At 32.6% G+C, this 288,358-nt stretch overlaps 2 protein-coding genes across 3 annotated transcripts; one reads left to right on the forward strand and one right to left on the reverse strand.

Moving 5' to 3' along the window:
- Positions 1-14,374: 14,374 nt before the first annotated feature.
- On the forward strand, positions 14,375-164,410 carry LOC118188874 (synaptic vesicular amine transporter-like). 2 transcript variants are annotated; one of them, XM_085809873.1, is made up of 16 exons: positions 14,375-14,516; positions 74,004-74,143; positions 79,741-79,978; positions 82,041-82,099; positions 83,775-83,858; positions 84,879-84,971; positions 85,069-85,158; positions 85,248-85,288; positions 85,381-85,444; positions 98,965-99,060; positions 102,994-103,072; positions 103,192-103,243; positions 131,956-132,019; positions 144,446-144,565; positions 161,163-161,296; positions 164,289-164,410. In XM_085809873.1, exons 1-16 carry the CDS (start codon positions 14,509-14,511, stop codon positions 164,382-164,384), a joined length of 1,458 nt encoding a protein of 485 aa, XP_085665999.1. In that variant the 5' UTR covers positions 14,375-14,508; the 3' UTR covers positions 164,385-164,410. The 2 variants fall into 2 exon arrangements, with proteins under 2 accessions (XP_085665999.1, XP_085666000.1); XM_085809874.1 differs by having other exon boundaries at positions 85,072-85,158.
- Positions 16,229-23,770, reverse strand: LOC118198586 (adult-specific rigid cuticular protein 11.9-like). The gene is made up of 2 exons (XM_085809875.1): positions 23,631-23,770; positions 16,229-16,919 (listed from the first exon to the last, which is right to left on the reverse strand). Exons 1-2 carry the CDS (start codon positions 23,637-23,639, stop codon positions 16,503-16,505), a joined length of 426 nt encoding a protein of 141 aa, XP_085666001.1. The 5' UTR covers positions 23,640-23,770; the 3' UTR covers positions 16,229-16,502.
- Positions 164,411-288,358: the final 123,948 nt, after the last annotated feature.

The following is a 288,358-nucleotide window of genomic DNA, read 5'->3' on the forward strand; positions in this document are numbered from 1 at the left end:
TTTTAAAATAAATTAGTCTCTTTCGTATCCTTAATACAAGATTATTATTTAAAGAAGTTAGGAAAGTGTACTTTCGAAATATTATAATTAAGCTTTTTATACTACTTTAAGTTTCCATTTCTTGCTGTTTTTTTATTTTATGAAAACTCGAAAACTCAGCATTGATAACTTACAGCCAGTCTAGTTTCCTTTCTCTCTCTCTTTTTTTAGTAATTTTATTTATTTATTAATTTAGTAACTGCTTCTCTATCTTATGATTAGCTTGATGAATAATCCTTTATTTGATTATGAAAAAGCGCAAGAAGTTGCCTGCTTAAGGGAGAAATGTCTTACTGGAAGGTTTGCTATGGGATCTGAATGCTTCAAAAGCATACGAGCGTCATTTGTCAAGGGAAGATGCTTTCCTGGAGGACTTCTTAAGGAAAATTAGCTTACATACATTTTGCATATGGCAGGGAAAAAACGCAAAAACAACATTGGAGCCAGCCCGTTCACGGGTTAGGACCGATGTTAGATTACTAGTATTAATTAAACCATTCAGCAATATGTGAGCTCTCTTTATTATGGTTTCGCTTAAAAAATTATATAAATTTCGAATTACATTTTGGCATTCTTTTGATCCCACCCTTAAACCGTTAAAATTTCCTTCCTTTCATTTTTCGTTTTTTTAACCCGTTGAAATAGTTTCGATTTTATATTTTTGAAAATATTCGGTTAAAAACTTAGCTACATTTCATTTTTAGTGACGTAACAAAGATCTTGCTTATAACTAATTTACTTTTGATACGTAACTCCTTTCGTGCTCAGCTAATTTACGTCTCCATTTGATTACAATTGATTTATTACATATTCCCGTTATTATGTTACATGATTCATCCTAAGCTGATTAAATTTTGATTTTTAAAAGAGCTCAATAGAAAAGATCTTTTTATGTTTATTGCAATCTATGTTAGTAGCAACTTTGATATAATATGCAGCATATAAGAAAGTGTGAATAATTTTCTCACACTCTTAGTATCGTTAGCTCTGTTAATTTTCTTGAAGTAGTAAGTATTCTATATTTTGATTTTTAAATATTTTATAAACAATAATAATCTCTATACAAGTTATTATATACAAATTTGTATCTGGTTCATATATCACACTTCATTCTCTCTCTCTTAACGTCTCTGATTACACGCTGTTAATCTCTGTCAATACTGAAACTTTGTACGATTATAATTTAACAGCGGTGTAGCGTCCTATACAACTTTCTCTACAGAATGTTAAACAGGCTTATAAATAAATATAGATTTCAAATAGTCCTCACTAATCCTCATACCCTTCGCACACTTGCTGTTTGCAAATATTGTGCAGTCTTAAGATCGGAAGTTCTCTTTTTGTTTTCAGAGTGTGCTAAGCATTTTAGTTTTAATCCGATCAATTCCCTATTAACCGGGATAATACCGAGGACGGTGTCCACAGTGAAACTCAGAACTGCAGTTAGTTCGAGAACGGTTCAAATACGTAGGAAAGAACAACAACCCATTTGACAATTAACAAAAAACTACTGCTAACAATTTACCTGTACTATCAGTGTAATCTGTAATGCTGTTAACAATTTACCTGTGGCTTAATCCGGATAATAAGTTAATTTGATTACATAAATTAAATGAATATTCAAAGCAAGAAGAATATACTGTAAATAGCGGAAGAATAAACATAACTAGAAATAAAGAAACTAAGTTATGAATGAACTGAAGTGCAATATTTAGAAAAGAATCTGAAAAGCGTCACTGAGCTCAGATTCACATTAAAAAGTTGGTTAGAAAGTTTTACTTTTCACGATTCAGCAATTGACTTTTAACAGATGATTTAACGATGGTTATGGATTTTAGATTATGCACAATTAAGTTGCCTACTTTTATAAATTAAATAATTTCCAACTACTGTGATAACATCTGCTACCGCCGCTGGTATCCTACGCATCTTTTGATCTTTTTGTATTTGCTGCAGACAATTTTGTTTTACCATGGTTCGGGAAAAACAAACCTTATATAAATATAAATTTCTTTTAGACAAGGTCCAATTAGACCGCAACCCTGTTAATCTGCTACTGATTAATGGGGAATTTGTGGTATTTATGTTTAAATTTTGCTAACGAAATTTTATTTAATTTACTTATAAATAGGCAAAAGTAAGGACTTTTTGCCTATTTTTGCTGCGAGGTTCACTCATTCTAGAATTTATACAGGTTTGAGTGGCAAGCAGTTTTATTCTAAAGAAGTAAAATTACGAAGAGGTGAGTGAGAATTTGACCTGGAGTCCACTTGCCGATTAAAGTCTGCTGTTGACGCTAATTCTGGTCTTGCTGTGAGTACTGTAGATAGAGGCTAAATCCTGTTTTGGTAAATATGTATTTGAAATTCTTCCGCCATCTAGGCAAGCTTATAATCTCTAGCCATATTAGATTTAAACTTGTAGAATCTATTTGGTTATTTTGAAACAGGTGACAAAGAGGAATGCCCTCTCCGGGACTCTAACCTGGACCTCTTAAATACGCGACGAGTATGCTACCCTTAGCCCACCAAGGCATGCAGAAAGGAGGGAGAAATTATCTTATAAATTGTTGAATTTATGTCCATTTTGAAAGGAAGTTTTGAGTTTAAACCGATCCAAAATGGCTGGTAAATTTATATCTGTATATTTTAATTTAATCTCTCATAAGTGCTGAGGTAGAAAAAACTGTAAGGATCTTAAGTTTGACTAACGTTTATTTTGTTTTAAAACTTTACTGTCCTCTCTTATTTCTCACTTTCGGCCAGAATAAACGCTTTAAATTGTTTGTGCAAATTGTACTTGCCAACGCTTTGTATTGCAGTTGTGGCTTTTTGCCAAGAACAGAGTTTTAGATGGAGAGAAAGTGAGCCTCCCTGCCACTGTATTCCACGCGAGCTTTCAATCAGTTGCTGTCCGCCTTTAAGGCCAGAGGTTTAGTCCTCTCGATATTTAAAACGTATTGTAGTTTTCCGCAGATTGCGCTCTACATACGTAATAAACTAAAAGGCCAACCTTATTGTTAGTGATCTGTATAAAGTATTCGAAGTTAGCTCTTATTTAAATCTAGTTAATAGTTCTTATATTTTTACGTTCAGACCACAAGTGGTTGGTCTTTGTATCCCGAAGTGCGGGAGCGCCTGTAGTCTGTGCCTGCCCGTGGAGAATAAAGGGTAGTTAAAACCTTCGCATCTTAGTCATCTATTTTACAATCCCACAGAACATCTTCCAGTAAGCTCACTGTTCCCATTCAGAACAAATCTTGTTCGCAAAGCAGATAAGGAGGAATAGTAGTCCTGATAAAACAAAACAAATGTTTTAATTCTGTGTCTGTTTGTTTCATGGTTATATACTCTTTTGGAGATTATTCATCTCACAGAACATAAGAAATACCTGTTGTTATTGTATTGACTTAATTAAGTTATTTTAAACAAATAACATGTGTTATAAGTTCACTGCAAGTTTATTTACTTTATTATTCTGCATAAAATAAATTTACTTCTTTTAGGATATGTTTCACACTTAGTGTTCCTTTGTTTTTAGATAAAGCTCCCTACTCTCTTCTTATGTATTTCTAGTTTCCGATAGTCATTATAGTGTATGTATCTTAAAGCATTTTATTTTAATAGTTTTCTTTTTTAATCAGAACTTTTCCTGAACTTTATGTTTTCTTTCAGCGTTTAGAATTATTTGCAATGAAATTTTTCAAGTAAAGATTTTACAAAAGCAGCGATTAAATTTTTAAACAGTACTGCAATTTTAATTTCGTTTTGCGCTGATATTAACCTCAAAGACTGAATTTTCATCAGCACATTCAGATTTAAACATTTTGTTTACAAGGAGTGAATACGAGCCAGTTTCTCTGAGATAAATTCTCCACGAATTTCTTACTCCTCTTAGGCTGACAGTCCTTGAGTATTATGAGATAATCTAAATAATCCATTGATTACCAGGATGCATATTAAGCCACTACTGTTTATTTCATGTTAGGTTAATCAATTAAAGCAAAGCAACTCGAGAGCTATCACCTTATCGGGAGAGACATCTTCGTGGAAGATTCTCTAAGGGAAACTGGCTAGTATGTACGTTACACGTACGTAAACCAGCAAAAATGCCCATGCATCCAATAATCGTGGCATAACGTTACCTATACCGATGCGCATCACTTTTTCTCGCCTGCTACTACTTAAATAAACCACGTCTCTCGCTTCACCTTTTACTTTATTCTCTGAAATGTAAACTTAGTGTACAGAAATTTCGAAGCGCGTTTATCTTCTTTAGTGTGGTATCACTAGGGAATGAATTTCTAAAAATGTATTTCTGAAGAAATTTTCCTGTTCAAAATAAAACTGATGTTTTAACAATAAAGCCAGTTGGATTACCTTGCAGTGATCTGTGCAGCAGTTTTACTCCACCATGACTAAACAGTGAATTAGTTTCATCTTACTAAAAATCTGCACATATCACATGAATAATTTTTAAGTAAGTTTACTTTTAAATTACCTCAATGAAAAAATGTTCCATTATAGAGTATAATTTATAGTACATATGAAATTTGTTTTTTTAATTTACATACAACAACCATGTATTCTCATTTACGTAAAATGAATGCCTCATGTTCATTTGTAAAAGGGAGTTATAATTTAAGAATGATATTTAACAAAATATTTCAAATGTACTTCCTATTTATATTTCACAAGCAAGTAAATTACTTAAAGGAAAAAAATATGTCTTAAATATTTAAAAAAATATTTTTTTAATCTTAAAACCTGAATGAAAGATTTTATCTTTGGAAAAAAGTAAGGGAAGTATTTTCATCTTGGAAAAGGTATAAATGAGACTTTCCATCTTAGCATTAGAATGGTACTCGAAAGACATAATACAGAATAAAGGTGCTCGAAAGACATGTAAAGTAAAACATCTTTGAATTACAAATGTCTCTTTGATTCTTAAAAGAAGTTGAAATAATTTTTTTTTTCATCTTTGAAAAAGATAAATGAAATATTTTCATCTTATTGGGGGAAGTACGGGAACTTTGACTTGAAAAAGTAAAAATGAAACTTTTTCGACCTAAAAAAAAGTAGAATGACTTTTTTTTCTACTTTGTAGAATAAAAAATCAAATTCCATAGATGAAGTGAAAAAGAACATTTTTCTCCCTAAGAATGTAAAAGTGAAACATTTTCGACCTAAAAAAATTTAATGAATTATTTTCGACTTTGTAAAATCAAAGTGCGATAATTTTTTCTTTCATTTTGAAATTAACATGGGTTTTTCCCATATACGAAATAAAAGTAGAGATTATTCGTCCTAAAATTATTAAAGTGAAACATTTACAACTAAAAAAAAAAATCAAAGCGTTTCTTTTTAGTCCTAATGAAAACTGTAGTGAGCGTTTTTCGGCTTAGAAAAATGTAAGGAAAGTAACATAAGATGCTTCACATTAGACAAGAAGAGAAACACGCTAATGTGACAATCAAAATCGTAAAAAACCTACGCTAAATAGAAGGTTGTTTTTTACGATTTTGAATGCTTCACATTGAAAAGGAAAACTTTTCTACTTGAAAATTTAAAACTGTAGCTTTCTCGACCTAAATCAATAATCTAATTTATTTACATTTTATTAAATCTAATTTATTTAATTTATTTACATTTATTGAAAATATCTAATTTATTTACATTTTATTCCTAGGTTTCTTCTTAAGCCTTCATATTTTGTCAACTTAAGTAATGCTTATGTCAATCTTAAGATATTTTAATGAATTTATTACAAACCCGTACTTAAAGCTATATATCAGTATTTTATTAAATACTTAAGCCATATGACGTATATTTGAACACACATGACGTTTAACATATACAGTAATTGAGACAGATCTTTTTTACAAAATAAATGTATTTCTTTCCATCGGTAGTATTTCATGTTCTTTATGAAGGAATGAAGAAGACGTAGAACATGCATGCTTGGAACCAGTCCCTTCAGATAAATGAATATGCCTAAATTTTTGATCAGAATATTCGTATATATAATGTAGCATATGTATATAATGCGCATATAGCTTTAGATGCAGCCTTAGAAATTTAGATTCAGTTATTTCAAATAGGAATACTTTTTTGGAGCAAGAAAAGAGTGAAACACAATGAAATAAAAAAAACGAATCTGTTGGTTTAATTGACTACATCAAAATGTGCAATGATTACTTAATTAAGGATTTAGAATAACCCTTCTTGGTAAACTTTATAAGAGAAACTTTGTGCATGTTACACATTGAGAAATCCTTTATACAGCCAATCGATTTGCTGGGTTTAAACCTCCGGTTGAGCCACCATTAAAGCATAGCTTGATTCCTTCAGCAAATAGTGGGCGAACCTAAGGCAATCTGTTCTGTAAATATGTCATTTTGTTCGTTTCAAGAATGTTGAATAAATTACAAGGCTATATATTATGTATGCCGAAAACAAGCATCACGTAATTACTTGCATCAAATAATATGCATTTAAGACTACATTAAATCAGTCGATATTAGGTATATTTTAATTTCTACTATGCTCTGTGCTCAGAAAATTCGAAATTCCTGAAACTCTTTCAAATTTGGAATTCTTTTATTGTCAGAAGAGGAAGAACTGACATGGAAAATATTTTCCCTCTCGTCACTTTTGTGATATCTCCAAGCATTTTGAAAAGGAAAAAATTTAGAATTAAAGGGAGTAAGAAATTTATACATGATCTTATGGAAGAGAGAAGGTACTGACACCGTTAAAGCTAGAAAAACTTGGAATTTTGACATAAAATATTACAAAATACGCAATGTTCAAAACCATCTATGAAGAAAAGAAAGTCTCATTTTCTTATGATACACTCTTTATTATCTTGCTTATAGAAGTCATCAGGGAAAAAACTTTGTTTGGAATAAACGCATTCATTTACTTTAAGAAAAATCTTATCACTTTTCCTATTATACAGATTCACTTCAGATTAGAATCTAAAGTTGAAATTAACATATTCAGTAAAATTGTTCACATATGGAGTTTCTCAATCATTCATATTTTTGCTACAGTTATGCCGAAAATGTAAAAATATTTCTACATGTATTCTTAAAAATAATAAATAATTTCGGAATTTTATAATAAATAAAAGCTCTTTTCATATTATACATGCTCTATGATCTCCCATGTGGTATCTGGCATCCATAGTTTAAGTAAGAATTGAATTTGTTTATAGCTAGAATTATGTGTTTAGAGTGAAATGTTTACAATTTTGGCTTCCGAATGCATTTTGTATCTCACATATACTCAAGTCAGGAAACACCAATAATTTATCAAAATTACAATTAAACTAGAAAAATCCATGAAAATTTCCTGAAATTCTATACATTTATTTCGAAACACTTACTATGAATACCTTCATTTAAACCTTTAATTATTTTTTTTCTGCATCACAACTAAATTTGAAGCACAAACGTTAAAAAGTAACTAATATCATCATATGTCACAAAAAATTTTTTTCTTGAGAAAAAATTCTTGTTAGTTCATTTAATAAATTTGTTGTTCGTTTCGAAGATTGAGTTTTAAAAGCCCTTTGAACCAGATGGTTAGAAAGAAAAGCGATTTTATCCGATACCAGTGTAATTACAGTTAGGTAACGAGAATTGAATCCAAGTCACACGGACTTTGAATTATTTTTTACTAATTCGGTAGATTTGAGCTACATTTTGCTCAAAAGAAAGCATCTGTAACTTACAATCAAGACAATTTATACAAATACTTTTCTGTAATTTTGATTAATTTTCAGTTCTAAGAAATTTTATTCCTTGTCAAAAATTAAAATAATTACCAATTTTCTTTTTTCCAACTCATTTCATATGTAAACAAATATTCACTACAAAATGTTTTCCTTACTTACCAGGACTGCAACCAAAATAGAAAACATGTGAATATTTTATAATAGTCTATGTATCTGTTTATCAGCAGAAACATACATGAGCATCACACATAATCTTATACCATCTATGTTTCCAAATAGAACTACAACTTGAAATGAAATATAAATTTTTAAACATCTTCACATTCTAAGAAGATTATGAATTTGCGATATCATCGAGTATTCGCAAGAAGTTTCAAAAAGTGTGCTCTCCTTGTCGTTTTAGACACTCAGAATTTTCCTTTGCTAGTGATGTACATCAAGGAATTTTTTGTGCATTTAATTTCTCTCTTCAGTGTCTTAAAAATGCAGTTATCGAGCATCTGTTGGTTCTTTTAGATTTCCTGAGTGTATGAGAGAATAGGTAGTTATTTTGCTCATTTGAATGAAAGTTATAATTGTTTCAATTTTGATTATTCAGATTATTTGTCAATTTACTTCAAAGTGACGCATGAAAAATAAACAACCCCTTCACCGGGAGTCGAACCGCGGACCTCTGGAATACCGGCCCAGCGTGCAGAACCACTACACCACGAAGGCATGCGACTGGCGTTTTTAGGGGACCCACTCGCCAAATTCTGTGTGAGGAGAATCATGATCCAACACCCTTTTAGTTCGGGCGCCATTGTAGAGAGATTAGGTATTTTTGGAAGCAGACAATTTGAAAAATGAGCAAACGCCTTCGCCGGGAATCGAACCGCGGACCTCTGGAATACCGGCTCAGCGTGTACAACAACTACACCACGAAGGCACGCTAGGAAGGCGGGAGAAACACCTTATAATTTAACATTCATATGCACAATCAGTATCACCAAAAATTTTATGTTGTAATTTTTTTCTCTTAATAATTACAAAACGAGGGAAGTAAATGCAGTTATGAAGTCAAGAAAATGCTTTTCCGATGTTTTTCAGCTCTAGGAAGGTAAGGTTATTCACATGGGTATATAACTATTCTTCAAGTTTGAAGATCTTCTGGAATGACGTAGTACATATATTTATTCAGAAGTCAGAAAAATAATAAGGGAACTACTGTGAAGATGTTTGGTAGCAGTTATGCAAAAGTCATTACTCTGATATTCTGTGCAAGGTGTTGTTGTAGCAAAAGTAACTACTATGCAATTTTTGAATTTCTAAGTTAGTATCTTTTTGTAGAATTGTAAATTTTATGTAAATCTTTAAATTTATTTTATCTATTATTTATTTATTGGAAAATCCATGTTAATTTCCAAATGTAAGGAGGAAAAGTTACACTTTGATTTCAAAAAGTCCGGAAAAAAATCATTTAACTTTTTTTTTAGGTAAAAAAAGGTTCACTTTTACTTTTCCAAGTCGAAACATTTCCCTTAGTCTTTCTTTTTATCTAAGATAAAACCATTTCATTTACATTTTCAAAGATGGGAAAAAAAACCTATTTCAACTTGTTTTAAGACTAAAAAAGTCTTCTTTAGTTAAAAAAGTTAAAAAAAAACTATTTTTAGGTTGAAAAAGGTACATTTTCAAGTCGAAATACTTCACTTAGCTTTTTCATTTTACTTATTTCAACTTGCTTTAAGACTAAAAAAGTCTTTTTTAGTTAAAAGATGTTTCATTTTTTACACATCTTTAAGACGAAAAAGGTCTCATTCATATTTTTACTAAGATGGAAATATTTCCCTTATATTTCTTTCAAAGTTGAAAACCTTCATTTCAGGTTTTTAAGATTAAAACGATAGATAAATAGAAAGAAAATTTGAAGTATTTCATTGTTTAATATTATTCTCCAACTATAGCATGTAGAGACATTAGGATTTTTTTGGAAGCAAGAGAAGTGAAAAATGAGCAACGCCTTCGCCGGTAATCGAACCGCGGACCCACGGAACACGCGCCCAGCATGCAGACCACCATACCACAAAGCCATGCCAAGAAGGAGGGAGAAATACCTTATATGCTCCCCCTTTTAAAGAGCGAGTGGATTTTAGGGGACCCAATCGCCAAATCCTGGGTGTGGAGAATCATCATCCAACACCCTTTTAGTTCGGGCGTCACTTTGAGCTATTAGGTATTTTTGGAAGCAAGAGAAAGGAAAAACTGAGCAACGCCTTCAATGGAAATCGAACCACGGACCTCTGGAATACGCGCCCAGCGTGCCGACTACCACACCATGAAGGCATGCCAAGAAGGCGGGAGAAATACCTTATAAGCTCTCTTGTGCAAAGGAACATGGAGCATCCAGTTTACGTAAATGAGCGTGTATGCAGTCTGTACGTAAATAAAAAGAAGCAGTGAGCTTTTTATATTTAATAGAATATAAACTTTTTAATGTAACATTTTACCATTAAGTATTTTAAAATGAAAATTACTTAAAGATTATCCATAGGAATCAAATCTTTATCTTGGGAAATAATTATCCAGTGCATGTTGATACAGATTTGTGTATATTCAGAGTGAAAGGTTTTCATTCTCTTTATAAAGGTTCCTGAAACATAATTGTAACCCTTTATGATACATTTCGTTGGAAATCAAATTAAAAAATATTTTTTTCCGGTATAATTTCATTTTTTATGAGATGAAATGTCTTTAGAACTCAGTTGCTTTTATTTTTTTCCTCTCATAACGTACATTATTATCAGAGAAGCGCATTAATAGGTTTAAGTTAGGGGGGCAGCAAACTTCGGTCCGCCATTTGTTTTTAATCTGGTCCACGTAATATCATTTTTTACATGAAAAATAAATCAAATTACGCTCTATTATGCGGTGGAGTTGAAAAATTGTGAATAATGACCACGAGTGGTGCTACTGTCGTATTCTCTTGTTTGTCGTTGTTTTTAAAAGCACTCCCAATAGGCGATTGTGCATTGTGCGCCGTGCGAGCATGTTGACTGTTTTGCTGTAGCGGTGTGCATGCTTTAATCTGACAAGTTAACCTGCGATATTTTTTCCTTTTATTTTATTTTATTCATTACCTACCGTTAGCATGTCACTCGCAAAATCAAATAAGAAGAGAAAAGTAGACTTCGAATACCGTGCTTTTAAAGCAGAATGGTGGCCCAATTATTTTGGCATAGAATTGAATGATGAAATTTTATTTTTAATATGCAATGACACAATATCTGCGCGAAACGAATACAGTATAGCTCGCCATTACCAAAATAAGCTAGTCACACGGTACTCAGAACTCACAAGACAAGCATGATCATTAAAATTGGAAAGTTTAAAACAGAATGAGTCATAACAAAGCAAGTTATTCATAAAAGCACTCTAGGGCTATCTGCCTAAAGGCAAGGCTACCTTCGTGGAGAACTTCCTAAAGGAAACTGGCTCGTATACACGTTACACATGGGAAAAAAACCACAAAAACTCCCATGCAGTCAGGCCGTTCGTTGGGTTTCGAAACTCGGACTGAACTACCAGTGTTCAGCGACTTTATCGCTCGGCCGCTGGTGGGCGCAAATGTTGTTAGAAAAAATATGTGTGGAATGAGGAAAGGATTAGTTAGACTAATTTTTAAGGCTTGTGAAGATACTAAATATTTAAAACTTCTGGTATTCATTATATTATTCCCCAGCAAGCTATTTGTGGAAAACATCTCAGTCTGTCATGTTTTATTAAACCAGTTGTGTCAGTGGTGCCAGTTTCTAAAAACTAAATTCACCAAAGCAGCAAGAGACGTACAACTCAAACAGCAGCCTAAAACAACTCACCTCCACTCGTGATATCATTGGCTACATCCTCTGTTGCGATATCACTGATGGCGCTGTTCGTTGCATCTTGTGACATCACTGGCCACGCTTTCGGTTCCACAGCTCCGCTGGCGCAGAATCCCCATTTTATATTTATTCCTGGTGTCAATCGCATTTACTGCAGAAAGAGAATTTTCGGTTCGTCTTCATCTTGCATTCTCCTTAGTGGGCAATATACTGCTGCTCTATACTCAATCAGCGATTTTATGGCACATACAAGCGTATCTTAGTATGTGTGGCAATATTTTGAGTAGTGCAGTACGAACGTAGTGCAGTACTCATGTACAAATATTTACATTTCCAGTAAAGTTTATTTTATACCACATCAATAACTGGATCATACAAGAGCCTTGGCATTCGGAGGTGACACCTCATTCACTATGGATCACAGAATAAGAAAACAACTCAATGATAACACCGACCCCACTTCCGCGATGCGATCTTCAACAAATTATGTAATGAATAAAGGCTACCAATTTCAGTGGAAAATTCCGAAGCTATAATATCTTCCAAGCCTCATCAAACAATACAAAGAAAACGTGTCTTCCAAATTACATTTTTCCACCTTGCAATTTCTCTGTAATGTAACAAAAATCTTTCTGCGCCACTTCTAACGCTGCATTGTGCGTGTTGCTTTTAATTTTATTCGTCATTGGTGTTTTGTAGAATACTCTGTGGAGAGTTGTACATAAAGCATGCATGCACGCATGCACACGTATTCCATGTGCAGAATTTCAAACCTTTAAGCGCAGATGACAATCTCCTCCAACTAGCGTTTATGAGATGGATGAGGACTTGTTTACTCGGGAAGGCCTTTTCAACACTCTTAGTAAGCACGTCTGGGCTGAAAGCAATACCCACGTCCCCGTCACTGCCCCTCGTAACATCAGGGACAGGGAAAAGTGGACTGAGGATCAGAACTTTGTCAATGACTTTTACAGGTTTTGCTCCTCCGTACTACTGTATTCGCTGGGTGTTCATTTGGCCCGCATCAGTAGCCAGCCATATTTAACCTATTTCAGACATTTGTAACATTTCGTAACGTAGAGATTTGCGTGAATGTGTAGTTGGTGGTTTTCTGTATCCTTGGTTTCCTGGTACGTTCTTACTTGCTGCTAGAATCACTGACGCATCGTTTCCTGTCTTCCTGACACCAGACATCTACAACAGAGTCGCCGATGTGAACTGTGCAACGGTGCTCTTTGAACTTCTACGTTGAGGCTATCACTGATGTGAATGAATTGTGCAGATTATGATTTCGTTAATTCCCTTTTTCTCATTGTTGAAAGTTCAATTTGGACATTTAACTTTAGGCTTTCCTGACACTCTGAGCGGAACGCATTTCTAGGTTCCATTGTAAATATTGTTCGTATTAAAGGATAATATGGCCACTTTTATTTTGTTGAACAATTTGGGCACATTCTGCTATTAAATTTGCTTAGAAATTAAAAAACACAAATGCATATTATGTATATGTTATTTCAACTAATTAGTTACTTTTCCTTTTTATGTGAAATATAGTACTTGTTTATGTAGGGTGTTTCTGCATGGATAAATAATGGTTAACAGTAGATCCATGCTTCTAACTGAGAAATAAAACGAATTAGATAAGAATTTATACTATAACAATTTTAGGCACACAGAGACAATTAGCGAAAATGTACAACATTAAAATTTAAAACGGAATTACTACAAAGGTACTTTTTATTAGTATTAGTAATTAAAACTGTTAAATATATTGTCTCTTACTAAAGAAAAATTATTACCAAAGGATCTTTTTATGAAACAACCGAATCTTTAATATACAAAAAGGTCTTTAGAGGAAAGGAGGAGTATATTTTATTCTCAGAGAAAGAAAAAGGTAGATGTGTAGTGTAAAATGTGTAGTAAAAAACTGAATGAAAATGTTCAAAACGATTTCGAATTTGAACGTTTCTATAGATGCAAGTTTAAAGACTTTATTCATTTGCGCTTTTATGATGTAAAAGATATCTTTTAGATATGTGAGTTAAAAAACTAAGTGTATCATACGGCCTCCCAAAACTTCGATTAAAGACATCGCGAATCATTTAAATCACATGATTAGTTTTATTTATTTACATTTTTATTATTAGGTAAACTGCTAATTTGCTCATGTTAAACACCTTATGCTTGACATTCCATCCTTGCCTCGCAAAACCTGCATAAAATTTTAAGATTCTTTTTTTTACTAAAAGGTGTTACGTGACAGAAGCTGTAGCCTTATTTAACTGATTCATTCTTTTAGTTAGAAATATGTATTTGAGAACAAAATTCAAAAGAGTCTTGAAACCTATTTGGATTTGATTAAATAATATTATGTAATGTCTTTAGCCTTAGCAAAAGAAGTTCTGATAGAATTGTAATGAGAGCTTCTCATTGTTAATTTTTGTTATAATAACGAAGCTTCTAAATTCCCTAAACTTTCAGGTTTAATATTAAAACTGGTAGCAAATATATTTCAATTTCCACTGATATTTAATTGAATATGCTTTTTAAAAATTGTTTCTAATAATATAAGAGTAAGATTAGAAAGAGCAGGGAACGGTATTGTGCATTTTGCTATGATACATCTATAAGATATTCATGAGTTTCACAGCTGGCCTTTTTCATTGAGCAGAAAATACGAATAAAATATAAACTAAATTTTCTACTTGTATTTTCACTGCTAGTGATGGAATTGTCGAGCGGTACACCTGTTCGTTGAAAGGTATAAAGATTGTTGGATGTAGCTGTAATGTGATATAATATTACGCTTAGAAGAGAAAAAGTGTTTGTATTGCTTCGAGAAACTGTGTACTTTCATTCTTTCAAGATGAAAAAGTAAGATGTTTTTATCCAAAATTTTAATTTTCTGTGGACAGAAGAATTGTTTGATATATACAAATGTGCATGTGTTCGTAGTTTAAATTTCATTATGTCAGCAACATTGATTTAAATAGATTTTAAAGATCATCTTTTCTTATTCTTCATATTTTATGGAGTCATGAAAAAATATTTTAAAGCAAAAATTTAATCAATAATTCTCATCCTTAGTTTCTAATTATCCCCTTCTCGTATGTGGCAAATATCAATCCACTTAACAAAATATTTTTAAATTCAAATAGTGAAATTCAAATAATACATTAAACTCAAAATATTGTAATTTTATATATTCCTGGAATTGAAGCCCCAGGACTAGTTTTAGTTAATGGTTAAACGTACACAAAAAGATAAGTTCTTTTATAATTAATAAATGTACAGTGAACCTTCAGTTAGCTATCATCTTTATAAATGACTACCTCTGAAGTGACTTATGTATGCGGACTATAATGACACGTATGTGGGACTTACATGACTTACTGAGAAGAAAAACATGTAAGGAAATATAGCCGGACGTTCTATCACGTCCGACTAGCAAACTTTACAAATAAACGTTAGCAATGAACAACACCTGCCTGAGACAAACCATCCACTGCGGGGCAAAATCATCTGTAGCCTGTATAAGCGTCTTGAAAGCTGTTTACTGAACATAATTTATGTATTTATTAGAGATGGGTATTCAAATCCTCCACTGAAAATATTCTAGATTCGAAGCCGGAGACTTCAAATTTTTTAAAAAATTGAGCTTTAGTATCCTAACCTAGAAAACTGTTAAATATTTTATCTTGGAACATTGGAAAAATTAGTTTTTTAATGTTAATTACAGAACACGATTAAATATAGAATGTGAACAAATATTCTTTGAATAAAGAATGGGACATTTGCAATTGCAGTAGTATCAGAACAATGATAGCATTTCACCATTCATATTTATTATTTTTCTTAATTTTTGAAAAGAATTTAGAGTTTCAAGTTTAGTGTTCATCTCTGCTTTAAGATAATCCTCTCCACTCTGCTTTGATTTAAAAAGAGCTTCAAGAAAATTATAAAATTTTGAATTGTTATTCAAGTAAAATTTTTTCAAATTATGTTGAGAAAATTAATTTCAAGATTCAGGAATTTTAATTATGTATTTCATGTGCAATTTTTAAAATAGTATTATTAGAAATGCTTTTTACTAAATCCCAATTTCACATTTTTCTTAAAATTTTAATATTAAATAAAAGCAACTTTTATGGTTACGCTACGGAAAATATTCAGTTCTTTGGAGACGTCTAAACTCTGTTCGACCCAGCTTCGAATATATAGAAAATTCATTACTTCTAATCTTTATCTAAATTATGTCTTTCTGAAATTATGAACAATATCTGACTTCTTTTAAATTTTTTATTTTACATTTAACAAAGCTATGTGCATGATGTTTAACATGGTTTTATTATTAATTATTATTAATATTATTAATTCGCATTCCACTTAATTGCACATTTTTTGTGCAAATACATACTCAACAATAAATTTTTGTTTTCTGTAGCATATAGTTGTACAAATAATTATTTTCAGTATAATTTTAATCAGCTTTTATTGAACTAGCATAAGTTTTAAATTTACTCTCTAATTTGAACATCAATATGCAAACCGTACCTCATAGAGTTTCAGAAGAAAAGGAAACTGTAAGCAAACAATAAATTCTTTATTCATTTTCAACAAAATTCAGAGTTTTATAACAAGCAGGGGCAGAGCCTATGAAGAGTCTTTTATTGCTTTCCTAATCTTGAGTTTCCAACACCAGTTCCTGAACACCATTTGTTTGGACCCATAAGCGATATTTTAAAAAGGTTTGGAAATCTATTGTGCGTTCCAGAGCATTTCTGAACGGATATTGAGAACAATTTGGGAACAAGTCTAAGCCCAAGGATGAGCAAATTTTTTATAACTATTGATATTCATTTACCAGAAGGCTCCCCAGTGTGCATAGTTGGGCACAGCATGGTGGGCCCAGGCTGCTCCATGATGGTAGTATGGAGCATAATTCCAGTGATGGATTGGAGCGACTGCAGCAGGAGCAACTGGGGCTTTGGGTGCTAGGGCAGCAAGAGCAGCAGCATCATCAGCAGTTTTCTTGTCAACTCCGATATCACCAGAGGGCTTGAAACCATCAGGACCCGCAGTGTAACTGACACTTCTTAGATGGCCATTGGGATCGATGTAACTGTAACTTCCTGAAACTGAACCTCCGTGTCCGCTTTCAGACCGTTGGTGGCCGCCGGCATCACCGGCTGCGTAATGGAAATTATAAGAATCTCCAGCATGGTTCACGCCAATTTCTGCAGACATGGCCACAGCGAAAAGAAGGGGAAGCACAAGCTATAAAAAAAAGAGTTTCCCCGTGAAATGTATTTATTTATAGAAGCAAAAATAATAAACATGTGGAATTAGGCATTTAATAATATTCGACAATTGTTTACCTTATGCTTGAATTTAAAAAAAAAGAAATTTGAAAAAGAAGTTTTTTAAGAAAATTGTTGATAAATTTCTTTTTATCTCGATAAATTCATTTTGAAAATACGTTAAATAATACAAATCCTAAAAATCCATTTTAAGTTTCGCGTGTCAAAAGTAGAAAGAGTTTTAATTTATGTTAGAAACTACGGATGAAGTCAAGGAATGTTTTTTGTTATACTGTTTATTAGGATATTTATTTAGCTACAGTTTGATCTTCGAAGGTAAACTGCGAAAATAATGTAGTTAATATAATTTGCCAAAAATATTTTGTGGAACGTTCTGTAATTATCATGTATTAAAGTATAACTAGAGTCTCTTAATTTTTAAATATATGGCGGAAGAACAGACGAAATTCCATAGTAACAATTAAACATCTACGGATGAGTTTGGAATTGGACAAAAATACATTTGATTGAATTTGGAATATAAAGCAGATATATTTATTTAAATATTTTAACAATTTAATAGATTGGACTTACGTTGCAAATCTCATGCATTAAAGATAATTCATTAACTAATTCGCATGTCTAAGAATTCATTAACCAGAAAGGAACCAAGTAGATAGTTTAAACGAAAACGTTAACGTGTTCCAATGTGACGCTAAGCTGTCCTAATTTCAGATATTTTAATGTAATCGCATTATATAAAGAAACATTTATGATGCGTGCAAATGATTAAAAATATATTTAATGCGAACAGTGTGATACTGATGAAATCTTAGAGCTTTAATAACCCTCTGGATAATCAAGCGATATGTTTGGATGAAATAACTAATTTTCTAACACTTAGTTTTATAGTTTTATATAATATCTAACACTAATTTAGAATGAAATAGAAGTTAAAATTGCATACGTTAAGATAGCAAGAACAGTAGTCTTGTTCTGTATGGCAAGTCTTAGTTTAAAAGATTCCTACATTTTAGTGGATGCAGTTTCTGTCTGTTATGGAAAAAAAAAAAAAAAACTTTGATTCGATTCTGAAAATGCTAGGTTGTCTAGAGCAGAGTCTTCAAAGATTCGCTATGCCTTCGCCCGAAATCGAATCTGGATCTTCAGTATAGCGCATTGATATAATGAGCCCTGTGCCACCCTGCCTTTGAGTCTTCGCGTTAAAAAGAAATATTAAATAACCATCCCTGAATATTTATTTTTAATAAATAATAATACATTTCTCCTCGAAAATAAATTCTCTATTACCGAGAACATTAATGAAATGAAAATAAATATTTTGTTTCATTAATATTCTCAATCGGCAATCCTCAATCTTTCGCCGATTGAGAATATTAATGAAACATACAGAAATAGAAGATTAACGAAATCGAAGATATCCTTAAGCTTGTGGTTACAAATGATCGGAAACAAACTCAGGCGTCATTGTGCTTCTAGCAGAAGAGATAAGAAGTTGTTTTCAAAAGACGTTGTCACCAGTAAATGGTTTGGAAAAAGTCAGCTCAACAACCTATCTTCGCTGAGAAGCAGTTTCCTAAGTCTGTTGATGATACTGACACTGACTACTGAGTACTTAGTCACTCAAGAGTGTGGCAGGCCCATTTCCATACACCCAGCTCTGCGGCATATAGAGAATCAGACAAAGGATATTTCCGGACATTGTTCGCGATTTTCCAGAGAGAAAGTTTATATAAATACAAATGGTTTCTCATAAACGCTATGCTTGGATGCGTGAAGTATTAGGAGGTAAAAGTTTAAGGCTCGTTATTATAATTAGCAGCCCATGTATTGTGGTCTGATGTATATTCGAAAGAAAAGGAAAAAGAGATGCTAATAGGTAGGCATAGCAAATATAGTTTAAGGTTACACTGACCAGCTTCTTTTTACGTTAGCAACATGAACGCGCCAAAAAGAGAAATAGAAATGCACAAATAGAAATATTAATTGTGAAACAACTTAAAGAGCCATAATCATAGTTTACTAAAGTTTTCACATACTACATAGAAATAAAGATGCTTAAAAATATGATATGGCATCGCAAATCGCGATATTTGCATTCTGAACATCGGGTTATTTTGCAGTGGTGAGTTAAGGATAATGCTATATACGTTTTAGTAGATTTAAGTGAATTTAACTAGTTTTTGTGCAAAGGATTATTCTCTTATAATCAATAAAAGTGAATCATTGCAAGTGCATTGAATATTCAGTAAAAATTTATACTTTTAAACACGCCTATTGTTTTATCCAATTTTTAAAAAGTATTTGCTCCTCTACACTGACACTGCTGTTTATGGTATTTAATATTTCGAATTCAAAAAATATTTTAATTTAAAGCAAGGACGTTATATCGTACTATTTTCCTAATTCTGTATAATGTATGAAACATTTTTAGAAATTTGGGTTTATATATATACATATATAAGTCCATATATATATCCGTATGAATCCATATATATATATATATATATATATATATATCCATATATATATATATATATCCATATATATATATATATATATATATATATATATCCATATATATATATATATATATATATATATATATATATATATATATCTTTCAGCATTTTACAAAAGTTCCTTTTTTAAATGAAGCCATAAAAGTTCTTAAGGGTAACGTTTCTTAAAAACATTTTTAAAAATTTGAGGCACTTTATAAATAAAGGGAAATATTAAAAACTAGGAAATATCTACAGATAAATTTGCTGTGCATTAAATACTGTGTAGTAAATAAGATAGTAGTATGAAAATACGTAACATTAACTAACGTGAGTTTAACTAAAAAAATATAAGTCTTAAAGTACTTAATTCTAAAACTAGAACTCAGCACACACACACCAAAAAAACTTACAAAATGAGTCTTCACAACGACTAAAACGCCTACTATCATGTCTTAAATTTTTTAGGAGGGCTGTTTCTCGGTCCACAGGACATTTATTAATTAAAGACACATTAACAGCTGCTTTGAAATGACAAACATAAATTAATTAGATTTTTCAAGTTCTCAATCTATATACTTTGTAAAGTGAAAGAATATTTTAACGTTTTTTACTGACACTTTGATCCTTCAGATTACTCCGCATTTCACATTTACATTCACTGTATTTTTCTGCACATCCAGTCAAATAAGTCCTTTTCATTTATAGCAGAATTAGAGACACTGTCTTTATAAATACGTAGCTTTGAATAATCTTCCAGCTCCTATGCTTCAAAACGTTAAACTATTATATATGCTACCGTTTCTAACTCTTGCAACTGATTTCTCGCTCTAATTGCAAGGAACATTTCGTTCGTCTTACAATTTCACTTAATTACCAATCTGTTTACTTCCTTCCTCAATTCAATTGCTCTTTCTCTTGCATTTAAAAAAAAAGGTTTTTAATTGATCGGCAAGAAAATATACAAGAAAGTGAAGACAATTCTTTGTCGGTAAAAAAGGAATACGACATCAGTGTCTGGAAAATGTCAATTACTCGATTACAGCCGAAAGAAAGAGAACACATATTGTTTCGCTATCACTTCCAAGCAGTTTTATACTCTGGATGTGAGTGAAATTTGAGTTAATCATAAGTAACTTTGACGTTTTGCATTATACAGAATGGAGCAAAATCTTATTGCAAATAGTTTCTTTTATGAAATATGTATTAAAGACTGGATGTTTAGAATAAGTTATAGATATTAGGCATATAAATTTTTATAAGCGATGAAGTGAATCGTGTTTTTTCCTTATCACCCCGCACAGTTTTATACTCTGGATTTGAGTGAAATTCTAATTAATCCGAAGTATTTTAGATGTTTTGGGTTTTATTAAAAACAGTGTTTTTAAAAAACGTATATTAAAGACTGGATGTTTAGAGTAAATTCTAGTCACTAGGCGAATAAATTATATAAACGATAAAGTAAACCATTTAAGGTTTTGAATTTAAAAGTTTCCAAAAAAAAAAAAAAAAAAAAAAAAAAAAGTAAATCTAAGCAAACAAAGCATTATTATTTTACCTTACACTCTAAAATCAAGAGAACTGTTGCTTGTTTAAAGTTTTTTTATTCAAATTATTGGTTTATCGCGATTTAAATATTTATTTAAAGAGGAAACGATGCAACACGATAAAATTATCACGGCCGTATTTCTATAGATTTATTTCTATAAATACTGTTTTATAAGAGCTTATTGAAATTATAGAATAGGGTTTTCTTTCTTAGTTTGAAACAAATTTTGGTGTGATATCTTTAGGCCTTGAAGAGAGTCTATTTATCATAAGCAAAGTTTATGAAAATAATAAGTAATGTGGAAATTCAATTGAAATTTAGTGATTTCAAAATTCATTTACTTTTATGATGGCCTTAGATTCAGGTGTTTTTCCGTTCTCTTTCGCTTTTCTTTTAAAGTCTAATTTCAAAATTCGAGTGAATTAGATGTCTTTTGGGAGAAAGAAATGCATTATTTAGTTTCAAACCTACTCTTATGACTGAATAAAAATGGTAAACAGAAGAAAATTACCTTTGAGAAAACGGAAATTATCCTCTTTAACGCAAAGGCTTCGATTAAGGATGTCATGAAATTAGCTATAAAGAATTATAAACTCATTGATTTTATTTCTGTTCAAGATGCAGCTCACTTCAGCGATTGAAAAAAAGGGGCATAAATATGCTATATTATTTTGTAAATTTATGATTTAGATGTAAAACAAATGAAAAGACTGAATGAGAATTAGCGACTAATCTTATTTTCAGCTAGATAGTTATGTTAGCAATCCATTATTGGAGCATGAAAAGACTGAGAGTATTGTAGCATTCCACCATCAGTGCTCAAAAATTACTATGCGGTTGCAATGTTTTCTAACATAGTATTTTAAAACATAATATTCACGAAAGGTGCTGTCGCCAGTTGTTGGAGCAAAAAGCTGCATTCGAAGAGCTCGCTGTTACAAGATGACTGGCTGATGTTATTCAAGCAATTTGGAATTCCTCCTAAAGAATGAAGCTAAAAAGGCTTAGAAAGCTTCTCCAGTTGCGCTTAACTAGAAACAGCTACTCGGAGCTTCGCTAATTGATTCAGATGCAGAAGCATATATAAAAAATGCAACTGAATGGCTCCTAGTCCCTCCAGACCTTTGTCGTTATTTGATTTAGGGTTTTAATGAAGCTAAAATTTACAAAAATGCCACAAATTCATGCAAGATTTTAAACCCAGAATTCTCTCTTCTGATTAAAACTATAAATTCTAACTTGTATACCGTTTAAGTACTGAGTTTAGACATGAGTCTATACTATTCATTGTAACTGTAGAAGGTAAACACTTTGTAAAATTTTAGTCGACATAACAGCAGACTCATGTGCAATAAAGTGTTAATGAAGCTCAGATTAGAGAACTAAGATTTAAAATAAAATATTTTAAAAGAAAACGAACTTCATAATTAAACTTTAAGTAAGTTAGATTTAATGGGAATATATTTACTGAAAAGTCAAAGGAAACCCAATCTTCTTAAGGATCTAAATTCTGGCTTTAATCGAAATAAAATGTAATTAATGAAACCAAGTGAAAACACTTGTTTAAAATTAACTAAAGTGCTATCGTGAGTAATAAAAGAATCTTGTGTAGTAACACAGATTTAGAAACTATGAAAAGCTTCATACAAGTACAAAACCGAAGAAAAGCTTTTCTCTCTTTATCTAAATAAAGCATTCTTTTAAGTTCATGGTGAAATTCGCTCTTCTGCAATTTGTTTTTAAGTTAGGTTTTGCTTACTGTTTTATCAAATTCTAATTCAGCGACTACCAACCGCTATGCGACTGCACACTATTAGTTTATTCTGAAGAACCCTAATATGAGAAAAGAATAGGAAATCAAATAATTACAGAGATACATTAAGATTAAGAATGTCAGGGAGGCACATTTAACTGAGAATTAAAAATACCTGGCGTTATTTCAGATATTATTATTAATGTTGAGTTTTAAAGCATTCTGCACCAATGTGTTATGAAGGTATATTGTCTTCTGCCTATATTTCTCTTATTCTATTTACACGTATTGTATACATGAAACATTAACGCATTTCTAAAAAATTATCAGTTATTTTTCATTAACCACTATTTTCACATTTCAGACACTTATTTATTGAAAAAAAGAGAATTCGTAATAGAAAGGACAAAATTTAATGAAAACAGTGTATGGTTTTATATTTAATAAATACTTATTATATATAATAATATTTTTCTAAAGATATTACTGAAGTAATAATATGAATACAGAAATCTGAAAAACGCATTTTTTAAAGATAAACACAATAATAAAGTGCCATGAAACGAAAAGTTTTAAAACCAGTTCACATGATAGTAATGGAAAATGATAAGAAATTTCTTAAATTTATGAAACAATTTTGCATATCCTTTAAAAAAATTTGTACTTCCAAAGCTTATCTATCTGCTAATCGTTTTGCTACAGTTTTATTTCCGATTGAAAAAGAAGATTTTATTGGAAATTAAAGAAAACATTACAGAAAAATCTCAAGAAATAAGTTATTTTCAAAATAGAAATAAACATTATCTTCGGCATGACAATTGAACTACTAGATAAAACAATAAAATAATAATAAGTAGCACTTACAAATTTCATGGTGAGAGCTGGAGATGCTACTGAGTAGGATGTAGACCTAAGACAAGAGCTGAAGTGATGCTTCGTTTAAGGGAAGACGGATGTTTTATACTTTTCATATCGTCACCTTGGAAAAATTACAATTTTTAAAAGAAAAACAAAGAATGCAGTAATAAGTCAAATAAATATCATTGATCATCAGGTGTGGGCCCCAAATTCTAGCCTAAGGGCTAAAATCTAAGCGTTCGTCTGAGAAAGTATTTTCGTGAATCTACTAGTTAATCGCAATTGCTCATTGCTAGTCAATTCTTTGCCTTGGGTGGGATTAATGTAAAATAACATTAAAAAAATCTTCCGATAGCAGGAAATCTTCAGGATAGTAACGGTTCTTGACAGAAACAAAAAAGGAAGTTTAAAAAGATGTATGTAACATGGGTGTGTCTCGGAAATCTTCAGCCTGAGGAGTACACTTTCCTTGAAGAAGAAGAGTAAATATAAATGACAGCAGCTTCATCGAATGCTTAATGAAGGGTGTACAGATAAGACGTGTGTCTAATGTGGGTGACCATTAATTGAAATTTGTCCTACCTTGGATGTTCAAAAAATGTCACGCAAACATTCCAAAAGCACTGAGAATACTTTCAAGGTTGAGGAAAGTGGATCAAGGGTAAGAGAAAACGTTAATAAGAAATTGATGATCGGGTACTAAAGTACTGAAAGGAATCGAGGCTATACACAGAATTTCACATTCGTGTTAAAATTATTAGGAAACACATCAGTTTTAAGCACTAGTTCGAAATAAATAAAGCAAGGTAAAATAATGATGTTATAACTAAATATTGATGAAAAATTATAAATTTCACATTACGTCAGATGAAACATGACTTGTCTCAATATGCTTTATATGTTTATTTAATAATCCAAGAAACGTTTTCTCTGGTACTAAAACTTTATGCTGAATTTAAATACTTAACCTCTTAGACCCCCAATTGACTTAATCAAGTTGTTAATTATGGAAATCCTTTGTATATCGGAGTAATTTTTGCCCTTTTCCATGGACATGAGTGCGAACGTTGTCAGATATATCTACCACTTCTTAATTAGTATACTTTTCCATTTTCGAAATTTAATATTTTACTCATTACAGAATTTTATAGCAATGAACCTTCAAAATTTCAACCATAATCCTTTTAAAGAGACAGCGATTGTACTAGAAATTCAGTTGCCATATCTTCTGAATCCTTACAAGAACGTTAAATAAAATTAACGCTACGTTCACTATACTTAAGCAGCCTATTTCTGTTTATAACAATTTTACGGCTGCATTTATTATTGTTACCCATCGTTGTACATATGTTTATGTATGCAATTAAACTGTAGTAGGTATATTGAAAACTCTATATTCATCCTTCTTCGATTTCTAGCACGGGATTGGAAATATAATGACACTAAAGAAGCTCCAAATTTTCTTCTTGACACGGGAATTTAATTTTAACTTCATATGATATTAGAAGAAATTTCTTTTTTAAGTCTTCTTCAGTTTCACCGGATTATTCATATTTATAAAAATATACATATAGCAGTGAAATCTGGCTAATGGTGAGTCCCTTCGATGAATGATCTCGGACTCAGACTGCATGCGGGCCAGATGCACGACCTGAAAGCAGCTGAAGGGATGAAATATGTTTTTACAAAAACTGAAAAACTTATTTTAGCAAAACCAAATTAAAAACTTTATTTATTAATTCTTTATTAAAGCACGCATAAACAATAATAACAATGACGCAAAGAAAAAACTGAAATTTATACTTCTCTCCTGTCAGAAATCTGATATGTGGAAAAAAATTTTGAATGGTTACACTTTGTAATTCAAACGTATTGAAAGCTATTAATTTTAATTCCGATATTTATTTCAAGAAATTCTATTGTGTTGAATAAACCACTATATAACTGACTTCTAACTTGAAACTAGAAGTAAACAAATTACTAAAAACTTTTCTAGTGCGGGAAAACTTGAGAATAAATAATGACAACTTAAACTCTCTTTTAGTTAGTAAATTTTTCTTTGATGAATAATATATATACGTATTTGTATGTAAATACTTATAAACTTCTTTATCTTTTACTGTAATACCTCATCATGTTTCGATTTCAATAAATTTCCAACCTTCGAAAAAAAAATACTAGAAACTATCTTGATCACAGATTGCAAATACTTATCGTTCAACCCGGCCCTTTTTTAAACTTATTCATTTTTAATTGCGGGACAGAAAACTGTTTTTAAGTAAATGTACTCCAAAACAAAGTGATTATTCTTGTTGCAAAAATTGAGGGTATTTATCATTTGACAAGTACGTCAATCAGATATGTATTTTCAAATCGTTGAAAAAGATTTATATCAGTGTAAGTTACCTTCATTTGCAAATTTTCTGGGCTTTTACTAACGTTCTTTTCAATAGTAATAAAATAATGCAAAATTGAACTCCAAATATCTCCAAAAAAACTTAATATCACACACCTATCTTCAAATTCTTTTCGTAATAATTAACAGCATAACAGTGTTAATTAATTGACAAAAAATATATTCGCAATCGCATTAACTTGCTTCTGGGTGTCATCAGTGCCTCAGATGATGATTTTCTACTAGAATTACATATGAAGGGAACCAAAATTTAGAACTATCACCTAAAACCAGAAGTTTGCAGTGAAAGTTCTGAATGTTGTTAAGATAAACATTGGTGAGTCAATTCTAAGCTTCGATTCTAGATAAACTATTAATTCTATTTCAAACTAGAATTTGGAATAAATAGTTTATCTAACCAGAAACTGAAATCAAAGGGAGCTGTGCAAATTTTCTTCGATTTTTAAGGGGGTGACAACACGCCTTTGTGAATTGAAATAGAAATTCACGTCTTCAGCGTTAACGAATAATGCAAAAGTATATTTTTGTGCCTTTTAAAGATGAGATGAAAAAGTTCTACATCATTAGATATACAGTTCTTGCCATGGTTTTTATGAATAACACCTGTATATATTCTCTTGTCACGTTAGTTTAATACAATGATATTCTTGCAATATGTATCACACACATAGTGATACTTTGCAGGTATATTCATCTTATGATTACTGCCTCTTTTATTTTGAGAAATATTATAGAGGAACTATCACTTTTATGCTGTTATATTAGCGCCATGGTTTTTATGAATAACACCTGTATCTATTCTCTTGTCACGTTAGTTCAATATAATGATATTCTTACAATATGTACCACACACATAGTGATAATTTTCAGGTATATTCATCTTATGATTACTGCCTCTTTTATTTTGAGAAATATTATAGAGGAACTATCACTTTTATGCTGTTATATTAGCGCCATGGTTTTTATGAATAACACCTGTATCTATTCTCTTGTCACGTTAGTTCAATATAATGATATTCTTACAATATGTACCACACACATAGTGATAATTTTCAGGTATATTCATCTTATGATTACTGCCTCTTTTATTTTGAGAAATATTATAGAGGAACTATCACTTTTATGATGTTATACTAACGCCTTAATGGGTAATCGATAAGTTGTGTCATTCAAATATTTAATTCTTGACAAATTAATTCAGGTGCAAAAACACAGCTGCTGTTAAAGATAATGTGATACATATTTTCTTTCTTCTCTTCCCTGACACTATACTCCTACCCAAATCAGAATTGTCACTAGCTCAAATTAGAACATTGAGTAACCTTTTACAATTTATTTTCCTTTCAAATTTAGACGTAACATTTAGTTGATTTTTAAGTCTTAAATTATTAAACGTTCTGCCCTGTAATTTTGTATACATATATACTACATTGATTCTTTTTCATTCAGCATTTTGACTTATAAGGTATTTCTCCCGTCTTCCTAGCGTGCCTTCGTGGTGTAGTGGTTCTGCACGCTGGGCCGGTATTCCAGAGGTCCGTGGTTCGATTCCCGGTGAAGGCGTTTGATAATTTTTCATCTTACTTGCTCCCAAAAAAATCCTAATGTCTCTACAGTGGCGCCCGAACTAAAAGGGTGTTGAATGAGGATTCTCCACAACCAGGATTTTGCGACTAGGTCCCCTAAAACCCTAGTCGCCCTTTAAAAGGGGAAGTATATAAGGTATCTCTTCCGCTTTCCTAGCGTGTCTTCGTGGTATAGTGGTTCTGCACGCTGGACCGGTATTCCAGAGGTCCGTGGTTCGACTCCTGGCGAAGGCGGTTGCTAATTTTTTCATCTTTCCTGCTTCCAAAGAATACCTAATGTCTCTAAAAACTGAATTGGTTGTATTCGATCCTGAGACTGTAATTAAATAAATATACAAGTACTCATACTACTATATTTTTTATTATTAAGAAAAATATTTCTTTTCAGTAGGTGTGTTTAATTTTATCAGACTTTTAAATGTTCATTTTATGGATATATTAAGAATTGATGGCTGCCTGCACGGTAGTTTACGTTATTCTTATGTTTTCTTTTCGTAAATTTTATTTCAGATTTCGGTGATAAGCTTTTGCTTGTCACTGACAGAATATCAAAGAAATTTTAATTCTAGTTTTCAAGAGATAAGAAAGTGCTAGTGTACAGCCCTCGCAAAAATGGAGTCTTAAGATGTTTAAAATGCCAAATTACTTTCAGTCAGTCAGTCAGAAATGTTAGGTTATTTTAAGTACCAGGATGTAGAACTAGAGGCATGTTTTTAACTGTGCAAGTAGAAATCTTTTTTAAAAATCTGCTATGTCACGTTTTTAACACCTAGAACAATTATTATTGTATCTGTTTCACGATAAAAACTTGTTTTTCACAACAGATTTTCCTGCTAGTTGAAGATCTTCTCTGTATCCTTCCAATTTTAGTATATGTACTGCCGAAGCGAATACTGCTAGTTGAAGATATGCAAAATCCTTAATTTACTTCCATATTTCTATGTAAAGTGAGTTCCTCAGTATGGCGTAAGTTAATAATTTAAAAAGCAATTTTCGGAGGATTTCAAAATAACATTTTGCGACAAGCGTTTACTCATAATCTGAGCATCATAAGTAAAACAGGTGTCTAACACACTTCGACTGAAAAATTTCTAATTCTCGTGTATAATGTCTTCTGAAATCAAAATAAAATGCAATGCTTGTGATAGATTTTTTGTAATTAGTTCAAACATTTCTGCATATTTTGGTTTAAACTTTTGTTCAAAAGGCTGTCCTTTTAATATTTTGTAAATCTTCTTTTTACACTCCTTTATGTTAAAGAAAGGAATGTCGGAACAAACACCGAAGCATCACTAGCAGAGTGTCAGGTCACCGCATGCTAATATTTGATCCGTGTTTACTTCTTAGCGGCTAAACGGGATGACAACAGTTCACGTGTCAAATGAATGCAAGCTAGTTTCCATCGGAAAATCTTCCATGAAGTTATTTTTCCTGAAGCAGTTAGCTATCGAGTGCTGTGCCATAATATATATACTACATTAATTTCCTTACCTCTCCTTGAGACCTAACAGTTATTTGCATTTTGTATGTTTTAACAGTTTATCGGGACTTTGAATCGAGCAGTGGTATGGATGTCACATCATTCTGTCGAAAGGAATCAGTGTCATCAGTTTCATCAGTTTTCAAAATTCACTTGTGCATTTACTTGATTGTTGGAAAATATGAGCCTGTTTAATTATAACATTAAGGTCAAGATTTGAGTACGTGGTATTCAGTGCCCCTACGTATTATATGCTGTAATGAAAGGGCTAGAAATGAGAAGTAATGATACGCTGAAATATGGGAAATAAATGAAATCAGAGTAAATAAATAAGAATATAGCAATTGCTAACAGCCTTATGGGTGGAGATTCACGACCCCTGCTCATAAAAGTGAAATATTAATTTTGCGATCAGAAAATCAGGCTTCCGGCCTTGAAACAAAAAGGAACATTCATCAGTGAAATACGAGTAGTTGAGCTCTGCCGCACGCACTGAGGTACAATATATTTCCTTCCTTTAAAGCTGTATGTAACGTTACATCGTTCTTTAACTTTGGTTCTGTCTCGCAGAGGACCTGATTTCTCGAGAAAAGAGTTAGTAGCCAAAATAGACAGTAGTCAGAAATTGTGACTAAAATTGTTAGTGTAGTACAATACATAAAATAATAGTAACGAACTGAAATAAATATACAAATTCTGAAAATTAAATTTTATATCAAAGCAGTGAAAAGACATTAAGCAATTAATAAAACAAAATAATACAAAACACAGGGAACAGAGGTTTCATGAATTAATCTTTAATATTTCTGTTTTGAAACTTCTGTTTTAATTTTAACCTTTCAGAAGAAAACGTAGAAAATTGCTGCTAAATTTGAATTATTTTGAAATATCGTTTATAAATTACTAAGTCAACACTCTATAGACTTTTCCATCTTCATAGATGACAGATAGAAAATTTTTCGAGCTTCATCATAACATTGGCAGTATTATAGTTCAAAGACATGAGTGTTAAAAATGCGCAGATTACAAAAAAATCATAAAATGAAAAGCTTTTAATAGATCTTAAAATATCCTCATCTTAGCTGTACCAATAATATTGCTCTGGAATATCACCTGCATTCACCGAGAAATTTCTTCTGGCAAAAATGTACATGGAAAATACTACAATATATTGTATTTTAGAATACACTACAAAATATTGTATTTTAGAACACACTACAAAATATTGTATATTAATAATTATATTTTTGTTGATTATTCATTTATAAGGAAATTATTGCATGCTATGAAAATTTTAACTACTCGAGTTCTATCTCTGGTAATTAAACATTTATATCACTTTCAATAGAAAGTGACATAAACGTTTCATTTAGAAAACTGTGTGTTTCATTCAGAACACTGTGTGTATACGGTGGCTGTTTTTTTCTTTCTTAAGATCACTTCTGTCATTCCTTACGAGTAAATTCTTTTTTTTCCTGCAGAGAAATGGAACAGTCGAGGAAAAAATTGCTAAAAAATTAGAGTGTCTGATTTTCAGGCACTGATTAAGTTACTAAGTGGGATTCCGATAAAGCAATGTTTAGACAAACTTGGTTTTATTGCATATAAATGTAAAAGTTTTAAATGTTTCTGATATATAATTTCATTACATTATTTTTAATCGAAAATGTTAGAAAAAGAAAGCTTTTTCAAACGATTACGTTTCTAACGAGTTTTACTGGAATAGAATATGAAATTAAGTAAAGCGATTGATAAACTAAGTGATTAGTTAGAAACTAGTTTTTTATCTTTGTCTAGAATAGTGTATTTGATCCGAAAATTTTCTCTGCTTAACTATTCCAAGTGATAGTTTAATGAATCACTTTTTTAAATTTGGAGACACTCTTCACGTTTGCAAAAAGCTGTATGTTTTAACACCTTTCAGAACTTAACAAATCATACAGTTTCATGTGACATTAAATGATTTGTGTACAAAATAAAAATGTAACAGAGTTTATTTGAAGAAAGGCTGCTTTGAGAGGAAGTATAACTGCTGGATTTCAGCTACTCAGCTATCATGTTTCCGAAAACTATGTCAGTCACAGAAGCACGTACGAAAGTAAATCATTACCCCAGAAAAACACTTTTAAATAAAAAAAAAAAAAAAAAAAGAGTTCCAAAAAATCACGACTTGTTGCAGTGCTAAGTAGCTAATTGTATATATTTTACAGTACAATAAAGGCCTCGGGATTTTGACTTCAATTCTCTCTATGCATAAATATATCACTCATTTGCCTAACAACATTTTAACACAAAATGAATTTAAATACTGTCTGATTTCAATCCTATTTATTATACTGCTCATTAACAGTAGTAATAAAGTAATTTTATTTCTGCTTGAAGAATATATTGATAAGCATCTTATGGATAAGTACATTTGATTGAAAATTCGAAGACCCATTAAAGTATGGTATATTCTACCGTAGTCGCAATTATTAGCCCAAAGGAGCTTAGCCCAGAAAGAGCTTTTTCGAAAAGACATTTTGAGTTGAATCACTTAAATGCGATGTATCACTTTTAAAATTGTTGCCACCAAATATTATCTCTCTGCATTATAGTTAAAGAAATTAATTAATGAATAAGCTGCATGAATATTTTGAAAACTTTAACAAATTTTTGAGTAAAAATTTCAATGATTTCAAAGCAAGCAGTTTCAACACTGTAGGGAAATAAAATATTTTTATTTCCAGAGCGCGAAACTATCTATCGGAAATCCTAAAGATACATTGTTTTTAAATAATTTTAGCTCAAAGTGGCGTTAGCCTAATTGCTCTCGAAACGCGTATGTGTCTGTAAATGTAAAAAACGCCAGTTTGGGCGTAATATAAAGTCTGAAAGCTTTCAGAGTTTATTTCTTTTAGTATTTTTAGTGATTTATTTTATTAATTTATTTCTTTTAGTATTTTTAGTGATTTATTTTATTAATTTATTTTTTTGCTGTCGCGAAATAAATCAACTGATTACAATGTTCCAACACCTTTTGGATGGGTGGGGAGAAAGAGAGATGTCTTGATGAGTTATTTACGCGTAAGGATAAAAATCATGGCCATGGAATTAACGAAGGTCATCCTTTAAATTAGGTCACATCGATGGATGACACTCAATTACAGGATAGTAGCTTCCAAGTAAACTTTTTTTGTCTGATCTTCCTCAATCATAAGAGCGTTAGGTTTAAATTAAATGAAGTTTTAATTTCAGTCCATTAATTAATTATTTATATGAATATTGATTGGTATTCATACTAATTCACTCGATTTTAAATATCAGCCTGCAGTATGATAATTGGGTTTCAGTAATGTACAAATTTTATAATTTTAAATAACTCACATTTTCAGATTAAGCTGACAGATGTTTGTTTATTTACTGAATACGGCGAAGCTTGCTAGTGCTATCTGTCTAATGAGTAAAGATTTTCGCGGAAAACTTCCTGAGAAGGAAGACATTTACTTTCCGCATAAGAAAAACACCTAAAACCCCTATATGGTGATTGGAATTCTGATAAAGTTGTATTTTGCTACGCTTTCTATGGCGAACACTTTTAAAGTTTGTAAAATTTTGGAGCATGTAGATCATTAGAAGCACTTCACAAGACCGTATCTAGCATATTATTTTTAATCAGCAACTATTCCCATTTATGTAAAATTTATCATCATAACGGTCATTCACAATCTGACAACCAATAGACAAACAAAATATACAAATAATGAGGACACAGATTTAATGTTAAGAAATGTAAAAACTTAGTCATGGTATTCTCTTTCCTAAAATAAATTCCATAATCCTACAGGAGGGGGGGGAAGAAGAAGAAAACAGCATTTCTTGCAAAAAGGGGCCCTTAAAAATATTGCTTTAAAACATTGTCTTAATTATGTAAGATATACCATATACACGAAGTTTACTAAGGGTTGTTCAACTGGAAGTTTAACCGCGCGGCATGGGAAAATAAAATATAAGATAAGCCACAATAACACAACAACAATATATAAAGGGAGAAAAACAACTTTTAGTATTCATCATAGTGGCTGTTGTACTACGCAGCTCAACGGGAATTTAGATATATTTTGAGCGTTTAAAAGAAGAAAAATAACACAAGCTTCAAATAAGACATTTTTTTTTATTTCCTTTTAGTACGCATTTATAGGCAGTGCGTTCTTCTTTTCCAAGTTACAAATTGCGCACTTTTCTTTATATTGTGTGCTCTGTAGCTGAACACAGCTATTTGGCATTGATGCTGCTCACATTCTGCAAATACTATATATATCAAGGGCTGTCAAATTATTATGCTGATCCCGTTATACGAAGAATCTGAGAGAACCGCAGAAATAAATGTTCGCTGGGAATGAATCTGGTGAAAAGGTAGTCTTGCCGTATGAAACATAACAATTAACCAATCTTGCTTTTATGAAATACTCTTCAGGATTCTTTGTGTAAACCGACTTATGCGTAGATAAGCCTTATTTCGAGGAGAAACGATTGAATTCACGATTTTGCTTGACTCTGTTGCACAAACAAGTTTTTCTGATTTGTCTAGCCTCTTTGCAATAACCGAAAAATTTACAGACTCTGATTGTTTAATGTCGGGAAGAAGTATGGTACAAGCTAATGATAATAAAACATTGAACTTTCGTTTCTGCATTTATAGTATGTAATCATTATCTGCATCAGATAATAATTTTTAATATTAAAGAATTTTAGAAATTGGATACGAATTAGGAATAGTTCCGTTTTTTGGTAAAGTGCGCAGGCGTCTCGAATTCATTGCAGATATCTTACACTTTAGTGTCTTTTCTAAAATATCAGATAACGAGTAACAGATTTTACTCCGTTTTCTGGCTTACGCGTGCAACACTTCAGCTGATGTTTTCCTTGAACTATTTAGGCCAATTTATGTTACATTACTGGGAGTATTTTTATAGATGATAGTCAAGCCTTTTTTCCAGCAGTACTTTCCGCATCCACGAAAGCCCACCTGCGGCCGAACGGTAAAGTCGCTGAAAACTGGTAGTTCGGTCCGAGGTTCGAATCCCGCTAACGGGCTGGCTGCATGAGCGTTTTCGTAGTTTTCCCCATGTGTAACGTGTATACGAGCCATTTTCCCTTACAAAGTCCTCCACGAAGGCATCCCTGCCCTTGGGCAGATAGCCCTCGAGGCTTTGCCATAATTACACACACACACACGCATCCACGAAATTTCTGCTATACATTATTAGGTGTGGTGCCGGTTCGTATACTTCTAGAACCATTAGGTTAGTTGGAAAAGCCGGAGAGATGAAAAATGAGCTATCGCCTTATCCGGGAATCGAACGACGGACCTCTGGAATACCGGCCCAGCATGCAGAAGCCACTCTAAGAAGGTGGGAGAAATACCTTATATACTCCCCCTTTTAAAGGGCGAATGGGGTTTTTAGGGGACCCAATCGCCAAATCCTGGGTGAAGAGAAATCATCATCCACCACCCGTTTAGTTCGGGCGCCACTGTAGTGGCATTAGGTTAACTGGAAAATCCGGAGAGATGAAAAATGAGCTATCGCCTTCGCGGGAATGGAACCACGGACCTCTGGAATACCGGTCCAGAGTGCAGAACCACTACACCACGAAGGCACGCTATGAAGGTAAGAGAAATACCTTATATACTAAAGGATTGATGCATTTCGAACAGATATGATTCTGGTACAGCTTTCTTCGAGGAGCTCGAGAATTTTCTTTTTCCGACTATTAATAGGTTTCTTTTTTTTTAATCACTCATACTGATCCAGTATAAAACGTTCATTGGATCTTTCAATATTCTAAATTATTTTGAACTTTCAGTTTTAAGTAAATATGTCTGGTGAGGCAATGCACGATATTATAGATCTATTTCATTGGCATTATACATGTTTACAAGACAATACTTCGTAATAAGTTTAGGTAAATCACTTAATATTTTATAACCATGTTCCTGCAACAGATAAATCAGCATCTTTTCCTTCACTCTGAAAACAGTCTTGTTTTGTGCGTGTGTGCCATCGGCTAAGCTAGCCATTTCTTGCTACAAAATCTCCTTTGTTAATTTTTATGGCTAATTCTTCGGCTTCCTTCCTTCGGCTTCGACCCCATATCATTTTCAACAACATTTGTAAACCAAATCGTTTAAGCTTTTTCAACGCTGTGATCTTTTCCACTATGCATCCAATTCATATTTTCATTCGAGTTTTCTTTGATTTGCAAATAATGTCATCACGATTCTTCAAAATCTTGCATAAGAAGAATTGAGAAATATTGAACTTAAGAGCAGCATTCTATTTTTCTCATTTTTTGGGAGCTGGTTATAGCAATTTAAAAAATCGATTTTATCCCTTAGATCATTAAATATTTTGCTGAACTCCATGATCAATACGTCTAAACAGAATGAAAAACAAGCATTTCCTAGAAAAAAAAAATACCTTAAAAATGCAAAACAAGTGAAGCGAATTTTCGGAATGTAATCCAGAAATCAGCTTTGTTAAAATAATTAGTTCAGTCGATCTTCTTAAAAGTTTGGAAACGGGTTCCTTTGTACATGGCCTTTAAGCCAAAATCAAGATGCTTGGTGACTGAATACTTTAATTGGTGACATATCTGTGTCGCTTGATAATTCTGTATCTTATTGCAAACATTTTGGCGACTTTGTTTCAGCTTAAAAAATTCAATCTAAAAATTTTTGATAACAATAACCGCTTTGCTAGTGATCTTACGGACGGACAATACAGCATAATGATGGGGAGCACAGTAAGTGTTGTATTTTCCATGTTTTTCATGTAGAAATAGGAGGGGCAAAACAGATTGATAACAATATCCGAATGATAATAATAATCGTGATCACATTAAGCGGCGCCTGCTATATGAAACATATATCCATCTCTCTTGGCACATAGCTCTTACTGCAGAAACTAGCACTGTTATGATTACTCACCTCATTTCACAGCTGGATTATTTGTAAATTGATTAATTTAAGACAGTTACAAGTATTCTCTTCGATTGATCCCATTTCTTCAAAACAAAACAAAACAAAACAAAACAAAAAAAAAAAAAAAAAAAAAAAAAAAAAAAAAAAAAACATTTGTTGTAGATGCAATGACGTGCCTAAAACTCTAGAAACTTCTCCAAGGAAGAAGTGTAAAGACGTTAGGTATTTTTTGGAAGCAGGCAAGATGAAAAATGAGCAATCGCCTTTCCCCGGGAATCGAACCACGGACCTCTGGAATACCGGCCCAGCGTGCAGAACCACTACACCACGAAGGCACGCTAGGAAGGTGGGTGAAATACCTTATAGAAGAAAATCTGGTTTTCCGTTCCCACAATTTGCAGCACTTGAAAGAAACGAGTAAAAAACAAATCAGGTATCCCAAGAGTGGTTTTTCTAAAATAATGATTACGTTTCCCATGGCTAGATTAATTATTAAGGGATATAAGAACATGCTTAGGGCCCCAAGCTGGAAGGCGCACACCAGAATATTTTTACTGAAAAAATTGTGAAGTGTCTCCCACCTTACTCATATTTGCAAAAACTTTTACAAGAGTAAAATTTAGTTCTTTGGCCTGACTTCAATTTACTTACTAGATGGTTGTATAATCAGTTTCTATGAGATAGTTCCTTTTGGAGGAATTAGTGACAAATAAATAGAGCTAAAGAAAAAATACATTGTGTAAATATAGAATTAAGGGGAAGATCTCTAATTTGTAGGGGATTTTAAATATAAAACCTTTTATTGTGTTTTATTTAAGAAATTAAAAAAAATATATTTAAAAAAAATATTTTTAAAAAAAATTTCTTCTTTGTTAATATTTTAGTAATACAGCGTTGAACAATTTCGTGGAGCTACAGCTCCTGGTAATTTTTTAGCAAGATCGCTGCAATGTTTCTACCTACTATTATTTCATATCTTTTTGCAGCATTATGCGCAAAAAATTTTTAAGACCAAAAAGGTCTTACGTCTCATTACTTGTTAGCTTTACAATTTCTGTTTCAATTATATACATAATGTTATATATATATAATGGTATATACACACACACACATATAAATATAACTTTTAATTACAATAGAAAAAAATTCAAAAAGGCGTTATGGGAGCAGTGTACTATAATTTACTTAGCTGGTTCAATACCTTAGAAAGAAAAATGAAAATGAGCACTTATTACATGATGAATAATACATAATCTTATCTTAAAATCTATATTTAAATCGGAAGCTTCTCAAGCAAAAATTTCTTGAATATGTAAGCTCAATTTCCCCTCTCTTTTTAATTTCTTTCTTTCCCTATTACTTTTCTTCCCAGTTTCTTTATTTTTTATATAAATAAAGTAATTCTATAGCTGACTGATGGCTCCCTAAGGCTTTATTGCACTAAGCGGCGGCGTACCTTTGTATACCCCTATTTAAGCCACACAGAATGCATGGAGTGGACAGAGTGCTTGGAGGGGACTTTGTGGGCATTTATTCAAATGATGAAATTCGCGGCTCGCAGGAACGTTATGGCAGTTGTTTAAATACACTCTTTTGCAAAAAAATCGAAGCACCAAGAAGAACTTTTGCGATCGTGACGAAATTTGGTAGGCAAAAACATCGTGATCGAACATGCAAATGATCAAAATTTCAAGGCAAATGAACAGGAATTGCGATCATAGCGCGCATTTCTAGTGCGCAACTCGCAAAGTATAAAACCAGTAACAGAGGCGGAAAAGTTCTTTTTTTTTTTTTTTTTTTTTTTTTTTTTGTTGCTGCTATTGTAAATCCGTAAAGAAGCAACTAAAGATGCCATTACGGCAGTATCGAAGACCTTACAGACAACTAAACAACTTCGAACGTGGTCGCATTGTAGGGTTGCGTTAAGGTGGGTGGTCATACCGAGCAATAGGCCGCCACCTGCATCGTACAGACGCTGCTGTGCAAAATGTTGGCAGTAATGGTTGCTACAGGGAAATTGCCGACGAAATGAAGGTTCTGAAAGACCAAGGAACACAAAATGTGAGGCAAGATAGGATGATTGTTCGCCAGGCCTGAGCCGCCCCAACAGTATCATTGTCGACTATTCAACGCACTACAGCCACGTCTATACATCCCGTGGTACCGTCCACCATCTCACGGCGCTTGTCTAGGCGGGGTTACGCTCACAGAGGCCATTAACCCTTTCCGGTACGCTACCTTTTAAAGTCGGAGTTTTGATAACAAAAAAAGTTAGGCAGTGTAATTAGGCCTAGAAGAGTACACAAGTAACATTTTGTGAAGATAGCACTTATCCTTTCAATTCTGTGGGTGTGCCCAAAGCGACACACTGATTAAATAGAGCTTCGAAAAGAGTGCTGAAACGATCATTGTTGTCAATGAACTGACCGATGAAATGCGGAGAAACAAAGAATACAGACTCTCAGTTGTCCTAGATTATCGGTGAGCCCGGTCTGGGCACACCTAGGGTTCGCTGTTTGATTTTAGGCAAAATTTCACGGTAAAAATTTAAAAGTAATATAGAATAAGGAGATTAGTATACAGCCAAAAAATAACATAGAAATTTCTTTTCAAACAATTCCTTTTATACCCTAAAAAATTCTGGAAGATTTCTTTGAAAAATGAGGGTCTTAAAAAACTAAACATGGCTAAAATATATGGACTGGTTTGTGTTGAGCTGCCATCTACTGTAAATAAAGAAGGTTCATAGTAACTTATAGAAACCTATAAATTCTTTTTCATTCAATTTTTCTGTGCGTACAGAAGGAAATTTTTAGGTGTGTCCAGACGGGACACACTGTGCCGCAAAGGGTTAAGACGTTTGCCTTTGACCCCAGAACATCGACGGAGTCGTCTGGAGGGGTTTCGCAGCCGATCATCATGGCTGCCATCAGACTGGCATCGTATAGTGTTCAGCGATGAATCCCGCTTCACTCTTAAAGCACATGACCACCATGTTCGTGTCTGGAGAGGACGGGGGCAGCGGTCCCAATCAGCCTTTGTTTTACAAAGGCATACAGCCATAACCCCTGGTGTGATGGTGTGGGGCGCTATTTCGTATGACAGCAGGTCATCTTTACTCATCCTACGTGCATCTTTAAGAGCTCAAGGATATGTTGGTACCATCCTGCGGCCGGTTACATTACCCTTCATGGCACGTATTGATTGGGCCATTTTACAGGAAGATAATGCCAAGCTACATACCGCTCGTATATTTCTGTACTGTCTCCGTGCGGTTGATACTCTTCCTTGGCCAGCAAGATCCGCAGACCTTTCACCAATCGAGCATGTCTGGGATATGGTACGCTGCCAGATTCGGGCACCATAAAATATCGCAAATCTGAAGCGACAACTGATGAATGCCTGGTAGAATATGTCGCAGGATGACATTAGGAACCTCTACCACTCCTTGCCTCGACGAGTTCAATGCATTGCCACCAGGGGCGGTTCGACCAACTACTAATTTGAACACTCATGGATGTTTCAACAGAAATTATTCTGTTTTGGGGTAAATATTCTTTTTTATAAATTTATTAAATTTATCCGTGACCAATAGTATCATTCGAGCTCTCCTCATTGATGACAGTGTTTCTTTGTGTTCATTATTTTATTAATTTATAGACTAGCTGTTGCTACTTTTTACTTTCTAAGAATACATATTTTTTTGCTTGTTCAAAATTATCGTTAATTGACATTCTGTTTGACACCTGTTATCGTTTTTAGTATTCACATTTCCAGTTTCAAACTTCAGGCTGGAAATGCGATGGATTTGCGTGATATCGCATAGTAAATTTTAATGCATAAATAAAGCAAAAGAGTTTAGCAATATAGAGTATTGTGCTTAGGACGCAGTAAATGTATTCATTTGAGAAATATTCACAATGTTCATACATTTGCGAAAGATGACTAGGAGTGGTGTATGGAGTGGTATTATGACTCCTGTCGTAAGCATAACAGTTACCTGGAAAAACAAATTAAGAAGGTTTCTATAATCAAACATTACTTGTCGCATATTTATATTTGAAATCAAAATTTCGTGTCCCATTATCGAGTTAATGGAAAATTGACGCCAAATTTCTGTATTTGGAAATTAAAGATAGATTTGATAGACAGGAAACTCAATGCGTTCTAAAATTTTATACTTTTTTTATTCAGAAATTTATCTTGCAGATATTTTAGTAATTTATAATTCATTAAAAAATCATAGTTTGGCCACATAAAAAGTATTAAATTTTATGCAAATGTTATAAATTTAAAATGAAATAAAAGCGGATATTTCCTTCTGTAAAAATAGTAACTAAGATTTTTAGTACACACATTTCAAGAGCATTTGCTTACGTATTAGTTGCTATAAGTATAGCTCAGAGAATTTATTACGCTTTTTTCAGCTTTGATACAAAATTAATGATTATGTACTGAGTTGTTGTGTGAAAGGAACTTGTTGCTGGGAAAAGAGTTACTTCTCACAAAATTCGGGAAAAATTTTCAGACCTGTTTCTGATTTAGAGATTCTCTTTTGACGAATGCGTGCTGAATGTCAATTAAAACACTTTTTTTTATCGAGATCAGGGTATATCAATTCTGCACTGTTATTTACTGTGTTCTCATGTAGTATTTTCCCCCTTCGTTTCGAAATAGAACACTTGCGTCAAGATACCTATCAGCTTAAGAATTCTTAGAAGGTATTGCTTCAAGGTTCTCTGGGAGGGCAGGGATCTGTTTCAGTCTTTGTTGAACATAAAAAGCTATTTTTGCCCTAAAATCATAATTAATTGCGTTGTGCGGTTTAGAAAACTGCGACCTTTTCCCACCGTAATCAGATTCGGCTTGAGGTAGTGTTACGTGAAAGTTTTTTTTAACACATTTTTATCGGTGTCCAGAAGAGATACGAAATTATTTATGCTTTACCTGAGAAAATTGAGGACAAATAAAAAAAAGTTTAGTTTGATTTATGAAACATTCTATTCACTGTCGTTATCAGAAGCTGATCAAGCGGTTCGAATACCTGGCGGTGGTTAGGCGGCTCATAGTCGCGTAGTCAATTATAGATACTAGCTTTTTGTAATTAAGTAATGATAATGAACAAGGTTGCTTCTTTTAACTAAGGAAGTAAATAATAAATTTATCAGTCTATTTTCCTTAAAAGTAAGCAATTAAAGGAAATAATGCAATATATTTTAAATTTTATTCTATTCTCCCTTCTTTTCATCTTTTTCTGTTTTTAAATTATATTCTGAATCTAAGATATCACGGATAATTTTAGACTTCCGTGCAGAGAGTTTATACTGTACACTGTTTTTAATTTGCGTTACTTTAATGTTGATCGCGGTACTTAATTATTATTTGGTCGATCGTAAAATTGTCACCCGGCAGCAAGATTTAGTGTCAGTTATGGTTACGCATGAAATCACAACACGCATAGGAGCTTTCGTTGAGCAACATATAACATCTGAGCTTTCGTTGGATGTAACCTCGATTGATTCTCGACAAGCCAGCTTTGTTTCTTTAAACAAGGATACAAACTAACCATTTCTATTATTATTGTGTTATGAAAAAATGAGTTCGAGGCTTGTAGAATAACATTTGTGACTGCACTCCAGTTTGTTTACAGTTAGTTAATTAAGAAAATTCACATCTGTTGAATAGGAAAAGAGTAGCTGGATAAGATCCACAAAATAGTAATAGATTGGTATATAGACTTAGGAGAGGTTTGTACTCACTGCGTTCTAAACAAAGCTTTCGATAAAATTGGGGAGTCTAACAAAGTAGTAGAAATCGACGAAAGCCCTTCAACGAAGGACGAAAACGGAAAGGTGTGGTGTGGTGGTGTATTTAATTATGGCAAGGCACACTAGGGCTATCTGCCTAAGGGGACGGATGCCTTCGTGGAGGACTTTCTAAGGGAAACTAACTCGTATACACGTTACACATGGGGAAAACCACGAAAACACCCATGCAGCCAGCCCGTTCGCGGCATTCAAGCCTCGGACCGGACTACCAGTGTTCAGTGACTTTACCGCTCGGCCGCTGGTGGGCTCCCGAAAACGAAAAGAGTCGAATACTTTCGCAGCAATGGATTTCGGTGGATACGGAGAGACTGAGGAATGTTTTATTGTTAGATTTGCAGATAGAAATCTGGCTCAGAATTTCACAGGAACATTTGGCATAGCTTTTGCAGATTTCCGCCAACTTTCATGGTTGGATGGTAGCCGAATTTCACGTCGAATGGATAATACGTAAGTACCCGGATCATTTTTAGAAATAAGGCATTTTAGAGTATAGCTACTGTGAAAGGTTTCCACAAAAGTGTTTTTTTCTATACTATATCGGCCTAGGCGAGCGGTTAAACCTACTGAATAGTGCGAGTTCTACTCGGGTTCTACCCAGGTAGCGGTATGATAGGTTTTCGTAGTTTTTTATGTGTAACGTGAATATGAGCCAGTTTCTCTCCACGAAGTCCTCCACGAAGGTATCCTTAGACATATAGACCTCGTGAGATTTGCCATATTCCAATAACTTATGATAAGTGAACATTTTTCCGATAACGTTGTCGAAGATTATTCGTTATCAATATTGGGTAATACATAAATAATCTTCCGCACTTTTGATTGACTTTGGAGGCAGTCATATAGAATATAGTCACACAGAGCTGTCAATGACGTTTATTAATCTTAATGTTGTCATGCGGTTTTGAGTAGATTTTTAGTGTATTTTGAACGTCTGCCGTATATGGCTATTTTTATTATTTACGTGAAAAAATTTAAATTCGCTTTTGCTCTTCTTTATTTGTGAAATTTTTATTGATCAGTAAAAGGAAATTTAACAATGCTTGATTATTTTTCATGAGTGAAACCGCATTTTAATTAATTTAGGGTTTACAAAACTTATTCAATTGTGAAGTTATAATTTTGCAAAAAAAAAAAAAAAAAAAAAAAAAAAAAAAAAAAAAAAAAACTTTTAAAATTTTGTTGTAATTTAGGAATCATCGGAATCTTCATCATCATCGGAAAATTGTTCCTGGCATTATTTTCCTTTTCTCCAAAATTCAACCCAGACAAAAAATGATACTTAGCAATTTAAATTGGATGCGAATTTTCCTTTATCTTTCATATTATGACAGCAAATGTCTTATGAAAATGACAAGTATGAAAACAATATTTATTTCTTAATAATATTTTGTAACAAACTATTAATGTTTATACGACTAGCGTAATTTATAAACCGTGCATAATTAATATACTGGGCACCTTAATTTACAAATTTATCTCCTATTTGTCCTGCTAAAAATGCCTCGTAGAAACCCATAAAATTTTTTACGGGTAAATTGGACTACGGGTACACACAGCTCTGCGGGTACCCGTAGGCCAAATCCCCGTAAAAATCCATAGAAAGAAACCCGTACAGCTTTCAGGGTTTCTGTAGAACTGTAGAACTGTAGGCACCATAAACAAAATCCCAGTAAAATACCTATAGCCAGAAATCAGAACTTTATGCGTATCCATAGACCAAATCTTCATAAAAAATGGATATTCCGTAGGTCTATTCCTCATAAAAAACAGTAGACAAAATCCCGTACACCTATATTGGTACCCATAGGCCAAATCCTTGTAAAACGCAGTCCACAAACATCTACAGACCAATAAATGTACCAATAAAAATGTGGCAAAATCGCTGCACAAAACAGTAGACAAAAACCCATAAACAAAAACAATAGAATTATACCATAGCGGAGTATCCATACATAGAATCGTACATAGAACGGGTATCCACATACCCTATAAAAAGCAATACACAAAAACAGAACTGTAGAATCAAATTTCTAAAAAACTAGTAATTTAAATCATAAACCACCAGAAGTACATAATTAGCACTGATAAAATTTACAGAACTAAATGGTGGAAAGCATGTTGAGTAATTTTAAATAAAATTCAATGCGAATAAGCTTGATAAATTAAAAAAAATATCTAGAAGCCTACAAGACCCTGCCTTTCTCAATGCATGTCAGTACCTATAAACATATTAGAAAATATTTGTATACTCGTCAATTCTCTTTACAAAATTTTAAACTCCCTTTATATAATTTTGAAAATAAAATTAATAGAAAGATAATAATCAAAGTCGTAATTCACAAACATCAAAATGATATATGTACATATATATATATAAGAAAATAAAGAATGTGTAAAAGATTTAATTAGAAGCGTGAAATTAATTTTCCTTCTCTATTCTAAAAATAGCAATCTCTCTGTACTGCGTCATTTCGAGATTAACCCATGTCATACGACTCTTACATAATTCTGATGTTGTAAATGGAACTGAAAGAGCCAATGGTAATTTTACCGCAGTATTAATTATTAAATAAAAATGCATTGAGAACCAAAACTAACTCAGTCTGAATTAAGATTTCACCGTGAACAGAACGCACTATCTCTCAGAATATAAATGAAACATAAATATAAAAATATAATAAGCTTAATAATATCCAAAATACAATAAATTATATTGTAACAAAACGAACTTTAAAAAATTTTCAAGTCTCAACAGATACCGATTCTCAACCCACAGTTTGGGAATTAAGGAAATATAGCGTATAATATTTTATTCTGTATCTCACTTTTAGTGCTATATAATCTTCCACAGACTTAACATAAATAAAATCTATAACATAATAGGTATTGATACTATATATAGTTCTCGATGTAAAAAAGATTAATTATTAACTTTCGTACCGTAAAAATTCCATCTCTGCGAATACGTATGAATATACTCATATTCATATATGCATAATTATAAGTATCTATTTATTAAATAACTAATTTAATGAAACTAAATTCTTATGAAAAAATATAAAAATACCATTTACCTATATATCTATCTATCTATCTATCTATCTCTCTCTCTCTATATATATATAAATGATTTATTATTACAAAAGGTTTTTCATATATCATCTCCAATTAACATAAATTTAATTAAAGCGAATTAATTACTGGAATAAATTAGAGTCGGTGTTTTAGGTATAAGTTATTTAGATTGTTATTGTATAAAAATACTTTAAAAAGTGTATAGAAATTTTATTTTGAACCGTAAAAATTCTAAACAGTAAAATTAAAAAGTAAAATTTAAAGTACTGAAAAGGTAGCTATCGTTATTCACTGTAGATTATATAATATAAAAATAATACTTCGTGCTGAGCATTTCGTGTATTTGCAATGCCAAATGAAATTTATACAGTAGTTAGCAATATAAATAAATCTTCTGTACAGCCTTATACAAACACAGTTAAAATTAGTACTATCATTGCAATTAAGCGGATACAGCACATATGGTTACATTTGTTTACAAACAGTTTTATTTACGTTGATATCCATACAAACAAATAAATTTAGTGCAGAAAATTGTAACTACCATTTCCGCAGCATAACTAATGAAGGAAAATTATACATAAATACTACTCTAACTATATTTGAAAGCAATGTTAAACAGTGCCCTTATAAGACTCATGATTTGAAAAGCTTTGGTTTTAATTGTCTTGTAAAAACTTTCAATTACTTCTGCAAAATTCATACCTACGTAAAAACTACTACCTAAATTAATTGATTATACAGTGAAACTTTTCTAAAGCAATTAACTCCACAATTCCAGATAATGCCAGTTTCTTATTGCCTTACAAAACTATCAGTGATTTTAAATACTGTTATTTAATTATGTTCCTGACAAATGTGTCACTGTCAGAGGTGGCCATTTAAGAAAATAACCATTATATGAGGTTTCACTTGATGCAATATTTTTCAAATGAATAATTCATTTTTTATACTCCCAAGACTAGCACATTTAATATTACACAAACTCTATTAATTATTCGCAAAATCTATTTTATTTCAAAACTATTTATGGAAAAAGCATTTGAATTTTTCTTCATCAAACTGATAATAATGAAAGTTAAAATATGCATAAAAATGATTATATATGTTTTAACAAAATAGCACAAAATATTTAATGTAACAATGTAGTTCTAGTCTCATACTTGTAAAGAAAAAAAGACTAAAAAGAAAAGACAATGCAAACTATTATGATCATATAAATTTTCACACAATTTTTGTAATGGAGAAAAGATTCCTTAAGCTCGTATATCTTGTCTACCTCATTCAATAAGTAATAAACACATTAAATATTTCAATGTTTACTTCATGAATAAAACTTACCTTTTTTGTTCGCGAAATATAATTAGTACATTTTTAAGACATAAAAAAACATTATTTTTGCTCAGCCACATCACATTAGTCGAAAAATTGAAAATTGAATCCTGCAAGATAATTTTTAAGTAAGGTATGCTCAAATTTATTAGTACATAATATTCAAATGACAAGACATCTGCATGAACAAGCTTTAAAATGTATTTCTAAACTGTAATCAAAAAACAAATTTTCTAAAATGCAGTTTCAGTAGAATGCAAAAACTATATTTGTGCATCTGATGTAAACACATTGAGCTAAATTATCAAGTCTGAAATTATTACATTTCAGTCTTTAAGCACATTGCTTTTTAGGATAAAAGTAAAAATGGAAAATCGATTTCGAGCACAGAAATTCCAGAACTATTCAACTATCAGCAAAGTTCCCTCAAACATTAGACACGATTACACGTGCAAGGTTTTAGTGGTATTCACTTTCATATTCATAGTCAGTGCTGGTATTTTATTAATCATTATTAATAACTAAACAGAAAAACATAGAAAAATCTGTAATATAGTAAATTATTTATTGCATTACTACAGTCTACTATCTACGAAGACCACGTAACACAAACATTGCACAATAAGAAAGACGCCATGTTGTTTGTTTGGGAAACTTCTGAGAGCGTTGGGATTTTTTTTCCGTGATGTCAGCGTTAACAGGGAGAAAAATGGTTTTGCGATTGTTAATGAACGTGGTCTAGATATGCGGTCTAGAATCTAGATATCTTTAGATTAAAAATTCCATTTTTTTTGGGGGGGGGGTTAGTTCAACCACATTTTCGTTGTTTCATATCCACACTTAAGAGGATTCCTGTATTAGTGTCTGAGGAGAAAAGTGATAAGGCTTTTGTTTCAATCAATTATAAACATAGTACCAAGTTCTTCATTTATTATATACTATTAAAACGTACCAAACGTAAATTAACATACATTTAATAAACATAACATTTTTCTTTTAAAGCAAAATTTTACAGCATGATAAGTCTACAGTTCCAATATGAATGAAACTAGAGAATGCTTTACTTTCAATAAAGAAAGGACCATCCGAGGGCTACGAAATATCATTTGAGTTTTGAAGAGTTGGTTTAAATAATTTTCTTTTTTAATCTTATTTTTAAAAAGTTCATTTTGTTCGATAATTATTTACAAAGAGAGAAGAATCATTTAAACGATTTTGCAGCCGGTTTGTATTTTTAGCGAAGTTTCTAGAATTTAGTATCTAAAGGATTTTTCGGAAACATGGAAATTTTTTAAGCCCGAGGTATAGGATCGGTCAAGCAGCACCCATGCTAATGAAATTCGCTGAATACGAGCAGACGAAGGTTTTTCACTTTTCTGCGTTTTCGAAGGAAGAATTCGTAACTCGGCGGTACGGCGAGCAACAGTTGACCAGCGTAGACATAAATGGCGGGTTACTGCCAGCCCGCGTTTTCACTTATATGATTTTCTTCCTCGACATGGACCTTTTTCATCGTACTTACATCTTCAATGCCTGACCTTTTCACCTAGGACTTTTTCTCGCCTCCAGGTGAATGATGCGAGTGCGCCTCATTCAACTACTGATTTTTCTGGAAAACATTCTTTGTAATTCAGGCTAGCATTGAAAGAAACGATCTCGATCCTTGTCACATACTCCCAGCGGGTATCACGGCGGATCTGTAGAATTAACTATCTCACAGAATAATTTGAGATGTACCACGATAGCCTTCGCGCATTACGACGAAGAATGTTAAAATTAGAGTCGATAAGAAGTACCATTTAGAGATCACAATGAAGGTCGAACTCAAGCAGGAAAAGAAATTACAGCCCTTCAAAAAAGAAGTATTACAGGCTTACACTTAAACGTATACTTCTTAATAGAATCTAATACAGCGTTTGCGCTACTCTTTAAATTTAATCAATGGTTTTCCTGCAGAAAATTGATATGTAGTTGTAGCAAATAATATTTTTTGTTTGTGGAAACGCTCTTTGCTTCTAATTTTCTGCAATTTTTCATCGCTGGCAAATTTTATACAGGAAACTGTAACTTTTGGTAGCAAACTTTTACGTAGAAAAGTGTGAAATGTTTAGTACCAAACGTTTATGAACTACTGTGAAAACTACTGTGAAAACGTTTTTAAGTTAAATGCTTAAAAAATATTGGTATTTACGTATTATGTTATCCCGTCGACCATGAAAGTTGACTGCCGTCGAACCATGAAAGTTAAACACGATCACGTCAAAGTAGTACCAATCGTTCCTGCGAAATTCTGAACAAACCGACGCCCCCTTTATTTGAAAAACAATATGTATTCGTCTCGCTTCGTTTTTATGCTCCGTAAAAGGGCTTTCGTCGATTTCTACTATTTTATCAGACTCTCCGATTTTGCAGGAAGCTCTCTTTAGAATGGTATGAATACAAACTTCCGGCACTAAATTATTCCAGTTTGTAACTGTCTCATAGGCCATATTCATTTGACCATATCGTATTCAGTAATACCCATCTTTTTTCATTGTAGGAGCCCTAACTTTGAAAATAATTCACTGCTTTTTGTTCTATAGACCGCAGGTCCCAAATTTCAATCTTTTTTTTTTAAATGGAAGAAACCATATAACAAAACAAAATAATTTATATTCTTGCTCATAAAGCCAAAAGGCTTATCAAGAATCAATAAGGGCTACATCAAACATAGAAGACGATATTATGAGCGTGTTGTGACATCACGCGTATCCATAACTGGCGCTAAACTGCGTTACTTGGCGACAGTTTCACGGTCAACGAGATAATATGTAAGTAACAAAATATTTGATACTAAATGGTGAACAACGACAGATGCTGCATTGGCATTAAATTTGTTACAAACCTTTAGAAAGAAACTCATGTGACATTTGCGCTCAAAATTTGAGGGAAGGGGAGGATAGTAATAACTGTTTATTGTAAGAGCTAAATGACTCCTAAAGAAAATGAGCAAATATGATATGACACTCATGACAGGTGACAGGTGAGAACAGGTCCGGATACCTGGGCGGCTTGCATAGACTAATCGGGTATTGTCCGAATCCTACACTACAAACCTACACTCCGAAATCAAGACAGTACATGTCCATACAAGGGCAAAGTATCAGATTTTTCTGCATACGGAATTAAACACTCTCCTAGTTACATCTCATGTTAACACACTGCTACACAAACTCTTACACTATACATTTTATAATATGCATTGCATTGATCATTTCATTGTACTTAAGGCAGATTTACAAAACTCATTGGTACACTTAATACACTATAAATTCTATGATACTTATCATGCTGAACATTACTCTTGACAATTCAACATAGATTCTGAATAATGTAATTGATTCTACAAGACATGACTTGATTATATAGTACATAACTGTGTAATATAAGACATAGTTTTTGATACAACATGCTTAAGTAAAGAGCAAAATTACACATTACAAACAAATTACACAACTTCACACAAACAGAAATAAACGTTCGTTACTTTATGCTATATTTAAAATACACAAAATACAGATAACAGATTTGAGGACACATTACAGCCCATACTACTTTTAATTAAATAACACTAAGATAAAAGTTCACTCTTGCATAAATTTCGCTGTATTCTGAAAACATATCAAAAATAACTTTGTAATTAAACATTCTCCTAGTTACATTGCATGTTAAAACATCGCTATACATAAAAAACTCAGTACACTATACTTTTTATAACATACATTACATTGAACAGTGCACTATATTTAAAAAATCTAACAAAACTCATTCCTACACTTAATACACTGTGAGTATTAGCTATATATTACATTGACCATTACTCTTGTGGTATAATAGCCATTTACTTATAACCATTAATCTTGTCGCATTTGCTGCTCTGACATCATCGCGCTGCTTTGCTTCTCAAATGTCTACCTCATTTCTTTAAAAAAACAATGTAAATAAAAATTTATCATATTTCATTATGATTGAATAATAGAAATAAATCAGATTTCATTATGATTGAATCATAGAAATGTATCAGATTTCATTATGATTGAATCATAGAAATGTATCAGATTTCATTATGATTGGACATTTCATTATGATTATCTAGTGAGATGATTTTTATGTGCGTGGAAATAAAGATTGGGAATTCGTCTAATTCATTTTTGTGACGGCGTCATCTCTTCGTCTTCCCAGCCTGCCACTATGCCATCATGACTACGCTTCAAAAACATTACATATTATACACACACACGTATATGTGTGTATATATAATATGTAAGGTTTTTGAAGCGTGGTATATATGTGTGTAAGATCTTTCAACTATGCTGATTTCTAAGCGTTTGCTTCAAGTTGGCTCATAGCATTCATGGTTAAATGACGTTAACTTTTATAAGCTAATATAACTTTAATAAGCTATATGTATTAGTTACTTGCATTCGTAAATTAATATCCGTAATAAATTTAATTGGCTTTAACTAGCTCCAGAATTTTGAAGATTTTAGGTACTGAGTCTAATTCCATTGGTGGTTTTTCCTGCGCAGTTATTGCCATTACTTTGTAATGTTGCGCGCTTCCAACCTGCACGCAACAATAGTGGTGACTGCTATGAACTGGAAAGTATACAAAGTCTTGAGAAGGGTTTAAAGCCCTTTTTATTCAACTTTAGAAATTACAGATGCGTGCTCTTGACGCTCACAAACTACGCCGACCTGGCGGTAAAATAAAAATAAGAAACTAAAAATGAATAATAACAAGTGACTGCCTACGAAGCTCTCTAAACGTAACTAACCTAACCGCGTTCTAAAATACCGCTGATAATTCAGCAAACTTCTGAATATTATGTTGAAAGATTCAACTATCTGCCGAGGCAAGCACACAGGCCGAAACGCGCGGTTCTTCAATTTCTAACTAGCCACCTTCACGCTCGTGAAGCAAGAAAGCACATATTCGAACTCGTTTCCCTTCTATTTAACTCAAATTTACTTCCGCTGAAAATCTGAATACTTTGCGCGTTCTACTAAAATTTACATACTCTGGCATTGGCGATTCCAGGGGAAAGTAAGGCTTGGCAGGAAAGATAGTTCAAACTTAAAATAAATGTTAATTAAAATAAATATAAACCCTACATTTGCCGCTGCCAGAATTTGGTAAACTTGGAAGCAGGTCCTAGAAACGACCTGTTGAAAAGTTTCCACAATTCTGAACTAAAATTTAAGAGCCTCGTTTACATAAAAAAACTGTTTTCTCACAAAAGGTAGAATACATTTCTGGAGATACTTATTTAACCCTCTCTTCTTACAGTAACCTTTTCTGGACTTCAGCAATCAATCTGTTCTCTTCCTTCCAGCATCTGGAAGAAATAAGTATCAGTACCTTTCTAACTACATTATAATTTACACTTTCTTGACACTGTATAAGTTTTTGTTTTTGATCGATTTATTTTCCTTAGTTACTGCTTAATTCACATTCATTCAAGTATTCAAACATGAATTTAACTTTACCCTGGCTCTCCACCATGTGTGGTGTCAAACGGGAATATTCGTGTTTTAGTATTGCAACACTTCCCCTAACCACAATGATTTGTTAGAATTCAACGACCAAATAGACACACCTTACTCGACATTCTAAAACTGGATGAGCTATTTTAACATTCTTAAAATTCAAGTGTAGGTGGAGAACCCTACAAAACACATTCATTCTAAATTCCCCCTCATTCATCTTTAGACATGCAGGCTTTCGCTCTAAAGCATGATTTTATCTACAGTTTAATACTTAAATTTGAATTCATTTCTTTTGAGCATTTACTTTTAGCATCTAAAATTTTATGCTTCTAGACTAAATTCTACTTTTACATAACTTTCAAGTATTTACGTATATTTACAAAATTCTAATCCATATGATTTTTACAATTTACCATAAAATGAATAAGAGAAAAATAAATTTTTACTTTACGCATTCTTCGCCAAGCTGGCGGCACTGAAACTAAATTTCTTATTAATACAAGAATACGAAGTTATTTTTATCTTCGGCCAAATTTTGGCTTTAACATAACAAAATTAGTCTTTCGACCAACAGAAACTGCTTGTTCTTAGATTTTATACTTAAAGAAAATAATACTTTTGCCTTAGCTAAATAAAGTAAAACAAAACTAAGTCTCAACCGAGACATATTGACTTTCGTCAAAACATAGAACTTCGTACTTATGCATAACATTTCGGAACAAAAGAGAAAAATATTTATAGAAGGTTTTAACTTATCTTTGAGTTTTCGGTGCTTGAAACTCCGTCATCCGTTTTTGACAAAATTGATCCCAAGTTAGAGGTGTCATGGATGTCAATCTTCTCCTTGTTGATCTCCAATTGTCGTCCCCGTTGATCTTTCTTTTGCGTCCTCTACATGCTGGCCTCTTGGAGTGGTAGTCGTCGGGCTGCTGTCTTTTCCGTTTTGTCCCTGCACGGCTGTTCTTGGCGTCCTCCGGTCTGGAATCATGCTTGAATTTCTTCTGTTGGTGGTGGTCTTTTCGTTCCTCCTGCTGTCATTTCGTTCTCGGGAACGGCGGCCTTGTTTGCACCTGACACTCTGGCCCTGGAAGCGTTTTCCTCGATGCAGAATTTCTACTGCGATACGTTGTAAGTGGTCTTTACCAAAGCTTCTTTACGCGGCGGCGTTCCTTTCTTGTATTTCTTAAATGCTGGAGTCTGAACGTTTTCATTTCTTCTTTTCGGTACCATCGCATGACTTGTAGAAGGGCTAGGTTTCTCTTCAGTTCTCTGCTTCTTGGGTGGTGGAGCGGATGACGTTACTTCTTGATCTTCCACTTCTTTTACGTTTGAGTCCTCCAAGAAAATTTTAAGGATTTCAAAATCATTTTGATTATAATATTTTTTCACCTGGTCGGGACTTGCTTTACAGATTTCACCTCTCTCGTTCTTAAGGTACAATACGACTCCCTTTATTTCCTGAATTACATAGGGGCCTTCAAATTTTGGAGCTAACTTTGCAGTAAAATTGTCTGGGGTACTTGATAAAGAAAATTTCCTCTTCAACACTTTATCCTCAACTTTAAAATCTGATTCACGGCGTTTTCTATCATAGTATAATTTTTGTCTATTTCTTGCCGTATCCGAGCTTTTATCTGCCTGGTCAATGAGTTTTTGCACATCTTTTTGTTTAAATTCTTGCTCTCTTTGTTGCACAAAGAATAATTTATCTAATGGCGTAATTAACTTCAGAAAAACTCCAGCAGAATTAAAAATAATTCTGCTGGAGTTTTTCCCGTAGTATCGTAATTTGCCGTTCTTAAAGCATAAGCTAACTCATTTATGTAGCCATCCCAGCGCTTGTGATGTGTGCTAACATAACTTCGAATTATTTTTACAATATTTTTATCAACTCTTTCTGCTATGTTTGCCTATGGTCTATACGGAACCATTTTGATATGGCGTATGCAAAGTCCAGTGCAAATATTTTCAAATATTTGGCTAACGAATTGTTTACCGTTATCGCTAATGACTTTTATCGGTGCACCGTATTTTAAAATGTATCTGTGTAAGAATGCATCTGCGACTGTTTTGGCTGACGCGCGTTTAAGTGGAACAATTTCTGTCCATTTTGAAAAATGATCAATTACTAAAAGAAAACGATTTTTATTTAACTCACTCTGGGGGAAAGGACCAAAAAGATCTATGCCTAAAATTTCATTCGGAAATGTAGCGCGAATGCTATTTAAGTACCCGGCCGGGCTGTAATTAATATCATTTATCAACTGACATTGATTGCAGGACCTTACATACGCAGTTACTATTTTGTATAATTGCGGGAAATATACCGCCTCGCGTACCCTTTTTAAAGTCTTTCTGACCCTTAAATGACCCGCTGCTTTCGCGTCGTGTAATTCCTTCAAAATGCTTAATCGAAGCGAGGCTGGGATGACTGGTTTGTACTCGAGATTTTCGTTTGTTGTTTTCGTATAAAATAATAAATTATATATTATTTCATAGTTTCCTGCTCTGTTTCTTATCGCATCGATATCTGTGTGCTCAAAGCTTTCGGGGTCTTTCAAATATGCATAGATACTTCCAAATTCAGGATCAGCTTTCAATTCAGCAATAATTGTTTCTCTAGAATCTAAAATTTTTGAAGTCAACACAGCGCATTTGAGTTCATTTCCTTCATCGTCCAGTTTTATACGAGAAAGTGCGTCAGCTACATTGTTTTCCTTACCCGGTTTATATTTAATTATGAGATTATATTCTTGAAGTTTTAAAGACAATCTTATTAACCTGGGCGTTATGTATTTCCCCGAGTAAAGTCTACCAACAGCCGCATGATCCGAAAAGACTGTTACTGGCGCTTTGCGGAAATAAACTCGAAATTTGTGTACAGCCATTAATACGGCTAATGTTTCTCTCTCTGTAGCTGTATAATTCCTTTGTGTACGGTTCAACGTTTTACTAAAAAATGCCAAAGGATGGCCATTTTGCATGAGAACAGCACCTACAGCATAGTCCGACGCATCTGCTGCAACGTCCAGGTCTTCGCTCCCCTCCGGGAACCTCAAAACAGGGGCATTGATGAGCGCTTCTTTTAACCTTTCAAATGCGGTATTTGCTTCTGCTGTCCACGTGAATTTACTTTTCTTTCTTTTAATTAATAACAAGGGTTCAACAATATTAGCAAAATCTTTTATGAATGACCGATAATAAGAACATAACCCAAGGAAAGAAGAAAGTTTCTTGGCGGTGTTGGGAGGTGGGAAATTCTTGATGGCTTTTATTTTTGAATCTTGAGTTTCTATACCCTTTTGCGAAATTTTATAACCCAGATATTTAAGTTCTTTAGTTGCGAACTTGCATTTTGAGGCGTTAATTGTAAGACCGGCCTCTTTTAATAATTTAAAAACTTCTTCTAGGTCTTTAATATGTTGTTCCAACGTACTACTCGTTATAATTATATCATCTAGATAGATTAAAGTCGATTTTCCTAGGACAGGCTTTAGAACAATGTCCATAGCTCCCTGGAATGTTGACGGGGCCCCACACAACCCAAAGGGCATGCGTAAAAATGCCCGATTTTGTTATAAACGCGGTTTTATGTATGTCTTCGGGTCTCATAGCTATTTGATAGTAGCTAGACGTTAAGTCCAACGTAGTCATGTATCTTGTAAATTTAATCTTTCTAATAATTTCCTCTATAACCGGCAAAGGGTAAACTGGGAATTTAGTAACACTATTAAGTTTTCTGTAATCGATAGCAAACCTCCAAGCCCTTTTATCCGTAGGAGGAAACTCGTTCTTTTTCCTACATAGTACGACTGGACTCGCGTACTCACTATTTATGGGCGTTATTATTTGGTTCTTTAACATTTCCTGAATATGTTCTTCTATGATTTGCTCTTTCTGTTTATCATAGCGGTAAGGTTTAGTCCTACAGGGTTTGTCGGAAGTTAACTGCATCTCATGCGTAACTATTTGACATTTACCAGGCCGTTCTGAAAACAAGTTTGAAAAATTACTCACCACTTGCTGGATGGCTTGGCTTTCATGGTCATTCAAATGGCTAAGGTCGACTTGCGGTTGTTCCACTGGTTCCACCACCCTCCGATCCATCTCCAGCACAATAGAACTTTCCTGAAAATTGAGTTTGGCCTTCGCGGCTTTTAAAAACTCCATACCTAAAATAAGTGGACTTTGCAAGTTTTTTACTACAAAAATTAAAACTTTAAGGCTTTCGTTTTGAATCTGTATTTTTAAAGATAATTTTCCTATACATTGAGAAGTTTGACCTTGCGCTGCTATGATTTCTGTGTTTTTATTTTTAAATAATCGAAACCTATTAAAATTCTTCTTAAAAAAATATCACTCATAAAATTATCTTCTGCTCCTGTATCGATGAGGGCTTCTACTGGTACATCGCCAACCAAGGCTTGTATAATTGGTAATTGTGAGTTTTTTACGATGACCGTATTTAAGTATCTTCTAGAGGGTTTTTTCAAAACTTCCGGGGTCTGGACCCTCGCTTTTACAGGCCCCTCTACTCGTTTAAAGCTTTCCTTTCAACTTCTGCCTTCTGGGTACGCGAACGGTTGTTTTCAAATTTCCTTTTTGGGCCTTGACCTTCGAGCTTCGATGAGTTAGCTTGATAGCTCTTTCCCCCATAAGAGCGGTTTGCATTTCTGGTCTGCTCATTTGAAGATTGCCTTCGGATACTTTGAGAATACGATGCCCCTCTAGCTTTTTCCGCTATTCTGCGATTTTGGAACTTGATCGCCAATTCGAAGAGCTCCTGCAATGTGCTTGGGTTTCTAATTTCGAAGTAATCTTGAACAGCAGGTAGCAATCTTGGTAAGATTATTTTAATAATCTCCGCGTCGGGTTTCTTCCCATACAGCATATCCGTCAGCTTAATTTTTCGCAGAATAAAGTACGTCAACTCTTTTATATTCCGTTGATAAAAACTATATAGTTCGGCTTCTAGCCTTGCTCGATGATTCACTATGGGGAAGGCCTTTAATAACGATTTTTTGAAATTTTCAAATGTATATGTCTGGCCTCCGAATTCCCCTAATAAAAATTTGTCTATATTCTTCCACCATAGCGAGGCCTGTCCTCTTAGTGCAGATGTGGCGATGGCAACTTTTTGTCTTTCAGGCACAGGGTAGAGTTGGAAGTGATTTTCGAGGCCTTCTAGAAATATCGCCACCGAATTTTTTCCGTCGAAATTGACGTTTGTCTTGATTGACGCTCTCATCGTCTGGACCAGGTATCCAAATCCTTCCAATTGGCTTGCCATTTCTTGTTGTTGTCCAGCAGCGTCCATCCAGTTTTCGGCCATTTCAGTTCGACAAGTGTTCGGGCGCCAATGTAATGTTGCGCGCTTCCAACCTGCACGCAACAATAGTGGTGACTGCTATGAACTGGAAAGTATACAATGTCTTGAGAAGGGTTTAAATCCATTTTTATTCAACTTTAGAAATTACAGATGCGTGCTCTTGACGCTCACAAACTACGCCGACCCGGCGGTAAAATAAAAATAAGAAACTAAAAATGAATAATAACAAGTGACTACCTACGAGGCTCTCTAAACGTAACTAACCTAACCGCGTTCTAAGATACCGCTGATAATTCAGCAAACTTCTGAATATTACGTTGAAAGATTTAACTATCTGCCGAGGCAAGCACACAGGCCGAAACGCGTGGTTCTTCAATTTCTAACTAGCCACCTCCACGCTCGTGAAGCAAGAAAGCACACTTTCGAAGTTGTTTCCCTTCTATATAACTCAGAATACTTCCGCTGACAATTTTGAATACTTTGCGCGTTCTACTAAAATTTACATACTCTGGCATTGGTAATTCCAGGGGAAAGTAAGGCTTGACAGGAAAGATGGTTTAAACTTAAAATAAATGTTAATTAAAATAAATATAAACCCTACAACTTGATCACAGCCTAGGTTCATAAAGCCAAGGGCTTCAGCTTTTAAGGATTCCCAGTTCATCCGTGTAACTCCTCAAAACTCAGTTTTTTGTTTGTGTTTGGTCGTGAAAACAAGGAAAGTGATCTTTTGTGGATAAGAACGGTATGGTTATGTCCCAAGACTGTTTTAATTGGGCTTTGGCTACAGTCGTATTCTGAATCTTCAGCTTTTGTATTTGGAAAGCATAATATTGCATAACTGTCACAAAGTACAAAAATGAAATCGCTAGTAGAATATATAGTGAATATTGAGGTATAAAAATTAAGTGAAATCAGTACTGCTGAAACATATTTGATAATGGTGCATCAAACTGAAAGAGATTCAAATTTCGTTTCCGTTTTGCAAAAATAATTATAATTTATAAGAGATGTCATGAATAATCTGACACCAAAACAAACTGCAGTGCAAAATACAGTGTTCAGAGCTTCCTACAGCCCAGTTTTTATAGGTCAAAGAAAAAATTCATTGTTTGAAAATAACATAAAATATTATTCTTTGTACTCAAAAAGTGAGACTTCCACACTGTTTGTCCATCTTGTGCTTAGGTCTTCTCTTTTCCTGGTACCCCGTACACTTTCAAAAAATCACATTTTTTTAACAGGGTTCAAGTTGTCATATCTAAGAATATATTCAAGGCACCTGATTCCTGATAAGATTTGATGACTTGGGCAATATTAGGTTGTTTCTATCTCCTGTATATTTCATGATTAAATAAAATTCTCTATCTATTATTTTCTCTAACTGGGCCATATATTTTTTGGAGTATTTTTCTATCAAAAAGTCTCTACATAGCATTCACTACCATACGATGTGGTAGGTCTAATAAAAGTGGTATAAAGATTTATTTTTCTGTTGAAGTTTATAAGGTATTTCTCCCGCCTTCATAGCATGCCTTCGTAGTGTAGTGGTCGGCAAGCTGGGCGCGTATTTAAGGGGTTCTGTGGTTCGAATCCCGGCGAAGGCGTTGCTCATTTTTCATGACTCCTGCTTAAAAAATACCTAATGTATCTACAAGTTTAATAATTTAGACATTAATAAATTCTTTAAACCATGATAACCCCTATTAGCTATAAATAAACGATTATCTGTTTCATGGTTAGTACTGTTATCATTAGAGATGATAGTACCGAGATACGTAAATTGAGCAATGCCTTCGACAGTTTAAGGATTTATTTGCAATGGCAGGGGATTATGTATTTTACTTATTACTGCCATAAGTTTTGTTTTACTCTCATTAATGGTTAATCCAATATCTCTGGCTGCTAGACTCTAGAGAAATGAAAGTCTCCACAACCACTTGTTTACTTCTGCCAATAATATCGATGTCACAAGAGTACGTTAGTAACTGTGTAGATTTGTGAAAAATGGCGCGTCTAGTTATAATTGTGTCATCTTTAATAGCCTTTTGAAGGGCGATATTAAAAACCATGTACGCAAAGACATCACCTTGTCTCAACCCCCTTTCAAAGTAGAATGCCTCTGATATATCAGACATATGATTTCAACTTCCCAATTTACTTTCTTTAAAATCATTATAAATAGATCAACTAGTTTTCTGGGAAATCCGAATTCCAGCATAACTTCAAACAGGTTTTTCACGGTATACGCACGACAAGATATTAGATATACACATAATACATATTTTAAAGTTTTAAATTTGCATAAGTGATATAAAAAATTAAAATTTAATATGAACTTAGAATACGCATGTTTTCTATGTATTCATATTTTCGGTTGTATCGATAAATGTGACAGGAAAAGCTGCTTAGTCACCATGACAACAGGTTACTAATGCGGTTGGTTAAGAAGACATTTAGAAGTTTCTGGGGTGGAACTTGTTGACGTTAAGCAGGCACCGTTTATTGACTTTGGCTGACTATTAAACACCGCCTTCTCTGATGTCCTTAGATAAGGCAAAGGGACTGTTGCTATAGTGCGTTTATCCGATTCTCTGAAACTGCGGATGCTAAAAGAAATTTTCAGGCTTGTTAATTTGGGAAGCAGCTTGAAGATAGTTTTAGACAAATATTAAGAAATTATGAGAGGGAAATTGCTCATATCAGAAGTAAATATACACAGTATTCAACAAATTATTTTTTAAATTGCTATGCGTAAATTTTGAGAGATATTCCATTTATAAAATAAATAATTTTCCTCAGAACAGAGGTTCCAGATGTTCGCTTAATAATTCTCTAATTTTACATTTAAAAGTTTAAGTATCTTTCAGCGTTCTTCACCATTTTAATGGGAGTAAACCATTAAAATTGCTTAAATTTTTTTCCATTGAAATGCGCTGAGATCTAACATCACATATTAGGTCTCATATATAATTGCGCTGTTTTTATTAATGACAATAGATACTTAGAAAATCAAGATGAATAAGATGCCCTCTAGAAGTTAAGGAAGAGCTTTGTGCGCAACATGTTTCAAAACTAATCACGTAAAAAATGTAAATAACAAATTAATTAATCTATCGTAATTTTCAATAATGTCAAAATATCTTCACTTTATATGATAGGATATGGATGCCCGTAAAGCATATCTAAAACTTTATTCAGAAGCTAAAATTGAACGACACAATTTATTAGAAAATCGTTTTGATTTCATTAAAATCAAATGCATGAAATACGGTATCTAGTGCAGCATGCTATTTAGTTTGGGGGAAAACTTCAATTTTATCTGTCATGAAATAACAAAACTTTAACAGAACATTTTCTATTTGATTATTGATTCTTTACGCGAGAAGAATTCAACTGAGATTATTAATTTCTGAGCGAAGACTATCACAAGAAAAGTCTAATGTAAATAATAAAAAACAAAGCAATAATTAAAACAACGTATAAGGTTATTTTCTCCCTCCTTTCGGCATGCCTTCATGGTGTAACGGTAGTACACTTGGCGCGTATTCAAGAGTTCCATGTTCGAATCCCGGCGAGAGCATTGCATATTTTTCACGTCTTCCAGCCTTAAAATAACCCAATGACTCTACAAGCCTTAATTTTCTATTTTTTTCCCACCTCTGCAATTTTTGCTCCTAAACTTTTCGGAGTATTAGAATTAGCTTTTCACAAACTTTGAATAGAATGTGAAGCGTTTTAAATAAAATTTTTGACATATATAGCTGTATCATTTTCGTTATCATAACCGTTAAATGATGATCCTTCAACTACACTAATGCTTAAAATTCTCCCTTCCCCGCATTCACATTTATTTACAAGTGGCAAAATGACTGAATCGGGTGTTATTTGAGGGGATAAAATAACAGCTCAAACAATAATAATAACTTCTGTTATTCTAAAGTTATCTCTATGTAGGTAAATTTCTGTGCTATATTTTTCAGATTTAATATACGGCATGGTTTTATTATGATTAGCTTCATAATAGTATTCTATAGTCACATACAGGTATAATTCATTGCTCGCTTGTTTAGTTAATTAATTATGTTAAATTCTGCTAGGGCTATCTGCCTTATACGAGAGTTAAAGGAATGACTTTTAAGAGAAAGTGTTTCGGATTCACATCACGCAAGGAAAAAACTAAGAAAACCCATTCAGCAATATTTTTTGCTTGAAAAACAAACCTAGAACAAACTAGCAATATGATTCGTGGGCAACAATTATTCATTACATTAATCTTTAAAATTATAGTCTAATTCAAATTCACAAATTATAGTATAATTTGAAAAATAATCTCATTAAAATTTTCAAATATTCTCCAATGATGTAATTATTTATGTTAATTATCTGCATCTGGGAGCTCAACTAGATTTCGACGTTTAGGTTATAACGTTGCGCGCCTCTAACTAGCACGCAACCAAGAGGTGACTGTGAAAGCTTGTATAAACCACAGAGTCTTGTAAAGGGTTTAAGTCCCTTTTTATTCAACGTAATGAATTCTAATTGCGTTCTCTTGACGCTTACAAACGGTGCCAACTCGGCAGTCAAAATAAAAATAAGAACCTGAAAAGAAAGTAAAGACAATATTCTAACTACGAGGCTCTCTAAAATAACTAACTCACCGCGTTTTACAAAAGCCGCAGCTAATTCAGCAGACTTGAAGCTCACTGGAACAATTGCAACTACTTCCCGCCAAGCACATAGGCCGCAACGCGGGGTTCTTCAATTCTCGATTTCTACCTCCGCGCTCGCTAAGTAAGAATAACTCTCTCACCGAACTCGTTTCCTTCTATTTAAATCATACTACTTCCGCTGATAATTTGAATGCTTGCGCGTTCTACTCAAATTTACATATTCTGGCATTGGCAGTTCCAGGGGAAAGTAAGGCTTGACAGGAAAGATAGTTTAAACTTAAAATAAATGTTAGTTAAAATAAATATAAACCCTACAAGGTTAATGCCATATGCAAGATGTTGAATAATGTACGCATGTTGGAATTCAAGCGGGTTCCTTAATATTAATATGGTTTCTGAAAGGGATAAGTATTCATTAGATTTAGGATTCTACTGTAACCAGAAGCTTGTGTCAAAGACATGCAGGCCCTGCTAGACTGATAGCGAGATACAGCTTGATATAAAGCAAATCACAGAGTCTAAAGAAAGTTAAATTAACTCACCCTTTAATGTAAGCCTTAAATGAACAGAAAGCACTATTTGTGCTACAGACAGAATGTCCGCGACTTGCAGGTGTTTAAATCAACATAACAGTAAATTAAATTTCAAATGTAGGTAACGTAGTTTGAGAATACATTAAAAACAGACTAATCAAGCTCTCTCAGATGTTTAACGGTTCGTAATTTAAACATCGGCTAGCAAGACGGTAAAACCAGAATGCAACTTAGGCAGAGCTGGAGATAGTAAAAGAAAGACGCAGCTGCCAGACGTTCTAATCTAAGCATTCAAAATTCTCAGCTTAAACAGACAAATAATTAATTTGTATTCTGGTGAGAAATACGGAAAGGAGAAGTTAAAGTAAAAGTTTAAATCGTACTAATTTGTTAATTAACATAAAATACCTTATATAATTATGAGGAAATACATTATTTAAGAGAAATGAAAAATTGGTGGTTAATTGATAGATTCAAGGGGTGGCAAACGCAAATAAAGTTCTATCAAGATTTGAATATCCCTCAAAGTGTTATATGAAGAACTTCGTACCTCTTTTCAAACAGTGAATCACATCGTAAATAACCTCGTCAAAGGCAGCCAAGAGCCTTTCTGTTCATTGTTAATTCGAAGAAGCTGGGGAATACTACAAAAGAATTTGACTTTCAGGCTGCCACCAGAAACTCGAATTAGCACTTATTCTTCTTCGAAGGCTTCGAGAGGTTGCACGTTACGCGAGTAAACCAATGGTTGTGTTCCATTCATTTTATCTTTCAAAGGGGCCAGTTTAAGGGGATGCTATGTTTCTTGGAGCCAAGAGGAACGGGGCTGTGTGCTGCTTACCGAGGAGGCCAGATATAGCCTGGTATGATAGATATGGTCTAGGAACACGCAATATGAATTCCTTAATTCATAAAATATCCCTTTTTAATGGAAGCGATTTCATAACTTAAAGAGGAGTTATCAAAAAATGGCTACACAGATATACATATCTTTGATGAGGATTCTCTAACTAGTCACAGATATGTGAATGAGGTCATCGAAGCCCATGCGAAGCTGTTTTGTGTTACTGTTTTCTCCGAGGTTTTGCTAAAGAAGGACAGTACTTCTCTTATCTAAGATCTCTGTATTAGAGTACTTAGAAATGGAAAATGAATGGATTGGCCAGTTTACTCACTAGATTTGTACCCAGGCTTCCAAAGCACAGTGCGTCAAATGCTTCTTGGACCCACCAGGCTCTGAAGAGTGGCGGGCAATTCCACGACCCTTGATCAACGGGATAAGTAGAATACTATAAAATCAAGATACACGATTTGTAATTTTTCAAACCATACGACATATTAATGAAATATTTAATGTCGAACATGAAGGTCTTTTTTCTATCGTTTTTAAATTTCCATAAATGGGACTTTAAGTATAGTATTTTGAGATTAATCAACTAGCAAACACGGTACTTTATGTTAAATAATGCTTTTGCGCGAATTGATTTTAATCATTTTTCAATAAATAACAATGAGCATTTTTTAAATTTGCTTATTTTGAAGACCAGTGTACAATGCCATATATGTTGCAGAAAATCGTATTTGAGCATTACCTTGCTAGAGCCAAATTACTTTCAGTACTTATTCACCACGATGTAATTGTTTGATATAAGTACACCAAATGACACTCACAAGAGCTAGTGCTAAGTGTTAGGACATCAGTTGGTTTGGCCAGAGTTAAGTGTTAATGATTTTAACGAACCTAAAACTGTTAATGTTGTTAAATGTTTGTCTTGAGTAAAAGTAAAACAATTCTTGAATCATGAATTGGAATACTTTGTAAAGATCTCATGTTTCGAAACAGAGTTCCGTAGCCCGTTTTGACATCCTTTGTCAAATTTTATGTAGAAGAACTGTTTTCGCTTAGAGTTTCATAACTTCTACGGCCGGTTTTCTCTTGGCCTTATGAAATGAAAAGGTCTAGTTTTCCTTGTTTTTCCCAAGTGATGTGAATAGAAGACGGTAGTTTCTTTAAAAGCTGCTTTACGAAGATAGTCAGACACCCTCGCCTATTTTTGCATGAATAAACAAACATTCCATTCAAACTGCAAAGAATTATCTCTGTACTTGTATTCAATTCAACAGACCTAAAAGAATTTCTGTTGTAGATATAAAGTCTTGAAGCCACTTTAGCTCTAGTGCTTAATAATTTCTTTCCCAGCAGCAATGGGAAAGATTTTAAAATATTACTACACACAGCTTTGACTTAATTATACATTCGCAAAGTAAATAAGTCTGCTTTCAGCAAGAATTAATAATTTACTCAGAGTTTAGACATTAAATGAAATATGGTAAAACAGCTGGGCGACCTAGGGACTAAATTTAGGCTGCTTGTCATCTTCAAGAAACAGCGAGTGAAAATTTTACCAATGAGACAATTTTGCCAATTAAGCGGCAGACCAGAGCTATAAATCTCTTGAATTTTTGCTTATCATTTTCCTCATATGATTTTATTTAGAAATAGATTTATTTATTTAAAGTGGCTTATATTTTTCCTCTCGAAATTCTTCTTCCAAGTACGGAATTAAGAAAAATGCTACAGGTTTTAACTCAAATTCAAAACTGTTAATATAAGTAATATACTAATGATTATAGAGCCCTTAGTCGACTTGAATAACGTTCTAGATGATAAGATAGTAACATTCTGAAAATAAATCACAGAAGTATTAAGATCCTGGAATACGGCGATCTATCAAAACGCGAACTTTAAAATTACACTATTAGCAGTGTTTAACGGTATATAAGAAGTTAGTTTATGCTGAATAAAATGCATGGTGAATTTTCAGCTAATATTTCGTCTAACTTATTTCAGATTAGCTGATTAGTGCTTTGTTTTATTCTTCCGATAGAAAAAAATTTATGTGCATTTCGGAGAAAAGGAACAGAAAATTTTCTGATTTTTTAGAATCTCGTCCCTAAATGTTGATAACTTGTAGGACATTGTTTTCCGGTTTGGCCTAAGCAGGCTTAAATCCTCCATCCGAAATGAGCCAATCGGAAGAGGATTTGAGCTATAATCCGATTACTAGACGATGGCTCGTGTGGAGGGTGTTATCATATGGACTGGCGGGATCTTCGAGATCGTACCAGTTGGACGTAACAGTTTCCGCAATTACTTCCGAAGAGTACTTGAAGCAGAGTATTTCTCGTAAGCTCAGCTATTTTATTTCTTTTGTCCCCTTATTCTTAAGTGAGCAGAAAGCGATGATTTGAGCACCATCTCTATTACCAATGCATTTAATTTGCTTTAATATTATTTATTTGTTTTAGAATTAGATTTAAATATGCTGCTGTTCTGTGTAACTGCCGAATAAGAAATGCAATACTTAAAAGTCTGTTAAAGTATTGCTATAAAACAACCTAAACATTTATCTTATATTTCTAGGCCTGCCCCGAAAGCTTAAGTTATTATTTTTCTGGCTTCTCTTAGGAAAAAAAATTAGCATTCAACGAAATGAATACATATTAGGAAGTGAAATGAAAAATCCAGTCAAATTTTCGCCCTTTAATTACATCAGATATATATTTTTTAAGTATTGATGAGCTCAAAATGAAAAATATGAAAAGAAGGCAAGGGTAGAATAATTGCCAAAATTACCCAGTGTATGTTATGAATTGCAATACACATTTGTTTACAATACACAATGTGTTTTATAATATTCATACAACACCTACATTAAATGTACCTTGAGATATCTAGCCAGTCATACACACATATCGTGTTCAAATAAAAAGTATGTATGATATAATCTGCCTATTTTCGCTACATTATAAAACACATTTTTTGGAAATTTTACATGACTGACAGTTTAGTAGGCATTTTATATTTTTTTGGCATTTCATAATTTTAATTAATATTTAGTGTAATAAGTTATCATTTTAAGAATGCCAAATTTGGAATAATAGCTAAAATTTACCTTTTTCTTTCACACATATATATTCGTGACTCTATAAGTTTTTATGTTACTTTAATAAACTTGACCAAGTTTTTATGTTGCCTTACCAAATTTTTTCAGGTTTACTTCACCAAGATTTTATGTTACTTTTTTCAGTTATTATAACTTGAACCTTTACTATAACTTCGTCTTTCCGTAGTTCGCACCAAAATGCAAATTAGTTGTTTAAGCTGAGGGTCTGAATGTTTAGTAAGAGCTTCCGGCAGCCTCGTCTTGCTGTTACTTATTTTCGCCAGTTGTGCCTAATTTATTTCCAGCTTTAACATCTTGCCAACCAATGTTTAAAAATAAGCGCCACTAATTATCTTGAGCCAGCTTGAGTAGCCTACTTTATGTGTAGGCTCAGACTACGTTATCTATATTTGAAATTTAACTTTTTGGTATATTAATTTAAGTATCGGCAAGTAGCGGAGGTTCTTCTGTTGCATAAACTATGCCTTTCCGTTTATTTAAATATAAGTATATATCTTAAATTTTAAGTAGATTTTGTGATTTGTTTCAGACTATGAGATAATTTTAGTCTACAGTACTTTAACACAAGCTTCTAGACACGGATGAATCCTACAACTCTGATAAATACTGTATATTTAACTGGTTTGATTCTTGAAACCTCCGTTCTTGATAGAAGTTTTCATACCATAATATATATTGAAAATCTTATTTTTCTCAGTAAATGTATTAAGTATTCTTAGTAAATGTATTAAGTATTCTTAGTAAATGTATTAAGTATTCTTAGTAAATGTATTAAGTATTCTTAGTAAATGTACTTTTCAGTTAATGAAAATAATAATAATAACAAAAGAAGAAAACATGAATTTGATAGGATTATCTAATTATTTCAAAATACACCAATGCTGCAATATTAGAGAAAAGACTCTCAGATTATAATCTAAGGCAATATAAGTCCTTCCATTTAATTTTGATGTAGTGTTTACATTTTAAATATATATTTATTTCGTACTTATTTATTTATTTTTATTTCATGTTTGAAATTATCTATTTGTTTTACTGTTCAATTTTACATAATATATACATTGGCGTATTCCTCTTTCATGCATACCAGGAATATCTGAATAAAAAGTAAAATATTCTCATGTAGATCTTTCTAAGGGAAACCTGATTATTTATATTTCATTATAATCTCATATTTATATTTCACACGGGGAAAATTCCTTCAAAATCGACGCAAAATTTCCATTCAACTTCATTATATATTAAAATTCTTAAACAAAAGTAACGGCAATATACTTCCTAGATGACTTTAAAGTAATAATGAAATGTAAATCGTAATGTTAATTTTTTAGAACAAGCTTAATTTTACGAAACTTCATAGAAATTTGAAAAACTAATTGGGTTTAAATTAAATTTAAATTTAATTAAATTTTAAATTATATTTATTTAAATAATTATTATAAGTAAAATATATAGGACGGAAAAGGGAAAATCGTTACTTTATGTTTTTTAACTACAAATGCTTTTAACTTACTAACATATTTTTCAGGTAACATCCTCGTCAGTTACACTGACTAAACGAAGTTCTTGGCTTTTCCAGGTGTGTAGGCATAAGCGTGGATACTGTAGTTCTTGATGCACTACAGACATCTTCCGTCTTAATGACAGAGATATCACCTGGCGTACACAAACAAACTGTTGTCTTTTGAACTCATATATATCCTATAATATTCGAAATGCGGCACAGGACCGACTCTAAATAAATCCGAGAATATTTCTTCCGGCACTGAATAGACAAGGTAGTTCAGAAACTGGTTTCAAGTTTATGCCGGTGTTGACACCCAGGCACTCTAAAAATCATAACTTAATCAAATTCTTTCTTTTTTTGATTACGTGTTATTGCTAACTATAACTCTTGGCTACAATATTGGCTTATTCTTGGTTCTGCTGCATGCCGGTGTTGTTTCTACATCATGTCGATGCTATGTTGCTTCGATCCTACAGGCACGGGCCTAAGGATCGAATTGCTATGTCGATTCAATCGTATGCCCACGATAACATTATGAAGTCCACAAATGTGCATTAATCCTCTTACTTCTTATGCATCATTCTCAAAAGTTCTCTCTTATCGTGTTTATAGTAATTAATCTAATTAGTGTCGATCGTATGCTCAGTCCACGCGTCGGTTCTATGCCATATCAGTCCTACGCAGTGTCGATCCTATGCAGTTTCGATTCTACTCAGTGTTACTCCTACGAACGTAACCCTGATTTTCATTGTTTGAAGTTAGTATCTCCGCTGAAAATTCAAATTAAATAGTCTGCTACTCTTGATAAAATTTGAAATTATTCAGGGTTTCCAACCGGAAGTGCTACCGTATTGTTGGCTTAAAAGTTGGACTATTTTGGTCAAGGGCTTCAGATTTAGGGTCATGTAGGTTACATATTATTAAAATTTAACAAAAGAGTAATCCTGAGCGGTTTCAAAACATATCAATATTTCCATAAATCGTACTGAGTTAATGAGCAACTCCTCTGAAGTCCGCAGTCTCCATGTCACTTGATGCTTGACATTGTTATGATGGAAGAATATGACGTAATTCAGTAGGCCTAAACGTTTTCAGCGAATAGATGTAATGTTGCTTCAAACTGCAACTTTAAGTCGCAGTAAGATGCAACAGTTATATTACTCACCTCTAAAAATGGACTATTAGAGCAAAAAATACATCACCCGCACTGCTGCTCTAATGTATATTCCTATAGCATGCTAGATAGTTTCACACTGGCCTATCACGCCTTAAGTAATGGGTGGCCTTGTTCACTGTGCCAGTAGGAATTATGATAGCTTTACTACATGGTAGCAGCTTTTGAGACTAGTGATTATTACTTCTTGTTATACCACAGCAGTTTGCGAAATATTTATTGACTCTTTTTCATACATTTTATCATTTTTAATTGCCTTTTTAATGAAAAACAGCAAATATTGTGTTTTCTTTCTGATTTCATAATAAATAAACTTAATATTAAGTTAGTCGTTAAACATATATATCATTTGTCAAAATTCACGAAGAAATGATGAAATTTTTAGAACCCAAGAAAATACTTTTTTACCAATACTATATATTTATCATTGTGTTTTATATATGCATATAAAACATAATGATATCTATCTATCTATCTATCTATCTATATCTATATCTGTATTTATATCTATTCAATTTATTTTAAAACAATTTTCGGAATTAAACTTACTAACTATGATTAACTCTTTTTAGATAATTCTAATAAATTAATTTTATGAGATAATATAATCAATATTTCTTAAGTAAATAAATTATTATTAACTTACTTTGCAGCTATTGCGCAAGTAGTAGAATAACTTGATTTCGCACTAAGTGAATTTAAGATCAGATAACATTTGATATGCTAAATAGCAGCTATTAGCGCTATTTACCTCTTACTTAATGAACTCACTATATATATTATCTCCATATCTTATATCCTTTTATTATTATTTTTATTTTTAAGTTTAAAAGTTTTTCTACAAAAACTTTACTGTATTAAAGGTTAGCAGCCTCCTTACTTTTAAATCTTGCTCGTATCTCTCAAATTGAAATCGTTAAATCTCATTCCACTAAATGACAAACTTGCAAATTTAACCCCATGAATACTACAGGCAATACCAAAAAAACAGTTTCCATGAAAAACATTTAACTGTATTTACATGATTACCTGCGGCACCTGACATATTAAATATATAGGGCAGACTAAAAACAATCTTAACTTTCGAATCAATAACCATAGAGCTCACATTAAGAAATTCAACGCACAAAAAAGTAGCACTAAAATAAGTAAACCATCACAAATCAATACAGCAGAATTAGAGCACTTTAAACACCATGACTTCAACTCTATTCAACTTCAAATCTTAGATATAATACCCAATCACAAAGCACGAATTTTTCAGGAATCACTCTATATACTAAACCAACGTTCACTTTATCCCTATGGACGTAACACTTATATACATAGTCACAGAGATACATTTAATAAATCCATTTTCAGCCAATTTAGGCTTTACAGCAACAAAACGCAAAGAGGCAAAAGAGGAAGCACATTAAAAAATAATACGAGATTTTTACCCACTTTGGATACAATTGCATTGAAAAAAAAATTGAAATGTTTTTTTGACTCGGAAAACTTCCCCAAGAAACTTCTCAACTGGTTACACTGTTGTAATAATAAATTCCTTATCAAACTAAAAAATTTCATTCATGAAAGCTACGACGAAATACAAATCATTAAAGACATGGATCTCGATTTTTGTATATTCAGACTTTCTAATTGGTCTGGCTCAACGCAAAATTTATTTTAAAGTCAATTTTCTGCATCCGCAGTTTGACAATATTCGATTCTCTAGAATCATCAACGATTGTAAAGTTTACTTCCCAGCTGTAGACACCATACCAATACTTTCATACAATATTTCAATATCAAAGGACGTTAAGCAACTTGTTAACTAACCACCATGAAATAGATGAGTCACCAGTTTACAGTTGCAAGTCACCAGTTTACAGTAGTTGCGTAGATTCTCATCACCACCACATAATTGTTGGCAACTTGAATATCATACAAAACCATCAACTAAAAACACTAATGAGTTATGGTGCAAAATTTAGACCAGTCAGACACATAACTAAAAATTACTGTTGCAAGACTTTCGAAAACAACATCAACGAATTTATAGTTAAAGCAAGCTATCAACTGAATTTACCTATAGATACCTTTTCAAAATGGAAAGATGAAATTCTTCAACGCATATCCACCGAAATCAATCACTTCAAGTTTAAAAGTACATTGAATTGGTCGCAACTTACGTCAGATATTAAAAATTAAAAAAAAAACTTTTTACTATTACAAAAATAGATAAAGCAAATAATAACTTTAGCATTATATGAAAAGAATTCTACGCAGAAATTATTCATAATGAACTTTTCAACGCAACTACTTATCAATTAGCCAACCTTACCGAAACATCTATAATAAATAGAATTAAGACTTTTCATAAAAACTAAATATTACTTTAAATCCAAGCTACAACAAATTTACCAACCACTATGCACTTCCCAAATTCCATAAAACACCATTAAAATTCAGATTTATAGCAAATGGAACTAATAATTACAAGAAAAATGTAGACTGTTATTTTTCAATGCAACTTAAAAAATCTGTAAATTTATTTTCAACGATTGTAACACTAATCATAACTATTGCTGGATCATCCATAATAACACTCCTGTCATTAATGCCATTCAAACAATTAACATTCAGAACATTAACTGCTATGACTTTGAAAACTTATATACCTCACTTCCTTTAGAACAAATTTATACTAGTCTACTAGATCTGCCAAAACTCTTCCCTGATATGCTCACGATTATGAATCTTAATAAATGGAAAACCTACCTAAAATGCACACTTTTTCATAACTATATTAAATTTCAAAATCAACTTTTTAAACAAGTCAGAGGTCTTCCAATGGGGTCCCATTCCAGTACCTCGCTCTGTAATATCATTTTATTTATCAAAGAATTTAACTTCCAAGAAAATCTACAACTACAAGAATTAAATTACTACAAGCACACTTACAGATATATAGATGATCTTATTACAATTAATAATTGTAATAAGATTGAGTACTCCGAGATTTATTCAAATTGCCTTACTCTTCATAAAACTAATAATTCACAAAATAGCATAGACTATCTCGATCTTCAAATCATTAATTACAAAAAAAAATTTTACTTTTTGGCAAAACAAGAAACTTTAGTTTCAATACTAACAAATTAATAAATTGGAATTCCAACATATCCAAAAACATAATTAACAATACAATAATAAATCAAACACAACGTATTAAAAATATCTGCACAGATACGATAGATCTAAAACGCGAAATTTTGCTCCTTATTAAAATTTTCAAAAATAATCTAATACCTAATCAATTTATTAACCATTGCCTTGAAAGAGCAGGCGTTAAATACTCACTCTAAATCATTTAACTGATAGGGATATGATAATTTGTTCCTAAACCTGAGAAGGCGGTATAAGTTGGATGACTATCAGTTGAAGGATTTGTACATAGTGTAATTACAAAGCTGTATATAACGTAAAAAGCTAATTGTCTTCAGACTTATGCTGTTACTAAAAAAAATGGGCCTATTTCATAATCTTTAGTCTGTCAAAGAGCTCTTTGACAGATTAAACTTTCACTGTCAAAGAGCTCTTTGACAGTGAAAATTCCTTTTTTTCGTTTCTTAATTCCTTTCTCGTTACGACACGACAATTAGCTAGAAATTAATTAATTTCCATTCACTAGTATATTCTAGTATATTCAAAATTTTAACAGACGGTTTCACTCACATAAGAACTCCACAACATACGTCCCTCAAGCATTCTTAGTCACTCCCTCTCCCATAAATTACTTCACACAAGTTTCACCGCCTGAAATAATTCAAAGCCCCCGCCGCCGATAAAGAATTTCGGACAAACTTCTGAGTAAGACGCGATGAAACACTTTGCCCACTTCCCACTAGAAAGAACGTAAGTTAATTAATGCTTTTTCTGGCCTTTTATATCTTCATGTACATTCCCTTTTCTTATTATATATATTTTAAATTTAAATTTTTATTTTTTGATTTGTTTTTGCAAAGATTGAATTATATTTCTTATATTTCGTAATTTTCTAATGTTTATTTCAATTACTTTGTGTTCTATTTCATAATGTCAATTTCCAATGTTTAATTTTTTACAAATAGTTTTGAATTAAAATGCATAAACACGAGGGTGTCGGGGGACAATTACTCAAGTAATTTATCAATTTTACTGCACAAATTGCTTTTCACTCAAAACTGAATTAGTGAAAATGCTTAATCAGAATGAGTTTTTTAGTGCTCGGAAATATTTGGCCTAACTAAATTGCCAGTTTAGCATCGCCTTGTTACTTGAGTAAAGGACGAAACACCTTCGTATTTATTTCTTAATTATTGTTCATTGAACGGGAGTTGGTTTGTTCCCCTTGAAAATTCAACTAATTTCCGATCAATGGCAATGATTACTTGCTTTTAATTTAATTACTTGCTTTTAATTTAATTTCTTTTTACAATTCAAATTTTGTTATTCATGATTTAATTCAAGTCCCCATTAAACATTTTTAACAATTTACATTCAATTTACTTTAAAACAATTTTCGGAATTAAACTTAATAACTATGGATTCACTCTTTTTAGAAAATTCTACTAAAATTAATCAATCTTGGGAGATAATTATTATGAAGTATATAAATTATTATTAACTTACGTTGCAGCTATTGCGCAAGTAGTAGAATAACTTGATTTCGCACTAAGTGAATTTAAGATCATACAACATTATATATATATATATATATATATATTAGTAGTAGTATGTATTTTGTTTAGGTAATGATTCGACAGTCGCTGATAAAGAATCACTAAACTTGGGCGCTGAAAAAATATTTTTCGGTTACTTTAAGAAAAACGCCTCTATCTAAATATGTTGTTTTGTAATGGCGTGAATAATGAAAAATTTGAATAGAAATAATAGTAAGTTACATTAGCATACATTAAATAACTTTTAATCCTAAAGCAAAGCAAATAATTACTTTTTCAGGTGGAAATTAATTTCAAGATCTCCAAAATACAAAATGGCTTGGGACAAACAATTATGGAGAATACAACAGTCTGGAAAATTCATCATTTTTGTAGTATATCTATCATTTTTCCTGGATAATATGCTTCTCACTGTAGTGGGTAAGTTTGAAATTTAGAATATTTGAAACTAAATATTCACGCTGATTCTTATTTTGTAGATTTTAATCTGTAGCGTATTTATAAAGTAAAACTGCATAGTTTTACAGTTATCTGAAAACAGTACATGATTAATTAACCTAACTGGCCGCTAATATTAGTAAATTTTTGCAGTAGGAATTTCGAATGTACTTATAAAATGAGAAGGCAGTTACAATTTTCACTTTGTATCTATAACGGGGAATACAAAAGTTTTCGTGTTATTATGTTCATTATTACTAGGTGCCTTTCCTGAAGAAGTCTCTGAATGTACGATTCCTGCAACTTCACAGTTTAGCTAGAATCAACGTTATACTTTTAAAGAGAACAGGCAGTTTTGCAAAGAGATGGAGGGTGGGGGGGGAGATTCCCTCCCCTTGCACTGAAGACGAAGGGAGAAACGACGGCAATACGATTTGAACTAGATTTTCCCAGGAGGCCTGATTTATGCTTCCTGATACTGGAAACAGAAGGTATCTCAATGTTGTGCAACAGGATGACCCTTTGTCCTCTTATCGAGGTTAGAAGATGTCTCCTTGATTGCCAATGCAGCCCGAAAGACTTAAAATGAATATATATCAGCTTGTTTAAGTCTTAAGGTGCATAACCTCACACTGGTCTGCCATTAGTATGAGCAAAGGAAGCCATTAGTATGAGTACCACGCTACATGCAGTCAAGTGAAACGAATACCTTACTAATCACTTAGCTCGATCAACTCCTTTGTAACGTCTCATCCAATCCTGGGCACGACATGTTAGCATAATGTTATAAAGTGCAAACTTATTTGTTCATCCATTATATATATCGCTCTCTTGAAATCAATATCTTGTATTCATGTACATTTATTGAAAACAGTTTTGTAAACAGATGTTTTTCAAATGATTTCAGGATTACTGCATATTTTTAAATGCATCCGCCTGGAAAATGTACAAAAGGCCTGAGTTGCATATAAAGGTGCAATGGGATTCATATTTTATGTAAATATATACCATGAAGCTACCTTTGCATGTTCTAATGCCATTCTTTTAGTTTACAATTTGTTGATTTCTTCGAGATCTTGTTTTCATTTAGTTGTGCTGATTTGTTTTCTACTGCCATTTTGCTTTGTTTATTTTCAAAGCAAAATATAGTAAACAGACAAGTACAACTATTTTTTTTATTAAGATTTATTTGTAATTAATTTGGCTTACATATATTAGGGCTAGCTCTGAAACCGCTAAACACTTGTAGTTCGATCCAAATTTAAATACTGACGAATGGGCTCGGTAAAAGGGGAGTTTTTATGGGATTTCCTGAAGTATAACGCGAATTCAAGTTAGTTTCTCCTAAAATATTCTCCACAGAGTCAAGTCTTGCTTTAAGCTGGTAGCTCTCTCTTTTGATATAATTTAAATAATTCAGTACTTTCCGCATTATAACTTCTTAAAAGATATATGTTTATATCCACAAGATGTGCTAGAAAGATTTCAGGAATGTTTCAACAGGAGGAAAATATCCGTAGTTAAAAATTTAACTAATAGATGATATGAATGTACCACAATGCCGAAACATGGAAGAGCACAGCATTTTGCTTAAAGTTAGGATAGATACATTTAGAAAATGAATACAGCATTTTATGAGCAATCGATATTGAAGTCGAGAATCTAACATCCCCCCCCCAAATGAGAGGAGCAACTAGCGATGGCGACTGAACTGGGAGAGCTTCTTACGTCTGAAATTTTTCTAGAGAATAACTAACGTAAAACTATAAGGTAATTCTCCCTCCTTCTTAGGATGCCTTCGTGGTGTAGTGGTCAGCACGCTCGACGCGTATTCCAGAAGTCCGTAGTTCGAGTCCTGGCGAAGGCGTTTGCTAATTTTTCATTTCTCCTGCTCCGAAATAACCTAATGTCTCTACAAAGCTATAAAGTGAAATAACTCTTGGAACTGCAGAGAGTGCTTCCCGAAAAAACTAAATTCATACCGAAGGTGGTTTTAACAGATATGTACCTAATAACGTTTTCAAAAGCTCCTTAGAGCAATTAATGGGGCGCATTACTGTATTAAAAATAACTTCTTGCAGAATAATATACAAACTGATTTTGCAGTTGGCTACTTGCATAAGTGCAACAGGAAATTCTTCACTAAAGGCATGCACTATGTCAAGGACAACTTCCCCGTATCCTTAAACTATGAGATCCTCCCGGAGGGTTTTAACATCAGGTCGCTTGCAGAAATAACCATTTCGTTACCTCATCTGAGTTAACCTCTAGTTTTCCCAGGATGGGTGCTCTCTGATTTCTTTTAACTACTCTGACAGTTGCCTAGCTCATGAGACTACTGTCTCCTTCTACCTGTAGAAGGAGACTACTGTCTCCTTCTACCTGTAGGCCCACCAGCGGCCGAGCGGAAAGGTGGCTGAACACTGGTAGTTCGGTTCAGGGTTCTAATCCGCACGAACGCGCTGGCTGCATGCGCGTTTCCGTGGTTTTTTTCCTATGCGTAACGTGTGTGCGAGCTAGTTACCCTTATAAGGTCCTCCACGAAGACATCTCTTCCCTTAGACAGATAGCCTTCATGTGCTTTACCATGATCAAGCAAAAACCAAACTAAGCCGTCCTACTTGCCTCTTGTTTTCCTGCTAGGGAAATGATTGTTACTTAGGTGATAGGCTTATGAGGCATTAGCTGAATTAGCTTATTAAGGTCTATATTTTGTCACCTAAGCATAATCATTCGACTATTAGAGTAATTTATTCAAATGGATCAGTCTAATGCAGGGATTCTGAACCAGGGCTGAATTCCGCCCGAAGAGGAATTTCATAGTTTTAGGGGGCAATGTGATCAGCCTTTTATTTCATTCTTATAATATTTTGCGAAATATTTGGTTTTAAAAGTCCAAAAAAAATTAAAAGGTGGATATATCCAGAACTATTATAATAAATATTTGCTAACTATTAGAATAAATATTAGTTAATTGTAAGACCGCCATTGTTTTTTGTTACTGTTTACGTTTATTTTGTGTTGATTCGTATATCGCTAACTAAACTACCAATATTATACGAAGTTCGTTTCTTAATTCTGAAAGAGGATAAAATTTTAAATAATTTTATAATTGCTAAATTAGATGCATAATACAAAAACATGCTATGATTACAAATTTGACGCAAAAGACAGTTAGTTATGTAAGCGTTAATGATACATTTAGTTATGGGGCTTAAAAGTATTTATTCAAGAAAATACGCACATTACGTTTAAGGATTTTCAAAGAGAAGAGTCTAGTCTAAACCAGAAGGAATTACACAAAGTAGGATAAAGAAAGCTAAACGACTTCGATTTTTCAGAACACATTTCTGGGGTTATAAAATTTGATATCAGGTCGAAAAACTACTTTTACAAAACTAAAAAGCATAATTAAATTTTAGTGCAATATAAAAAATTTTACTAGCTAAAAAAGTATTTTGCAGCGTAGTGTAAAATGATCAGGAAATACAGGCTCAAAAGCACAATGAGGTTAATTAAAAATAACAGTTAATTAATTTTAAGAGTTAGCAAATTTTCACTAAAACATCAAGCCTGATTCTGAAACTAGTGACGTTGCATCTCCCTGTAACAAATCTTTGCAAAGCTGGTATGTATTTGAACTCATTTTATTTTCCTCATAAACGCTTTTTCCCATCTAAGAGATTTTGGAAGTGCACTGATTTGTTCCTTTTTTCGTTATTATTAACTCATTTTATTATTTCGTTATTATTAACTCATTTTATTATTTTATTATTATTACTCATTTTATTAATATTTATTTATATTTAAATTAACTCATTTTATTTTCCTCATAAACGCTTTATCCCATCTAAGAGATTTTGGAAGTGCACGAAAGATTTAAGTACACTGATTTGTTCCTTTTTTCGTTATTCCTTTCTTTATAATTTACGAGTACAAGTAATTTACGAGTATTTTCCTTTCTAATGCTATGCCTCTGATGTGAACGATACCCTTTTAAACAAGAGCATTATAATCATCTTAAGTGTGATTTTAGCATTTTAACTACGTAATGCTAATATTCGTTTTTCAATTTTAATGTTATCCACATAATTTGATTCTCCTGCGATGCGGGCACTACTTGAGCTTATGCAGTAATGTTTTCCGTTGCTGGGATCATTATACAAGGCATGATGTAACAAGTGATATTAATAAGCTCCAAAAAGATAATAGAAAGTCCTTTCAAGGGAGTCTCAGTCACGGGAGGCTGAGCAGATTAATGTCTGTTTTCTTATCTTAAGTAACTGTAGAATATTATACAAAGTCAGCAATTTTTTTACTTCACCTGGCCTGATGCGGTAAGAATCCTTCAGAACATTTTATATTACACGATTTTCGTTTTGGAAAATTACAGAAGGTACAATAAGAAAGTAATTTTCGGGAAAGTTCGAAGAAGGGCTTATTTCAAATCAAGTAACAACTTGCTTTAGATCTTAGACTGAAAATCTGTTTAAACTGCATTAATACATTCTAGAGCTGCAATATTTTGTGATCATTAAATGCAAGAGAATTTTTTTCCTCTAGTCTGAGAAATTGTAAAGCGTAATCAAATCAAGAAACAACTTGCGAACTTACTTTAGACTTCTTTTAGATCTTAAGCAGAAAATCTTTTAAATTCTATGAATACATGCTATGATTACAATATTTTGCGTTCATGAAGTGCAGGAGCCTTTATATACCTCTATTTTGAGAAATTTTAAAGAGTTATTAGGTATTTCTTCCGCCTTCTTCGGATGACTTCGTGTTGTAATGGTCAACACACTCGGCGCGTATTCGAGAGGTCCGAGTCCCGGCGAGGGCATTGCTCATTTTTATGTCTCTCGTATCAAAATAAACTAATGTCTCTACAGTGGCGCCCGGACTAAAAAAAAGGTGGTGGATGATGATTCTCCACCACCAGGATTAAGTGATTGGGTCCAGTAATCTCCAGTACTCCAGTCGGCCTTTAAAAGGGGGAGTATACAAGGATTTTCTCCCGCCTTCTTAGCATCCTTCGGAGTGTCTCCTGCCTTCTTAGCATGCCTTCAGCACACTCGGCGCGTATTCGAGAGATCCGCGGTTCAAGTACCGGCGAGGGCATTGCTGATTTTTCATGAATCCTGCTTAAAAAAATCCTAACGTTTCTCCAGAGTAATTAGTATCGTCAGTGCTCTGGTTTACGTAAATCGTTAGAAAATGTAAATATTTGATTTTTTATTTAAAGTAATTGAAAAAAAAAAGGTGAAATATTTTCATATTATTTAATTGCTTTAACTTTATATCAGAATCCAAAAGCTCTTAGTCAATGAAGTTTTTGAAATTTATCAACTAAATGTTTTATAATTGTTCAGTTTATAGCAAAAATCAAGTAGAAAAATTTCTTTCGAAAATGAATCTTGGGTGATTATAAGTTTGTTTTATAAATTAAGTGAGCTTACTGAAACACTGCAGAAACGTATGTGGACAAACATTTAACCCTTCTGTATTTTAATATGTTTTTGGCACTAATGAAGTTGATTACATAACTAAAAGTTTTTTTCCTTACTTTTTTCAAATTTTAGTACCTATAGTTCCTGATATGCTCTACAAACTAGACTACTCAGGAGATGCATTAAATAATAACTACCTTCATAATTTTGGAAAAGTTCGTAACTGTTCTGGACATTCTACAGAAGCTGAAGAAGCTCCAACTTCAAGACAGCACATGGTGAATGAAAACAGTGAAGTTGGATTGCTGTTTGCTTCCAAAGCTATCGTTCAGTTGATAATGAATCCTATAATAGGACCTTTAACAAACAGGTAATATTCTGTGGAATTATGCAACAGAACCATAGAGTAATAATATTACAATAGCTTACTAATAAATACGAGGGCAATCCCAAAAAAAAAGGTCTCCTATTTTTGGGGGGCGTACAGAAAGTTTTAATACGGTTGTTGGCAACACTGTTGTGAGTGGTGCCTTCTCCGCTACCACATAAGCACGCAGGCGCTTCGCTCGGATGCTCAGTCTTGGCTTGGCAGCCATTCGAAATGGAGCTCCCGATAAACGTTGCCGCCAAGTGCGAAGTGCGCGCAGTTATTCGATTTTTGAACGCAAAAGGCGTTAAACCCGTTGAAATTCACCGCCTATTGACGGAACTGTATGGACAGTCGTACATGGATGTCAAAAACGTTCGCAAGTGGCGCAGAGAGTTTACAGCCGGTCGTACTGAAATTCATGACGAAGAAAGGAGCGGGAGGCCGTCAATTGCCGACGAGACAATCGTGAAAGTTGAGGAACTCATGCGTAAAGATCGGAGGATCGCTCTGGATGCTCTCTGCATTTTGGTTCCTGAGGTTTCCAGAAGCACCATCCACAGGATTTTAACGGAAAAGTTGCAATATTGGAAGGTGTGTGCAAGATGGGTGCCGCGTATGCTGACAAAAGACCACAAACGGCAACGGGTTGATTCTTCCCGCGAATTTCTTCGCCGCTATGGAGACGAAAAGGACAACTTCTTGGACTCGATTGACGCTTCCTGAAGGGCATGGCGGCAAGTTGGTATGACATGGGCATTGTAAAACTGCCACAGCGTCTACAAAAATGCATCGACCGAAATGGCGATTATGTTGAAAAATAAAGCATTCTTCAATCTTTAAAGTAATGTAACAATTATAGAAAATAAACGGTTCTTTGTATATCTAAAAATATAGGAGACCTTTTTTTGGGGATTGCCCTCGTACAATACAAGAAACCTGCATATTTTCTACAGAAATTACATGAATAATTCAATAAATAAATTCTTTGATCTTGACAGATGAAGAAAACATTGATAACACGTATGAATTACAGATGCCAAACGAACTATACGCTTCAGAGGAGAGCTTGTGGGGTTTTATTTTCCTAGTAGTTAATTTTTAGTTATGAAACAGCCTTTCCTTTACATTCTCATTTTTTCTACCTAAGCTTGCGTGCTAGAATGAGTTTTTAGTTTCACGCTTATGCAAAGTAGGGTAGAAACTACTATTTAAGCTGGTGTCTGTGGTACCTCAGACAAAACATGTTCTGGCTTTTGGCCACGGTGTTGCTACTAGTTAAAGTTTGCTAATTTGCGGCCGCGAATATTAAACTCCTGATAATCTACGTCGATGTTATTAACCAAAGATCAATTACGCTTTAAATATCTCTGTGCAGCTTCGGCTGAGAATTCAACTTGGTTTAGTTTTATGCTTTTCTACTTTTAAGTTAAAGCCAAAAGTGCTGGCTAATTGCTCGCCCGAGTGAGCCAATTGTGAATATATTTGAGTTAAAAGGCAATTTAACCCTTCTTCTTTTGTGGTTACTGACGCAGTAGAACTTAGCGAATAATAGCTTACAGTTTTAGTATGTTCTAGCATTCAAATAACTTAAATTTAGCGAGAACGCTTCTAATAGAACTAAATTCTAATAGAAAAATCGCGCTAACTAAAACAAATAGCAATAAATTGTCCATACTCCATGCGCATCGTTTCATTATGTTATTCTAAGCTCATTTTAATCTTCTAAAAAGAGTAAGCATGGGTCAGAAACAGGAAAATTTATAGGACTAACTGATATAATTTTATTAAAAATTGAAGTAAAACCTTGCGCAGATGTATTAATTACACAGGAGACTGATGCTGGATACTTGGAACCTAAACAAATGTTCTATAATTTGGAAAAGATATATAATAGACGCACATTTCGAATCTTACAAAATAATTCTCAGATATATGTTTTACACTTCTTTGAGAAGTTAGCAAATTTTTCAAATTCTAATGATGAAATTTAAAGTAAAATTTAACTATTGATTATTCAGTAATAATTAACTTCCTTTACTTCTTTGTGATTGCTTTTGCACAGAATGGGATGTTCAGCACCTCTTTTTGCCGGAACATTGATTTTAATCCTTTCCTCTTTGAGTAAGTTTTGGAATTCATTATTTTCTTTTACAATAAGTGTTTAATGTGAAGTATTTAATTTATGTTTAGTTTTTTAATGTGATCCACGTAAAATTATTTCTGAGTTAAAAATACTGTTTTCTTAATGTAATCTATTGGCAAGAATTTTATGCACTAATATTGGAAATACCTTTCGCTTCTCTAATTGCTAAGAAGAGCAAAAATTTTAACTGTGTTTCAGATCTGAGCCCTAAGAAGTAAGAAATAAAACAAGCAGTTTGATTTAAGTCTAGGTGTCTAGGTTGACTAGCGTGATGGCTAGGATCTGTACCTAAGCAGCCTCTGCACCAGGGATATAAAATATACAGATCTGGTTCCTACGACCAGAAAGGACATTCTGTGTAGTCTCGGACAGTCCTGGCTTAACCCATTCGAGTGGGTAGCGTGTCGGCCAGAAGACAGGTTCTTCAATAGGCTTTTTTACCCTTCGTGATCTCCGTGCACCCGGAAATGTTGACCCTGAGATGCAGGTTCAGCAAGGGATGCTAAGAAACAATTCGAAACTTTTAAACTCCGCCGAAGTGGAGAAGGATCCGATTGCGCATGGTTTATTAGAACAGAACACCTTTTTAGGAACTTTTTGACAATTTCTCTGCCACCCGTCTAATTAGAGGTGTAAGGTCCGTCCGTGTTGTGTCAGAATGAGAAATGGCCGAACACGTAACTTGAATCGACTTACGTCTAAAAACAGAAATGTGTTGTGTGAACGTATGAGTTTTAGAAAAATAACAGTGAGGCTATGAAAAGAGATAAGGTTTCCAAGATCTGTTATGCTGTCAACAGCAGGAATAAATAAGGGTTAGATAAAAGTTATTAAGAATACAGTAATAACGTTTAAATTTAAAAAGTAAACTTTAACATTTTATCTGTTAACTAGAATTTTAGCGCACGAAATAGTTGTTTAATTCATAGTCTCTACTTGTTAAGAAAGCGAAATGTTGAAAAAATATTTACCCGAGGAATGTGTATAGATATTCCAAATTTTATAATTTTATACGTATAATACCAAAATGTAAGGCAAGAAATTAAAATTATAATTACTTCATATTTACTAAACGCCCCCATTTATATAGCATAATTAAAGCCAATAGCATCGGAACCAGTATTAGCAATGGAACAATTGCAGTATTACCCAAAGTGCCAAATAAATCACCCCATTCTCTCTGAATCGGCTGGTTGGTATTCATTGGTAATTTACCTATTACAATTTTATTTTTTTTTTAAATGGAACACAGATTCCTAATTTAACCACAAGGCAAATTTTAGCAGAAGTCGGAATTAAAAACTTATTCTATTTTTATTTATGCCTCTAAAATAAAGGCCCTAAATTCAAGTTTCGATTTGTTTTTACTTCACTTTTTTATGGTTGTACGTTTACGCTTTAAAAAGGCTTCAAATACATACTTTTTGGATTGAAGTCTCAAATAAGGGAGATTGAAGTCTCAAATAAAAAGAAGCTTTCTCTGAAAAGAAAAAGAAGGAACGCCTCTTTTTTTGTCAATTTACTATGATATTTGTAGGGAAAAAAGTATATGTATGCATTTCCATTTTATTTCCTTTATTCAATTTCTCTTTCTCTAAACCGAGAATATTAAAATAAACATGTAGAATCATTGATCTGATGTTCGCTTTTTAGTGTTTGCGCATGGGAAGACGTTTGCAGTTCTTTTTGCAGCCAGAAGCGTGCAAGGTGTAGGATCTGCTTGTATTTCAGTTGCAGGTAAATAAAAACGAAACAGACATAACAGATTTAATTTATCTTTCTTATTTTTATTTTTATTTCTTGTTTCATGATCTCTTTTAATTTAAATGTATATAAGCACATACAAACTCCCAGTTTTTCAATTGAAAAATATTCACGAAATTTTATGCATTTACATTCTTATATATATCTTTTAAAGTGGGTATTGCAAGCATGAAAAGTTGCGGCATAAATGACTTCTTTACAAGACATGTTGGTGATCGAAAAAATGTAAATGGTTTTAATAAAGAATTAGTATTTTTATTTTAATGAATACTTTTTCAAACTTTATGAAAACATTCAAAATATTTATGGAAAACACCAGAAACATCAAGACAGATTTTGAGCATTTAGAATATGATTTTAATAAGTTACCTTGAGTCTTATTTCCTAGTTTTTAAGCATCAGTTTGGCCTTTTGAAATAACTGTTTGAAACACTTATTTGCTTTCTAGACCTTTAAGTTCAGTAAGAATAATTCTTAGGCGTTTCGGATCACTATTTCATTTTCTTATGCTAGAAAATAGAGTGCGTTATTATATCACATAAAAAAATAGTGCACAGTTTCAATTTCGTTTACCTCAAACTGAGAAGAGCAGAAAAATATTTCAAGTAATCGAAAATTCGAGTTAATGAGAAATATTAACATTAATTCTAATACCTCTGTTCGTTGGGAATGTTCGAATTGCTGAAAATTTCAAATTATCAAAGTTTGAGTAATCGAAGTTTCTGAAGCGATTATAAGTTATTTTCTCTCTCCTTCTAGCATGCCTTTATAGTGTAATAGTAGCACACCCGGCGGGTTTTCGAGAGGTCCAGGTTTGAGTCCCGGCAAAGGCATTGCACATTTTTCAGGGTCCTGCTACAAATTACTCTATAAGATATTTTTAGACATATGTAACAACAGAGAAATTGTTTATTGAATAAAATTACCATTGAATGTTCATAAGATTATTCGTACTTATTAATGACATTAAGATTAAAAGAAATCCATTTTTAGGCATGGCTATGATAGCAGACAGATATCCAGATGATAAGGAACGCAGTAAAATTATGGGCATAACAATGGGAGGAATAGCTGCTGGTGTCCTCAGTTTGTATAGATAAGTTATATTTTTATATAAGAAAAAGAAAACAAATAAGTTTTACGTATTTGTAACAATAATGCCATTAACTGTATCTATTTTTAGTAGGGTACCCATTTGGCAGTGTAATATATGATTTTGTGGGTAAAACACCTCCTCTACTGACAGTAGCTGCCCTTCTTTTTATCGATTCCGGTAAGAAGTGTAAGAACGTATTCATAAATTATATATTATGCACTGCAATATTTATTTACAAAATATTATAGCAACTGTATTTTTTCCAGCTTTGCTTCTAATCTTCCTTCGTCCGCATCTGGAACCTGAAGTAAGAATTTATGTATTTTTATAGCTGAAAATAGATGCATAAATAAAGTATTTACAATATGGCATTTTAAAAAAATATTTTATTTATTTAAGCGGCTCTTGGTTGGGACTAGTATACTGAAATTGATGAAGGATCCTTATATAAATGTAGCAACAGGTAAGCTAATCATTAATATAATTTAAGAAAAACTCCTAGAACTATAGTACTTTGTATCAGAAAAAAAAAAGCTTAGTTATAGCATGTGGCTAAATTATTAGATAGAAAGGTATGTTTAATCGTTAAATGCATGCTAAATTATTGTTTTGCTGCTGTTGGAAAAGATTAATTTTTCTTAGCCGTTCTATGCATTTTTATGTAGTTCGAAATAACCATATATTTCTAGGGTACAATTATGCAGAAATTTGCATTAAAACTTGGTTTTTATATTTATTTGCTCCTTAATTTTAAATCACACTAAAAAGGAATCATGCTATTAACAGATTTTTCTTTTGAAAGAATTGCCTGAATTTATACACCAATATGTTGATATATGAAATTATTTTTAATGACAAGACAACAAGAACTTTAAAGCCATATAAACATTTATGGTATGAAAAAACTGTAAAATAAATTTAAATTTATTTAATTTCTCTTTTTAACTGGCAATATAGAATACAGCAGATAACATTTTTTTTAAAAGTGGTAGAATTTCTCATTTATAACGAGCCAAATGTGTAAAAAGTATAAAAGCCTAAAAATTAATACGTTTTGATTAATTAAAAATTATTAAAAATTAATACGTATACCTGTAAGAAAATGCCCTGGTTGAATGTGTGATCTGGTGTTTTTCTGCAGATGTAAATCAAATATGAAAATGTTTTCATATTCAGTCTGTTGTTAAAAGTAGTTAACATACTTACCTAATACTTGGTAACTTGGATAGAGTATCTACTTGGATAGAGTAATTTTAAATATATTTGCATTTATACGAATGAACTGAAGTAGCAAAAAAATATGAGAAGTAAACAATCTTTTATGCATTTTACTTTCAAGAAATAAAGGAATTTTACGAAATGGCATTTAACATCGTTTTCAGAACAAAATAATTCTGCAGAAGTAAAGTAACTCGCTTAAAATATTTTTGACATTAATTCTAAATACCTGCTTGCAATACTTTCAGAATATTTACTACTCAAAAATATCACATTTCTTCCTTTAAAACTGTATCAAAACGCAGTCGTTAAGTTTAAAATCAGTATTATCTGATATTCAGGATAACACGCAAAATTGGAATACTTTTCATTGACAATATTTTCTTTAATTATTACTCAACATTATTTTATGCTGTAGAAGTTTGTCTTTAAGTTTCTTGTTAAAGAATTTCAAAGCAAATGATTTTTATGGATTTTTATAATTTTTCCCCCATAGTTTTGTATTAGTTAAAATTCTGACTAATTCCATTCGTCTGTAACAAGGTGTTTTATTATAGTTCTGTTTGATACGGCCCAATTAAACGAGATCTGTCATAAAGATTGTTATATTTTATTGAATTTTATAGTTAATATATGTGAGATTTTCGTTTTCTGTTATGGAAAATAAGTTGCTAAAGTAGTATGAGGATGTACACACCAGTTGAAATGTGAAATAAAGATATAGTGCTAATGGAAAATTTTTACTTTTATCGAAATTTGTAAAACTTATGATTATTTTGCTAAATCAATGTACTGTTTTAAAAATAAAATGTGGATGGCCCATCAGAGCCGAGTGACTAACACCGTGGAGCATTAGTATTTTACCTGGGATTTGACTTCTAGCGAACAGGCATGAGTTTCTCATCTATATTTTAAAGCGTAACGTTGATCCAGTTATCCCTAGGAAGTTCTTTACGAAGGCATTGCTATCTTAGGGAGACAGCCTTCGACAACCTGCATAATCCATTGACACACACGGTTAAGCCCAGTTTTGATGTATTCACTATACACAGAGATGTGATGGGTGCTTAAGCATCATTTCCTTAATTGTTTTGCGGCAATCATTTTGTGTTTCTTATGACAGTGCAAAAAATGTATAGAGTGCAGAAGAAATTACTTTAAACAAAATTAGATAATTTGTAGAGACCATTATTCATAAACCAAAATTAGGTAGTTTGTAGAGACCATTATTCATTAATGAAAACTAGGTAGTTTGTACAGACCACTACTCATTAACGAAAATTAGGTAGTTTGTAGAAACCTTTATTCCTTAACCAAAATTAGGTAATTTTCAGAGACTGTTATTCATTTTATTTGGTCCAGGAGACATGAAAAATTAGCAATGCTTTCGCCTGGACGCGAACACCAGACCTTTCGATTTGCTAGCCGGACATACGTTCCAATTACGTCCACTACAAAAGCAAACTGTAAAGAGAAAGAAAATGTTTTACATTCTCGCTCAATTGAAGAGCAACTGAGAAGGAGGAGACCCAAGTGTTATAAAATCATGGTTTTGGGTGCTATGAAACCAGATGTATCATAGCCTCATGTTTTCTTTAATGTAAATTTATGAATCTAGGTATTTAAATGCAGATTTCTTTGCTGTCTTACTTTGAGCACTTTATTTTGGTTTTATTGTTTTAATTACATGCTCTATTCGATTATTCTGTTTAATTACTTTAGGAAATTTCTATTAAATTATTTTTCGTAAATGCTTATGATTTAACTAGAGTTCTTTCACGATAGCTTCAATATAACTTTCCCCTTTTTCCTACATTACTTTAGCTAAAATTTCAAGCTCTTCTGCAATGGATTTGCGAAGAAAGGATTTTTTTTTGGGGGGTACAAGTTTTTAAGGTCTTTTTTTCAGTCCTGAGAAGGTTAAAATAACCTTGATATTAAATCTTTAAATTAAACTGAAGGCACCATTTGTGTGTACAAATAACCTCCGCCACATGTGAGAATTAAGAATAACATACAGCCAAAGCGTCACCTGAAATCGAACCAGGTCGAACTACTGGTTACAGTTTGACATAGAAATAAGATTTGGTCTTTTCCCAGCCACATACGAAAGGCAAAAATTTATTTTCTTATCTTAACACTTCATAAGAAATCACTGCATTCCACCACGTGCGTGCTGTTGCCGGTAACTGGTAGTACGTCCAGCTAGGAAACTAGAAGATCCATTGTTCGAATCTGTTCGAGGGCATAGCGGATTATTCATGTTTCTTTCTTCCGAAAAATGATGGTCGAATGAAAGTGTAGTGGACGATAATTCGTCACCATCTGGATCTGGTTCAGTAAGTCTCTTGCCTCTCCCCAGTCATTCTTAGAATTCAGAGCATGAATAGTGCAGCAGACATTAATTTATTAATTTCACCTATTTTGCTGAAAGTTATTATTTAGGTGTTGCCGGTAATTAAGATATTAAACGCACAGACTAGGCCCCCTTCTTTATACGAAACTAACAGCTCTTGAGAATGACATATGAAACTCTATGCGTCATCTGTGAGCACCAGAAGTAATTATTTGAATATAAAACAAATTGATCTACTGAAACATGAAAAGTAATGGATTATAAAAACGTGAATATTAGAGTACAAATATTTGAAAAGTATTATTACTTTATGTTAGTATGTTAAGAAAGAGGATAAAATGAAGTTAACCTAATGAAACATGAGAAATATAACGCTACCGTTAACCATGATGGATTAATCAGACGTATAACCATTGTAGTTTTAACCTGTAAATGGTGATGTTTTTAGCGACTACAGGTTAAATATAAATTAAAGCGCTGCCGATACGTGGCGAGAGATTTATAGTTGTTCAAGCTGAGAATGGAAACTTGCAGGCAGAAATGAAAGCTAAACTATGCAGTGGTTCCTTAAGTGGTAGTGAGCAGCATAGAGTAATAGAAATAAAGACATTGTTATACATAGGAATAAGGTAGTAAGAATTGCACACAAACGATGCAACATCGACACTAGCATTACAATATCGACAACTAACGACACAACATAAAAACTAACATTGATGCAAAACACTAAAATAGATAGAAACTTGGATCTTAAGGCAATAGAGAGTTGAATATTTCAAACACAATATAGAAAAATCAAAATGAGAATGCTGAATCTTTCTTTAGTAATAAGGTGCATTCTTGTAAATACTATCTAGACTACACACAGTCACAAGTTACCGCCTAGTCAAACGGTATTGTGATGATGGTTTGAGGCCGTTTGAACAGGTGTTCAAGAGTTGGATCGCTATCTGCCAATCTGGCAATAAATTCATGATCTAAATGAAAATATATGAGAACTTGTCAAAATAATGTTTTGAGAGTGTTTTTTTTAAAGATTTTCATGAATTTGTTGGTTGCTTACAAGTCAGGGGGCGTTTGTAATCGCTTTCAGAATCTTATTTTGAAAGATTACGATTTTCTTTCTAAGTGCGACCAACTTGCTTTCTGTAGTTTAATTAATTGTCTTAAACAGTGATTCTCAACCATTGTGCCAAGGCACTTTAGTATGCCGCTAGATTCTTGAAATGTGCTACCAAATTTTACGAATGCATACAATAAAAATTATTTTGTATGTACTTACATATAATGTAATTGTTCTCACGCAATACAATTTTTTTTGTAAAGTGCATGTATCATTTTCCTAAACTTTAGCGATACGAGACGCCACTGCAAATACTCATATATGAGCGATATCAGGCAAGTGGTTCAATCGGTGTGCGCTGAAAACGTCGCGGCAAAAGCATCGCGGACGAAAACGTCGCGGAGAAAACAACGCAAGGAGAAAACGTCGTGGTGCAAATTATCGTAGTCGAAAATAAAGCGTCTAAAAAACTTCGCTGTTTAAAAACATCGTCGTCCAAAATATCGTGGTAAAAAATAAAGTACCTACAAATCATCGCATGACGATAACATCGCGCACATGCGTTTTCAGGTTTTGGAAGTTGTAAATGCTCGTATAGAGATCATATGACGCAAGAAGGAAAGAGGGGTTCTTTTAGTTCTATATTTCATATATTTGAACGAACTAATAAACTTTTGCTGAAAAAAATAAGAAGGAAACTTCAGCATTTAAAAATTGAAAAATTAGTAGAGACTTAATGCAAAAAAGCTAAATAGAATTTTAAATTTGTATAGTTAATTAACAAAGGTCATTAATAAATTAAGCTTTTTTTTATAAAGTTTAACTGATAATTTTTCATGAAAAATACAGTCTAAAATGCTTAGAAAAAGGAAGATAAATAACAGCATGAGGTTACCTATATAAAAATTGCTTAGTTAATGATTAAATTATTTTCTTTCACATTTGTTAACCTGATACTGTTTTAATGAAAATTACATATTGTTTTTTCCCGTTTATTCTTAAAGCGTCGTTAACATTTTCATGTATAGCGTGCAATCAATTTTTTTGGATGTCGATTTCTTAGTTAAGTCAGTTACATAATATGTCACTATGCGATTTGAAAAACGCATGTATGCGATGTAATCGTCATGCGATGATTTGTAGGTATTTTATTTTTTATCGCGATATTTTCGGAGACGAAGTTTTTGAACCACTTTATTTTCGACCATGATATTTCGTACCATGATATTTTAGAACTGCGACGTTTCCTCCACAACGTTTTCGTCCGCGATGTTTTCAGCTGTAACCGTTCAAACGGTTCTAATTTCGAAGCGGCGAATTGATGAACCAGCATCAATGCATCTCCGACTGTACTCGGATTGTTAAATCTTTCAACAAAAAACCCGAACTTTAATCCCGAACGCGTACGACGGAAGCCAAAACAACAAATTTGAAATGCGTATGAGTATTACAGTTCTGAATTTTACCCAAGCAAAGCTACACCGATTATGTCAGCGGACATCATCGACAAGAAACTCCGAAATGTGTAGTATACGAAGCGAAAGAGAGATATAGTTTAATGTCATTTCTTCTCTATTCCCAGTGCTAGCGTTCAGTTACACAACCGGCATGTTAGTCGTCGTCTGCTTAATGTATGCCTAGGGTTAGGTTACAACTTATACATTCGCTTTCGCATGTGCAGTACCCCACTGTTATATTGTCATACTTAACTAAAACGGATTCAGTGGTAATCCGCATTATGTAGCTTTGAATAATATTTTGACAAAATTGTTTTAATTTTAAAAGAACCTCCTAAAATGGGTTAAGAAAATTTAATAACGAAAATAATAGTGTTAGCGATCAAGCTTACGATTGCGAGTCCAGGACAAGTAAAGAATTTTAAAATTTGGATTTACATCTACAATGATCAAACTATTCTCGTGCGTTTGGTGTGTAGCTGTAAATTGCGAAACAGTGCTATGGTTTCGTGCCAGCTCCAGCGTTACTTGCTCTCTAATCATCTTTCGCTTGCATCAAAAGAAAAGAGCTACTTTCAAAAATTATTATCTGCAAGATTCGAAAAAGTAGAGGCTTTCGAAAAGCAATTTAGTATGTTTTAAAAAGCTCAGACAGCTTCTTATGAAGCTGCTGAATTAATTGCTCTTAAACTAAAGCATCATAATTTAGTTGAAGAAATTATATTATCCACTTGTCGTAAAATGAAAGAAGCAAACTCATATTTCCCATTAAATCTAATATGTAATTCCTCTTTGCATAAATATTTTGCTTAATTTTTAATGCAATTTTACTTCATATTCCTTTGAAAATTATTATCGTATGCTGTTTTTACAAAATATGCTTTAAGTTCATCTCTCAATTATCCAATTAAATTTTTTAAAAATTTGTCGTATTGTTAGCGTACCGCTAAATTATTTAATTATTAAAAGCGTACCGTTATAAGATATTTCTCCCGCCTTCTTAGCATGCCTTCGTGGTGTAATGGTACTCGGCGCGTATTCGAGAGATCCGTGGTTTGAGTCCCTGCGAGGGCATTGTTCATTTCTCACTGTCCTGATTCAAAAATACCTAATGTCTCTACAGCGTAACGAATAAAAGGTTAAGAATCACTGATGTAGAATGACTCCAAGGTACGTCGTATAATTCACCACTTGGTGGTTTTGGTTGTTGTTCCACATCATAAGGTTAACAGTTTGGTTTTTCTTATATCTTTTAAAAGTGATGACATTGTATTTATTAGCGTTAAGCTTAATTTTCCAAAGGTCACATTAGTGTGAAACACTGTTTAAGCTGAGTTATAAATTATCAATAGCATGTTGCCATTTCTTTGATTTTGTTATTACGATTATGTCGTCAGCATATTTGCGCTACTTAGTAGTTCCGTCGTGTCACTGACATAGACCTTAAGGAGGGGAGGTTCTAAGGCTTTCATTCAGTCTGCCTTGAATACCCGCTGAAAATAGATTTGGGGGATGGTTTGTGTGATGTCTTGGGTCTTTCTCAGATTCTAGAAAGCCGCATGCTTCCATTGTTATGGAAATACATCAGTCTCAGATATGCGTCTATGATATTAGTGACTAGTACTATGAATTTCCTTGGGGGGCTTCTTTGACAGCTCTGCTGGAAATTTCATCATAGCCACGAGCTTCCTTTATGCCTGGATTTTATACAAGGTTTGAGGCCTTTAAAAGACCATTTGTTGTTGCACGTTGAATGGACTCTGTCTTGTCGTAACGCAGATGCGAGCGTACCTCGTTTTTTATAATGTCCTCATGCAGAATTAGAAAAGTTCAGGGTAAAATTCTCTTCTAAAACCTTAGCAAGCACTGCTGATGTTTCCTTTTCGGATTGTGCAGTTACATTTCCGTGTATCAGAGGGTTAATGCGATTGGTTCGCTTTGATCGTAAGAATCGAATGACCTTCCAAACTGTACCCTGTTTAGTTGTCATATTTTGAAGTAATAAGTCACACTTTTCAGATCTGTAGACTGTAATGAGTTTCAGATATTTCTCTACAAGACTGTTTAATGTTTGTTTAGTATTGGTGTCTTATATAAGCTTCCACTGCTTCCTTACTTGAGTTTTAATTCCAGTATATGGTTGGGTAGGACGTCATGATAAGTTTACGAGATTACCTTGCTTAAAATATTTAGCACATTTTCGAAGCTATATTTCAGATTGGTTATTGCAAGCTATATGTAAGAAATTGACCTTAATTGCAAATTGCACTAAACAGTCCAGATATGCACTAAATTTGATCCAAATGACTACCTTTCCGTGTTTCGGTGTTGGCTGTGCCGTGCGCCAAGTAGGAAAACATTAGGGTGAGGTGAGATGTTTCGTGATCTGTTTTATTATGTGAACAGTTTTTGCTCATTTCACAAAAATTGTTTTATTTCTTATCATATCAAACGTTATTATAATTTCATCCATATTTACAATATGCGGCAGTAAATAATTTTTTTTTTGCCTTCGTATGTCAATAGCATACTTCAGGGGATTCATCAATTTGTTATCCAAATCTTCCAGACTCCCTTTGCGAAACATTTGTTTTTCTCGTAGGACTAAATTATTCTGTGTCATAAATCGACTACACCAACTCAAAGGTTCTTTAAAAATGTTAATTTTTTTATATGCGTTCTTTTTTGCCCACATTAAGGCAAACAAACGTACTCTGTATCTTGTTACAATTAATGTATTCTGGCAATTCTCTAGAACCTAATTTTCAACACTTTCTTCTAGGATATGCCATTTCGTTACTCCTTTATGCAAAGCATATTTATTCTTTGGCACATTATTTATTATGACTTTATTTTTCCTACACTCACGTATGGAGGTTTCAACAACGCCAAACATCCTTGCTGCAGCACGATTTCCATTTTCTTTCGCAAACTGAATGACTTTGCATTTGAAACCAACATCGTATTTGTAGCGTTTGTCAAGAGCCATACTTATTATAGAAAGGAACACTAGATAACTATATTTTATTTAAAGCAAATGTGATTTACTAAAGCCTTTGATATTCACTTCAAAAACGCGGCTTCAAGTAACTGGCGAAAGAGAAAAACCTCTAACTTCAAAAGATAAAAGACATACACATTTCTTCCGGAATCTGCGGTACTCTTTACTTGCAAAATATTCATTTATTCCAGAATTATTCAATTATCTTTAATAAAATGAGAGAAGAGAACGGGTGGATTATTAATGCCATTGTTCTGCTGCTAAAATTTGTATTTTAAGGAGATTTTTAAGTATTCATTTTGATATAAACTCAAAAACAAAACCAAACGGATACAAATCAGTGTTAGGTTACGATTACGGAATTCTTTTGTTTTTATTATAAAGTTATGTTCTGACCTTACTTTAGTCAAGGCAAGATAAAACTAGTATGCACTTAGCTTTAAAAAAGGAATTAATGATGCCAGAGACCTTGCAAGTTAATTAATACTTAATTTAAGGTTTCTGGCTGATATTTTAAAGGCGATGTTTCTGTTCAATGGTATTACAGAAGAATTAAAGCTCATTTAATTAAATCTCAAAGAGCATCAGCTGTGTAACGCTCAAGTATATAGAATAAGTAAATCTTGAATAGCACAGGGAAAGTTTTTGTTTCGCGAAAGGGTACAATAAAGGATACATATCGCTATAGGAACGCAAAATACATCGCAAGGTGTCTATTAACACTCTCTTATATACTAATATTAGTATTATATAAATTCATATAATCCTCATAGTTATATACTTCACATAACATGGAATTCTTCATGTTTGATACAATCCCTTCAAGTGTGAAGCCTAGTTTCTTAATCATGAGCAAAATAAAATTAAGAATATTATTCACAATTTTTAGCGATAAATAAAGTAATATAAATATTTAAAAGTCAACTCAGTGACGTAAGAAGACAAAATTACATGTTGTAGATCTTCAGGATTTTAACATCGCATTCGTAATATGTAGTAGAAATGCAGTATAGTAAAAATGCATTCGACTTCTAGCTTAATTTTTGGAAACTCTCCTGGATATGTGCTTAGTATCAGGAGTAATAAATATTGCACTTAATACTCTCGTCTGAAGTAATGAGGGCCAGCGGATAGATAAACTGATGACATGGCCCTTGCTCTGATTCCTTCTCTCTTTGAGCATGTGATCCGAGACAAATGATGCCAATTAATCTTTCGATTCAGCGACTGGAAATCTGTGCTTTTCTGTAATGTATTAGTAAAGGCAATGTATACTTTCAATTGCGTTTTTACCCGATTCATCGTGCTTTAATTCTTTCCAGTTAGTAGATTTAACTAATTAATTTGATCCATCTAACCTGATAGCATTTCTGACAGGGTTTTGTAATTACATATATCGAAACTGTGACTTTAAGTTTAATTTAAATTTGTAGCTTTTCTACATTTAATTTAAGGTAGAATGGAAAGTTTAACTATTACAGATCAATATTAAAATCTCTTTTAATATTGATCTGTAATTTTGGTTTTGATAGATGTTCATTTATGTTTATGTAGGCTTAAAATAACTAAGTTCTTAAAATTAAAAAAAATGATGTGCTAATTTAAGTATTTAAAAACGCAAAAGTTCATATGAAACATAAAAGTAAGTAAACGTTTTATCGGAAATTATGTTCTACATTGCATTTTTCATTTCTAAAATATTAGTAATTTTAAGTACAGAAATGAAAATATATAAATTAAATATTAATATGTGGTTTAAATTTTCATGAAAAATAGATCATCATAATACTAACTTAAAATCAGTATGCAGATAAAAGCCAAAACTTAATTCCGAAAATGAGTCAGTACTTACAGTTTATTCGTTACAGAACAAAGAGCTTAACAGTTTTACATGACCTTACAGTTTTTTATAACTTATTTATAGAACAAACAGGAACATGCGATTTAAGTGTATGCATACATTTTTTTTGTTGCCGAATTTATGTTTATTTATAAGTAAACAGTACATAAAAGCTTAGTACATGCGTCTTCTTAACAAACTTTAGCAAATAAGTCTTTCTATTACTAAATATATCCTATTATTTTTATTTGATTTCACGAGTAAATTAACATCGTAAAAAACTGCATATATATATATAAAATTTTAGAAATATATTAAATTTTATTACGCTGCGGAGAAAGGATTAACAAAAATCTTGTTTTTATTAAACAAAATTTTCCTTAAGTTATTAAATGAATAGTAAATCACATCGAAGTTTTAGTTTCAGTTTTGGATTCCTTATATCGGAATGCTAGTAACTGCCCTGAATTAGCCATCCCTATGATTACGAAAGTATTCAAAATAATAACATTTCTTTCCAAGTTTTAGCTTAATAACTTAAGTCCTGGTGTGGGTTTTAGAACTGCATTTCAGATTTTCTTTAAGAATTGATCAGAAAATTTGTTAATATATAAGGTATTTCTAGCATGCCTTCGCGGTGTGGTGGTTTTTGCACGATGGTCGCGTATTCCAGTGATCCGCGGTTCGATTCCCGGCGAAATGGTTTGCTCATTTTTTAAATCTCTTGCTTCCCCCCCCCCAAAAAACCCCCTAATATCACTACAGTGGCGCCCAAACGAAAAGGTTGGTGGATGATGGTTCTCCACACCCAGGATTTGGCGATTGGGTCCCCTAAAACCTCCAGTAGCTCTTTAAAAAGGGGAATATATAAGGTATTCCTCCCGCCTTCTTGGCATGTTTTTGTGGTGTGGTGGTCTGCACGCTAGGCGCGTATTCCAGAGGTCCGCGGTTCGATTCCCGGTCAAGGCGTTGCTAATTTTTCATCTTGCTTGTTTCCAAAAACTTATCTTTTTATGTCTCCCTTTATTTTTAATAACCTCATTTGTATCAAAAAAGGTTCGCAACTGTAAAAAATATTTACACACGAAAAGTGATTTAAATTAGCATCGTATTAGATTAGTAAAAATAAGACTTTCTTTTCTTTCAGTTTTATAAACATTTGGATTAATTTATCAGTAAATGTATGGAATTATATATACCGGGTGATCAAAAAGTCAGTATAAATTTGAAAACTTAATAAATTACGGAATAATGTAGATAGAGAGGTAAAAATTGACACACATACTTAGAATGACATGGGGTTTTATTAGAAAAGCAATAATCTGATCAGAAAAGCAATAATTAGCATAACAAATTAAGACAAAGCAAAGATGATGTTCTTTAGAGGAAATGCTCAATATGTTCACCATCATTCCTCAAAAATAGCTGTAGTCGAGGAATAATGTTGTGAACAGCACTGTAAAGCATGTCCGGAGTTATGATGAGGCACTGGCGTCGGATGTTGTCTTTCAGCATCCCTAGAGATGTCGGTCGATCACGATACACTTGCGACTTCAGGTAACCCCAAAGCCAATAATCGCACGGACTGAGGTCTGGGGACCTGGAAGGCCAAGCATGACGAAAGTGGCGGCTGAGCACACGATCATCACCAAACGACGCGCGCAAGAGATCTTTCACGCGTCTAGCAATATGGGGTGGAGCGCCATCCTGCATAGAAATCGTACGTTCCAGCAGGTGTTTATCAGCCAGCCTGGGGACTATGCGATTCTGTAACATATCGGCGTACCTCTCACCCGTCACGGTAGCAGTTACAAAACCAGAATCACGCCTTTCCTTGAAGAAAAAAGGCCCGATAACAGTACTTTTATTGAACTTTTTTTTTTTTGGTTAAATAAAACCCCATGTCATTCTAAGTATGTGTGTCAATTTTTACCTCTCTATCTACATTATTCCGTGATTTATTAAGCTTTCAAATTTATACTGACTTTTTGATCACCCGGTATATAACAGGTATGTCAAACTCCGTATCTGAAGTGGGCCAAATAGTCATCCGTGTATAATAGTGCAGGCCGCAAGGGTAGAAAATCCGTTTATCTTACTTAAATCTTACTTAATATAACAGTTATTTCAAAATAAGTGGAATACAAAAAATAGGCAACTGTTGTTTCTTTCGTCACACCTGGAATCTTTTTTCTTGCGACCAGTTACTGGATATCTGGCGACATGCTTCTCTAAAGAACAATTTTCAGAACAGAAGTCATATGGATGTCTGTTAACTTGGAGGTTGTTGGGGACTTCATTTTTGTTAGTAGAGAAGTTGTTCATACTGAAAAGTACTACCGAACATAGAAACTAAGTATGACGCAAATTTGCGGCTTTGCTAAAATTACGCATCAGATGTTTGTAGAATTCGGGAATACCCACTTCGTTCAATCTTTATCTATAAATAGGCTAACTGTTTTTGTAAAGGGATTATTTCAAGAGTCCTTTATAACCCTCGAGATTGCATTCGATATTACGTGAAACCTCAATTTTTTATTAAAATAGTATAATTATATTTTTGTTATTTTCTCGAAAGCCGAATAAAAATTAATCATGGTCCGCGAGTTTGACAATACTGATATATAATAATGGTTATATGTAAAAGTATTTAACACTAGATTGCCTAAGGAAGTCATTTTGACTGCTTTTCAATTTCAATTAGAAAAACAGTTATATATATAATGACACAGCTACTTATAATTTTGTGACTTTTTGTACAACATATAAACACATATTTTTTATTGTTAATACTTACTAGTAATTAAATAATATAAAAATATGAAAAATTAATTTTAAACAAATTTCTTTACACATTAGTTATTCTTTCACAATGCAGTCAATTTGACTGCTTTGGGGCAATATAGGTATATACTAAGTTTCAGTCTTAAAAGGAATTAATACTTAAAAGGAATAATCTAGTTTTAAAAGGAATTAATATTTCGTAATTGAGTTTGATTATCATTTTTTGATAAATAATTTAATAAATTGTTTATGCCCATTCTATAGGAGCTATATGTATTTCCACGTTTGCCATTGCCGTTTTAGAGCCTTGTCTGCCTTTATGGTTGATGGAATCTATGGATCCTCCAAGATGGCAACTCGGTAAGACAAGAAGTTCTAGATATGACACGTATGAAGAAACACAGTTCTTCGTTTTATTCTTTATTACGATCATGAGATGTTTAAAGAAGCAGAGAGATTTACTAATAACATCGCACTTTATAAACTACTCACATCATTTTAACCACAGATTGGCCCAAACCTAAATTTTCTGGAATGCAAATCCGAATCCTAAAAGGTCCTCTAATCTGTCAAGTTTCTCGAATTTCGAGACTCTGCAATTTTTCATATCAGAAAAATGACAGGAATAATAGTAATAATAATAGCGACAAAACATTTACTTAAAAAGGTTTTTAATTAAATTAAAATTTGAGATCTGCGTTTTAAAAAAAACAAATACAAGAATACAGTTGTTAAAATACATACATATATATTAAGAAGGTACACTTGAAATATACTGAATAAAATACATAAATTAAACGCTTGAACGTTGAGGGTCTCTTTCTAAATATAATTTGATAAAAATGTGTGATTAACAGCTGAAAATTTTTAAGCATTTTAAAAAATCTTTTTAAATCAAAGAAAATATAGATATATCAGGTTATTCAAAAATTAGCATAGAAAACAGTTCACAAAATTAAGAGGGCGGCACATGGGATTACTGGTGACAGAAGTCGCTGAAATCACCCCAATAATAATAACAATAATAATAATAATAATAAATCTGAAAGGTTTCAGATTTTAAATTACGTCCAAACAGACGTTTTTTTTAACGTTTTGTGTGTTACCTTTATTTATTAAATATCATGTTCTTTGCACTTAAACCATAAAATTCAGTTCAACAGCAATGTCGCGAAATAATATTAAAATGAGCATATCTTTAGAATTTCTGATACACAGTTCCGCGCGCTAGAGATAAACATGTTTTATCCCCCCGTAGAGTGTTGCCATTGCTCGCTTTTAAATCGTTGAGTTTGCTAATCAAAAATTCGTTAAAGTTTTACAAAATATGAAATTGATAAAAAGAAATTCCAAATTTCAAATTTGGGCTTTCAGATACCCATATTCGCAGTAGCATTACGTCATTCAAAACTGGATAGCTCCAGGTATCGTTTTATCACAATGCGAGAAACATACACTATAGGGCGATAGTATTTGGTGGCAATGATTTGAAAAGTGATACAGCCTTTTAAAGTTTTCAACGCAAAATCGCAAAACGAAAACAATAGTCCTTCAGGGACAAAGCCCATTTGGACTAATCATCATCATCATCATAATAATAATAATAAATCACAACACTGAGCAAATGTACAACATTACAAAATTACAATGGGAAAAATAGTGTAAGAAAGAGGAACAATTTCGCAGAACTATTTTGAAATTTTATTGCGTCTGAGAACTGCCTTTATGTTAATGACCATACCCTCAGATGTAGGTCGCAATCCAGGCTTATGCTTCAGTTTAAGGGCATTAAAATGATGATCACAATATAAATATATGTAAAACTCTATCTTACACACACACACACACACACATATATATATATACAAAGATAAACATAGAAAAATGCCATAAATTTTAACCTGTCTTGTCGTTATAGCTGCAGGATTGAAGTAAATTAAACTTAAAGCATCTAAATTTAAATTTTAAACTGGAATCAAAACAAGGGAATTCCCCAACAATATTAATAATTGCAACCATAGGTAATAGGTCTTGCGTTTTGTTCTATTTATTTGGTTTCTGATGGGTTTTCAGTTTTTAGCTGTATAAAGCTCGGATTAGAGTTTTATATTTATAGAAATCTCTTCTAAAAAGTTTTTCGTTTTCTTGGCATTAAAAGTTCTGGATCGCATAATCGTGGACAATAGAGTTTTTTGAGTGTTGTTTAAATGACAATTTGATTTAAAACTGTATTCTTTTGCTCCTTAATTTGTAATTATTTTTTGAATGTCTGATTTACATTTAATGTATACTTGACAAGTTTTGTTTGAGTAGTCAGTTTTGTATAATGTAATGTTTTCATTTTTCTGTTCATATCAGAAATATTTCATATCAGTTCATATCAGAATCATTTTTCTGTTCATATCAGAAGGTGTTTGGAATGCGTGTAGGGAAAATTCTTGATACATTTAAGATTCGAATGATACATTTAAGATCTGAATTGGGGTTTCAAAAGATGGAGATTAGTTTTTATATTTTTATATTTTATATATTTTTTTCCTTTTCGCATTTTTAATTTTCGAGTTCATTTCAATGACGAATTCTTATACTAATTTTGATTTGTTTAGATACAATGTTTGACCGCTTATCCACGATTGTAATTATTAATATTGTTGGGGAATTGCCTTGTTTTGATCCAATTAAAATTTTAAATTTAGATGCTTTAAGGTTATATACATATATATATATATATATATATATATATATATATAAAACAGATATTATATATATATCGATAATAGATACACACACAGTTATATATATATACTAATATATAATATTTCATAATTACAAAACAATTTAAAAAAACATAATATAATCATGCCTAATATTTTCGCACATTAAGCTGCTGAAAAACTATCAGTAAAGACACAAAGTAAGAAATTTAGAACTAACTTTTTACAAAGATCAAAAAATTGAAATTCATAAATAATAAATTTCAATTAATCCTATAAATGCAATAAAGAACTGAAGTCCTCTTCTATTATGTTCTTTTTTCTTAAAATTTCATAGATTTTTTTTAATTTTGGTATTGCTAGAACTCCTAGACGGAATAAATATAGAAAGGCAAAGACCTCCGGGTCGCGTACCTTTTCAACGAGTGATGATCTATTGTTTGAAGTGTTTTGGTTTTAACATTTATTAAATTCTTTATTGCATTTATTGGATTATTTGAAATTTATTACTTATGAGTTTCAATTTTTGTTCTTTGTAAAAAATTGGTTCTAAATTTATTACCTTATGCATATATAAATCTGTATACCTATATTTTTGAACTCCCTACTTGTTCATTAAAGAACACTTCGGCACTGCAGGTTGTACACATATATTTATATTTATATATATTCGCACTAACATATAACTCGCACTAATTTCGATGTAAAATTGATTCCAGGCACAAAAACTTGAAGGTTCCAGTAATGCATTCAAGTTGCTTTTATAAGATATTGTTATTCATTTTTTTAATTTTTAAGTTAAATATTATTTTTGCTATATAACATAGCATAATGTATTTCTGTTACATTTACATGAGTTTAAAATTTAGGATGTGATAGAAAATAAAGTAACATATTTCAAATACACTTTTGCATAAAATAGACTTTTATAAAGATTTGTGCCTTAGCATAAATGTTTACACTTTTTTTGGACTAAGATAAAAAAACTCACCCTTACAATGCTATTATAACTAAATAGATTTGGAAATAATAAATTTTTAACTAATCAAAGCAAATTTAAGATAATCATGTTTTGTATTAACTATATAGTTTGACGGAGAATGACATTATGAAAAAGAATGACACATGCATCTCCGAAACCAATGTGCTTACGTTTAGTTGTAGAGAACTCAAAAAGTTTTGTTCGCTGAGAGGACTGACGAGAAACAGCCTTAACCTTTTTAGATTTGCGTGGCACGAAATTGCGAATAAGGAAAATGTTAGCACTAGGTCACACGATCATGCTACTTTCGTAAATGGCAAATAAGACAGAATATCGCCTATAGACACAGATCAAGCTACAGATGACACTCACGTAGAGAGTTGCACTAAAATGTTTGAGTTCTTGCTTTCCAGCTATGTAAACCACAATGGAATAAACACACTAATTTCAGATATATAAATGTGGTTCTTTTTCATCGGTTCTTTCAAAAATAACCATATGCAAAAAAATATACAGTTAAATTACCATTTTAGATTATTTATTCATTAAATTTGAAAAATAGCTAAAAATATTCTATGTGTTTTATTAATTTTTCAGGAACTGTCTTTATTCCCGATAGCCTTGGGTATCTGTTGGGAACCAATTTATTCGGTTTTGTGACATACAAGTTGGGGAGGTAGGCACAGTTTTAATTAGAATGCTGTTTTAACATCAGATAATTCGTATTGAATCTGAATTCTATGTTATATTGTTTGTGAATATAAGTAGTTCTAATTTTTTCTCTTTTTATTGCAGATGGCTTACCGCTATGATTTCAATGGTAGTAGTAGGAATCTGTGCTTTGGTGGTAATGCAAATTATATTTTAAATAATAATTAGTACTTCAATGATGTGCAATATTTTGAGATAATTTGCTTCATTTTTGAATAACTATCAAAGCTTCTTAAAAATCAGCTTACGACTGAAAATGAGTTTATTATGATAGACCCTTCAACATAAGTTGGCCCACCAGCGGCCGAGCGGCAAAGTCGCTGAACACTGGTAGTTCGGTCCGAAGTTCGAATCCCGCGACCGGGCTGGCTGCATGGGCGTTTTCGTAGTTTTCCCCATGTGTAACGTGTATACGAGCCAGTTTCCCTTAGAAAGTCCTTACCGAAGGCCTCCCTAGTGGCAGATAGCCCTAGTGTGCTTTGCCGTAATGTCACTAAACCAAACCAAAATCAAAATAAGTTGAACAACATATTCAAAAATAGAATAAAATTAAAATATCATTATTGACGCAGTTACCATATAGTGAAAAAGAGTGATAAAGTTTAGAAATTATGTATATGCAGTCCACTGAAAAACAGAAATGTCATAAAGAGTGTGATTGATATATAGGTTGTAATTACAGAGATTATAATTCTTATGTGCTTTGCTGTTAAAACACTGAAGAACTTTCAACTATTCATTTCTTGTTCCAATAAAACAAACAAGCAAATATTCTTAATTGTCATAAGAGTTTGATTGAAAATACAGTTGGACTCTAAAATATTTTCCTATTTTATATTTTCATCTTCTAATTCACTACGGGATAACACTGCCTTCTCAAAATCTCATGTCATTAATATGACACTTGCATGCTACTTATATAACAGCAAGCGATGTAAGATGCTTTACTGAAGTAAAGTCTTTTAAATGCCGCTGCACTATGTGCTTAAAGTATTGGTCCAACTTATCTAGACATAATTCTTTCTTTTCCTTATATTTAAAAGTCATACTATCGATTTATTATTATTACAAAATTTTAACAAATTTTGCAGATTTTGCTCCCTAATTTCCCCATCTAATTTTTTAGGATATTAAATAAATTGTTTCGGTTCCTTTAGTGCTCATATGAGGGAAACAAATATTAACGCTATTTTAATAGAGGATATCGATTTATCTTCATAAATGGGAAACTCTAAATAACGTTATGCCGCTACGAGACGCTTCTAATTTATTGCGTTGAACCCTACTTTCGATAGGGATGAGGGTTCGTGTTATCATTACCTCCAATAGAGCTATTCCTTCTCTCTCTAGATTAAGTGTTGATCTCTTTTTAATTAACTGTCAATCAAATTCCAGGATCCCTCTGACATTTGGGCTGTGCTTTGAATTTTCGGAGAAGCGTGTGCCTAAAGTCAATAATTATATAGAGTTTTTATTTTCTGTTTAAACAATGGCTTTTGAGACTCACGTGTTTTAAAATAACAGTTGTATACTAGGTTTGCTACTATATATATATATAACATTTAATGTTTAACACCTGGGATAGTATAATGCTTTAAGTACGATAATTTGTGTACCTTAGACATATTTTTGATTTGCTCCATTTCAAAAACTTCTTTTTCCGACTTCGAGAATTTAGTCCTAGTTTCGAATTCTGATTCCAAAATCCTTTTTAATAATTCATTTTTCATTTTTTTTTAAATCGAAATTAATCGCCTTTGACTTTACCTCGACATTCTTTCTAAGTGGTCTATTTCTTAATCATCATATCATTTATACAAAAGACTGCCTGGTTTATCGTGATTTATCTATCAACGTTAGTAATAGTGTATGGTAAACAAAGGTTTTCAAGTTGCATTAAAAATAAACAAGGCACATATAAGTTTAAAAAAGCGAATTTTGGGGGTTTTTTGTTAAGGTAAGAGAGCTAAAAGTATTTCAAAAATGTTAAAATAAAATCATTTTTGTCATCAGAACAAATATGACCGACAATGTAAAATTCTGATATGTTAAGTGGTATACTTTTGTTTCTTAAAGTTTCCAACATTTTTTTTTTTCAGTGAGCAGCTCCCTCAGAATTGATAATATTTTATCAATTTTTATGAGCTACCCTACTTTTTTCAAAATTATTAATTATTAAAAAATTATTTAATTTTTCGAACTTGTTTCCCAGTTTTACACTAGATTTATAAAATTAATTAATTTAATTTTAGGAAATTAAGGCTAATTTAATTTACAATTTTGCACTAAGTTTCAAATTTTCATTTTGCATCTCAACTCATTTCTTGCATTTTGTTGCTTCCTTATGCAGCTTCACAGCTGCAACTCAGCACGACTCTTTTCTTGAGATAGTAATCAAGAGTTACTCAGAATGCGCCACATGGTTTTTTTTTTTTTTTTTTTTTTGCAGAATTGCGAATTTTTGCTTCCATTAGGTTTTATTTTCTTTTTCTTTTTCAAATTAATTTACTTTATTTTATTTTTCCCATTTTCGGATAGATTATTACATTTTAGGCAAATTACTATTTTTTAAGATATAAGCCTTCCATTTTCATTTTTCAATTCGGAAACTTTTCAACATTATTTTATTCTGAATTAAATCGTTTCCTCATAATTTTGAATTAAACAAAATTTCTCAGCCTTCGTTTTCAACAGTTGCCTTTGTGAATTTTCTTTGTTGTTCTATTTTTCTGTCGGTTTAAAATTTAATTAATACTTATTTAGCACATTGCTTTTAATATTTGTTTCCTATCAGTTTTTAATTTTTATTGAATTGTTTTCGTAATTTGAAATGTTTAAGTTTTTACTTTAATGTGCGTTTTCCCTATTAGTTAGTAGCCCACTTTTTATGATTTAATTTTGATTTAATTATTATCCCTTGATTAATTGAATAATTTCACAGCGCATTGGGCGATTTCAATATGTAGTTCATCATATTAAATTGAAATTTCTCAAACTTTGTTTATATATACATAAACATACTTATACTATAAAATGTTATATATGAAATACCTAAAACAAAAGTATTTTTATATATATAAAATATCTAATACCTTCAGTTTTAGTCGAAAAACGAATTAAGAGGAAGACAACGCTCACTCTCATGTTATTGGTATTAACGTTTTGTTGTCTTTCCTGCCAGCTCAAATGAAAATTTATGTTCCCATTAATATTAACGCACAGACAGACTGATATTTAGGTTCTCTTATTTTATCACACACGTAATTACTTACAAAGCAAAGATGCTGTAAGCTAAACCTTTTATTTAGGGACATTTTCTTTTTTACTCTGCGCAAAGAAAGAAATATTTCTTTTTTCGTGCTTGAGATAATAATTAATTGAATGGATTAAAAAGATCTATTTCCTCTATTAAGTAAAATAACGTTTTAAATATTAACATGTGTTATTTTGTAAAAAAATATTATTTATTTTAGTTTATAAAGAAGTAAACAATTATACAAATAATAAATACAATAACTAATTTAATTAGTTTATAAAGAAGTTTGGAAACAAATAAAAAAACTGCTTGTGCTAAAATATGCCAGATGTACATTACTCAGAAAGCTATTTTACAACCTTTCATTTTTCCTTTAATTTTTTAATTTTCCATGTGTACTTATATAATGTTATAATGGCGAATGAATTAAGTATCTTTGTACACCTTTTCAGTGAAACAAATTAGCTCTCATGTACGTCTCACATTGTAAAACAAAGTAAATATCCAAACATTTAATCCCTTCTGGCATCGGAAATTAATCCTTGGGCTTATTTTCTTAGCCAGCACTTAACAGTCTCACCCGTAAGACATTTTTTAAACTTTTGATGTGGGAAATACCTTTTTAAATTTTGTTTCAAACTATAAATAACTATTTTAATCAGTTTTTGAAGTAAGAACTTAAAAAATTTTTAAAGGAGATTTACATCTGTTAAATATGTAATCGTGTAGTACAATTTATTGCTGAATTTCTGTTTTACGTTTAACAAACATTAAATTGTGGTCGATATTTACTTAAATCTAAGGATTATTATGTTATATAGATTTTGGCGGACAAATTTTATTAATAATTGTATTCATGATAATCAAAGAGAGAGAGAATTAGAGCCGTATTCGGAATGTATATTGGTATTAATGTCCTTTAATAATTTACGTTATAATCATGCAAATTGTTATATATGGTAACACTACATAGTTTCAGTAAAACTGCTTAAATTGTTACACGCTTCATTTAAGCATTGTAAGTATTAGCTGCATTTTAAGAACAGTAAAACTCCAAACATCCGGACACAGCAATCTCAGTCTATTTTGGGTAATCGAAGACCAAGCAATTGGGTATGTATTGATATGCAGAATATGTATTTACTGCAACTAAAATGAGGGAATTTTGTTTTTCGTTTATTCTGTTTTATTTTTACAAAAGTTATATAGTTAGAAAAATATTTAATTTTTAAATATTTAATAATTTAAAAATATTAAGAAATTATTTTAAAATATTAATAAAGAAAATAAAAACACTCACTTTTTGACAATGAATAAAGGATGAAATAACTCCTGCTTTAAACTGAAGCAAAATAGGGGCATTGTAAAATTTTAAATTTGCGGGAAAAATACCAGTTTGGAAAAGACTTTGAATAAAACACTACCGCGTTCGATGCTAAGGTTCCTCTTCTTCAGGAAGAAGAGGAATCAGTGTCCTCTCCTAAAGAAGAGGACACTGATTTTTGCTTCTGAAGAAGAGGTTTCTGGGTTTAACGCAGGTTGTCTTTTTAACTAATTTTAAATTATACTTTTCATTTGCCTAAAAACTCACTCCGTGTCTATTTAAACTAAAATAATGTTATTAACATAAATGGCCTAAAACTAATTACTGAACCTTGTTTGATTGTTTATTGTAAATTCTAAAATTCGTGGGAAAAAATAAAGTAATTATTTTTTTTCCACGTGAAACGAAACGCATAGCTCCTTTTTGTGCTACTAAAGTTAAGTTACGATATAGTTTTAATTGAAGCAAAATAACAAAATTTAAAATAAAATACATATTAAATTTAAAATGAATTATTAAAAAAATAAAAACAGGTAAATATATTAACAAAAATTATTATTTAGCTTAGAATGAAACAACAAGAGATTTGAAAAATTGGAATTCTAGATATCATAAGGCTCGGATATTTATGATTCTCCGGTAGCTATTTTAATACGGAGTACTGCGTGTTGTAAATTAAAATTGCTAAACATGTATTGAGAAGTGAGGTTTTTAAGAATGCTAAGTAAACAGAATTTTTATGTCTGTTGATAATTTGCCCATCATATAGCAATTTCGAAAAATATGTATAAATTAGAGTCGAAGATGTTGCTTAAATATTACCTAGTGACGAAACAGAGTTAAATCGGTGGATATTAAGCTCAGATAATTATATGAAAGATTCAGCTAAATTAATGCATTTGTAAGGAAAAGTGCTCTGATTCACAAATAATGGCTGTTTCGACAAAATCTATATTTATATTATACAAAAGCAAAATTTTGGGTTGTAGGCATTTTGCTTCTCATTGTTCTGCATTAAATTTACGTGTATACGAGCCAGTTTCCCTTAGCAGGTCCTCTACGAAGGCATCCCTCCCATTAGGCAGATAGCCCTAGTGTGCTTTGCCGTATTCTCAATGCACAGATTAAATTTACATTTGAAAGGTTCCATGTATTAAAATATGGATTTAAAATTTCAGTGTTATATTAAGTAACAAGATATAAATCTAAATATTACATAATATTTTGAAAAGTCAAATAATAGATAAAATGCTTCGAAAATATAAAATTTGTTTTGCTTAGTACTGAGCAAATTTTTTGCCTTTCAGTGGTGAAAGCTGCTTTATCCAGCCTGCGATCCTAATGCGTTTGCTTAGAAGATTAAGAAATAAGGATTAGATAGAAACATGCCCTGCAGTTGAAAAATTTATCTTGAAACCAGTAGCGCTGTAATGATTTCTCATTGACTTTTATCGGAAGCATGTAAATACCTGCTTATGACCTCTAGCATTTTTGCGATCGAATTTCATTAGAAGAACATTTTCGCAAGCAATGTTCATTAAAGTAACGTTAAGGAAGACTTTAAAAGCACTTAAGTTTAAAGGCTTTCGCTAAATATTTAAAGAAAAAAAATCAGCAGAGACATGCGAACCAAAATTAGGTTACTAAATGGGCTCTAAATCGCACTCTGAACTAAGTATTAGATCCTTGACCTTACAATTACTCGCTTTAATGTACATGAAAGTGGTATCTTGGAGATCCTAGATATTTGCACATTTTAAGCACAAATTCCTTATTTTTTTTTTAGTCCAAAGGGGCTTTGTCCCTGAAGGACTATTGTTTTCGTTTTGCGATTTTGCTTCGAATCACTCTGAATATCCTTTTCACTTTTCAAACTGTTGCCACCAAATATCATCGCTCTGCATTATGTTAGATGAAATTAAATAATGAAGAATCTGCATAAATGTATGTATGTTTCTCGCATTGTGATAAAACAATGGTACCTAGAGCCATCAAATTTTGAATGACGTAATCTTATTGCGAATATGGGCATCTGGAAGCTCAAATCTGAAATTTGGAATTTGCTTTATTATCGATTTCATATTTTGTAAAACTTTAACGAATTTTTGATTAAAAAAAACTCAAGGATTTCAAAGCGAGCAATGGCAACGTTGTACAGAAAAAACATTTTTATCTCCAGCGCGTGAGACTGTGTATCGGAAATTCTAAAGGTATACTCAATTTAAAATTATTTTGCGACATTGCTCTTTTGCAGCTGAATGTTATGGTTTAAGTGCGAAGAACATGATATTTAATAAATAAAGGTAATACTAACACTAATGGGGGAAAAAAAAACTTTGAACGTGATTTCAAATCTGAAACCTTTCAGATTTTCTTTTTATTTATTTATTTTTTTGTAGGATGGCAGATTTTAAACAAGTCTTTTCACTGCATTTCAAGTTATATATAATGCAGCATCGTTTTACAAAATAAGCAGATTTTTCATTAAACATAAAATTCATCAACTACAGTTAACATTAACCAAAAAAAAAAAAAAAAAAAAAAAAAAAAAAAAGGAAATCTAAAAGTAAATCTAATTTTTGCAACAGCAATTTCTTTTACCTTATTATTATTGTATTCCCTCGCGCATTTTTCTTCTTAGCTAGCACCAGGTTCTGAAAATTTTAAAAATATGACTACTTTTGGCTTTCGAAAGATTTTGTTATGTTCTTCCTGTAACTGTGTCCTTCGAAAATTATTCTCCTAATTTTCTCTTCTCAATTTTCGGAAGGTAAAATTAGTAAAAAAAAAGGGGGGGGGAGTTGCGAAGAAAGCGAGTAAAAATGGGGGAAACTAGTAAAAGAAAGGGGAGAAAACACGGTATACATATATTTTATTTAAAATTTTAAATCTTTGGTAACTGGTAGGCGTTCAGAGTAAAATTGCAAAGGTTTACTATACCTGTAAAATTACAAGGGGCTCATTATTTAATACTCACTATTTCATAGGATTATTACTCATTATTTAATAGGAGCTAGAATCTACCTATAATATTTTACTTCAAAACGAAATAATAATCCTGGACGGAAGTCATCGACCTCCTTTGTAATCAAATTCGGTGCTTTTGTACTTTGGTCAGCCGAATATATATAATACACTACTTCATGGCTTTCGAAAGATTTTGTATGGAGAATTTTGCAAATTATTAGTATAAAAATAAAAAAGCAAATTACTCTTTTTGAAGCATTTAATATTAAGATATATGTAGTTCCTGAAAAAATTCTTGTTCACAATTATAGTTAACTGTCTTTTCTGTTAGTATTTAAATATATATATCAAAGCTGAATTCTTTTCTTAAATTAATGTCAATTGAACGTTATTAGTATTTTATTTTAAACCGCATGTGCATATGTAAGTATCTCAAGATATTCAATGGTTAATTAATTTACATTAAAAAAGGGAAAAATGTTTAGGACAGATAAGGATTTACTTAATATGGCAAAGCACTAGAAAGATTTTTCATTGCGTAAGATTTTAGTTATTTATTTATTGGTAAAACAAAACGTTCAAATGCTATGGACCTTGAGAATATAGTCTTGAAGAAATTTCAAACAGAATGTGGATCGAATTTACGTTGTGCCCGAGAAAAATTATGAAAGTTTATATGTAGTTATTCGCATGAACTCCATGGTTCATTGGTGCATTGTAATAAAGTTTCCGGTACATTTATGTTAAACACTGGTGGGGAAAATTTTGACTGGGTAAGCACCGACCGACCCTCATAAGAGTGCTGAAATTTTATGACGGGTCTTACTGTTGTACTGTGGTCTCTCAGGACGTTCCGTTGCTCAGACTGAACCCGGGAAGAACTGTTACGTTTTGCTGATGTTATCTTAACCATTTGACTAAATCTTTGCCTCATTTTTCAGAATTTGCCGTGCTCGAATTTGCATAGACATGTTAAACGAAGCACATTATACAGTAATATTACTTAAAAAAAAGGAGAAGACGGGCATTTTGAATTTATAAATATGTAGTTTAAGTATAGAAGTATTGAAGTATAGAAATTATAATTGCAGTGTGCTATCCAAAAATGTTTTGAAACCAATCAAACTATCTCACTTTAATTCATTTATTCCATTAATGTATTTATGGATACGCTATGGGAGATTTTTGATTTTTATATGATAAAAGTCATGACATGAAGTAGAGTTATAATAAAAATAATGTTATTATCAATGAAAAACCTTCATGAGGAAAAGTAAATCCATGTAAAAGCATTTTTCGATTCTTGATAGCATGAGTGGAAAAGATGGAGTGCAATTTTATTAGGTTAAGAAGAAAATATTAATATTTACTGAGTTAAGCGAATTATCTTCTTCGAAAGTAGTAACTATATCTTTCAATAGAGGGCGACACTAATCACAAAAGCAGTTCATTTTTTCAGACAAGCGCAAACGTGAATTAGTTTTAATGAAAGGCAATAAGCTTAAATTCCTGGAAATTATTAGTAGAACGAGTTACGAAAAGATATTATAGCTACAACTCAGCGTTGTGATTTGTTCACCTTTCGAAGACAATCTTCTAAACTGAATTTCAAAATCAGCCTTTGAAATATAGAATTCAAACAAAAGCAAAACACTTCATTAAACTACAAAATTTAAATTCTAAATAATGTTTTAGATGTAATTTCCCAATTCATTTAGATGTATGACTTGCGAAATATAATTTATGACTTACGAAATCAAGTTCGAATCAGGATAAAATTTTTGAAAATTCTGGGGAACGTTAAGGATGTAATGTAGTTTTCATTCTGAATTCCTTCTATTCTGAATAAATTTATTTGTAAGTTAGATAAAGTATTGTAAAACTGTATACAATATGACACATTTAATAGCTTTCTTTTTATTTGTTTAAGAGCCTTTAAAATATATTTTGGTGATTTTCTGTTATTTCTGTCCTAAGAATAGTTGCGTGTTTGTAATTTATTTATTCGATTTTCGTCATTTCTATGATTAATCGATTTTGTCTGTTAGTGTATATGACACTCGGAAACTTGTTTAATTTTCCAAGTATTTCGTTGCCAGCTAAATATAATATTTCATGGAATAATTTGTTATCAAATAATTATCCTTCTCCAAATTTTTAATTCCCCCCCCCCGCATTTACGGTTAACGATTGTTTCAGAAAGTCATTCAATTCCATTTAAATTTTTTCCGATAATTTAATATCACTGTAATTAATCGACATGACAAAAAAAAAAAAAAAAAAAAAAACTGTTGTTTGTCTTGTTAAGCTAGTCTTGTGCAACTTGTTAAGCTTAAAAGTGTTACCTTTTTTGACTATGAAAACAAAGTGATCAGTTATCCCGGAGAGTGCGAGATTAGATTATGGCTCTCGAAATGTCCTACATCTTATAAATATTATTTGTATTACGTGAATATAGTTGATATGAATTTATTATTGCATTTCCACACGGTCATGAAGGTGTTTGCGGAATCAGGAATTTACCTAGTAATCAAACAATTATGCTTTCTAGGTGTACAATGTAGAGTACACGCGAAGTCTACAAAATGACTGGCTTCTGAAATAGTTTCTGGATTTCTATCCCAGCTGCGTTTCGTACTTGAAAAATTGACAATGAAAGAGATGTTGTCAGAACCTCAAGGAAGTTAGATTTCTGCTTCTACCCCACTTTTGAGGTACAGCCCCCTCTCCCCCTTTCTTTTCCTCTACCAAACCACACGAAAGGACTTTCGGCTCCCCACATATTTATAGTGCCCGCATACCGCAAAGACACTATTCATTTACAAAGCATCCACACTTTCTCCTGATTCGTACTCGGACCCTTCGGTACCATAGGTAGGCTCCAGTATACCATTTGACCGGCACATCGACACTGTTTTATAATTAATAAGATTTAATGGTATTTCGTAGTTTATCTCTCTGCCTCAACAAATAGATCAAGGGCTATAATTTTTTTTTTAATTTCGCGCATTTGAAAGATTCTTTTGACTATTTTTTATGTAAAAAGACGAAGTCAGTTGCAGTAATAAAGTTTGCCATCATTAGCATAATTAATTTTGTTGTTTTTTATTTTAGACTTTTAAACTAATAGCTTCACCGCATTTTCTTTTTTACTCTTTTTACATGTTGAAACTATGAATCTTGAACTTTTTTTAGCAAGAAGAAAAAATTTTCAAAATCCCTTTTTTTTAATTGTTTATCCTAAAAGTCAACAGAAAGTAATTAAGCATTTTAAAATAAATTTTCTTATCAATTACTTTAAAAATCGTAAAAACATTCAAATTTTAAAAAACCTTCTTTTATATGAAAATTTTACGATATTAAACATTTTATTTTTGTCGTTTCAAATAAATAATAGAACAACTCAAAACAAGCACACATTATGTCTCACTTTACCACTTTACGCTCCGCTCATGACAAAAAATAACATAAAATTGCCAGTTTGCCTAAACCATCCGGCAATAACTATAACCATTCCAGCTATAATTGTTAATGCAACCATTTGTATAGTTCCGAAGTCAAACAGATATGGATATAATAGAACAAAATCTCGAACTATCTAATTCAATGAAAAACTTCTAACGAAAAACAGAGAAAGGCAAACGTTATATGGAAAAAGAACTATATGGAAAAAGAACTGACAGTAACATATATTCGGTTTAGATACCTTTGTTTAAACTCCCGATATCTTTCTTATAGACTTTCGTGCTTTATGTCTGTTAAAATAAACTCTTAGCAACCGCCTCAATATCCATGTTCACTTCATAGATCAACCCGAGTTAACGTGATTTCTTGCAGCAAAAATTTTTTTATAATACTATAGTTCGTATTAAAAGGAGATAGCTACTGATGTCCGAAGCTACCACTTTAGATAGCTACTGATATCCGTATTACTGATGTCCGAAGCGTAGTTTTCCTAAGCATGTTTACTCTGTACAGTTCATTAAAATAAAGGTAAATTAGATTCAATACATTCTAATGTTAGAAAACGGTATATACAGTGCTCTGAGAAGTGCAGCACTTTTCAGTAACAAATTTTATAGTGCCGTGCATTTCATTTTTAGACACCCTTGTTTAAACTGCTGGCAATATTTCGAAAACAGTTAATTTTATAGCTATCATAAGACAGACTTTAAAATCAAAAGATTTAATCCTTCATTGTTAGCAGCCTCACCATTTTAAATGGTGGTGAGATTGGATTTTTATCGTAAAAATAAAATTAAATGAGCTGAATGTACATTTTGAAACTAAATTAATTATACTGCTTTCTTTCTTAATTTAGTTGGATTGCTTATAACACAAAATTCTTAATTACTTTCTTGGAATTGATGGAAGCAGTGCGATAAAAATTATGTATTAAAGAAACCTAATTAAGGTAAGGTAAAATACTATTAAATCAATTAATTCCTTTTTAAAAAAATTTGCTGATTTTTCCGATGTCAAATGAAATCTAAAAGGCTTCATCCTGACTGAAAAGCTACTTACAAAAGATGATTGCTGGAAATTAGGTAGTCGGCCGCATAGAATGAAAATAAGAAGAAGGTAGTATTTTTAAATTATTATACATAGTGTTACTAAAGTTTAGATACTTTAAATATGGTATTTTAAATATGGTATTTTAAATGATGCTATTGGACGTGTTCAAAAGTTTAATATTTACATTCAAAACTTCTTTTTTTAAATGAATTACTGACTTTTCATAGTTAATTATTCTCTTGAGACGAGTGCCTCTAAGATTTTCCAGAAACAGTTCACATTATATGGTATAAACGTTTTCTGGAAGACCATACACAGTAATTAAAGCAGTCCTTAAAGTAAATAAATAGAGCTTAAATGAATTCAAATGGGAAAACATTCAATATCTTTTATTTTATAAAAGCTCAAGAATAACATTATTTTAAAAATTTATTACTATATTATCGGTGTTGCATATAACAGCAAAATTTTAAAAAGAAAGGTAGCAAGCTTTTACAGAAAACTTTGACATTTAACGAAATAATGGATTTAGAATCTATTGTATCGTTTAAAGAAATTATCAGCTTAACTGAAAACGTCCGAGTTTTCTGAAGCTATATTTGTTTAAATATACTGTTGTAATAAACCCCATTTTTACATACAAACTTATATATATACAGTGAAACCTCGTTACAACAATATTTTAGGGACCAAATAAATATATTGTTGTAGAGAGGCATATTGTTATATCGAGGGCCCGCATATTTTGAGCATTTAATAAGAGTTTTTTTGTATTATTATTAGTTTAAGGTGCATAACATACTACTTGTAAGTCTATATTTAGAAGAAATTAATTTGTAAAATACTAATAATAGTGGTTTAAATACTAAAAAAATAAATAAATAAGATAAATTCAGAAAATAAGCACAGAAATATTCACATACCTGAAAACACTTTTTATTGAAAATAATCCAATATTTTTGTTTGTTTATTGATTTTTTTAAATGTTAAGTTCACCAATACTGTATGCATTGAGTCTAGTGCACGAAACTGTTCTTCATTTGTCGACGGAAGGCTTGAAAAAAATGTCCGTAGAGAATTCACAGATTGAAGAGCTTCCTGAGATGACAATAAGGACTGCGATGGACCTGTATTATCATCATCATCAATATCATCATCATCTTCATCATTGTTTCCTATCTCATCAGTAATTTCAGAGAGAATATCTTCATCAGTAACTCCTGCGAAAACCATAAGATCATCATCTGCTGTTAAATAGTCTTCTATACTAATTCCAAACTTTTTACCGCTTGTTTCCTCAAGTTGGGATACGGATTTTTTGATGTGCAAAACACATTCTTGATCAGCTGAGAGATCATTGTCTATGGAATTTTCATCATTATCAGATTTCTTATCTTCCATAACACAAAGACCGGCCTTTTTCCAGCAATTCCGAATAGTTTTTTCTGTTACTTCCCACCAACTTCCAGCAATATTATCACACGCTTCCTTGACATTTACAGCTTTGAAAGGGTCTTCTACTTTATTTTCAAAGTTTACAAGTATGGAGTCCACCAACCGTTTTCTGTAATATCCTTTGAAGCACTTAATTATGCCCATATCAAGAGGCTGTAAAATTGAAGTGCAATTGGCAGGGAAAAAAGCGATTTCAATATTTTGTAGCTTTGGAAATGACGTGTGAGCACCGCAGTTATCTATCAACAAAACGATTTTTTTTCTTTCTCTTCTTCATTTCATTGTCTAACTTCTGTAACCATTCGGAAAAAAATTTAGACGTCATCCAAGCCTTCTTATTTGCTTTATACTCCACGGGAAGACTTTTCACGTTCTTAAAGCACCTTGGCTTCAATGATTTACCAATGACGAGAGGTTGTATTCTATGCATTCCTGTGCTATTTGTACACAGAAGAACAGTCAGTCTCTGCTTTGATTTCTTCCCTCCATAACACTTTTCACCCTTGAATGCCAATGTTCGATCGGTTAGGAGTTAGAAAAACAGCCCAGCTTCATCTGCATTATAAATGTCTTCTGGAGCATACTTTTCTAAGATTTCTTTCATCTTGTTTTGCCGCCATTCATTTGCGTCGTTTATCGGGGCTGACTTTTTCTCTTCGTGAACTTCTTGGAAAGTTATTCCATGACGATCTCGAAAACGCATTAACCAACTATTGCTAGCTTTGAAAGTTTCGTTCCCTAGCATTGCTGCAAATTTCCGTGCTTTTGCACATAATAAAAGGCCATTTATTGGGACATTTGTTGCTCTCATCTCTTGAAACCATTTTAAAACAGCAGCATCAATGTTTTCATTTGTCGCAACTTTCAGTCATTTTCGCTCTGGGTTAATTTCATTTGAAGTTACAGCATCTTCGATTTGCTTTCTCTTCTTTAGGAACGTTGCAACTGTAGATTGCGATAATCCATGTTTCTTAGTTAATTAATCTGCTTCATTCCCTCATCAATATCATTGATAACGTTCTGTTTATCCCGAAAAGATAGTTGCTTTCGCCCTGCCATCTTAGGGAACAATATCGCGTGAAAGAAAAAAAAGTTTAAACCAAATGTTTCGCGCAGAACTCAAAATCGTTAAAGACTATAAAACAACCTTTGAACTCACTTTTCAGTACGTCACTTAACAACACCCCGCCTCCATCTCCCCCTGTTCCTCTAACAAAGGGCACTTGTTCTGTGACAAGGTGACCAGACTGGTCTAGATGTTCTTAAACCTTATCACAATTCCAAAGCTTACTGGGAGCTACATTTACACTTCACCCCCCTCACCCACTCCAATTCCCAAAAGGGGAATCTGTTTTGAAATCTGAACAATAGCTATTTATTCAGGTTGAATATCCACAATTATTGTTGAATATCCACAATGAGTCTTAATAGACGGAAAAAATAACAAAAGAAAACGAAAAAAAAAAAAAAAAAAAGTATTTGAAAATCAAAATATTATTATAAAGGGAGAAAATAATACTGAAATTTAGATTGAAAAAATCGTTTTACAGAGGTTTATTGTTCTAGAGAATATAGCAATATTGAGGGGAGATTAACATTAGTTTATATGCAAAATCACCGGGACCACAAAACATTATTGTAGTAGAGGGAGTTATTGTTGTATCGGGTATCGTTGTAGCGAGAGTTTACTGTATATACATTGTTTTTTACTCATTTGGTAAAAAAAGCTGGCAAAGTTCTAAGGAATTTTCTCTTTTCTGTCCCTCGTGTCTTAGTAATGAAAGTGGAAGCACGTTCGGATAGTAAATGGAAAGTCCGGAGCCCAGCGGAAGCATAGCTCGTTTAACCGCATTTCCTGTTCCAAAAGATTCTACATCGCACTACGCGTGGCGCTCGCCCAAAATATGTTGGACGATAATTCGTCACCACATGGATTTGGAGACTGCGTCCGTCTCCTTCCTAGTTGCTCATTAGGTGAGGAAGAATGCAAGAAATTTTTGTCTTGATCGATATAAGGGTTAGTGACGATAATTGCCGTACCGATGGGCCAGGGTGCGAATCCCAGAGAAAGCATAGATGTTTGTAAGTGTACAGTGTCCGTGCGGCATGGGTGCATTTAGAATACCGGCAACTAGAATGCTCCCTTGCTTATTTTGATGGCAGGGGAAGAGGGATGGGAGGCTTTCGGACCGTTCCGCTGGGTACTCTCTGTCACGACCTGCATAGACTTGCACAGTCAGCGCTGCGGGTGATGAAACAATGGTAAATGTTCTGATGTTTCGTCCACTTCTATCTGTATCTTTTTTATGCATTTCTCCCTGTTGAAAACAACTATGATATTTATGTTTGATTATTATCCATCAGTTTAATGGAAACAAAGAATTAAACTTATTTATCTCATGAAATATTTTTCTCACAGCCGGCCTTTTTATGCATAGCATTAACAAGCAGTTTTATATACGTAAGTAAAGGTATCAGTTGGAAGGATAACAAAACGCCGCCATTGGTCATACAAGCTTAGAACGGCCGCACTAACCGTACAGATCCTAACCACTTAACAGTTTAATGATATCCAGTTTTATGCAAAGCCAAGGTTTAAAAAATATATATCTTTCTCTTGCCCACTAAAGTTTAACGTGCCATACCTTTTCTCACCAGGCATAGTATTGTTATGTGGAAGCAATTCTTTTCTGATGCTGAGGCCATCTTTTCCTCTTCGTATACAGAACAACATTTGTTAAAGCCTGTTTTAACAAGCGTTGTCTTGGCGCTTATCTGAAGGCTGTGATGCATGCTATCATGTAATGCCACCGACCAGCACAGAAATTCCAGTAATGCTCTTCGTACAACACAGTTTGAAGAACTCTCGAATATGTAATTATAATTCTTCCGTTTAGAATGTAAACTAAAAGAATTGCAGGAGATACATTCGCATTCAGAAGTAAAACTGCTGTAAAATTTATTTTGAATGAATCAATGGGAAATCCGCTTTTCCGAGTCATTCGACAGTTCAAGTGCAAGAATTAGTTCTTGACAGCCATGGCAATAATACTTCTGCTCAGAGTTTAATTAATTAAAATAACATACTTACATTAAGCTCATGGTAAAAGCTCTTGCTTTAATAACAGCGTGCTTTTCTGCTCAAAAGTGCCATTTACCTATGAGAAGCAATTTATTTCTCAATACTGGATGATACAGCGTTTTCAAAACCTAATTCTGATTAAAAGATTCTAAATTATATAGAATAACTATATTTTTGTTGGGAAGATCTTGGTTTAGAATAGTGTAATTTTTTATTAAACTTGTAGTAATTTTATAGTTCGCGAAAAACATGCACAAGTGAGCAAATTTATTTCTTAAAGTTTAGAAAATACAACAGATTGCCCATCTGAATTAAAAAAAAACCTGTAGAATGAGATTTATAAAGTGTAGTAAAAGATTGGGTTATTTAGATTGTGGCAAAACAATAAAAGGCTATCTGTGTCAGGAAGAGGGATGCTTTCTTGGAGGACTTTCTAAGGGAAATTGGCTAATGTTCCGTTACACATTGGATCTTTAATTATTCGTTATTTATCGGCTTGTGGTGTTGATTTTCGGTTTGCCTCTTGTTGAAGTGTTTCAAGCTCTAGATGATTTACGTTATCGTATTATTAATTTTCATACTATTTACTAAATAATTTTGAATTTTATTTATTAAATATAATTTCATCTTGGGCTGGACCAGAAACATGGTTTTGTGATTTTTATTACTTTTGAGTCCTGATGACAAACAGAGGGACAGATTATTATTCTACAATATTATTTACATTTTTACATTCTTAATTCGAATTATTATGGTTCATTTTGGGTTATAAATTTTGAAACAAAAATAAAAACGTACTTTATACTTGCATTCCACGAGAAAGCGAATTTGATTTAAGTTTCTAACATATTTTCATGAAATTCTTAATACTTTACATTATTCAGCAGTAGGCGCGCTTTTAGTGAGGTTTTTGGTTTTATTTCCTTTCTGTTTTACATCTGAATTCTCTATATATGCATCTGAATTCTCTCTATATATTCTCTATGTATGAATTCTCTATATATTCTTTCAACATTTTAATCATAAGTTGACTGCATTGCTTATTTATTTCCTGACATCTCTATATTTTTTAATGATCCAATATTTACTGTTTCATTTAATTTGGTTCGTTTCTACGGTAGCAAAACTTAAATATTACGCATGTTAAGGAATAATAGCAATGAAAATAATGATTCTCTGATATTTATTAAGAAGTGGGAGAGAGATGTTTACTGCTTTCATTCTGGATAGTGAGGAATTTCGAAACAGCCACGACTTTTGTGTTTAGATATGATAGATTCTATAGAGTATTAACTGTATAGTATTACAGACCTATTAGGCTAACAAGGAAATTGACATTGCGTTTGAAATAATATAAGTCTTAAAAAGGTTTTAAATGATCTTTTCGTTCGCGCTTGAAAAGAAGAAAAAAAAAAAAAAAAAAAAAGGGCGCAACTTGTGCATAAAAATAAACTACGCCAGTCATGGGTATTTAAAATAACAAAATTTAAAGTTCAAATTAATGGTATAGTCGGAGACTACACAAATTGGCCTACTTGGCACGTATCACTGTCAGCTAGCAGAATGTTAAACGTCGAGTTAAATACATTTTAATCTAATTTGCATTCTGTAGAGGATTACGGAAACGAGAAGTTATAGTACAGGTTTAAATCATAATAATTGGTCAGTTAACATAAAATATTTCTACCATTCTTTGAGCAATTAATAAAAAACTATTAATTATATAAGTTCAATTTCAATCCAGTGCTTTTACTTTCTAATTTAATGTTTATTTATTAAAATCAACTTTTTTGGGTAATACCATATTTCATGAAGATTCAGACTCGAATGAAGTTAAATTATTTTTATACAAAACTAAGCAGAAATAAATAAAAAAGCGTACATCAATCAATACAAAGACATGCATGGTTATTTAATTACAAATACATGAATACAATTTTTAGAATACAGAACACAGCGCAGAACATGATCCTTGTTATTACTGTATTAAGGCGAAGCATATATGAACGTTTTACAATTTATTGACGTTATTAATTAACCTTTCCAGTTAACATTTAAAACCTTTCTTCTTAAAAGCAATTTTATGGCAGCAGAGGTTGTACATTAGATTTAAAAGATCAGACGATGCGGATTTTGTTTTATCTAAATATACTGTCATTATTGCATCAAGAGGTTATCTCGAAAAAGTGGAATAAAATTTAAATTAAATTTTTTTAACATCTAAATTCAGATTTTATTGTTTTTAATATTATAGTAAAAGTCGGGTTAGAAGAGAAATCAGATTTCAGCAAAATAGGAAATTGTTCTCATTCCACGCAGCATAAAATGTCTCTTTTAACTTCCAAAGATTGTGTTGGCATTTGGCTATAACATTTAGATATTTCAGATTCAAATCTTTCTTCTGGAATGCGTGTAGAAAACATATCTTACAGGCAGCAAGTACTTAGTAACTACAGTTGATTATCAAGGGGTTTGCAAAACCAAATGCAGCATAAGACTTTCGAAGCATATTTTATTTCCTGAAATAAAGGTGCAAATGATCATTAAAATTATCAGTTAGTTATATTGTGAATAACAACGTTAAATGTATCATATGTTACATTAATTAGAGATAGGATTAGAAAACGAAATGATGATACAAGTAATCAAGAAATTCTTATATTGCTTTTAAATCCTGTCAGTTAGGAAATGACTGTTTTTGTCTGAAAGACAAACTGAAGGTCTTGTGAATCTTCGAAAGACAATACTTTTTTGAATTAAAACCGGGAAGGTTGAAGTCATAGACATTTCTATAGTCAATATCAGCTTCAGTATTTTTTTTTAGTCCAAAGGGGCTTTGCCCCTGAAGGACTATTGTTTTGGTTTTGCGATTTTGCGTCGATTCACTACAAATGGCGACTCACTTTTCAAACTGTTGCCGCAAAGTATTATCGCCCTGTGTTATATTTAAAGAAATTAAATAATGAAAAGTCTGCATAAATGTATGTATATTTCTCGCATTGTGATAAAACAACAGTACATAGAGCCATCGAATTTTTGAATGACGTAATCCTCCTACGAATATGGGCATGTGGAAGACCAAATTTGAAATTTGGAATTTATTTTATTATTGATTTCATATTTTGCAAAAGAGCCCACCAGCGGCCGAGCGATAAAGTCGCTGAACACTGGTAGTTCGGTCCGAGGTTCGAATCCCGCGAACGGGCTGGCTGCATGGGTGTTTTCGTGGTTTTCCCCATGTGTAACGTGTACACGAGCCAGTTTGCCTTAGAAAGTCCTCCACAAAGGCATCCCTCCTCTTAGGCAGATAGCCCTCGAGGCTTTGCCATAATACACACACACACATATTTTGTAAAACTTTAACGAATTTTTGAGTAAAGCGAGCGATGGGAACACTCTACCGGGGGGGGGGGGAAGAAACCTTTGTTATCTCCATCGCGTGAGTCTCTGTATCGGAAATTCTAAAGGTATGCTCATTTTAAAACTATTTTGCGATATTGCTGTTGAACTGAATTTTATGGTTTAAATGCGATGGACGTCATATTTAATAAATAAATGTAACACAAAAAATGTTAAAAAATGTCCCTTTGGACATAATTTATAATTCGAAACATTTCAGTTTTTCTTTCTTCTCCCCCCCCCTTTTTTTTTTTTTTTTTTTGTAAAATTGAGCTGCATATTTCACATTGAAGGGATACAAGTTTATGTCAGATTTCAGGTGTTAAGGTGTAATCTAAAAAAGGGCACTTTGTAAGGTTTTCGATTTTGACGAGTTCCGCCCCAGCTTTGATGAAATCTTGCCGTATTTATCAGAATGCTTCTTATCCCTTTTTTTCTCTCACCAACGTATTGAGGGGAATTTCGGTTCGACAATTCGGTTCTTTTTTTTTTTTTTTTTTTTTTTAAATATTTTAAATAGCCTTATGCCACAGAGTCATTATGTAGGCTTTCACTCTTTAAGTAAACTTCTTAAACTAGACTAAGATTGTCAGGAAATAACAACCGAATCAGAAGACGATTTAAGCAAATTTTTTATTTAAAACTTTAAATTGAAGAGATGCACTGCTTTGCTTAAAGTTTAAATCTCCATAGCTTGCAGGATTTAGTGTAACAAACTTAAAATTCAAAGTAACCCGCGGTTAGAAATATGCTATAAATAAACCTAACAATTATTGGTTCAAATTTCTAATTAATTGCGCTAGTGATTTGGTAAGCAAAATGGCTAACGCTGGATAACGTAAGTAGCACAGCTTGCGAAGTAATAATACTACTGTCAAAGCTCTGCCCTAGATGGGATAGTTGTTAGCGACGTGACTACCGTACTGAAGGACTCGGTTTCGAATTTCGGAGAAGGCATGGATGCTTGTAAGCGTAAAGTGTCTGTGCCGCAAGAGAGCACTCACATACACTGCGAGCCGAAATCCTCTGGAGATGTTGATGGCAGTGGCCCCCTCAGAATTTCATCGGGGCGGAAACTTAACAGTTACAAAGACCTGGAGATACCTAATTTGCTTACTTGAATGCACAGGTGTCGGCATTGCTTCAACCTGTACCTGCCAAAAGCTATCTGTCTTACTTCGAAGAACTCTGTTCATGAAAGCCAGTTTCTCATTATTTACTACCTGGTGAGAGCTAACGAAAAGCAGAACTATCAATACAGTCCAAATAAAAGCATAATTGCTTAATCAACATAAGATACACTACAGCTATACACTATAGCTTCTTTGGTATTCAAATTTGGACCAATGTTTATGGCAGCCTGTTATACAACTACAATACCAGCATGATGGCACTGCTGTTTATACAGCTACCTTATCGACTACATTTAAGGTTCGATACACGCAAATATCAGAAAACATAATCGGAAGCTAATATTCTGTGAAAACGACACGAAGTTGCGCTGTACTTTTGAGGCAGATACTTTAACTTCAAAAATTATGTTCATATAAAGTATCCGTATCTTCGCTCATGAGCCATTACTGCGACCGATGTTTGAAATGAGATTTATGACCAAGCACAGCCGTTTTAGCAACGAGAAAAGAATACATCCCCACATGATGATGATACGATAGGAGGTGTATTCAACAAGCATGACGGAAAGCGGGAGAATACCATAAAATATTTTTTCGAAATATGTGCCCTCTCGTTATTTTAATTTAAACACTTTTTCTACACGATATCGGGGAGGGCGAGAAAGAGGAGGAAGAAACACGAGTTCATTTCCCCATGCGTAAACGAACGTGAGTTTAACGAAATGGAAATGATTTTCTTTCTCGTCGATGCGGATTGAAATGTTACACTACGAAAGAAAAACTGTGCTGAGTTTTTACAGGCATACCATGATTACCATTTCACTTCTGAAACCAAGAGAGAACTCTATCAGTTGATGAGTTGAGGAAGTATCAACTTCCAAACTTGAATGTTACAGAATATTCTAACTGTAAACGAGGAAGGAAATAAAAGGGGAAATTCCGTGTGGAGTTTGGGTTCTGGTGAAAGATTGGGAGTGATTGATGATGTGATGTCAGCAATTACGTAAGAGTTGGTAATCGTTCGGAAAAGGAGAGGGAAATTGCTGAAGAATGTAAGAGGTGTTCTTAATTCCCATTCTACTAATAAAAGAAAGCACGTTTGTATGAACAAGATTTAATGATTAGAATTTATCAAGCTAAGCATTTCATTTCCTAGCAAAGTTTATTAATTAATCAAAACTTGTAGCGTTTCTGGAATAATCATTATAACAGCCAATATACATACTTGTTTATGTATATTTTGCTATGCTGCCAGTGCAATTAATATATATAAATATAGCGATCTTTCAGAACATTATTATATCTATAAAATTATATGCCAAAGGAAATTATTTTATGCTAACGAACCAATATAAAAAGAATATATCTGTATTACTGCTATGTTGGCATGGACCGCCTTTTCGATTGGATCAACAGATACATTACTTGCAATGATGTTGAGTGATTCTTATGATAGTTTTAGGCAAAGAAATAGATTTATATATGATAAAATGTACTATTAGAAAAATTTTAAAAATAAAGAAAAACTTCTTTAAGGAGTTCAGATTCTTGAATGTAACGTGTGTAACATTTGGAATGAAAGTATTTATTTCTATATTTTAATTAACTTTGTACGCCTATAATAATTAAATCACGTGCAAGGTTATTATTTTAAATTAACCAGTTTATATGATTTCGGGATTTACTACAGTTTATCCTTTCCGTATTCCTCATCGAAATGCAAATGTGATAGCCAGTAGTTAAACTGAGGTTTTTAATATAGAACGTATTTCTGGCGTTAACGTTACGTGTTAGTTTCTTCTCTGCTCTGATAGTTGTAATTATACGGCTCTGCGTTATATCGCTGCCGATATTTTGATTTAGACTCTTCTGTGGAGTTACTGAAGCAGCTTCTAGTAAATATCTAATTCCGTAGTCTTTGACAACTGTTCCACATTTAACTCAAATTTGTCTATTTCATCACCAAGAGTTGTGCTGATAGCACCAGACTGTGTTTTAAATTCTAACCTTCTGATAGTTTTGCAATTGTTTCAGACCTAGCGATAAGTCGCTTTGTAGAAATATTAAGTTGTTTCGAAGCAGGAGACATGAAACATGAGCAATGTCCTCGCCGGGACTCGAACCTCGGACCTCTCGAATACGCCGACTGCGCTGGACATTACACTACGAAGGCATACTAAGAAGGCGGGAGAAATATCTTATATACTCCTCCTTTTACAGGGCAGCTGGGGATTAGGGGATTCAGTCGCCAAATCTTGGTGGTGGAGAATCATCATCCACCACCTTTTTTAGTTCGGACGCCTTTGTAGAGACCTTAGGTTATTTCGAAGTAAGAGGAACGAAAAATAAGAAATGTCCTTGCCGGGACTCGAACCTCGGACCTCTCGAATACGCTTCGAGTGTGCTGGCCATTACACCGCGAAGGCATGTTAAGAAGGCGGAAGAAATACCGTATAGCTTCTGCTATAAGATGTAGTGATAAGTCGCTGTTAGGATTTTGGGATAATTAACATGAACAGATCAAGTACAAACCTACAAATGCTTGGCTAATAACAAACGAAACGTTAATTTTTATATTTCACAGCTGGTGGAGTAAAAGTACTATTACTGACTTTTATAAAAGAAGGCAGTAAATAACTTTAAAACCCAATAGTATTTATAAAGGATAGATGTCCAAAAATTTATACTTAATTTTATATGGAGTTTACCATTGATTTAACAGACTTAGAGCAGGTGAGCATCGAATTCCATCAAGAAAAAAGTCACAGTTCTGAAACTACTCCGCAGTGGCATCTTTCTCATCGTCACTGTAGTTCTAACATGAAACGGGCAAGCGTTGCTACAATGTTTAAAGCAAACGAATAAATAAAATAACGAAAAATAACAACTATGAATGAAATTTAATGCTGTGAATGGGAAAGAAGTTGAAATCCGCATTACTAAAAAACAGTTTGAGATACCTGAGCCTTGCGTAGGACTGTGCTGTCATGCGCAACCGTAGGCAAGGCAGCACTTTTCTGTTGAGTTTGTAGCAGAGTTTTCCCTTTATAGCCAGTTGAATCAGCAAGCTACTACATGGCAAATAATCAACGAGCAACACCCAGCCTCTTTTTCATACCCTAAATTGGCTCTGGCAATATCTTTCCAGTAGATTTTCGTGCTCCGAACTTGTGGCTCGGTCAGCTCTTTTATGTTCTTACACAACGCATTTTTATTCCTTTTACGGATCGTAATGATAAATCAGCTTCTCATCTGCTATGATTAGTTGAAAATAAAAATTGTCTTCATCAATCTTCACCATAAAGAGCAGTTCTTGAGAAAAGTCAATGTAGCTTTCATTCATTGATGGCATTAGCATTACAAGTACTCCTCTGATGCTTACCTTCAGTATATCCAATATTTATGTAACATTTTCCGCAATTTATCTCAACATCATTATCCGTTTTCTGCAGCTTGAGAGACAGTCACCTTGATTTTACATTACAGGTTCCACAGCTTCCGTCCATATTTCTTCAGTTTCCACATTCGCACCCTTGTACAGGCTCATCTTTGAGTGACAGCTAAAATATAACATTCTATCTTTGTTAGCGACATAAGAAGGTGCAATATTATTATAAACAAATTATTATTATGATAGAAGTTCATAAATATTTGAAATTATTACGCCAGTTACTAAAAGATATTTCATGTTTTGGATATTCACATGCATCACATACTAACAACATTGCCCAAAAAGTAATAAATTACTTATGTCGTGGTCTGCACTCTGGGCGCGTATTCCAGAGGTCCGCAGTTCGATTCCTGGCGCTGGTAATATTTGCCCCTGGTAATATTTCATCTTGCCTGCTTCCAATTAAAACGTAATGTATGTACAGTGGCACCCGAACTAAAAAGGTGTTGGATGATGATTTTCCTCACCCAGGATTTGGCGATTGGGTCCCCTAAAATCCTCAGTCTCCCTTTAAAAGGAGAGTATATAATGTATTTCTCCCGCCTTCTTGGCATGTCTTCCTGGTGTGGTAGTCTGCACACTGGGCGCGTATTCCAGAAGTCCGTGGCTCGATTGCCGGCCGAAGGCTTTGCTAATTTTTCATCTTGCCTGCTTTCAAAAATTACCTAATATCTCTACACTTGTACAATTTAATAGTCAAGAAATAAGATGTAAGAGAAAGAAAAGTTTATTTTTATATTAAATTACATTTTAAATCTTGATTCAAATGGACGAATAACTGAACCTATATCTTCAGTGAGTGAATTGTATAGAAATAAACCTCAAATTTAGTTTTTTGTTTTTAAATTGTACATATATATATATATTTGCTATTTAAAAAAAATATTGAAAGTCATCAATATGTAATCGCAGATAGTTGACATATAGGGCATTTGTAAAACTGAACCCTCAAAAATAAGGTGTAAGAGAAAGAAACGAAGTTTATTTTTATGTTAAGTTTTAAATATTGGTTCAAATGAGAGAATAACTGAACCTCAATCTTCACTAAGTGAAACGTATAGAAATAATCCTCAGATTTAGTATTTCATTTTTGAATGACATATACATACAGTTACAGATTGTAGTATACATATATATATATAGCTTATCATTAGAAAACATTTTAATATCATCTCCAAGGAACAGAAATTAAATTAATACCATAAATTATTATAATAAGTAAAATGTTTTATACAGTATTTTAAATAGTATTTCTAAACTAATTAAAAATAATATTATACTAATTATATTATTATAAATACATGATATTATTATGAATACATTATATTATTATAAATATATTATATTATTATAAAATAATATATAATTATAAAATAATATAATACTAACTATATTATTATAATTAAATAATATAATGCTATATCTAATTTAAAATACTAATTAAAATATTGTATAAAAATTTATTAATTATAATAATTTAGGGTTTTAAATGAATTTTTGTTCCTTGGAGATGGTATTAAAAAGTTTTGTAATGATAAATTATATGTTTATTACTTTGCAGTTTTACCGCAAGTTATGGGATTATTAAATTACTCTTAATTACTTTATTTAGAATTTCAATTATAAAATATGTAATATACATTTATGTTATATATGCTAATACTGCATATATATGTATTAAGTTTGAAAGCATACTTTAGGGAGGACAAAGCCGTATGAGATTCATCTTAATTTATGTTTCTACTGTGCTTTGCGTTTTTAATATTTTGGAACATCTTTCATCTTTTACGTAATGATCTAGAGGTGTCTGGTTCCCACTTCATTTTGTCGTTGTCTGATAATCGTATTCCCATTTTGTAATTTTTTTCGCTCTAATTCTTGTTTTCGGTTTTTTATGTCATTTTGTGTAGAATTTGAATTCTTTATCCTCTTGAGAACATTATTTTTATATTAGATAGTCTATACCTTTTACGTCTGCATAATTTTAAATATAAAAAATGAAACAGTGGTAGTTTCCTCTGTATAATTCATATAGTATAAGAATTTAGTTCTGCAGCTTAGGTTTCATGTTTAATTTATACGAGAATAATTTCAGTCTGACGCCTACATCTATTTTGGAACATTTCTGCGTAATAAATAACACCCGCAGTTTTAAATTACAACGACTCTTGGGTATTTCCGGATATTCTCTGTGAAATAAAATGTTCTTTTGAATTTCTCCTAACAAATCCCTGTGTGCAAAAGAAAATGTTAATGAAGTCAGTCAGAACGAATATATCGCTCCGTGTTTCATTTTAAAATACTTTTTGATTAAAATAACAAAGTTATAATCTTCAGATGTAGATATTCGAATTAACTGCTCTAAAATTACTTCATCATATATTTAAATAATTTTCTTCAAGAAAATGATTGTGATTTCCCACTAAATAATATTTCATTTATAATTCTAAATCCTACAAAAATTATTTTAATCTTTAAGCCGAAGAGCATCTTTTTTAAAAACCTCTTCTAACGAATTTTTATGGATTTGTGCTTTAAAATCCTCAATGAAATTGAATAATTTCTTTTGCACCAAAATATTAGAAAAAATTACATTTTTAATTTAGTTTTACCGAGTTGGATGCCACAACTGATAAATTAGTAAATTCGCAGAGAAAGTTTTATTGACCGTTAAAGAATGTTGAGTTGTGGGAGTGATAACCCTGTAAATTAATGATGAGTTAGAATATTTTTTTTACTTTCTCAGTATGTTATAACACCATTGACGAAACATCACTCATTCACATCTGAAGATATTTATTAGAGTAGATCAAGGATTAAAATTTTTGTTAACTTTTCTTGCAACTTAAGGCAGAAAACCCATAAACTGCGAAACCCGAACTTGGGTCGAGTGCTGTTAACAGAATTCCCAAAAGAGTAGGATGGTGCCAACCCAGCTTGCTAGACAACGGAGGCCTCAATTCAGAAGTACAGACTCTTAGAAAAGAACTTTGTCATTCACCCCCCCGACACTGAGCCGGCAATCTAGGCTCGTTCAAACCTCAGGTGCACAGAAACTGCGAAGAGCAGAAGGCATCTGTAGACTCTGTGTTACTAGGCCGTTAATGTTACTTACTTGTATGGCCGAAGCCATTACCGTCCGGGACAGTATAGGCAGCCCTTCCTGGCAGTAGAACTTGCTTCGTGTTATTATGCCCCAGGGCCACGACTGTGATAGTGTAATACGAATACGAAGCTAGTATATATAACTCCAGGGCGTACATCGATGGTAAGACAAATCAGTTCTTTAAATTAAACTTAAAATCTTGGTTACATGATGAACAGGTGTCTGTCACTTAAAACGCAAGCAGGAATTAACGAAGTTCGTGTCTTCCAGTGACTATCAATTCAGACAAGAACAGCCATTACGCTATCACTACCGAAGATAATGGTACCGTTGCGCCAATTTCAGCTTGTAGCAGACCCTTGATACACTAATGTTGGAGGAGAAGGAGACGATCGAAATCGTTCTTCTGCTATACGCCTCGCTTTGCTACTCCAGCGAAAACACTGGTAAGACTGAAATATCACCGCGAGGTGCGAAAATCGTACCGGTAAAGAGCAATCGAAGCTAAAACGTAAGGATCGTCCTTATAACTGGATTAAAGATTTTTTGCATTATGTAAATACTTACGTCATGAGTATATATAAGATTCATATAACAAGGACGAAATTTGAAATTAAACACCGTTAAGAAATATTTATAATACGTATTACACTCCTTTTAAGATAGAAAAGACAAATAAAAAATAAATAGAAGACTTAAGGAGCTGTTACAAATTAAATTTAGGATTTTATTTTAGAAGCTATTTATCTTAAATATATGTCAAATGTTTAAGAAGGCTAGAATTCTTAACTTGACCTGGCTGAGTTATTCACTTCCAACTCTGTCAGCTCAAACTTGTCTTTAAGAAATGTTGGATGCTTGATTAGTCTTTAAGCTCAAGTTAGTCTTTAAGAAATATTAAAAAGCATTCTCTAGGAAATGCTGGATAAGTACAGCTTAAATATGGCTTAATTTTTAAATTGCTTAAATAGGTCTTTGTGGTTTAAATATGTCTTTAAGAATGTTGGATGTATACAACTTAAAAACGACTCAGCAAAGGTGGTTAATAAATGAATAAAGCTGCTGTACAATGTATGTTTTCCTATGCAGACTTTTAAAATTTAACGTAGTTGTGAATTGTGTTTTTACGATATCTGCAAATCATTTTTTCTCTTTTACAGATTCCATATTCTTCCCATATACTGCAACTTGTTATTCCTCATTTCGGATTGGGACTAGGAATTGGTAAGTTTTGTTCAGCTAATTCTTTTTGTACTTATAAGACAGATCACCGAGTTTTAAGCAAGATTAACATTAAAGCTAAAAATTATTTTCAGCATTGCATAATTTAATTTGTTGGACTAATAATTCTTAATGATATAAAAAAATGTTTTTCTCAAATAAAGCTGAAATATTCTGCTTCATTTAAGTTCTAAAACCAAAATACTACTTTAAGCAGTTTTTTTGCGGTCTTCTCAGATTTGAATCCGAAAAGAACGACTCAGCAATATTAGCATGGTCGGAAGTTTTTTTTTTTACCTAAAATTTAATATATAGAGTAGTTATTCAAATTAAAGTTCCTGGTTAAGATTTAATTTAACTAGTTAACTGATTAAGAATTTAATTACCTTTCTGCAATGGATCACAGTATGTTAATCTTCTAGTAAGCAACTAATGAGCAAAACATTATCTAATTTTCTGCATATCTTTATCATGCATATATCTGGAATTCAAACCTATATTATCTAGAATATATATATATATTTCAGATATGTAGAACTAAAAAGAACTAGTTTCTAAAGCTGCTCCTAAGGTGTTCTTGCTTTTTAATTATGGCTTTTTAATAATCTTTCCCTGAAAAACCAGGGACTGTAAGTATTCATAACGTCGACTCATGCATTCCACAATAGCATGGATTGCTATAATGACACTCTGCAAAATTTTGAAGCTTATATCACTGGAATTATGTTAACTGTATTTTCAGAGTTTATCTAAGAATGCTTAAAAGCAAAGCACACTCAGGCTCAGTTGAAAGCAACGTTCGAAATGAAGAAGGAAGTCGCACAATTTTATAAGACATCTGTTACCGTATTACGCTTGGATTACACAAATTCGTCCTGTTATAGCCATTTTTCTTTTCATTGAAAATTTCAGAAACTGTTTACGTTTAAAATTTTTTATCTAACATAGATTTTTCCTCGCGTACTTTGAAATCTGAATGTACTTTCTTCGCTGGTTCAGGAAAAGCGTTTTGATTTTGATTTCTCACGGATATGTCTGGCTCAAAGAAAAATCAACAAATAAATATTCTTTTTGCAATTTCAAATGGGCAACGGCTAATCTTGCTTCTGTTTATATTATTCTTCAGTTGTATATTTTATTTTTATGAATCCAAATGGTGGGTTTGATGTGTCTATGTTATGCTTTACAAGTAATTTAACTTAATATTAACTAAAAGGTAAGTAACTAAAGTTAAGCTAACTAAAATATGTTATTTTAACAAAGGGGATTTCTTATTTTGCTTTAATTCAGAATAAGCTTTTATACAAATGAACCTAACGCAAAATCAAAATAATTCTTCTGCAAGAAAATAAATAAAATAAATAAATAAATAAATAAAATAAAATAAAATAAAATAAAATAAATAAATAAAGGTGTTTGATTTAAGCAGGGTGGATAAGAAAAAGGAGTATTTTAAGCATTTTTATTTCATGCTTAAAATGTAGTGGTCTTCAAACTGCGTTCAAACATGTCCTTACATCCTTCTCAACTACAAATTTGATCGACAGCTTCCTAAAATATTAAACCTTCTTATTGTTTTGTTACTTTGGTGTATACTTGACGAGTTTAAAGATTGTACTTGTCGAGTTGAAAGAAATTAAATTTAAGAAAAGCTGGTGAGCTAAAATCGACAACTGATACCCCATTAGTTTCGTTTTCAAGAAAATAAAAATGTAAGTTTACTTCCTTTTATTTTCTTACCGAAAACTTTTTGTTGATAATATTATGTCACTTCCATCTTTTTCTATTTGAAATAAATTTCTAGCTTGCAAAAAAACTAAAAAGTAAATGACAGCGCGAGAACCATCGTTGAATGAAGTAACAGGAAAGAATAGGGCTTTCATCACTTGCTTTATCTATTGATTCTCAGCCTTAAAGCTATTCGAGATTCGAAAGGGAAATCATGTCTAGTGCTTAATTGCTTCCAGGAGTTAGTTATAATGAGGGCAAATCTTAAACCTCTTAAGGCTCGCAGTGGATTGGAAGCAGACTTGAACCTTTAGTAATCATAAAAGCAAATCCAAGAGAAAAAAAAATGATGCAGCAATCTTATATAATGATTAGTATATATATATATTGATTACGTCTTTTAAACCATGACGAAAATGGAATTAATGAGCAGCCGAATCGACTAGAAGGCGGGTCTCTTATAAATTGCGCTGCATATTTCCTGCATCTCAATACCGACGTGATTCAGGAATAGGATAATTAATTACTTGATTTCCTCACGTAGGTCTGAGGTGGAATATGAATTAAGGCATAGGCTAAGATTCCTGGATAAATTTAGAAACTACGCTTGCCTTATTAGATTAAATATTAATAAAGTGAGTATTTGCCAGGCTTATGACGCAGTTGATTAATGAAAATATGTTAGAATCTATAACTTTTCCCATAAGGAAAAAATAATAAATAACGAAATAAATAACTAAGTAATAAAAATAACTAAATAAATTTAAAAAGAAAGAAAGATTCAATATTTCAAACAAAGATGCAAATAAATTTCCTTGAGTCGATATAATTTTTAAATAAATCTGATGGTGGATTAGATTCCGATTTGGACATTTCTACCGAGTGTGAAATTACTTAAATGATCATCAGCTTAGCCAAGTACATAAAACAATAATTTCTAATATGGTAAAGAGATTATCAGAATTATAAGAACTATACATTTTATTAAGACTTCTCAAAATTCATTTGAAGTGGTATAAATATCCATAAATATTAAAAAACACGAGAGGCCGTGAAATTTTCACCTCTGCTAGAAAGATATTTTTATATATTTCCTTGGTTTGAAAAATAAGTTTTAATTTGTAGAGACATTAGGTATTTTATGGAAGACATTAGGTATCAAGATGAAAAATGAGCAAGAGCCTTCGCCGGAAATCGAACCACGGACCTCTGGAATACCGGCCCAGCGTGCAGAACCACTACACCACGAAGGCACGCTAGGTAGGCGGGAGAAATACCTTATAAACTGAACTGCTTAAAATAGTTTATTGATTATTCTGCCTTTCTTAACATACGTCCAGAATACTCTTCTGTTAAAAAGTGTAAATTTACTCTATTTCATCCATAGGTAAGCCAGTCTGCATAAACAAAAGACAGCCTCATTACGAAACTAATAAAAAGAATGCTTTAAATTTAATCAGAACTTAAGAGATTTTTTTAAATAATTACACAAAGTTACGAATAAATTAAACCTGATTTTTTTCTCAGAACAATTATTATGTTTATATCAATTATTAATAGGTCAATATCAATATAAGTCTAAACAGCGTATAAAAATAGGGCTTCGCTGTCAATAGCGAAATAAAGCGAGCGGACCTACGGAAAAGTGTGAATACCAAAATGCTAAAAGAATCACGGTAACATTATTTTACTCACTGTTTACCAAATCGATGTGATGGTCTGGGAAAAAAATTCTCACAATTTCCATATATTGAGAATACTGTCGATTCTAATTGTTTTTAACCTCAGAATTCCCGTTTTATAGCTACTATTAAGTTTTAATAATTAATAAAACTTACGGTTCATTTGGCATTCGAAAGAAAAGGTTAAGAGAATTTTGAGATATAAAGGAATAGTTTCTCTTCCTTAGGAGAAAACAGACATTTTACTTTAGTTGTCTTAAGAAAATTATAACAATATGAGGCATGCAGATAGTCCTCACCTGCTTTGCTATAATCAAACAAACCGAGCCAAACATGACTGGAACTTTCGAGAAAACTGTTTTCTTTCGACTAAGGAATTGACAACAATGTTAGGCTTACAGGCAACATTGTTAAAATGATAAGCGTTTTGGATTAAATAAAGAGAAGCAGAAGATAACATAACGGAGAAGAGGAAAACAGACAGTACTGGAGATCTAAAATTGTAAAATTTTAACTCCATACAAATGGTATTTTCGAAAAAATAGAGTTTCTTTTGAGAAAACAAACAAACAAGTAAAAAAGGTTTTCTCGTTTTTATTTTTAACAAAAGAAAACTCTATTCAAATGCTACGATTAAAGAAAACGCAGTGAAACAGTTGCTGCAGTATAATTTAGTAGGAAAGCCTTTAGAAATAAAGCTGTTTTTCTACGGTATACTTTAAATTTCGAGGGAATAAATTAAGGGTGTGGGAAATATATCGCCGGAAAAAATTACCTGAAAATATATTACCCAGAAAGCGTCTCCACTTAGTTTCGAAAAATAGATATATATCACTGTATAATTTCTGTAATAAATCTCGTTAAACAAAGAGATAGGCGCTGCGAAATAATTCACATGGCTGCTAATATTTCAAAAGTAACGTGCTTATTCTTCAGTAATGGATACTTGATACCCATTTCGCGTCACCTTTTAATATAGCAATTTTTATATCTTCTTCATTTCTTTCCGCGTAAGTGAGCAGTTTGTATATAGGATTTTGATGTAATGAGTTCCCCCTTCCATTTTAGAATGCCTTACTATAGATTTTTAATGCCTTAATCTTTATTATTTTATAATGCTATTTGTAATGTCTGTTTTATTTTCATTTATTTGTATATAGGATTTTGATGTAATGAGTTCTCCCCTTCCATTTTAGAATGCCTTATTATAGATTTTTAATGCTTTAATCTTTATTATTTTATAATGGTATTTGTAATATCTGTTTTATTGTTATTTACCGGTGAACATTTGCTTTTGTACGCTAAATGCACTTGATAAGATAAGTAAATAAAATATGGAATAAAATTCCATTTTCAATATTTGAAATTAAAAAGTTATATTTTAAATTATTTTTCAAGCATGAAAGACTGTATTTATATATAACTCCTAATGATGCCAAACTTATTTTGTTTTACTCTTTGTCAGAAGTGTCAATCAATGTTTATAATCATTCATGTCGACTGCACGACATTCATGAATTAAAATGAAGATATGTTTCTATCATTTGATTTGTGTTTATAATTGTGAATTAAAATTCATCGTTATCACTTGTTTTCACTTCAGAGCTATTTCAGCATAACATGCAATACTTCTGAAGATGCGAAATAAATCAGATCTTTTATTCAGTAAAATTAGTCATAGTAATTATAATTTCCTTCATACCGTTAATCTTTAGAGACTTATGCATGAGTTAAATAACAAGAACACATTAAATCTTCCACCAGGTCTTTAAGTTTCAGGTGCTATGAAAAAGATAAAATCTTGATAGAGAGTTCTTATCCCTTCTCCTTTCTTGAATCCTTTGGTGATAAATTTGCTTTATAATATTTAGATTTATTTTATAATTATTGAAAAGGAAATAACTGGCAGGAATTGTATTGTAGTGAGTTTATTTACGAAGAATAATTAAAGTTGGCCCAATAGGAAATATGAAAATAATTTTGGAAACTCATTGATAATGATAAACGTATCGCACATATTCTAAGTATGTGTATATCTTAATTGATAAAAGACATGTGACTGGGCTGAAAGAAGTTTAAAAATATGTAGAGGCTTTTCCTTGAAATGTTTAGTTAATTACACTGAGCACCAACCAAATGCTATCAGAAATAGAAGCAATCTGTTTTTATTAATTATGGTAGGCTCTGCCCTAAACATGGTAAATAAAATTAATTGTCAATTCGGATACTGATGATCCACGAGAATGTACTTAACTTATATTTGCTGCTATGAATACGAACAATGTATTTTTGCTATAGATATTACTTATCGTAATTTATTCCGTAAACAATGTAAATATGTCGGATATTCTTAATTAAAACTAAACTTATATTTTGAAAGAAATGACTTTTGTAGAATGTCGAGATTTTAATTGGATGCGGTAGTACTCTTCCGGAGTTCAGATATCTAAAGTTCAATTTTTAGACAGTTAACTTTTAACTAACTTGAGAACTGCAATCAGTTTTAATTTGAGAATCGTAACCATTATTCCCCGTAATGTTCAACTTAAGTGCCATAAATAAAAGTTATTTACATATTTCGTAGAGGTCTAGCCTATGGAAAGAAATGCATTTAGCATCAAGGATACAGGAAATAATTAATTTGCAGTTGAGTATTATTTTTTAATAAAGAGCTTCAACTTCGGTCTTGAAATAATGGATTCGTTTCAAATGCTGAGACTTCTCATAGTGAAGTTTTAATTTCATCACAAAATTAAAACGTGTTTATATATAATATATATTACAGTAAATAAATAAAACATTTTTTTATCTTAAGTCATTACAAAGTTATTTGTCCATGAAATAAAAGTTCATACTCAAACTTCTTTCCAACCCATGGAATAAATTATTTCTGTTTTGATTTTAAATAAAGAGCATCGAACGAGGAGAAACTAATCTATTTAACTCAATAATTATATGAAACTAGTAACCCCCGATACTGTTCGAATAAGCGAACACGTGAAACTTGCTATTACAACATAGCTCCAATTTTGCGCAACAATGGCCAATAAAATTAACAAAATAAACAAACTCATGAAATTAATTAAAAAATTCATTGTACATAGTGTTTTGGGTAAAAACATTGTTAAACATTGCTGAATGATAATTAAAATACCTAAAACATAATAATAAATTGTACCATATTTTAATGCTAAAGAATGTACTACCACCTGATTTGATAAGCACACCGTATGCAAGTTAAAAAAAAATTGGCCCTTTTTTCCCGTTGTGGGAGGACAGGAGGGAGGGATTTTTTCCTAAGATTCTTGAAGATCAGCTGAGTGTTCAACGTCACCTCAGATATTTGTTTTTTCTCTATGCCTTTTCTAATACCCAATAAATGGGTAGATACAGAGAAAGAGAAAGAAGGTTTTATGGCTTAGCATTAAGGGACCACCTGCTTGAGCTGGAATGGTTTTCTGGAGGATGTCCAAACGTAAACGAGTTACTATTACCTTGCACACATGAGATACCGACATTCCTACAGCTACACACATCGGCCATTTGTTTAGAACTTAGTCGCAATATTAGTGGATTCAAATCTGCAAATATATTATATGGTAGCACCATAATGATTATTTAATAGTTATCAATTAAATAATTACTTTATAACATAATAATACGTATTCAGTTCATTTATTTAATTTCATTCTGCCGATTATTGATTTCTTATGCTTGAGGAATTTGCTCTTGAACTCCAGCGAAACTGTTCTCGCTATCAACAGGAATTTGAAGCAATGACTGCTGTTCTTTACTCTTTAATAATATTTTTGGAAAGATTTAAATATCCGTGTTGATTTTTTGCAAAAAGATCATACGAAAGCCAGAGAATTCGTTGTAAATCAACTAATCCATTGGACTTCTCAAAAGAGAAATAATGTTTTGGTTCTGCATTTATTTAACTCGATATTAGGTGTCACAAGATACTCTTTTATTTTTATGTATGCTTGCTAACTTGGAGTCATTTCTTGCACTTACTGAACTGGCTGAACTTCAAATTGAACTAGGCATATCAAAGGAAAGAATTCGTTGTTTTCTTATTGTGAGTTAATAATTTCTATATGAAAACTCATTGAATGGTAATCTGCTGTTTAAGGTGAGGATAAATTTCACACGTTGAATGCAAACAAATGCAGTAACAATTCATCACTTAATTTGAAGCAGTTTGTATTACTTGAAGTGCCTAACGATCATTAATAATACCGAAAATATCGATAATTAATATTAACGATCATTAATAATCATTGCATTACGTAACGATAATTAAATACGTGATTATGTTCAGAAAGGAAAAATTTTCCATCTTTGCGGCAAACTTCAAACAAAAGTATTATGTATTTCAAATATTAAATTTTCATGACTTGCGGAATGCTGTATTGCAGATGCATTTTTATTGAAATTTTGTATATATTGCAGTATCTTATTACATCCTTTTTCCGTGTAATGCTTTGTATCGTGTTATGCATTCTCCCTAATATTTTTAATCTAAAATCTTTGAATAACCTTTAGAAGTGCAAAAATAGTAAGAAGTTTCTTTGAAAATTCATTTTCAGTATTTAAAATAAACTCTGTAATATTACACGCCTAATTTCTGCGAAATGATACCTAAAAGGATGTACATATTTTAACCAGACCCAGTATAGAATTCTGCTGTTCTATAAGTGATACTTTGTACGTGACTTTATAATATATTTTATGTGAATTAACCAGCTTTTATGATTTGGATCTTTACTATAACTTCTCCTTTCCGTTAGCCCTCACTAGGATACAAATGAATTTAGAGTATCTAAAATGAGGGTTTTGAATGTTTCATGTATATAGTTTGTATCAGCAACGCTTAAGTGTAAAATTAATGTTCAGTTAAAAAGTTCCATTAATGTTTTGAGCCAGCTTAGTTAGACCAAATTTTTGTAGTCTCCGGCTACGATCGTTTTAAGTTATAAATTCAAATTCATGTCATTTTATTACCTGTAAGTGGAGGAAATGTGATCGTAAGCACACGTTGTGGTCTTTTGCTTAAATTCAAGCTTAAACAGAAAAGTTTTATTTATAACCTTCATAAGACTTTGTGCAAATTTTCAGACGGAGCGAGTACTCGCTTGTCAGTCTAATAGGGTCTGAAGGACTTTGATTCAGTATTACACAGCTAGACCCTATAACTTGCCCAGTTTCAGAAAATTATTAGTGCGTGGATCTATGACACTGTGCTGTTTCGCTTCATAAATATCTCAAATTCGTATAAATTCAGATGAGATCATAGTTTAAATTCTTGTCTTCAGTGTCTAAAGCTTTATAAGTTCCAATAAGCCATCGTAAAATTTAGACATATTATTGGAAACTTTTCCTTAGATTACAGTAGTACTCTAATTTTGTTATTTATAATAGTGATTGTGTCATAAATAATAACCGGTTACAGTTCTCTTTATGGGAGCTTTAATATTATGATTAATGAATTTTAGAAATTAGATGAAATTGAATTAAATGAATGATTTTAAAATGAATTAAATGAATTTTTAAAATTTGTTCATAATAGTTAAGGTTTTGAGAGACTTCGGAAAAAAATTGATATAAATATTAGAAAAATATGAAACAAGAGAAATATGCTTACATCTATAAAGATTTATTTTATGTTAAGGCACTCCTTATATGTGAAGATTCTTTGAAATTCTTTAAAATAAAAATATCTATTTAAAATGAAAACTGAAACATATACTGCTTTTCAAGCATAAGACAATGAATTCGTCATAACTATAAAAGATTTGCATTGTTTGACTGAAAACTCCGTACGAAGGTAATTATTTCAGTTTATAATTATGACTAAAATCTTTAAGCAGGTTGTGATAGCTCAAAATCCAATGCATACATATTAACGCAGAATCAGTACAGAAGGTGAGATATTAAATAATTTACTGAGTTTGCTCCGTGTTCTTTCTTCCTTTTAGATTATTTCATGGTTGTTATCGAATCCCAGCACAAATTTTGAATCATCCGCGAATAAGTATATTGGACCATTCATCTGCTTTCAATTCGCATGCTCATCACTCCACTTCAACTGATTGCCTTTGACACTTCAGGAGACACAAACTTATGTTACTCAGATGTACAGTCCTTTCATACGATGTTTCGCAGAACGCTATGCGCTTATAATGATCCTCGAATTATTGCAGTAATCATTGCTTAAAGTAAACACGCGGTTAAAGGTGAAGTGAACACGCGTCAGCTGCGCTTAATCCATAAAGCCACATGCAGGTTGCGACCATGAAAAGAAAATGTCTGAAGAAAAATTCTCAGACAAGAAGTTGATAGGTCGATTTATTAATGCCGTTAACTTTTAAATACCGATAACTAACTAACTTAAGTGATTTTAACTTTTTAATTACTGTTCACTCTGAGAAGTTATTACTGTAAATCAACGGGTTATCGCTTTTAATAAATTTCGACTGTTCACACATGGTACAACGTAAAATGTTAAAGTTAATTTAAACTTTATAACCTTACCGCTGAAGTCTAACTTAAAATAATACGACATAAAATTAAAGGCTTCTTGACATACAGCTTGCTGAAATTTGCAATGTATCAAAAGCTTACAATTCTAGCGAATCTGCGTGAAGCTACGATCTAATTCGGTTAAACAGGTAGAACTCAGTTAATATATAATACTTAGTAAACATGCCAGTATAGCTGTTCACGTCTATTTTGCCCAGGGGCTTTTCTTTCTACAAGTAAGCAGCAAAATAGACACCAGCCAAGTTTCTACACCACATCATGCCGATTGTGATTCTCATTTTAACCTACGCCGTTTGCAATAGAATCTGCATAATCCTTTGAACTGAGTGAGTAGCTGGCGAAACGAGGCGTAAAGAAAAAAAGCAAAGAAATTTAACTGGTAGTCAATGTAAATGAAATGTCACGTCATTATATTAATAAAATGTTCAATTAATTGTTAAATTAAATAGCAAATATTCGGCTAATCTTTGGAATATGGTAACAGGTAGTTTGGCGACATTTTGGTAAGGCGATAAAGGTTACTAGCTAGGACTTTAGCAGTGTACATGGATAAAGTCAAGAGTGTGCGCAATGCTATTTTTGTGCAATTCTGGGATGTTTAAGCGAAAATAAGTCGACGTGTACATGGATGATACCGTGTATGTGCAATTCTTAAAAACGCGGCAAGCAGTGGGCGATTCTGCATATTGTCCCAATTTCGCACCTAATTTTCGTCACGATTAAGCACTTTTGGTTTGTTCCATAAAAGTTCTAGAATAAGCGTAATTCGGCTAGCAGATTGTTAGAAAAAAATTTTTGAGTTAAAAAAAAAACAAAAAACATGCCTTTACTTCGTGAAAACAAAATGGCGTCCAAACAAAAACTAGCAGGTTGCTGTAGCAGGGTTGGTCGCCAAATGTTCGCCAAAAAATCGCCAAGTTATCATAATTCAAAGATTAACCAAATATTCTCGCAAAAATAAGTGAACGAATAAATAAATAAATAAAAAATTATTCTAAGTAAATAATATCATAAAGTACAAAAAAGTAAAACAAAACTTCATATATAAGTGTTTTAGTAATTTCAAAAATACTCACTGAGTACTAAAATACTTGCAGTCTTTTCGGAGACAGACACTAGAAATATATTCAGTAATTTTTAAAGATGTTTCTAACTTCAAGCCATTTATTTTTAAAAATTGTTATTTAAATGTAATCACTTAAGATTTAAAGGATTATTCTAATACCTTTTTAAGGAAGCGCTGATTAATTAAATTGTCTCTTTTGAAATCAATGTAGCTGATAATATAAAAAACAAAACCGAATTACTTTTGAAACTATTTTTAGCACTGATTTGCTAGCGCCATCTTCTCAGATTGGCAATGAATTGCGAACTTAATAAATTGTTTAAAGAAGCCTTTTCATAATTCACAGGAACGTTTATGATTAATTACATAATGTTGAATATATAACCCTCGTATGCTTTATCGTGTTAAGTTAAACAAAAGAGAAACGAAACTTCTATGAATTAATGTTTTAAACCTTTGTTTCCCCCCAAAATAGTTTTTCTGATGCAGTGAGAATCGTAAGCTTGACTATTAACTTATGTAGCACATAAAGTACTTTGATATCTAAATTAGAGATTGTGGAGGTCGTCGTATTACATAGCTGTTTTTTTTTTTTTTTTAGTTCGATTAGAGTGCGCTCATCTGAGATAATGTTATTTTAACTATCGATAACAATGTTTATTTATATTTTGAGGAATATTGGTTATTTTTTCATCTACGGATGGAGTCACTGTAGAGATTTCACCAGAGAATATGATAAAACCGGATTACTTGGAACAGGTATCCAAATGACTTGAATCGTGCTTTCGAAACTGTTTCAAAGGCTAAAAGTTATAGACTAGTCAACACCAATGAAAAATCATCTTTAATATAGTGTTTCGATTCAAGACGGTTCTTTGATCGTATTCTTTGAACAGTAATAAAGCTTATCTAATAAAATAACCAGAATAGTCTTTAAAAAATTTCTATCATCTACTCCAAGGTTTCAGAATCTTTCCCCGTTGCCTAATTTGCATATGTGTAGTGAATAAATCTTAATAGGTAACATAAAAATATCTGCATATTCTATGATATAACTACAGTGAATTTCATCTAATAAAAGAGAAGCACGTATTCCAAAACCCATAGCATCACGTGCTTGCCTTTCGAAATCCAAATGCAATATATTTCGAAACATAATATATATCTTGGTCGAGGAAATCAGTATTTGAAAAAAAAAAAAAAAGAACTCAGATTTTATATCTACAAAAGCAATAATAAACACGATGAAAAAATAAAAATAAAATAAAACTTATTAAAATGGGCTTCTGTCTTTTATTATGATTAACGCGAACAAATTTAATCACTATCATGTTATATTTCAAACCGACATAATTTTTGCATTTACTTTATATCCAGTTTCTTAAGCGATTCAAATTACTTTTTCAGGTGTTGTTGATGCTTCTCTTATGCCTCTACTTGCTTATTTAGTGGATTCAAGATATGTGGCATTATATGGAAGCGTCTATGCAATTGCTCAGGTTGCTGTATGTCTTGCATATTCCATTGGTAAGTAAATAAGCAAAAAATTTTATCATTATTTTTATTACTATAAACTGATATTTTGCTAGTTTTCTGTCATGATAGGATTTTAAAATGCAAAACAGTTTTCACAATTTTTATTCTTATCGTAATAATATTTAAAAAGATATAATTTCCTTTTAATACCTAAAAATTGCCCTAAAGTAAAATTCTTTCAAAATGGCAAATTTTTCCCAAAGAATAATCGTTAATCCGATATCTTTTATCATTCTATGACGTTCTAGCGTGCCGTTGCTTTTCGCAGAAAAGCAGATGAAGACCTATAAATGTGTTTAATGCGGCTATTCATGCATTAGAAATGACCTTTTACAAGATAAACATGCTATTGCTTAGATACGGTCAGATTTTGATAAAACGTTTCAATCACAACGTTCTATATTTGAAGTAAACAGAAGCCAGAAAAATTCTACATGTTCAGAATGCAAGAATCTCTTACAATCATTCGAAAGCATCAAATGAATAATTCATATTCGTGTCTAAGATGAATGCGGGGAATTTACAAGAATCTTATGGCAAATTTTCTGATATATTGATATACAATATTTTTATTATATTGCTGTAGAGAATTTTGAACAAAGCATACAATAATTTTAAAATTTTCCAAGAGAAGAACACAGTAAATTTTAGATAAGAGTATTTTATAAAAGAAGAGGAAATGAAAGAACAAATAAGAAGTAACTGAAAAATGAATTTATTTCTATTTTTTAATACTAATATTTTTAAATATCTATATAGCTTTCTCAGTTTTTAGAATTATCAATTTCACAAACATAACACAATTTGAAATGCATTTTTATACTGTATAGTTTACAATTATTCAGTTTCCACACATCACAGTGTGGAAATTAAATGCAACACAGATAGCTTAGGAATATATTTGTAACTTAAAACTATTAGTATATTTTTAAAATTATAAAAATATTTTGTAGGTAAAATTCGCAGAAAATGTAATTTATGAATAGAAAACTAAACTATGAATTAACTGAACAAATGTTCACAATTAATGATATAGTTTTGCTCTGGTTATTATATTGTCATACGAAATTAATTAATAATAAACATGCAAAAAGAACAAAACCAAGTAATCTAACCTCTAATAGTAAAGAAAGGATAAAATCTCACACAGTAAAGAAAATAATAATAAGCAATATTTATGAAACAACAAATAATTTTTCACACACTCGTTACTTCTGTGCAGTTACTGAATTGTGATAATTTCGGATGGAGTTTATTATGGCAAATCACGTGAGGACTATCGGCCTTAGAAGAGGGATGCCTATGGGAAGAACTTCTTAAAGGTAACTAGTTCATATTTACTTTACATATAACATTACACGTTACGTCACGTTACAAGTTTTACGTTACGTTACAAGTGCACGAAAACTTCCATCTAGCCTGGCATTCACAAAGATTTTAACTCGGGTATAACTACTAGATTTCGACGGTTTTAGTGTTCTATCGCTGATGGGAGAATTCTAGCGAAGCAAATGATATGTTTGCGTGAATTTCTGTGATAAATAAGCAGTAACTCACAAAGTAACTGCAATTATAATCGTTACACAATACTTCTTGGTATGTGATGTGCCAACTGTTTATGCTGTACCAAGGTATGTTTCATATGGCATTAAAAACATATATTATTAATTACGATACAAACGGTTAACAAAAATCCTTCGTTAAATATGCCATAGATCTCTTGAATTAGATGCATTACAAATTACTCAGAGATATATTAAATATAGATATCAATTATTCTGAAACGATGTTTTGTTTTGATTGGAAGGAAAAATTAAAGATCTTATGGAATGTCAAATTGTAACACTATGAGGACTGACAATGTTCTAGGCCACATGGATGATAACTGCCTGATACCATAATACACCCGTGACACATAAAGACTATTTTTAACTTTGTAAAGTTTCACCTTCTTTGAAAGCATAAACTAAGTGAGACTCAAGTTGAATCTAAGGGACTTATCACTATGTCTAGTAAGAAGACACAGAACGTAAGAAATGTGTAAAGGACCTTTTTATCCAAACGCGGTAATCTAACAGAAGGCACTTCTTGTGATTACAAAACCAGCTCGCATTTAAGGCGTAACTCAAAAGTAATGAAATTGAAACGTAGTCGCAATTTAGCCAAAGGTTACATAGTATGAATAACGTGCAAGTTAGATCAAACCTATGCTAGCATGACAAGCATTAATGGCAAGAATAATGCAACGCCGCAGACAGAGAAATATCAAAGAGTTTCAACTACTAACTTGGCCTTCAGCAGGCGGAACACGCTCTGGTTAAACAATCTAAAACATTCCTTTAATTACTATCTTATTCTATCTCATTTGAAAATGCGCGAACTGAACTAAAATTTGCATTCTGGCAAGAAAACGGAAAAGAAAAATGACAGTAAATTTACTTAACATAAAATAACTGGGTAGATAAAAATAAATAAATCCTTAAAAGTTCAGTAGCTACTATTAAAGTATTCACTGTGATATTTGCATTTCCTAAATGACTTCGTATAAAGTGGATTAGTTGCTGTCTACAACTATTTTCAAATCACAACGGACGTTCCCACCGCCTTTTTGATTTAAACCAGTATTGGGATTTATCAGGTTCCCAGTAGATCGGCAAAAAGATTCCTAAAATATTTTCTGTTCAGCGAATTGACTGTCAGAACTGAACTATGATATCTGTTTAGATAATTTTTCATTATTTGATAAAAAAATTCATCATTTTGTAGAGACATCAGGTACTTTTTTCGGAAGTAGGAGAAATGAAAAACGAGCAAACCCTCCTCCGGGAATCGAGCCACGGACCTCTCGTATACTCGCCCAGCATGCTGACCACTACACTACGAAGGAATGCTAAGAATGCGGGAGAAATACCTTATATACTCCCCCTTTTAAAGGGAGACTGGGGTTTAGGGGATATAATCGCCAAATCCTGGGCGTGGAGAATCATCATCCTTCAACCTTTTAGTTCGGGAGCCACTGTAGAGACATTAGGTATTTTTTTGGAAGCAGTAGAGATGAAAAATGAGCAACGTCTTCGCCGGAAATCAAACCACGTACCTCTGGAATACGCTTCCAGCGTGCTGACCACTACACTATGAAGGCATGCTAAGAAGTCGGGAGAAATACTTTATAATTTATTTCAGCAGAGAATCGTCTTTAAAATTTTGAATTTCGCCACTATTTGAGCTACATTTAAATAAGCTAAATTCTTTGTAATGAGTTGTCAGTTATTCATATGAGTCAATTAAGCTTTCTTCAAAACTTAACAAGGAGAAGTGTAGAAACATAGAAATCAAATCACCAGAAATTAATTTCGCAGCGTTACAAAATGAATTCAGTTGAAAACAGTTTGAAAATCTTTTGGATAATAAATTTTCTGTTATTATCTGTTATTGTGTTTAGCAAAAATCGGTTCTTTTGTGTAATGGATGTGAGAACTGTGAATAGTGAATGGTTTTAGTGGAATGTCGCATATAATTTAGGATTTTAAGTAGGGATAACATATGGAAATTATTGTTGTGCAAGTTAATGATAAGCAAATATTAAAAGACATTCTCTTCTCTTTTTTTAATCTCTTTCAGAGTCATTTTTAAAATTGGGCTTGAATGTTTCTTTATATCATTAAGTTAATGACGAAACTCATAAGGAATTATTTTTAGGGTGAATATGATTAGAAAATGAAATGAAAAGATATATAAATAAGAAAAAATCAGTCTCATTCTCATTGGATTTACATCCTGTTTACTTAATTTACATTTCAATGAAAATAGCTTTTTTCTGCTTTAAAATGTTATACTTCTAATACAAGATACAAGATTTAAATTTAAATAAAATATTAACTAAAGGAGTAGTACATTTTGTTAAAAAGTATTTTGGAAAGTCATCTTTTTTATTTTTATTTTTATCTTTTTTTTTTTTTTTTCTATTTTGAAATCGAGTGACACATCTCGTTTTGTAAGATTCGGTACTGACAGTCCCCTTCCCTTCGCAGATTCAAGAAATGTTTAAAGAATTCGTTTCTGCCGGATAGTGTTGAAAATATTTTCGTTCGTACTTTTATCTTTTTCGAGTTATTTACAAAAAGAGTTTGCCATGGCGGTTGGAACGATAGTTGCCTTTTCGTCCCTATAGACAACCGAACCAGGAAAAAAAAATCAAATCTGCTGTTCTTTTGTACCGGGATGTGTAGTAAACATTTCTGTCGGTGCTGCCAAAAGATTCTTGAGTTATTCGCGAAACAAATTAGGGCGACTGTCGAAACGATAGCCCTGTACCTCACCCAAAATGTGTTGTCATTCGTTTGTGCCGAATTGTAAAATTTCGTTGGCGCCGCAACAGTTGCCGAGCGATTCTAAAATGAAATTGCATTTTGTAGCGAGTGACAGTTTTGCCCGTCCCTAACTTTGTGAATAAAAATAAAAAAAAAAAAAAAAACTATTAGTTTTGTCGGACCCGTACATCCGAAATTATTGTTTGTGTCATAGGCTTTTTCTGTTAATGTAAAAGAAGTCTGCAATAGGAAGGAAGAAGCATTTCACAAATCCCCTTTGCGAAATTCAAAGAGAAAAAATGTTTCTCATTTGTATTCCTATGTTTGCGATGCAACTATTTTTGAATATCTTCTACATTTGTGAAGCTCACATCTTTCTATGAGATTCAGCTATTTTCGAGTACGTTTTACATCTATGAGGCTTACCTTCTACGTTTTTAAATGCAAGAAATATTTAGGCTTATGTTCAATGTTGGTGCTGCGATTTTTGTAAAAGTTAATTTCTAACTAAATTTCTTTTTTTTCTGTGATATTTTAATTATCTGCATGAGCACCACTGCTCATGGTTAAACCTTTTCCTAATTGTTTGCTTCCCCGTGTTAATTCATGTCACTCTGTTAAAAATGGGTTCTATTTACTTTTATGTTTTTCGTTCTGTCTAATTTTTTCTTCCTAAGCTTTGCTTTTTGACGAAATCAATTATCTGGAATCGGTTGCCATTGACAATATATTGTCGCCCACGTCGTTTAAGCTTTAGAAATTTAGCTTTAGAAATTTTCTTCTTTCCACCAAAAAACAATATTCTGTTATTCGAAGTAACCGTAACATAGTTCCATTAAATAATTCCATATTCTACCTAGTTTAATTAGTTATATTTTCTACCAGTTTTTATTAATTTCCACTTACACAGGTATTGCTCCGATTCTCTAGAGACTGAACTCTCAGACAATTTTCTCACCTATCAATAAAATTTTTTGTTCGATTAGTTAAGATCACAAATCTGATTTTAATCTTAGGGAATTCATAGTAAATTTTCATCGTGTCGTTTGACGTGTATCGGCCATGGTAAAAGAGAGTTTAAATCATGATTCAAGGACCAGGAATCGTACGTTCGGAAAAGGAGGAAGAAAACAAATCTTCCGTAGCCAAGCTTAGTCACTTAATCACAATTTTGATATTGGGTTTAAGAAGAATATAAAACTTCTTCAGTTGATTAACTGCATTTTCTAGAAAATTTTCACTTTCACAAAAATTTATCAGTTTTAATTACTTCCAATCCGATTCTTCCTAACACTTTCAGAATTTTAAAAGCTTAGTTTTTCACATTAAATTATTATTTTCCTGGACTGATTCAGGTTCGTTCGCTTTTGATTTACTTTCGATATAAAATGTTTGCCTTTGATTGCCGTCGATATACAATGTTTTACTTTGATTGCTTTCGATATAAAATGTTGCCATCGGATATAAAATGTTGCCATCGGGGAAATTTACAAAACATTTTTTTCTTCGCTACATAAAGAAAAGGAGCCTGTGAGCGATCACCCTCAAAAATTAATCTTTCTCGCCTAATTGTAAAGCCTTGTTTGTTAAAGGAAATTTTGTGTAGAGTCTACTGCAAATAATAACTGATTGTGGTTTTTTTTAATCCAATGGCGGGCTATTGCCTATTCGAGTGGATGCCTGTCATAGGCCAATGCTGAATAAGCACTGGCCACTCCTAAAACCAGAAGTGTTGGCCACTTGTGTAGGCACATAATAGGTGGGCACCGTTGCCTTCTCTGAAGGGATGGACAGTTACAACCATGCCTTCTTCGGGATTCGAACCCAGGCCCTTCGGTACTGCAGTAGGATCTCCTAACAACTATACCGTATGGGCGGCATGACTGATTGTTTAGGGTAATTATCCAGTGCTAGCACAATGTCCTACATTAGCCATTGTTTGGAATGAAACAATAGTTTTGCATCCTACGATATTAATTTTATTAACTTCAGGAAATTCTTAGTAACAATAGCATCATTGATTCTATTGTTTGGGCTTTGCCAATTCAAAATTTAAAATATTCAATAAAAGTGGCGCTAAGAATTGCGAAGCTTATTTTACATTAAAGTTACTGAATCAACGCGATATTCGTAAAATGAAACTATTTTCTTGATAAAATATTTTTCTGAATATAGATCGCAATATGGAATTCTTAAAATAAAAACAGATTTCACTACTAAACTTTCACTTTGCTCCCGGCCGGGAAGTTTTATTTAATGAACTATTACACGTTAGTATTTGTCGGCAAATAAATTGCAGTTTTTAGGAAAGAGGATTCATTTAAGTGGACTCTATTTTGTTTGGATTAAAAAATTATGATAAAGGGATACCGAATTATGCAATTAAATAAAATTATATTTTTTAATACATACCGTATTTGACGGCATATAAGACGCACTGTTTTTCTTTAAAAAGGAAAATAAGAAAGATGAAGTTCGCATAGAATTTATTTCATAGGAAAAAATTTCACACATAATTCATAAATAATGACAAACATTTTGCTGTATATGAATAATACGGCAACCGCTCAAGCACGAATTAAATACAACAGAAAATAAAAATAAATGAAAGAAAGATGCTCTTTTCATATAATGTAGAAATTGTGTTTGAAGTTTCCCTGCGCAGTTTCCACCATCATTCAACCAAAGCATTTCACAAATAAACGGGGTATGTTCTTTGAAATCATAATGATAGAAAAATTGATTGACCAGTTATTTACACAAGCATCTTAGTATCAGTCACAACACAAAAATCTAGCTAAACCAAGCGCAAACGAAGATCATAGGAGATTTTAGAATCAGAGATAAGGAAGTAATCATTTTCCAAGCTCAAGAATTATTGTTCAACTAATTACACAAGTGTTACTAATTAACTGAAAAAAATTACAGAGGTCTGACATCTTTTTCTGAGCCACAGTGGCATAGAGTCCTTGAAATTATTAATTTATTTGCATAACGGAAAAAGGTTGCGGCAAAATCCGATACAAATATACTCCAGAAAAGGCAGTTTACTTTTGTTCTGGGAACAGCAGGTTATTACTTCACCACATTTTACTTGACTTCTGAACAACTAAATAAATTATTGTAATCAACGTTTATTTGAAATTTGCTACTTTAATACGCTTTCTCCTGAAAACGAGCGGTCGTTTAACTTTCCTAAAATACATGTAGCGTAAGTCTAACTTAAAATAATCCAAAGCTTATTAGTCAAATAAGAGGACTAAAAAAGAGTGAAAAATTCCATTAAATAATGCAGTGATGTAAAAGGTAGATTTGTATTTCCCAGAGGAATTGTAGAATATGCATTCGTATTACTGTAATTTAAATCCATTAATTGCTACTATTATTATTATCATAGGAAAGCTGAATATCAAACAGAGTTTTTGAAATCAAATATTAATTTAGAATGCTCCCGAATGAACCTTGCCTCATTTTTTGTTTCTGTATTTACTCATATAAAGGCATGTGTGTGCGAATGTACATGTATATCAATATAGGGTGTTGAACATATTATAAGCTTAAAATACATCCACAATGTTTAAACAAAGTGGATAAAGAAATAAAGTGAAATGATTACATCACCCTTCAGGAGCGTTAAAAACCAAATGTAGTAATCTTTGGCAATTATCGTTTGATTTAGACCAATGTATTTATTTAAAATATAATTTTATATTTCATTACATACGGTGCAATATGAAAGGAATAAAGTTTACTGTGAAATTTAAATATCAAAATACAAAATGTATATTTCTGAAATTAATACTCTAATAAAATATAAGATTATTTTCTCCGATGAATTACTAGAACTTGTAATATTTGTCTGGGTCACCTTTAGCTTTCTAAACAGAGAGACTGGAGACAAATATTTTACAAGAATAGAGACAAGTATGGAAGCTATTTACTTTCCAACATCTGACACGAGATGATATCCCACAACCTGTTGAAAGTAACAAATGAAACTAGTGGTAGAAAGACCTTTGAGAAAAAGTTACTTCTTGGAGTTATGCATAAGTAAAGGATGAATTAAAAGCCTTTCATCAATGCCAAGACATTTTAACTTCTCACTAGGGTATATATCCAGCATGAAATGCATCAGTTATAGCTAGGGGGCATACTCATTACCAAGGGATTTACGGCAGCGTATCATGGACAGACTATTTCATTCTTTCTAAGAACATGGATTAGACATTGTTTTTTTTTTCGACAAACGACCTGCAGCTCTTTTTCTTGTGTCCTTGAATAATGGCTGTGATTTGGAAGCATCTAGGCAGTCGGTGAAACAAATATCCTCATTCTGAAGAAGATCCTCTATTTCTCTGGTTCTATATGGCTTGACATTATCATCCATAAAAAGATGTGTTTCGCTAATTTCACCCCGGAGCAAGCAAACTTGGCGTTCAATAGCATGGAAGGAGGAAAAACCCTCCATATTTCATTCCTCATTTTCAATATTGTCTTAGGAATCAGTATAAAAATAGCTGTTGGCTGTCATAGCGCCATTATAACTTTATAGCTCATTGTGTACTTTATTTATGATACCGCACCATGCCATCCATCATTACGATAGTTCTTTGCTGATATATCTTACGCAGGATTAGAGGAGTTGCGTAATTGGATTTTAGATCGAATCAGCTCTCATCGGGGAACAGGACATTGGTCCATTGCTTCGTTGTCCAATTTCGGTAGGTATTATACGTCTGCAAACACCTTCTACATCTTTTTGGGATAGTATCTCACAAATAACCGACCTGCAAGCATATAATCCTATATAATTCAAATTTTAAGTCCCAGTCTGACGAAACATACCAGAGATGCAATAGTGTTCTTTCGATGCAGCAGATGTGACTTCCATTTTGTCTGTCCATGGAGCGTTTATTCTATTTAACTAATATTACTAAATAATAGTTTTATTACACAGCAGTAGAGACCTGCATTGCATCTGCAACACATTCCATTCGTTCGAAAAGCTTCTAAAGGTTAAATGAATACGAATATTTCACTTAATATTTATTGTAAAACTATTCTAAAATCTGATGTTTTTTATGTTTGATGGTCATGTGCCCAAGTATCATGCTGACACTCTTCTTATTAATCGGTATAGGCAGAGTTAAAAATGTACAGTGATTAACATTTTAAAAACTACTTATTGCTGGTGTAATATTTTTGTTTTTAAAATAGTGGGGTCTTAAATTTTTGTTATGGAAATTATATTCAGAAAAGTATTTTTTAAAGTAAAATTTGGATTTTATTCTAAAATGTAATTGATTTCGGATTTCCACTTATGTGATTAATTGTAAAAGATGCTTTAGACAAACAATTACCTGAAAATGAGTAACTCATATTTATAAGTTAGGTTCGTATTAATTGTAAATGTAGTCTAATATATTTATCTGGGGGTGGTTGTAAAGGATAAACTACGATGAAGGCATTTTTCTTTTAAATATGGTGATTAGGAAATATTTTGTCACATAATAAGTAATTTTTTTTTGTATTTGCATTTGCTAAATTTAGGTATGCAATAAGATTTTTGTTAGTACTAAGTTTTGTAGGCAATTTTTCTTTTTTACAATAAATAGGCATATTGTAAAACGTTTAAATTTTTAGAAGTGCACTGAAGTTTCAATTACAAAAATAATTTCGTTTCTACTTATGAGCTCTTTTAATGTTTTAGTTCCGGTTCTTATACTATACTTCCACTTTCAAGTTATCTCTAATCAGAAATCAAGGTTTAATCCTTGAGAACAGAAACAATGTACAATTAACATACGTTGTCAAAGTGAAAGGCTCTTAGAAAAAAAGTTGAAAATCCTCTGAGGAATCAGTATAAAAATACAAATGAAATAACTGTGCTAAAAATAATTAATAAGCGAAACAAGAGAAATCTTTACCCGTAAAAACAAAGCCAAAAATCACCCTGAAACTGAAAGTTTATTCACCAAGGATCACAAATGCATCCTGAAAGCGTATACGCCCTTCCTCCTAAAAGGTACTGAAACAAGGTCTTACGTGCGACTTTCTTACTGCAATGGACATAGTTAACTAGGGTTCATATACTGAAAGCAAAATTTCCAATCATAAAAAGATCAAAATTATAGAGGATATTTCTGAGAGACAACATGATCTTTGAAGTCATATGAATTTATGAAGTGCAGTATGCTTCTAAAGCTTTTCATTTTGCTCTCCATTTCCATTTCTTACCTCACAATCTTGAAGCAAAGAACGATAAATAAGGACATGCCTTAAACTGTCTATTCATCATTCTGAAGTCCTAATATGCTTGCTTCGACTGAACATTTAGAAGAGATATTCCTCTGGCAATATACAGCAAGAAGTTATATACTTCAGCTTCTGCATGATCTTAGGTAGACATATATCCACTTATATCCAATTATATAAATTTTAACAATGCATCACAAAAAACTTGGGCGATAGGGAAATTGCGATTACAAACTTGAATTCGAAAGCAAAAATTCTATCAAATACAATATTTTAGATTCGTGTGATGCAGTAAAGGTAAATTTTGTTGCTCAGAGATTTGGTTTTCCATGATTTCAAGCTTACAACTTGGGTTCTCTCTATTTATATCAATCGTATGGGAAATCAATAAAAGAAAATACAGCAGCACAGAAAAGCTCTTGAAATTCTATGCCACAGTATTTTACCATGCTTTTCAACTTACTGAAGCAGTGAAGCTTTGTATTTAATGTAAATATGTAAATGTAATGTAAATATGCATATAAATATGTAATCTAAATATGTATGTAAATATGTAATGTAAATATTTTATGTAAATATGCTCACAAACTATCGGAAGAAATTCACACTTTTATACAAACTTTTAGAATCCATTAAGTTGCAGCTATCGTTTGCATCGTGTGACTGTTGTGACTTCGTGGCAAGTACAGCAAGATTGTGCCTGTCGTTGGAAAGAGCCTTGAGCACCATACAGGTGTAGTACTAATTGAAAACATGCAGGTGTAATATTTTTGCGGTAAAATCGCTTACATTAATTTCTCAGAGCAAAGTAAATATCTTGTAATTTATGTAAATTATTTATTACGCTTCAGAAAGTTTAAAAGACCACGGAACTTATAAATATTTAACTAATTTAAGGAAGCTTAAGTTTAATTAAACAGGTTTCAACTTCAGCTAAACGAATTAATTTTGAGCCGTTTATTGTCTGCTAAGTAGTCCAAATGTATAATTACTTAGGAACGAAAAATAACGAATAATGTTAATAACATTATACGGAAGCATTAAGTTGGTACAAGTGTAAGAGAAGAGAAAATAAATTGGGTTTTAAACGCTAAAGTTAACAAAACGATACTCAAAGGAAGGGTATCATAGATAAATCCAACTACTACTTTGTTTTTCTCAACTTTGGCAGCTGAAGTTATCTTGGTCCAAATATAATAATTTCAGCTTAAATTTAAAACGTCAAAAAGTGACTGATTATCCCACTCAAATTTAGTTTCCTTACGCTTCTGAAGTAACATGATTTTGTTCTTGAAAAATAAAGCTGAGAAACAACGTTATTTCACAATTCTTAGAAAACCAATAAATATATCATTCGTTTACTGAGAAACAATGCAACTGAATTACTTGTGAGTATTTAGAATACATTTATGCATATTTACAGTTATTAGATCCATTTTTATGAAGTTAGGTTGGATTATGTCGGTTAGGTACATGAGAGCAAAGCACGGGCAGGTGATCTACTTAAGATGAGGAATGTCTTCGAGGACTTTCTAACGGAAGCTAGCTAGTATATATGTAACACATAGGATAAGCAAAGCAAAGTGAAAATCGGTTTTTTAAAAGGAAGAGTATATTTACGCATCGTACGTAATTCACAACAAAATGCGTTAGAAAATATGTAAAATTAAGAAACATTTTCAAGTTATATCTATTTTTACGAAACGTACTGAATCAAAGTTACTAACCATGCCGCCGAAGAATTATGCAAATATTCAGAATCGAATATATAAGCGCATACGTGCGTGTCTGTGGAGTTATGGAGGAGATATAAGTGCAAGGGGGCTTTCGGCGATTTGTGTGCTCGTACTCCTTTACGACAATCGCCGGGTTTGTCGCAAGAGTTGAAAACGTTTTATAGCGTATCAGGTAATATGAGTAACCTCAAAGGTATGGACGACGGAATAAAATGGAGTATTGACGGTGGACTGGAGGCAGGCCAATCACAAACGCAGGTGGCTTCAAAACTTAATATAACGCCCAGTGTCGTTTGCTATTTTTGGAAACACATTCAGGATACTGGATCCCTTTCCCTGTGAGAAGACCTAGACTAGGTCGACTAAGATCCATAGCGAAGAATGAGAATCGTTATCTGGCACTTTCCGCGCGGTGACACAGGACAACTGCAGTTTAACAGTTCTCATGTGAGCTGAATGCTGCCACTAGAGCCAGAGTTTCGTGGTCTACATTTGCCCTAAGACTTCCTGAGATAAGGTTGTATGCCCGAAGACCCACACAGTGCAGTACACAAGAGATAGCGTTTAGCGTTATGTAGACAATTGGCGTCTTTGAGCGAACTTCAGTCGAGGATCGCGTTTTTTACAGATGAATGGAGATTAAGTATGTAAGCTGATTCTTGGAGTACCTGTACCTGAAGAGATCTTAGAACACAATACGTCCCACCCTCAGCATGGAAAAGGATCGTTACAGTGACGGAGGCTTAATGGTTTGAGCAGGCATTAAACTGGACGGCAGCACACCCTTGCATGTTTTGACAGTCTCCCTGATTGCAGTGAGGTACAGAGAGGAGATCTTACAGAGAGGAGATCGTATGTTCAAACTTGATTCCTGTTAAATGACAGCAATGCTTGTATAATATATTTCTCACACCTTCTGAGCATGCCTTCGTAGTGTAATGGACAGCAAGGTCGACTCGTATTCGAGAGGTCCATGGTTCGAGTCCCTGCGAGGGTGTTACTCATTTTTCATCTCTCCTGTGTCGAAATAACTTAATGTCTCTACAGTGGCGTGTAGAGATATACACTACTAGGAGGTGTTGTAATGTGACAATCTAAGTAAATATATATCTAGAAATCCTTAATCAATTTACACGTGCTCAGTACTTACTGGCCTGAATTCTAATTGGTTGTACATTGCGTATAAAACTCTAGTATCAAAAATAATCAAATGTATCACTTACCCATTAACCCACATGCATGAGACATGCGGAGACAAATTTCTTTTTCTTAATCTCACATTTAGTTTATCAGAAACACATTCTCTGGATTAAATATATAACACTGATCACATAGCACATAAAAATATCAGAATATCATAACTTAGAACACAAAACGTGAGAACTTAAAACTGAAACAGTAGACAAATGCCGAAAAAGTGTCCATTAGCAAACAAATCACAATCTACACGCATCGTACATATATGCAGTTGGAATTTTCTCATATTAATTACGTGTAGTGCCCACAATATTTTTACACACGTGCAAGATCTTTTTTTTACTTTTTCATTTCATTTAGCACACGGAATACCACGTGGAGACACACCGCTGATTATGCACTTTCTTGCAGAGCACACATCTTAATAATGTACTTGAGATGTTTTAGAACGTTATCAAGACAGATGGATTTTTAAGCTAAGCATTTTCATTTAAATATATTGCAATCTCTTAGTTCTACTTCTTTTTATGCAAAAGAACGACGATGCTCCATCAGCGAGCTATGCAGGGCAAAGCCCCGCACATCGTGCGGTCTCCCTGACAGCCAAGCGATAGAAGAAAGGACACGGGCGAAGAAGGGCAAAAACCAGTCTGACCGGTGCTTATATACACACGTGCAGCTCCGCGATTACGATTAAATGTTGCGATGATGATGAACTGCGTGGTGTGAGTTATTACCTTTCTCACATGGCGCCCCAACTAAAAGGTGGTGAATGATGATTCTTCATCATTCACCACCGTACTACTTCGTAGAGTAACGGTCAGCATGCTCAACGCTTATTCGAGATGTCCGTGGCTCGAGTCCCGGCGAGGGCGTTGCTCATTTTTCATCTCTCCTGCTTCCAACAAATACCTAATGTCTCTACACTTGTTCTCGCCGCATGGAGTGGTCAGCCAGATCTCCTGACCTTAACGATATAAAACATGTTTGGGACACTCTTGAGAGGGCTATTTCATCTCAATATCCCTTCCCCCATAGACCCATTCTGGAGTTGAAACTGCCTTGCTGCAGGAGTAGGATGGATTGAAACGTCCAGTTTCCCGTCACGCTGCGCGATCTGTCTGCCTGCGAGAGGGGAAAATACTCCCTCTCAGACTCATTTTCAGTTCGATATCACAACATGGAGTTTGAACATTCCTGCGCTGTGACCTTAATAATCATGCATACATAAAAAATGACTTTTCAGTGATTCTCTTTATTATAGAGCCCACCGGCGGCCGAGCGGTAAAGTCGCTGAACACTGGTAGTTCGGTCTGAGGTTCGAATCCCGCGAACGGGCTGGCTGCATGGGTGTTTTCGTGGTTTTCCCCATGTGTAACGTATATACGAGCCAGATTCCCTTAGAAAGTCCTTCACGAAGGTATCCCTCCCCTTAGGCAGATAGCCCTAGTGTGCTTTGCCGTAATTAAATACACACCTTTCTCTATTATAAATGTATATTTATACTAGATTTCAATAAACTGTGTCCATTAGTTTTTCATAAGTTGGACTTGATGTCGAAGTTCCCTTAATTTTGGATACGAGAGTATGTGTTTCTTTCCTTCCCCCAAAGAGTGCAATATTTTGGCTGCCAAATACAATTTTACAACTAAGGTAAACACGCTCCATGGTTTTAGTTACCTCTAATGCAATTTTTAATTACATGATTTTGTGCTGTTATATAGAATTATGCTTTTTAACTTGAAAACTCTGCATTGTTGTTAGAGGTCAGTTATGGTCTAAGTTCGCCAGCGAAGATCAAATCTTGTTCAAACTCAGTCAATGAAAATAAAATCACTTGAATTTTTCTCTTTAAACATATAGTTCTTGAGCTGACATTCAGATATGAACAATGTGTTTGTTATGGCTTGGTTTCTAATCTCAGCAGAAGTCTAGATCTTTACACAGAATTCAGCTTTTTTATTTTTCATGTAAATTTCCCCAGTAAATGCTGTATAGACACGAGACCAACGAAATTATATTATATAAAATGCCTCAACGGATTACTAAAATTAAATTCTATATAAGGTAAAATAATTCATATGATGAAAGTACGTTGCACTAAGTCTTATCAAAGAAAAACATCTAGTTTTAGTGGTTCTTAACCATTGTCTTTCTCATCACGTGTTAGCATGTCATTTTTCCCCAAAATTTATTTTATTTAAGTAATGCGTTTCAAATAATAGATAAAACTGATATGTAGTATACAAAAAAGATGTCACACGTATATTTACAAATTAAAGATTTATTGTATTAAATATGCATTATTGATATGCTTATTAAGGAACAAATATAAACCGAGAAATATTTCTTTTCATTTAACGTCACTTAACATCATGATTAAATTAAAAATTTTTACTCTTTTGTTTTGGGTCACACGACTTCAGCCATGTCTTAGCTGTTTTTGTCATGAATTCTTGGCTATAGTTTGAGTATGTTGATCTAAGGTTAAACAACTTCCCCGAGAACTTGAAGTGATAAGACATAAGAATGCTATGTCAAGTCATGCAGGCGTAGTGGGTTTTTAAGAGTACCTAAATATTTATGGATTCAGAGTCTCACATCTCCAAATTTATGATTAAAAATTCTGATTAGAAAAAATATTACTCTTGTGCTTACTTCCATTTTCTTTTACTTTCTAGGAAATTGCGAAAGCAAATGTAAAATAATTTTACAACACTATACAATAAATTTTCATATTTTTTATAATTCATTAGCTGATCAGAATGAGTCTTCGAGAGATGTTAAACAGCTAAACAGTTTTGATATACTTTAATACAAATATGCTTTCACAGTAGATTAGATGCTTTCGAATGGTGCTAGTTTGTTAAAGATGTTTAAGGGCTCCTTGGTGAATTTCATCTCAGGTATATATCTATCTATCTATCTATCTATCTATCTATATCTATATATATATAGATATATGTATAGTATACACCGACATAGGTACATCGAAAGATCGTCCTAGATAGATGCAAAGACCTTAACATAATTTTATTGAATTCCTGAAAATATGTTTGCATTTAGTCTGCGTATTTCTGTTTCTTATAGGCCCCCTTCTTGGCGGATATATGGTCAAAAGACTAGGATTTCCCTGGGTGATGAGAGCCATAGGAATCGCAAATCTCCTTTACAGTCCCCTATGCTACTTCTTAAAAGATACTGCAGCTTTAGAAGAAAACATGGTAATATTTTACATGCGATATAGAATTACTTTGTTACGCTTTCAAGCAAATGTGCTATATATATTTATTTAATAATATGTATCTTTTTATTTTGAAGAAACGCAAAGCAGAAATATTAATAAATAACAGATTCTGAAATTTTTGAAGGAGGAAACAGCAAATTCTAAGACTTATGTAAAATGAATAGATAGAGTTCAGTACTGCATTTGCATTTTAACGCAGCCAAAGTTTCCGATCCCATTTGCTATTTCACAAATTTTCAAAGCTTTCACAAATTGTCAATACTTTCGTACCTCAACAAAATTTACTAAAAGTATTAAATAAATTTAATCATTTTCTTTCGATATATGTACAGAAATTAAGACGCAAAATTTTGTTATGCAACTATTTAACGGCTCCATGTGTTTTAAGAAGATATTTTGGGAAAGACTTGAGTAATTTTGTATTTTCCTTCATGGGCAAATATTTTATTAGAAAGTTTTCTTATCTGAATTGTTCTTTAAACTTGAATGAGAACTAGCATGCCTTCTATTGAAAATATCAAATTCTGATTCGTTTCTATAACCGACACGAGAATGACATGCCTTCTATAACATATATTTCTTCTAGTTTTGCTTTTATGATGTTTTGTTACAGGTATTACCATTTATATAACTGATGGCATTTGGTATGATGCAAGACAATACATCACCTTAAACGCAGAACTTATTTTTTAAAATGCAAACGTTTTAAAAATAGGATTTTTCTAATGCTCAATCCATAGAAATAATAATAAGGCAAAAAAAGGAGATATTTGCCCCAAACGTATGATTTCGTTTCAAATGTGTGAACTACGTTTTATTTCAAACACATGAAATTTACAAAAAGAGAGAGAACAAAATCTTTTATTCCGAAGCTATATAACGACTTTTTTTAAAACAACGTTTTTTTTTTTTTTTTTTTTTTTTTTTTTTTTTTTTTTTTTCAACCAGATTTGCAAAGGTATGGCGGGGAGATTAAACGGATGAAAGTTGCGAAATCGTGTGTAGAATATTTTATGTAAGCTATGAAAGAGCACAGATGTGCAGTTAAAACATGGCATTGCATGTCAATACCACTGCAACATTATTTGCACCTTAAAGTAGTATATCAAAAATAGGAAACCGCAGATCTTTCATACAGAAGTTAATAGCAGACATAAGGAGAATTCTTCCCCCATGTGAATTATTTGGGATTCTCATGTGTGGCTACAATTTATTAACATAATGATGTCATAGCAAAGTTACAGTTTTATTTCACTCACTGCAATGTCCCTTCTTACAGACGATTGTTCCCACATTGTAATTCCTTCCCATAGCCATATTTCAATGCAAAATTTGCATTCAAAGGCTTCAGTTGACTCAAAATTATTTCGAAAACCGCATATTCAAATATTTTAGTGGATTATTTCTATAAAGGGAAAACAAACCTTACTATCGTTTTGTACGTATAAACTAAAATTTCAATTTCTTACTTAAAAGTGGTCATTAAAATTGTAGAGACACTAGGTTTTTTTGAAGTAGGGGTTGTGAAAAATGCGCATTATCCTCGCCGGGTCTCGAACCTTGACCTCTCGAATACGCGCCAAGTATGCTACCTTTGCACCATGAAGGCATGCAGAAAAGAGGGAGGAAATACCTTATATACTCCCCCTTTTAAAGGGTGACTGGCTCTTAGGAGTCCCACTCACTAAATCCTTGTGGTGAAGCATCATAATCTGCCACCTTTTAGTTCGGGCGCTACCTGTAGAGTCATTAGGTTTTTCTTCGATGCGGGAAACGTGAAAAATGAGCAATGTCCTCTTCGAGACCCGAACCTGGACCTCTCTCGAATACGCTTCGAGTGTGCTACCGTCACACCACGAAGGCATGCACAAAGGAGGAGAGAAACACCTCATAAAATTACTTCAAAAGTGGTACAAAATTTAGAAATTAGAAGAAGGAACATATTCGCAATTGTACTACAAGTCAACAATTAATAATTCATTGTTCTAAAACTAATAATAAAGTACAATTGAAAAAATGCTTCTAATTTTATCCTATGATTTTATAATTGTATGAGCTATTTTCTTTTTAAGCATCATGAATGCTGTCTTACGAAAAATATTTTACTGTTACTGTCTTTTCATAGAAATTAGTGTTATAATTATTTTGAATAACTGCAACGTTCGAGATTATATTTGTTTGTTTTTGATATATTACTGTTTGCTTGTAATGTATTTCCTTGTTTTTATTCTTACATAATTTTTTTATTTACAAATTTTTTACCATACGTTTGTACGTTTTTACTAAGTCTTTTACCAAACGCTTTTGTGCCTTTTTACAATTTTTTTTAACCACGGGCTGAATATAGTTGGTTGTATATATTATTTCCCATAAATTATCGAGGAGAGACATTGACATTATCATAATTTATTGGGAATCAGCTAAAAGGAAATTTGAACACAATTTTCACTACATTATGACTTATTGAAATTCTTAAAATATTATATTAAAAAATTCTGTGATATTTCATTTTTATGCTTAAAAATTTAATATCAAATTTGTAAATTTAATATATAGGAATAAACTAGGACAATATTGTGAAAGTTAAATAATTAACAAAAGTGTCAAATATTTATGGTCATTGGAAGATTCGAAAAATTGGAATTCTCTAATGTTTACCTACGAACGGCTATTAAAGAGCTTGAATGTGCATACCGGAATGCTTCTACACACTTGTTTATGGAGGAATATATCGGGTTAATTAAAACGTTCTTTGCTTTTATACCGGAAAATTTTCCAAGTTTGTGTCAAACTTTTCTAACAACATTTATTATCAGAGCATTTGAATTTGAAATTTTATTTTTCACAAGGTTTCACCACAGCCCTATGAAAAGTAAGCTTAGGATAGCTATTTATCATTGCTTATGCATTTCTAAGTTAATGGAAAGCGGTTGTTTAATTACGTTTCTTCGATATTCATTTCCTTTCAGGTCATCAATTTGAAAAGCACGGATTATCTGGCTAATAAAGTGGCTCCGAAAGCGGAAGGTCGCACTGCTTACTCATCATTTTCCAATGAAGATTAATTGTACAATAAATTTTTTTTCTCGTCGATTCTTTCATTCTTTAATGGAATTTCACACTCTTTACATTGTTGCCATCCAGTTCAGTGTAATGTGTTTTTAATAAATTAATTATTCTTTAACATAATAGGCAGCTACAGCTTTTGTTAAATTTTTCTATTAAACCGAAGATATTTTCATTTTTCGTCAACATCTATTCGATTTATTTCGGAAATTAAACAATGAAAGTTTCTAAGAAGGCTTTAGTCGGCTTGCAGTAAGGGATTTGTTAAACGACAATGCAAGAATAGCACAATAAAATCTAAATAAAACATAGGCAGCACAAACTTTCCCTAGTTTGCAACCTTATCCTATTATTTTTTTCTTTCTTTTTTAGAGCTCGGTTAGAGAAAGAAACATTCTAGCATAGAGAGACTTGCGTGCTTTGAATTCTCATCTCATAAAAGTCTGTTTTCTCCCAAACTTGCTTGATATGAAAAGGTTGCCTGAACTAAAGTATTGCAAGAGTAATTTGTCCCGATTCACATTTGCAGTGGTTAGACGGTTATTCATGCATGTACTGTGTCTAAAAATCGATTTCTACAATTTTCCTCTTCATTTTTTAAATATATAAGCAGTTTTACAGCAGGATATAAAATAAATGAAATGTGAGAAGCTTAAAGCATTCACCCATTAGCTTCATTATTGAAAGAAAATTTATTACTACATTTTTCAAACGTGGATATTTTGTAATAAGCATGATATTATGTATAAGCATTCCAATTACTATTCTGTAATAAGCATTCCAAAGCATGATATTCTGTAATAATGGCTAAAAATTCCGCATAATTATGTATTTCATTATACAACGTAATCTATCAGCTAAAATGCACTGAGAGTCATTAAAATTGTTACACCATCAAAAAAAGTTGTTAGCACGGTCATTATTTATCTTGCAAATACACTATAAAGAAAAAACACTGTATTTTAACAATTATATACAAAGTATTGCAAATAAACTATATTTGAACATAACAAAACTTGCAGAAATCAGTATCCCGAGCATATGTTTTTGATAACAATAACAATACTACTGAGCATGGACTTTGGGTAGCAGTTATGCGTGTTTTCAGCTGATTTGGTTGTATACCAGAGTTCTTTTGTTATACTGGCTTACGGATGTTATCGTTCCACTCTCTCTAGAAGCACAGACAAGATGTTTTCAGTTGGAGAAAGATTTGAACACCGGGCCAGCTAAGGCAGAAAATGAATACCTTGTACAATAAGGGAATGTACAACGATACGAGGGCGACTTTTAAATTTGATGAATGATAATTCTTCACTATTTAGAAAGGTAAACCTTTTGTCTTCTCAAATAACGGTCTGATTATTTTCAAGTTAGTATGGAAAGTCTTCCAAATTTGAATTCTGTATATTTTCAAAAATAATACATATGAATGTGAAACTCTATTTTCCAAGTCCCAAGATTATTAGATTTGAGAACTATAGTGTGAAATAATAAGGAAGTAGTTATGATGCATAATCTATTCATGTACGAGTTTCATTGGGTATTATCGTACCATAAAACATATAAAAATATGTGCAATATGACGATATCCAGTAATCTAGGTCTACCGGCTGATTTTTCAGAATTTCAAAATTCTATTTTCCGAATCACCAGATTATCAGTTTTGGGAACTATCGTGTGAAATAATAAGCAAGTAGATATGATGCATAATCTTGATTTGCATTAATTTATTCATGTACGAGTTTCATTAGTTTACATATATGTTTGTGTAAGATGTAACAAAATACGATAGCTGCTTAAAAAATAATTGGCGACCTCAAAATATGGAATGTTACTTGAAAAGGGCAACTAAAACTAACCAGTCATGCATCAGCTGTACTTCGTGCACTTATCTTGTATAAATATCTAATAACTGCGTAGCCTCTCTCTCTTTCGTCTGCCTACCGACAGCTTGTCGCTCAGCCTCTGCTGGCTATTCGCCATTAGTTAAAATGTAATTGCATCTACAGTTATGTATTAAGAAATTCGTCATTCAAGAATAAATTATGTTTAACTATCAAGCTGTCGTGCTTCTAAAATTCCATCCGATCATCCATTGCGCCATAATGTCCAGTCATCTGCGTAGTAATTTTTTCGGCCATGACTAAACGTAAATTGTTTTCATATTCCGCCAAAAAACAATATATATATATATAATGATCAGCAACTTATTTATTCTAAGTCAGCGCTTTTCACACTTTCAGCACAGCTCGTGTAAAAATAACTTCTTGTTTTTGTCAATATAAATTACCTTATTGAGTCTTAGAAGCAAGGAAGGATTTTAAAGTTTTAAAAATGCACGCAGACTTGAGCCGAAGCTCTGAAAATCATCTTATTACATAAAGACGTTCCCTACTGCACGTTTCGGGCCCACGAGCGGTAAAGTCCCTGAACACTGGTAGTTCCGTTCAAATTTCAAAATCCCACGAATGGGATGGCTGCATAGGCGCTTTCGTGTTTTCTCCATGTGTAACGCGTTAATATGAGCCAGGTTTCTTTAGAAAGTCCTACACGAAGGCATCCCTTCCTTCCGTGTATTTTCTTAAGCGCGGAACACATAAATAATAATAATACTGCAAATTTCTGCTATGGAAACGATATAGTATGTTTCAGGTAATAATCAGTATTTTGATTAAGGATTAAACATATAGTACAGATAAGGTGCCATGAATAAATTATCAAAAACAATATTTCATTTTACAGAAACTCCACAGACAGGGTTACCCCTCGGGAAATTATAAAAAAAACAGCAGTTTTCTTATCAAAAGCAAATGAGTTGTAACAATACTTTGCCTTTATGTTAATACAACAAAATATGACAAGTAACTGACAAGCAGTCAAAAATGTAAGCAAAGCATAAATAATTTGACGATTTTATTTCGAAGAGACGCATGGAGAAAGCAGTTTCAATAAAGCAGTGAAATTATTCACATCAATAAGGATATTATAAATTGTATTAATGTTTAAGGAATACACAAAAAGTTTCATTTTTGGGTTATAGTCTTTTAAAATGTCATTAAGAAAATAGTGTTTGCATAACAGTTTCAGCTTAGGAAAATATATTTGCCTAATAGTTGCTGCTGAGATGCTCATTTCAGCGTGGAATGATTCTCTTGTGATGTAAAGTCAACATCCAACCGTGAATAGTGTAGTTGTTGTTGGAACGTAATCGATTCGATTTTAAATAACGAGAATCTACATACTGGGAACAATTAATGAACCTAGAAATGCTTCGAATCGACAGTTTATTCCAATACGCTTCATCAAATTTCCGCTACTCATACGTCATTAGTATTTTCTGCTGAATCCAATTCACGTTTAATATTAGAAAAGGTATGTAATCAAACTTAAATGAAATAAGTCACATTTCCTTCATTCCCACAAAAGAAAGTGTCTGATGGATAATAGTAAAATTATATACTAATAAGAATATTTTACTCCAATGTTTCTATCCTTTAAAAAAGCATATTCCAGACAAAAATAAAAAAAATACTGAATTTAATTTTAGTTGAAATTTTTTTAATGAAAGGCTACAAATCTTTTAAAGGATAATTTTTTTTTTTTGCTAACACAGAACGTTTCACTCCAAAAAAGTACTATTTTAGAATGGTTTGCTTCATTTCGCGACAAGACTGCTTTCAAACTTTTTGCTAAATGTGTCCAGAAGGCAGATTTTAAAAGCCAAGAGAGTGTGAATATACGAGAAACTATCACAAGAACTCTTCTTGTGTTATTTGGCAGAGCGAATTACAATCAAAAAACCATAATTACCTTTTATACAAATCACCAAAATTGTGGTTTGCCAATACCGATCTTTGTTAATCCCATTATTGTAACTATTCATGCTGCGGCTAACAGGCACAGAATCCCAATAGGTATATTTCCATAATTATTGGTATTTAGGCTTAGCGATAGCAAATTGTTAGCTGCACTAATTTGGATGTTAATATCAGTGGAATCTGCGGATATTGAAGCGGAATTGAATTGAAATTAACATTTTGTTGCTAACATGCTACTGAAAAATATGTGGCTGAAATTTTACTTTCTCTCGTTTCTCTAAGTTTCTGTTTGGTTGTAGGAGTTTCAAGAAAACAGTTTCTTAACAATGTACAAAATATGATTCATTTGCTGTTCCAGGTTGTACGTGAATACTTTGTTCTAGCTACAAGTGCAAAAAAAGAAACGGTGCATTGAAACATACAGTAGTTGGTGGTACTTTGTTTGAGGAAAGCAACAAATAAATTCTCTGATAATTTTCTATTATGTGGTGACAAATTGCTGTCAAAACTAGATTAGAATAATTATTTAAGGTAAAGAATAGACGGACTATCTGTTTAAATGGAGGGATGTATTTGTGCAAGAATGTCTGATGGACAGTATCTCGTATTCATGTTACATACTGAAAAATCGGGAACATACTCATTTCAGCCAACACGAAATTTGAGCCCAGGTCAAATTACCAGCGTTCAGCTATCTTATGAGCAGGGGATTCATTGATTTTAAGGATATCTTTATTTCAAAATTTTAAAATAAAGGGATTTTCAGAAAAGAAAAGTTCTTTACGTCTCGGCTTATTAGATAACACTCTAATAAGCCAAAACTATCATCTAATAAGCCATAAAAGAAGTATAACCAAATGCTAAACTATATATAAAATTTGTTTCCTTGAGAATCCGTACACCTATTGAGTGTTGTGACTTGTCTGATAGTAATACCAGAAAAAGCCTACTAAATTTTGGTGGAGGGCACCTAAGGGGGGGATCCGAAGGTCCCCACACTTCTTTCCCTGCCAGCAACCTCTGGAGAGGACTTTAGACTCGCAGCATATGTAGAGTGGCTTTATGCCGCAAAGACATTGTATATTCACAAAAATAGATGCCTTCTCTGGGATTCGAACCCGGGCTCTTTGGTACGGCAGTTAGCGTCGCTAACCGCTATCCCGGGTGGGCCGCACCGATTCAGTAAATACTCTAAAAAGTTATTTTGAGATTATTACACTATCAATCGTTTTTTGGCCAAAGAAAATGTATATTCATAATTTGATAAAATTCTCCAAAAGGAGTAACAATACAATGTACATTATTTGATTACAGTTTGGCGTGACACCACTTACTAAGAACGCAGAATGAAATCGTCAAGTCAAAAGATTTTTTTCTTTGGGTACTGCAAACTTCGGGCTTGTATAAACAACAAATATATATATATATAGGTTTGATTTCGTGACACGATCTATTTATTTCTTCAAATCTAAGCTGAGTGTCATTTGCCTTTGTTGTTCGCAAGTCACGTGGTTGCAGTGAACAGTCATGCTCCCACAGTGTTGCGTGATTGGATATTAAATTGCTGTATAAAGATTTAGCCATGTTCCTTTGAGGCACGTTTCGAAAGCTATTTTTAAATTTTTGCAAGGAAATATATATTTCCCGTTGCGTGGAGCTTTCGATGAAAACTACTTTTATACTGAGCGCAAGGGGTTAGTATTCAGCGCAAACACTGAAACATATCAGAAACAGGACCAAGTGCAGAATAATTAATTTTATGCAATAAAGTAAATAACTTTCGTTAATTATGAATGTTTCATTTCTAGTAAGAACAATATTGAATAACTTTCGAACAACGAAATTTTACAATGTAATCGAAAAACAAATTAGAAATTACAAAAACTAGAGAAAGTAAAATTTCAGCCATATATTTCTCAGATAAGATTTCAGCAACAGAATGTTACATTCAGTTCAATTCCGATTCGATTTCGGCAGATTTAACTGATATTTACGTCAAATTCAGTGCAGATAACGATTTGTTATCGGTAAGTCTAAGTGCCAATAATTGTGGAAACATAGCTACTGAAATTCTATGCCTGTTAGCCGCAGCATGAGTAGTTATAATAATGGGATTAACAAAGATCGGGATTGGCAAACTAAAATGTTGGTGATTTGTATAAAAGGTAGTTATGGTTTTTTGATTGTAAATCGCTCTGCATGTAATAGAAGAATTATTGTGATAGTTTCTCGTATATTCACAGTCACTTGGCGTTTGAAATCTGTCTTCTGGGCAAATTTAGCAAATAATTTGGTAATAGTTATGTCTCAAAATGAAGCAACTATTCTAAAATAGTATGTTCTGTGGTATGAAACATCCTATGTTAGTATAAAAACAAAATTCATCCTTTGAAAGATTTGTAGTGTTTTATAAAAAGAATTCAACTAAAATTAAATTCACCGAAAATTATTATTTCTTTTTATTTTTTTTTGGTCTGGAATATGCATTTTAAGCGGGATTATAAAAGCGGATTATAATATATCATAATTGAGGACTGATGAAAACACGCATTGTAGTTTATAATACATTTTGTTTTTATTTCACACAATGCAAAAAGTTTGCATAAATAGTAGTACACAGGAGATTTTAAGCCCTCAACACGAGGCTGTAACAAGTACACGTGGCTAATACATTCGCATTTGCGAGCGTTACCTGACATTGGTCCTTCTTCTCTTGACTTACTTCTTCAGGCCAATATACTGACGCTGATACAGGTATGGCGTCACGCAAATTGGGATATTTATTATTAAAATGCCTCAAATAACTTGGGAAGAATAAAATGACGCAAATAAATTCTGATAACTTAAAATTCAATATCTACATTTAGGAATTTTAAAAACGTTTCCTCAAATGGCCGGATAATGGTTTAGTAATTAATACCTCTTCTTAATATACCATTCTGTATTTTTTACAGGTCATACGCTTAATTTACAGTCAGATGTTAAGAAAGTGTGAAGTACCAACTCAAATATTCTTAACAGTAGGAGACTGTCTTAGCGATAGATTCTGGCAGAAGTTGACAAAATTAGATGTATAGAAAAGCCCAAATAATAAGGTAATGATAAATTAAAATAAAATCTTAGAAAATATTTGCAATTCTGCCCAACAATTAATTACCAATGTTATCTTTAACTACTAAAGTACCTAATTTCACATCATCATTTGGAAACATCCAATTACTTCACTACTATAAATCATACAGTTTGCCAAAGGGAGAGTGATATAGTGCTGAAATCTCTTTCAGATACGCCAGTAAACGGAAGAACTATAAAAGGTCTGTAGGAGTGTAATAATTCGAGATCATCTGGATCTGACGACAAAAGGAAAAAGGGCGACTATTAGGTATTTCTTTAACCATGTCTGTTATGGTAAGAAACACTTCCAAATTTAGCATCACCCACAGAGCGAGCACTTTCAATGACATTTGAAGGCCTTTCTCTGAAGGTCCCAAAAGTCTCCAAATAACGCATCTAAGAACAAAAAAAAAAAAAAAAAAAAAAAATTCACTCTGTACCTTCCATAGCAAAAGTTTCAGTTAATTTCAGTTTCATTTGGCCTTTTTATCATGTTATACATTTTTACCCCATTTCAGACTCTAAAAAATGTTTTTCAATAATCACCAAATAATTCGCCTCGTCTAGCATAAAATTTGCTGAAGGAAAGCAATAAAAGATTCATATATAAGATCAGAGTTTAATTTTACTGGTACAGCAAGTGTTGCAAAATATAAATGCAAACATCAGTTTTATGATAAACAACTTTTCTTTGAGTTAAATTTATTAAAAACAGCAGCTTTATTTTGGTGCTGGTTTTGAGCAAAACTCAATAGATTTCCAGGGTGATCAGAGGGCCTTCTTCTTCAAGAGCAAAAAGAATTCGGCAAAAGGGGAGTAAGAACGACTATATTTAAATCGAAAGCAGTGGGCAATCGAAAGCAAACTAAATACGAATGTTTGTAGAGTAAAGCAAGAATGAAATGTGAAAAATTCAGAAATTAGATTCCCAAAAGCGTTAGAATGGATTGTATTGAAATCGATGACATTAACTAACGGAGATAAAGTTTAATGAATGTGAAAATCTTCAAAGAAATCCAATTCACAAACTGAAGAAGCTTTAAAGATAAAATACCCAAGTAAAGATTATGATTACAAATAAAAGAAAAGCTCGAAGAAAAGGAAACTAGATAATGGTGTGAAAAAATAAGAATTTCGATTGTTACTGAAAAAGGAAATTTCTTTTAATTATGAAATATGGAATTAGATACAGAATTCCAGTTTTGATTGCGAACAGTAAATTTAGCGACTTTTTCGTTACCGAAGATTTGGCAAAATGGCAGATTAAAACCTGTTAGTCAATTAACGAGATTTTATTTCCCAAAAATTATTAAAAATGTAAGTATATGTTACAAAAACAGATGTTTTATTAAAATAACATCATGCATTACAAAAAATATACGAAAATAAAATATACTTTTGACATAAAATATAAAATGATTTAACATATATCAATAATAATTAATTCAAATTATTTATTTAGATATATGTTAAATAAATATATATATAATATAAATAATATAAATATACAAATAATGTATTAATTTATTATATATATTGTACATTATACATTATACATATAAATACATATAGTACATTATACATTATACATTATACATATAAATACATATAGTACATTATACATTATACATTATACATATAAATATACATATTATTATATATATTTATATTATACATATAATATAAATATACGTAATAATACGTATATTTATATTATATGTACATAAATCGAACTTTAAAGAGGAAGCATTGAGAAAACTATTCAGTTATATGTATAGTTAATTGTTTTTTGTATATATAATAAATGTACAGTTTATGTGCACAGAAGCAAAACTTACCTATATAAAATCTCCTAACTGAAAATCTAAATTTGCTCCAAATAAGACAGTCTCCGAGAAAGCTTATTTATTCCATTTTTTTTTTGTCTGGTAGTTATTCGGAAATCACACGCTATTTTAATATAATTTCCTCTTACTTTTTCCTGCTAAAACTATTGCATTTTCGGTTTCAAAACTTGACTTAATTTTTTATTCATACATATATTTATTTATCATTGTTCGTTTTTCATGAAAGACGAAAATTTTACTCTTTATTAAAAATTTAATTTCTTTCATCATTCACAACATGGCAGTAGACATCAATATGCTTCAGCCCAGAAAATTTTCAGAATCGGTATCACATATTATTTCTTGTAATTCAGTAACATCTATTTTGGTGCCTTCAACTAATTCTATAATTTTCTTCGTAGTTATACTTTTACATACATGATTTTTTAAAAATTCCATAATCTTCGTAATTTTATCTTTTGAGGTGAGGATCAAAATGATAATACAGATTAGCAGAATAAGTAATTTGCTTTTCCTTATACATCACTTCAAAGCATCCTTAGCTTTTTTACTTAAAACTGAGCTTTGATTTATTATTTGATCAAGTATGAACTTCAGTATCTTTTGTAACGACGATATTGTACTAGACAAAATTTCGGGCTAATTGGTCATAAAATTTAAATAGAACTTTAAACTCAGATTTTAATGCATCGGCAGTATGACTATAATGATCAAATTTTATATGTTTTATTTATCAAATTACCTGTCAAATAATGTCGATTTACTATTACAAATTTTGGTCTATTTTTTGTAAACTAGAAAACTAGATAAGAAATATTATAATCCCCATTCATGTTCATACATGATGAAGTTAAAAGATTTATGATGAACAATAAACTGTGGAAAAATCACAGGAAAACTTAAAGTCCATATATATATATATATATATTCTATTACCATCTACTTAGAAGGAAAATTTAAGTATCACGGTAAAATATGAATTGTAAATAATTTTCCCCATGTTGCCATTTCAGAGGTCCTCCATATAATCAAAAATATTCTTTAATTAAAGAACACATTTGCAGTGTTCATAATAAATCTAATCAGTAGAATGGTGTCAAGTAATTGCCAAATGTTCTTCTATATTTCAATTTAATAAATATTTATTCCTTTGGTCTTCGCATTAAGAAATTAAAAAGAAATCAGAAGTACTAAAACAAGTTATTTAAAAAAATAAGTTCCAATCAATTAGTAAATCAAACGAAAGACTTATTGCATAAGATGAGAAAAACAATTAATTTAAATGGCGTTTTAAAAATATTCTCTATTGGGAATATCGGCAGGTAAGCAGTAACAATAAATAAAGCCTTTGATTTTTTCAAACAACTGAGAACTTTGAGAGCGAAATATTTTAATTAGGATTTAAATGATAAAATGCACATACTTCCTCCTATCTTATGCACATAGTTTTTTGCGTTGATTACTGCCAATAATACTAATAATAAAAATGAACGTTTCTCACATCTCAAAATAAACATCTCTTCTATAACTCAAAGGTATTTGTTTTATCGAACAAAAATAGATTCACTGCAGTATTAAAGTTTGCAATAAGAGTGAAACATCAAAATGAGAAAAAAGTTTAGAATATCAAAGATTAACTCCTAAAAGCTTTGGAAAATCTACAGTTGCCACTGATTACTTTTTTCACTAGAATGGGAAAACCCAACTTGCTTATCGTTAGCAAATCTAGTTTGATTATTCGGTCTCTGAAGGGAATATAACAGAAAGACATCATCTAAAGACGGTTAAATATTTTGCAAAAAGTATCTTTCTTTGCAAACTTCTGCACTTAAGAGAGTGATTTTAGTTCCTATCCAGTGAAAACACTTTTAAGTAGATTTTTATGATGTTGAAATACAAATCATAAGAATCTTTGGGCTGGAGATTCATTTTTTAATTTCTAATCACCAGTTCTTTATACAAGATTATTCACTAGTGCGTTGAAACACACAGTACGATCATAAATGGAATTAAAACCATATGAAATGAATTTAAAAGCATATAAAATTTAAAGGAAAAATGCAGAAATGCACTAAAAGGAAGGAAAAGCATTAAAATACGCTAAAAGTCTTAAAGGACCAACATGCCTATTATTATGCTTAAGCTGTTTCTGTTTATTGTCCTCTGGAGGAGAAAATCTCTATGCACCACGGCAAAGGTAAGAGAAGGCTGGACAAGCGAGATAATTTAAACAAATATTGCTGAGTCACATCGGTAGCGAAGGCCCTTGAAGGAAATACATTGCAATCCTGTGTTGCTGCAAGTGAACAGTATAGCATAAGCTTAAAAGTTACACTGAATAAATTATAGGATTATTTACATTAATTTCACAGAAACACAGACTGTGCCATAGCTTATAGGAGTTTTTTACAGAGGATATGCAAGTAGAAAGATAATAATTCACAGAAATATTTACATACATTTTTCAAGATAACAGCTTAGAAAACCTGAATAAAATATGCGTGTTACAGATTAAGCGTTATGTGAGACTGAGCAATGTATTTCGCATTAGATACTAATGCTGAGTTAGGAGTAATGTGCTGTGCGAAAGGCCTAAATATTATGAGCATTAACGTTAATTTATGCTTCGGAGGTTTCTTTAGACGTTTCTCATTTGCCACTAGTCGAGCTCACCAGGTCTGAACGATTTTGAGAGATGCATGCCCTGTTTTAGGGTGCATTCACATAAGTGATGTCTCAAATTGCTTATTTTACCACAGGAGCACTGTTCTGAATCTAAGGCCGAACCTTTGTAAATAGGTCGGTGTGTAGCAGTATTCAGTATACAGCTTGAGTCAGCATGGAACTTTCTAATTTTAAGGCTGACGGTGTCAGGACTATGTGTCCTATGCATACTCTTGGCAAACATATTGGTGACAGTATCAAGGTCCTGATCTCGAACAGTGAGCTGAATGCAGCTATGTTCTTGTGAGTGCTAGAAGAACTACAACGTAAGAAGGGTGTAAACATTTCTTTTATTTAAATCACTATTTACAGCAACTCCCAGCTCGGGAGTGATAACAAAAACATAATGACCGCGCTTGGGTCTAAACTGAACAATCAAACAGTTTAAAGTAAAGCTTAAGTAGAAATTTAAATAGTCGCTGTTCTCAGAGCTTAAACGCGAGATTTGGCCTATCTATGGTGTGTAGCAAGCTTTAGCTAAGTGCTAGCGCACTTAAATCACTTGAATAAGTATTAGATTAATAGCGCTAAGGCGTAAGAATTTAAATACTAACTAGTCTGGCGAACGTCCACCGAGCCGAAGTGGTCTGAAACTAAAATCTTTTTCACTCTCAAGAAGTTTCTCACTAACCTTTAAATACAAAAACTTGGCTCCAACAGAAATTAGCATAAAGCTGAACCGCGCGCTCATTCTGAAGGGAAGTTGAAATAAGAGTTTACAGGAAAGGGTAACTTAAAATAAAAAGAAATTTGGTTAGTTTAAATTAAAACCTTACAACGGGACCAGTGGAAAATAGTCATGTGTGTTACGCCCGTTGTTTCTTTGCCAGCTGTTGTCCGCAATTATTTTGAGTTATATTTTCAGTGTTGACTCTGGGTCGGGAATATTGCTGCTACCTTTGCCAACACATCCGCTCTCTCATTTTCCTCGTACCTTGCGTGGGGTTTGATCCAGTTTAGGTTCTCCCTAATAGCATATAGTACCAGTTCACTTTAAAAAAGCTCTACCACTAATAGTTTCAATACTAGACATGCTGTTTATGCATATATTTATTCATGCATATAACGTTTTACAGAGAGCCCACTTTACTGCTTTGAGAATTGATAAAAATTCTGCTTGAAAGACAGAATTAAGGTTTCTCAGTCTAGTTGACCACTGAAAAATTTAGTTATTCCTCATCTTAGTGCAGAAGATACCGGCGGTAGCATTTTCAGACTTTGAGCCATCGATATATAACCCCAGGTCTCATCTTCGAATGGAAAACTGCAACAGAATATCCTGTTGGAAAACTAGGAATTTTTATTAAATGAGTATCTCTAAACCTTTTCTTTTACTAAATTTGATTTGGTTCATAATTTTTATTCATCGTATTTGTTTTCTTAGTCACAATAAGAAAAGTCCTAGTGCTCTTAAAATGACTCAAAGTGACTTAAATTTCTGGATTATAGGCAAAACATCAGCTTTCGCTACCAGTAACAATTTTTTCAAATAACCTAAGTTAGTATTTGTCACTTAAATCATATCTGGATATAAAGCAATTCAAACTGTTTTCTTGGCTGCAGTTAGTGGATATGGCTATGATGATATTTTGTTTCCTTCCTGTTCTGTCACCTGCTATCATATTGTTCGAAACTAAAGATGTCATCAGCCAGCAAACAACACCTACGGAATGTTTTCGATGTTTCGATGCACTTGCTTTTAGCCGTCGGTCAGGAAACCGTCCGTTCCAATGGAAGGCTTCAGGCTGCGTAACCATTTAGGCCGGCAATTCAAATATGGGGTTTATTTGCAAATTAATTATTGTTCACACCATCTATAGTTATTATAAGGGTGTTTTATGAATTCAAGCTTAATCGTAATTATATTAGACTTTGTTTATAGCTATTGATTACTGATTCTTCTTTATATCTACTGATTGTTTTTACTTTTCCTTACATCTATTGATGATTTTTGAAGACAATTCATAAAATACATATCAATATTCGCTATCAGAAAGATATTAAAGTCTTTCAGGGGAATATCACCGAGTTACGTTGAAAACATGCACGTTTGAAGCCTTCTGGCTTCAAAATTTGTTAATACCTTGCATCTATTTTTATATTATAATTAGATTACATAATAAACAGTTTCTGAATAAAAGAATAGTAACTTATTTTCAACTTTCATCGTTTTAAAGCCACATAAATACAGTTCTAAAAAGGGCTTTGGCCTTTAATGGGTTAAAACTTGATCTAAGCGTGCACAAGTGACGCACAAGTTCCTGCGTGGCGTCACAAGGCATTTGAAGGTCTATGCTGTAATATTAACAACTCTGAAGCAAAAATTAATTACATCTGTATCTTCACGTATCGAGTTTGTGTATCCGAGCAAATGGCTTTTAGATAAATTAAGTTTTATTGATAATCTTTCCATTGCCACAAATTTTCATTTAAAAGTTTGTTGGGAGTGTTAAGAAAAATTCAGTCCTAGAATTTTATGAATGCAGTGCGCAGTATATTTTCATATTTTCATCGAATCATACTTAGATTTTTCTTTTGGAAAACATGCTTTTATAATTTCCTTCAACTGAAAAAGATGCTCCATTATATAATTTTTAACAGTATCGTTTAAATGTAATTCATTTCCCATTAGAAAACTGTTTATGTTTGCAAAGCATTACACTTCATTCTATGTATCTTTATATTTCTTAGTTAATAAACACTAGTCAACTATTGTGAGTGTTTTATAATTTACCTTTTGAATTTTTATTTTCATTAGCGAAAGATTGAGCTTTGACTTTGAACACAATTTGAAGACTACTGCTGTAGACCATAGTCACAATAAGGTCTAACGTTATTTATGTGTGATACAACCATAGTTTCCCATTAACTTCATTTATCGAACTGAATTGAATAACAATTTTCACAACTGGTAAATAACACTAGTTGGTTTTTGAAACCCAAATTCCGCAAGGTTTTTGAACTAAGCCTAACAGAGCTTTATATTTTAACATGCAAGGATATTTTCCCAAGTTTGTGTAGCGAGGCTATAAGAACTGTTGGTGTATAGTATTTTAAAATTTGAAAATATTGCTCCATTTTCTTTTAAAAGCTCAGAATCGGGTTTTTAAACTCAATATCTTCATACGCAAAGTCTGTTAATTTCAAATGCCTAAATGTATGATTTTGTAACAATATCCAGATCTCAAAGTAGGTATTAATATTTCCAAATATAGATACAATTCAGAATTAAAAGATTTAAGTGAAATTATTTACTGCTTATAGAAATATATATATATATATTCGCAAAAATGCAACAGTTCTTGGCATTTAAATAAATATATATAAGGTAATATAAGTAAAACGCAAACAAAATTGCTTATTCTCATTATTCGCTTTAAAAGACAGATTGCAATGTTTTAAAAGAAGAAACGTCGTGCGAAGCATTTCATGACCTAAGGCTATCAAAAGAAATGAATTTTTAAAGCGTGGCGAATTCTCGGTAAAAGTTTGCCTTTGCTGACAAAAACTTCTTTTTTTTTTTCTTTAAATTTAGCAATGGATTTTAACTTAATAGTTTTCTTTCTCGATGTGTAGAATCAGCTATATTTTCCCCCTGAATCAATTTAATTTTCAAGAAACTACAAATGACAATTTTGTTTAAAATCTGAGAAAACTTTCTGAAAGTGAAATATTCAAACTATCGGAAATAAAACAATAAAAAAAATTGCTCATTTTGAAATGCGCAGTATTAAAAAAAATAGCTGAATTTACGTTAACAGAAACAAAAAAATTACAAATATGACTATATTTGGCTATGCAGTGTTCTTTTTGAAATTTTACGAAATTTTGAAATTGCGTCACATTATTTTTCCGAAAGTTTGCCATTGGCAATCAAAAACTCCATATTTAATATTTTTAGGAGCGAGCTTTTCTTGAAATATTCTCCAGGAGGACTGTTTTCTCTTAGCCCTCTCAAAAGTTTCTTTACTTAATTATCTCTTTAATCATTCATAGAAAAAAGAAAAAAGACCTTAATGCATAGTCAGCTAAAAGTCTTTATCATATCAAAGGAAGTCTGTAGTATTTTTCTAATTGCTAAATAAACTCAGGCAAATTTATAAGGCATAAAAATTTAAAGATCATTGATACTTAGAATTTCTCTTTCCTGTGATTCCTCCTGTTCCTGTGATTTCCTGATTGTCAGAGGAAAATCAATGTTCATCTTTTTTTCAACACGTACAGGGAAAACAGTTGAAACTTTATTTCTTTTAAATGTTATTTTAAATAAATCTAAGCAGAATTGTTTTAAAACTAACAACATGGTGATAAATGAATCTTTAATCACACTGTGCTTCTCTTACAACTCAAAAAACAAAACGAAACTAAAAGAATAGGGCTAAAAAATTCAAAAATAAATTTCCTAGCTCAGGGAATTAAATGGTCAAATCGATTTGTGATTATAAAAGTTCGATTTTCCCCCCTTAAATCACATAATGCAGAATTGATGTTTGTAGTAGTGTTTACTGCTCACCCTTAACATTAAGTACCATCACGAAGAAGTAGCAGATTTTCTGAATAGTGTAACTTACTTTACATCAGTTCTGCGTTTTATTATGTAAGAAACAATATATTACATATTATATGCATTAAGATTGTCATTTGTTTCCCGTTTGCGAGCTCACAGAGTGTAACTGATAGCATGCCCAGCTAGCAGTGGGAAGATCCATAGTTTGAATCTCGTTGCGAAAGTAGTTGAAATTTTCATTTCTTGGTCTAAAAAAATATAAAGTCTTTACAGTGGGCCCAAATAAAATCACCTGGATTTGGTCAACTGAGCTCGTCCTCTCCATGGTCACCTCAGTGATAGTTGTTGTTGCTTATGCTCACTTGTCTGACGTAGTCAGTCCAAACCCCCGAAATTCCTCGTGGCAAGGAGCGTTAGATTACGCCTGAGCACCATTCAGATGACAGTGCGATTTAGCTATGTTCCGACCCCCCCCATTTTGATGTAGAACACTCCGGGGATGGGTTCTCTCCTTCCACCAAACCACACAAGAAGACTTTCGGTTCGCCGCATATTTAGAGTGCAGCCACGCCGCACAGATACTATACATTTACAAACATCCATGCCTTCTCCGGGATTACGGCAGTCAGCGACGCTAACCACTGTACCGGTTGGGCGGCACCTTAGTAGTGAAGGAGACTATAAGAAGTTATTGCATTCCATACTGCATGAATTCTTGATGAAACTGATTCTGCAATGTGGCTCTCAAGCAAAAGATTCATGGTCCGAATCCGGGCGTGGATATAGGACATAGCTGATGTTTTACGTTTCTTGGTCCGAACACCTAATAGCTCTTCCAGAGGATTTTAGGAAAGAGTTGCCTTGTGATCTATTTTATATTTCGTATACTTAACACCATGAAATAATATACGAGTAATTTCGAAGTGATTTTTTACGGTAACATAAATTTTAATACAATATACATTACGTTAAAACGATGCTAAAATTGATATAGCTAACTCGTATCGTGTGGCATTTTTGAGTGAAGCTACACAGTTGTTGAAAATAATTTGATAAGGACACTGCAGGAGCAATAATTTCATAAATATGCAAATGCAGGAGCGTTAGATATCATTTAAGTCTGCCTGAAAGTGTATTTAGAAATAATAAACATAGCAGTGTTGTCCCTAAAAGTAAACAAAATAAGTTACAAAGTTCTGCATTATTTTTTTGTGTTCGTTTTCAAACCAGTGCTGCAGTGTTTACGCCTCCTAATTTCATACGACATTTTACGGTTGTTTGCTCTATGCGCGTAAAAACCTGTCATAGAAACACTAGAGTAACTTAAAAAATTATCATTCTAAAACCTTTTCCTAATGTTTTCAAACAAGGTCTGGACTTTTACGTTTCTCTGCATCAATTTATTTTAATTAACCTCATTAGACACATGTCGTTTAAGATGGTTTTGAACTAAAATTCTTGCTCAAGTGGAACGACTTTTTCAAGGTCATAAGCATTTTGAAATATTCAAAATCATTTTCCTTCAAATGGAAGGATTAATGTACACAACCGCAGAATTTAAGCAATTGAAAATTCCTTTGAGCTTAATTCTCTGAAATTCATAATTACCAGCGATATAGCCTGTTGCCGCACATTCGCTAAATTTATAGAAGAGCAGAATTACTTGGATTATGCACTGACTATTTACCCCCTTCTAAAATATTAAGAAATGTCATCAAATCAACAACATTCGGCAAAAGTTTGCTTATTTAATGACATTTTCCAATGAGGTAAATGTTGCATATCCTGAAGTGAAATTCTGGTGAAAGCATCAAGCTTTTAAAGCATATTCATATAATATTTGTAATTCTTTTGCCGTATTCCTAGCTTAAATATTAAATAGAATGTTGCATCACAACTTTGAAACATTTCAATTTAAATCCATTAGTTGTTAATATGCCATTCTGTAGACACGTTTCAGCTTAAAGCTTTTACCTATATATATATGTCGCAGCAAAGAGACATTTTAATTTGAAACTATTAATTAGTTTCAATTTAGTCTTCATTTAAATTTTATTCAGGCATTAGGCTTAGATTATTTACTTTACCAAGTAACTGCTCTCTTGTAATTCCTATCTGCTTTCTCCAGTTAGCATAATTTAGATATCTTGCAACTTTATCTTAAATTCTATCTGTACCAAATCTAGATATTTCACTAAAACTTAAGCTATGTACTGCAGAAATTTTTATTTTTCAGAGCACGTAGCACTTAAATAGCAGAACTACTGAATACTAGAACAGTAGCGCTTAAATCTAAAAATTTTCTTTTAAACTGCAATATGTAAAGAATTGACATAATATACCTTTTCACAATCAAAAGTTATGCGTGAAAACAGAAAGAATTACTGTGATAGTTTAAAACTAGCATGAGTTTTGGGTGATGTTTATGGGGGTTAAAAATCTTTTCTTATTAGTTCAAATGCTTTTATGTAAGTATTTTAAAGCAAAAATGCTAACCAGATGGCTTGGAAATTTCTTCTAATCAGTTTCTGTCAAAATTAGTTTCCTGCTTTATTATATTTCTCAGTTTCCTGGATAAGCCTGAAGCAGAGATTTTGAGCCGATTCATGAAATTCAAAAACCTGAATTTGCGGCTATGTGTTCGGAAGTCTAGGAAGTGAAATCATTCCTATTGATCTCTTGATCTCCAGAATCCACAGCATAGCGGCCAAAAGTTATAATAATTTTACTTTGCATTTTAGATTAAACATATGTTTTCTAATTCACTTCAACTGAAGAAAGAAATGAAGGAGAAAATGAGATCCTAATTACTCGACGATTTCCGGATTAGTCATCAATAAAACAAATGAGCTTGTACTCGCAAAGCTTTGGAAGTCTATAATTAATCTCAAATTTCAATAGAATTATTCAGATGATACTGTCTTTCGCGATCAAAGTTGCACGAATGGTTCTGTTGTTGTTCCTAACAACGCAATTTCTAACTTCTTCCAACCTTCAAAACAGTTAAAAATGCTTAGTTTTATTTTACAAAAATTTCCCGCTCAAGTAAACCTCTAAAATTAAAAACGTAGCTCAACAAAACATTGTAGCTTAACAGCATCGCTGTAAATATGTATAATTAACTTCATTGCAAGGATTGGGTTTAAAGACATATTAGGAAGCTGTTTTTATGAACAAAGGACTTTCTTTCTCTTGTGTTACAAACAGTCGCATTGGTCATTATATTGCCATATCGCTCTTGTGAACATACGGGTTTTCTGGATAAATCCACTCCACAAAACATTTCCAGATCAACAAGCAGTTTTATTATCTCATAAATATTGATTTATGATTCATCTCGCAACTTTCCTAAGAAAACATAAAAACATCCTCACTTTGGAAAAAACACCTGATGGAAACAGATTAATCTCATTACTAGAAAGCTCACTGGCCGCAAATATTTTTTCTAAGGAATATAGTCATAATTCCTCTAAATGTGAGAAACGGTAGAAAGTGAAAATGTAAATTCCTTGGCTGGAGAGCTATATAATCTAGAGAAAATTGGGTCTTATTTTGGAAGTCTATGGTCTGTAATCATTTAAAGGAAGTTTTAGTATTAGCAAAGCACTCATGATTCTGTAAGGAATTTTTTCCTTCCTTGTCGCTGACTCCGTGGCGTAAATAGAAAACACATCTGGCTGGCTGCCGGAGCTCGAATCCTGGCGAAAGTGAAAATGTAAATTCTTTGGTTGGAGAGCTATATAATCTAGAGAAAATCGGATCTTATTTTGGAAGTTTATGGTCTGTAATTATTTAAGGGAAGTTTTAGTATTAGCAAAGCACTCATGATCCTGTAAGGAATTTTTTCCTTCCTTGTCGCTGACTCCGTGGCGTAAACAGAAAACACATCTGGCTGGCTGCCGGAGTTCGAATCCTGGCGAGAGCGCTGCGGAATTTTTTTTTTTCTGCTCCGAAACAAACCTAATGACCTACTTAACTACTCCAGAATTAAAATGTGGTGAGCTATAATTCGTTACCACTTGGATTTGGCGACTGGATCTTCTCCTTTTCAATCCATTCTTAAACGCGGAAGAATGTAAGGAATTTTCTCCATCCTTACCTCGTGTTTTCGTTGTGTAAAGTACATTTTGTTGGCAGTAAGGAAGTACGAAATTCGAATACTGGTGAAGGCATTACTGATTTTTCGTTAACCCCATGTGCCTATGATAATGCAAAAATACTTTCATCCGTCAGATTTTCAAGAAGCCTTCACCGAAATTATAACTATAAATTTAAACAAACAAATAAATAAATTCTTTTAAGGCCTAAAAATCAGCACTGGAGGCCAATTACGGCAAAAAACCGAGTTATTTTGACGCTACTAGGCATGCTTTCGTGGAAGACTTTCTAAGATAAATAAGTTCTTATTTGTATTATATGAGTGATAAACAATGATTTGTCAACGTACTAGCCCGGACCGCCAGGACTGCGGTTTTGGAGAAATTTGTCAGAGTTTCACCATTTACCCGTTTAGGTAATAAACGAGTCTTGAAATCAACAAATACAGAATTACTGTAAATGATTTATCGAGTTTTGAAACCCTATCGCTCCCAAGATATGGATCGCACATGTTCTTCACATTCCTGTTAATGAAAGAAAATATATTCATTTTCAATTCGCTGACGGAACGTTTTTGCGATACATCGTCTAGCAGATATAAATTCCATCTTCAAAATGGCGAGTTTACAGCAGAAAGATTTATTGTGTTAGAATAAGCGAAATATTTTCCCATTCAGTATGGGCAGTGTGGTGCAGGTAAAGACTGAAGCAATAGAGGCACTTGTGATTCCAAGTAGGCATATTAGTATCGCCGCCCCTTACAAACTGCAAAGTTTCCGCCCTGCATGGAATTCCAAACGAGAACACACCGGAGTGGTCACGCATCTTTCTGCCCTCTCCTCCTTATTGTGGTCTGTCTTTATCTCTTGGTCTCTCATTCCTCTTTATTGTGTTACTATTCGTTCTATTCATGGAGGTAAGAGAGGTCTACTTCCTACCTCCATAGTTCTACTCAGAGGGGAAAAGTTATTCCTTCACGGAACGTAAGTATTAGGAAAAGGGAAATGCTAAAAATTTAAAATAAAAAAGTAATATGCACGTAATTTTTTTAACTCACACTGTTTTAAATAAATGCAATAAAAAGTGGAAAATAATTTTTAGCAATCACAGCATTTTAGTGCTATGTCACTAATAATTTTGACGTTACTATCAATGACAGATTTTAAATGCATACCTCCAAACAGAAATTAAGCAAACAGAATGCTATCATTCATAGGCATGTCGTTTCTATAATTCTACTTTTGCTGTTCTTTAAAACTGAGTGAACATCGCAATTTAATTATTATACGACTGGGAGGCAGAAAAGCCTGCGAGATTTTTGAAAGGAAAATAACACAATGGATACAAAGAAATAATTTTTATTCCTGTTGTAGTTTACAGTTTAATATACATCATTATTGCGAAAAAATAATAACACAAACTTTGCCAATGTAAGTTTTCAAAACAACATCTTGCAAATGTGGTCCTCCTCCAACCACACATTGCTATATTTGTTCAACGAAACTTTGTTCAAATTCGTCCTGTATATTCACAACAGAGTAAAGTGTTCTCAAACCGACATCTTGCAAATGTCATTCTCCTCCATCCACACATTGATATATCCGTTCAGAAAAACATCGTACAACTTCATTTAATACATTCCCAACGGGTTACAGTAGTCTCAAAACGTCATCTTGCAAATGTCGCCTTTCTTTATCTGCGCACTGCTATATTCGTTTAGCAAAAATTTTCCCAGTACATTTGTAGGATCTAGGTTCATAAAATGTAAATGAATAATCATACTGTTCTGTAACTGAATCATATGTACTGTACTGTAATGTAACTGAGTCATAACTGTTCATAAAATGATCGCTATCATAAAATGTAACTAGATCTATCTAAAGAGGTTATCACACATGGCTACAGTCCCTGCTAGACGGGACTTTTCTGAGAAACGAGATTCTGGTAGCACTGATTTAAACGGGAGGATTTCTAGAAAAAAAAAAAAAAACCCGCCTGAAGCGAAGTCCCGCCTAGTTACGGAAGCAATGTTGCGGCTACGCGGGATTTTTTCAAACTTCGCCAAAAATGTCTCGGGTCCCGGGTAGAGACAACCAATCAGACGAAAGTTCTGCTTCGGAAGGATCACGTGATCCCGATATGAGCGATAATCGATTACATTTTGGCGTTCAAGTATTTGTAGTAAGTGAGAATGGTAACCTAACTACGTGTGTTTCCTGGAATTGTGCGTGCTTAGAGAATTGTCCATTTCGACGTCAAGTCCCGCGTAGACGAAACATAATGTGATTAGGACCTTAGTGTTAATTCTTACGAATTCTCTCACAGGCTTGAAGATGAATGCAACCAGGGGAAGGGTGTAAAATACCCTTTTATTTAACACAGTAATAGTTTACCGAAGGCACAGACTTAGATGCTTACAAACACCGACCACTTGCGGTGAGAACGTAAAAGCTACGTAATACTAAATTTCAAGGTAAAGGGGTTTCACAATTCAATTTAATCTAACAGGATGACTCAGAACCTACATCGGAGGCAAGAATGTTTAGCCGGTATTCAAGGTTATGAGCTGGAAGAAATAGCAGCGTGAGCTCACAAATCCCGCTCTGACTAAGCTTTACGCTACTTTCCTTGAAGTAAGCTAGATGTAATCAGATCTATCTAAAGAGGTTATCACACATGGTTACAGTCCCTGCTAGACGGGACTTTTGTGAGAAACGAGATTCTGGTAGCACTGGTTTAAACGGGAGGATTCTAAGAAAAAAGAGCCCCGCCTGAAGCGAAGTCCCGCCTAGCTACGGAAGCAATGTTGAGGCTACGCGAGACCCTAGCTAATTTACATCCTGGCGGGGAAACGCGAGGGAAATAAAAGACGACAGAAAAGGCTTACAAATTAAAATAACTGTTGGCAAAAAAAATGAAGCCCTATATAATCACTGTCGGTTCCAACGTAGTGTGGAGTATTAAAATCTGGGATCCTTAGCTAATATGTTTTTGAGTAAGATGGTTAGATAGTGACAGTTAATGCAGAAGGATGCATTGGAATGCTACAGAACTTCTTTGCTGCGGAACTTCATAGAAGCGCATAAATCTAACCGACTTGTGATTTCAAGAAGATTTGACAATTACAAACTCGACGAGGATTTCAATAAAAGTGTTGAGGAGGATAATCCCAGAACATCTAATTCTCGAAGTGGTCGTCCCTACCACTTGATTATTCAGTTTGCTATTTCTTGCCATAGCATTGCTTCAAATCGTTCGGAAAAGTCAAGAAATGATGTGCTTTACCTGAACTGGGATTATGTGTCAACTGGAATTAAGTTCATTAGGTAGGTTTTAAAAATTCTTTCCAAAACCTGTGATAAATGTTCATGGACAAAATATGCGGGAAAAACAGCTCGAAGTACCGATAATTAAATGGTTTATAAAACAAATTCAGAATTCCTTCATACACAGCAATGTAGCGGAAACCGATTTTCTTCGAAATGCACATGCACTTAAGAAACATTGCTTTAATCATTATACTACGCATTTTATCTGAAACACATTTTACTGCTTACATCAATCGAAAAAGCACTACATATACTTATACTAAATGCACTTTTCATACGGTTAAATACAGGTATTGAAAAATATTTGATTACATAGCTCTCAATACGTTTTCCTTACATTCATTCCTGAAAATAAAGGTATGAAATATGAGTACAAACGTTAAGATTCATGAAAGCTCATGAAATTTCATTTTTCAAGTTAGGCCTTTGCTGTACACTCTGTGACGATATCACATAGTCGAAAATTCCTTGAAATGTTTTTTTTTTCATTTTATTTAACAGCGTGTGAAAAATTGCACATGCGTGTTTCGTTATCATTATTTACTTATTTAAGTTTATATGTGTCATTACTATTGTTCAATTGTGAATAACTATTCATATACATTAAACTCAAGTTCCGTTGATAGACTTCGACATTTACAGCTGAATAATGTACATGTTTCGCTTTCAGAAAATTTGCATTAACATATTTTTGTCAAATAAAGTTGTTTAAGTTCACTATTTTATTTGGCTGCAACGGTTTTTGTGCATATGTAATCTTTAACAAGGTTTAAACGACTTGATGGCATATAATAATGTACACATAACATGTCTTTTTTATTCAAGTCCGTGAAAAACATGCCATGAAAATATCACTATGAATGAACATTTTGAATTTTGTTATAAAAATTACACTTGTTTACTTTTCATATCCTATATGGATCAAAAAGACAAAATATACTTTTGTCGATACTCATTATTTTTTTCGAGAGTATAAAACTGTATTTTAATGATTTATATTCTAGAGACTATACTTTTGTCTTCAGTGTTTGAAAATTTTGACGGTATTTAACACGATTTCGTAATGTTCTTCGCCCTTTGTCTATGATAGAACATCGAGGAACCCAGTGAGTTATGTAGCGGCTGATCGCTGAGTTCAAAACAATTAAGACGTAGATTCGAGATGGGTTAAAATACCCTTTTATTCACTCAAATAAGAATAACATATGGCCGCTTCTCGGACTTACAGGAAAGCCTCTGCTCGGGCTTTAACTGAGAATAAGAAATAAGAAACTAAGCTAAAATTAACTAAACGAGACTTAGCCGAAGTTAGACTGTCGTATCTAACGTAGTTGGCCCTTAAATTAATCTAGACAGCGAATATCAACAGGCACGTATAATACGGCCTAGCGTAACAGCTTCAAGAATGACTTAGCCAAAAGGCAAACACGCGCCACTAAGACTCCTATGACTCTCTATTGCAAGTAAAGCTGAACCTTCATTTACTTCTCCTAATTTGAGTTCAACGCAATTCGAAAACCTCTTTCTGGTAGGGAGCTGTAAGTGGAAACAAGAATTGAAAGGAAAGGGGGTTCAAAAAATTAAAATAACTGTTATGAAATTAAAATATACCTTGTAAGGATTACGTTAATTTTGATTTAAACTTCCTTTCCTATCGCTTCTTAATTTCAACTTACCACTTCCGGCCAGAACGTAGTTTTAGAATCACGTCTGAATGCTAATGAGGAAGAGCGGTATTTAACCGCGAAGTGGTACTGTCTTAGTGAGAGAGATATCAAATATTCTGGCTAGCACTCGTCCGCCTTTTTAGGATACTCTCTCGTAAGCTATTATTACGCTCGACCGTACTTTAGGCCCTTGATAGCTTCGCAGTTAATTAGCGTTAAGAGGCCAACTCTGTTAGAATTTTGATAGCTTCGGCTATATCTTTTTAGTTAAGATTAGTTTAGTTCAATTTTTAGTTTTTTAAGTTGAAGCCCGAGTGTTGTCTTTATAGTACAACTCCAAGACGGAGTTTTGTTAAACTTTAGTTGGAAGAATAAAGGGTTATTTTACCCTTCTCACTTGTTGTTTCCTACCTCACGAACTCAAGCGATTATTCGCTTACTAGTTCTTAAGATTCTTCACATTCATCTGTAACTTCGAAGTACACAGTGAGGAATCCTACAACCTTATAAGTTAAACGTTCAGCTTTTCCTAAGTATTGTAGCAAAACAGGCACTTACATAAATAAGAATAAGTGAATGTAGAAAATAGCTACATTATGGTCAGTTATTACTCTTTTATATAGCTTTATTTTTTGAATGCTTATGCAGTGATATATTATTGCCATTTAGCTAACAAACATCTATCTCAGTGTCTTAAAAAGAAACGTAAATTCTTGAGACTATTTATGAATCATTAATAATCATACCATGTTACTAAATTGATTTATTACAAAAAGAAACTCCAGAATTTACAAATGAGATATTTTTTCATTTATGCTAAGAGAAAATTCATGTTCCGAAGAATGAAGAATATAGGAATTTTTACAGATTTTCGTCTTCAAAATAAATAAAATGTCAACAGATTAAAATCAATATAATTTAATAAAGCTCCTTAAATATGCCTTTAAAATGCTATTTACGTATTCGCGGAAAACGTTGGAAGGGATGATGGAATAAAACATTTTGAAGATCAACATGCCGAGATTATTAACGAAAACCAGCAATTTAGTTCGACCTTTCCACTTCTGTTCCATAGGTAAAATATAATATTTATAGTATGTTGCCATCTGTTTACAAGATGCAAATCTGGTTTTATTTGTTAGGCTATCATGTTTGAGCCATTGATGATGAAAATTTCTTGATGCTGATTTGTTGAAAAATGTGCAATCGGCAATCATTTTCGAATGGGGATGACGAATGTGTTTCTTCCTTTTAATAGAAAAACAGGTAACTGTTCAACCCTAATACTTATGTGTGTGATAAATTCTTTAGAAGCATTTTCTGCTAATCCAGAAATAAAAGGAGTTCAGAGCAATATCCACAAATGTATAGTCTCAAAAAGGAGGAAAGATGTTATTCATTGCTTTCAAAAACAAAATTGTTTAAAAAGCATATACGTAATTGAAAATTATTATACAATGGATCATGTGTACTAATGAAATTTCTAAATGAAAAATATATTCGTTTGTCCACTATCTGTCTGGCTATGTGTATATGTTTATTTAATTATCAATCAATTGAATTTCATACAGCTTTAAGCATATATGCAGCATTTTATGAAAACTAATGTTTACATAGCGTAATATATATGAGTTACAAAATACAATTATTTGAATAATATTAACAATTCTATTGCATACTCCCCATAATAATAACGGTATCAATATTAAAATTTATTGATAACTACTTATTAACTTCAACTTGGTAATTAATTTACATTTCTTGAAAGACCTCGCTGACTGCTTATAAATGAAGCTCTAAAAGTTAATACATAATATAATTTTATGGACAAACATGGAGGAATCAAAGAGTTTGGTGGCCTTCAGATAATACTTGCGTTTAATTGGAGCGCAAGCTAACTTTCAGTGCACCATCAACTGGTCAAAGTGAAATTCTGCCTTTACTGACATGGTCAAACATGTCACATGTATACAGTTTGATTTTCAAACGATGCTTTCATTAAATGACTGAAGAAAGAACTTTAGTAAACACATGAAGTTGACCGTCTCACAGAAGGAAATTCTTAGAGCATTTCATTAATTCTCTAGTGTTGTTTGATGTCATATCGCATTAGAGTAACCACAAGCCGATTAGGATTACTTTTATTTCATTCTTAAAATGCGCTTAATAGGATTAGTCTCGTAACGCGAAAGAAGTGGGTAATGCTCAAAATTCGACTGGAAGATGCTTTGAAATTTAGATTTCTCCTTATGCAGCAGAATTTCTTGGAAGGTATATGAACCAGCTTCTTAAGACTATCATTATCTAAGTTATACATTGTTCTTAAATTTTATTGAATTGGCTGACAAAGTCAAGCTCTTCTTCTAAAATGGTTATTGAAAATCGCTTCATATAAATGGCAGGAGTTGTAATTGCTGCAAAATGTGTCTTACTGATTTCATTTAAGGTATTTTATCCGACGTGGTTTAAAATAGCTGCAGGAATGAGAGTAAAATTAAAACAAAATGGGAAAGCAAAGAGTAATATGAAACTAATCACAGCCTATCATTTGATTTCTATAATAATATTTCCAAGATGTTTGAAAAACGAGATATTTGCTCTTGTCATTATACAATGATAACAAAACAGTTAAGAATCAACTAACAGAGAGTAATAAATAATAATATTTCGCAATTTACTGAATAACAAATTCTACTAAAATGGCTCTAAGAATGGAATAATGGCCGATCTTAATTATTTAACTGTAAATATAGGTGCTGTTGCATCTTCCCACTGTATTTAAGGTGCAATAACAGTCTGGAAATTTTACGAGGAGAAATCATGAGAATATATAACAAAAAGATAATACTATGACAAGGAGAAAGAGGAGGAATAAAGATGAAAGTGAAAAAAGAAATTAAGGATGGCGTAACGATTGAATAAATTCAGCTAACATTGCTTGCATAGTGTCGGCACACTGAAGCAAAAATAAATTTCTGAATTGTTCTTAGATGACATATCTTACAAGATTTAATAAAAAGATAAAGAACAAACAGCCTGGCTGCGCAAAGTGTTGGTGACTATATTAGATTACTTGCTGAGTGTTAAACATATGAAGCACTTTTTTTAATTGAAAAATATGCATATTATGTTTTGATGTGTAAATGCTCCTATACATATGGAGACATCGCCTTCATATTTTTGTGTGGTATATGAAATATTTTTAATCCGTATCCTGGTAAGTGAGCGCTTTATTTCCCAAAACCGAACTCAGGGCACACCAGCGGCCGAGCAGCAAATGCCGCTGAACACTGGAAGTTCGGTCCAGGGTTCGGGTTTACACAAACGGGCTGGCTGCATAGGCGTTTTCATGGTATTCTATATATTTAGTGTGGATACGAGCCGGTTTCTCTTAAAAATTCCTCAACGAGGCATCCCTTTCTTTACGTGTAGTGCTTAATGGGGGAACACTAATAAAGTAAAAAAAAAAAAAAAGAAAAGAAAAGAAAAAAACGAACTCGGGGCAAGAGGCAAGACTGCGAGAATTTTGGAGCGATCTAGTGACGACTTAATTGCCCTGAGGATAAATGTTCTAGTTTCGAACTTTACTCCTGAAATTAAAATATTTATAGGCGTGTATGAAATAATAAATCGGGACTGATTAACCGAATGCTGAGTTTAGCATATAATCTTCAATGAGAGAAAATGAAATTTTACTTAACTTTTCTAATCTAGTTATAATATTATAATGTTATAATAATAAAATTGTGTATTTATGTGGCAATATATAAATTAGATCTTTTTATTCGATTTAATGTTTACAGCAGTTGAGCTCTGTATATATTAGCCTTGAAAATGTTATTTATGTATTCTTCGGTTATTAAGATAAATTGATATTTCATTACAATTGCTTGTTTATTCGTTCAAACTTCACTTTTTTGCTTACGTAAATCAAATTAGAAAGAAATAGCATCAAAAATGAATACCTTACAAATGTTGCTTGTAGATGATGCTGATTTGGTTGTCTTCAACCAATGCCTTTTAATGGAAACTTTTCTAACGATATAAACGAGAGAGGTTTAAGGGATTTTGAAGCCAATTATATGCAGATGATAGGAAAGGAAATGAAAAAAAAAAAAAAAAAAAACTCTAAGAAGATTTATGAAAAACTGTTTTTTAGGAAAATCATGTAGTTAAATGTAATCACATAGTTAACCTAAACTTGATTTTAAAATTAAGAATTCTCATGCTTATAAAATTCCGGAAGCGCATAAACCACAGACAGAACAACAAAACGAAGAGCTACTATGTTATTAAAGCAATAAGGCAACTAATGCTGAGCAAGTATAGTCAGAGGTGCGCGGCAGATGGAAACCATAGCTATAGAGCAGCCATGTCGAACTCTGTGAACCTTGAGTTATTTTTTGGAGGCCCTTGGGCCATTTCAAAAGAATAACAAAAATAATATAATCATTGCATGTATATAAATAAAAATTGTAATTTCACTCAATATTGAGGCATATAGAAAGATGCTAAAAATAACTCTTGAGAAAGTCTTTTTTCAAAAATATTTTCTTAACCGATGATGAGAAAGTAATAACTAATTTACAGATCCAAAGAACGTTTTCTTTCCAAACTGGTTGTTTCGGCTCTCTTGTTTACGGGCAGCGTTGAGAAGTTCTCGCTTCAGGAGCTTCCGGGGGGTGTCGTTTAGGCTTACATGAAACTTTGCACGTTTTTTACTAATTAATTATTGATAGTGAGCTATCTAATTAATATGCGCTGATTAAAATATTAATAAATATATTAAAATATTAATATTTTTAATATTAATAAATATTAAGCAGCTTTTTCTCTTGCAATGATATTAAATTTCTCTTCAATGATATTAAATCTGTGATACTGCTGTTTTCGATGCTCCTTTAAAATTTAAAACAATGAGCAAGTATACATACAACCTACATTTACGACCTTACCAACATTTCCATTCATTTATAGAATGAATTAATAGAAATTCAGCGCAAATTTTACAAGTACTTCCCTGCGATGTTCCCAGAAATTCACAAGTTTGCCTCATGCTTGATTTCCATTTATGTTAAGGTATCATTCTGACAACTTTCCTCACTTAAGAAAGGAACAGGGAGATCATATTTAAAAGATATTTATCTGTTCTTTAATTCTGAAAATGGTCGGGGAAAAGATTCCAGGTATCGGGAAAGAAATAAGAAGTATCCATCACCTACTACCAGGATTTCCTTTTGTTCCTTTTATTTTTTGAATAACTATTGCATGTCTTATATATTTTATCACTTTTTAATTGCATTATTAAGTATGAAAATGGCTTACTTCTCCTTTAGGCTCACACTATTGTACACTGATGACTATTTGGCCCACTTGAGATACTGATTAGACATACTGAGTTACTGTAGGTCTTTAAACAAGGTAGCGATTACATATCCTTTTCAGATGAAAACTGGCATCAACCATTTCCCGAAGATTAGGATAGCTAATCACATGTTTGTTTTAGATTTACCTTTTTAAGATGTTTATTTAGAGAACATTAGCAGAAAGGAAAATGAAAGTAAATAATTGACTACTTTTGTAATTCACGTAGGAATACAGTTATAGAATGTTATACTGTTTGGCTTAAAAAGTAAAACGCAGCAGTTGCCTTTGAAAGAAAAATTTAACTTGCACTGAAATAATCGTAATGTGTACGCTATTCTCTGTATTAACGGTATGGCTTTTTTTTAAATATGTAAAAGAAGGAACATTAATATCACATATAGTTAATTATAATTTAAATTGGAAATACTGGCAACATAAAAAATATCAGTTTGCATAATTTTGTGATCATTTGACTACTTCAGGAAAAATTGCGCTTGATTGCGCGAAGCTAAAGGACACAAAGAATTACTTCAAGACCAACTAGAAATGTGGGACTTTTCTCGGCTCTTTGTATTCATCGAAATCATATCAATGGGTATATATTTGTTAGTGTTTCGATATATTTGTATTGTCTGTTAACATAACTTACTTCAAAGTATACTTCTTTTAACTGTCTACACCTGACCTGAGAAAAAGGTAAGTTAACTTCCAGTATTTTATGGAGACCATATTTAGTGCATCAACGTTTTAATCACTTGAGTTTAAGAGGAGTCTAGAGGTATCGGAGTGGCTGCATGGCTATCACAAACTGATGGTTCAGAACTGTGGCTGATAGTTCAGAACAGTAAATGGCCCTACAATTCTGCTCTTGAGGTTCCGCAATGATCGCTGCAACATCTCAGTTGAAATACGGTGAATTTCTTCTTGAATTCTCTGTTTCAACTCATCCAGTGTTCTTGGCAGCGTCGTGTAGACCCGACTTTTAAAATAACCCCACCGCAAAAAAAAAAAAAAAAAAAAAAAAAAAAAATCACAAACGGAGAAATCTGGTGATCTTGCGAGCACTTCTCGGTCATCCTGTCGGTTTCCTTTTATACCAAATTCAGTTTCTTCAAAGTTTTAATCCAAGCCTTCAGCGCATGTATCGAGAGAATCTGACCATAACGCCCTAAGCTGAAAAGAACGTCGGAACTCCCTCTGCATAACTTCTAAACTATCATTCTTTTTATAAAGCAATTTTATGGCGAAAGCGCGCTGTTGATTGTTCCACTGATCCATGATTACTAAACAGCGAGGCTGCTCACAGCTCAAAGTCCCCGTTCCGCAGTGCTATGTACTATACACTGAAGTGACAAAAGTCATGGGATAGCAATATGCAAATATACAGATGGCAGTAGTATCGCGTAGAAAATGTATAAATGCGAAGTGCTTTGGCAGGGCTTTCATTTGTGTTCAAGTTATTCATGTGAAGAGGCTTTGACGTGATTATGGCCGCACGACGAGAATTAACAGACTTTGAACGCGGAATGGTAGTTGGAGCTAGACGAATAGGTCATTCCATTTCGAATATCGTTATGGAATTCAACATTCCGAGATCCGAAGTGTCAAGAGTGTGCCGAGAGTATCTAATTTCAGGCATAACATCCCACCATGGACAGTGCAGTGGCGAACCACCTGCATTTAACGACCGAGACCAGCGACGTCTGCGTAGAGTTGTCAAAGTTCACAGACAAGCAACACTGCGTCAAATAACCGCAGAAATCAATGTGGGACGTACGAGGGACGTGTCCGATAGGACAGTGCGCCGAAATTTGTTTTCCTTGGGCTATGCCAGCAGAAGACCGACTCGAGTGCCTTTACTGACAGCACGACATCGCCTGCAGCGACTCTCGTGGGCTCGTGAGCATATCGGTTGGTCCCTAAACGAATGGAAAACCGTGGCTTGGTCAGATGAGTCACGATTTCAGTTGGTAAGAGCTGATGGTAGGGTTCGAGTGTGGCGCAGACCCCACGAAGCCATGGACCCGAGTTGTCAACAAGGCACTGTCCAAGCTGGTGGTGGTTCCATAACGGTCTGGGCTGATTTTACATGGCATGGACTCGGTCCTCTGGTGCAACTGAACCGACCATTGGCTGGAAATGGATACCTTCAGCTACTTGGAGATCACTTACAGCCATTCATGGACTTCACGTACTCAAACAACGATGGGATTTTTATGGATGACAATGCGCCATGTCACTGGACCACAATTGTTCGCGATTGGTTAGAAGAACATTCTGGACAATTCCAGAGAATGATCTGACCACCTAGATCGCCCGACATGAATCCCATCGAACATTTATGGGACATCATCGAGAGGTCAGTTCGTGCCCAAAACCCAGCACCGTCAACACTTTCACAATTATGGAGTCTATAGAGGCAGCATGGCTCAATTTTTCTGCAGGGAACTTCCAACGACTTGTTGAGTCCATGCCACGTCGAGTTCCGGCACTTCGTCGGGCAAAAGGAGGACCGACAAAATATTAGGAGGTATCCCATGACTTTTGTCACTTCAGTGTATATGTCTGCCACGGCTCATTTCAAAAGTTGCCTTTTTCTGCATTACCCTGTAAAAGAGTAGTTGCTTAAATAATGCTGTCAAATAACCGAATTGCATAATGAAAAGCATAAGCCTTCACATTTAGAAATTTATCAAGGGCGCCTGTTTCGTGACATAAAATTTTAGATGAATTTTGTAAAGAGAATTATTTAATCTCTCTTTCCCACTACACGATAAATTATTTTTTCCGTTTAGTCCATAAATTATTTTACGAATTTATAAATTTATTTAATGAAAATTTTTAATTAAATTTCAAAGCTTGTTTTATAAAAAAACTTATTTTAAATATTTTAATTTCATCTTTTTAGTCTTATTGACACGCAATTAATAAATTTTTTCAACTAAAACGACGACAATGAATAATTACTCTTTTATTTCCAACAAATCTGTTACGTTGTTACGGATAGTTTACACTTAATTTAATTTAAGGGGGGGGGAAGAAAATATAGGAACCCTACAAAGAAAATCCATAAGAACACTTGACATATGAAAAAGGATGCGACTATGAGAGAAGAAGTGAGGAACATGCTCTGAAGATAGAAACTAACGAAAGCATCTCCTAAATAAAAACAGCAAAATTGATTTGAATAATATGACTGTATTGTAGTATAAATTAATAAATATGTGGGGAATTAAAATTAAATGTTTAGAAGATTTAGAAAACTGTTGAAGGGGAATAATTAACGAGTATTTGAATTTTTGAAGATTGGCCAGAAAATATCCACAGATTCCTGCATGAAAATCAGAATGCAGATTTTCCTTTCAAAGTATGCGTATTATGTAGTTAAATATGAATATTTATCTACATTTGTGATTAACCTATTTATATTAGTTCCTTCCAAATAAAGTATTCGTCATCTCCTACGCGCTAAATCATCTTTTAATTTTCCACAGAGAAGATCTGGTGCAGAAAAAAATAGCACATGTTATTACTAATTTTATTTACATGTCACATAAAATGTTTCCAAAAATTATATCATTGAGTCAAAAGGTATCAAGTTTAAAAAGAACTGCGTATTTCTTCACGAAGTTAATAAGAGTGGAAAAGTGCCTAAGGAATGAAACAAACATCGCATTTTTCAACTGAAAAACTATAAACCTTACATTGGGAATTATCTATTTTGAATTTTCGTAACTCCCTTGGTAAATGAGAACGTTTTCTTGAGTAGAGGATTTGAAAACTTTTATGGCATTTCTTCTTCAGTAACATAACCTACCAACCTCTGTAGCATTTCACTTGAGTATCCTTACATCTTCGCTAGTTAACACCATTTTAGTTATTGGTTTTTTAGAAATGCTTATATACCACATAACAGCAACGTCTTGATGATACTTGTAGTTTCATTTTCCGGAACTATGGCTACATGTTTGTACTAAAAACAGTTTGCATTTATGACGTTGTCGTTTTTTGTCCGATTACCGCTACATGTTTGTACTAAAAATTTGTTGTATTTATGACGTTGTCTTTTCTTGTCCCAGTATCATTACATACTGTTAAATTATCTCTAAACTTAAATAATGCGTGCGTTTCAGAGAAGCAAATGCAAGAAGAAAAAAGGAAACGAACTCATTATAAGCCTCTAAGCGATTTCCATGTGGGTTTGTATATAAAGGAAAAGAAAAATCATAAACCTCGCGCTCCCGTTTCTATAGCGTAATATTAAGCAATGAGCTAAGATTCAGAAAAATGGCTATGATATCCAACACAGGAAACGTATTTGATATTACTGCAGTAAACAACTTTAGTAAACTCATGCATACTGTAGGAGAACGATTATTTGCATGATGCATATTAAATAAATATTTACTACAGCAAATAACTTTAGCAAATTCATGCATACTGTAGAATAATGATTTTATATATGGTGCAGATTAAATAAAATTGTTTCATTGTATGCGATGCCTTTATGATCTTACCTTATAAACTGAAAATGCAAATTTTGCAGTACAGAAAGCACAAAAGTCCACATATATGCTTTCCCATAGTGTGTCCTATCTCCTAATAATAAAATAATGACATTTAAATTCATTGAAACATTTTTTAATAATCAGAATTAGCATTTAAAAAATTTCCCTGATATTTATATAGATTAATTTAATAATTTGTGTAAAATGTATGTGAGGGTTTTCAGTCACTCAGCCGTTCAATAGCTTCTGATAAATTCAATAGCTACTGAATTAGTTTCTGTGTAAGAAATTCTGTGTTAGAAATTCTGTGTGATTTTCTGTGTAAGAAAGTATTCACGAGATGAAAAGTCTGTTCTAAAACTGGTAACTCAGTGGGGAGTACATTCACCTTCTACACAAAAATGGATACTATCACTCGTTTCTTTCCTTCTGAGAGACTTCGCGGTAAAACTAAGTCTCAAAGCGAATAAAGATACTTTACTCTTTAAGAAGAGTACTTAAGAAGGTAAAAAGCGTCTAATCCTTTGCTCGCAATGTAACTTTTTTTCGGATTTTTGAAGAGGAAACTATCACGCTCAGTGAATAGTTTTTATCTGGGGCATAGGAAAACAAATGCGCCGATCTTGCCAATTGCAAGCACAGAGGACGTTAAATTTCGAGCTATTAAAATACACAGTATTTACGGCTTGATACAAGAAGTGAAAGTTCATCGCCTAAATTTTGAAACCTTTAACATAGAAAAAAATTATCTGATACAGTGCGACTAAGCGGTACTATAAATAGGATTTATTTCACTCAAATTTCTGTTCTTTATAGAGATTTAGTAAGTATGTCCGATGAAAGATAAAGTAATTGGTATAGTTCTGAGTTGCTGATTGCAGATGGATATACAAATTACGGTAATACGAAATGCAGCTACCATTATATTATGCTTGAACGAACTTTTAAATAATATGAGAGATATTGTGATTCAACTTGCAAAAAAGATGGACTATTTTATGCTTCCTAATTATGCTTCCTAATGCCTATATTTCATTGTGATTATTTGTAAAATTTTAATTCCAATTTACTATGCTTTGTTTTCTTTTAATTGGTTGTATTATATTCGCTTTATGTTTTAATAATAAAGGTTATTTACACAATTTAATGCGCTACTGAAAATCACTGTTTCATTTTCTTTTGAATTATATACAAGCTGCTGATGCAGACTGTGAAATATCACATTTTTCAAACTAAGACACGAATTAAAGGGGAACTAAAGTTAAGGGTAACTCTCTCAAGTAAAGTGAAAATTATAACAATTACCAGTAAAGCTAGTTGACTTTGAAGAGAAGGTCCTGGCCTAGAATGCCAACATTATTCCCGATCTATACAGTGGGGCTGGATTACATAAAAAAATTTGGAGTGTTTGGGAAAGCCCTCTACTGACACTGTATGAAACATGTGTTATGTGGAACGAGTGACACACGTGTTCTGCCTATATGACGGAAGAGTGGGAGAAGTAATAAGTCCTAAAATCAAGGGGAATTTCATCCTAAAGCAGGCCTTCTGAACCTAGCTGGCGGTTTAGTTTGCTCACTGGAAGGAATTGGTCAACTATTTGAGCACAGAGAAGGTCCTAGGTTCGATGCCCAAACGCAACCCAAGTATTTCCTTAACACATATTGCAGATCGATCCTATGAGTTGCATGAGAATTATTTCTCTTTTAAGCTTCAATGAAACTTTCCGAAGTTACGGCAATGGAAAATGAAAACAGCATATGCCTTATTTAAGGTACTGACCCATATTCTTGTAAGTAATACATACAGAAACAAAAATCAGCTTTGAATTTCAATACGAGAAAGATAGTTTTATCATTGCTGCATTTGATTTATCACACTGTTTTAGCAAACTGCAAATTGTGAACAATGAATACGGTGAATGGTTGATTTCATGATTTGTTTGCAGGAAAGGCTATACATGTATGCAGGAATAGAACTTTTCACGATTTATTTGAAGGAAAGGTAGTACATGTATGCAGGAATTAGAACTTATGTTTCTTCAAAATAATCAACTTCCACGGCAACAAAAGTTTAAGAACGTGTATAAAGGTTTCTCGCACTTTGAACGAAGCGGTTGACTTCAACGTTCGCACTGTCTTGTACGTCGGCAACATTCGAAAACCATTCACATTCTATTGAATATCTCGGTAATCTCGGAACACCAGGCGTAGCATGTCGTGACATTCTTCTGGAGTTTTACCAAGTTTGAAACAGGACTTCACGTTGTACGCTGCTTCATTTTACCCTAAAAGTGTAGCTGCACTACAGCTTACTTCCACACAGCGTATAAAAAAACTGCAGATGTGTACAATCACACGACTTCGCGAACGATGCCTGCCCGATTTCGAACTTGATCAACCCTCCCCCCCCCAATAAAGCAAAGCCTGAACTCTGAAGCGGGGAAAGCTCTAGCGTCACAAGTCGTCGTCTCCCAAACCCATAGACCTTATAAGAAAGGTCTATGCCCAAACCTCGCTGATATAAGCTCAAAGTCCCGTAGTATTAGGCGTAACGTAGTATTAGGCGTAGTAAACGTGCTTACAGCATGTTGCCATATCTATAATACTAACTATTTCTTATTCTCATCAATTTCGTAACAGAATACCACATGAATATTCAGTTGCCGCATGTAGTGTGAGTTGTAAAAGGGACCCCAAAATGGCAATTTTCAATTTTCCGTCTGAGCCTGAACTCAAAATTCAATGAATAAGGAATCTATTTAGAAAAGTCTCCGTTTAGCCTCTAAGCATTCAAAAGTAAATTCCATTTTTGTTGCATTTTTATACCTTGCTAAGCCTTATCAGTTTTTTATTACATTTCTTGATATATTGGTGATACTTACGTTACTTATGGTTTGGTTATTAGGTCTGAGTCTATTAACAAAAAGCTTCTATTTAATAAATTTTGTTCTTGGAGATTTCAATCATCCAAAAAGAAATACTTTTCCGTCAATGCTAAATGTTTTAATTGAAAAAACTGCTATAGTATCTCTTTATTATCTTCTGTTTGGATAAAGAAAAGTGTAAATGAAATAAAGATTCGGATAACAAGAAGAAATCTGGCTTTAGTCGTTACATAGAAATCAATAATTTATGAATATTTTCTAATATTTTGTATAAAGAATTTCTTACGTTTTGTGCGGTATTTCTTGTAATTATTCCAAACTTATTATAATTTATGTGCATAAAACAAGGAACCTTAAAACAAAAAAACGTTTTATTTTAAAATTATCGTACTGATGTTCATAAGGTTATTATCAATGTATTAAGTTGTCCGATACATAGTTTTTATCATACTCAATTGTTACCAAAGTTATAAGTTTGTTGGAAATGTAAACAAAAATATTATCATTACGAGCATTCTAGGCATCACAAATTACTTAAAAAACTCTTTATGAAAATGACATTATATTATTATAAAATATTTACTGCGTTTTAACCGGTATTTAATTATGAAAATACTAAATCAAATGACTCACTGACATTTGTTACTAGATATTAACATATATGTATTTGCAGTAACGATAGAAAGTTAGTATAAATATCAGCAATCAATCAATAAAAAATAATGAAACACAGATTAAATTTATATTATTATTTAATGCACGTTTAAAAGTAAAAGCACAACTAAGAATAGTATCTCTTTATTTATGCATTGCGAAAAGGAATTAATTAAACAAAATTATACCTGTTTATGCTGTAATAATTTCTAAGATTCTATGTAACGAATTAGAGCAAGCAATTAAGTCTCTTCAATATCTTATGCTTAAGCAATTTTCTGTAAATTGCTTTGAAGGATAATTATTTTATGTAAACATTTTTCAGACGAAATTTTAAGTGAGGCTGCGGACAAACTAATTGTTGAAAAGAGAACGTTCATGTCACTCATCCTTATTTTTGCTTAACGCCCTTATCTCTCTTATTTTTTTCATTCTCAGTGTAAATGTTGATTATATTTAAACGAGAGTTGAAAACTTGAAGCTATTACGTTATTAAGTCACGTTGTTGATTATTAAATTGACAACTTTTATTTTTAAATTTTAGCTTTCTGTATATAATGTTTCATTTTTTTTAGGCTTTAATGCTCTCTTTAGGAAGGATTCATTTGGCAGTTTCGTAACAAACAATTTAGCTGCAGGACAAAGTCCTCTAAAACATTCTTAATATTATTGTCCTTTTTATTTTCGATTTGCGATAAAAGAAGTATTTCGAATTATGATACCTGACATTTCTCCGAATATAATTTGTTTTTGTTACAGCTTAAAAGTTAAGTATATTCTGTTAGATTGGTAATATAGTAATACATTTTTTATACATTTGATTTTCTTTTAATTTTTCTAATTATCCACATCACTTTTCAATTTTAGTTACTGCATTTAATAAAAATTATAGTTGTGAAATAGGTGCTTTAATCTTTCAGAGAAGGCGTGGTTACAATTTTATTAATGTACTGTGAAGTGATGGTGTTGGAATGCCAAAGTTAACTTTGAAATTATCCTACAGTTTTTAAGTAGATAACGACTCACTTTAAATGTGCTTAAACTAACTTGAGAGTAATTTTACTAGACTTTCGGCTTTTCATTCCATCTTAACTTGTAGAGACATTAGCTACTTTTTTTAAGAAGCAGGCGAGATTAGCAACGCCTTCGCCGGGAATCGAATCGCGGACCTCTGGAATGTGCGCTTAGCGTGCAGACGACCACACCCCGAATTCATGCCAAGAAGACGAGAGAAATACTTTATATACTCCCCCTTTTAAAGGGCGACTGCGGTTTTTAGGAGACCCAACCGCCAAATTCTGGGTGTGGAGAATCGTCATCCACCACCCTTTTAGTTCGGGCGCCACTGTAGAGACATTAGGATTTTTTGGAAACAAGAGAGATTGAAAAATGAGCAACCGCCTTCGCCAGGAATCGAGCCACGGACCTCTGAAATACGCGCCCAGCGTGCAGACCACCACACTACGAAGGCATGTCAAGAAGGCGAGAGAAATACCTTATAAACTTAGCATAAACACCGATAATTGATGATAACATACAGCATAATTGATAATAACAAACGTATAAAAACAATGAAATTTTATTTCTACTTTATTTTGAAGTTTGCAGATAAAGACATTAACAAACTAAACTTACGCTGGTTTCAGCCCCAAAATACAACAGTAGCTCAAAATTTACAAATCAAAATAGTAAAGCTTAAGAGCTTGCTACCGCAAATAATGGGCCTTCTTACGTAACTACGAGCGGAAAATTCATTCACCAACAGCTAGCGTACTAGTTAAAAGACAACAAGATCACTGCGTTCCAAGCCGAGGTTGATAAAGCTTTCTCTATACATTTCTATTTCTCATGGAGTCATGCTCTTTATATAAATAAATTTAGTTTTGTGTATTGTGATTAAGCAGATGCAACAAAGGAAATGCAGGAAAGATTTAATCAAATAAATAGCATTTTAATTAAAATAAACCTTTCATTTATAACACCTAATTTGCTATTACTGAATAAATGTCTTTTCAAAAAGAGTAATTACCGAAGTTCTTTGAGAAAGAGAAAAGGGCTCATTTTACCCTTTTTTAAAAATACATTAAGTAAAATGCACATAGTAACACTCCATTACATTTCTGATCATGCAGTAATAATTTAAATTATAGCAGTAATGACACACCATTACAAAGTCGCCCTAATAGAGAAAGTAGTTTCGATCAATGAATCACGCTCCTTTAACGTCATCTTATTTTAGTTTAAACTAATTTATATCTTCCGGAAAGAGCAAGGGTTTTTAGAAATGAGAGAACGACAATAGGGAAACGTAGCTAAAGCGTTTGAAATATTAATTGCCAGTTGTGAATAAATTAAAACAGTAACACCCATTAGAATGTACGCCAAAAATTTTAGACTGGATTCTATTCTAAAAACAGCTATACACTCACGTTTCTTTGCAATGCACTGACAGAACAAAGTTCCATCAAGCAGCAAAACTAAGTCATTTTATCTTGTCTTTCCCATCTTATACCGAATTCTTTTCATTTCGGTATGTTACAAATTTGTAAACCAGAGTTTCTTAAACTGTGGGTTGCGTCCCCCATGGGGGTTGCAGGATATGCAGCAGGGGTCACCAAAACTTTTAGCAGTTTTGATATTTCTTTAACTCTGTAGAGATATTAGGCCTTTTTTTGGAAACAGGAGACTTGAAAACTGAGCAATCGCCTTCGCTGGGAATCGAACCACGGACCTCTGAAATACCGGCCCGGCCCAACGTACAGAACCACTACACCACGAAAGCACGCTAAGAAGGTGAGAGAAATACCTTATATGCTCCGTCTTTTAAAGGGCTACTGGGGTTTTTAGGGGACTCGATCGCCAAATACTGAGTGTGGAGGATCATCATCCAACACCCTTTTAGTTCGGGCGCCACTGTAGAGATATTAGGATTTTTGGAAGTAGTCAAGATGAACAATTAGCACACAGAATGACAATTTTCCAAAAGTTATTATTTTAATTATAAAATTATGTATTAATATTGTAGAGTCATTAGGTTAATTTGAAGCAGAAAAGATGAAAAATATGCAACCGCCTTCGCCGGGAATCGAACCACGGACCTCTGGAATACCGGCCCAGCTTGCAGAACCACTACACCACGAAGGCACGCTAGGAAGACGAGAGAAATACATTATAATTTATTATAATAATTTTAGAATTACCAAATATTTTTATACAATGCATCTGAAAATAGATATAGATAAGACAATACAGACAAAGGAAAAGCAAAAAACGTTTCGATGCATTCTTTTTATAACATAAACGTTCATAAACGTGCTTTGCATATGACGCTGTCATAACGTCTTTTACTTATTTAAAATTTTCACATTGTTCTATGTCTTAAAATTAGAAATTAAAGTTAATGACCTAAAACTGCAATAGTACATTACAGCACAAGTGAAAAAATTAACAGTTTCACTCACGCGTGTGTCGGATTTGCGTAATGCTTATGGGGTGCTACAAATTTTCGTATATATTAGGGAGTCCTTGGAGTGCGGAAAAAATCTCAGTGATAAAAAGGGTTCGTGACTGAAAAAAAGTTTAAGAAGCCCTGTTGTAGGCCATAGAGTTTATTGTATACCATTTATATATAGTCCTTATAAACTGCTTTTGGCCAACGAAGTTTCTTCAACATAGTCTATATTCAAGGATCTGTGATATCAAAGAATCTCTAGGGAAGGAAAGTTTTCTCTTACCCGTTTTCTTGCGCCATATTGTCATTGTGTCCGTGAGTTAGTTATATGGAAAACACAAGTTTTCGTCACAAGGTATGATTTATTCATAAATCTAGTGTCATTTTAAGGTTATCTTGAAATGCACAGATTAAAATTTCAGTTTACTGTGCTGTCAATGTATATGGTGTAAAAGAACCAGACTGTTTTCCTTAGATTTTTAACAACAGTTTTCCCTGCACAACCTTACTGTCCGGAGTTCATCTGCTATTGTCTGTAACGAAAGCAATAATTCTTCGACACACACACACACACACACACACACACACAAAAAAAAAAAAAAAAAAAAAAACAGCTGTGACAAATATTTTTGCTGTTACTTTCTTTTTGGAACACTGTAAGAACCACATCTCTGACTTCTAAAGTGACAACTGAAGTGAGTGTAGAAACTGTACAGGAGAACGGTTAAAAGTATGCTTTATTAAACTCTTTAAAATTCACAATGCGCCGACTTGACGCTAACACACTAGGCCTCACTCGGGCGGTAATGCAAATAACAAGAACTAAAATAAAAATTCAAAGATATTAACAAGTAGTAGAAATTAAGCTACACGGCTCAGAAACTCCTGTCACTTAAAGCCGCTTTGAAATCTAGGGGCACCAAAGTAATAGTGTTATACCACGTAAACCAGCAATAACTGCAGAAATAGAAGCTAACGCTACAGAGGTGACGGCCGATTGCCCAAATTCTCAGTTTCCTCTAGAACTCAGTATTGAAATCTTTTCTCCTCAAGATAGAATTTGTATTACTTCACGCGCGCTACCAATATTTAAATATTCTGGCAGTGGCAATTAGGGGAATGAAGGCTTATAGGAAAGAACATAAATTAAATTGGTTATTTAAAACAAGTATAAATCCCTACGCATTTATGTACAAGAACACATGGGTTCTTCATATCGTACCATACTAAGATTATCTTCTCACTAATCAATAAGCTGTCATTTCCAATGAAAAGGTTTAGACGCTGTTGATGATTAATTTGCGCTGGTTTAATTTGCTGCACACAATTTTACAGGTTTCTGTAACAGTTTTACTGGTTTTAAAACTTTACACTTTCTCACTGATCAGATTTTATATCACAACACATATCGGCTGCATAAAATCAAACAAAAAACCCTGTATATATCTTCCCGAAAATACACAATGTTTGAATTAAAACAAGTTGAGGTACACCAATTGATATATCTGGTTATATAAATTAAGTATTAAAAGTTGAAGTGTCTAAGTGCATGTGGGAGGAGGGAACTTAAATTTCCCTGACTTGAACTTCCTTCTCAAAAGTTGGTAAAATAAAATACTAAATTTTATGAAAATAACAATATATTAATTGGAAAGGTTGAGTAAGGTACCTAATTTTTATACAGCTCACTGTAAAGCGAACATTACAGTTAATAACGTATTCACATTCTTTAATCATTTAGAAGTAAAACAGACTCAAGTCTGCATACAGATTTCTCTGAGAAAATATTAATCTTTGTTTTCAACAAAAGTAATAAAGCCAATTACAAATTTTATGACGGACGCTGCCTTAATAGAAGTTTAAATACTTATCTCAAGAAAAAGCCTATATTTCTTGCAAATGGTCCATAAATTTATCTCAAAATTTTGAAATTCAGTCAATTACAGACGTGAAAATTTTATATAAGTCAGGAAATTTATTCCAAATACCTCTACAAATTTTGCATGAAAAATGTTGAACATTGTGTTTTCTAACAATTAAAACATAAAGAATATTATTCTAATTATATTTAATTCGCAAAGAACCTTTAACACGTTAGAATGTTTTAAAGAGTCTTTACATGCGGAGAAAAGATTATTGCTTTCATAAAATACTGCATCTTATTTATGAAAACTAGAAATGAAAAGTACGTCTTATTCGTAGCTGAAAAATTATGTCTAAGATTAATGTTCAAAGAAACGAATGCAGTAGACAAGTATTACGTAAATACAGTGGAGAAAAGGGGCCTTCTACCTCCCAGTAAATATTGATCCTACACACGTCATATTTCAAATAAACTGTAGAATTTTATGAAAACTCTTTCCACGCTATAACGGGGAGATCCTAAGCCTTGTTGAAAAATATGCTTTGCTCACCTGCCTGAAAATATATTTGATGCGACATTTTAAAAAACGTTTTATTGATATACATTTTATTTCCTTTCACAAAATGAAAAATGAACGTTTAAAACGCGTTATTTACTTATACGTTATATGTTCTTTTATAAAATTTACGTTAAATAAATTCTTAAAAATGAAAGGCTGTATTATCTATTAAATGAGAAGTCATACTGACAGATAAGACGGTTCTTGGTACCGACGTCTGTAAACTAGATCATTGGAGCATTAAACACGTAGAAATTTAATGCTGCGTGCTTGGATACTGCCAATTTAGGAATAAGAAGAACACGAACAGTTTACCAGTGGTCAAATTAACGATTGTCACATTTCTGGTTTTTTTTTAAATTTCAGTCGTAGCTCAATCACCAAGTTTCTACAATTCCTATAATAAGCTCCTACAATTCACAATTATTAATAAATTCAAAGCAAGATTAATCAGTAAGTAAAAACGTAACGCGTTTTCCTTTCTTTTATCAAGTTAATTTGCATTTATTGAAGAAAATAGGGAATGAGTCATATAGGAAAGCTCTAATAAAATTAGGCTTCTTAGTGAAAATTAAAACAAAACTTTCTACTCACCCCTGTAATTGAAACAAAATCAAATATATTTGCCATCTGACGTGAGAATGACATATCTGATATGAGAAAACGTTTATGGTTGATTCAACCAGTCTACCTCTTTTTACAGACCATATAACATTCACTATTGAGAACATTCTATCAACTGGTGCCCATGTTCATGCTATGCTGAAAATATAGCCTATTTGATTAAGATTTGGTAATGAAATTGTTTTTTTAATGACTGAAAAGCTGTATTCATTTTTATTCATAACTTTTATTTTTTCAAATTTCATAATTAGCTGATCAAAGAGCTTTCGCAATCACTACTTCATCAAAACAAATCCGTGTTAATTGTATTATTTGAGAGAGGTTTATTATTTTTTTCACCTGAAGTTTCAATTTCAGCCCATGGTGATTCACTTTTGTTTATCCAAATAAAATGCTGCTTCAAAACAACTGTTTCCGCATAGCTCAACGCAAAATAGACATCTGTCACCATTTTTCGGAAAACATTTAGACAATATATATGTACTTAGCTCTAGATACAAAATATATGCATTGTCAACAGTCAGTGTAACAAAGGAGGTTTACCCATTGCCGAATTGTCGTTTGTCACACGCTTCTCTATTTTTACTTGTTGTATATTCGATACTGTTAAAATTTTACCAAAGAACCTCAACAAAATGAGAAGCTGGTCGGAACATCAAACCGGAACATTTTTTGTCAACGTGGGGCGTCTAGTAAGCCTACTAATAACAAATTAGCTTTTAGTTTGGGAATGGACGGTCCCAGATTGTAAGTGATAAGTGTATTCATTATAAAATGGCCAAGATACAAGAATATTGTCAGTTACAAAACTGAAAAATCATGTAATTACCACGAATTGAGTTCCGTAGATGTGCTAACATACGATACTTCATAGTAAATACATCATTAGGGTGTAAAGCTGATTAGAGAATAAGAAAAGAATAAGGTTTGACATAAGTATAGTTATAGACAACATTTCTGTCACATATCATAAATTGCCACTCAAAATTTCCCACATGTGTTGAGGTGTTAACTTGCATGTATTTCTTCTCGCGCTCAGGCATAGAATGGCAGTATTAGAGGGCATTCAGATTTAAAAAAACAAAATGCAGGCATCTATACGGTACAGCGCTGCACTTGTAGTATGGCGTATGCAAATAACCTCACAGTTTCCAATAACGTGTTACTCTCCGATCAGGATTCCAAAATAAGAATATTTTATACAGAGTGTGACCGTATTGTCAAAGGTACTTCTGGATAATATATCCAGAGTTTTCCATCTGGCCCCCATTCAACGCCTAAATTTAATTCCTGTGTCCTTACTCAGAGACTTGGCACTATGTTTTCTATCTGACATTACAAGCTCTGTTTGGAGATATGTGTTTGGTATTCCAAGAATGCACAGCAACGCAATCATCAAGGTAAGTGGATTAATTCCTCAGTGCTAGTGGTAAATGTTGTACAAGTATAGTAATCATCATAGTATGACAAATATCCTCAAAATATTACAGAAATTTGCGTACGGCTATGCTTGTGGAAAAGCATTGCATTTTATAATTTATTTACATTCCATGACATGCCACTGATAATTATTACACAATACTGCATTTTCGGGTGTTGATTCATAATATGTGACATTTTATGTTTAAAATAGGGTATTTCCTTTTATCGTGCTTCGATCATAATTAAATTTGATAACTCCCATAATTTTGACCAAGAAATCGTTATACTCAGGTTTATCCATTTTATGGAGGTCCGCTTAACTATAGGTAGCTTAACACGTACAGATTAAGGCTATTCATTCTGAAATCATTGGTTACTTATGGACTATCCTTTGAAGCCTACATATACAAACATATAAATTTTAAGTGTAATTGCCTGCCTCAGTATTTATCTTATTCATGGTGTAATACGAATGAAATTTTAAACTGGTCGGCTTTGAGATTTTGAGAAACGATGTAGTGTCACACTTTGTACTTATATAAGGTCACGCCCTAAAGATCTAGGGCTGCCCTGTAAATTTTTAAGGATAAGAGTACTTAAAAATGTCTAAAGCATTCTATCTTGTCAACATTTTTCTTGCAGGCTTAAGATAAACGCAATTTCAAGATATTTATGGTTCCCGAACCTGATTGCCTTTTCAGCTTTCTTTGTATCTTTTAACCAAGCAAACAGTTTTTGATCTTGGCAATGAATTCTCCTGTAAGCTTTCAATATCGCCACAAGATTTCATTAATAGATTCTTCTAAATCCTAGCAGAATTTAATGCTCACTTTTTGTGTAAAGAAAACATCGTTTCGCGTCTATAAATAAAGGAAAAATACATTTCGAATTGTTATATTAATTCGCTTATTTATTCGGAAACTTCTTACAATCTAGCTGCGCATGGAAAAAGTTATGATATAGAGGAAATACGTAGTTATAGTCTAACAATTCTGAAATGAGTAAGTAAAATCTAATTATCATGTGATTATATTGAAACTAGAAGAATCTAGACAGTAGTATTGGAACATTGCAGAAATCAAAGTGTTATAAAAGTGTTAGTGTTAACCTGGCAATACATTCATGAAACTTCAGGTTAGGTTTAACATATATAAATAGTAAAAAAAATATCTGAGTAGCAGCTAACTAGACTATAGCGTATCTGAAGCATACATAATCTTTGATAAGGAGAACGCTAATTTAGGTATGTTAAAAGTTTGTAAGCTTTATCTTAATTTTTCTAACAGTTAATTTTAGTTAAAAGTTACTTTCCTATCTTCCTTAATTTCAGCTTACAACTTCCAGCCAGAATGTATTTTCAGAATCGCGTTTGAATACGAATGAGGAGAAGTTCTACTGACTTCGTTAGAGAGCCAGAGATTCTGACTAGCGCGCGTTCGCGTTTTTAGGCTACTCTCTCTTTTAAGCTATTATTACGCTCGGCCGTACTTTAGGCCCTTGATAGCTTCGCCGTTAGTTAGCATTAAGGAGCCAACTCTGCTAGAATTTTGATAGCCTTCGGCTATATCTTTTTAGTTAAGTTTTATTTCCTAGTTTCCCGAGTTCAAGCCCGAGTGGAGGCTTTATTGTAAATTTTAAGAAAGGAGTCATCTGTTAAACTTTATTTGGAATAATAAAGGCTAATTAACCCTTCTCGAGTTTCTGTTTTCTGTCTATTGAACTAAAGCGATTATTCGCTTACCTGTTCTTAAGGTTCCTCAACACTAGCTGTAAATTAAAACATCTTCACTGCTTTCAATGTGACATAAATACGGACTTGCAGCTTTTGGAAAATCTAGTTACCGCACTTGAAATTTTCTGAATTCTAACATGTGGCTGTTACTGCCATAAAATTTGGAAGCCCATGATATAAAGCATTTATCATTTTTAAATTTGTAACAATAAATATATTTAAAGATGCGATTTGCATCAATTAACCATTCAGTTCGGTACAGGCCGGAAAATAGGTCATTATTTTATTGCAACGAGGACTGCTTTTTTATTGAACATTTAGGTACTATTACTTTCAAAAGAGACTTAATCGGTAGTAACAGCACTTTCGCCATTTAAATTCATTTATTTTTTATTTCTTCAGTGCAGCTCTTTTATATTGAATACATCTTTCTTCTTTGTGTCATTCGTTTCTTTGAAATAGAAATGTTCACCTTAACCTGACTTGTTATTGATTCTTTTTTTATCTACACGCTTTTGCACTTAGTAGCTATCATAAATGATGCCTTTTCGTCTATTCAGCCATTGTACTTTGCACAGACCCCTATTTTCCTGCTTTTTCTCTGTCACACCATTCAGCTTCATTTGCCGGCATTAGGGACACTGCTGCTTTTCCTCCCCACACTTGGCATGCATTCGTTTTACCTCATTTGAAACTGATTATCAATAAAAACTGTTAATTTTCGTTTTTTCAACAACATAGCACACTAAGGCTAAAGATGGATTTAATTGATAAACATTTCCAACTCCAAACTTCAAATAAAAGTAATCTTAAAATCAAAATAGTTTGTGAAACTTTTTATTACATCTCGAAACTATTGGATGAATTACATCAATATGATAATTTTGGGAAGTTTCACGTAACTTATTTGATTATAAAATTATATGTGATAGGGTTTAGAAATAAGTTTCTTTTTCCTCTTTTTTTTTTTTTTTTGCAAAAGTTGAAAAGCTTCTTTTTTAGTTTAATTAAAGGTAAATTTAGGTATAAAATTAAATTTTAAGCTACTTCATCCCTTCGGCTCTTAATTTTCCAATGACATTATTCTCTCCAGGCATATGCATTCGAGTACTCAGGTACTTTGCATAGTTGTTCTGAGAGGAGTTCAAATCAAAAAGTGAACAAAATTCTGAAATAATTGTTAGCATCTTGATATTAGGGGCTTGAATTAACCTATTGCAGATTAGATTCGACTGATTGTAGATTGGACTTAATGATTATTTGACAGATTAGATTTGACCGACTAGCCATATTTATTGCTTCATGAGAAGAAGATAGAACTCTTTGGGCAAAGATATGCTATCTAGCTTGACTCTTCATTCTGTTCATATTTTATTATTTATTTAATTTTAGCTTATTAACAATTTGTATTAATTACATACACACGGCGATCACAAAAATCCTTACCTAGCCGTTATTTTCGCAACCGTTGGTCGTAAACAGATGCTTCCAGTTACGAAAATGATTTATATGATGCAAATATTCATATTTTGGAATTAATGCTTTGAGTGTTGAAATAAAAAAATCAGTTTTGTATAAATTACGAAGTCTAACATTTTATACATGCCTTTGGACCTAATATTCATAATTCAGAATATTTTGTACTCGTTATAAAAACTAAAAAACAAACCGTTTTGTTTGTGAAACTCATGTAACCGAGAAATAAACAAAAATGTAACAGCCTGAGACGTTAAAACTGAGAATAAAAACTATTTGAGGGATTTTTTTTCAGATAATTCTCAAATAAATGAACTAAATATTCGTCTTTAAGGCCTTGAAGAATGAATAAATTATGTTCCGTAAACGATAACGCTCAGAATAAAGTTTAAGGGGACCGTGGACTTTAAAAAAGCTAAAAATCGACCAAAATATTGAATTTTTTTTTTACTCTCGTTGTATTACATATACTTATCTGCATCGTATGTAAAAAACCGAATTCAAATATTCTAATTTTTAACGAAGTTACAAGCATTTAAAATGTGTAAACAACATAAACTTTGCCCTTTAAATTTTGGCGAAAATGTAAACAAATATGTTTCAACAGTTATTTGCTGATATTTATATACTTATATATTTAATTCTTTATAAACCTGGCAATATAACGTTTTAACTGTAACTGCCATTTCACTGTTTACAGTTTAAAAGTGCTTTTCCTCGCTATTCTCTTTAGTTCTTTTTGATAAAAGTGTTTTGCTGTGTTTTATACAACTACATTTTGCAGGACTGTTTATAACTTTCTTGGACTGGAAGAACTGCAGATTAATTTATAACCTCTTGCGTAAAAGTATATATATATATATATATATATATATATTGTACATTATGCATGCCATAAGTCGTCGTTACCGTAAGCCTAAAGGGCGACCATCGAAGAAAAAACTTGCAGCTGTCAGCAAAATTGAAAAACGATGGGCAGCTCATTCGGAAAATGACGTGACATCGAACAGTGAAGAAGTTTCTTCCAAAAATAAACAAACAATTTTTTCTGAAAGTTCTATAGTTGAAGCGAGTACTTCAATAAGTGCCAGTGTAAAGAAACTGAATGAAAGTTTATTACGAACGTCTGACTGTGGTGATAACCGAAATGATGATTCATATATTTTGATAAATCGTAAAATGTGGAATCCATTGCTATGTAATATAAAGTGTGACGAGTGCTCAACCGACTCTTTAGATATTGTTTCAAAAGGAATATATGGATATTCTACAAAACTTGAATTAGTTTGTAAAAACTATGATAAAATATTTAGTTCAACATTTTCAAGTGAGCGGGTAAAACGGTCAAATACTTTTGATGTGAATACGAAACTTGTCGAAGCATTTTTGAAAATAGGCAAAGGCCATGCCGCCTTAGAAGTGTTTTCCATGATTATGGGAATTCATGCTATGGACAAAAAGACATTTGCTAAATGTTTACACAGTTTGTCTGAAGAAAAGGGGAAACTAAAAGGTGATTTCCTTCAGTTTTCTCGAAATATTGTTCGAAACAAGCATAAAAAATTAATTAATATAAATAATGATGAGTGTATAGATATCACAGTGTCGTATGATGGCACATGGCAAAAACGTGGGCATACATCACTGTATGGAATAGGTATCGTCGTAGATGTCTTGACTGGGTTAGTTATCGACTACGAAATTCTGTCAAAATATTGTCCTGAATGTGTATGCGCGAAAAGAGATATGGGTGCTGACAGTGCGGAATTTCATATATGGTTTGAAAGCCACAAACCAGAGTGTTCCAAAAATTTTTTTCGTTCGTCTAATGCTATGGAAATGAAAGCCGCAGAAATTTTATGGAAACGGTCCATCAGTACATGTAATATGCGATATGTTGGGATACTTTCTGATGCGGATGCGAAAACATATCAACATTTATTAACTCTGAATCTTTATGGTAATGACGTAAAAATTAGTAAAGAAGAATGTATCAATCATGTGGAAAAACGTTTAGGGGCAGGATTGCGCAATAAAGTTAAAGAGCTGCGTTCCAGAGGTATATGTATCGGTGGACGAAAAGAATGTAATCTGAAGGAAACTACAATTCTAAAGTTAACTAACTATTACAGAAAGGCCATAAAAGATAACATACCGGATATAGACAAAATGAAATCTGCAATTTATGCAAGCTTACTACACTGTTCATCTACTGATGTCTCACCAAAACATTCGAAATGTCCTACCGGTACGTTGTCATGGTGTTTTTATCAACGTGCAGTAGCAAATGAAGAGCAGCCGAAAGCACATAAAGCCATGAAAACTAAAGTATCTGAAAGTGTTCTTTCTCAAATATTGCCAATTTATCAAAGGCTAGCTAGCACAGAATTGCTGTCCAGATGCATTTCTGGTAAAACACAAAATGCTAATGAAAGTATCCATAGTTTAATTTGGAACAATTGCCCTAAAGAAGTGTTTATTTCTAAAAAAAGGCTAGAAATGTCAGTATTATCAACAATTAATGAATTTAACTTTGGTTGTGTAAATGCTATAAGCATAGAACAGGAAGAAGTGAACTCGTTTTCCCTACTCATTGCAAAAAAGCGCGATCAGCGTCGCTTGAACCAAAGTAAGAAGAGAAGTTTACCTGCATGGAAAAAACACAGAAATAGTAAAAAATATTGTAAATCACTAAACGATAATGCAATTGTAGCAAATGAAGGTAAAACATATGGTGCGGGTGATTTTTAAAAATTTCATTGAGTATACGGCATAAATTGTTTTTACCTGTATAACTTCGAATCACCTAGCAATTCGTCATATGTTTATTTTTGTCATATTTAATATTATGAGATTAAAATTAGTTAAATCTTACAAAAATGTTATCGAATGTTTACAAATTTATATTCAAAGTTAATTTGCTGTTTCTCATGACCATGTATTAAAGGTAAGTTTGAAGGAAAACTTTAAATTCATTTTTCTCAAAACAAATTTTTTCGTAATTTGTGTGTTTTGAAAATGCTCCATGCGTCTCATTTTTAGTTAAAAATGGATGATATTTGGAAGAAACTATATTGTTATATGTTACAGTAGATCTGTGTATGCATTTTTAGATATGAGGTTATTAAGAAGTTTAAACTTGTGAAAACCTTTAACAAAAGGTGAAATTTTTTCGAAAATTGGGTTTAAGTTCACAAAAATAGCCTTTAAAAATTTCTTATCCATCATATTCAATAACGGATACACAAATACTTTTACCAAGCCTTTATAAGTAACATAAAGCAAACATTAGGAAAAAATATTAAAAATTAGAGCGCATGGAGCATTTTAAATTTTAAATTAAAATAATTAATTAATTGCTTTAAAAATTTTTAATTTAAAATAAATTGAAATTTTGAGCATATATTTTGTACACTGATGCTATAAGATGTACATGTATAAAATTTCTTGTTGAAAAAATGAAAACTTAAAAAAATAATTTTTAAAGTCCACCGTCCCCTTAATTAGCAATAATTTCACAGGAATTGCGAAATAAATTCACTTTTAAATTATGTTCAGATATAATTAGGCAATCAAAAAAACATATGCTGCATTGACCTCCATTTCATTAGCAGACCTTTGAGACCAGATTTCATATTTTTAAAAACATAAAATTCATTTTCACATATTTGCTCGATTCACAACTTAATTGCGAAGAAAAAAATGACCAATGTAGAAACATGACTAACTCTTCATGAACATAACATTTTCAGATAAATATCTCGAGTAGCTTGCTTTACCATTCGCTACCACGTATAACGAAACAAGTTCAACGTCCAACTTAAAAGTAATGTGTTTATATTTTTATATCAGGTAACTTTAGGATTAAAAAATAAACATACTCTTATCAGACGCCCTATACAATTGTTGGCGGTGGACCTATAAGTTTATTCCCAGAAATAATTTTAATATGGTAAATATTCCTTCTTTGGTAATTTTAAATTAAAAAATCATTTTGTAAAAACTACGAAATCTAAATTTTTCTGCAGTTCCTTGGTCGATGTAGTTACATTTAGAAAGGCTTATGTTCAGTCTAAGAAAGAAAATACGTTAAAACCTTACGTTACCTCTGTTGGTAGTACTTTATGTTAAAAGTTAGTTTGACTGACGTAAGAAAAAAAATTGACCAAGTTATTTAGAGTTTGAATAATTATTTTCTGAAAATTAAAGGGTCGTACACTAATTTAAGGACGGAATAGTAAAATTCGCAAGCAGCTGAAAAAGAAATATAAGCTTTAATAAAATTTCTGATGCTAGTAGATTAACTGAAGAGAAGTGACATGTAGCAGAAGTGAAAAAAAAATATCAATGTAAATTTCTCCAAAAAAGAAATTTTATTCACAGGCATTCAAGTATTGGCACATAGCATACTCGTAACATTATTTACATAAATTAAAATTGAAAAAGATTTCTAGTCCTGCGAATTTTTTATGCCACAACTACATTATGATCCTAAATAAACTGCACATGCAATCTAGGTTCTAAGACTTGCCAGAGAATATTTGAAAGCACAGATTGGCTGTCACTCTAAGTAGTTTCCATGCTGTTGCCATTTATGTAACTTGCCGGCATTAGCTTCGTCTGAATCATGATTGTCGTAAGCACTTAATTAGGGAAAGGAAAGGTTTATTTAGGCGAGTTAATTAATTTTGTACTTTGCTTTTATTTAATCGGAACGCACGTGTTGATGCCAACAAGGAAAGCCTGCTACTTAATATGCATTTAATCATTCAAGATCATTTCTTGCCCCAAACTATGATTCACATTCATGGCAATGATTGCAGCTGAAAAAAAGTCATATTCTCTTTGCTCAAGTCCCCTAAAACTGCTTCTATGCGGTGAGGACGACACACGTACGTTTGTATGTGGACACGCTTGCATGTGGATAACGAGAACTTCAAATATATTGATACTTCTGGATATGTAATCGGAGATGAATTTTAAGATTTTTGTTAGCCATTCTTGTAAGTGTCTGAAAGTTGCTGCACTTCTTTCTCGAAATCAAGTCAACTGCTTGCGCATATATGCACTTCCAATCATAATAATTTTTTTTTTTTTTTTTTTTTTTTTTTTTTTTTTTTTTTTTACAAAAGTGAGCAATTCGGATATTTATCCTCATTTAGTTGTAAACAATAAAGTTAAGCCTAAGTAATGCGGTTAAATTTTCATTTCAAATTTGAATATTGACACGTTTAGATTTTGATTTCGGATCTGAATTTTACATCGTTAAAACCTTTTCACGTGGGTTATAAAGACAAATTTTGACGTATTGATGACATTTACTCAATTATTTAATCAGCAAGGAACACACACACAGAAAAAGAAAGTCAACAGGATCTGTCACTTCTTGCTCATCATTAAGTAGCAACATCCATAACAAACAAAATGTTTTTAGCATTATTTAATGCAGAGAATGCATGGGACATATAGGTCCCAGCCACAGGAAAGGTTAAGTTTTAATTGATTACTACATTATTTAAGGGAAGGTGCAGTAGGTAGTTTAAAGAACGTAACGGGAAAACGAGGGGAGGGGATGGTTTGGTTTCGTTGACTGTAGCAAAGCACTCTAGGGCTGTCTCCTAAGGGGAGGGATGTCTTCGTGGAGTACTTTCAAAGTGAACTGGATGATATACACGTTACACATGGAAAAACCAGGAATACGCATATGCATCCAGTCAGTTTGCCTGAAATCGAAACCAGGTCGGAAGTACCAGTGTTCAAGTGTTCAGCTTTTTACAGCTCACGGTGGGGGAGAGAACTGTTGGTAGTACTTTATGTTTTTATTTCAGCGTGGATTAGTTTAGGTCTTCGTGGATTGCATTCAAACCGTCGAGAAGTGCTTGTCGATGCTGGTTTTAAAGTACCATTTGCCGGTTTATCGAACGCAAAAGTTCCAACCCATACGCATGTAGAATCTAAATTCATTTATAGAAAGTATAATTAATGAAGCAATTGAAAAATAAGTCGAATTCATCTTCTTCTTCATTCAGAGATCTACCTAGACTTATAAATAACCATTAATGATAACAAATGCTGCTTTATGCCAATGGCCTCAATCGTATTCTCAATTTAATGTAGACTTTCGAAGATTCTCACAAAATAATAATAAATTAGATAAAAAAATCTATATGCAACAATAATGGGAGAAAATCTCATATGTTTTCAGTACAAATTTAATCAGCGGCATCAGAATTTTTAAATTTCAGTTTAACACTCTATTGCTATCTATATATACTATAAAAGGAAGAGTCTGTCATGGTGTGTGTGTATCCTTCGTTCGTGCTGCGCGTAAGCTAATAGACCCAGAGTTACTAAATTTGATACATAGGGTGCATTTAGACAAGAGCCAGTGCACCTCGAACAGATTTTTTCAAAATTCGAATGACAGTTTTTTTTTTTTTTAAATTTTATTTTTGATGATATCGCATCAAATCGATTGCACTCAGCCATTGTTGCTGTTGTTATTGTTGCCGATATATCAGCACTGTTGCCACTCGGAAAAATGAGGGCGATTATTTCTGTGCAGTTTTTAAATTTAATGTTTCTCTTGGATACTGGACGTTTGTCGAGTTTGTCGAGAAGACGTTTGTTTTCCGGTATATTTAAAATCCAGATAAAGGCTGTACACATAGCAGCTAGTATAAAATATTTTATCATAAAAAGCTTAGAAATATTTGTCCTTGTAAGAGCTAGTGTAAGAGTTGTATTTAACCAACTTATAAAAGAGAGGCTTTCAAAGAAATTTTGAAAGGTATATTTGGTCGCATACGGAACCAAGTACGAGAGATTTAGAGGAGTTCTATTCACGTATGTAGGAAGATGAAAAATGCTTAACCTAGTATTAGTCCTGTTTATTTCAAAATAAGCATCACGGAAGAAATAAGATTAGATTTTTTTTAAACGAAACTTCTCTTTCCGATTTAAAAAAAAACACTGTGACAGAATTACTTTCCACCTATCTTTTCCCTTCATTCTTCTACAATTTTTCTCCTTCAACGTTTTTGTAAACATCGAATGTATGGTTTAAAGGTATCATTTTTAAAACTACATATACTTCTCGGAAATACAGTAATGGGAAGAACAGCTGAAGCTTCTTCTCCATAACTAGGATTAAAGAAAGTATTGCAAGATATTGGACATTTTACGAACAAGGTATTTTTTACAAAGTATAACTGCTGGTTTCATGGACATCTCTGAGTTTATTTAGTTAGTAATCAGTATCTGAACGTAACATGCAAAAACATTTTTATGTTCAAACAAGTAGATTGCAACAGTTTTTCTCTCTCAAACTTGTCTCAACCATTGGTTTGGTAGTAAAATATTTTTTATGACTGTTTAACATGCTTAACATTTTAATATTTTTTAAATTGCATTCTTTACCGTCTGAATAATTTAAAAGTTCTGTGCCAATACCAACCAAGGTGTGGCTGATATTTTCCCTGGTAAGAATTTTTCCCATTCATGATATTTATTGCACAATTTACAATACAGACATTACGAAATCAAAGTTCTTCTCATTCAAATCATTTGGTTGAAAAATTAGCTATAAAGTAGATATAAAACATATTAAATTGTATTTAAATACCATCAAACACAGCTATAGAAAATCCTGCTTATAACGAATCCCACTTGTAAAAAACGAGGGTTTTGATACCGCCTAACTTCCACATACTTTATACTTTAAATTGATGTAGTGCACACTCAAATGCATGAAAATCGGATATAACGAGCTTTATAAATGTCTTTGACTGAACGTTTTTATTTATTAACAGGACTTTGTATGTATATTTTCCTGAGGTTCTAGTTGAAAAATCTCTAACCCTTAAAACTAATCCATGTTTATCATGTTAGGATAGCGGAAAACAATTTTACATTACTGTTCTTTGTCCCCGCCGCTCTCTACAGTAAACAAAGGTTATGCCAAGCTCGTGTTGTAGGATTTCCCTTAGTTCAAATAACCAATTATTCAAAATTTTGTTATCTTTTCTGAACTCCTCAACTTTATCTCGCGTTTCCTCGCTAGGATGCAAATTTAAAGTTAAGTGAAATGAGTATAAAATCAGACGAAACTAGTAGTTTATTCAGAGCATGATTTCGCTAGCCAGCGCACATTACTATTTTGTCCTTTCTGTTATTACGTGGAGTTGCTGACAGGCCTTGTGGCCATTTAATAAGTCTATTGCCGGGTAGGTTGTTCAGTCTAGTTAGCCTTAAACTAAATTGTTAGTCCACCTAGACTACTCATCCTAGACGTTATTGCTTTATTATTCTTAGGTTCCCACTATAAATAGACAGTGCTATTGTAAGCACGAAGTACGTGCATTTATATTAAGAGTTTTATGAATAATAACGGGTTTCTTTTACCATTCGTCTGTGCTGGTACCATTCTTCTGTGTCTGTGAAAGAAGTCATCAAGTTTTCTAGTAAGATCAAGTTAACTTTATGATAGCGAAGAGGACTAGATCTTAAAGTGTCACTCCTAAATTTTTGGAGAACTAGGACCCTACAATTAGCATAGCTTAGCATAGTTTATCCAGACAAGTGAATGCTTTGATATGGAATAGGAGTGAGAACAAACTAACTGTGAAATTTTGGAAATGGGGTACTGAAAGCAAGATACAACGGAATTGCAGAACACCCTATGGCACGAAAAATGAAACAGATTTAACCAGAAAAGTCAGTGCTTTGACACGGATTAGAAGTGACAGGAAATAAACCATAAAGTCCAGGAACTGCGCTGGTGAACGCCACGTACGGAGGAACTGCAGAACATACCAAGGCACGGAAAATAAGACCATTTCTCATCAACGATGCAGGAAACATATCAGTGGCAGCGGAGTGTGAACGATAATGAAAAACTCTATTTTAAAGCGCTCAAGATTTCTGCAGTGATTGGCGACAATAATGGGCTCTTCGTTATGGGGCATATTAATGGAATACCTTCCAATATGGTTATATAGACAGTGGTGAATATTACCATCATTCGGAAAGATTTAGCTCAGCAGTTTAAAGATTAACTCATTTGGAAACCATCCTGTATTACCCTCCAGACTGCATCTTGTGATAAAATAGACATAGATGGGAAGTTAAACGTAAACATCACGTTTGGAAGTGCCGCCTACTATCATATGGCATACGTGGCAGATATTACAGATCCTTCTATACTTGGACTAGACGTTCTAAGGAAATAAAATTTTTCCTTGGACTTTAAAACTAACGAACTGCATTCAGCCTCTGAGGACATTACTTTCCATCACCAGAAGAGATCCTCACCTAAAACGCTGATGCCTTTTCTGAAAGATCCTGCTCAAAAAGCTGCCGATATCATACTAGGGTCGAAGAGAAACCTGAGCTGCTGAATCCGGTATCATCAATATCTGATAATCGAGACCCGTGGAGTGATGATGAAGTCAGGAAAGACCAGCTGGAAGCCGACGACATTAAACCCATAATGGAGTCTTAAAACAGAATGACTTCAGGACATTTCCATCTGTAGTCCTACGAAAAAACAATATTGGGCTCTCACTCCACATTCGAAACGGCGTTTTGTACAGGAAATTCGAATCGGATGATGGAAAGATTTTCCGATTGGAAGTTGATTATTCCAAGATCTTGGATCCCGGACGTCCTTAAAGAACTGCATAGCAGCCTTACAAGAGGCCACTTTGGAATAATGACGACCTTGCAGTTCGTGAGCGCTTCTACTGGAGTAAGGCAAAGGTGGTGCCGCAAAAGTGGTGCCGATCTTGCGATGCATGTGCAGATCGGAAAAGACCGAAGAAACGCAGCCAAAGAAAGATGGAACGTTACAATGTAGGAGCTCCTTTTGAACGTATCACCTGCTATATCTTGGGACCTCTGCCACGAACAGCTGATGGCAACAAATACATCCTCGTTATCATTAATTACTTCACCAAGTGGCCTAAATCGTATCCTATTCCTGATCAAGAGGCTGTCACAGTAGCAGAGATAATGATACAGCATTGGATCTCCAGGTTCGGAGTCCTCTTCATTTACATTCCGATCAAGGAAGAAATTTCGCATCGGCTGTCATTAAAGAAATCTGCAAGCTACAAGGCATTAACAAAACCCAAACGACACCTTTACATCCCCAGTCAGACGGCACGGTAAAGAGGTTTAATCGAACAAACCTTAATAACCTGGTTGGTAGTTTCCAGAAATCAACAGGACTGGGACAAGAAGTTACCTCTGTTTTTACTGGCTTATCGCAGTGTTGCCGACGAGACTGCCAACTATTTCCCATCTCAGACGCTCTTCGGTCGTCACCTTCGTCTGCCTTGTAATCTCTTGTTTGGTCGCCTTCCGGATACGCCTTCATAGCCTGAAAAGTACATCCAAGATATCCAGACCCGGTTTGAAGTGATGCACAGTTTTGCATAAGAACGAGTCAACTCGGCGATGGAAAAGATGAAGACCCGATACAACACTAGAGCTACAGGACATCGATTGAACGAAGGAGACATGGTGTGGTTGTGAAGTCCGATTTGAAGGAAAAGGGTGTGTCCTAAAGTAGAGTCACCTTGGGATGGCCCTTACACAGTTCTAAACAGGCTGAACGACGTTGTAGTTCGGGACCGTAAGTCATCAAACTCTAAGCCTAAAGTCCTTCATTCCGACAGGCTAGGTCTTTACTATGGCTATAGTACATAGTGAATATAATGTAAATAACATAAGACCATGGCCCTATTTGTTTCTAAATTTGTATACTTATTTGTACACTTATTATTTGATTTAGTGTTTGATTTGTTTTAAGTTACTTTTTGCAATTGTTGTTTATGTTAGTTTTTGTGATGTAATGTTTATTATTACATTGATATTTTAGTTGTAAGTATGGCTTCCTGTCCAGGGATTGTACTGCCCGGGACGTGCAGTCCTTGGGAAGGCAATGTTACGAATCTTGTACTTAGATAGCTAATGTTAGTATAATTATAATTAAAATTGCTTTATTTCCCCGTGCAACGCAGCGCGAGGTGAGTTTTAAGAGAAAGCTATGACGGAAAAGTAAAAAATACAACAGCACGTGCATTTAACATTGAATAAAAGTTTATCTCTGTAACTTATATTTAAATTGAATAAGTGTAATTGACTGCTGTGTTAGCTGTAACCGTAATTCCATTCTCTTGTTAGTTTCCAGAAATATGGAGAAACTAAGAAATTACTAGAGCTTTCTCGCGGCCGATTTAAAGCTATAAAAAGCCAGACAGAGAACATCTCATCTCAGCAGTTATTTAGAGAGCTGTTGTTGTTATTTTTGGGAGTTCAGCTTTCAGTACGAATCCGGACGCACGCAACAATATTTTTCCTTCGTGACACAGTAAAAATGTTTATGGCTTATTGGAAAATTAAACAAATTTTAATGTTAAAATATTTTTAATTTATTGTGAAAGTAACATAAATATATATACAAAAATATAAAATAATAAAAGATATTTAAGTATGATGCTGTTTGCCGTTAGCAGGAACTTTCAAGCTTACTGGAAAAGATGACACCTTTAGTCTTAAGTCTAGTTCGTCATCTAATATGTTTCTGTATTTATTGTTTAGAAAAAAAAGTGGGAAGATGACAGTTTCTCATTTGTAAGTTATAACAAGAGTCATCAGAAACTTAATTACCTTTTGAGCCAAAAATGGGTATTTTTAACGACAAGATAGCCAAAAATATATTAAAGATATTTTATCGAAGTTGTTTTAAGCTCTGTATCACAAAATAGTTGAATTATGGATTCAATATTTGAATCCAATTCCCTGATCCTAGTTAATTGTAAAAGTGTTTCTGATCCATGTTTTGTTGCTATGAATTTGAGGAAAATATTCTGCTAGATTTTCCTGCAATCCTGTGAGATGTTCATTGACAGCAATTGAAATTCATCGGCCATGAAACTGTTATTGTATGTTTTCTCAATTCAGTTAACTTCATGAAAGCATTGCAGTTTCTTACTTCCACCCGAAGGGGCTACGAACTGAGCTTTTATAATATAACTTCAATCCTTTTTTGCACTTTAACTTAACTATATTGTTAAGTTGTTGTCTAGTAATGTAAGATTTATTTTCAAGTATTGTATCTTTATTCATTATTTTAAAAATATTAAAACTTCTTATTTCCTTTTTAAAGGTATCTTCAAAATATTCTCATTGTATAACCATTGTAATTCACAATGTAAAAAGATGTTCATGTTCACTGCTCATCTCTTTAATAATGGAAAGAATAACCTGGAATTCAAAGAACAATGTTTTAAAAAACTTTTAAAGTTTATACACTCTTGCACAACAGTTTGCAAAACAAATGTGTTTTTTTCGCCAAAGTTCCCTGTGTATGCTACATTGCAACCATATATATTCTGGTGTCATGGCCTTTATTTTTGAAAAAAGCCCTGCACGGACGCCTGCCTTTGCGCTTCACTGCACAGTCTCGAGCATTTGTTCCAGACAGTGACATATCGACTGATATAACTGTCAACCAAGTTCAAAATTCCTTTTGCTATTGTTCTTGTACTTGCGAGGGTCCTATAGGCAGTCAAATTGTCTCTAATGAACCTGGTAACAACCTCCCTCAGACGAGTTCCTGTGAAAGTGACCACTACTTCTGGGAATGCAAATAAACATCACCTTTCTAATGTAACTACCTCTAGAGTTGACAGTAATCACCTGGAACCATGGGTTATTATGTTAGAGGGTATGCACAAAATATGGATTTATTTTATATACACCAAGATAATGAGTTTAAAACATAGCTGTTAAAATAATTTTTATTCGGAGCTTTATATATTCAGAAAAAAATTTGTGATTTTTAAAATAAAAATTAAATTTTTTGATAAACGTAGATGAAATGGTGCAAATATTAATGTAATTAACGTAAAATTTTACATCTAAATTGAAGCCCACTTTTTTATATTTTTAAAGAATCAAAATCAACAAAAATCGTATAGAATCGTAGATAAAATAGCCATGTGATGACATTTTAGAATTTTTTATTAGTTTGTTTGCTCCACTAATTATTGACAACTTTAAAAATATCCTTAACTCCATTCTGTATTCGGATACGGTTGAAATAAACTAAATACGTGAATGTTCTTCTTTCGAAGAACCTAAATTTGCACTTGTTTTAGAGTCCAAAATTATTGGAATAGCGACGTTTATAAATTTTATATCCCTGTGTCAATTTCTGCAACTTTTATATCATTTGGGTTTTTCACTAAGTTATAAAATGCTTCTCTTAATTTACTTGTATCAAAGCACATTGATTTTTCACAAGTTAATAAAATATCCTGTTTATTTTCCATTCATATCTCTTTTAATTTTCCTACCACATATATTTTCGTCTCACATATTGACTTTTCATTTCATCATTTTGATCACTTGCAAGGTCAAAACATCTATCAATTCTTTCATATCTCTTTGAACAAGGAAGTAGAACGTAATGTATATACATAAACAAACAAAGAATACACACTTAATTGATTTTAATTTTAAAACGAATTACTCATTACAACGATCTATTGTACATGGTTATCAGTAAGAAGCAGGATAATCTGTCGTGATACAAGAAGCAAGTCTTCGAGGTATAGATGAAATTAGCGTACGGATAATTTCCTGACGGATGGATGACTTTATACTTTCAATCATCCTCCACAGGTTATCCTCCGATGAACGCTGAGGGCAGATCAAGCAAACGATGCCACTCACACCTCACATATAGTGGATCGGTGCGAGATACGAAGACCCCTGTTGCCAAGAAAGCATCTGGATATCTCGTGTTGTTTGCTGATAATTGTGGTGTGGAGTGGTGCGTTATCATGAAGAAAAGCAGCTGTTTGAAACCGCGGAAGGTAGGAAAGCAACTGACTACGGGTACAGGTATAAGTGGGGAAGGACATCAGAAATTCACCATTCGTCGTGTAAGTTTACGCCTCGTTAGCTATTAAGCTGTGCTCCAATTTTGATGGAGAATCTCTCGAGGGTTTCCCAGACTTCTTTCTCTACCACTAAACCACCCAACCACTCGAGAGCACTCCAGGATCGCAGTGCATTTTGTGTAGTACCCCAATACCGCACAGACACTAACTATGCCTTCTCCGGAACTCGAACACAAGTCCGGAATTCCAAACAACAACGCAACGTTGTGAAGCAGTATAGCGTTCAAAGGCACAGCAAGACTGTGTCTTTTTCCACGTCTTCTCCAGACTCTTTTGACAACTGTCTCTTTCTCTTTTGACAACTGTCTTGGGCAGATAGAAAGAGAGACTCATTCCTGTTCCTTACTCTGTACCATTCGGCCGTTCAAATGGTTTTGCCCCTACAGGATTGCAATCTGATGTCGTTTTAGTTGGGGCTCTGCTTCCGCGGAAATCTGCGATGGGTTGCATGACTTCAAGCCGTTTTCGAAGACTCATATGAAATCTATTCTTTCTGATGTTGAAGCACTAAAAGCTTTCTGTGCATCCTGATGCACTATGCTGATAGTTGTGATTTGTGGGGCCGTCACAGCGGACCTTCGGATGCATCTCTTCATGCATGCTGACATTCGTCTAGGTGTCCCAGTAACCCTGACATTATTTACGTTCCTTTTTTCAAACTATCTTCTCCAAATCCAAGCCCAGTGTACTCAGGTAGGTCTGTTTTAGCTGCGATGAGACGGAAGGGCCAAGTAGACATTCATAGGCGTAAGATGAAATCGCTCATGAAAATGCATGACTGCCGAAACTAACTTCGTTACTGTATTTCTTCAAGTATACGTGTCTTTTGAACGAAAAACATGTTTCGCATGGTGACAGAGAGTACTACCTGTTGATTTAATCTGGTTTTTAATTCTCTTACTTATTTTAGTGTATTTGTTTGTTTGTTTATTTCAGTAAAAAATCGAATACGAGAGTTATTTGCTTATAAGGAAAAATTGCCTTTATGGAGAAATTTCTAAAGCTCGTATTTGCTGTAACATAGAGAAAACCAGGAAGACTTCTATGCAGTCATTTCATTTGCCGCGCATCTAAATGAAGTTAACCCCACTAATAGCGTAAAGTTATAAATTTTAATTGAAGGACTTTATTTTCCTCTTTTGTTTCTTACGATATGAAATTCCATACAAAAAACATGCTTAATAGCTTAACCGATTTGCTTCATGAGGCTGTTATAATCAGTCCACTGATTTATCATTTCATACTTTACGTAAATTTGATGCAATGTACATTGAATGTTAATATATAATGCACATTTATTAAATGTTAAGTAATAATAATGAAATAAAAATTAGGCGAAATATGTGATATTAATTTTTGTGTCACAATTAATTCTTGATTTGATTTGGCTAACTGATTAAAAGAAAAGCACGTAAGAGCGATCTGCATTAGAAAGGAAGCCTTAGTGAAACAATATTTAATAGGAACTAACTCATATTTAAGTTAAATGTGAATAAATTGTATTTATCGGATTATGACACAGCACACTAGGCTATCTGCCAGAAGGAAGGGATGACTTATTGGAGGAATCTATGAGGAAAACTGTTTCGTATTCGTATTTACAGATGGAGAATATCATGAAAACTCCTATGTAGTCAACCCGCTCCCAGGATTTGAACCGAAGCTGAACTACTAGTATTCAAAGGTCTTATCCCCTCGGCTACTGGCAAATAAATAAGTACAGCTGCCTAATAAATAATGGTTGAGAAATAATGTACAGTTTAATTTCCTGAGAACTTATTTTCGAATACCACTGACATTTTTTAAAACTTACGTTTCATTTTAATAAAAATAGTTAACAAAGAAAAACGATTGTTTTTTATAATTATGCTTTCAAAATAAAGTTTATTCGAAGCTACCTAAGGGTATTGTGGAAAATCACTCTTGTTGCAGTTTTTCACATCTGTTTTCATAAAATTAATAGGGAAGGCTTGTTTTAATTCTTCTACAAGAAAATTGAAAATTCTAAACTCTCTGTTTTACTTCTTTGATATTAGACAATTCATTTTATTTTCACACTGTAAACAGCAGAAAAAGAGTTACACCTTACCCGCTCTCTTGCTCTCTTTACTTTCTTTTCATCAAGAAAATTAAACTGATGCTCCGATTTGCTCAACTCATCTAGTAGTAATTGTAGCTATTTCATGAATAACCGTAAATGAAATAAACTGTGCGGCTTTGAGAGAATATAAATATGAATATAATAGGATGAAAACTCGAAGATTAAATGTGGCTTCATGGCATACTTCATAATGAAAATGGGGTAAAAAAACTCTTAATAAGATGCATTTTATTTTCAGAAACCTTATTTAATCTCCTGATGCAATTATAATGAGTTTTAATACATTAGGTCTTGTTGAAAAAACTCGAAGCATGTGTCACGCCATTCCAGGTTCAATTTGTAGACTTTAGAAAAACATTTTATGGCAAATATGTCCTAGTTTCAGCTTAATGGGATTTCGTATAGTGAAAACTAGACTAAAAGCTAAAAGTGAATAGACGCACCGAAATGGGCGGAACTTTAGATGCTTCTGTTTGTGTATTTTCGGCTATTCACTCTATGCATTTCATAAAACATAAATCATTGTCAATATGATAGTTCCATTAATAAGTTTGAAAATGAATTATGCAATTTTGAACCAAGAACTTTCGAGAATAAATTAAATTCGTTAATTATTCTCTGAAACTTCTGCTGAGTTATTTATAACATAACGTTTTTCTTGATCATTTGTCCTGAATTTATGAAAGCCATGCAATGAAAATATATGTACTATAGAACTAAGCTTGCTTGAAGAGAAATTGTAAATAAGTTAATTTATTATGCTGTGTCAAATAACGAATAAGTGTGTTAAAGAATTGTTAATAATTTTTTATCTTGAATTAAATTTTAAAACGTACCAAAGCTGAATGTTTAAAAGAATTTTTAACGCTCTATAGCTAATTTGGCGCTGTTTCTAGTAATGTAGCTGAGGCAATTGCCTCACCCTTGTTACAGCTCTTGGTTTAGCTAATATTTATATTAAGGTCTTATACAAATGCTTTTTTAAATTTTCAAAACTGTCCTGATTAAAAAAAAAAACTTCAACTCATTTTCTACTTACTTTTATCTGATGATCTAATTCCTTTTCCAAAATCTTGTGACAAATCATGAAAATCTTCGATGACAATAGCAGTTTATTCCCGCCATACCGAAGCAAATTCTGAAATACGATGCGACAAATTCGTCTGAAGTTTAATAAATATGCATTAAATCATTGTATTTCATTTGTTGTCCACAAAAAATTCGTTCCTTACTCCCTAAATTCCCAAGCCTAATTAATGCAAAAACGTTAAGCCGATTTTCGTTTCGCCCTCATTAAAACTCAAGTTAACGAAAACGGCACTGGAAAAAGATTAATGAGAATTTTTATTTTCTTTTATAAACTAAATAATAATTATTTTTTTACCTTAAACATGAAATAATTTTGGATTGGATTGGATTGGATTATTCAGTTATGGCAAAGCACACGAGGGCTATCTGCCTAAGGGGAGGGATGCCTTTCGTGGAGGACTTTCTAAGGGAAACTGGCTCGTATACACGTTACACATGGGGAAAACCACGAAAACGCCCATGCAGCCAGCCCGTTCGCGGGATTCGAACCTCAGACCGAACTACCAGTGTTCAGCGTCTTTACCGCTCGGCCGCTGGTGGGCCTGAAATAATTTTGGAGATGTAAAAGGAAATCTGTTCGATGTTGCAAATGGATTAATGAATTAATTTTTAAGACATTATTTGGACCATAGTCCTATGTCAGAGCTATAAAAAAATAAAAATTTAAAACCCAGCTTAACTATGATTTGCTCAGTAAGTTCAAGGCACTAGAAACACGTGTCTGTGTTATGGGAATTAAATACACGATTAAAATATGCGTTCCAAATATAAATATTTATTTTAAAATGAGTTAGTGAAGGAGCAAATCCTCGTTACTTTTAACCAAGTAAAAAAAATATTGTAGTTGTGCTTCAACAAAATGTTTTTTTTAAAGCGGCAGAAATTAATCTTTTCATTTATTTATTTAACGCGATGTTATTTGTGAGTATTTTTTTTAGTCAAGCTAGAAGATATAGCAATGAATAAAATTACTCGGCAAAATTTTCTAGTTGAATAATGTTAGACATGCACGTCAATCAATAACCGCCTAGAAAATAGCACGCATAATTTTGTCATGCTACACTATCTCCATTTAAAGCGGATTGTCAGCATTTTAGTTCTTGTTCAGGTTTCGCTAAAAAATTAACAAATTATTTTAAAATGCGCTAAACATGTTTATCAATTTTTATACATGCTAAATTTTATCCTCATAGCTATGCAGGCCGACCACCAGTCGAGCGGTAAAGTCGCTGAACACTGGTTGTTCGGTCCGGGGTTCGAATCCCGCTAACGGACTGGCTGAATGGGCGTTTCACAGTTTTACCCCATGTGTAACGTGTGTACAAACCAGTTTTTCCTAGAAAGTCCTGCACCAAGGTATTCCACCCCTTAAGGCAGACAGCCCTCGTGGTTTTGCCGTAATCACTTAGCTTATCAAACCACATAGCTATACTGGAAATTTTCAAAAAATGAAATTCGTATAGGTAGAATGTAGTAAAATTTAAGTTAACCGCTTAAACGACCACGCCCGAGATATCCCGGGAGCAAATACCGTTTCGATTTTCCTAAGAACGAGGTAACTCGGGCGCTGAACATTTTACGGATATTTAATGCCATCGCTCGTAATATTCCGTGACAATCGACACTCTGCCATGTACATGTTTTATTAGCTGTGGGATGGATCCAAGCGGCTTTTGTGTATGGCTCATCGACTTTCTGCCATGCACATGTTTTTTTAGCTGTGGGAAAGGTCCAAGCTGCTTTTGTAATTGGTTCCTCCATGACACCGAGCTGCAGTCGGCGATGTGGCCGCATTATAAATAAACTGTAAATTCCGTTTGTTTTGTTAATCGATGCAGACTGTGATGTGGCGCTATGTGTTATACCATGTTTCAGACTGTACCATACTGTCAATGAAATCTATAGATCGTAAAATGTATTTACTTGATTTTTACTTTAGCTCTTATTATCTATTATTACCTTGACTACAGTTTTGTATTACTTTTGGCTAGATTGTGGTGTTTTTTTTTGGGGGGGGGTGGCTGCTTAATTGAAGCGCGAGTTAACTCGGGTAATGTCATGAACCATAACAAATATCCTGTTTTTCCCCCTCGAAAAAAAAATTTTACGAAGCTACGTCTAGTGAGCTATATCTGTAGATAATAAAAATGTTATGAAGAATTCAGGGATTTTCGAATAAATTTTAATATAAATTCGCTCATTAAGCGGTTAAGTTAGATTATCAGAATTATGGTGAGCATAAGATATGCATCTGCGTAAAAGAAGGAATACCTTTGTGGGTGACTTTTTAAAGAAAGATATGATCGTATTTGTGTTACTCATGTAGAAAAATCCTCTAACTCTTGCGCAGTCCCCAGCACGGTTGCCGGGATTTGAACTTGAGTCGAATTACCAATGAGATCTTACAGCTCGGTTGCTGGTGACCGCAGCGGAAGCATAATCTCAAATAATTTAATCCGTATTTTAAAAACGACTCTTCATTTCCGAAAGTTTGAGATTTTTAATTTACTTTTACTGTAAAAGAATAAACATACATTCGTTGCTCCGAAATCTTCCATTTTTGGTTAACTAAAGAAATAATTAATGTTATCGTAATAGATATTAAATTTGCACCTAAGCAGTTCTAAAAAGATAACATTTAAGACTTGGGAACGTATTTATAAATTTACAAAACTATTACAAAAATAATGTCTACGAATATTTGAAGTATTGAGAAACTTACGAAATTGTAGCAAAATTATACTATATTGAAAGTTAGGAGCTTCGAATAAAAGTGCGGTGTGGAGATTCGCGTCAAATTATAAACTCTACGAAAGAAAATTTTTGAAGCAGATGGAAAACTCACTTGAGATGCATGTATATGACCTACTTAGTGTGGTCTCTAATCAATCAAAAGCTAGAACAGAAATATTCCAAGCATTCTTATTTATTTTAGCCATCTTATACTCTGCTTCGCATGTCTCAAAATTGTAAATGACCGTTTGCTTGATTGATTAATTAGTTCATTGTAGCAATTATTCGACAGTTATCTGCTATGGAAACAAGTGCCATGCTGGAGGAAACTGACCCGCATTTCAAATTCGTGGTGACAAAGACTGCAAAATTCCCTCTAAAGCTAACCTGTTTTCTCAAATGAAAGTTCAGACTTAAATCACAAGTGCATCTCGATTTCATTTTATCTTTCTTCATCGGTTGGTAGGGATGTATAAACGACCGGTATTGCCTAATACTCTGCAATTATTGGAAATATCTGTGATAAACCAGTTTTTGCCAATAGTGCTGCAGTTTGCATAATTATAATTTCTGCATGGCAAGTAAAAATACAGGGTAAGAGAGAATGCTGCAGTTTGGAAAGCTACTGAAAATATTTCTGACTTTAAGTTGTAATGATCTTCATATTTATCTATTAACCAAATATTGAGGATCCTAACTACGCGAATAATCGCTTAAGTCCTAAAATAGAAATGTAAACTCAAGAAGGGTTAATTACCATTTATTGCAGAAAATAAAGTTGACAGATGGTCCCTTTCTCAGTACGTACAACAAAGCCTCTACTTGGGCGCAAACTCAAAAATGTAAGAAATAAGAACTTAACTAAAGAGATATAGCCGAAGCTAACACAATTTTTAAACTATTTGGCCCCTAATATTAAATTAGCTAGCGAAGCTATCAAGGACACATAATACGTCTGAGCGCAGTTAACAGCTTAGAAAGACGTAGCCAAAAGGCAAACTCGCGCTATTCAGGAATCCTAACTCTGTCTGTCGAAGTCAGTGAACTTTGACATAAATACTCTCTACTACTCATTTGCATTTAACGCGATTCTAAAAACTCATCCTGGTAAGGAATTGTAAGTTGAAGCTAGAAGAGACAGGAAAGGAGCTTCAAAATAACTCTTATAAAATTAGGATATTACCTAGCAAAGTAAGAGAATGTTTTGTAAGTAAGCGATGTCTGGGTATTCTTTTACAAGGTAAAAGTTCTTTTAAAGGTACATATAATAACGCAGTAAACGTGCTTTACAAAGCATGTGTATCGCACTTATTTAAGCAAAATATCATTTTCCTATGTGACAATTTTTAAAACCCTTGGTTAAAAAGATTCATTTTCAAAGTTAGATTTCACTATTCTTACTGCATATACCTTCCTTAGAAGCTGAGAAAGTAAAACCCATTTCTAGTTTTCATAAAAAGTATTTTATTCATAACAACAACAAAAAAATTCCTTGTTTCGGAACATTGAAATGCATATTGATTGCACTGAGACATTGATAAACAGAAATAATAAATCTTCATTCATAATCAAAGAAAAGTCAACTACTTCAGCTCCTTTCACTTTTTTCTTTATTTTATATTGCAGTATTTTTGGATGCACATCTTAACCTTTGTTACTGAGATACACACAGTGAGCGTCCTGTCCATTTGTCTTGTAAATATAAGAAATAGGGTTAATTTCAAAGGAACGCCTAAAACACATGTTTCGATTTTTTTTGAAGATGTAATGTCCCATTTCAAATATGACGCATACTGTGCAAAATCACGTTTGGGTACTGAAATCCAGCTTCATGTAAGTACACTGGGCTCTCAACTTGCAAATTGGCTTAATAATGTATTACATTTAATTTAAAAGCTGTTTCATGTATAGCTGTAATCTCAGCAGGATCCGAATTCGGCGCTTAAGCAATTTTCTGATTAGTGTTTCGCATTAGCAAACCTTTTACACATCTAACCCATTAGAATACTCTATAAACTTGACAGGTGCCACGGAACTCTGCTAGGAACATATCACTACAAATGCAAAGTACGACAGGTCTTCAAAATCCATCATCCGAAGTTGGCTTATATTAATCAAGAGGCTATATTATTGACGCTAAAGCAAGCATTATAACACATCTAGTTACGCTTGATTTAACACTAATGTTTCTGAGAAGCTTTAGATATTTTTCTTTTATATCTTGAAAGATATCGTGTCGATAATTTTAATAACTGAATGTATGATAATTAGAAGGCGGAACTTGCAGGGATAGAAAAAGACAACTGTAACATCAACTGTGCTGACAAATATGTGCCCTCTCCAAAGCTAATTCGAACTCAGTTCAGCAACTTGTTGTCTTTAGTTAAATTGTTTAGATGCCTAAATACATTCTGTAGTCTGCTACAGTTTTGTTGTACCATAGTCCTGCTCCGCCTACCATGCATATATGCCCACTTTTTATGTGTTTATAATGACTTGCAAATGTCTTTATATTTGCTTGAATTGAGACAAAATAAAAAAAGACCGCTGTTTAGATAATTTATTGTGAAATATTCTTAACTGTTATTATTACCGTTTTCTCTTCCAGTTGTTTTTAGAGGTACAAAAAGAAGTAAATTTCAGAAAGTTGCTGTAAAATATACTTTTGTTGATTTAAAAGATACATTGGATATTTTAGAAGCAGGAAAGATGAAAAGTGAGCAAAGCTCTCGCCGGGAATCCAACCACGGACCTCTGGAATACGCGCCCAGCGTGCAGACCCCTACACCACGAAAGCACTCTAAGAAGGCGGAAAAAATACCTTTTAAGGGGTTTTGTGAAGATCTTTTAATACAATGCTACTATGGGATTTTATTAACGAAATATTTACTTTAGAGTATTCTGTAATTGCTTTCGTTAGAAAACGTTTGTTCAATTGAAAAATTAAATCCCATTTCTAATTAATTCTTATGTTTAAAAATATTATACAATCAGTCTCGAACTTAATTATCATTCTTCCGTGTAGCAAATTTTCTTAAGACGATTTGAGCCAAAAATATTATCAAATGAATAAACATCTAATTTATTTAAAATGATTTCCAGTAGCATTGAAAGGTAAACAAAATAGAAGATAGTGAAATATTGTATTGTTTCACTGTGTATCTGCTTTAAGATGGCTGCCTTTATACAGGATTTCCAAAAGACACATATTCGCATTTGTGATATTTGCACTAAAAATTTACCAGATTCTTGTGAATTCAGCAGATTTACTTGAAATAGTAATTGTTGCTAAGTTAAAAATTTTCGGTAATCTTACTCTCGATCTCTAATAAACTAAATGTAACAAATTGACGCATTTCTCTAGGTAATCTCAAGGAAATATGGCAATATCAGTTTTCGAAATCTATAATATTTGGTTGAAAAATACAAGAAACTGATGCGAAAACTAGAGCACAAAACTGAGGATTCAGCTCCGAATGTCGAAGCTCCGAATGATTCACCACCTGTCGTGGAAAAGGGACTCAAATATATATCCAAATATTCGAAATAATAAAACTTCAGTGTTTTAAGAAAATAAATCCTAAATTCATATTTGTCCACCGATGACATTGCCGTGTTGAAGCATAAAAAAGTATCTTTTTTCCCACAATTCCAATTTACTAACTCCTTCCACAAAAATAACTCGTTTAATTAATATTTACAATTTGAAAGATTTATATCGTTACTATAAGCAAAATATAATATTTTACGCGAAAAAATGTAATAATATTACTATTAAATGTTTCTATTAGTACAATATGCTGTAATTTATAATCTTGACCACTTAATTCAATCAAAGTTTTGAACATACAATGCAAAGATACACGTAATCAAAGTTTAACAAAGTTCAATCAAAGTTTTGAACATAAAATGCAAAGATACACGTAAGACTCGCGATGCACTGCAGTTAAAGACGAAGTGGTAGGAAGTCGCACATATAAGCAGCAAACTTAACAGTACTTATTTTACGACCACGTTAAGTTAAACTTTTAACTAAATCAAAATGTTAATCTCTGGTAGTAATTATGCTATTGTATCTAAACACAGAGAAGAGATAAACACCATTACAATTTTTGAGAAATATTATTATAGCCTCTCGAAGACTGGTTTTCTGGAAGCTTCGAGAATGTTGCTTAGTTGTTTACAAAACTTTGTACCCAAAGCCTCTTCTATAGACTATTACTCGAATCCTGAGCAACCTATTTAAAAAAATCCGATATACGTTTATATAGGCTATTAAAATACTAATATATAATAAAGCAACAAAACACGCAAAACAAAGTAAGTGACAATAAATTAAAATTTATACCAGATACATCATAAAATCACAATAAAAATTTGCTCAAAATAAAATAAACAATAATAAACACATCATTGTACTAAATAAAGGACAAAACATGCACAAATCATTAAAATATTTAAAGTAAAATATAAAGATATCGAAACGTTTTGGTTTATCACATCATATAAAATACTTTACTTCATGGAATTTCATCTATAGAGGACTGTATGTAAATCTAGCTTTATATTTGCATAATTTTCTTACCAAAAATTTAAAACTGCTGTCGCATATTTCTAGAAACTTTATAGTTGGAAGCAGAGCCATGCCAAGATATTTTTTCACCTGAGGCAAAAAGGTAAATGCGCGTCCCTATATATATATACACATATATATATATTATATTTGTATTAAACAAAAGTAAACATTAAATTCAAATATCATAATTCTTATGTCATAATTATACCATAATTCTTTAAATATTTTTTAATCGTAGATTTATAAATTCAGAAAAATAATATAACCAATTATTTGTAACTTTCAAATGAAAATGTTAAAAAAGAATTTGTTAAATAAGAAATAACATCGAAATGCACATTACATTAATTTCCAAGTTTTCTTGCACTTCTTCCTATTGTTTTATTAATTTAAGTTTGCCGAAGCTTATTTCCCTTAATAATAACCGACAAATTTAAAAACATAGCTAAAGTAATTTTCGAATTCGTATGGCCAATTTGGTGCCCTTCTATTAATTCACCTGAGGCACGTGCCTCACCATATTTCTGGCTCTGGTTGGAAGTATATGTGTGTAGGACCCAAATACCATAACGCGAATTTTAACATTAAGTGAAGAAGTATTTCATCAAGGTGCTGCAGTCTTATTGGAAATCAGTGTAGGTAGTAAAAACGCGATTTAACTTGAATGTTAGTGCTAAAGCTGTCATGGACATTTTAATCAATATTTTATTGTAAAACTAGCAGAGTTAATTGAGAAAGCAGATAAAAAACATACTGCATTGACATAAGCGAAATACATCAATTGATTCCGAAACGTATATAATTCCACGTTAAAAGCTTCCGGTTGTATGGAAAGAGTGGTTTATTTTCAAAATCCAGAACTTAAATTGAAGGTTTCTAAGGCCTTTTTTGTCCAGAAATTGATATTATTGCATTACATTATCAGTAAATTAAAGTTTTAATTCGAAAACTATGAGACTGAGACTGCCATATTCCGTTTTGTTATTATGTAAGTATATGTGTGAGACTCAATAGTATAATAAAAATAGCATATGAAAATGATAAAACATGTGATAATGATGCTTGTAAGAAATACAGGGGTTGAACAAAAATACGGAAACACCTTTAAAAAAACATGTTTCTTTGCTTAATATGGTGTAGGAAACCCGTTGGCATCCAAAACAGCTTGCAGTCTTCTCGGAATGGATAAATACAGTTCCTGTATGTTTGCCAAGGGAATATTATACATTCTTCCTGCAAAACGGTGGCAAGTTCAGATAACGATGTTGGCGGTGGATAACGAGAACGCACTTTCCGTTCCAATGTAGACCACAAAGGTTCGATAATATTCTGGTCTGGTGACTGTGGTGGCCAGGGGAGATGGGACAACTCATCCTCGTGCTCAGAAAACCAGTCCTGGACAATGTGAGCTGTGTGAACAGGGCCTTTGTCGTCTTGGAAGACACCATCACCATCGGGGAACAAAGTTTGTACCATGGGATGAACTTGATGGGCCAAAATGTTCACATAAGTCTTGGTAGTCATGTGCCCTGACACAGTTATCATGGGGCTAGCAGAGAACCACGATATGGCTGCCGAAACCATAACAGAACCCCCGCCATGTTTCACTCTTGGCAACAAGCAGTCTGTATTATAGGCTTGAGATGGCGTTCTCCAGACGTAAACTCGGCCAGAAGTGGGAAACAATGTGAAAGAAGACTCGTCAGACCATATTACTCGCTTCCACTGCTCTATAGTCCAGGCTTTATGACTTAAACACCACCTTTTCCTGTTACGGGCATTAGAATCACTGATGAGTGGCTTCTCAATTGCAGCACGGCCAGCAATTCCCTGTTTATGAAGCTCCCTTCTAATTGTTTTGGTACTCACAGGGTTCGGTAACACAACATTCATTTCAGCAGTAACTTTTGCAGCTGTGGTCTTCTTATTTTTCGTCACAATTGCCCTTAATAATCGTCTGTCACGATCACTCAGGACACACTTTCGTCCGCGCTGTGATTTAGCAGATGATGTTTTTCCGCTTTTCAAATATGCGGAATAAATCTTCTATACAGTACCTCTTGAAACACTAAACACCTCGGCTATCTTGCTTACGGAAGCACCTACCATACGTGCTCCAACAATTTGCCCAAGTTCGAAGTCTGTTAACTCTGACATAATGCAATGACAACCTCACATAACAGTACTCCGACAACAACTGAACTGTTTAGCACATTTAGGAAGTTGTATAGGTGGCGTCAGTAGTCAAAAACGCCAGCGCCACCTACATATTTCATTAAAATCAATCTTTCTTTTCAAACATGCATTTCACAAGGTGTTTCCATATTTTTGTCCATCTACTGTATAAATCAATAAATTACCAACTATGAACTTCTCTCAGAAATCGAAAAATCGGCAATTTAAAGTCAGGATCTATCACACTTCCATATTAAGTTTTACGTTGCCTAAGTATACATTAATTTTTTTTTTCAAATTCAAATTATATATTTGCATATTAAAATGCATACTGCCAAGAGCTGCGCTCAGTACAGCATAAAATTATTTTGACTAGTGTAATCGAATTATAATGCATAAATCCTCTGCGCCTCGGTAACATTATATTGGGTCATTATTTTAACAGGATTCATTTAACTGAATTAAAAACTTTGAATTCACTATCTTTCATAAATTATTACTTCTCCACTTAAACAATTTGTTTTGAAATGCTTTTCAGTTTAGCAGTTAACACTTTATTCAAGTTGAAAATTTAAATCCATTTATTTAGAATTTAAATTAAGGCAAAGAATGGATAACAATTTAAAAATTTTCATAAAGATATAAATGTATGAATTATTTTAGTTGTTTAGCAAGTCTTTCCAATTTCGTAATTTCTGCGCTCGTGGTTTGAGTGCTAGTTTAAAAGCTGATTTTGCCTTCCATGCTTCTTATCTATACTTTCTATATTACTAAGAGCTGCATATACCATTTTTTGTCATAAAATATTTATAACATGTTATGTTTCTTTTAGAGGCATCCACCTAGCACAAGTCTGATATTTTATGCAACGGTACGTAAACTGTAAACTCAAACAAAATATTAGACTTTCATCAAAAATAAACACAGAAGCTAAATATATTTCAAACATATAGTTTCTGAATCTTTACTTATATCATAAATTAAATTGAATCATTTAAGATTGCACTTTAGCGTTTCGAATCAAAATTCCATAAATTAAATGTAGTTGCAGAAAGCCCTCGACTTGCTTTCCTCTGTACGTAAACAAATGCTTGTGTTACTGTTCCTAAAACGAGGTAAGAAATGCCAGGACAAAAGGACAGGCAAAAATGCAGCGCGTTCTAAATCCGAAACACATTATACACTGCAATACAAATAAGGGTGGTGCTGATACTGGGGATGCTAAAATGACTCACTGTCTTTCAAAGTCTGGTAAATGGTATAAGGAATTATTCTTTGGCCTGATGAACATCGCGTTTTTGAATGCTAGTGTTCTCTGTGATAAACAATACGAAGCTAAAACACCATCTCTTCAATTTAAAATTAAAGTGCTAAAGAAAATATTAAAAAAATGTGGAAGCTTCTAATAGAAAGGTTTTCAAGAGCTAAATCTTCATTCATTCCTTTAAGGTTTTTTTGGAACGCATTTTTCTTCACTTAATGTGAATGAAAGAGGAGAAAAATGCAGATAAATGTGTATAGTTTGTTCATAGATTGTAAGAAGTCAATGGAAGACAAAGATGAAATTTCACTTTACTTTACTACGTACAAGACAGAGATTTTACTTTTGTGAAATGTTCATTGTGGGAAAAGAAACCGTCTTTTTCTGAATCATTTATATATTTAAGTAAAGTTTTGTATAACATTCAATCAATATAAATCCAATATTTATTTTTTGAATGTAGATCTTAATGAAACATTTTCAGAATGTCTATGTTTACAGTATCTTTACACTTACTTCACCAGCTTACTGAACCCATGCAGAGCTTTCGGCACCGATCGCGAAAGGTTAAGGCAGCACTAAATGTGCTCAGAACGTTCAGGGGTTTTAAATGTATTCCAAATCGACAATTTTATAAAATACTAATGAATTCCAGCTTTTAATTAAAAATCTAATTTTCGCATTCGTTTTAGTTAAACCACTTAAAGTTTAATTTCCATCTCTTCAACTAAATTTAGGTATGATATGCTATGAATGTAAAATACAAATTTTACTGACAACATAAATTCATTATCATATTTAACCCTAGATATAAGAAAAATATTATACAGCTTAGCTAAAGCGTTCTTCTAATAATATTCAATCGTAAATTCCAATCACTGGCAGTTCATAATCAAATTTCATCGTCCCGTCATCTGTTAAACAAGTCCCTATTGTCCAGCCTGTCATTAATAGAGAAGAATTCTCCACGCATTCCTCTACCACTCGCGATGAAAATTCAATATAGGTCTGCCCTTCTTTCCTCTCCAAAATGTACACCATCTAAGGATCTTATTCTTTTCGCAATACCTGTTCCTTCTATAACCGCAGAAAAATTTTTCAGAGTAGTACGTTGGTATTTATTGAATTAACTCCTTATACCGAAATCGGCGGAAAGTCTTCCTACGTCGAGAAGTAAATCTAACGTGACTAATCAATAAAAGCACAGATCGATGGAAGTAGCATCACAATGTAGCCTTCACGGGTTGTGATTTCCTCGAGGTCATATGTTGGAAGAGCCATAAATACGTATCACAAATGAATCTCGGACGTGAGGTGATGCAAAATTAATGTGTGCTGTTAGGTCACTTTTCATATGACGAGAATATTAACATTATGTTACGCTTTTACATTAGTCCATCATAATAAACGATTTTTGATGGTGTCATTTCATAAATGCTATTCATGACACCATTTAGTAAATAGTAAATGATGAGCTGGAAGAAGCATGTTATTTTTTAATCAAACGGGTATTTATGCGGATTACCACTCAAATTACTACTATTTGCCTGATATCTTGTCTGCACATATTTAATCAGCTCAAAACTTTAATAATGGTATTCATTGAAATGTAACTGTATTGAAATTGAAATGAACTGTAGCTGTATTGATGCAGATTAATTATTTCTCTTATATTAACATAAAATATACACTCTTAAAAACATGAAAAAGGCTAGAATTTTTCCATAATTTAATTAGTTAAAACAGGGAAAAAAACTTCCAAAACAAAATTGGAAATATTTATTGGCATTTAAATAGATGATTCATTTTGCTTATAACACAGGGTACAATGAATGTGTGATTATAGAAAGTCTATAGATCTGAGTTAAAATTATGGCCTCATCACTTTACAAAGCTTTTTCTTTGAATGTCAATAGTTCTTGCAGCCATAGTTGTGTTGTGTTACAATTGACAAGAGTTTGTATGTAACTCACATAATTAACACTAAATTTTAAACTATTTGTAATGCAATTCTAGCTTTGGTTGTTTAAGAATAAGGCATATATTTGTGTAATTAATCCATTGAATAATAATTTAATAATAATAATAATTGCTGAGATTTATACCGTTGTAAGGGTTTTCTCCTTCTTACCCCGTGCCTTTGTAACTGGATTAAAATACGACTAATATTGGAAGGTTCAGAGCTCAAGCCTCGGCAAGGGTATTCCACATATTCCACATTTTTTCAATGTGGAATACCCTTGCCGAGGTATTGCACATTGAAAAAACACAATGATACACAGGAATTGACCTGCTTCGACAAACTAATTATCCTATACACTTTTAAATATATAACTCTATTCCAAACTTATGTGGGAACAACAAGAAACATAATTTATATTCAGAGAATAAATCTTCTGAGTCTTAAAAAAAACAACCATTTTATTTTTATTTATATGCTGGCAATAGATTCTCCAATTAAAAAACAATATAAAATGTTGAAATAACTGTTCATTGATAAATTTCACTGCAGTTTTTAAAATGCTACTCTGATAAAGCGGAAAATAGAAAATTATTTTATAAATAGATGCCGGATCTGAATTTTATTAACAGAACCTGAATATGAATTGGTAAAAATTAATAGCCATTTTTATCACACGTTATGTGTACAGGATCTACCTTTATGGAAAGCTTGCACTTGCTACAGAAATAGGTTTAAGTCTCTAAATTTAATGTCCAATTAAATTGTTTATTAATGCATGTCAGTTGCGTTGCAACAACAAACAAGGGATTCCTAATGCGTGATTTAATATTTTTATTCCAAGAAAAAAGCTACAAAAGTAATAAAATGTAGCATTTTAAAAATTTGTTTGTTTAATGGATTACTTCATCTATCTGTATAAGAGAAAGAATGCTTTTCCCTTTTCAACGAGAGCCTAAGTCGAACTACCAGCGTTCAGCATTCTTATCCATTTGATCTCTAAACAGCCTACTTCTTGAGTAAATTTTATGCTTCATGAGGTTGGGAAGTTACATTTTTTTCATTAAATTTAAAACTGAGAAAATTTAAATAATGCCAAATATTTCGAAAATTTCATGATATCTGCCTTGTAGAATTCTTTATTTTCCTGAGAGGGGTAGGTATCTGAAACACTTAATCTGTCTTTGAATTACTTTATTAACTGTCATATTTATGGAAAAGATACATTTTCAGGAGTGGTAAAAATGAGAAAATTTTTATAAGGATTTTTAATCATATAAGGAATCATGTTTTGTGCATTTACTCGCTCATCACTTTTCTGCGGCATACGAAGTTTTGTCTGAGGTTAGATATCATAATTATCTACTGAATGACTCCATTTTAAAGGTGGGCGTTTTTTTGTATACATATGTAGTACCAACAGCCACGATTTGCTTCTTAACCTGTGTTAAACGTTCATCATCAGTTCTGTTAATTACACTTCTTAAAAGTTTTAATGCATCACATCCTTTAAATGGCGTAAAACTGATTGGCTGTACTGCATTGTTAGTATCATTTATTATCTGTAAAAAGCTGTTTTAAACTACTGATACTAGTGTCTTTTTGTACTTGTTTATTTTTTAAAATAGAAACCCTTTAAATTTAAAGGTGGTGCGCAATAATAAAGTGCAGGTGCAGGACAAGGACTGTTTTTTTGTGATAATAATCAATTGTCATTCTAAGAAAGTCCAATTATTTAGGAGAAATAATTTTTCTCCACTTTTAAATGAAGTAATTTGAGATCTCTTTAGCTTTGCATACAAAATCTGTTTGAGGTGAACAGATGTAGAAAGCAAAACTCACACATTTAAATGTGGAAATACATACCTCAAGTTACCATACTTACCATACAATTACATATGAAAATTAATGATCAAATTCAGAAATTTGCATTACGGATGTAGAGTGCTCTTGGGCTGAAGTATTTAATGTGTGTCTGTATTTTCTAAATTAATGTGTTCGCAGAGTTGTCATACGTTTACTTTTAACAAAATTTGATATTTTGAAAAGAGCAATAATTTTTCTTCTAATATGAAGACGTATGTTCATTAATCGGTATGATTACATAAATATTCTTTTTACATTTTTAATTTAAGTATATTTCATTTCACAATACATGTATTCCATGTAAGAGACACTTTATTATTAACTATAAGTTAAATATAAGATTGCCAAACCTTGCAGATTCTTAAATGGTAATTGCTGCTAAATGTTCAACTACTATGTGCGTAATCTCATAGATGATATTACATTGCAAATAATTAATATTTGCTTGCTCTTGTAAATACCCCTGTCCAGTAACATTTCCTTATTCTCCTTGCTACAGTAAATTAGCATGGATACTATTGAGTTTAATGCAAAAGTACTGTTATAATAATGCACGTAAATTTTGTTTTATTCAAATATGAATACAATCATTTAAAAATACAAAATAAAATTGTTACTAAAAATTAATAAAAACGTAAATAAAAGGAAGCAAATATTCAAGTTTATGATTTATCAAATATTTGGTTATTAACACTTGAAATGTAAATAAGAATAAATTAGTGGGAAAAGTAATTTTAAAATTTAATAGTAATTTTATACTTATTTATCCCGAAAAAGAAGATGATTGAACAATTTGTGGCTTGCTAAATCTTGGTTTGCCTTCCTCACATTCTACAAATTCAAAATGGAAAATTCTGAAAAGCCTACACAACCAAGCTAGACATGTAATAAAATATTTATGAAAACTGCAGCTTCAGTTTACATAGTGAGAACATGTGGTGCCCGAGACTTTAAGATTTAAAATGGCTTTTACTTTCCTGTCACTTTTACTATTTCTGTTTTATGATTTTCTTCGTTATGTACCAGCCAATCCTCTTAAAAGGCGGATGTATATTATTGAGAAATTGCATAAATAAACCATGGACTGTGTCAGTAACTGCATCATTAGTTTTATCTGTGTTTCTTGAGGCGGATATTACCCTGGATTGTCTTCATAACGATAAAAATGTTAATCTAATATCAGTCTTGTAAATAAAGAAGAAAAATAAATTAGGGAAGTCTTGAGTATCATTGTGTACGGTTTCCGTTACCTCTGTTAAAGGTAATGATCACAAGGAGTATTATTACTTCAGCAAGTGGTATGACTCGCGTCATTCCTGGTTTCGAGGCCATGACGAGTATTTAAAAACTAATTTTTATACTAAAAGTATAGTATAAAATATGTATTAACTCGATTACTTCCCCATTACATTTTATTTTATCTTATTGTCTGAAACTATTGATGAATTTCTCTTTTATCTGCAATATTTTTGTCAACGTATATCAAAATAAGGCAAATGTAAAATATGTTCGCAGGCCTATATCCATAAGAAAATTATTAAATTTATTTTTCATATTAAAGGAAAATACAGAAAGTTAAACTGCAAAAACGTATAAGACGAGACTCAAAAAAAAAAAAAAAAAAAAAAAAGGAGAGGTAAAACAAACTTACAAATTTTTGTTTGTTATGGACTGGATTAGCTTATTTAATAATGGAAACATACATCAGCTTTCTGCCTAGTACGAAAGATGCCTTCACGGAAAACGCACATGGAGGTAGATTACTAAACCGAATTTACATACAGTCTTGCTACTTCTGATATACGCGGATATGAGAAAAACTACAAAACTCCAGATCACTCTACCGCTTAGTACAGCATGTGGTAGAAAGATACAATACTTCTCGGCTTTAACCATAGCTTTTAGTAGAAATTTTAATTGACCGATACGTTACAAGAGCACAAATTGCAATGGAGTAGTTTATCAGAATACTGATATCTAGTTCTAACCTCTTAATTTAATTAATTCTTAAGGTATTTTTGACATGCCAAAAAAGTATTAAATTCCAAGTACTGAATAGGAGAAACAAATTAACTTCTATAGATTCTTTTAAAAAGTGTAACAAATTTTTCTTAGTGCAATCATTTCCAATCATTTCTGCGCAAAGCAGATTGACAAGCAAAATTATTATTTCATTATATTTCTATAAGAAACGATGTGCCCTTTTCATTTTCCTTTAATTAAAGAAAAGCTTGTAACCTAGGAATTTCTTTTATTTTCCTCTGGGCTTTGATCTTCTCCCGGGTTCGCGGTCTCTTGAGACCGCAGTTCATTTGATCCGTTTGTGTAGCTAAGTTTTCAAATAATTATGTTTTATTCTGTTTTTCTTTTTAATAAAGAAAACCTTTTTTTCTTTAATACTGAAGAATTTAATATTTAAAAAAAAATATGACTTATCTTATATTATTATGGGAATTAATTCCGTCACTGTATTCTTTTTTAATGAACTTCCGTAGTTCAAGACGAACAAAGAAAAAAAGAACATAAATAAATTTAAACTTTTTTCACTTTTGAAAAACATCATCCTCTCTCTCTGAGACTTGATATATAATGCTGCGTACGAATACCGTTATAAATGAAAGTTACCAGATTCTATGCTATGTAAACTGCAAAAACAAATCTCCTGGGAATATTCCAGATATAATCTCATTAATTTTTTTATTAAATAAGAAACAATAAGTTGCGACATTTTACCTCTGTGTTTTCTGTAGCTATAAATTATTATTATTATTGTTATTTAGACAAATTGAATCTACATCTTATAGATCTCTAAGGAATGCTCTGAAATTAAACTGAAAAGTGTTTAGGCATTAATTAAGAAAAAACTGTATTTCTTTGATTTTCATGGTGTGAAACTTAATTTCAATACCATAAAAAACCATCCTTCATTTTAATTATTATCATTGAATCACTACAGCTTGCAGTGCGTGATTTAACAGACGTTTTTCTCCTTTTTTTCTTTAAGTTTAATTTTCTGTTTTATTTAAGTTACATACAAATGATTGCAAGAGAGAATAGAAAAATACAACTGAGCGTTTCAGCAAATGAGTATCTAGAAGAGCTGATATTCTTTGTTTCAGTTTTGAACGGTGATTGAACAAATGCCAACTGAATTGCAGATAAAATAATGAGGAATTTTCAAGTGACACAGTTTAAAGGGGACGCAAGCCATACTAAAATCAGGAATTAAAAGGATAGTTAGTAATTATCTTTCATATCCCATGTCTTAGACATACACACACAAACACAACCACACACACACACACATATATATATATATATATAAAACCACATTAAACATTCAAAACCACATTATCAATGTTAGATTTTAAGCAGTAACCGCCAGTATACCGAATACCGTTATGACAGAAAAGTACTGTATATTGTAATAATCACTTTTGTTAGCAAAAGTCGTAGGTTGAGTTTAAAATCAGAATTCTTGCATAATTACATACTCTTTACAATTATAACATTTTTAATAAAACGCTAAAGTTAGAACTAACAAAAAAAGTAAAATTGTTTTTAACGAAATATTTTGCATTAAAAAATCCTACATAAGCATTTTAATATCCACTATATAATGGAACTACGTTATTGCACTATTTTTGGGAGATAATTAAGGTTGTAAAAAATTATTTTCTATATTATATATTAAAAAATAATAGGAAAATATATTTATATTGTTTTATATTCAGAGTAAGCAGCTTAGCTATATTTTGTTAAAAATTATCAATAATATCAGAATCAAATCCTTTCATATTCCAAACGTATCCTCTAAGGAAAACTGTTTGTCTGCCTTTTACATAATCCTTGACGGTTGCCTTTAATAGTCTTCGTGATTTTTAAAGCCTGAATTTGGAATAAAATATTTTCTGAGATAAAGTCTTTTGTGTAATGAAAACTCTATTTAAATAATTGTTCATTTACATTTTTTAAATGATAGCATTTGTGATAACCCTTTCAGTCCCAATTTGGATAGCTACGTATACGATTTTTTTTCTCTGCACCTAAAAGTCGCCCTGATTCAAATTGAACACTGTTATAATCAACATACAATTTCCCACCAACTCATATTTTTTCTACTACTAGACGACTACACTGTTCCTGATGCTGAATGAAAAGATTCTTGTTGAAAATTTACTTTGTTCCGATAAGCATGTCAAAATAATTTTCCTTTTGGGGTCAATTATAGTGAATTAACGATATTAAATGCTTTTTATTTAATTTTTAATGCTGATAAATAGTATTTTAAACAGTTTAATAAACATTTATTTCCCAATTTTGGCATTTTTATGTATTGAAAAGTTATGATTCCAAATGGCATCAGTGGGAGTTGCATACAACTGAAAACTTACTGATTGCTGTGTTCTTTAATTTTGATTTACACTATTATTATTAGTGTTTTCTCATAATAGTTTGCTAATTTTGAGATATATATATAACTAAATATAACATTTACTGTTTTATGTGATATTTCTTTAATATGTCAAACATCAATCAGAAATTTTATCAATTGTTTCAGGCAGTTTATTTGCTGATGAATGGAGTTTTTTCAGATGTTGAATTGCACGATTCCGATGAGAAAATTACTGAAAATGTTACAGATAACTTATCTCACGATGATAAAATCCAAAGTGTAGTTAATAATCAGTCAACTGATGTAGCTCAATGTACTATATCTGTTGTGAATAAATTAATAGAGAGTAAAGAAGAAAGGAACAGGAAAATGAGATAGATGTTGAATTTAAAAATCAGTTGGAACTAGAAATCCTGAAATAAGATAATGGTAAAAATTGTAGGACTTTTTTGCTGCTGGACACGTGAAATATTTGGAGTGCCCTTACCGGAAGTAAGTCGAGTGTGCATCCAGTTACACCACGAAGGGATGCAGAAAGAAGGGAGAAAATATCTATTGGTTTATTATATGTAACTAAATAAACGTAGATATCTTCATCAATCTTTGCCCTCAAAAGTGAATTTTGAATTAAGTTTATAAAAGGTTGCCCAAACTGTTCTATGAGTAAAGTATACTGTTATGTTAGTACATTTTTCATATGCTTAAAAGGATATATATTGCTTTATGTATAATATAGTTATATGTATATACTTTATGTATTATTTTAATTATTATATTACTCATATTTTAAATCAGCCCCTTTCCAATAACTGTAGAAGTGGACTTAATTGTTCTCCATTCATTGCATTTAGATTAGTTTGCCTTAATCCTTCTTGCTGCTTGATGGTGATGTGAAAAGATGTGAAATTACTGTTTATACTTACACTGCTCTAAGCATTGTTGGCCCATTAAAACATAGCCAATCAGATATTTTTAATTACGCTATTCGTTGTAATTATAGCGATTCATTTGTATCGTAGTTATATTTGTGAAGTATTAGGTATTGGTATGGTATAAGGTATTGGGGGAGTTTATCTGTTGATGGAGTTAAGAAGTTTTAGTTCATTGTTATTGTTGCAACTTATGATAGATAGCAAACATAAAAATTAGAAGATCTATAATTGCAACACAACCTGTAAAGTTTTGTTATACTCACCTAAAATGTGATTATGTCTATGACATGCAAAATTTGTCATTTTTGCCATGAAATTTACTTTTATTTGTGATGAACTGTAGATTCATCAGCTTACCATTTTTAATTTAAGAAATATAACCTTGAATTGCATAATTATAATAATTATGTTTATACAAGGCAAGAAATTTTATTTTATTTACTGATATGTTTATTTACATTTACTGATGATAAAGTGTAAATTCTTAGGAACTTACCATTTTTAAATTAAGGAATGTAGCAAGGTATTTCAAAATTATATATTAAAACTTTAACAGAAATAATTAAGAAATACTCTAATTACTAGTAAATACTACTAGAAATATTTGTGCTTTAAATTTCAACATGGTTAATCAGCATCAGCAAGCCATTTTATCAAGCCAAGCAAGCATCAGCAAGCCAGTTTTTAAATCGATAAAAGCCAGCGGTTGGCTCTTTCATTTGTTGCAAGGAAAAAGGAATCATTTATAAATTACTAAAAGAAGTCATTGCCAGTTCTTGACTTACTTTTGATTACACTAAAAAAAAATTAAATAAAAAGCAGAAAAACATTACAACATTTTAACAACAATACTTAACAAATAAATAAATAACGCGAAGAGCTCGTAAGGAATTATTTAAGTTTTGATATAAACAGTTTTTGTTTAGTCACTTATCTTTCCTATCTTCCCTTATTTCCATTTCTTACCAGAATGATATTTCTGTGCATTAAAATGTTTTTCACATAGCAGAAAATGGAATGCTAAATTTAGTCAGGAATGTTTTGAATGAACATAAATTCTGGTATTTACAAAAAATTCAAGCAATTTTTTAAGATTAAGAAAGCTATTGCAAATATTATTTGCTTGTTTCCCGCATAGAAATATTTTTACAACATTTTTCTTTAATTAAATGTTTTTGTTTTTTTCCGCAAAATACCAATTTAAATAGAGATTTTTGAATTTAATATTAAAAAACAAAAAGACTTGCGACATATTCAGTCCTTCAGGTGCTCTTCAATATCAATGAAGCCCTTAGATCATAGTGCTTTAAATATAATGGAAGGAAGGACAAGGCAATCCCTCCTTATCCAATGAGTTAAGGAGGTAAAGACGAAAGATATGCACTACGATATCTGCATTTATAAATAACATTTCTGACAATTATTTATTTCCATACATATTTTAGTTTTCTTTACTTCTTGTGCTGAAAATATCATAATTTAAGTTGATTTCGTAAAGATACCGAAATGTAGTCTAAAAAGCCTAAACTTGTTTATTCTTCCCCATTTCTTTCCTCGTGACAAACAACATTTTGATGATAATGGATCTTCGCGATAGCAACTTAGTAAGAATTTGAGTGCTCTTGTCAAATGTTGTAAGTAAGATAAGGAAATATTTCGTTTACTCAAAGAGAAATTCTAATACAAATTTAGAAGCTTCGTTCTTAAATCATAGAACTCGAATCATTTTCTTACTTAAGCAAGAAAAGTATTCAAAATATTTTGCACTGCCTATCTTATCAGGTTCAATGTTCCGTCTTACCTTCTTCGGGAACATGCAAGGACCTGACTCGGAACAGAGAGCTTACTAAAGCTATGTTCAAAACTGTGGGAAGTAGACAGGATACACAAGAAGGGTATACAAAACCCTTTATTTTTCTCTATTTACAATAATTTCCGTACTTCGGAATACACAGACCCGCTACTTGGGGTCTAACGTAAAATATAAAAATAGAACTAAACTCTAATTTAACTTTAAAATAATAAACGTGGAAGATTGGTCTTATATTAACAGGAAGCCGTATGTAGTACAGAGAACTGTGAACACTACAATACGTTTAAAATTTATCAAGAGGATTAAAACCTCTGGCCTGAAAGGCAACCAGCAACTGCGTAAAACTTCTAAGGTAAGCGGCCTGCTTCGACTCACTGCTTCCTCTCTTTTGCTTGGCAAAAAGCCACAACTTAAATACTTGGCGTTCGCCAGACAAACTTTGCATAAAATACTTTAACGCTTATAATTCTGGCCGGAAGTAGAAAATAAGAAGTGATAGTAAAGATTTAAAATAAAATAAACGTTAGTAAAACTTAAGATCCTTACAATCTGAGAAAGGAGAATTCTGAAACGCAAGCAGTATAAAAACGTATTCCACCAAACCGCTATCCCTGAAAAATGAGTTTGCTCTATTATTTGATATAAAATCTTTAACACTCCTGTATAACGCAGGCAGTATAGTTTATTACAGTTAAACTACAGTTTTTCTCCAAAAAGGATTAAATTATTGAACATACTTCAGATCTTTTCGATATGTGTTCATGAACTCATTAAAAAATATTAACATTTTCTTTCTCTGTGAGTAGCATTGTAGTTTTGAATTAAAAGAAAGTACTGGGTCTATATTGGTTGGAAAAGAATACTTGAATGTTTGAACATCATTTCCTACGAAATAGTCACCTAGCAAAGTACAAATATCAGCCTTCCTATCATCCCTGGAATGCTAACATGAAGTTATTTTGTGTAAGCGAGTCCATAATCTTAACAATTCGCGTTGGATATTCTGCACGTGAAAGGTATATTACCAGCGGTACGTTCACGGAGATCTTGGCTCTGTGCGATGCGAAGCCCCTTCTGCTCATGGTCAGCAGAAAAGAGACTGACTAGGCAGCAACAGGCCGTATGTTCAATTATAATTTCTACACGAGTCTATGTTCAATTATAATGTTCGACACACCAATGCTTGTAACCTCACTGATTGCCCTCCGACGATCTGCATACCCAAATTCTTGAATTTTCCCCACGTTTTCGGGAAAAGGACGCTCGTGGCAGGTCTTCCAAATCGTCTTCTAAAATCTCTTTTCCGTTTCACCCGTGCCATTCTGTATTGCATAAGACTCATTGCTTCATCGCCATAACATGGTCAGTGTTTCTTTGAATAATTTCCCCTGATTAACGCAAAATTTCAGGGATTTATTCTTCATTTTTGTCCATTCTATACAATAATAATGGCAGATTGTACACTTTAACTACACTAACTAAAACTACCACTAGTTTTATAATTGCAGACTACACATGTGACCATAAAAACACCTCAGTAAAAACTGCCGATGTTAATACAGCGATGTCTCTTTTGGTACTATCTTATGATTGAAGGTCACTACAGCTGCGAGTGCAGCCCTATCCTGCCATTTATTGGCACCCTATAGAGCTAATCCAGATATATTTTATACAGCTGAATAAATCTGAATAATAAAAGATATTTCATTACGTAGAATTTGTAAATACAAAATGTTATTGCTTTAAAATGAAAAAAGACATCATACGTTACAAAAATCTTAAATTTCCAGGAATTTAAAGCAAGGAAACAGAAACTAATGATCAGAGCCTTGGTCATGTAAAAGAAATGCGGAAATTTCGAAACGATGGAAATACTTCCATTAACTCGAGCGTGGCTGTGATGAAGGACAAAGAGCAAATCATATTATTTAATACTGTTTCATTATATGCTTAACCAATAATCGATATTTTAATACAATATTACTGATTATTTCAGTAATTATTATTTCATCCGTGTCTGAAGAAAAAGTTCAGATAAAACGGTTTCTAGATTTTTATCCTAACCCATTTCACTGCAATATTACTTTTCTCCGTATGGCACCACTGCGAATTCGAAAGCATTCCTCAATTCAAGCAAGATGCAATACCTTAATAGCCTATTGACCTATACAAAAATATTTTTTGCTATATCAAAAATTAAAAATAAATTGCCACATAAAATAAATGTCACGTAAAGATTCATCCCAATATCCAAATATCCAAATTGAATATCATAGAATGAAGAATCATATCCAAATTGAATATCATAGAATGAAGAATTCAAGAACTTTTAAAAGCTTAAATTAGTTTAATACTGGTGTTAGAATAATTCTTTAGTTTAGTATTATAACATTCTTGGCATAGATGAAATTTGGGAAAGCTCCTAATTTCTTTCTTCAAGTTTTCCGTGTTTCTTTTCTTTTTTCTTCAGTTGGCAGAGCAGTAAAGCTTTTAACAGCATAAGAATTTAGCGCTTCTTTCTGGTAAAGATAATTCATTAAAATTTTCAAATTTATTCCAATCTAATCGGAATAAAAGTGATATTAAAAAAAGTTTTGATTTGTACTAATAATTTATAGTGAGTATCTATGATTTAATATGAATATTATGCTTTTGTTGACCACTCTTCAGACGATATTCAGAAGGAAACTCATTTTTCAATCCCCCCAGTAGGTTTTGCTTAAACAATATGCTGGTTTTTAAGATGTTTTGATCATTATATTTTCCTTCTATTGTGTTTCACAGGTTCTGATTTTGGATGTCTTTTCTTCTAATATATAATTTTTGATTTCCACTTAATATTCAGTTTTTATCTCACGTTTTAGGGAGGAGATATGAAGGCGTTTAACTACATACTTTGCATTTAACTATTGATTGAATTATTCACCCATAATCAATAAAGTTGCAATGTCATAAAAAATGTCATCAGTCTTCTGCATATATTAAGTTTATTTTTGGAAATCTACAATTTTCTATTTGCTGCGGTTTAGAATAATAATGTCATGAAGATCTAAATATAGTGGACGACCGTGCCGGCTACTACGTACATTCTTTGCTTTGGCCTCCTTGCCTTAAAGATATTTAATTTGAAGCAGATCACGGAGCTTTCCTGATCATTCCACGATGCTTCTGCCTCCTTCGTTTCTCTGACGTGTGGGCAGCTCCCACTACCAGACTGGAGAGGATTGTTGGAATGCCCCAACCTCATCCGGAGACTAAATTCCAGTGTGAAAAATTGAAACCTCTAATAAAAGTTGCGGCAGCGATAACTAACTTAGTTTCTCAAGCCAAGAACTGAATTCTACACACAATGAAGACTTTAAGGAACCTCTGTTTGGTGTTATGTTCTTCAGCGATCACGGATTAAGGTTAGACTCTGGAGTGTCTAAAGACCATAAATATCTATTTCTTATTTTGTTTCTGTAACAGATGTGAACTCTGAGTCAGCTTATAATTATTTGAATGATTTGGAAACTAACTTTTAATACGTCACTTGGCTCATTAGGCATAACATTGACAATAGTTTCTTTGTCAATAATAAGAGACATATATCCATGACCTCTTAGAAACTTGTTTCTTGCTTTCATTTTACCTATAGGTACATATAACTACAAATGACATAAAATAGGAGCGATAAAATTCCTAACCTTCTGCTGCATGCAATATGGGACACTAATAAATCACTTAACACATTTTGCTTAATTTAACTGTGTGGGTCAAAAGTATTATATCTTAAGCGGAAGCTTTCCATTTTTCTATTTTAAATATTTCTACTGGCTTTAAAAATGTATCGCTGAGATTCAACCTTATTTCACTTACTGAAAATGTCAAACTACGGCTATTATGTTTGAGGTCAGTGATTCTGAAGCAGAGTTTATTAGAATTGATGCTGGTGACTACATGTAGAATGGACTAAAGATGAAGCATAAGGACTATCGCATGAGGACAGTGGTTCTACGATGGATTTATAAGTGGTGAGGGAGAACGGAAATGTTTTGGACGAAAAACACAACTCCATTTCGAAACTAAAATTAATTCTTATAACAAAAATATTTTTTATAAACTATGAACCACTTAAGATGCTACCACATTTCCCGGTAAATTTAAAAATAACAAAAATCTATAACACTAGCATCAAGTAAAACTTGCTTTTACATATACTTTTTTTTCATCATTTATTTTAAAAGCCCACAAGCGGCCGAGCGGTAAAGTCGCTGAACACTGGTAGTTCGGTCCGACGTTCGAATCCCGCGAACGGGCTGGCTGCATGGGTGATTTCGTGGTTTTCCCCATGTGTAACGTCTATACGAGCCAGTTTCCCTTAGAAAGTCCTTCACGAAGGCATCCCCCCTTTAGGCAGATAGCCCTGGTGTGCTTTGCCATAATTAAATACACACACACATTTGTTTTAAATAAAACCTCTTTAGCATTTAAAGATTTTACTTCATATTTGTGATTTATTTTATTCTGCATCAGTGTATCTCAACTATTTACTGAACCGTGCTTTTCTCAGTACATAAAAAGCATGTGAAACAGTGATTCCATTTTGTTTAAAGTAAATTATTCAACCTATTTAAATACAGTTGAAAGCATTAACGTTGTTTTGCTGTAAGTCTTGTTAGAAGAGTTGATTTCATTAAGTGACTTCAATTGCTATATAAAATTAGCAAAAATGCCTTTAATATTAAATGCTAATAAATAAAAATTTCTAAGTGTCAACTGAGGAATATTCCGTGTTAATCAGCTTCCGTAAATCTGTTTCGTGTTTCGTTAATTTCAGTAAAAGTACTTGCCTTATAATTTTGAAGTGAATGTTAAGTGCTTTAGATTACATTTAATCTCAAATTCCGAATTGGTTCACTTTAAAGTATCATTAAAGCACCTCAAAATATCATTACGTCCTTTGAGTTTATCGAGTTGAAAATAGTTACTAATGGAATTCTTAAGTAATACCTTAGAAAATTACGATCGATTATAAATACGTCAAGTAAAGATGTACTCCTTGGGAGCTTTGTAAAAAAATTTAGATTTTCAGCAGACTTAGGTAACTTTAGTGTTAGTAAAATCTTCTATATGAATTTTCTTATAGATTATATTAGTCCATTTACATCTCTAGATACAATATACAGAAGATATCCTTCTTTAAATCCGTCATATCTGTTTAGTTTTAGTATTATTCGAAGCACTGCTTGATTACGTGCACCTACATCTCGTATTATCCAAAGAGAATTATTAACTTAAAAGGAGCTTACTAGTTACATCAGATTTCAAATTACTGTAAGCAATCAAATATTCCTTGAATCCATCATTATATTTAATTTTAGTTTTGAAACGATTCAAAACATCGTTTGATTGATCCTTTGATCTTCTCTTATAATCCAGACAGCATTTCTAACATAAATATTTAAGTTAGAAATATAGATTATTTGATTTATGCTGAGTTGTGGTTTTTACCAAGAGATCTAGTTAAAGAGGAAGCTACTAGTTAAGTCTAATTTCAAATTAATAAAAGCAATAAAGCGTTTTCCAGAGATTAAATACGGTGTATTTGAATGGAAGGGCATACAATCTGCTACTCCAATGCTAAATCGACTTTTAATATAAGATTCGCAAAGTTATTCACAGAAGCAGATGCTAATCCAGTTAAAAATGATTTGCAGGACTTAGCGATTGGAACTGAAATCTAAACTCTCTTTTAACATCAAATGAGCTAACATATTTCCTTAAAAAATCTACTTTTTATAATTCTTCATAAAATGTTACTTAAGTTCTAGCGAGCAGTGTTGTAACAGTTCTTATTCCGCATAAACTGAGGAATATATTTATAACCACTGAATAAAGAAATTTCATATTTCTTAATCATATGTCATTAAGGAGGATTTATATTCATGTTTGATTCTGAATAATGATTTTTAATTTTCAGTATTAAATTGCAGTTCAAAATATTTTGAGATAATTCAATTAGCTATTTGAATAAATTCTTCACTATTAATATAAATTATTTTTGTCTTCTTACCTTTTTATTTTTCTGCCCTTATTGCATCATAGAATTGAACACTCAATTTTTAAATTTGAAAATATGCCTGAAACAAAGTATCATATGGCAACATTGTTAGCAAATCGAGAGGCAGGTATAGAGTAGCATAAAGAAGGGATAGTGTATGCCTTGATCAGTGGAACGTTTCTGGAGAAAACCTTGATTACTCATATGTATAATTTTAGTTGCTTTCTATTTCTTAAGGTATCATTTGCTGCAATTTACTGTAATTATCATTTGCTGCAAGCTGATTTTTAGTCTTCAAACACTTTATTCATAATTCAATATAGGCTTTCGAAGCTATCTATCGAGCTGTAGAATTATACTGAATGCCCATATTTCACACTGTACATTCAAATGTGCTAATTATAACTTAAAATACTTAAGTTATACTGCCGCTTAATAATATCCTTAGAATTTTATACATAATTTTAACCAAGATAAAAAGAGACACATAATTTGCATTAACAATGCACATACATGATGTAATACGAGATGATGTAATACGAGACTCGTATAAAACAATGAAATGAATTCGTTAAATACATTCATAAATTAGTGAATGTTAGCTATAAAGAGTCTTTCTAATTATTTCCTTCCATAAGTACCTCTTTTATTAATAAATATATATCTCATAAAAAATGCAGGATGCTTTTCAATGAATTCAGATAATTAGCCATCCTTAGTATTAGTGCTACATTTACAGTTATATTTTAGAAATATTAGCATTACATTTCAGGTAACATTGTACTTAACACGTGAATCTAAATTTATTAAAGTTCATATTAAGTAAACACAGTTTGCACATTACAAAGGTTACGTAATACGTCAGACCCAAATCACATTTTACGTGCTATAAATGTATATTCATATTTTACAAATTTTTATTCAAATTAAGGATTGCAAATTATATTATATTATATATTTTTTAACATTTATAAACAAGGTAAAAATAAAGCAGTGGAATACAAATGTTATATAATATATTATACATTCAGTTACTGTAGTCCGGAACTACATGTGGAACACAAAATTCAGTGAAATAAATTTATTAAGTTAAATAAGTTGTGACCTTTCGTCTTCTTTGCTAACAATAGATAATATATAATACTAACTAGTAGTAAATTATCATTATGTCTTGTAAGTACCACACAGACAAGAGAGGGTGTAAAGGACTCTCTTATTTGACTAAGATAAAAGTTAACTGACGGAACCACTCGTGTTTACAAAAGCATATGGTTTGAATCAAAAACGGATTAGCTAAAACTAAGAAAAGTAAGTTAGCCTAAGGACTGCACAATTACGATAACGTGCAAGTTGACTTTGACTTAAGGTCGGCGTAACAAGCCTAATGCCGAGAATAACGCAAAGCCTCAGAATTCTAATCACTAGAGAACCAAAGTTAGCAAAGTGTTCTTCAAACAGGCAGAGCATGCTCCAATTCTGCTGTCTAAAACCTTCCTTTAAGTACTCTCTTCTTTCTACCTCATTTGAACATCATGCGAGCTAGAAATTTACATTGTGGCAGGAAAATGGAAATGAGCAGGACAGAAAACGTAACATAAAATATGGTTCCGGAAGACATAAAAAATTTACTTGTACTTCTTCTGTTAATTTGACTGCACAATTCTGCTTTTGCTTGCTAGAAATTTATATGGAGAATTTATGGAGGGAGAACTCATAAAGTATTAAAAGGGAAAGTATAAACATAAAATCAGAATAAGTAAAGTAAAGTATTAAAGTAAAATAAAGGGAGTTAGATAAGCGGATGTGGAGCTAGAAGAAACTGCTTGAGACAATGGTGGGTGGTGAGAAAGAATGTTAAGGGTATTGTTGGGTATAAAATTGGTTTGAAAGTAGGGAAAAAAGTGAAGTTCCCTTTTATAAGTTGGACATGGTTTGTTGTTTGCTCCGTGTTCCGCCTGAAAGCTACGCCTATTTTTTCGTTATGTTTTTGACAAGGCAAGGAACCGGGGAGGCAGTTAAAGAGAATAAAGTTAATTTAGAGAAAGAGGTTGTGTTCTGAGATATTATCTTGTCAACACTTTAATTTTTTTTAAAGATTGAGGGGCATTTAATTTATGACAACTGTAAGGCATAAGATGCAAATGCAAACATAAATACAAACAAGACTATATGCGAACAAATATCTCCATTAAAAATAGCATATTAAACATACAAATTTAAATCATAGCATCCAAGACATAGAAGAAATATTGAGTGATATAATAATATTTTGTAACTAAAGCCTTATATTTATAAAGCAAAAGCTGGTTGTAGAAGTTATTAATGTATAAACACACTCTGCAGTATTAAAGATCTGTGATTCTCCGTATTAAAATATAAAGGTGCTTAGAAAATCTAAAGGGGATGTTTAATTTACAAAGATTATTTAAGTGCGAATATGATATCAAACTGTACATGTTACAAATAAGGCATCAAACCGTAGGAAAGTACAAATAAACAGAAACCTGTTCGAAATGTAATTAAATGCAAGTGTTAGCACAAACAAGCATAAATGACTAGTGTAAGCAACAATGGTGCAACATGGCATCCAAAAGATATTATATACGTTTCAAAAGGAATATATTATTTCTATTACCGTATTTCAAAAATGTATATAAAATATTATGTAATTAAATGCAAAACACTAAAAATAATATCCTTAGTTACTAATGACAAAAAATGGAGTTTTCAATAAAACATCGGCCTTTGCGGTTTGCCAAGAGATGCACCTAACACAGTAGAATGGTAGGATGATACCTGCGTACTTTATTGGCAAATACTTAATGACTTCCTTACTTTGTCCTGCCCTTGCCTGTTATTATCTCTCTGTGTAAAAGACTCTGTAGGATTTCAATCATAACAATGCGCAATAATTTGCTGAGAAACGCTACAGTACACAATCACGCTCTGGTAATCTAATATAAACTGCTACAGCACACAAATGATTCGCATTAATACACAATTATATTAAGACCGGATAGCTTTGTATGCTAATCTCTGCATTGAATAATTTTCTTTTAATTGAGATTATACGATGGAAAGCTTGTGTACGTATCAGAAATCACTACTTCGAGGTAGCTACTTCTAAAATAACTACTACGAGGCTACCTGCACATGCTAAGGAAGCAATAGAGAATGAAATTGCTTTCTAACTCATAGATCTCTTAAATATGTTTTATCCTTCATTCCGGATAATGCCAGTTCAAATCGTCAGTTCCTAGTAAACATCTTTTAACACCTGTCGTATAACAGCTTGAAAGATTTATGTTTATCCTGATGATCATAATTCGAGAACTAATTTGAAAAGCAAATCGAGACATCAGTGAGACATCATTTGTTCACTAAGACCAAGATGTTGAGATTCCGATTGAAAACTGGCTTATCTGTAAGCAATATTTGACACCTTAACACGTAACACACATTCACTTAGTATTTGTCTTTAATAAAGTCTTCTCTCCTAACATTCTTGAATGTATATTAAATTGCTGCAATTTCCAGGTCTGTTGCAAGTAATAACTCTGTTTATAATATTGTCTTTCTTTGAGATTATTATCAAAGGAATCAGGGAAGAGAGATTATCAGGGAAGACACATAAGAGTAATTTCTTATGAATTCAAATGAATATGTATAATTTGAAAAGGGGCAATTATTGAATCATTATGTTTCAACTATAGCTTTCTTATCATGTGCATTTATGAGTCGATCCAAAGGCATGCATTCTGATTAGAAAAGTAAAGTACTTTAATTTTTGTACTGAATTTGAACGTTTTTAATACGTTTAAAGTGAAAATTCGCAATTTTATAGATTCCATCGGTTTTCGAACAGCATTAAAAACACTAAGAGCATTTCTGAATTGAGCATGCATTTTCACTCTAATTATGTACGTACCGAACGAAAGACATTCTTCTCGCTGGTGTTGTGGTCAGCGCGTCTAGATATAAGTTATATATACACGAGAACAAATATATTTATTATAGATTATAATATATAAGCCCATTACGGAATGACGCTTGTGCTTGCATCATGCCTGTATACGTATCAACACTGCGGCTTATAATCTTGTATCTAAGCAGATTATCTATCTGATTAGCTGTAGAATTCAGATTTGCATTTGTATATGCTTCTCTCCTCGTTTTGTAATTGTTAATGATTATATGCAGTTAAAAGATATTCATTAACAGAATCTGAGAATTTAATATTCTTTCAGTGAGTTAACTGTTTGAAAACTAGATGGTCTAACTACTTGTTATAAATTAAAGCCTTGTGTACATGCAGGGTGGGTCATGAAAAACATTCCCCGATATATGATGCTCTAGGGCACTATCCATTCAACCATTTGAAAAGAAATTTCAGATACTGTTATTTTAGGTATGCGTTTGAGATTGTTATGATTTAAAACACTAGAGCTCTCATGGTTACGGTTACAGTTGTAAGGTATTTTCTCCCTCCTTTCCGCATGCCTTCGTGGCGTAATTGGAAGCACACTCGCCCAGCGAAGGAACTACACATTTTTCATGTCTCTAGCAACAAAAACCTAATTACCTAATGGTAACCTATTTTGAAGACATGTGCAGTAGTTGCTGCTTCAGACCAGAAACATTTTGGTAATTTTAAATTTATTAGCATAGCCTTTGTAAGTTCTATTAAAGAACGGTTTTGCCTTTCTGTCAAGCCGTTCAGTGCTGGATAATGAGGAACTGAAGTTTAATGAAATATATAAAGTTAATTAATTTTCAGTAGTTTGATTACCGTATTCTCTATCATTGTCAGATCTAAGAACCTCTATTTTCTTTCTAAATTTATTTGTTGTCGATGTAACATACTGCTTATTTAATAAATATTTAGTCCTTTGAAGCAATAAAATAAGTTTGAATACAATCGTCAATGAAAATTACAAAGTATCATTTCCCATCTGATATCTCAACTTCCATTGGCCCATACCCATTTAAAGTGCACTAAATCTAGTGAATTCTTATGTCTAAATCCCTATGTTAGTTAAAGTTTTCTTGTTGGTTTTACTATTATTCAAGTCGAACATTCAACGCTATGCCGCATTTGCTAAATTAAAAGCCGTCTGCCAGATAATTTTTCTCAAGTGTTTTTATTGCATCTATATTTCTGTAGCATCTCCTTTAATAGCATTTTATTACGCGGTTTTTATTAAAAAATAAAATATTATTAACTAAATACGTTTTTTTCGTCCACTGAGTTTGCGGTCAAGTTATATAAACCTTGCTGAGCTTCGCCGTGGGCACTAAGAGTGTTGTTTATTTTAATTGTACACGTATTACTGTTAAATATAACAATACAACCCTTATTCGTGCATTAAACAAAAAGTAAATTACTCTCTAAATCTGGTGCATACAATACATTTTCTAAATTTATTGGGTAATCTGACCATTTAAATTTCGAACTCTTAAGTAGTCCTGACCAACACCATAAGAATTTAGCGCTATTTGCTACAGTTACTGTTTGCTGATTTCAGTCATTTAACTGAGATAAAAAGCTCAACTTGTCATATGAACTGAGGCTCCTGAGCCGATAAGGAATTCCTGTGTTTTTGACTTATGTTCATGTTTCACTTTTAGAACGTAACTTAGGAATTCTCAGTTTTGACACCTTTCTTAAGATATTTATCTGTATAACTTGTTTTGTTTTTATGTTTGCTACATTTTGCGCGTTTGCGTTTATAATTTTGAGAATATTTTCTCCCTTCGCTGTTATTTACGTCTGCTTTCAGAGAAATACTAGCGTTGCATTCTTCTATGCAATATCTTGTAAAATTATGCTTTGATTTATTCTCGCTTTTACCATTTAAGGCAACAGAATCGCATAGTTGCATTATCTTAGTTTTCACAGTTCTACAAGACTCATCATTTAATTTATTTTTAGCATATTCTAGCGACAGTTCAGTTTCTGATTTACTTTATATTGTGGTTATTAATGAGTTGTATGAATTTGGTAAAGAACAGACTAAGATAGCCTGTTGTTGTTTAAACTAATAGCAACAACGTGGCAGAAAGGCATAACACGATCTCCTCCCGAAGTAACCTACACTGCATCTCTTAAATACTCGTTTCTATCTTATTTGCATAAATCATAATCCTGAAAATTCATTCTGGTAGGAAAACGTAGATATGAAACCAGAAGGTAAAGGAAAGTCTTGTTCCAAAATAGAAACAGCTGTTAGAAAAGTAAAGTAAAACCCTACAAACTAATGTTCGACACTGAAATTGCAGTTAGACTTTAAAAGTGCTAACTGGAGAACCTAATACTTAAATAATTTCATTTACACAATACGATTGGGAGTACAAATAAGTCTCCGCCTTTTGAAAAAAAAATGGCGCAACCAGTAAGTTACGGTTAAAACTGTATGACGTAAAACTCATATCGTAAGGTTGGATTACTGCTAACAACACACTTTTGAAGTATTAGCGATTTTGTATCCGTATTATATGTTTTTATTTTCGTGCTAGTTTTGAGCCCAATGAGCTTCATTTGAGGGAACCTTTAATTCGAAAAGCAAATCTGCATCTTTGTTGCACATGGTGAGGCTGTCTTAAGTCAGAGAAGTAGTCGTGAGGTGTTTCAATAGTTTAAGAGAGGTGAATTTGACGTCGAAGACAAGAACGTAGCATAAGTATGAAAGTGTATGAACACACTGAATGGAAAGCATTAATGGATACAGATTCATGCCAAACGCAAGTAGAACTTGTGCTTACATTAGGAGTGACACAGTAAGACATTTTACAACATTTAAAATCATTGGAAATGATTCAAACGCAAGAGAATTGGGTTCCATATGAACCAAAGCTGAGAAACGTTGAACGCCGACTATTTACGTGCGAAATGCTTCTTGTCAGGTATAAATGAAAGAGGATTTTGCATCGTATAGTCACTAGTGATGAAATTTGTATCAACTACTATAACCCGAAGAAGATGAAATCATGGGGACCACCTGGTCGTGCTTCGACACGAATATTCAGGGAAAAAATCATGTTATGTACGTATATGATGGGATCAACTTGGTGTCATGTATTATGAGTTACTCAAACCGAACGAAGCCATTACTGGGGATCTCTGCCGAACGCAAATGATGAGACTGAACCGACCACTCAAAGAAAAATGCGCCCACTACTACTCCAAACATGACAAAATTATTCTCGTGCCTGATAATGCTCATCCACATGCTGAGGGGTCGGTCAGCATCTAACTCGGAAACACTCATGAAAAGTCCCCCCCCCCCTCGCTGTATACACCAGGTACTGCTCCTTCTGATAACTATAGTACTTCTTTCATTTGATGGCACATGGCCTATCTAAGCAGAGCGTCACATCATAGGAAGATACCAAAAAATATGTTGATTTGTGGATAGCCTCGAAAGGTGAAATGTTCTTCCGACAATGTATCCGAACGCTGCTAGAAAGACGGGAAAAAGTAATGGCGGCTAGCGATATACAATAATTTGAATAAAATATAACATACCTATCTTTCACAATAAATGTACTATCGTTGATAAAAAAGAAGGAGACTTATTTGTACTCCCGATAACTTTTAATTTTCTTTTGCAATACACGCTACTAACAACATATTTATCTTTTATAATACATTAGGTATTAACATATATTATTCTTGCATTCAAGAATCTTAACTTCAATAACGCTACTAAACGTTCCTTCAAGACACTAAACTTTAAACGTTTATATTTATTTAGTTTTAACAAAGATTATGTCTGAAAGTATGCACAAAATTGTATTATTTTGACTTGAATTATCTCTAAACATTTTCGACTGTTTACAGGATTTCAACTGAAGTAACATAAGCATGTTTAATACATAAACATAAATTCTTAAAAGCAGACGAATTCCTCAGCAGAAACCTTCTTAGCTCTAACTTAACAACTTGAATAAGCCTCGCTTTAGATAAAACAAGAGTATACTAGAAACTTCATAAGCATATTTTAAAATACACAAAATAAAACTTCTTCTCGAACAAATAAAGTAAAATTTTGGGCTCATTCTTATACAGAGAGAATATTGCGGAATATTGTACTACAGAATATTCAAAGTAGCAGGTTATTTGTAGTAGGAATCGAATGTGTTTAAGTTATTAGCTTAATGGGTTACAAGTGAACACTTTTCACATAGAGATACAGTTTTTCAAGAAATTTGCTGCCAAAGCTTAAAGGCAATCGTATACAATTACTTAGTTATGTTCACTGCTGTAGCTGTAGCAATCTCTGATAACAAAGAGTTCATGCTCTATATTTGTACATTAAGATTCTGCATTCTTCCGTGAAGCAATGATAAGAAACTTTGTTCACTTCGAAACAATACTAGTTTCTGAGAATATTTATTTAATTTTAATATGGGATCAACAAAATCCTCTTGCGAAGTTTTATTTTTTTTCCTATCAAAAAGTTCGCGAATTAATAAAACGCTAATAAAATAATTGTACACTTAATGGCACACCAACAGCGACATACATTTTCAACAATTTCTAGTTTTTTACAAGACGTATTTACAAACACATGCCAAATCTGTGTGGTGATTCTGAGAAAAATATTATGATTCTCGGATAATCAAAAATTAAGATAACAGTGTGAAATATCTTTTCCATGTGTAAAGATTCTTAATTTCTATCGTTGCTACAACAAAGGCTACTAGAGCTACATTGTTTTTACAATGTAGCTCAAGCCATAAAAATGCCTCAACATAAAAAAAGCCATAAAAAGCCTCAAAAATGCCTCAAAAAATGCAAAAAAAGCCATAAAAATGCCTCAACGTTATGAAATGAAAGAAGGGATATATAGCTTAAAATTTTGAAATTATGTTGATATAGCCATTACCTTTCTTTCATTTTGCATGTTGTCAGTTCCGTATTACAGGCAGATTAAATAAAATGTTTTTTTTTTTCTCTTTCCTTCTCTTGAGCTAAACAATTTACATAATTAGCGGTAATCTTACTAAACCTTTCAACTACTTTTAAGTGACAAATAATCATCTTTTTACAGCACTTTTATACAGTTTACCTGCTTTATTAATAAGGCTCAGAGATATCTCACTAATGTAAAATTAAACTTCCTTAAATGTAATTTTAATGATGCCGTAGACTTTATTTTTTCTCAGTTAACAACGCTTTTAAAACTGAAGAAATACCGTGAGTGTATGCATTAAAGAGAATTAAGGTTTTTCTTCAATTTTTTTTTAAAAAAAGAGAAAAAAAAAAGGGGGGGGGCATTGATTAAAAATTTTATTCCATAATGATACGTAAGAATTATGTTAGAACTTGAAAACATAAGTATTCTTTTTATCATTTCGCAAAGTGTAGCTTAATTAAAAGAAATAAAAAATAATCTTTTCCGTTCAAAAGTATTTGCTTGTTTTTTCCACTTTTTAATTAAATATTACACATATTCTTTACTCTAATTGTAAAATTATGGTATTCAGTTGCATTCCTAATATTTTGTCAGCCTGAAATTTTTGCATTCCTGAAAATTCCTCAGCGCAAGCGAATTTAAGTCATTACTTTTATAGGAAACGTGTTAGACGGTTGTTGTATTTATTATATAATCATACAAGTGTTGATATTATAAGGTATTGCTCCCGCTTTCGTAGCGTTCCTTCGTGGTAAAAAACGCAAATGAACGAGATAGGATATAATGATCAAATAAGATAAGAAAGCCTGAACAGAAAATAAGCTAGTGGCGCCATCTGTCGATGAAACCAGAACTAAAACATAATTTCTTTAATGGCCGAAGGCAAAGATGGATTGGAATTAGGATCGTTAACTAGAACAGAAAATATTTTTTGAATGTGAAATGCCTTTAAAAAATCCAGTTCTCCAATGAAAGATAATTTTTGAATAATTTTGGCAGCAGAAAAATTGAAAGTGTGATTTTCGGACCAACAATGTTGGGCAACAGAAGACTCCTGTGCTTCCTTTTTTTCTAACATATGCCTCATGTTCCTTGACGCGAAATTTTAAGGCTCTCTTAGTTTGGCCTAAAATGGGACAACAATGGGATAGTTTATGACATCTTGTACATCATTTGAGTTAATATAGTAGAAGGTTTTTCCTCGTGGTGTGGTGGACTGCACACTCGGACGGTATTCCATAGGTCGGTGGTTCGATTCCCGGCGAAGGCGGTTGCATATGTTTCACCTTTTCTGCATCCAAAAAAACCTAATGACTCTACAAGTGGCGCCCGAACTAAAAGGGTTGTGGATGATGATTCTCCACACCCAGGGTTTGGCGACTAGGTCCCCTAAAACACTAGTCGCCCTTTAAAAAGGGGAGTATATAAGGTATTTCTCCCGCTTTCCTAGCGTGCTTTCGTGGTGTAACGGTAGCACGCTGAGCTGGTATTCATGAGGTCCGTGGTTCGATTCCCGGCGAAGGCGGTTGCATATTTTTCATCTTTTCTGCTTCCAATTAACCTAATGACTCTACAATATTAGTACATTATTTTATAATTAAAATAATAACTTTTGGAAAATTGCCATTCGGTGTAGTCAACTAATTTATTATAGTAGTCAATTAATGCTTAAAACTAGCCGCTTACGCTTCCTAGAAATGCAAATTTGTAGGGTGACGTTTGTTATGCACATCAGCCTGCAATCGACGCAAATGTGGCTTACAAAAAGAAAACTATGAAGATGCTATTTTCTTTCTTTATTTATTGATTCTGCTTTTATTTTATATTAATTCTTCAGTTTTAAGCGACTCTATTTAATATCTCTGTTTCTATGGAATTTTATTCTGATATTGATTGTCAAGAGTCCATTGTAGGAGTCAGGAAAAGTATTATTTAAAAAGTATTTAAAACATTTAAAGCATTTAAAATTATTTAAACTTTGAAGGGTCCCTCACTTGAAATCTAAGTTAATGTTGGAAGTGAGGAACCTAGGAACTGATAAGCGAATAATCGCTAGAGTTCGAAGACAGGAAACAACAAGAGAGAAGGGTAAATGACCCTTTATTATTTCTATAAGATTTCACAAAACTTCGCCTGGGAGTGAACAAATAAAGTCCGCACTTTGGACTTGAACTTAAAAGACTAAGAATTAAACTAAAACTAAGATTAACTAACTAAGTACAGCCAAAGCTATCAAGGTACAATGAGAGCTGGCCCCTTAACCTATTTACTACGAAGCTTAGCAAGGGCCTGAGGACGGCCGAGCGTATAACAGCTTTGAGAGAGAGAGCGGCCAAAAAGGCAGACGCGCGTAGTTCAGAAACTCTGTTTCTCTCTCTGTCTCGGTAAGTAACTTCGTGGTTTAAATACCGCTCCTTCTCATTAAATATTCAGCAAATTCCAAAACTACGTTCTGGCCGGAAGTAGTAAGTTGAAGTTAAGAATTTGACAGGAAAGGAACTTTAACTTAAAATTTAACTGTTAATAAAATTAACATAATCCTTACAACTTCATAAAAAGTATTTTGAATCTAAAATCGCCCTATTATAATTTTCGAAGTTTCTTTAAAAATCGTGCGAATGGTTAGATAAGCTTGTTTATATATATATATAACTTCCAAGTGTTATATATACAACTTTCTAATACAAGAAAGACTGCTGTTAATAATTCATTCTATGTGCCTTTCTGCAACACTGAGTTTAATTTGAGAAGAGAATCTCTCAAAATTCGATATAAGATTGTTCCAAAAGACAGTCTCCAGTTTCCTACTGCAAGATAATTAATATTCCCGATCTGTATTGCATTCCCTGGAACATATCATAAATTTAACGTTCTGCAGTGATACTGTAAACAATGGTACAGTAATAATGAGCGTTTTCCAGGTCTGCGCATTAAACTGGTCTGCATATAACTACATCCCATATTGAGATTTGGGCCATAGTTTACTTTTATTCAAAATAACAGTTCGGTTCTAGAGACATAACCCATTTTTATGCCATTCATGTTTATTAAATGCGTAAAGGATAATATTCTTAAAAGAACAAGTGTTTAAGAAAAACAAGTGTTTAATTTGTAGGATTTATGCTAAAATATTCTGAGTGTGCTTTAAATGGGAATGAGTTGTTCTTTCGCATGATCTGAATGGCTTTTAGCGAAACATATTATTATGTTGTTAGATTCATCCATACATCATTACCAGGGCTTGGTTTCTAAAATTACAAGCACCGGAACTCTACAGAAAGCAGTTAGGTGAGAAAAAGTAAATATAAATTTTTTTATAAAAAAATTCATAATTAAAATCAAATTAAATCAAAGAAAATCTGAAAGGTTTCAGATTTTAAATTACGTCCAAGGAAGCGTTTGTTAACATTTTGTGTATAACCTTTATTTATTAAATATCATGTTCTTCGCACTTAAACCATAAAAGTCAGGTCAAGAGCAATATCGCAAAATAATTTTAAATTGAGCATATCTTTAGAATTTCCGAAACAGAGTCTCACGCGCTGGAGATAAAAATGTATTTTCTGTGCAGAGTTGCCATTACTCACTTTGTAATCCTCGACTTTGTTAATCAGAAATTCGCTAAAGTTTTACAAAATATGAAATAGATAATAAAAAAAATTCCAAATTTCAAATTTGGGCTTTCAGATGCCCATATTCGCAGTAGAATTACGTCATTCAAAATTGGATGGATCTAGGTACCGTTGTTTTATCACAATGCTAGAAGCACACATACGTTTATGCAGATTCTCCATTATTTAATTTCTTCAAATATAATACAGGGCGATAATATTTGGTGGCAACAGTTTGAAAAGTGATACAGCCTTTTAAAGATTTCAACATAAAATGCCAAAACGAAAACAATAGTTCCTCAAGGGCAAAGCCCCTTTGGACTAATAAAGAGATAAATAAGAAAACAATAAAATAGTTTAATCCAATGACAAGAAATTAAATAATAGATTAAAATAAAACAAAAAAATCACATTATTTGCTTCTCTGACAGAATTTAGCATCTGTTTGTTGGTAAAGAAATGTCAGTTTTCCAGAAATAAGAGATACAAATTAAGCTTTTTATTATATCTACGAAAAATGAAATAACCATCCTGTAAATGAGTTTTTAAACAAGTTATTTTGCTCCAAAGTGATAGATTTTACGTTAAGTCATGAGCTTAACTTTTAATACAACAGCGTCATGCATTATGGATGCTGATTTATTAAGAACTAAATAAGAATATTTATGGATGCTGATTTATTAAGAACTAAATAAGAATATGATTATAAATCTAGTTTTTAATAATGATTTTAATCTAGTCTTTAGTCTGATTTATTAAGAACTAAATAAGAATATGATTGTAAATCTAGTTTTTAATCTACGAATTAATTGCATTTATAGATTTCTCAATTTTTCACATGTTTCATCAACACAAATGCACACGAGCAAAACCAATTTTGATACATAATACAAGAAAAATTCTTATACTCCGAGATCTTGATTCGACAGCAGTCGCTTACTTTACATTTCAATATTCCTGACGCAGAAATCGTTTTCTTTTCCTTTAACCTTGCGCGTATATTTTAAAGGATATCAGATATAGGTATTTCTTTGTACTTTTTTGTACGTACTTTGAAACGTATTCTAAAAGGATCTATTAAGCTCATAATAGGAATTTCTTTCTAAATATAGTATAACAGATATATCGAACTAAACAGAATGTGAGACTGTTATTAACCTCAAAATATGCTTCTCAAACTCTCCTTGACTTATACACGTATGTGCAGCCTCATACGATATATTAAGATAATTCCTGTCTGATCCCTAAACAATTTCATTAAAAACCTTGTTTTTTCTAATTTTGCCTCAAACACGATATTTATATAATTTATTAAAGTTCTTCAGTATAGAGGGCTGGTGTATACATATAAAGAGTATCCCAAATAAAAATGCACTCAAATATAATTTCAGTACAACATCTGCTTTTATTATTGTGCACGTAATGTGAACTGCTAATGTACTGCCTTTTTTTGCCCATATTAGCCAATTCACGTATTCGAACTCTTCTTCTGTAGCTCGTAGGCACAGGTAAGTTCTTTTTGCAAAGTCTGAATCTTCTTTATGGCAATTTCGTACATACAGCGATATTTCTTGGTATGTACTGGTGAAATAAAGCTTAAAACTCGTCTTAACAAATTTTAAAAACTATGCGTTATATGTGACACTATATGTGACTTTTATATGTGACCTTATCGCAAAAACTCTTTGTTTCACTATTACTACCATCTTCGTATACTGTACACTGCGTCTTCCTCATTGACTTGCTGTCATACAGGAAGAAGAATTATCATTAACAATATTTCTCACAGTGTTACTACCTTAGAATTAGAAAACCACAGTTACCAAAACTACGATGTTACTAACAAGTTCAACGGGAAATGAAACTGTTATTCTTTTTAGTTCAACTTGGGTAATTTGAGACATAATTTAATTATATAAAAAGTAATTTACTTAGATGAAACATTTATTTGAGACGTAATTTACGTATATGATACAAGCCTTTCTTAAGCATCTTCAAAAATTCAGGGTCATCTTACATACAAAAACATCTTACATTCGCGCTAATATGCAATATCAATAAATGAAAACATCTCATATTTCAGTTAATATGCAGTATCAAACGTTAGACTGTAACATTAAAAGTGTTTTCATACTAAGAGTAGCGTACAGCTTTAGTTATAGGTTTTTTATACAATGTACTATATGTAAAAATTACCAAATATGTGTTATATAAAACTATTTATGAGGCTTCATAATGTATTTTTTAAGAAGCGACTCATCCCTTAGGCAAGCTTGCCTGCAAAGTTTGAAATGTTTCGAACTTTAAAAATTTTTTTTTAATTTTAAAATTAAAAAAATATACGTTTGTGAAAGAAGCAATCCGGAGATTCTCTCTCAGACGAATTGCGGCCCACCAGCGGCCGAGCGGTAACGTCGCTGAACACTAGTAGTTCGGTCCGAGGTTCGAATCCCGCGAACAGGCTGGCTGCATGAGTGTTTTCGTGGTTTTCCCCATGTGTAAAAGTGTATACGAGCTAGTTTCCCTTAAAACGTCCTCCACGAAGGCATCCCTCCCTTAAGACAGATTGCAATTGAGTGCTTTACCGTAATCTAATAAACCAAAACCAAACTCTCAGACGAATTACCCCTTAAGGTGGAATTTCAGGGTCTCAGGATAGGAGGAGTGCCCCATATTGTAAGACTGTTCAGCTCACAGAAGGATTGTGATACAGATGAAATCACATGATTAAAAAGAACCGAAAAAAATGAATCCTCAGGCAAACACTTAGAAATTTAACACTTTTAATTATGATTACTAAATCCAATAATAACCTATGCTTTGATAAACATATAATACTTAAACATAATAATAATGATTTATCCATAAGTTAATGCATATTTATTAAATATACAAAACTTTATGTTTGGATGTATCTTTTTACTATATTAAAATAAAATATTTTTAATTTTACATACTTTTAATACATTACTTTGTACAGACATTAGGTATTTTTTTGAAGCACGAACGATGAAGAATGAGCAATGCCCTCGCCGGAATCAAACCGCGGACCTCTGGAATACGCTTCCAGCGTGCTGACCACTACACTATGAAGGCATGCTAAGAAGTCGGGAGAAATACCTTATAACGCAAATAAAAGAATTCTTAGAAGAGAAACTTTCTAACACTTAATAGTAAGATGTGCTTAGAAACTGTTAACAAACAGTACTTTGAACAAATCATTGCTTTGAATTTCGACAGCTGGAGCAGCGAAATGCTATGAAATGTTTCATACGATTTTACAGAGTAGAAGAAATTGACGTTTCATGTCATTTCTGCGTATTCTGATATTGGAGTTTTATATCTCAAGCGGGATGTCTATTGCAGGATATAGCCAGCTGTATTCCACTCAGACGTAAAATGCTGTGTATATTTTCTTACATAAAAACGTATTTTTTTCGTGTCTAGATAGTAAAATTCACTTTGGTATTTGTACACTAAGCGGTCGATCAGCCAGACTGGCTGGTAGATAACTGCCTCTGAACAGACTGAAAAGTAAGCTCGTTTTATCTCGATTTGCAACAAAATTCTATTTCTTTCACATTAAGCTAGTATAATGAACTTGATTACAGTTTTTACATAGTTATGTTTACTCGTGGTTAAATAGAATACCTGAATTTTGAGTAAACATCAGTCGCATTTTGCGAAGGAGATGATAAAGCATGTCGTATAACATATGAAAAAAAAAACGTTAAGAAGAGGCATTTTAAACATTGCTATTTTGTGCTTTAATTATGTAGTCAAACCTAAGGTTTTAACAGGCTCCTTTACTGAATTAAAAGTTTCCTCTCCAACTTTTAACACCTTGTAACTTTCACTGCTTAAATGCAACTAAGCTGTGAATATAGGAAGAGTTAGAATTAACTGCGCATATTTTAATGAGGATGGGCAATGTTATTCCCGTCAAGTTCTCGTTTCGTTATTTTTTGCAATTCTAAAAATAACGTTTATCTTGTTTAAAGAAAAGTACTTGATATATGCAAGTGACGTGACCGTTTACCCGATCGATAGAAGAAAATGTTAGAAGCAGCAATTATTTCGAGTCAAAATGTATTTGACGAAGGTTAAAAGCGGAATGAGCGTAAATCTTCTTTTTCGTCATAAAATTAAGTAGCGGTTTCACGTCGAAGTAGTAATTTAAAAAGCAGCTTAAAAACTATTTTAATGAATGAGCTTTCTCGAAGAAAAGATCCTGTAGAGTTGTTCGTGGTGGGATGTATAAAGGATGGTCAAAAGTTTTCTCCTTTGGATTTTCGACAAAGATTAATTTTCAAATTTATTTCGGTTGCAATAGAGGTTGCAATTCAGTGTGAAAGCATTACCTTCATTTGACCACCTTCACCATGATATTTTGATTGCAGGATCGAAAACGATTAGTTTAACCCCACATATGTATTTGCAAGTTTTATGCCTCTTAATCAGGAACAGCAGGTACATCAGCGGCCGAGTGGTAAAATAAAATTTATAAATACTGGTTGTTCCGACTAGGTTCGATTCCTGGTGAACAGGATGGCTGCATTGGTGTTTTTGTGGTATTCCCACATGTAACGTGGTTCCCTTAGAAAGTCCTCAACGAAGACACCCCTCTCATTACTCATTACGCAGACAGCTCTAGTGTGGTTTGCCATAATCAGCTAAACCAAACCAAACCCTCATGAATAGCACATTAGATGTAATGAAATCAATATCCACTGCTAAATTTCATTGCCGTAATTCAAATAATTGAATGACTTTAAGCCTAAATCTTTAGCATGCTGTATTCCTTACTTGTACCGCAGAAATGGCAGCTTAGTACTTAAAATGCTGCATTGTAGACGCCCATTCTGATAACAATTTTTTTTTTTCAAAATATTGAGGTCCTGGTTCATTTGCTTCCTTTCAGTGGATTAAGTTTAAATCAAAGCATTGTGTGCTAATCGAAGCTGCTCTCTCTTTACATAACGTACGGGTTGGCGTGATTAGGACATAAAATAAGCAAATGATACCTAAACCTGGGAGGGAAAAAAATCCTGAATGTTTTCTTACGTAAGAAGAGAGTATTCTTATTCGAATTTTTTTTTAATAAACCAGTGCTTAACAAAGTAGACGGCAGACATCTAGTATCTTTTACCTCAAGATGAGCATTTGAACACCTACTAAATTTGAGCTAGATAGCACGTCCTCATTTAGTGGTCCTTCATAAACTTGTAGAGACATTAGGTTATTTCGAAGCAGGAGACATGAAAAATGAGCAATGCTCTTGCCGGGACTCGAACCACGGGCCTCTCGAATACGCGTCAAGCGTGCTGACCACTACACCCCACAGACATGCTAAGAAGGCGGGAGAAATACCTTATATACCCCCTTTTAAAGGGCAACTGGGGATAAGCGGACCCAGTCGCCAAATCCTGATGGTGGAGAATCATCATCCACCACCTTTTCGTTCGGGCGCCACTGTAGAGACATTAGATTATTTCGAAGCAGGAAACATGAAAAATGAGCAGCGCCTTCACCGGGACTCGAACCACGGGCCTCTCGAATACCCGCCGAGCGTACTGACCACTACACTACGAAGGCATGGTAAGAATGCTGGAGAGATATCTTATAAACTGATTAGCTGCTCTTCACCTAATCGCTTCCGGAATAGTATGCATAATCTTAGAAAATAATGCAAATATATTGGTAGGTTATATAAAAAAGATATATTTCTGTGAAATTTACGACTCCAAATTTCTGGAAGAATGTGAAGTAAAAGGTATTTCATTTACTTCTTAGATAAGTGCAAGTCATCTTCCCCAGAGCTTTCACTGAAACTGAGATGCATCAAGTTTTAAAAACACACAAACAGTTTTAAGACTGAAATTTTCAACTTTCAAGTGGGCTTGAATTTAGGGGATTTTGTGGATTTATTCATTTAATACTGTATACGAGGGTTTCTTAGACTGTGGGTCGCCAAAAATTTTAGCAGGTTTGATAATTATTTAACTCATTAATAATTTTACAATTACCAAATATTTTTACACAATGTACCTAAAAATAGGTAAAGATAAGACAATACAGACAAACAAACAAACAAACAAACAAACAAAAAAAAAAAAAAAAAAAAAACAAAAAAAAAAAAAAAAAAAAAAACGAAAACGTTTCGACGCATTCTTTCTATAATATAAAAGTTAATTTTCCTTGCTTTGCACTTGAGGCTGTCTTTTCGTCAGTTATTTAAAATTTTCGCATTGTTCTATGTCTTAAAATCAGAAATTAAAGTTAATGACCTAAAACTGAAATAGTATATTACAGCACAAATGAAAAAATTGACAGTTTCATTCACGCGTGTGTCGTATTTGCGCAATACTTTATCTTACACGTATTTGCGCGTGTGTCGTATTTACATAAACAAACCTAAAGCTGTATTAATTACTTTATCTTACATGTACTTGAACATATCCATTGGAGTCCCACAAAATTTTTGTAAATATTATAGGGTCCTGGGAGTTCGCAAAAAAATCTCAGTGATAAAACCGGGTCGCGACCGAAAAAATTTTAAGAAACCCTGCTGTATACAGTTTTCTTTCCGTTTAGCACAGATGAACTTTCTTATAATTTATCCTAAATTTTAGCCCTAGGTTTATTATTCTTATTCTTTATCTTTTTTATTACTTTTAGACGTAATTTTGCCCATTTTTTTACTTGGCACACTGTTCTGGATAAGGAAACTTATTAAATCCATAAATTACTTCCGTTTCACCTTTCATATATATACATAAACGTTTAAGTTTGCGTGTATAAGTATAAAGGAAATATTGAAAATGGGAGGTTTTTTCATCGGAAGCCAATTTATACTTCAAGAAACTCTGCAAAAGTAAGAAGAAAAGCACTAATATTGTAGTTTGGAAACATGCGAAGGATAAGTAATATACGAGACATACTGGAATAAATTATAAGAAAATTGCAGATGTGTGATTCTTGGAAGAAAACAAGCACCACACCACAGTAAACCAAAACATTCCTTACATTTCTTTTCAATTTAAAATGATAAAGATAGAAAAGGTATCACAGAAGAAAGAAAAAAACCAATATCAATAAAATTATACATACTATATTTCACCAGGGGATTGGCATAGATTCATCAGCATTTCTAATCTTCTTAGCCCATTCAAGCGTGCTATTTTTGAATTTCTAAGAAGATAAATGGATAAAACTGGTCATTAAATAGCGACTTAATCAACGAATCCTCCTCTATGTACTCTATGTGTCCCCTAATACATGGAGCCTTTGGTTTTATTGCTGTATGGCATAAATATTTTCTACATTTGCAGTTTAACAGTAGTTTATTCAAATTTTCGCGATTTTTGTTTCCATTCTGTTATGAGTTAACAACTGGGTCTGGATAATGAAAACTCATATTGTTAAGTAATCTCTTTTCATTTACATAAACAAACATAAAGCTATATTAATTACTTTATCTTACATGTACTTCAACATATCCATGGACAGACCGAAAGTTCTGAAAATAAGTTTGTGCTCGTAAAACCCTCGAAACTTGGAGAATGGGTTACAGTTACATGCTTTATATTCTGAAGATATTCTGAAATGCTTGAAAATTACAAAGATTAACAATATACTGAAGAGCCTTATAGAAATTGACAAAATCCTCCCTTCTAAGTTGAAACAATGAACTACAAAATTTCTAAGGAAGCGAAGATCTTTAAAAGACAAAATAAAAAGAAACATGAACCTGCAAAGGTTTCATCACAACAAGATTATGGTACAAGAAATTAAAAAAAAAAGTGTAATCAATGAAGCCTTTTTTTATTTTTCATGCTTTTCTCAAAATTAGTTTTTTTATGGCTAACTGCATTTTTACAAAATTCTATCCAACGAACAAACTTTAAATTTTATTTTATGACGTTACTTACCAAAATGAGTGAACCTATTCAAGTTTATCTTCAAGGAGAAATTAATTATTGAGGCATGATTTTGCTTAAAAATATGGTACATTATTTTAGAATTCGAATGTTCTTGAATTAAAATTTGTTTTCCAAACTTTTTTAGCGTGACCTCTTTTTATTCTGGTATATAAATACCAGAATAAAAACAAGTTTATTGAACTTTATAACATATTTATAAATATCAGTTCAAATTCAAAATGATTCTATCAATAAGAAAAAGGTTTTATGTGTATCTAAATATGACCATATATCTCAAATCGGTTATTTCAAGGGTCTTTCAGGATTTGTCCCCCCAAAAGCTAATACTGAGAATAAAAACTAAATTTTTATTTTAACTTAATAATAAGAGCGCAGTTTCATCTTGCTATTCTGGAAGAGTTAAATCCACAGATTCATAGAGGATATAATTCATTTTATCTGATACGGTGATGCTTTCATTATTTCGACTGTTATGGAATTATAATAAGATTTCGTTAATGAAATGATATAGCCAGAATGATTAATATTGTGTTAGTTGACACTTACAAATATTGCTGATATCAGTTGTGTAAAACGGGCATTCCCAATTATATGTGATTCTAAAATTTAAAATTTCTCGTCAATGAGAAGATGTTAAAGCCCATCGTTTCTGTTCAACCATGCCACTTTTATCCAAAGCTCATATCTTCAGTATCTTTCGGTATTAATTTTTCATTACCTGTTTCTCATCGTATTGTTTGTCACGATAGATACTTTGTTTCAGTTTTTAATTCTCTAAGTAATTCTAAATTAATTTCACACTTGCGGATTTTTTGATATAAGAATAAAGGCTATAAACTCTAAATTAAACATTCTTTGTGCTTCATTGATAAAGAAACTGTTCCAACTGAACTCTTACCTGCTGTAATTGTCTTCGGTTCAATAAACATTTTTTTGAGGGAGGGTGGGGGTCTGTATGGTGAGCACGTGGAAGAAAAACGATGCAGAAGAGGGTTTCTGACTAAGATGAGAAGCTGGATCGATGCGTTCAAGATATTAATTAAGCATTTGCGTGTTTGAACGTGTAAGATGATTTTTAAAAGGAAAGGGGAAAAAGAGAGTAACCGTATACTCAAGCTAATACATAGCACCAAAAAAAAAAAATGTGAAGCTAGTCAAAAGAAATATCGAAAGGAAGAAGAATGAACAATCTTGAATAAAGTTTAATAAGATAGACTATTAAAAAATTTCGCTCAGAAAAAAAGCAATGAATTCTAAGAAAAGTGGCGGTTAGTACATAAAACGTGCTATAGATAATTTCTTTTACATTAGCCTTTGCATTCTTTCCATAAATAATAATAAGAAAACTGAAAAAAACGGAACCAAATTTAAAGGTAATCTTGACATGTGTGGCTTACTTGTAATTACATTTATAGCTTTCGACTGAAATCAGAATTAATTTAAATACTCCTATAAATACGTTAGCTTATATGCCACTGATTTCTCAGAAGAAGCGTCACATTTATTTGATCAATCCAGTGCATTTATTCACTCACGCTACATTCTCGTTTTGATTACTGCGAGTACATACCGGATATCTTAAAATAGACTGACGGTTTTCAAAAATTTATGACAGGAAAACGGTTCAAGTTAAAAAACCATTCTTGGAGCAATTCTTATGACACAAATTTTCCCCTGGTTTAAAAAAATTCGTACTGATGACCCTGGGAGTCCTTTTTACTGTTCTTTCCAGCTATGATGTATACAAATTATCAAAATACGCAGCCGCGGAACGGGTTGATGTTTTGACTCAAAAGGACCAGATAAGCAGTAGAGAACTAACAGCAGATTCTATAGGAAAGTGTTAAAAATGACTTATTCGTTTGAGGAAAAGACTTTCCTTATGTTAGAATTGGGAGATATTTACAGAAACAAGAAGAAACTTTCAGTACAAATCCTGAGTCGCTAATTGTCTACAGTTGAATATAATAAACACATTTTACAAAAACTTCAAACGAACAGGTATTGTCGCGGATGAGAAATTCGGAACTGTTGGACAACACTAGTCATCTGTTAAAGTAGCAAATGCACAGGGCGTTGAGAAAACAACTATACGCTCTCCTAGAAAATCAGTCAGAGAAAAAGCAGCCACATGTCAACTGAGCACAACGGTGGCACATGAAATAATGCACATGCACCTGGCCATATTCCAGTACGAAATTCAAACACAGCACCCGTGGAGGAAAGGTCCATGTTTGCGAATGAAATGCTGGAAATGAGTAGTGGGCGCATTATTCACTTGAACTCCATATTGTTTTCAGATGAAGCACATTTCCAACTCGATGGATTCGTCAATAAGCAAAATTAGCCAATTTGGGGAACTGAGAAACCTCATGTGTGGATGTTCCACAATCACCCTGTTCTCAAAAAGTGACTGTATGGGCATCTGTTTCCAAAAGAGATTATAAATGAACCCTATTTTTATTCAGGGAGATACGTTTAAATTTTGCAGGCTTTTATTACCACTGAAAATGCTTTGGTCGAATCATCCGCGACATTCTGTTTAATGCAAGATGGTGCGAGGTCTCATCGGACTGCTGCAGTTTTCAGTTTCTTAGAGAAATATTTTGCTAACCATGTAATTACTTTAAATTACCCATGCTTCACATTAAAGAGAATGAAGTAGCCACCATATTCACTAGACTTGAATCGGTGCTATTTCTTCTTTGGGGCTCACTTGACGGATGCAGTGTACCCGAAAAAAATCCCCAAACTCTTCAAACACTAGAAGAAATCATTAGTGACGAACGTGCAGTCATTCCATCAGCTACTTTACAGAAAATGTCAGCTAATTTCGTCCTCTAATAATGACATGTGATTGTGGCTGCTGGTAAACATTTCGAAAATACTGTTACGTAATTTTCATTCATTAAAAAATTTCTGAAAGTTGTTATATAATTTTAAATTATTTTTCTTTGATTTACGTGTTTACTATTTGCAGCGCCATCTTTTGCAATTTTTTTAAAATCTAAAACCAGAAATTCAGAGAGGAAAGATTTATGCTCTGTCATATGAATTTGTTAAAAGAATTGTTCTTTTAACCTTAACCGTATTTCTGTTATAAATTTTTGAAAACCGTCAGTCTCTTTTAGAACGCCCGCTATAACATTCTGCTCGTACATTCATGTTCTTCTGGTTTTAGTTCAAAATCTTTAACTAAAACCTTACAGAGAAAACACTGGAGTAGTGAAGCTATTATATTCGTTTCCGTTTAATTATTAACTTTTTATAGTGCAGTAAATTACTGCATCTGAAAATTTTGAAATTAAATGTATAAACAATTCTCTTGAGCGCTATGTACCCTTACATAGAAACGTGCTTTGAAATATTTGCTTTCGTATGTATATTTCTGTTTAAAGTTTCTTAAAAGAACCTTTTACTTTATCCCTTTTATATCTGAAAAGTGAATTTAGCGTTACATTCCTGAAACATAAAAAATTGTGGAAGATATTTGAACAAAATCTGAGCTCAATACTCATAAGACATATCAGACGTTATTCGAAATGTTGAAATTTATTTCAAACACTTTATTTCATATGTATATAAGATAAAAAAAACTACGTAAATCCTAACTGTAAGCTTGAAACAGCTCCTTAACTCTTTACTTCAATTTGGAAAGTTCCCCTTTCCCTTCTAAAATACGCACGCACAGACATATATGTATATATGTGTATATATTTATCCTAAAATGAACTCAACTTTCAGCGAATCTCCACGCCACCCTCACGTGAGGTAGTTTCCTACTTCAGAAAAAATTAAAAAATAATATTCTATACTTTTTAAATAAAACATTTGACTTGTAGTGCACATATCTTCTATGTATGTAACACAAGGGTGGCATAAAAGAAGACATGAAATATAGAAATTTCTTTTTCATCTCACTTTTTAGATAATAAGACATGGAAAATTAACTCTGTTTTCTTCATTATTTTTTAAAATATATTTTATGAAAAAGTTTTCTGGTGAAATAAAACAGTTTTATTAAATTAATTCTTTTGATTTTATTTATGAACTTCAAGTTAATTTTTTTTCTGTAAAAATTATTCCAAAAAAGTCTCCTTTATTTGGTGAATCAGATTTTCTTATTAATAATTTTAATTCCAGTCTAGCTCTTTTCACATAATGTTTAAAAATTTCATATTTTAATTATGCAGTCTTTTAACTCCTTCATTTTAGTTTTGATTTCCAAACATTTCCAAAACTACCATAACATAAACATGACAAGACTGCTGTTTCGTTTTTTTATCATTTTTACATTGTCATATATTATTTTATTTATCAGTAGTTTTAATCTGTTTAAGTAATGAATGTTTGGGAAATGAAACAGGGTGAGTTTGCTCCTTGAAGAAGAGGGACCCATATCAGTTTTCCTCGAAATTCCTAGAATTATTTTCTTGCTTTAGTCTTTCAACCGATTTTATTCTAGAAACATTTTCTTTTAAGGTTCCAGTTAATAAAGTTTTGCTTGTTTGATATTATACTTTGCAAATAGTAATTTTATCCTAATCGACTAAACAGAATATTAAAAGAATTAAAGCGTATACATCAATTCCCAAACTAATATTCTAGTTTTTGATTTTTGGTAAACATTATAAAATGATAATTTTCAAAAGCTTCTGAGAAAGAGGTAGCTTTGTAAATGTTTAGCATGTCATATTCATAACACATGCTTTCAAAATTACTGTAAAATTTATACGTTCTATTATTTCTTTTATGGCACTTGTAGCTCCATTTCCTGCTTTCATTTTATATTTTCTAAAAAACCGATATATTAATAATACACTTCAAGTAGACAGATTTGATGTTTTCAATATTACATATTTCTATATCAATAAATGAATTTAGGTTGAAAATACTTTAAATATCTTTCTTATATGAAAACTACAATTTACCATGGAACTTAATATCATTTAATACAGTTCTGAAATACCTTTTGCAGCTTGGAATGTCAAAAAACATTTGTCAAAAAAAGATGAATGGGTTGATGAATAAATAATTACGAAAACTTCGTTATCGGCTAATCTATACGTTGCAGGACTAAATTAACATTTTTCTTTCTTATCAGAGCATTTGGTTGGGTACTACTAATGATCGAAGAGAGAGTGTGCTGAACTGTTAAGTACTTATTTTTAGTTAATTATCTTTCAAAATATTGATAAGCGAAACGTAGAGCTTTCCACAAAAAGTGGGGATTTGTTCTAGAGATATTGATGAAGACTTACTCAGAAATAAACTTTTAATGCAAATATCAATCATTATTTTAAAAAGTAATCGTATGGTTCAAAATTAAATGCTAACTTTGAAAGATGGTCATGCTTAATTAGAATTTTCCATTTTAATGCAGTCAGTTTCGCCTAGGAAGAAAATTTTGATTTAAATTAAGATAATCGTGCTTTTACGGTATTTAAAAATAAGTATATTAATCTTTGAAAAAATTAAATAATTATATTTATATAATTAAAACAAGATACTTGAAACATTGTGAACTAAATAATTTTAATTACTGTGAAACTGTGCATATATATATTCTGACATTCTCTAAAATTATATGTTTTACAAACGAAGCTAAGTTTAGCAACAGCTGCTTATTTGTAAGTTGTAAATTTTATAAGTTAAAATTTAAAACGATATTTTGAACAAAACAAACATTCATCATTAACCGATAATAAGTCGCTTTGCATCTCTATAAACGAAGTAATATATCTTGAGAAGAAATAGAACGTTCATACAATATATGTGAAAATATACCTCCATATTTTCTTCCCTAATTTATTGTCAGCCTGCTAAAAATTGCCAAAAGTTGATTTACAGATGTAATACGTATGACTGTCGTGTCCACTTTGTGAGCGATGGATAAAAACAAGGCAAGTGAAAGACCAAGGAAGAGAAAAATATCTAAGGCATTTAAAGTAGAGCAGTGAGATGACGCGCGATTATATATAAGTGTACTCGGAACTGAGATCTCAGCTCGCATATATAAAACGCAGAAGCAGAGACAAATCTGAACATATCTGCGTTACAATTTTTACTGATAAAACGCTATCACAGGTAACCGAAAGTGATCGAATGTGTCACGCCATATGGCAAAGTGTTGGCATTGCATGACATTCACAGATACACGCTAAAATATCTTTGTTACATAGCTAGTTCCACGCGTCCAAATGATTATGGTTGACTCCTAAACAGAAACAAGTTTCGTGACTTCAGACAGTATAGCACCAATCCTGTCTACAGAAAATTCTTTTATTCCTTCACGATAATCTGGTGAAGTCTGGAAAATAAAAACCAAGTCGTAAGCCAACACGCTAGTAGACCTACATTATGAATTTATAGCTGGATTGCGTTGTCAGATAGAGGAGAAATCATAGATGAGTTGCAGTGCGTGTCAGGCATTATACTCTCTTTGCACTTTCTCACCCAGACAACCATCTATCCATTCTATTTGCTTTGATGCTCTATTACTGTGTCCGTGATCTTAAATTTGACTGTGACATTGCAGTACCTTCATTTATCTCTTATTACCAACGTCTTTCAGATTTCTTAAGGACAATTCCTTTCAGTTTCTGCGTTCTACTAAAATATATTTCCTCTCAAAATTCATAAAGTTGTGCAAGTGATTATTTTTCGTACTCTAAAGACATGACATATATACGATTCCCATGAAGGAATCGCCTCACATACGCCTGATTTTCAGCATTTAATTGAGTATTTTAGCAGTATCGTTTCGTTTAGAGGTAAATATTTGCTTTGACGAGCTGAATTTTTATGATTGCATAGAATTAAAACCTATTAATATTTAAAACTGACTTTCAGCTCTTAAAAGGGAAAAACTAATTTTTAGAGTTTGCCTTTAATTTTGAAATATAAAGGAGAAATATTTATGCATTTTCATATCAATTGAGTTGTTCATAATTACCAATAATACTCATAATTAAATTCTTATTAATGTTCTGTAATAAAGTAACAATTAATCCCTTAACATTCAACGATACCGAGCATAGAATTCCATACGAATGACGAGCTTTTCAGCAGATTGAGGCTATTCGGAGAAACACCTAAGTTTGCCGATATGTGGGGGAGATTTGCAGAAAGCAGTAACATAGACGAGAAAGAAATTCATATTACTTTTAAAGCCATAATACGTATTATATGTTAAAGATTAGCTTTCGAAAAGACCATTTGCTTCATTTTTCACATTTATTTACTTTTATTGTGTATCGTTTATTTTATGTGGGTTTAATGTTTTATTTTTTAACTTTATTTCTCTAGAAAAATTAGCCATTTCTTGTACTATTTGACTTTATTCTTTCATCATTCACTTAATGCCAGCTTAAGCTGTAAAATATACTTTTAAATTATAGTTCTTGAGACTTTAAGCATACTGCTTGAAGTTCAGGTTTTTATGATGATTATTTTCTATATTCTAAGTAATCATACAAAAATCATTAGCGCTTCTTAATGTTTTACTCCAGGGAAGTAAAACACTAAGTCTTAAACCAAAAACAAAGATTCATTAATTCTTTTGTTAGTTTCTTATAGTATTATTTTGTATAATATTTATGATATTTGTTTCTAAAACTGTTTTATAGTAAGAGCTATTACTTTAGCAGAAGTATTAAGAAATAATTTACACCAGACACTCGTGAGCTCTGGTGCGCAAAAAAGCAGAAATACTTACAATCTCATATTTTTACTAAAACACGGGATTAATGGTGCGCAGAAAGGGTAGAATGGGAAATGTCACGTTAAAAAGGTAATTTGAAGGGGAAGAAATACCATTAGCCAAATAAACCGCAGGAAAAATAATAATAGGGGGAAAATCGAAGCGTGTCGACATACATTTTTTACACACTTTTATACCATAAATGTTATATGTTTTTATCATTGAGTTTATTTTAATAATAATAGCCATCATTTTGAGATTTGTATATTTATAATTTAATCAAAAGTGTATACTTATTCACCCGTGTGTTGATCGGGTGTGAAAGAATAGTCCCAATGTAGCTCATGCGCTGTCGTAAAAGGCGACTAAAATGGGTACCCAACGTCTGGAGATTATATCAGGGGACTGGTCCTCCAGGTTGGGGGTTGGGCGTTGGGCCAACTACTCCCCCTCTCTTACTGTTGAGAATTCCAAAGACTTACTGTTGAGAATTCCAAAGTCTTACTGTTGAGAATTCCAAAGACAGAATTAGCTGGATTACTTCTACTGGGAAATGGCCTAAGGACTTTTCGCTTTGGCACCTGGAAAGTCCGAAACAACATTGGATGTCCATGGCCAGGGATAGAAGAGCTTGGAATTCGATTCTGAGGAAGGCAAGGGCCCATCCTGGGCTGACTGGCCATTGAAGAAGAAGAAGTATACTTATTAGTTGAAAATAATTCATAAGAAGCAACATTGCATGATCAGATATATTTTAAAGAAAATGGCTGATAAGTTTTGAAGCCCTAACGTCTTGTGGATGAAAGTGTTGCATTTCGGCTCAAAGCAGTATCTCTTCTCCAGATTTTATCAGGACATATTATGTCTTTCTAATCAAACTTATTCAACTTTAAAAATTTGCTTAGGGACGCCTGTATACGAGAAGAATTTTTCTGACGTATTAGCTGTTCATGTTTCTAGATATCATGTGTTCATTTGTGGCTACTTAAATTAATTTAAGAGAAAGGTATTCAGACAACCAGCATTCAAAGTGAGAAGAAATAATTGAGTTTGTGATACTGAAACGACATTTAGCTGTTGAAATTCATCTTTGACTGATTACGAATTAGAACGCGCTTTGTAAAACCATCATATACGAGTATTTCCGCAGTTAGGAACTGCGATGTTACTGAGGAATTAAGCAGTTGACTCAGAACTATGGATATGAAACCGAAAACGGAAACAAAGACT

This window comes from Stegodyphus dumicola, chromosome X2, assembly GCF_044657685.1.
Source record: "Stegodyphus dumicola isolate Sdum_Otavi_A_Nest chromosome X2, ASM4465768v1".
Classification (NCBI taxonomy): domain Eukaryota; kingdom Metazoa; phylum Arthropoda; class Arachnida; order Araneae; family Eresidae; genus Stegodyphus; species Stegodyphus dumicola.

Coding starts and splice junctions, on each gene's coding strand:
- LOC118188874 (XM_085809873.1), top strand. Junction 82,100..83,774: donor TTTAATCCTTTCCTCTTTGA/GTAAGTTTTGGA, acceptor TTCGCTTTTTAG/TGTTTGCGCATGGGAAGACG. Junction 85,159..85,247: donor CCTTCTTTTTATCGATTCCG/GTAAGAAGTGTA, acceptor TATTTTTTCCAG/CTTTGCTTCTAATCTTCCTT.